This window comes from Artibeus jamaicensis, unplaced genomic scaffold (assembly GCF_021234435.1).
Source record: "Artibeus jamaicensis isolate MK-2021 breed Jamaican fruit bat unplaced genomic scaffold, CSHL_Jam_final contig_1998, whole genome shotgun sequence".
In the NCBI taxonomy this organism is placed as follows: domain Eukaryota; kingdom Metazoa; phylum Chordata; class Mammalia; order Chiroptera; family Phyllostomidae; genus Artibeus; species Artibeus jamaicensis.
This window is the reverse complement of record NW_026521407.1, coordinates 16,148,032-16,389,548: the sequence shown is the minus strand read 5'-3', so window position 1 is coordinate 16,389,548 and position 241,517 is coordinate 16,148,032. Positions and strand designations below refer to the sequence as shown.

Below are 241,517 nucleotides of genomic sequence, written 5' to 3'. Positions count from 1 at the left end.
GTTTTGAGTAAATCTCTCAGTCCTGTGTAGAATTTCTTGATGTCCAGTGCAAGTTATACGAGGTAAACAAAGTTATAACTAAAGCATTATATTCATTTCCTCTCACTGCTGCAGCAAATAACCACAAATTTTGTGGCTTAAAACAACAGAAATTGATTCTTTCACAGTCTGGAGTCCAGAAGTCTGCAGTTAGTATCTGGGCCAAAAGCAAGGTATGGCAGGGCCACACCTCCCTCCGGAGGCTCTAGGGGACGGTTCTTCCTCTTCCACCTTCTGGGGGCTGTGGCCATTCCTTATACGTGGCCTCCTGTCTCCAGTCTCTGTCCTCCTGGTCAGGTGACCTCCTCTTTTGTGTGTGGCGTCCTCTCTACCCTTCTCCTTTGAAGACACCTGTGATTGTATTTGGGGCCCACCCAGATAATCCAGGATAATCTCCTTATCGCAAATCCTTAATTTAATCACACCTGCAAAGACCCTTTTCCCAATAAGGTGATATTTTCAGGTTTCAGGGTTTAGGACCTAATCTCTTTGTGGGCCAATGTTCAGCCCACCTACAATCACCTGAGCAGTTTTTAAACTGGGATTTCAATATAAATGATTACACGTGCTTCATAAGCAAACATAGTTCTCTCTTTCTCTGGTAATATTTCAAATGTTCCATAAAAAGTCATTGCATAAGTAAGAATACTATTTCCAGATGTACCACATCATTTTATGATACTAGGTTAAATATGCTTTGGCATTAAAGAACTACTGATACAATAAAGTATGGTTGCACAGTTGCCTCCTCTTAAGGACACTCAGGATCAAGGCCATTGTTTTCTTTCAGCTTTAGAATTTCTCTCCAGGGAGTATAGGTTACCTGTAGTCTCATAATTAATCTCAGAACTTTCCAATGTTTTGCCAATTTCTGTAAATAGGTAATGCAATTAAAAGTAATACTTTGATAAAGTTAATATTAGCTTATTTATTAAAAAAATACAAAACAGCCCTGGCTGGTGTAGCTCAGTGGATTGGGCGCCAGCATGCGACCCAAAGGGTTGCCGGTTTGTTTCCCACTCAGGGCACATGCCTGGGTTGTGGGTCTGGTCCCCAGTACCGGGTGCAGGAGAGGCAACCACACATTGATGTTTTCTCCCTCCTATTCTCTCTTCCTCCCCCTCTGTCTAAAAATAAAAACAAATAGAATCTAAAAAAAAGAGAGAGACAAAACTGTAACTGACCACAGACCTCCAGAGTTTTTATGTGAAGCATTCTGTACCGCATTATTGTCAATTAATTTTTATTTTATGAGCATTTACTGCACAGTACAAGCAATTACACATCAAAGCGATACTCTATTTAATGGAGGCCTGATACATGAATATACACATAAGAATTGCCTTAGGACTTGCTTTGTGTCGTTTTATTAAGCATGACTTTACCCGTGACCAGGGTGGCTCAGTTGGTTGGACATCATCCCAGAAAGCAACAGGTCTTGGGTTCAATTCGCAGTCAGGGTGTGTGCCTGGGTCGCAGGCCTGATCCCTGGTCGGGGTGTGTGTGAGAGGCAGGCAGTCAATATTTCTCTCCCTTTCTCCCTCCCTTCCCCTTCTTTAAAAATAAATTTAAAAAAATGTTTCAAAAAAGAATGAATTTAACATTTGCTTAGCACCTAAAAAGGTGTTTACAACACACACACACACACACACACACACGCAGGCATTTAAAACACACACACAGAGGCATACATAGGTATACTTTACTGCAGTTAATCAATATCGAATAAAACAAAATTTAAAAAAAATTAATCTTCATTGTATTTTTCCCGTTACCATTTAGTTCCCTTATATCTCTGTTCCCCCAGCAATCACCACACTGTTGTCCATAATACAACAAAAAGTAGCTGCAGAGGGTAACATGTGACCTTCAGAGTCTCCCATACAAAGCAGGGCATGTCAAAAGGGCACAGGAACCAAACAGCAAGAGCTGCCGATGTCCACGGCTGGCACAATATGAGCAACAAAATTAATGGAGTACAGAGTTATAACAAGTATAAAATAAATATGCATGAGCCCGCACTGATATAAACAAATAATTGAATGAATGAATAAATGAGGGAAGAGGTACAAATCTTGTAGAACTCCATGTTGTGTACGGAAAGGGGAAAATAGTAACTTTATAATAGAAAAACTTGACAGACATTACCTTAACCAAGTGATCAAGGTTAAGGACAAGCCCTTTATCAAGGGCCATTTTGGTAATATAAATTAGATCATAGGAATGACAAAGGGAGATCTTTACATCACTGTGATGTAAAGATCACGGTTTTGTTTTATTCCTTTTCTCCTTAACCCTGATTTGGACAAGTTGAAAGTCAGTCTCTCCAGAAGCGTCTTCTGGGAGTAGCTAAACATTTAGATGAGATTAATGAATGTTACACTAATACAGTGGTTCCCCTCCATACTCAGCACTATATTTGTTTGTGTGTGTGTGTGTGTGTGTGTGTGTGTGTGTGTGTGTGTGTGTCAGGGTGTGGGGAGTTAGTACATATTTAGTGCATAAAGACCAGGGATGCTATTAAAAATCTTAGCCCTGGCTGGTGTAGCTCAGTGGTTTGAGCACCAGCCTGAGAACCAAAGGATCGCAGTTCGATTCCCAGTCAGGGCACATGCCTGGGTTGCAGGCCAGTTCCCAGCAAGGGACGCATGAGAAGCAACCATATGTTGATATTTCTTGCCCTCTCTCCTTCCCTTCCCTTCTAAAGTTACATAAATAAAATCTAAATAAAATTATAAAAATCCAGCACCAAATGTCAATCATGCACCAAATCATGGCAAGGTCAAGAACCCTAAACTAATATATGCATCTGCATCTGACATACAGACGGACATTTGTTGGGTACCTGTAAGATCCCTCACACCAGGCTAGGTTTCCAGGTGACACAGACTGGACATGTTCCATCTCTTCTGGAGGGGGCATCATGTTGGGGAATTGGAGAACAGGTGAAACACAGTGCTGTATATGACATTTTATATATAAAGGCTGCTCGTATACACACAGTCAAAACGAATGGTTCAGATAAGTTATATGGGTTGTCTCGAAAGGTAAAGAATCATCTAAAATGGCTCTGTATAGGAGATAGTACTTTTTTTAAAAAATTGAGTTTATTGGGAGGGAGACAGGATTTTCAATGGGCCTTGGTGGACGCACAGACCTTAGATATAGTGAGTGGGAAAGAGGAAGCAGGAAGAACCATGTATTTTGCTTTAGAAGTACCAGGGGTATTCTAGGGATAAAACATAATTTGAATAGTCACGGAGACTCAGTATGCAATTCTTTCAGATGCTACTTACAGAGGTGGGTAGGACCTTCTTACAGTTGTTTTACACACACTGAAGAGGTTCCAAATGGGGGGTGGGGGTGCATCATCAGAGTTCTGGTAAAGACAATGGGTTGTAAAAACTCATAGGATGATTGACATTGATGTGTACCTCCTCCATCTCGAGTGTTGAGAACCCCTGCTTTCAAAGGTTGTCACTCATCTGAGAATGCTGTCACAGACATGCATAGGCTAATATTCTTTTCCTTTTGGTCATACCTTCTGCACTAGTAACTTGACTCTTTTTGTCTTTTGTGTCCACCCCCATTTTTTCAATATATGACAGTCAGTAGCTGTAGGTGGTGTGTTGTTAATGGAATATCAGACCACCCAGAGTGATAACAGCAACATCTTCAAGGCTCTTTGGTGACAGATACTCCAAAGTATCTCCATTGGTTGAAAAGAGGACTCCATTGGTTGAAAAGAAAGATAAAATCCTTGCCAGACTTGCTAAGGTGATTTAAAACATGTTAAAATGTGTCTGACCAGTAGATGGCGCGCTCCTCCCTTTCTGAGAATGTTGTGAATGAATAAGCTCTCCCTTTGCCCTCTCCACCCCTAAGCGCTGTTGTAGTGAAAACAAATCCATCCCCATCCGCTTTTCGTTCGCGATTTCAAGCCCTTCCCGTATATCTCCTATAAAATTATAATAATATGATAACCTGCCTCTGGTATCCTCCCGTCCTACACCATTCAACATGCTGCCGTCAGAATCACTTTCCAAAAACACAGATTGTCAGTGCCCTGCTGAAAATTGAAAACTGGTGTCTGGGGGAGCAAGGGCGTGGGCGTGGGGAGGATTCTCTGTGAAGGCAACCACAGGAGCGGAAAAGTGAAGGCACAGCAGAGGCCTCTCTGGCCAACAGATTTGTCTCAGGGGATGGGTGACTGGCTGTTGTGGGAAAGGTAGATTCAGAGCCTTGATCCTCCTGCCAAGGAATTTGAACTTGCTCAATAGGCCATGGAGAATCACTAAGAGGTTTTGAAGGCTGCAGGATTAAAGCTGTGCTGGAACAAGATTACTGTGACCAGGCATGCGGACGGACTGAGTGAAGAGTTCAGTGGAGAACTCAGCTTACAAGAGGGGTAAGAGGAGAGGCGTAGTCAGGCTGATTTCAGTTTGGAAAAATCAGAGTAGTTCCTCAACCATAGTATTCATCAGTACTATACAGAGTAACAGAATACATGTCAGGAAATGTCTGGGAAGTCAGGAATATCCCCCGAGTCTGACGTCCTGCATGCGCGCGGCCACGGGGCTAACCACTATGAGCCCTCGCTGCACCTGGGAAGAGTATTCGGTGCCGGAAACGAAGCTACTACACCTGTTTTCAAGTCAGCAGTAGAAGAAAACAAAAACAGCTTGAGCTTTTTTTCCCCTATCACAGGCTTTCAATGTGTTATTATTCAACACTAGAGTGTCAAATTTAGATTTTCCACCTCGAGGAATTTGGTTTAGCTTTAATTAGTTGCTATGAATACTTCTGAGCCAAGTCTGGGAAACATTTATCTAGAAAAGCGTTTTCACTAAAATGTAAGCTGGGTGTAGGGTGTCGTTTTTCTATCAAGCTTCGTATCGTGTTCACAGTTATAAATTCTCTCCAGCTGTCTGGATGATTTTTGCCTCGGCCCACCATAGTTATACCAGATAATTATTTATTAATCATCATTCAAAATACTACACAATTGAGGCCATCTGTATCACTATCCAAGCTCTATGAGTAGCTGCAGGACTTTAGAGTATGAATATTTTTCAGAGAAAAGATGTCACTTGCCGGTTATTCTGCATAGAGGCAACTAATGCATTTTTCATCCAACAACTTTTCAGAAAAACAAGCTTAAAAATACCAAATAACCCCCCCTACACACACACACACACACACACACACACACACACACACACACACACACACACTTTAGCAGTTACATGAGGCTTCCCGAGTAACCAAAGAATGTGCCTCTTGTGGTTAAAATGAGGGATCTGTTTAATATGAGAGAAATACCAACACTCCAGGCATTTCCACTGACATTTCACTGTGACTTTTTGAACTTAGGAGAGCTGACCCGAAAACCTGTTCTCGCTGCTCTGCGAAGCCCGCCGTCAGACTACGTAGCAGTGGGGCCTGGAGCGGTGGGAAGCTGCGCGCCCACCCTCTTTTCTCTGCTTGGTGTGTGTTCACGCTTCCCTTTCGCGCACACTGCTGCACTGACCAGTTTTGCAGGACTCCTTTTCTGAAGCCAGTTAGGAAAGCAGGCAAAGGTTTGTTTTCAAATCCCACAGCGCTGGACTTGCTTACTGAACCGAAGTGAAAATGCTCGTGATGGGTATTTGTAAAGACCTTTGCCAAAGGTCAAGGAGCACTTCTGTTTCTTGGAACCAGAAGTTTCCCAGAGTGGCTGCACGGAGCGCCGTGGCACTCAGGGCTCGTTGGAGAACCGGTTCAAAGTGCACAGGAGTCTAGGGAAGCCCCCTTCTCCGATCTTACCCTGCTACGGTCAGGCTGTCTGGCAGCAGCCCGGGAGAGACATGCTGTTTTGTTTAAATCCTCCACATTCTTTGCCATTTCCCCATTGGCCGGATGGGGCTCCCCGCCGCGGCCGCTGCTGATGTCAGCCCTGCCGGCGCTGGCTCCTCCCGCACCCACCTCCCCGGCCCGAGGCACACTGCGGCTCGGCGCGGACTCTCCGGCCCCCGCGAGGTGGCTGCAAACTCGCGGGCACGCACGGCGCTCGGGGAGCCGAGGGATTCGGGGGAGGAGACGCGCGGAAGGCGCCAGCCAGCTCTCGCCCGCCCCTCGCAGTGTGAGTGGAGGTTGGAGGAACCCGGGCCCCAGCCCAACAGAGCCGGGCGGCCGTGGCGGCTTCCCTTTTCTACCCCAACGAGCTCCGGAGCGTCTCGGGGACCGGCCCTAAAAAGAGCAGGAAATCTTGTTTACCGCCCGGGGAGCGGAGCCCTCCGAGCCTTTGTCTGGAAAGTCAGCATCCCCGGCTGCAATGTGCTCCTGGTGAGTCGGCTCTGGGAGGACCGGCCGGAGAAGGGGGTCGTCAGGTTCATGTTTGGTTTCAGAGGCAGATCGAGCGAGTGACTTTTGTGCATTCGTTTTAATTTTTGGAAATCTCTCTTTTTCCCTCCCTCGCCCGCCACCGGGCATGTCCTGATCTGACGGCCGCTCCTACCGCCCGCGGCTGCGGATCAGAGAGGTTTCCAGCGGGGCTCCCTCCCTGACTTTGCAACACCGCGTTCCAGGAGGACCGGCCTCGGCGGGGAAGGAGGCGGGGGAGCCGCGAACACCCGGACCCAAACCTTGACATGGTCTCGGGCGGGGAGGAGGAAGCCAGAAGCTGAGCGCAGCCGCCGGAGCTCGTTCTCCCGCCGCTCCGAGAGCCGGGCTCCGGGCTCCCTGCCCTGCGCCTGGGCGGCAGCTTTGTTGCTCTGGGGGGCGTCCCCCGCTTTCCGCCCTGAGGGACAGTGGCCGGCAGGACCATGTTGCTGAAGGAGTACCGGATCTGCATGCCGCTCACCGTGGAAGAGGTAAGCGCCACCCCGGGCCGGGCCTCGCCCGCTCCCGGCCCCCCGCCCCGGGGCGCCGCGTATCCCCGCTGCTGCCTCCCCGTCGGCGAGTCCACTACGGGCAGCAGGGAAACCTGTCTGGAGGGGAGGGAGGAAGGGGAATTGCTGTTTCCACTTATCACCCTGGGGGGGGAGGGCGGCGTTGGGTGGGGCGGTGAACTCCAGGTGGGCTCTTTGGGGGCACCCAGAATCCTCATTACTGGGGATCAGAATACGCCAAAGGGAGTCGGTGCATTTCTCCAATTAAGCAAATGAATAAAGCAAACCCAACAACCCCAGACACGCGCTGGTAGCTGGGGGGTGGGGGTGGGGTCGTCCCGGTCTGGCAAGGGCCCAGGCTCCCCTCCCGCCCTTCTCTGTAAGGTCCTGGTGCGGGGAGATGCCCTATGCCCTCGGGACCTAGAGGCCCTGAGCCCTGTTGGGAGATAAGTTGGAACCATGGGGGTCCGTCTGGGCCCGGACCTCTTGCGTTGGCCGCCAGCCTGAGTGCTGCTCCCGCCACGCCCTCGCATCCAGGCTCCAGTACCAGGCTTCGACCTTTAGCAAACCGCCTGACTCGGAAACTTTGTGCGTCTCCTGTTTCCTCTGCCGCGGGGAGCTTGGTCTGCAGGCTAGCGGCGCGCTGCGGGGGCTGCGGCGCGGCCACTGGAGGGCGCTCCAGCACGTGGGTGCGGGTCAGGCCCTGGGGTCCCGTAGCAGCAGCTTGGGCGAGCGGCGGGGGTCGTTCTCCGCGCGCGCTGCTCAGGTCCAGTCCCTCCTAGCGGCAGTCTGTATCACTCAGGAAATGATGACTCAATGAGGATTATTCAGGCCTCGGCTTCCTTTAATTCGCCCTATCTGCCGACCTTGTTGGTGATTTCACCATTGCTTAGTTAGCGTCTGTCTAGGGACGGCGAGGGAGCGGGAAGCCAATCAAGGCAATATGAAACTCACTAGTGTGGTTTGGTATGGTAACACAAAGGAAATCGGCACCCCCAACTGTATATGCATTTAAATACCGTCCCCTTAATGTATCAGGTGTTATTGAGCCACACTACTTTGTGGAAGGCGATGCGTGCTTTGGGAGAGAAAAAAGATAATTAACCAACAACAGGCTGTGCACCCAACGGGCTGTCTTCATTTGTCTCTGGAGCAAGTGTTAAGGCAAGGCCCACCTGCCTACACTGAAAGGCAAGATCAGAGGAGCTCTGCGTGCACAAAATGTATCCCAGGGACTCTGGCTGCCAGGAAACTATCAGCGAGGCCCCACCCTAATGACCAACTGAAAGTTGCAGTTTGTTGGCATCTGAGGAGATAGCACTGGAGCAAGATCGAGAAGGGTGGAGGCCTTGTGGGTAGGCAGAGTTTTGGTGGGGAGCATCCTGACTGTGTAGGTGGAGTGGTGAAGCACCACTCAGCCCTCTGGAGAGTGAAGAAGGCAAAGGAATGAAACTGGTTAACTGGAGTATTTCTAGAAAGGGTGGAGATCACCCTGCTCGGTGGGCAGCTGAGCTGGAGTAGTTCAGCTTGCTGGTGCCTTTGCTTCTACCCAGTCCCCTCCTGATGACTTTATTCATTGACAGGAATTGGGATCTAGGTGCCGTGTTAGTACTGCATGAAATACTCCAAAGTATAGGTGATAGGGAAATAACCAGCTCTAGAATCTTCTCTATGATCTGTAAAATCTCTTTAGTCTGGTTGGTTCTCTTCTCCGGCTTTCTTGAAAATGCAGGCAAAACTCCTTTCCCCACTTTTTTTTCCCCCTAGTACTTAAGTACCCACCACTTCCTGGTGAGGTAGTAACATTGAGTGGTTAGGTGGAGGTCCTTCCTTTGTTAATTGGCAAATTAAATCAGACTCCACCTGTAACATAATGTATAATTATAACTTAATTAACGTATAATTCATTTGGACTAAAGCATGATTCAGTGTCTGTAAGGTCATCCTCTGAAGCAGTTTTCTACTTTGTCGGAAAAGCAGGAGTGCGATTTAGGTTGGCAGAGCTTTCCAACTGGAAGGATTCAGGTGGAACCCATCAGGTGATGGATTTGGCTAGGCCCACCTGGCTTGCCAGAGGTTAGGCCCCGAGAGTCCGACTGACTGGTAGTAAACCCCACAATCATCATGGTCTTCCTTTGCACTGTGCCCTACTGACCTGAGCATTGAAAAATTGAAAAGCAGCTTAACGATGTCTTCACAGAAGACAATTTCCACCAGTTTAGGTAGTCTTTTTTTTTCTAATTATTATTTTTAATTAATTTATTTTTTATTGATTATGCCATTACAGTTGTTCTATTCCCCCCTTCATTCCCCTCCACCCTACCCCCCGTCTCCATTACCCCCCCTTTAGTTTATGACCATGTGTCTCAAGTTCTTTAGATTCTATATTTCCCATACTATTCTTGCCCCCCCATCTATTTTCTATCTACTGTCTATGCTACTTATTTTCTGTACCTTCTCCCCCCTTCTCCTTCTCCCACTCCCCTGTTGCTAACCCTCCTTGAGATCTTCATTTCTATGGTTCTGCTCCTGATCTAGCTGTCCTTTTAGTTTGCTTTTGTTTTAGGTGTGGTTGTTACTAACTGTGAGTTTGCTGTCCTTTCACTGTTCATCTTTTTTGTCTTCTTTTTCTTAGGTAAGTCCCTTTAACATTTCATATAATAAGGGCTTGGTGATGATGAACTCCTTGAATTTGATCTTATCTGAGAAGCACTTTATCTGCCCTTCCATTCTAAATAAAAACTTTGCTGGATAGAGCAATCTTGGTTGTAGGTCTTTGGATTTCATGACTTGGAATACCTCTTTCCAGCCCCTTCTTGCCTGTAAGGTCTCTTTTGAGAAATCTGCTGACAGCCTGATGGGGACTCCTTTGTAGGTGACTGTCCCCTTAGCTCTTGCTGCTTCTAGGATTTTCTCCATTTTAATCTTGGCTAATGTAATGATGATGTGCCTTGGTATGTTTCTTCTTGGGTCCAGTTTAGGTAGTCTTTGGGAACTCTTAATTTGTTTCAACTCTTGATTGGCTTTAGGCTGCATTCATAGATCTACAGAACTTCTGGAACTTATTTCTGTTTAACTGTCACAGTTAATCAGTAGCAGTGTCCATATTTGTAAAAATGAGGCAAATGCCTTGTCTCGGAGAGTCATTGAGAGAACAGACACTGCGTGTTATGCATGGCCTTATCCCATTTAACTCCTTGTGGAGGGAGTGTAAAGGGGACTGGTGTGTTGTCACCTACATTTTGCAGGCAAGTAAACTGAGATGCAGAATGATTAAGTAGTGTGCACCAGGCCACACAACTAATTAATAGCCAAGCCAGAACCAGAGCCATGGTACACATCATTATTTGTTTTTTCTTATTCTTTTCTTTGCCTGTCATTAGTATTTACTCCAGCAAAAGCAAAATATAATTCTTGAAAACAGATAAAGTCAGCGCTACTAACTAAACATAAAATCAACTGCTCTTTAATTATTATAGAGAGTACTGTTTCTACTATTCCTCTGGCCTTATTTTCACTCATAAAATGTCTCCTAGTCCCAGGAAAGAACAGCTCTGGGAGATAAAGAAAAGAAAGCTGAACTATAATCTAGACAGAGTGTTGGTGTTTAATCCTGTTTCAGACATTAATTTCAGAATAAAGAATGATAAGTAACATCCCTTGGATTAATTTTAATTTTAAAAATTTCTTTAGAATAGTCTCCTCATTTATGTTCTTATAAATAAGCCCATTGGAAAGCTCTGCTCAGCAAAGGGTTCTGGGGGCTGAGAGTTGGTCATAAAGAGATAGATAGTAGCCACTGTTTTCATTTGAAACATTTGGTGATGTAGATTCTGGAATTTTAGACTCAGAAGGGCTCTTAGAGGTGATCTGTAGTTGAGCCATTTCACTTTGCGGAGAATAGAGTTGCACAAGGTTCAGTTAGTTGCCCATCTTTTAGCTAAGGGCAGGGTCTAGGCCAGACCCCAGGTCTTCTGATGCCTGGTACAAAGCTGTTTTACCACTTTCCCTGCCTCTGGGCTTTCTTGTTTGACGAAACTATTATCCCTGAGCGTGATACACCAAACAGGCATACTGGACAGTCTTTAGTTGAAGGTGGGTTGGAGACTTTGACCTGGTGTACTTAGGGGATATTTAGGGTAGTCAGCTGACCAGAAGGGTGGCCAGGGGTGCTCTGTTTGAGACTGCTTTTGTATAACAAGCCCACTGGTTTTCCTTATATTGTGTACTTATTCGGGGTGGCTTTTGGATGTGTGGCTCCATGGAGATTATGTGGAGTTCAAGACCCCTCTCTCCCCAAGGAACTCCTTGGATTCAAGTCACTGATCCCAGCATCCCAATCCAAAAAGTCATTTTTTAAAAGATTTGTTTTTATTTATTTTTAGAGAGAAGGGAAGGGAGGGAAAAAGAGAAGGGGAGAAACATCGTTGGGCTGCCTCTCACATGCCCCCAGCTGGGGACCTAGCTGGCAACCCAGGCATGTGCTCTGACTGGGAATCGAACTGGCTACCTTTCAGTTTGCAGGATGACACCCAACCTACTGAGCCACACCAGTCAGGGCCCAAAGGTCATGTTCATGACTCTGAGGCATGGTCTGAAGATCACCCCTCCCTGACCGGTACTTAGCTACAGGATAAGCATTTTCCTAGAGCTGAGCACATCCTAATATAATTGAAGGTAGGAACCCTCTCGTGCTCACGCTTGCTTTGGTGTTCAACAGTTCTTCTTGACGGCATTAACGTTAATGCATGTACTTTTAGGAATCTAGTTTTGGTCTTTAGGAATTTGGTGCACAATGAAAGAAAGAGAAAGAAAAAATAAAAGGAAAACCATTTTATTTATTTATTTTTAAGCGTTTTATTTATTTTTTGAGAGATGGGGGAAGAGAGGGAGAAGCCAGCCTGCAGCCCATGTGTGTGCCCTGACCGGGAATCAAACCAGTGACTTTTGGGTTTATAGGCCAGTGCTCAGTCTACTGAGCCCCACCAGCCAGGGCAAGAAACAAACAAACAAACAAACAGGAAAACCCCCACAACTTTCTTTAATATGGAATACTACTTTGTTCTTTGCCCTGGCAGAGAACCAGTGCGTTTCACCCTGGCTCCCCGGGTCCCCACACATGTTTCTTACACACATTTCTGAGAACAGATTCGGAACCAGGGTGGTGCCATCTCTGGAGCTCCCATAATGCCCAACAGTGCTCCTTATTCTCTTTTTAAGCGATTTTTGTGAGCTGCATCTTTTTTAAGAAAAGAGACTTTAAGTTTGATATTGGCACTGACAGTTTCTCCTTTGTACCAAGTGATACCCCTCAGTATAAAGGTTCCTTGAGTTAATCTCATAGACTTTCCCCAGGAGTCCTTATAATCATAATTTTGAAAATGTTGTTTATAAGAATGAGCACTGCTGCCCTGACTGGCGTGGCGCAATGGGTTGGACATCATCCCGCAAAGTGAAGGGTCGCTAGTTTGATTCCGGTCAGGGCACCTGCCTGGGTTGTGCATTCATTCAGTCCCCTGGTGGGCTGTGTATGAGAAGCAACTGATCAGTGTTTCTCGCTCACATCCATGTCTCTGTCCCTCTCTTTCTCCCTCCCTTCCCCTCTCTCTATGAATAAATAAAATTTTACCAAAATCAATGAGCACTATTAATTAAAAAAGAAGCATAAACAGAGAAAACAAAACACTGGAAGACAACAAAAAAGATAAACCCGAAACAGTAACGACAAAAGAATGAGTACTGTTGTGACCACCCCCTCCCACCCCCACCCCGCCCTGTTAGCCTAGCTGGGAGGAATCAGTGCCAGGGTCCCGAGTTTGATTTCTGGCCCCTCCTGGTAACTTCTCCTGCTGGTTCCACAGCCAGGGAACAATGTTCCTTAGCTGCCCAGCTGTTTTGCAAAGCCCCCTGGAGGTTGTGAGGGGTTCCTGGGGAGAGGGCGGGTTAATGGATAAGTGCAGACCTTTCACCGCTAATGTATCAGACAACAAGGAGCAGATGCCCTCCTCCTGGCTGGCCAGTGAAATTGACTTTGTGTACTCAGGGCACCGCTGTTTTCCCTGTGATTTTGGTGTGAATGCCCTTCACATGAAACACATTCTGGGGCTTGAAAAAAATGCACACTGTTATTAACAAAACCCTAGTTAAAAGAGAGTGGTAATTAACTTTTGCTTTTCATTTAAAAGGTATTAAGTCCCTAAAGCTCTTAAAAATCAACTTAGAAACCCTGTCTGAGTGAGTATTACTGATATTCAGAGAAAAGCGAGTCGTCATTTCAGAAAGGCTCTCATTTCAGGTGAATGGAGAATGCTATTTTTTGTAAGCAGTTTTTAAAAAATACTTTTCCAACATTCAGCCCCTTTTGGTCTCTCTGAAGTCCCAAGAGTGTGAATTAGGAAAGTGCGTGTAGTGTGTGTGTGCTTCACACAGTTGTTTTAAATACAAAAACGTGTGCATGGTGACAGGCAGGACATGTGGTTTTCAGGGGCAGTGGTTCCTGGAAACATCCGCTGAGGGTCCTTGCCTCCGCCTCCTGAGTGGGGCACAGGCGCCTCGCACTGACTGGCTGGTGTGGGCTTCGGCCTGCTGCCTGTAGGTCTGTATGGTCGAGGGACTCTGAAAACCTTTCTTTGAAAACCAGCAAACACTTGCGCCTCTGTTCAGAGAAAAAGACAGATACAGAAATCCGCTGATTTGTAGCAAGAAGTCAGGAAGGTTTTACGTATCTAGAGCCCCCTGGGAGAAGAAAAAGAGAATTTCAGATTGCAGGCTGCCAACTGTCCGGCTTCCCTGTCTCCTGCTTGAAGTCAGGAATTCGGTGCTATTCCCCAGTGGAGATTTTTTAGACAACATAGCCTCCAACATAGAAATTTACAGACAGTTCACGCAAACACACGGAATCTCGGGGGTGTGCACCTGCAGGGCACACGGCACCCTGAGGACACAGTGCACTGTGGTGGCCCTGCCCCTGAGCCCTCTCAGGCTCCCTGGCCCCTGTGTCTGTAGTGTGTGTAGAAAACTTCTGGGCGTACAAGTGGAAATGTCACCTCTTCCGAGACATCTTTCCTTACTGCTCCATCTAAATAGTTTCCCCCTATTATTTACCTCTGCACTTCCTTCTTTCCCTCAGAACATTTATCGTAAGCAGTGCTTATTTACTCATTTACTTGTCACCCTAGAGCTTATGGCACACAGGCCCTTGGAGAAGTTTCATTGCCATTATAGAATAGATTATGAGCCCTGGCTGGTGTAGCTCAGTGGGTTGAGCTTGGGCCTGCGAACCAAAGGGTCACGGTTTGATTCCCAGTCGGAGCACATGCCTGGGTTGCAGGCCAGTTCCTGAAAGGGGATACAGCAGAGGCAACCATACATTGACGTTTCTCTCCCTCTCCCCTTCCTTTCCCCTCTAGAGATTAAAAAAAAAAAAAAAAAAAAAAAGAAAGAAAAAAGATTATGGCGATAGTTAGACAGCTCTGCAAATGTATTAAAACCATTGAGGCGGGTGGCTCAGTTGGTTAGAGCATCACCCCAATACACCAAGGTTTTGGGTTTGAACCCCTGTCAGGGCACACACGAGAAGCAACAAATGAGTGCATAATAAGTGGAACAACAGACCAATCTCTCTCTCTCTCCCCCTCCCTCTTCCTTTCTCTCATTTCAAAATCAATAAAAAAATTTTTTTAAATCATTGAGTTGATATACAAAATACATCTCAATAAAACTTTTCCCCCAAATAGAGGTGCCTATGGATTTTTTCCAGCGGGTTTTTTCCTGCAGAGTAGATGATCTGTGTTCAGAGAGAGCCGTTGGCAGACAGTGCCCAATTTGAATTGTGACCGCACCGCAAAGTGACAGTACCTCTCCTCAAGAAGACGGCCCTGGTCGTCCTGAATTTAGCTTTCCAAACGAGGTTGTTCTCTTCTGCCGCAGTGTGGGGAAAAAATCTGCCAGGTTTGGATCAGAATGACCACAATTTAGGTCACAACTTCATACTTAAGGGAAAAAAGTAATCACAACTTGACTAGTCACCCTGAGGCCATCTGCAGGGCTTCAGGGTCCTGGGGACCTTCACTGACTGGTTGCTCAATCCTCGGGAGCCCCCCAGCGCTGTCCTCGAGGAGACAGAGGCCAGTGGCCATCGTTTCTGGCCTTGGCTCCATTTCTCTGCGTTTTGTGCTCATTGAATGGGAAGTAATGTGTTGGCAGGATGAATGTTGGAAAAAGCATCCTTGGGGAGGAAATGGTTCAATGGGAGCGCTGAGTCCTCTGCCTTAAGACCTCCCATCATGGGTTTCTTTTCTTTTTGTTTTAATTTTTACTTTAGAGAGAGGGGAAGGGAGAGAGAAAGAGAAGGAGAGAAACATCAATGTGAGAGAGAAGCGTGGACTGGTTGCCTCTCACATGTGCCCTGATGGGGGTGCGGGGGGGGGGCACTGAACCCACAACATAGGCATGTACCCTGACATGGAATCAAACCGATGACCTTTTGTGGGACCATGCCCATCCTACTGAGCCACACCTGCTGGGGCTGTCATGGGCTTTTGATAAAGGAGGCTAGCTAGCTATTCAAACTATGTCTCAATACACTCAGTCTGGGATGGCAGATAGGACACCACGTCAGCCTGAGCAAGTCTTCCAGGGTGGCAGATCACTAGGAGGGAACCCCTGTGCACAGGACACAGTGTCTTGGCTGCTGGCTTTACCTGTGACAGAGGAAGGAGTGTAGGGTCACCCACCACTTCCTGGCTAACTGCCTGTGCAGCATTATACAGTGCTGTTTGTTGATTTAGAAACTCGAAAGCCAGAAATCACCAAGAGTTTGACATCAGATATTAAAGTGACTCATTCTTGCATTTCCCAGCACTCGGACAAAAGGGGCCGCTCTTAAAACTCCTTTTTAGACGTTGGTGAAAGTCGACTCATATCTAAACAAATAGCTAACGTAAGTTCTTGGTCAAATTTATTTGTTGACTCTTCACTTTTCTTTTTCTTTTTTTGATCCTTTCAAGTTTGGGTGAAGCATGACCTTCTAGAATTCCTGTTGTTCCTGAGCAGAGAGAAAAACCTCATCATCCTTTAATTCCTCTAGAATTATGTCTGATGATCTTGAGGGTGTTGTTTCTTTCCCCAAATGAGTCACCTAGAGCAGTAAGATTGGCCAAACAAATGTAACTTAATGACAACCTGTAATGATGTTGGTCAGGTACCTAATTTAAGCAGCTAATCTCAAGTCACCTGTAGACACACACACCATTTGGTCTGATTCTGTTTGCTGTGTTAAGGTGTTTTTGAGCACTAGTTTGTTTGTTTTTTAATACCAAAAATCACCAGTCAATGTATTTAGAAGAAAATATATGAACTTGGGAACGAGAAGTCACCACTAACTTGGATGCTAATACAGTGGTCCCCCCTGGGCCTCAGGATATGTTCCAAGACCCCCACCCGCCCCACGGATGCCTGAGACTGCAGATATACCAAAAACTATATGCATTGTTTTTCCTACACATACATACCTATGATAAAGCTTCATTTATCAGTTAGGCACAGTAAGAGGTTAACATCAATAACTAATAATAACAGAACAATTACGACAATATATGGAATAGAATGAATGTGAATGGCTTTGGGCCGTTATTAAGTAAAACAAGGGTTACTTAAACACAAGGAGGGCAGCGCCGTGACAGTCAATCTAATGAAGGAGTTGGCCCCAAGTGGCCAGTAGGTGGGGAGGGTGTACAGTGTGGCTGTGCTGGACAAAGGGGTGATTCTCGTCCCTCGTGGGGTGGAGTGGGACCCCTCTAGGTCTTACTCAGAGTGGCATGCAACTTAGAACATGAACTGTTTATTTCTGGAATTTTCCGCACAATATTTTCAGACCCTGGTGGATCACAGGTAACTGAAACAGCAGGGAGGAAAACAGGGTAGGGAGGGGCCTGCTGTGTACCCAAGGGGCTGAAAGCTTCAAGTGCACTGGGTCTTATCTGCTTGTTTGTATTCCTCCAAAGCCTTGCAATATTTTTTTGTTGTTGTTTTAAACATTGTATTGGGATTCCCTTATTTATATTTAAATTGGCAAACTCACTTGCCTCTTGATTCTCTGGCCAGAAAGGTTCCAACTTGGAGAGCTAGTTTATAGAGACTGTGAAAAGGCCCGTTAGTGAGTATTATCTCCAGGCCTCGTGAAAGGATTGTGGAGGACGGGATAGTGCCTCGAAAGCTGAGGGTTGTGTTGTTCATTTTGCTTATCTGCGCCATCTCTGTCTCCGTGTCTTGACATAGATTGTGAAAGTCATTTTCCCTGACTGCCGTAGGAGCTAGACCTATGTCACAAGACCTTGTTGAGTGTGGCCTTGCAGCAACCTTGCTTTTATGTACGTAATAAAATTGCACCATATGCCTCAGCAATGCATCCCATGAAATACTCTATTTGGAAAGTTTAAAAATTTTATTTCTATTTTATGTGCTTCGACTGATAGCAGCCACATTTCATATGCAAAGGAGGGAAGAGAAGTTACACTTGTTGCGTATCGTCTTCGTCCTCATAATGGCCTATGAGTAAGATATTATCATCCCATTTTACAGATGTGGACCATGGCTGCTTGCATGGCCAGTAGTCATAGACCTGGATTCACAACGAGGTGGTCCGACTCCATAGCCCAGCTCTTTGCTCTACCAGGTTTTACCTTCTTTAGAATCCTAAAGCTGAAAGGAGGTCTAGGGGTTACTTATTAAAGATAAAATAACTTGTTCAGAATTATCAAAGGAAATAGTTGGGGGGAAGCAGTTCTTCTATGCCAGTGAAGCTGAGAGAGTGGTCCACAAGTTTTATCTTCCATTGAACTATCAGTTTTACCCAAGTACTAAAGCAGGTGACATCCCTCCGCTTAACTTTGATAAATGAATCATACTCCTTTGAAAATAACTTTTGTAGCTCATGCTCTAAAAAGAGAACCACCTCTACACTTTTGAAAATTATTCCTTTTAATGGCAGTGAAAACCTTTGGCTTTCATAGACATCAGCGGCGGAGATGCTCGCTGATGAGCACCTGTGAATTTCTCAAAGTTAGTATCTAAAAATAACGATGGGAACAGACAAACGGCACCATGTGTTCGGCATAGTTAGTGGAAAACTTAAAACTTTTCACCTGCAGGTGAGCAAATTGGAGGGCCTGAGAAATGATTGAAATGGGCCGTTCAGGTTTGTACACTGTGTTTATCTGCCCTTCCTGCTGAGATGACTCCCGTTTGTTAGCGTTTTATCCACAGCCAGTTTACCAAGCCCACGAACAAGTGAACACCTCCTGTAGACTTAAATAAAAAATGTCAACTTGATACAGTCTTTTTTTGAGAATGGAGCTATAAGAGACCTTTCATCCAAATTAAAAATTAGTCTCCAAAGACACTATTACTGAGAATGTTAAAGCGATGAAGAAAACCCAAACAAAACCACCCTGCCTTCCACTGTGGAGATTCAGAGATGTTCTGCTCTCTGTCAGCACTGTTGAAATAAACATGTAATCACCTAAAATGAGCTATTTGAAGGGACCACACTTAACTGGTAAGTTGTGTGTATTCTGGTTAGTTTCCTTTTTTAATAATAATTTTTAAAATTTTTTATTTTTTATTTACTTTTAGAGAGGGGAAAGGAGAGGGAAAGAGAGGGAGGGAAACATCAGTGTGTGGTTGCCTCTCACATGGCCCTGCTGGTGACCTGGCCCGCAACCCAGGCATGTGCCCTGACTGGGAATTGGACCTGCAACCCTTTGGTTTGCAGCCCATGCTCAACCCACTGAGCTATACCAGCCAGGTTTTAATAATAAAATTTAAAAATTGTGGTAAAATTCATATTACATAAAAGTTTGCCGTCCTGACCATTGTTAAGTGTAGAGTTTGGTGGCACTCAGCACGCTGGCACACTTTGCTGGCACACTCACCCTTTGGGCGGCCCTCCGTACCTCCTGCCCTCAGGACGCGCCCCACACAAGTGAGACTGTGCACGGGCTCAGCCGTGAATCCCCCTTCTGTCTCCCTCCCACCCCGGGCAGCTGCCCCTTCACTTGCTGTCTCTATGAATCTGCTATTTTACGTACCTGGTCAGTTTTTTTTTAAGTGTCCTTGTATTACTTTTGTAAATGTATATATTATCATTTCCTCACACAAACCCAGTAACACTTAAATTAATGAAAACTAACTAGAATTTTTCCTGAGTTCTGCAAGGCAGAAAATGTCAAGGTGTTCCCATAGCCATATTTTGGGTGGCGTTAGTGACTCAAAGGCCGTTACCTTTGCAGTAAGAGCCAAAGCGCTAGAAAATTTAAATCCAGGACAACCTAATTCTGTTCTGCTATTTAACAAAAAAAGTGCATCTTTGGTGAGAATACTTACTAAGACAGGAAAAAGTGCCAGGCATTTTAGAAGCATTTTAAAGAAACAGGGTTGGCACTGACAAGCGTTCTGTTGAAGTAGAAGACAGAATATTTGACTAATGGCCACGCTCTATTCCTGTCCCAGGTGGACAGACATTAGTTGGATACTTCTTCTGAGTAAAGAAATACAGTTAAAATGTCTCATTTTATTTATTTCTTTTTGATTTTGTAAATGTTTAACCCAGGAGAAAAAAAATAATTTAAGTCAGTGTGATGGCTTATTATTCAACTTGTGACATCTTCATTCTTGTCAGTTTTCTTAGTGATGTCTGTAGATAGAGTTTTCAGCTCGAGCCAGCAGCTGGATTTCATTAGATTTTTATAGGACAATGGTCCTGCCACTCTCAGGGAGAAGTTGGTCCCATGCACTTGTCCAGCAAGGTGGCGGGATGGAGAAACATGTTAGCTCTCAGAGTTTCAACCCAGTCTGAGACGTGTTTTCCAGTGCCTGAGATTCCCTACAGCTGTATTTGACCTCTAATGCACCTGAAATATTAGACACTTTGTAATACAGAGTCATAGAAAACAAAACCCTTGTTAAAGCAGTCATTAGCAATTAAACAGAATGGAGAATCAACACTGAATAGATGTTTGAGAACACAAGAACACAAGACATATAATCACCGGCTTGTGTGGACAGGTTGTTCCAAAAACAGGGCATGCCCTCGGAAGTGCGTGTGCTCCTGATGGGTAGTGCCCTAGTGATACAGTTCTCCAGGAGGAGCATTTTGCTGAATTTGCCACGATCTGAAATTGTGGGGATGCTGGTGCTGATGAAAAGACTAATGCAGCCCCTTAATATCTCCTCTCACACATCCATCATTCTGCCCATTCAGCTTCCTAAAAGTGATGCGGTGGATAAAGGCAGTTTATGAGTATTTTTAAAATGCTGTGTAAAGACGGTTCTTTTGCTTACTGAGGCAGGTTTGAAGATATAAAGTATGGTTATTTAATCCCCTCCCCCCTCAAGTGCAAAGCGCTGGGTAACTAGAATCACATGTAATCAGCAGGGTACAGATTGTACCGTGCATGGTGGAGACCCAAACCCTGGGCTATTGAAGGCTATGATAGATGTTCGTTTTTTTGGTATTATGTTTTTGCTGCTCATAAAGAGGCATCGTGTCCAAAATGAAAAACCTTTAGATGCAGGATTCAATACTTCTCCTCTTTTGGATTGCGTTTGACGGGATCTTGGACACGGCCGAGTGTAATTACATTTTTCAGCAGTATGACTTAACGGAGCCCCACATATAGGTGTACTTAAGAGATTTCTTGCCAAGATCTGGCTGAAAAGGTGCTTGGTTGTTCTTCTTTTCTTTTTTTTTTTTAATAAATAGTAATTAGGCTATTAGTTGTCCAAATGGAGTAATCCCTGAAGCCTTTTAAAGAAAAACACTTCCCAAAACGGTCAAGTGTATTGAAAATTAGCCATTATTTATGTGCGTGCTCAGCCTTTTGCCCACAACTCTTCTAGCTGTTTCTTTGGAAAAAAAATTATTGGTTATATCTATCAGAAACCATCTAATTTTTCAAAGGGTTTAGAACTGCCGCCCTGTGCTGCCCACTGACACGCCCTTTGGGTGCGCCTAGTCCTGTAGCTGGAAGATTAGCTTGCTGTCTGCTTTCGTTGGGCCTTTTTGAATTGCAAATCAGCCACACCTGACAAAGGTCACACTTTAAGTCCAGGTAATTGCCCTAGCTCCCACAGAGAATTTCATCCCTGAAAAGAAGTATAATTACTTTCAAACATTATCTTCTCCCCCACTTTTCTCTCTCTTTTCATTTAATAAAACACTATGCATTTTGTCACCTTGAGCCAAAGCGGTTATGCCCTAAGTTGGGGTTTCTGATGTGGGGGGTACAGTATTGGCAAGGTGTGTGAACATGGAGGCAAAGGGACTAGCAGAGTCCTTGCTGTGTGATAATCCACAGATTAATTTAGGAAGACTTGATTTCCTTGTGCCTCAGTTTCCCCAACTATCAACTCCTCCTTTGCCTCCATCAAAGGCTGATCGCGTGAGATATGGATCCCACACGTGTAAGGAGTGATGGTAGTTGTCTGTTTGTGGTGATGAATACCTAGTGACCATGCCTTCCCTGAACCATGCACAAAAGGATAATCGTCTCCTACTCCTAAATCCCTTTATTTTAGGGGGACCGTCTAGTGCAGTAGACATTTTGGAGTCTCCACTTTCCAAATGGCCCCCAGGAAGGAATCCTGAGACACCCTTAGGTTCCGAGTTTGTAGAGTGGGAATGTTTTGTCATAGTAACAAATGCTCAAGGATTAGTTTATTTTCAGCCCTGCAGGGGCTATGAATTGCTTTTTCAAATTTTATTTTCTGACATCATGATGTTTATGTTGCTATGGTGGTGTGTCCCTTGCTTGGGTATCAAGATTGCCATTGAAAATAGATAGGCCAAAATAACAGCTTAACTGGTGGCTGTGTTTTGTGATGTTTGTGGAACTGTTTCTTGAAGAAGTCCAGTGCAAGTAAACCACGCCACTATGCCCATTTTTTTTTATATATAGACTGCCCCCTCTTTTAAGCACTGCCGTGCCGATTTCCTATAGTAACACAGGGAAAGACATCAGCTCATTTTACTTAGCAGTGAATGTCCTTTCCTTATTTAGTGTAATTGGAGCCTTCCTCCTAAAAATAACCCTTCTTTTCTTGCTGTGATTCTTTTTATATCTGATGTACTCTTTATTTAAATGGAAGATGTGTTTTCAACATGGTGTGTACACACACACACACACAAAGAAATATATATACTCGTACGTGTAGGTATATATACTTGTATTTCCCTGTAGGGTCTGATCCTTAGTGAATGTGGTAGTCGACAGTGTTTTCCATTGACCTCTCATTAAGCTTTCACCTATTTATGATTATTTCCTTTCTTTTAAGATAGAATCATAGGGAGAATAGAATCAGAGTGTTAAAACAGTGCAGCTTCCTTCCCATTGTTGGAATCCTTTCTATAATAATCTTGCATGCCGTTCATCTTGCCTTTTAGCTTAAGCACCAGCGTGAGAGGGTGGTTGCTCTTGCAGTGTAACCTCTCCTGTGAGTGCCCTCCTCCACGGGTTAGAAGACTCTTATGCTTGGTAGATGTCTGCCTCAAGCATTGGCATAGTCAGTGTCCGAAGCTGCATCAAACAGCTAGCTGCTTTGGACAAGGCGATCAGCTCACTCAGGTCTTATCCACAGCACCTCCTGGCACAGCTAAGTCTCTCTCTGCTGGGTGTGTGAGCTCTACAGAAACCAGTGGCCTCAGAGCAACACAGCCACCATTCCCCCCGGACTTCAAGGTGTACGTGAGATGAATGGCATCTGGTGATGGCAAATTGGATGGAGTGTTTTGATTCTTGCTTTTTAAATTTTTACCATGTTAGTTACTCCTCTTGACTTAGTGCCAGATGTGGTAAGCATGTCCTTTTGTCTTCATCTAAGCCCCTGACCTTTCAGTGACATCCCAGTCTTAAAATATAGGTCACAACTGCTTACCTTGGTTGCAGAAACCAGTATGCATTGAGGTGTGGAGATGAAGCCCTAATTATATTAATAAGCTTAAGAATGGATTATGCTTTCCTTCCTCATTAGTTTTAATTTTTAAAATAAGGTTCTCATTAGCTATTTTGCGACACAGTTTAACTAAGATTATAATTTAGCATGCAGAGGAGAGAAAATTCAGTAAATGGTGAAGCCAGTTTTTTTAGTGTCTAAACACTTAATTAAAATTATGTTTGTCTGTGTGGACATTGACCTAGCAAGGCTCTGTCTTCCCAGACGAAGGGGAAGCATTCCAGTGTGCCAGGACCGCTGCGTTCGTCAGCTCGGTCCATCCTTGTCTTCATCCTCCAAGGCAGAGCCTAGTATTTTCATTTTACAGGTGCGGAATTGAGGCTCGAGGAATGTGCCAAAGTCATGGAGACAAGTCTATGGCAGAGCTGAATTCAGACCCGCGGCTCTTTGGCTACAAGTTCCATTTGCTTTCTCCAACAACAGTGTTGCCAAAGGAAAGTTGACATTCATTCATTATCAAGTTAATTGTGTCAATATAGACAGTTGATCCTAAAATGGATATATAAGGCCTGTCCACAAAGTATCCAGCCATGTAATATAAAAAAATAGACATTTATTGAAGATACAAGAAAACATTGTACGTAGGACTATGCATAGCTCCACAGTTCTCTTTAAAATAGGCGGGCACCTTGGGACCTCACACAGGTCTCCCAGGCACCGTCAGCTGCCCCATTGTATTTTCCTGAATCTCATCAACTCTCTGAAATCTTTTCTCTTTCAAAGGTGATTTTAGTTTTAGCAAAAGCCAGAAGTCACAGGGTGTCAGATTTGGGCTGTAGGGGACTGAGTCACCTGGGTGATTTGACATTTCTCCAGCAATCTCTGCACGAGATGTGATGAATGAATAAATAGGCGAGTTGTTGTGATGAAGCTACCATCACCAGTTGCCCATCGCTGCAGACTTCTGAATCTTCATCGGAATAGTTTTCGCAGAGGAATGTTCAAGCCTAACAGAAAATTTGGTTCAGATTCGTTGCTCTACTGGCTCAGTCACTTTGAATGTGACAGTCACACAGTACACACTCAACAGCATCTGCCACCCCCACCATTGTTCACACATTCTCGTTCCAGTCCTCTCTCCTCGGCTGCCAGGTTACATCGATGTCAAAACAAACCATTCTCATCAGATTAACGATGGTAGGACTTTTTCTGGATAGACCATGGCAGATAGTCCTAAAATATATACTGGAATGATACATTTTGGAGTATATGTCCCAGAAGCTGTGATATAAAATAAGAATATTGACCTTCATAATGGAAGGAGCGTTCAAGTTCAGAGTATCTGCATTTGCCACATTTTGGTAAAATTAGACACATAGATATGATTTAAAATTACCTTAAAGCAATTGAGGGAAACCTCAATTGTTTTTAGAAAGCTTCTCTGTTTGTCTAGACTGTATCTTGCAAAAAAAGCACTCCAAGATGTCATTATATGAATATTCTAAAGGAAACTAATAGAGCCTAGATGAGAATGTGTGATAATCTAAAAATATCATTTAAGTCAGGACTTTAAAAATACATTACTGTATTTTTCAGGCCATAAGATGCACTCTCCCTCCAAAATTTGGGGGGGGGGGGTGCGTCTTATAGTCTGAATGTAGCCTGCCTGGCTTGCAGTGGGGTGGGGGGCGGCAGCCTATGTTGTTTGTGTTATTAAATATCTTACCACATTTTCTTGCTTCACTTTTTTTTCTTCCTAGTTTCCTCCTCTAAAAACTAAGTGTATCTTATGGTCCAGTGTGTCTTTGAGTCCCTAAAAGAAGATTTATAAAAGAGAGATGAAACAAATATTCGGGATAAAATGCTGATGTTCTGAAAGTAAAGTCTGTGCCATATTATTGTATAATTGTTTGATCATGTGAAATGGATTCCTTAATAGTAGCCAGTTTGCTGGGAACAGCAGACTCTTTGCTGAGCTTATTTGATGGGGAAGCTGGGGGAGGGGCTGGCGGCTGCTGGCGGTTCAGCCTCCTTGGAGGACCCCAGTTGTTGCTGCCTCTTGGAACGCGCCACCTTCCCATGTGCCTTATGTGGTGCTTCGCACATAGTAGTGGTTGCTTAGTTGAGGTTGACTACTACCTTACAGTCCCTCAAATAGAGATCTGATTTTTGTACTGATTGTGGCTTGAAAAACAGGGGGGAAACTATTATTGTTTTTTTTTAATTATTATTTTATTGTTCAAGTACAGTTGTCTGCATTTACCCCCCTTCTCCTCCCCATCTCAAAACTATTATTGTTCAGAAAATTTGATTTTTATTAACTATTGAATGCACTCATGAACGCATTGCCCAGCTTACTAGGTAGAATGGCACAAGTTCATTCACACTTTACATGCCCCTCTCTGGACCCGGGTTCTCTAAGCTCATGGCATCAGAGAAGACACAGTCTCACACAGCTTGCTGTCTTTTTCTACTCAGTGTTCATATTGACGTGTAACTCATATGCTATAAAACCCACTCTTTTCAATGTATTACAGGTCAGTGCTTTCTAATGTATTCACAAGCTTCTGCAACCATAACCACTGTCTTCTAGAACATTTCTGTCACTTAAAAAGAAACCTTGTACCCATTGGCAGTCACTCCCCCTTCTCTACTTTCCCCAGCCTTCGGCAACCACTAATCTGCTTTGTATCTTTATGGATTTACATATTCTGGACATTTCATGTAAATTAAGTCATAGAATACATGGCCCCTGCGACTGGCTTATTTCCCTTAGCACAGTGTTTTCAAGGTTCATCTACGCTGTTGTGTGGGTCAGTGCCTCCTTCCTCTTTATGGCTGAGTTTCATTGTACGGATGAACCACATGTTGTTACCACTCGATGGACATTTGGGTTTTCCCACCTGTTGGCGATTATGAATGCTGGTGCTTTGAATATTCGCTTACAAGCTTTTGTTTGAACACCAGTTTTTCATTGTTTTGGATAGATACTATGGGTGGAATGAGTGGGTCATAATAAAGTTCTGTTTAACTTGTTGAGGTCCCGCCAAGCTCTTTTCCGTGGTCGATGTTCTATTTTACGTTCCCAACAGTAGTGCGAGGGCCCTGGTGTCCCCACGTCTTCAGCGGCACTCAGTACTGTCCGTGGGCTCCGTCCCAGTCATCCTGGTGGGCGTGACGAAGTAGCTCACTGTGGTTTCCATCTGCGTCTCCTTAACGACTGATAACGTGGAGCATCTTCATGTGCTTATTGGCTATTTGTATGTCTTCAGAAAAACTTCTGTTCAAGTTATTTGTCTTTTTATTGCTGAGTTTTAAGAGTTCTTTCTGTATTCTGCACGTTAGGCCCTTGTCAGATACATGATTTGTAAATATTTCCTCTCATTCCGTGGGTTGTCTTTTTACTTTGTTGGTAATGACCTTTGAAGCACAGAAGTTTTACTTTTTAATGACGTCCCATGTATCTGGCTTTCCTCTGGTCTGCTCTCAGTGTCGTAGCTAAGAAACTGTCCCCTAATGCAAGGTCACAGAGGTTGTACTGAAGTTTTCTTCTAAGAGTTTTATAGCTTTAAACTTTCACATTTAGGTCTTAGTCCATTTTGAGTTAATTTTTTTATATGGTATAGGGAACTAGTGCAAATTCGTTCTTCTGTATGTGGCTGTGCATTTGTTCCAGCCATTTGTTGAAAAGACTATTGTTGAAAAGACTATTTTTTTTACCATTACAGACTATTTTCTGTATTACAGAGCTTGCTCTTTTCCACTCAACATTTTTAAAAATATTTTTTTTATTTATCTTTAGAGGGGAAGGGAAGGAGAGAGGGAGAGAAACATCAATGTATGGTTGCCTTTCGTGCGTCCCCTGCTGGGAACTGGCCTGCAGGGAACTGGTTTGCAACCCAGGCATGTGCTCTGACTGGGAATCGAACCGCGATTGTCTGGTTCGCAGGCCTGCACTCAATCCACTGAGCTACACCAGCCAGGGCCTTCCACTCAACATTTTGATCCTTTTTTAAAAAATATTCTCACATGAGGATATATTTTTTGATTTGGGACAGAGACAGAGAACTATTGATTGGTTGCCTTTTATATGTGCCCTGACCAGGGATCGAACCAGCAACTTAGGTATGTGCCCTGACTGGGAATCAAACCCACAGTGTTTTGGTGTACAGGGTGATGCTCCAACCAATGGAGCCACTGCGGCCAGGACAACACTTTGATCCTGAGATTCATATAACTCTAATTAATTCATTTTTTTGGGCTCTATAGTATCCCTTATGTGAATCCACTGTGATGTATTTTCCATTCTTCGATCCATGCACAATGGATTGCTTCCAGAGTTTTGTTTTTATAAACACTGTTGCTGGGAACATAACTTCATGTTTCTTACTACCCATGTGCGAGAGAGTCTTTCTAGGGAGTGTGTCTTGGAGAGTAGAATTATGCACATATTTTCCAAAGTGATTGTAATATTTATGCTGCTATTATCTGTGTATAAGAGTTACGTTTGGGAAAACTCAGTTCTTGAACATTCCAGTTGTTTAGTGTCTCTTTGAAGACAGTCATTACCTAAAGGAAAGAAATAGTATTTGCAAATGAAATTTGCCTTTTAGGCTTCTGATATTTTATTAGTACAAATTGTTTGAGTGAGCGAAAGGTCGATAGCTGGAGCACCTAGTACGCGATAGTATCTGTTTACATCTGTGAATTATTAGTGTGAGGCTCAAACAGATCTTTGGCTGGGTGAGGCTGTGAAGCGTTTTGCTCTGAGTGCGTGGGCTTGTGAGCCCATTAACGCTGCATCACAGCAGCCCACTGCTGCTGCTCCTTTACACACGAGTCCGGAGCAGGTATAACAGAGCAGTTGGCAGAATCAGAGTATGAGGAGTGGGAGGGATGCTTCTCTTCCTTGGTACCCACACTGGTTATGCTGAGACAGAATTGTGTCCACCATAATGAGAAATGTGTTCTGTCTCGTCCTGTAGTATCGCAGGAAAAGGGTGGAGTGAGACAGAGTTGGGCAGGTGGTGCTCAGAACCTTGGAAGGCAGGGAAGTGCTCTCTGGGGAGGGACAGACCCACTGCTGACAATCAAAGGGAGCTGCACCTAGAAAGCACAAGGCGCTCCTGCCAGGCAACCCAGGCAGGTGGGCGTCGGCAGGGATGGCCATCGGGCTGTGAAAAGAGGCCTCAGGAAGGCAAGTGGGTGCAGCATCAGAGAAGCACATTGGGGTGGGGAGGTTTCCAGCTCAGAGTGGGGCCCTGAGACAGGATGCCAGTGATGACGCAAGAGTGAGGGTGGGGGGAAGGAAGAGATTGGCAAGACGTTCCAGCCCCAGGGGCACTTGAGTAGGTCATTGGGCTCTGAATTGAAACTCGAATACAAGGATGCAACTTGACCTCAGGAGTGAGCTGAAGTTATGACTGGTGCTATAAACTGAATGTTTATGTCTCCCCTCCAAATTCATATGTTGAAACCTACTCCCCAGTGTGATGGTGTTTGGAGGTGAAGCCTTTCAGAGGTGCTTAGGCCAGAAGGGTGGAGCCCTCATGAATGGAATTAGTGTCTCCGGAAAAGAGACCCCAGGGCCCTTCCTCCCTGTGGTGACACAGAGAGAAGACGGCCCTTTATGAACCAGGAAGTAGCCCCCCAACAGATCCCCAGTCTGTGCCTCGGCCTGGACCCCCCAACCTCCAGAACTGTGAGAAGTACATTACTGTTCATGAGCCACCTGGGCTATGGTGTTCTGTTAGAGAAGCCCAAATGGCCTCGGTAAACTGCTGCCCAAGAGCATGAAGACCTCAATGGCCCTTGACCCTTGTTCAAATGGCTGTCATTTTGGGGGTGCTTAATGTGGGCAAAGTATTATGTGAATATGTTTCATCCACACAAAAATCCTATGGAGTGCATTCTGCTGCTACTGCATGTTCCAAATAGGGAAACTGAGGCACAGGGCAGTTAAATAACTTGCCAAAGCTCACACACTAGTGAGTGGCAGAGTCAGGATTCGAACGCAGACATTCTGGCTCCAGAGCCCCAGCTCCTCCACCATGGAATTAAGCGTCCCCCAGAAACAACCGTGGCTTAAGGAGTCAATGATCTTGGTTCGTGACCCTCACTTCAGCGTCAGACTATCTTTATGATCTTAGACAGGTCAACTAAATACTCTGTTACTCAGAGTTTTCTTATTTATAAACTAGGAAGCCTCGTTTGCAGCTCACATATGGAAGCTCCTCACCCCTTGGCTAGCCTGCAGTAGGTGCTCAGTCGGTAGGCATTCATTAATACTACTTCCACCATAAACCGTTCCCGACCGAGGACAGGGCTTGGCCTGCAGCCCAGGACAGCGTTTCGTGTGTATGTGAGCATCAGGTTGTTTATCTGCGGAGAGACAACGAAGGTCAAAATTCCAGGCAGGTTCTGACAAAAGCAGGCGCTCCTGTCACCATCCCCAGGATGCCTGGAATTAACCAGCTCAACTCAAGACAAGGTTCAGATCTTGATGACTCCTCACGCGCTCTGTTTGCATCTCTGTAATTCCGATCCTGGTCTCCCGTGGCCTTACAGAGACTGCGGGCTAACGCGGACGGGGGAGACAGGAAGGCGGTGAGGAGCGCTGTTTCATTTCCTCACACACTTACTTCTCTTTATACTTGCTTCTTTCCCCTTTTTTATATTATTTCCCATTTTGCTAGGTGGTCTTCCTTGTTCCTCTCTATTATTCCCCCATTACAGTTTCCCTCTGCAATTAGTCGGTTCCCGGATCTCACGTCAGTGCCTCTGTGCGTTTGAGAACGAAGGAAGAGCAGCAGAGAGCAGGGAGGAGAGAGAAGACAGCAGGAGAATTAAGTCTATTGTCCCTCTTTTCCTAAATGCAGCCAAAACTGGAGGTTAGCTCATTCAGAAAGAGAATTCATTGTTTTCCAAACTGCTTGTGAGAGTGTCTTGGTGGTGGGACCTGATTCAGTACTTCTGAGGAGAGGAAAAATGAATTTGTATTTTTAGTAAATATTTCCCATGACTCTAATAAACCAAATACGGGAACCAGACTTAAACCCTCTTTAAATAAGTTCCCCAAGTGGGACCCATTAGCTCAGCTGCAGAATTACTAAATATTTTTAGTATTGACACATACCAAAAAAAAAACCCACTTTATATAAAGTGCTTAATTTTTTTTCTGTTATGTAAAAGTTGAAAGCTACACAAAAGTGGAGAGAACAGAATGAAGGCCCTGGGGTACCTTACCCAGCCTCCCCAGTTATCAGCCCATGGCTAAGTATGGACGTGCTTTTGAAAGAGGACAGAGGAGTTCCTAGCTAGTAAAGGCAGAAATTAAAAGTGCCTGGGCCTGCTGCGTCTGTAATGCTCAAAATCTGGAAACAGCCAGATGTCCATCAACAGGCAAATGTAGCAACAAATGGTGGGAGATCCGTTCAGTGGGATACTACTCAGCAATAAAAAAGAACCAGCTGCATGCACGATGATGCGGAAGAAATTGCGAAGTCATTATGCTGAGTGAGAAAGTCGGACCAAAACAAGAGTGCATGCTTATGAGCTGACGCCTGTGAAATTTTAGAAAATGCCCACTAATCTTTAGGGATGGAAAGTATACAAGTGGTTGCTTGGGACAGAGTTGGGCATGGAGGAATCTAGGGTGGGAGGGATTATAAAGTGCACGAGTACTTTGGAAAGATGACAGACACATTTATTTCTTTGATCGAGGTGACGGTTTCACGTGGGTTTGCATATGTCAGCATTCTTCAACCTGTATACTTTAAATAGGTGCAGCTCCATGTATATTAACTACACCTCAATAGAGCTGTAAAAAAATAAAACCAGGTGATTGGGCTAGCATGAAATAAATTTCATTTCTGATTTTTTTTTTGTTTTATCCAACCTAAACAAATTTAGATCTCTTAATCATACCTTCAAAGATTCATAAAGTCCAGGGCCCTTTTTCTGGATTCAAAAACAGTGTTTTCTAGTGTATGTAACAGATTTATGCTAGTGTAATTGAATGTCTTTGCTGTCTCTCTTCCGTCAAGGCACCAGAAAAGCCTGTATTGTCTCCAGAAAGTCCCTGAAGTTGCTCAGCTGTTTTTATGCCTTAATAACACAGGTGTTGTTTTTGTCTCCCATTGGGGAGGGAAAATAGTGGTTTTCTTTTTAGGATTTAAAGGGGGTCATAAACAGAATGACCACTGTCTGATATCCTTCCATGTCGTGGCACCCAATTTTTATGGAACTACCTGGAGGACATTAAAAATCTGGCCAGGGCGAGGTGGCACTCAGCCAGAGGAGATCAGTCTTAGAAACATGGAATTGTAGAGCCCAAAGGGGGCCTTAGAATTTATCTCATCTAATCCCCTCATTTTACTGATGAGGAAACTGAGGCAAAGAGAGACAGTCTGTTTGGGCTCCAGAGCGAGCAGGGGCTAAGCTGAATCCTCCTGACTCTTGGCCCATTCACTTTCTTGCCTCAAGTATTTCTTCCTCTCATTCCTCAATGTATCCACTACACTCTCGTGCCTCAGACCAATCATGAGCCGTTACTAAACTCCATCATTTGGCCCTGACACTTGTGGCTCAGATGGTTGGGTGTCGTCCTGCAAACTGGAAGGTAGCCAGTTCGATTCCCGGTCAGAGCACATGCCTGGGTTGCAGGTTTGGTCCCTGGTTGGGATTTGTAGAAGAGGCAGCCCATAGATGCTTCTCTCTCTCACATCAGTGTTTCTCTCCCTCTCTTTTTGCATCCCTTCCCCTCTCTCTAAAAATAATAAATAAAATCTTTTTTTAAAAAACCCAACCCTTCATCATTTGGTCCTGCAAACTCTACGAGGCCTTGCCTAATAACCCTGTGGTACGTATCGAGATGGAGCTTCTGTCGACTATTTCCTATCTGACACCAATATTAAAAATAGTTCTCTTATCCGCTTCCAGCTTTATGCTGACAAGACCCCCAAATAAAAATAGGCCTTTCTGTTTCCCTGAGAGAAAAGCCTGTAGTCATTTTGCCCCGCTTCCATCCAGTCTTTTGCACTGACGTGATGATAAGTTTATTTAGCCCTGGGAGAGTTCCTCCTCCAGTTGGCCTCTGCAGACTTGTTCCCGTTCTCTGTGTGGACAGTGGCTAAATTGAAAAAGACCGACACATTAAGTGCTGGTGAGATTGCAGAGCAGCCGGAATTCTCATTGCTGTTGGGGATGCAAAATAACACAGGCACTCTGGAAAACATTTTGGAATTTCCTTAGAGAGTGAAACACACCCTTCTTCTAGGGTCTAGCAGTCCCAAGAGAAATAAGGACACGTGTTATAAGAGACTTGTATAAAGATACTTACAGCAGCTTTATACATAATTATCCAACACCTGAAAACAAGACAGATGTTCCTCAGCTGATGAGAGGGTGGACCGAGGGCAGTGCATCCATTCATAGGGAATAGGATGCTACTCAGCAATCTAGAAAGGAACAAATGACTATTATACACCAACGCACGTGGGTTTCAGAAGCCTAGTACAAAGTGCAACGAGCCAGACATAGAAGGAAATATTTATGTGACATTTTGGAAAAGATCAAATCATAGGAACAGGAATCAGATCAGCAGTTCCCGGGGCTGGTGGTGATAGGAGAGATGAACTGCCAAGGGACACAAAGAAATGTCCTTGTGGGCACATTTTTGGAGTAAAGGGCATGTGCCCTCTGTGGTGTTGTTTAAACAACTGTGTCAAAATTTACGGAGCTATACACTTTAAAAAGGGTGAATTGTATTGCATGAGTTATATCTCAGTGAGCCTAACTTAAGAAAAGAGGAAAAACCTTGACGGCATCCCATGCCCTCTAGAATAAAGTCCAAATCTCACACACAAGTTTCCTTATAGACTGGAATTTCCACTAACTTTATAGCTTATTCATTTGTATTCAGCCACTTGACAAGCAATCACTCAGTGCCTGCCACACAGGTCTTGCTAGGTGCCGAGCACAGGCAGCCCCTGCCCAGCCATCGTGCCTTGGAGAGCAGGGTCTGCCAGATCCCTCCCGTTGGCCAGTTCCTGGTCGCCACCTCTTTCTGTAGGTGCAGTTTTACTGGGACCCAGTCACACTTGTATTTCTGTATTGTCTGTGGCTTTCACGCCCCCACAGTAAAGCTGAGTAGTTGTGATAGAGACCATAGGACCTGCAGAGCCTGAAATAGTTCCCAGCTGGTTCTTTACATGCACTCACCCCTCCTTGGGAAGTGGAGACAGGAAAACAGGAGTAATGGCCAATCAGTATTAGTGCGATGCCCTTAGAGAATGACGGGGGCAAAGCACGGCCTCTTCCTGCAGGGCACTTCTCATGCATCTTACTCTGCGGTTCAGGAGAAATTCTCATCACTTCCCCAGTACACGTGGTGTTTTTCTGCTGCCATGTGTTTGCACACTCTTCCCATACATTAGTCTCCTTTGTTACCACCCGCTGTCCCAGTTCTACCCCTGCTCAGGGCCCAGCTGAGATGCCTCATTCTCAGTGAAGTTTTCCCCTCGCCCCCTTCGTAATTCATTTCCCTCCTGCCTTTCATTACCTCATGAACCTCTCTGGGCGTCCCTTCCATTAGGTTGTAAGTTTCCTAATGACAAGACCCATGTGGCATTCTTCTCGGAGTCTCTGGGGTCAGCACAGCCTCTTCTGCAATGAGTCCAAGCCCCTTGGTGTGGCATTTGAGGTCCTTTCGGACATACTTCTCCTGGCCTCGTCCTCTGTGCCTCCCTCGGATCCTGTGCTCTGGCCAAATCAAACTAATTACAGTTCCCCAAATGTACCATGTAGTTAACTTTTAGTGTCTCCTTTTTATTGCCTTGGCTTTCTCGCAAATCAGAGCTAATGAAATGTTGGCTGTTACAGGTACGTGGACGTGATTCTATAATGGCCTTGCCATGCCCTTCATACGTGAAACCTTAAAATGTTACCTCTTTTTGAACCCAGAAACTCATTCTGGCTTCATTCTTTCTGGAACTTTGAACATTTTTTTCGAAGATCACGTTGTCCTCTTCTTTCTTCTGGCAATTTGCACAGAACTTTGGTCAAAAGCAATAAAGTACTGACTTAGATGTGAGAAATATGCAATAGTCACATATTTCAGAATGAAAAAACATTGACTCTTTTTTCCAAAAATATTTTAGTTATTTATTTTTAGAGAGAGGGGAAGGGAAGAAGAAAGAGTGGGAGAGAAACATCAATGTGTGGTTGCCTTTTGTGCATCCCCTGCTGGGAACTGGCCTGCAGGGAACCAGCCTGCAACCCAGGCATGTGCCCTGACTGGGAATCGAACCGGCGACCCTTTGCTTCACAGGCCCGTGCTCAATCCACTGAGCTACACCAGCCAGGGCGAAAAACATTGACTCTTAAAAGTTGTGTTTGTGTGAAGAGCAAACCTGCATGTGTTTTGTATTATATATGTAAAAATGCATTGCAGTTCTTCCCTGTCATTTGCTTATTTGTTGAGGAGCAGTTGCCGGTCGAAGGCACAGCAGCGTCCCCAGTATGTGTGGGTCACTGTGGGAAGCAGCGTGGCGATGACTGGAGTCTTACAGTCACAGACACCGACTCTGAAAAATTCACTAACTTCCCCAGTAAGGCTGCATCCTTTTTTGTGCATAAATGTACACCCCTTTTCATTGTTCACTTGTATTGCTGTTTCATTTACAGTGGAGTTTTGCATAATTTCGCTCACTGTTAGATTAGATTAAGATCCTCTATTTTTAGCTAAGAGTATATAAAGCTAGGTAAACAAGGTGGTTATGGGGAGCTGAGGCAAATGCAGTATCTTTCTGCCTAAACTCTGGGCCCCTCCAGCCTGTTGTTGGGATTCTGAGGTGCAGGGAGGCTGATGGGTAGGGCCCTTTCATACTTGGGAGTTCAGTTTTTGCTGTATCATAACCTTTGTGTGTGTGTGTGTGTGTGTGTGTGTGTAACACACTGTTTATTCGTTTAACTACCATATAACACCTCTTTTATTTAAGTGGGCATCTACATCACCATTAAAGAAGAACCTATGTCAGTGGCATAAAATGCTTTAAGAGGATGCCGTCCCATCCAGGACCCTCCTGGTTCTTGAGGCCAATGTGGTATCAGCCAGGAAAGCAGAGGCAGAACTGACTTGATCCAGATACAATCCCTTGGTGGGCAGCCTTCCTGGGTCTTTTAAGGCCCATTGCTCAACAGATTTATCATATTCAAAAGCCTGAATTGAATCTATTTTCTATAAAATTCTGGGTGCCTGGATCATGTACAAGGGGGAACCCCCTCCAAAAAAACAAAACCAAACCAGAATTATCTTCTAGAGGGCAGGCCCCTTGTACATGATCCAGCCTGTCTCTCTCTGGAGAGACAGGCTTCTCCCACTAGGTGATTGTTCTAGGAATCCATCTGTATCCGTGCAGTACCTGGTGTTGTTGTGAGAGGCTGCATTCGGCTTCACTGAATTTTTTTTGAAGGCTCTTTCAGCGCGTTTGCCCATTTCATGATGGGTGATTTGCAAGTGCACCTGCCCACCCTGCACTGACCAAAAAGGAGCATGACCCCTGTGCCCCACCCTCCCTATTCACCTGATCTTACCCTGAGCAACTTTTTTTTTGTTTCTCTGGATGAAAAAACTCTTCAAAGGGAAACATTTGCTGATGTGAAGAGGTAACACAAAAAATGGCAAAGCACTAAAAGGCATCAAAATCGATGAGTTCAAAAACTGTTTTGAGAAATGGGGAAAACATCTCTGTAGGTGTACTGCATTAAATGTGGAGAGTACTTGGAAGGTTACTGAAGTTTAAACATCTAAGAATAAATACACACTTTTTAATTTAAAAAATTCCAGTTTTGGGGGTCCCCCCTCATATGTATCAATATTTGCACACTTTTTAAGTAACTTCTTGTCAGCTGTCCTCCTGATGGCATACCTTTGTGGCCAGTGCCATTGTAAAGCCTCCCCTCTTCCCCGGCTTCCCAGGGGTGGGAGGTCTGACTGCTCAGTCAGTGGGGTGAGGCCGTGTATTGGGGTGTTCTCTCCTTGGGAAGTGTGTGTGTTGGAAACCTCCCTGACAGATGATTTGGGTCTCAAGGCTTCCAGACTCATGACCTCATTATCAGGAGGTGATTAGCCAATAGATTAAATTCTCCTTATTGCCTTGCAGACTTTGTAAAGCTCCCAATACTTATTTTTATTAGAGACTAAATTTCTAACTTGCTCAGTTGATTTGTTTACGGCAGCGTTGCTCTGCCAGTCCTGGGAGAAGACAGTTTTGCACTTAAATGGACTATTATAACTTAGTAAATAGTGACCTAAAATTACAGTGCAAGGCAAAGGGATTGCAGTGTTTCATGCAAAAACTTCTTATCCCAGTAAAATTGCATTTTTTATTCTTTGGGTAGGTAGGCAGATTCCTACCTATTTTGTGAAACGGTCTTCCTTGGAGGAAACAAACCAAAAAAAAAAAAGAAGTCAGCAACTGAAGACAGCATCATTTTAGGAATTTGCTTGATTAATTGTGATGAAAATGAATGCCCTTGACCAGAGAACACAGATGCTGGTGATGCCCTGGGTCGCAATCAGAGCTCTGTCAGCCTATCAGAACGTGGGGCTAGCATGGCCTTAGGAAGTAACTAACCAGCTCCTTTAACGCCGGCTCTTCTGGCAGGGGGCAGAGAACAGCAACCTGTTGGCCCAGATTAACACTGGATTGGAATTAAGTGGACTGGCTTGCAACCATAAGTAAAAGGTTGCTTAGGGGGAGGAGGAGAAAGAGAAAGGAAAAATGAGAAAGCAAAAAGAAAGATGGCAGGAGGAGGCTGGCAAAGACAGGCAAGCACAGGTGGGAAGGGGGATAAAGGTACCTGTGGTGGAGAAGTGGAAACTTACCGATTGTGCCATCAGCTCTGTCTCATTGGCATGGATTCTAGAAGATTCCTGTTTCTAGAGTAGCGCGTGGATATGGTGCATTTCCCGCTCAGACAGATCTCTGTGCAGCAAACATCTCCAGTTGTGCCAGACTCAGATCCTTCTCTGGGTTCTTGCCTCAGCCTCCGTGGATTCAGTGCATGCTTCAGACTTACTGGGAACACCTTCTAGATTTGACCTTAAAAATAATGTCAGAAGAAATCTGAGAAAGGAAGACCCTCCTTTTTTGTGAATTACAGAGTAAACTGACTCATGGAAAAAAAGAAAATCTTTGTCCCAGAACAATCTACTCCTGGCTACACAGAGAGCACAGATTTATCGGAGTAAGTCAGGCTCATTTTCCTTTGTGCTCAAGGGCCTGACATTAGTCTGTCTTTGACCCTGGGGGGATGGCAGGAAAGCACTGCTTTTCAGGTTGAAGCTAAAAAAGGCACTTTGTGGAAAGGAATATATTTTATTGATCAATGATTAGTCAATCTTTTTGTGATACTTTGTATTAAATACAATTTCAAGACCTTCAAAGGAAGGTTCTCAGGAATAACTAAGTCACAGCCTGTCAGCATGTTCCCAAGTGCAGCCAGAAGCATTGGAGCAAAAATTTCAGTGCGTGGCCAAGTCTCTAAATGCTTGGGGGCACACCAAGATGAACCAGTCCATTTTCTATTGGTGTTTTTATCCCCATTGCCTTTCCTGACATGTAATATATTTTCTCATCATAGAAGCGTTTAGTGTCTTGCTACTCAGGCTAATTTTCCAGCATTTCCTCTAATGAAACCGGTAGTCCTCTACTTATACAGTCCATATGTCACGGAAGGAAATTCAGAAATACTTAATATAGGTCCTAATTCACCATGACATCCTGAGAATCCCACCATCCATGAATAATGCTTTACCCACGGTGTTAACTAGAACCTACTCAGCGCCGGTTTTGTGTGGGTGCAGAGAGGAAGACGGCACTTTGAGGGACCTCTGCACACCTCTCCCGGGCACCTTACCTTTCTGGGAGCCTGAGAGAAGGCTTTCTTTCTCACGGTGCTTGTGAGGACTTGGCAGGTGGAGCAAGAGCTGTTAGTTTTCACCGCATGTTGGGTTCATTCACATGGACAGCCCATATACAGGGTTGTCTTTTATCACGTTGCCAAAGACTTGGGAGCTAAGGACGGTGACTTTCGAAACCCGTTCCCGTTGTTCAAATCCCACAGTGGAGTTCGCTGGTGCAGAGGAGCCAGGCTGCGCTTGTCCAGGTTATGGCTGTTTGTGCATTGCTTTGTAAGGAAAGCCCTACTCTTTCATGGTCTCGGAGAAGTTGCCTTAATTTTCTTGTGCCTTAGATTCCTTGCTTTCTTACGTGTGGCAAAGATAAGTGTCATTCATCAAGTAAATATTTATCAAGTTCTTGGAATACAGTGGTGAATGAGCCACCAGTCCTTCCTTCCTTGATGGGGCTCACTGTCTAGCAGGGCCTCAGCAATTAGAGACCTTCCAGAAATAACACTGAGAGGCAGATTCCATGCGTAGGCAACACCTAGCCAATAGGAAATGACCTTAAACTGAAATTGAGATTCACAGTTTGAGAGGTGAGCCAGGAATCTGTGATCGCTCAGAACCCAGCAAGGTGAGCTGGTGTAACTTGTAGGAAGTATGATTCAATCAGGACTGTGACACAGGAGGCCTAAGGACAGTGACTTTCAAAACCCGTTCCTGTTGTTCAAATCCCACGGTGGAGTTTGCTGGTGCGTTCGCTGGTGCAGAGGAGCCAGGCTGCGCTTGTCCAGGTTATGGCTGTTTGTGCATTGCTTCGTAAGAAAAGCCCTGCTGTTTCATGGTTTCAGAGAAGTTGCCTTAATTTTCTTGTGCCTTAGATTCCTAAGGCAAACCATCTGAACACTGGCTTTGCCAGTGTGTGCTTCCACAGAGGAGAAGGGGAGGCAGAAAGAAAACCCAAACAGCACCTCCCCTGGCCTGTCCCAGAAGAGAGGAGGTCACAGACCTTTGGTACTGTCTAACTCCATGGTGCAGAGATGGGGGAAAACAAAACAGGGCTTCGGAGTTAGACTGAGTTGGAATTTCAGTTCTGCCAGTTTTTCTTAGGTGCTTGACCTTGGACAAGTCCCTTCAACTATCTGAACTTCAGTTCGTTTATCTTTAAAAGTGGGTTGAGAAGTAGTGGTTGTAGGGATGTGCCTGAGCGCCTTGCGTGTGATACGCGTTTAGTAAATGTCAGGTCTGCCGTGAAAGATGGAGCTCTGGTTTGAACCCAGACATGTCTTGATTCTGATACTCCCATGACTTTAGAATACTTGCTTGTTAAAAAAAAAAGACATATGAGAGTCCTGGCTGGTATAACTTAGTTGATTGAGTGCGGGCCTGTGAAGCAAAGAGTTGCTGGTTTGATTCCCAGTCAGGGCACATGCCTGGGTTGCAGGCCAGGTCCCTAGTAGGGGACACATGAGTGGCAACCACACATTGATGTTTCTCTCCCTCTCTTTCTCCTTCCCCTCTCTCTAAAAATAAATAAATTAAATATTTTTTTAAAAGACACATGAGAAAGAATTTAAGGAAGAGCAGCGTTTTAATTGTACTGCTGCTGAACTACTGTTTTGATATGTTGAACAAAATCTGTTGATTCTTCGTGGAGGAGTGCTTGTTGGAGTGTGAGTCAGGCGTCTGCATTGTTACCCTGTTCTGAAGGTTTTTGTGGCAGATTAATTTTAAAAGTCCCCACCAAAGCAGGGTTTTTACTGAATAGAAATATTGTCAGGATGGCAATGAGATTTGGGTTTGGCTTTCACATGATGCAGTACGTGTTGAATAAAGGTCTTTTCCCGACAGACACAAGAATCTCCGTGTGTCGGGGGAACACCCATCATCTCCCAGGGACTTAACCCGGGGGAGGGGATGCTGCCCTGGAGAGCCAAGAACGCCGCCCATGACCCTGCACAGCAGGCTTTCTTTTCTTTCTTTTTATAAAAGATTTAAATATTTATTTACTTATTTATAGAGAGAGGGGAAGGGAGGGAGAGAAACATTGATCAGTTGCCTCTTGTACATGCCCTGACTAGGGACTGAATCCGCAACGCAGGTATGTGCCCAGGCCAGGAACTGAACCAGCGACCTTTCGCTTTGTGGGATGATGCCCAACCTCTCTGGTCAGGGCAGGCTTTCTTTTCCAAAGATGAGCATATGGGGTAGGTATAGAGAGTGGGTGAAGTCTGGTTACTAGTATTTTCAACGTACAGGGTTGCATGGTCCATCTGCGTTTGAATGAGACGGGCACGTGCCAGGCGTGTGTATGTGGGTCTCCACCCCGTGGTTCGAAGACAAAAGACAAAGAGAAGAAAGTTGCTAAAGAGGAGAGTTTCTGTGGCCCCAGATTTGTATCCTCCAGCCTGGAGGGAACCTGAGGCCCAGGCCACATGCGGACAGTTGCAGTGGTCCTTCTTAGGTGTCTTCATCCTCATTTGGATTCAGTGCCGGAACATCCAGATTGGTTTCATAGAAGAGGTTTTGAGTGGATTCCTTGCAACCCTGAAAGTCACAGGTGTCTGAAATTGGTTTAACACCAATCCACATCCCACTGGCGATCCTGTTACAGTTTGCAGCTCTTCATACTCCCCTTTGTAAATGACTTCAGTAGAGAAAGAAGGATCATTGTGCAGGAAGAAGTGGCCACAGTTTTATTCAAGATGTTTCACCTGTTCAGGACGCACATCGCTTCACCAGGAATCCTTGCTATGGGCCAGCTTTTTCTTAAAGGGCCACTAAGGAACTATTACTGGTTTGTGTGCCATAGGTCGATGTCACAGTGGTTTTCAACCTTTCTCATCTCATGGCACACATAAAGTAATTACCGAAACTCTGCGGCACACTGAGAAATATATATTTTACCTATCTAACACAATAAAAGGCATAATTTAGATTCATTCACATGAGACGGCTATCGTTCTGTTGGTGTTGTCATTTTTTTTTAATTTGACAAACTAAGGGAAAGGAGGTCAGTGCACCTGACCACACAGTCAGGTATTGCATGTCTTTGAAATTCTTGCTGCTCGCTGGTGGAAAGTCGCTGCTCTGTCACAATCGTTCGGTTCTGCGGCTGTAGCTGCGCCGTGGACAGCAGTGTGACTGCATCAGTACCACTGCTTCCCAGGTAGGTTGTTAGATTATCACAAACTTCCTGTATTCTCATGACTGTAAAAGTCATGCTTTGGAATAAGAAGCTCATTTGTATATAAATGTATAAACATTTGTTAAGGGCACCCACATTTGATAGAAAACCAATAATTAATTTACGACGCTTGCATTCCTGTTCACTTTGAGGATCGCTTTCCTGTGCCTGTGGGTCCCCAGCACCGTGTTCCATGCATCTCTCCTTTGTAGCTTCGCCACTATGAGGTCCTTAAGCGAGTAATTCCTCACTGCTGGGGTGGTGCCGTCCCAGCAGACCTCCTAATCCCACGTGAGTCTCCACGGTTCCCCCAGGAGAAGCTCTCCTGGTTGTGGGGGTGAATCCATGCTCATACAGATGGGCTGTGAGGCATTGTGAGACCCTGGCCACTTTATTCCTTTCCCACCATTTACACTTTCTTACTATTGAAACCTCCTCTGATGCTCACAAGAGCATGTGTGCTGGGTTCGCCGCATTTCGAAGCTGTCCTTCATTGCGCTTGAACATTGGCTGTGCCCCGAGCATGGCTGTGAACTGATTATTCTCACCAGGACCTGTTAACACAAATTCCATCACTCTCGGGGCTAAAAATAAACCACACTCAATGCTCAGAAGCAAAATTCCAGGCAAATATATAATCCGATCTGATCTAATCTGTGTTGAAAACATTAATGGTGGAATTAGATGCTCACCTTTAAGATGGAAGATTGCATTTCTTCAGGGGGTGAGAAGGGTGCTAGGAATCAATCCTGCCTATCAATTGATGTAATCAGAGATTGATGGATGTCTGAGCATGCGAAGTGACACTAGCTGGTCCTCTTCAAGGCCGTGCCCCCCCATTCGTGGCACACTGCCACTGAGGGTCAGTTTGCTATTTAAGTCATGCTGCTCCACTAGAGGATCTAGGAGTCTTTAGTGCCAGCGAGTCTAGCTAGTGTCCGCATAATAGAAAAACGTACGCTGCCTGGGAGGTACAGACGTCCGTTACAGTCGTCTGTGAGTGACTGGATTATAGATGATTTTAAACTTAATTCTGATAATTTAACGAATATGCATTACCCTAAGAAAAGCAGTACAAAAGCTTTTAAAGCTTGACTGTGACCCACAGTAAGAAGTCAGTTCATTTTATATTGAAACCCAGGACAAACCTGCATTTATGATTAAGGTTTTTAAATTTTTAGAGAAAGAGAAGGGATAGAGGAGAGAGGAACATCAGTTTGTTGTTCCACTTATTTACACATTCATTGGTTGATTCTTTTTGTTTAAATAGTTTATTTATTTATTTTTAGAGAGAGAGGAAGGGAAGGAGAAAGAGAGGGAAAGAAACATCAGTGTGTGGTTGCCTCTCATGTGTCCTCTACTGGGGACCTGGCCTGCAACCCAGGCATGTGCCCTGACTGGGAATCGAACTGGTGACCCTTTGCTTCACAGGCCTGTGCTCAATCCACTGAGCTACACCAGCCAGGGCTCATTGGCTGATTCTTGTATGTGCCCTGACTGGGGATTGGATCCACTACCTTGGTGTACCAGGACAATGCTCCAGCCAACTACCTGGACAGGGCCATACATATATGACCTTTTTTGTTGTTTATTTGTTTGATTTTTGATTTTAGAAAAAAGGGAAGGGAGAGAGGAAGAGATGGAGAGAAACACCAATGTGTGGTTGCCTTTCTTGTTTCCCCTACTGAGGACTGGGCCCACAACCCAGGCACGTTCCCTGACTGGGAATCGAACCAGCAACCCTTTGCTTTCCAGGCCAGCACTCAGTTTACCGAGCCACATCAGCCAGAGCAGGATCATCCACTTTATGTTACAGAATAAGGATATTTTAAAACATACACCGTTCGCCCTGGCTAGTGTGGTTCAGTTAAGGGCGTGTTGTCCCATAACTGAATGGTTGTGGGTTTCATTCCCCATCAGGGCTCATCCCCAGGTTGAGCATCTAATCCCCCATTCAGGTGCCTTTGAGAGGCAACCAGTCACTGCCTCTCTCTTGAATCAATATTTCTCTCTCTTCCTCTCTCTCTAAAAACAAAAAGAGCAATAGAAAATGACCTCGGGTGAGGATTAAAAAATTACATTGTTATTATTCTTTTACTAATTTTTCATTTAAATTTTTGTTTTTATGATTGGGGGAAATTTTCATGACAAAATAATATCCTTTTATGAAAGAATATTTAAACATGAAACATTAGGAGGGTTACAATTTCAGGATTTAAATAGTGAATATATTCACCTTTATGAAAACAGAGTACACTCGCTTTGTGTTTTCTGTTTGGCAATGAACCTGGGTAAACATTGTGGCACAGTAGCACTTAGGAGTGATCAGTGTAGCCCCAAGAGCACTGCTTTGGAATAGCAGGTGTCATTCCCAGCTCTGAGTGGGGTGAGGGAGTGGATGAGTCGCTTTTCTGAAGCTTATTTTGCCTGCCTGCAAAAGGGGTACCTTTTAGGTGTACAGATAAGATTTATGAAGAGTTTAAGACAGTTCCAGGCACAGCGATGTTAGATGTTAACATCTCAGGATCATTAGCTCTCTCTGCTGCTCGGTGATCTAAAAACTAGGACCGTTGAAAGAAGTTCATTATGTGTTTCTACAGAGAATGAAATGTTCCTTTAACAATCATTAATATGAATGACACTTTCTTTTTTAAGTTTGTTGTCTTACCCTCAAGCTTTACCGGCTTCCTACTTTTTCTCCCATCTTTTAACCTGTCGACCTCCTTACGCCATCCTTCATGACCGGGACCAAGCTTGTGCAGCAGTTTGGTTTTAGGGTGCAGTTAGAAAGTATTCCTTCCTAGTACAGTGAGTTTGCAGTTTTTAAGTTGTGGTTTTGGCTAAAGAGGACTTGGACGTTGAGTGGAATACTATGAATAAAGAAAGGATGTGCTTAAAATAGATCTCATGTGCCTTCTGTTTAATTACATGGTGATTTGTAAAACAGACTCGTTTCTGTGGCCTTGAATACTAACGGGGATCTGTCCCTTAACGCAACTGATCTTAGAAGCACAAACACGGGAATGTGCAGAGTTCACACATCCCTTCCACACACGGTATCTCCAAGGGCTCGACACGTGTCACTCGGAAAACCTTTTCTCATTTATCTAAGAGTCTTGACTGTTTTGATAATGGACTGTATGCCTATTTCTTTAGCATACAGTCCATTTAAAGTCTCTTCTATTTTCAGTTTCAGAAGGCACTGACCACACCCACGCTACCTCCGATTTCCCCAGTGGTTGGCCATCGTGGAAAACCCCAGGAAGCTCTCTCTCTCCCTGAGACGCTCAGGAAGCAAGCTGCATGTACCTGATAAGGAAGGTTTACCGAAATCATGCGAATCTTTTTAGAACATTAAAAAACTTTTTTTATGTATTTATTTTTAGAGAGAGGAGAAGGGAAGGAGAAAGAGTGGGAGAGAAACATCAGTGTGTGGTTGCTTCTCATGTGTCCCCTACTGGGGACCTGGCCCACAACCCAGGTATGTGCCCTGACTGGGAATCGAACCAGCAACCCTTTGCTTCACAGGCCTGTGCTCAATCCACTGAGCTACACCAGCCAGGGCTAGAATGTTTTCTATAATAATAGCTAACGCTTTTGTGGGCTTATTATATTCTAGAAAATTTTGTTACAGGTTTTGTGAACATCTCATTTAATCCTAAACATAGATAAATACTTTCCTGCCTTGATTTCTTGAGAGATCTTTGTCAGTATCAGCTGTTACATAGAGTGTGTTCTCCTTTGGCTTCCAGGTGTGCGGTCTGTGCTCTCTGAGCTTACCGCTGTTTGTTGAGTGATTGGTGTGTCACATGGGGCTCCGGGCACTGCAGATACACACCAGTGACTGGAGCAAACGCCCTGCCCTCAGTAGGAAGAGGAGCCCAAGTAATAATGTAGATTTACAAAACATAGGAAAAGAGTGTCAGGGATTGATAAACAGCAGGATGAAGGGGCAGCTTGTGGGGATGGGGAGGGTGTTGGAGGAAGGCCTCTGATGAGGCGACACTTGAACAGAGACCTGAATGAATTGTGGGAGCAAGACGTGCAGATATTTGGCCAAACAGCCATTTGCTTCTGCACTGAATAGTTCTCCCTCTTCTGCTTTTTGTAATTTTTCTGTCCCCTCTTTGCTGTCAGTGTCAGAAATGGGCCTAGTTGATCCCTGACAAAGGGAAGCCAGGGAGGAGCAGAGCTACACGTATGAAGCAGAGAATGTAGAGGTCTTAGCTGCAGGCTGAGGGAGCGGGTCTGGACACGTAGGACTTTGCATAGAACCAGGGCTGCAGATCAAAGTGAGTTGCAGCTGCTGGACTTACGCTGACACCTCAGCTATGGAGCCAGGGTCCTGTGTCCCCTCCCTGCGCTGGTCACATAGGATGACCAGAAACAATCTCTCTGCCTGTGTCGATTGCCCCCTCTGCCTGGGAACTGAGCAGCAAAGGGAAGCTCCCACTGATACTCAGGCAGAGTTTCCTCTCCCAGCCCCCACAGAGCTATTATTACATAACCTTTATATGTTTCTTGGCCAAGTGCTGCCATCCGTGTTTGGGAGGCAGGCTAGAAGTCCAGAGCACAGACCTACGACCACCCGGTTTGAACCTCTGCCTTCCTTTGGGCAAGTTGTTTAACCTCAGTGACTTCGTCTGTAAAATGAGAATGGTTAGAACACCTGCCCTGTAGGATTGTTGTGAAGATAAAATCTGCCCAACAGTGGCCTCTTAAGTTTTACTGCTATTGCATGTCTGTATGCCCTCACTCTACTGCGAACCCCTCCAGGCAAGCCCCTGTTCTCATGGGGCCGACAGTCTACTCGAGGAGACAGACTGTAAATAAGCAAATGCAGAAATTAATAACTTCAGAATAATCTTAAGTGCAAGAAAAATCAAATTAGGGTAATGCAGTGAAGTGACCTAAGGTGTGCTGGGGTGCAGGTGCTATTGCAAATACTATGGACGAAGAAGGCTTTTCCAAGGACTTGACATTTCAACAATAGTCTGAGCCAAGTGACAATCTGGAGGACAGCCGTCCAGACAAGGGGGAGCAGCTAGTGCTGGACAGACCTGGGTCTGTTTATGTGGGGAGATGAGTAAAGGTAAAGCTGCGTGTGCCAGGAGCACAGTGGAAGGTGGTGAGGCAAGGGTGGGAGAAGGAAGGAAGGTTTGGGGTGCAAGGGTAGGAGGGTACAAAAGGGCAGACCAGGCTGAGGCCCAACTAGGAATTTGGGACATGGCCTTCTTACAAAGGGAGCCACAGAGAGTTATAAGCAGAGGAGTGATACAGTTTGTGCCTCTTTGCCAAGTGCAGAGTCAAGGTCAGAGTGGGGACAGGGATAAAAGTTGGGGGTGACTTGGACTTCTGGGCATGCGAGATAAAGGGGACTTGTTCTGATGGCCTTCTCTGTCATCAGCTGAGTCAATATTCTAATACAGAATCAAAATTTGTGTCCAGTGGCAGCCTCAGAAGTGACCCTGTTTGGAAATACAGGCTTTGCAGATGCAGACTAGTTGAGGGCCTTGAGAAGAAACCACTCTGGACGTAGGGCAGGCCTAATCCGATGACTGGTGTCCTTCGAAGACGAGAAGGCACAGTGACACAGAACAGGTGGCCATGTGAAGATGGAGGCAGAGATTGGAATTAATGCATTTGCAAGCCCAGGAGGCCTGGGACCGCGGGAAATGGGAAGAGGCAGGAAGGGCTCTTCCCCAGGGCCCGCAGCGGGTGCGACCCTGCCGACGCTGTGGTTTTTGTACTGGTAACCTTCAGAGCTGAGAGAATAGTTTTCTGTTGTCTTTTTTTTTTTAGGTTTTAAAACTTTTTATTTGCATACTTAAAAAATGTACATTCCAATAATTAAAATAATCTTAACCACACAAAAAGAGGAGCACTCTGATTAAATTGCATTTTACAGCCTGCAGGACACCTCAGACTGGCTTGGTTTTTACTCTGGATTTCACTGTTGTCCCACCCAGCTTCTTCCTGCACCAACACACAAGTTCTTCTCCTTCCTTGCCAGCCAGATGGGTGGATGGGAGGGGCAGGCGGAGCCTTCACTGTCAGTAGTTCTCTGATATGAAAAGGGGCAGTGCAGTCATTTAAACTGATCCAACCTCTCCGCATCTCACAAAGTTAAGAAGCTAAAAGAATTAAAATAAGAAGGCCATTCTCGTGGTATGTATGGTGCATATTGGCGGCGTGCCCTCATTAGATTCTGCTGCTTGCTTCACCAGTTCAGTCATTTCTTTGGAAAGCAGTAGATTTTTCTCTTGCATTTCTGTCTTCTTCAGTTCTGATTTATCAGATTTCTCAATCTCAGCCACAGTGGATTTGTCACACGAGGTTGAGGAGGAAGCAGAGTGAGGTGTGCCAATGAGAAGAGTCCAATCTGCTCAGTAACCACCACGAATCAATTTCTTTTGTCTTTAAGCCACCTGGTTTGTGGTACTTTGTTACAGCAGCTGCTGGAAACTAATGTGTACACCTTCTAAGGGTCTCTGTTCTCTTAGATTTGCACTGGGGGGGGGTGGTGGCGGTGAGGGGCATGGTCTTATCAGGACCATGCTCTGTAGACCTTAAAGTCAGGGAGGGTGGTCTTACCTGGAACTCGAAGGAGCTTAGAGGAGGTTTCTGATGAATGTTGATGAAGGAATGAATGAACGGGCCTTAGACTGGGCCATGCCTGGGAGTCATTAAATCGCCCCAGCCATGACAATTACAGTCAACAGTCTTCAGGTCGTGGTCCTGTTTGACAGCACACCCCTTCTGCTGTGTGCCTTCTACACTCCTGCAGGCTAAGCAACCAGATTAAGATCTTTGTTGGAATATCTTTGGTTGAAGCAGACAGAGTCCCTAAGTGAGTACCTAAGTGACTTTGTAGAAATTTGTGGATTTTAAAATCTGGACCTTTAACATTGGTTTTCTGAGCTCAGACGTAATTTTTCTTTCCTCCCTTTAGCTGTTCATGAGATAGGTCAGGTTAGGAGACCTGGAGAAGTAATCCAGCAGCGTAATACTGTGCCCCAGCAACAAAAATCAGCCCTGCCGCCAGCTTGCTACTTACTGTTCTGTTTTTTTTAGAGTTGAAAGTGCTGAAAAGGGAGAGGAATCTCCAAGCCACAAAAATTTAATTTTATTGTAATCCTGCCAGAGGTCCACCCCCTCTGTTCCTATAAATTTCTCTTGGCCTGTCCTGCAGAAAGTGTACTTGGATTGAAATAAAGACCTTTAAAAAAAAAAATTAAGCTAATGTACTGTGTTCTTCTCCATAAAACACTGGTCCAACTGGCAATGCTCTTTGTTGGGCTCCTGTCTGTCCCAGGACACCTGGCCCTTTGTCTTGGTGATACAAATTCCTGGTTGTGTCCGGACACACAGTAAGCACTGAATGAATGCTTCTTTAATTGAAATCAGGGCTGATGTTGCAATAGTTTGTTTGCACTGTACAGAAGCATCCGATTTGCTTAGGAAATTGGCCAGTATGTGTACCTACACCCCATGTCAATTTTGGTGTCAGTTTCTCTTCTGTGTAATTAATGAGCCTCCTAATGTTGATTTTTTTAAAAAATCAAGCTCTGTATTTAGTTAAAAAAATACAGAATAAGATTCAAAACAGCCATGTTTGGTGTTAGCATGGTGGTTACCTTCCTCATACTTGTGTATGTCATTACAATACCACATTTGTAGAAACAAAAGTTTAGAAAGAAAAAGGATGACTTTTCTCCCTCCAGCTATCAGTGACAAGCTCAGCCCATAGTGTTTATTTCATTTTGTATCTGGTAAGAGGGCTCAGAGACAGTGCTGTGAAGCAGATGTGTGAAGATGTTATTATAACAGAAGCTTACTTATAAAAATATGTTATCCAGCTTTAGGTCAGGGGGAATGACATCACCCTAGACACTTCCTTTTTGTGTCCTTGAATGTAATTATGGATAGCATGAAAATTTTTAAAGACTTCGCCTACTTATTTTTAGAGAGAAGGGAAGGGAGGGAGAAAGAGAGGGAGGGAAACATTGATCAGTTACCTTTGCACATGCCCCCACCCATGATGGAACCCGCAGTCCAGGTATGTGACCTGACTAGAACGGGAATGGAACCTTTTGCTTTGCGCACGATGCCCAACCAACTGAACCACACCAGTCAGGGTGATAGTGTGAAATTTTTTTGCCTCCATTTTCCAATTTATCACCTTTTACCACATTAAAAATTTTTTTGTATTTATTGATTTGAGAGAGAGACAGAAAGAGAGAAACATTGATGTCGTTCCACTTATTTATGCATTCATTAGTTGATTTTTTATATTATATTTTATTGATTATGCTATTACAGTTATCCTGATTTTTCCCCTTTTGTACCCTTCCATTCAGCACCCCCACTCCCTCAAGCAATCCCTCTACCATTGTTCATGTCCATGGGTCATGCATATAAGTTCTGCAGCTACTCCATTTCTTATGCTGTACTGTACATCCCCATGGTCATTCTGTAACTACCTCTTAGTACTTCTTTATTCCCCTCGCCTCTTCACTCATTTCCCCACAACCGACAACCATGAAAATGCTCTCCGTACCCATGACTCTGTCTCTATTGTTCTTGCTTGCTTAATTTGTTTTTTAGATTCAGTTTTTTATACATATGTATTATATTTGCCATGTTATTGTTCATCGTTTTGATCTTCTTTTTCTTAAATAAGTCCCTTTAACATTTCATATAATAATGGTTTGGTGATGATGAACTTCTTTAGTTTTTTCTTGTCTGGGAAGCTCTTTATCTGCCCTTTGATTCTCAATGATAGCTTTGCTGGGTAGAGCAATCTTGGCTATCGGTCTCTGCTTTTCATGACTTTGAACATTTCTTGCCAGTCCTTATAGCCTGCAAAGTTTCTTTTGAGAAATCAGCTGAAACTCCTGTGGGAACTCCGCTATAGGTAACTACCTGCTTTTTCTCTTGCTGCTTTTAAGATTCTCTCTTTATTTTTAAACTTAGTTAGGCATTTTAATTTTGATATGTCTTGGAGTGAGACTTGTTGCATTCATCTTGACTGGGATTCTCTGTGCTTCCTGGACTTGCATGTCTATTTCCTTCACCAGATTGGGAAATTTTCTTTCATTATTTTGTAAATAAATTTCCAATTTCTTGCTTTTTCTCTTCTCCTTCTGGTATCCTTATAATGTGAATGTTGGACCTTTTAAGTTGTCCCAAAGGCTGTTTATACTATCCTCATTTTGGGGGGATTTTTTTTGTTCCAATTGTTTGTTTTTTGCTTCCTTATGTTTCAGATCATTGATTTGATTCTCAGCTTCATCCGCTCTACTGGTGTTTCCCTGTAAATTGTTCTTTATTTCAGTTAGTGTATGTCCTTTGTTTCTGACTGGTTCTTTATTATGCTGTTGAGATCCTCGCTAAGTTGTGTTTTTTTTTGAATTTTCTTTTTAACCCCTTTAAAGATTCTTATTTATTTATTTTAGAGAGAGGGGAAGAGAGGGGGAGAAACATTGATGTGTGGTCACCTCTCACAAGCCCCCAACTGGGCACCTGGCCTGCAACCTACGCATGTGCCTTGACTGGGAATGGAACCGGTGACCCTTTGGTTCACAAGCCAGTACTCAATCCACTTAGCCACACCAGCCAGGACTAGATCTTCACTAAGTTCTTGAGCATCCTTATAACCAGTGTTTTGAACTCTGTATCTGATAGATTGCTTATCTCCATTTCATTTAGTTCTTTTTCTGGAGTTTTGATCTGTTCTTTCATTTGGACCATTTTTCTTGGTCTCCTTGTTTTGTCAGCCTCCCTGTGTTCGTTTCTATGTATTAGGTAGAGCTGCTTTGACTCTGTGTCTTGGTAGCGTGGCCTAATGTAGTAGGTGTCCTTTAGGGTCTAGTGGCACAGCTTCCCCTATCACCCAAGCTGGGTCCTTGAGATGTGCCTTCCATGTGGACCGAGTACATGTTCCTCTTGTGGTTGAGTCTTGGTTGTTGTTGGCAGATCAATGGGAGGGATTTACCCAGGCCAGTCAATAATAAGGACTGGCTGTGACCATGTACCACCAATCTTTGCCCTTTGTGGAGGATCAGCTGTGCAGGGGCAGGGTGGTGGTCCTCTGACGTGGTATGTGGCTCTTCACTGAGTGTACGGGCCCGGGGTTTCCCAGGTGGTGCAGGACAAGGGCAGCCCCAACCTGTGTTTTGCCTGGGGCCACCCCACCTTAGCTATAAAACAATCTGAGATATCAGGTACTTGTGCTGGGCTTGGAGATTTCCAGCTGAAGCCAACCTGTGAATCTAGGCTGGCTGCTGCTAGTGTCATGCCTGGGGCTCACTGAATCCGGCTGTTTCTGGTTTGAGATGATTTAGGAGGTTGTGCAGTAGGAGCCAAGAGCAGCCATTCATGTGGAAAAACAGCTTGGATGGGTCTGTAAGTTGGGTGTGGTCGAGTCTCTAGGAATCTCTAAGGCATGTCAACAGGGTTAGCCTGGTTGTTGGAGTCTCAAATATGGCACCACCCTGCCGCCTCTGTGGCTTTTCAGGGGAGGGCTCAGAAAACAGAAAATGGACTGTGTTCACCTTGATGTCAGACACTTCAGCTTCTCCCAGTATGCCACTGGTATCCTTCAAGCCACCACGCCAGTGCTGGAGTTCGCAGGGAGTGAGTCTGAGAAGGTGAGTCTCTGTGTGGGTTCTTTAAGAGGAACTGCTTGGGACTTGAGAATTTCTTCCTTTGACTCAATCCCATTGGTTTTTACAGCTAGAAGTTCTGGAGACTTATCTTCTTGGCACTGGAACCCTGGGCTGGGGCCTTGTGTGGGGCTTGGTCTCCTTGTTCCCGAGATGTTTCACCTAAATTTTTATCCATCACATGTGGGTGAGGGACATCGTCTGTGGCCACCAGTCTGGGTGGATGTAGTTTCTTTAATTCCATAGTTGTACATTCAACTCGATTTCTGATGGTTCTGAGTGGTGGTTGTTCTATATTTTATTTTTTATTTTTATTTTTTAAGAGAGGGAGAGACACATCAATGTGTGGTTGCCTTTTGCAAGCCCCAGCTGGGGACATGGCCCACAACCCAGGTGTGTGTCCTGACTGGGAATTGAATTGGTGACCCTTTGGTTCATAGGCTAGCACTCAGTCCACTGAACCACACAAGCCAGGGCTTTATTTGTAATTTTGATGTGGTGGTGTGAAGAGGCGAGCCATGTCTGTCTATGCTGCCATCTTGACCAGAAGTATCTTCATTGGTTGAATATTGTGTGTGCCATTACTGGAGCCTCTTTTGCTACATTTCTTGCTTATAAGTATCCCAGCCAGTGAGGAATAAGGAAACAGGAGAAAGGAAAAAACAAAATGAAGAACAACAAAAACAAATGAACCCCCCAAAACAAGTAAAGAAATAAAAAATGAAAACCTCTTTCCCAGTAGGCAGTAACTTTGGATGTAAAACTTATGAGGCAGGCCAGTAGGAGGAAAGGAAAAGTCTGCTGGGAGAGAGAGTTTCTCTGTAGATTTCATTCAGGTTATCACAGGTCCGCTGTGCCTGGAGCAGAGCCAAGTAGGCCAAGGCTACTGAGACACGCCCCTTGGGTGCAGAATTGAAGGGAGCGCCAAAAAACTCAATAATCGCACTGAGTACTATTTTAACATAATGTTTTTAAAAATCATAATTAATGTACAATACTTTATGATGAACAAAATAGCAAAATGTTGAAGTCAGGAACTGACCCTGCACTGGAAACTGAGCCTCATTCACTTCCCTCTAACCAAAAGTAAAGTCATTGAGATCTTCAAAGGAAAGGTTTCTCATTCCTCTAAGCCTGGTCTAGTCCGGCTTTTAATTCTTGCCGTGTTAGGACCAGCTGCGTGACTTCAGGCAAATAACATCTCTAAGCTTCCTTTTGTCCAGTGAAAATAATGCTTTCCTTTGCAGGGCTTTGGGGTGGTTGAAAAATTAAGCCTGTGGCAAACTGGGCACATCGTAGATGACTGATAAGCAGTGGTCTTAAATAACTGATAATTGTTCACAAAGAATTAAGTTTTCTGGGAGACTCAAGCAGGTACCACCTATAAGCACATGAGTCACTTGCACTTGTCAGGGTTAATGCAGCTCGGTTTTCACTGTATAGGATGTATCAGAACATAGCCTGTGCCAGGGCTCTGAACTCGCATGCATCCGTTCAACTGCTAAGTAACTGATTTCCTGTTAAGCCATAACTCCTTGCCTGGGTCTGGCCACACATTGCAAGCTGTCAGCTCTGTACTATACCTCCCTCTCAGAGCAGCTCAGCCTTCTGAAGCCTTCTAGAGGTTGGGTTTTAGCGGCTTTTATTTATTAAGAACTACCCCTCCTCCAAGCATTGTGAGTCTCTTAAGCGCATTTCCACACCTGATGATTCATCTGGATGACGCCTCACCCCATTGTCACTTGAACTATCCACAGTCCTGAGCTGGCCTCTGATTTGCTTTGCAGACATGGGGCCATGTTCTTATCACCTAAGACTGAAGGTGACACGGGCAGGCTAGAGAGAGTGAGGTGGGGGTCTAGTTAATGTTTGATACAGAAAACTGTAAAGCAGCTCGGCTATGCTCTCCAATCGTGCAAAGCAGGGGAAACACCAATTTTGTCAGCTTCTAATCTGAGAGCTGCAGAGTCCATAAAGCTGAGCCCTTGCTTCAGTTACTGTTCTCCCTAGTCCTAAGGGTGCAAACAAAATGAAATGGGAAAACAATAGGAGAGTGTCACCCAAATAACTTATTAGTGTTTGGGGCTTTTAGTCATTGTTAATGGTTCATGTGTGTTGAATATTCACTGCTTCTCCCTGCTCTTCATGGAGAGGCTGTATGAAGTAGGAACTATGCATTTCTGGTTTTAGTTGTGTGCTTTGGATTTCAGTTCTTTTTTTCCACCTAACTATTTATTTTTAAATATTTTTAAAATACTTTATTTATTTTTAGAGAGAGGAGAAGGGAAAGGAGAAAGGGAAGGAGAGAAACATCAATCTGTGGGTGCCTCTCATGCACCCGGCCTGCAATCCAGGCATGTGTCCTGATTAGGAATTGAACTGGCCACCCTTTGGTTTGCAGGCTGGCACCCAGTCTACTGAGCAACACCAGCCAGGGAATCCATCTAATTATTTAATAGGAACTCATTGCGCTGGGTGCAACATGATTTAAAAAAAAAAAAAAAAAGACTAGGAGAATGGTACTTCTGCCCCAGAAGCACTTAGGATACAGTTGGGTAGAGTAAATTCTGCTTAACGTGAGCCTTAATGCCCACACCCCTGCGTTTCCACAGTCTCTCATTTCTACCCTTGAGATACTTGAATCTGGTGTCTGCTCTGTAACCCTCAGGGTGTGTGCTCTTGGTTTAAGGGTGGTCCCTCCCTATCTCTTTTGTAAGTCCTACTACCCATGTTGGAACCCGACTCAAACAAAACCGTGCGCCCCTACATGTGTGCATCGAAATATCCTCCTGTGTGGTGACCCAAGTGGGAAAAGTTAATAAAAGCTCTACAATGAAAAGAAATACAAATATATATAAAGCATCATGTTGTCCCCATCTGTTCCTATATCATTGTCAACCCTCATAAACCCACCCAGCGGTGGGGGGTGGGGACGGGGTTTCCAATTACATAGTAAGGGAGGGTCGCAAAACAAACAGCAACGGCCTGCCTTTATTTACAGCTTGGGTTTTTTTCATGGTGGATTTTTTTTTGCATTAATTTTGGTTTCTAAAAAGTATTGCACTGAAATGTGATATTTATCTGGATCGTTGCGTTTTGGGCGCCCCTTTAAATCCAGCACCTCATTCACCCTGACCCTGGCTGTCGTAGCTCCCCGCTGTCAGGTGCACAGCTGCCAGTTGGTACCTCCCTAACAGACCCGCAGTGGTTCTGTCACTTCCCCGTTGGCTTCTGATGGCCTAAGAGGTCAAATTCAGGCCCCTTGGTTTGGCTGCAAGCCCTTTCACAATCTGACCCCCACTTATGTCACAGGGGCACCTCCCCCCTCTTTAGGACCGCCCCTTTGTGACCCTGTCCCCAAACTCCTTCACCTAATGTGTCTGTCCCTGCTTAGCTTCCAAGCCCCATCTGGACACCACTTCTGACTGGGCTGCTTTGGGGGCTCCCCAGGCCACTGTAATGACTCTGTTTTCCCATAGGAAATTGTTTCCACTCAGCTCTTATCTTGCCTGTTTTGAACTCACGATTTTCCACTGTGATTTATCTGTTTACCTGTGTCCCGAGTTACACTGCCAGGTCCTTGAGGAGAACAACCAGGGCTTTCCATGTCAAATGAATAAATACAGTAGGATACAGTGGAAAAGGCTGTGACAGCAACAATGGAATAATTCATGAAAAAGCAATAGCTCTGCAGAGAGGACACTGGTCTTAAAGTCAGGAGATCTTGCATTCAAATCTGGCTCTGTCGCTAGCTAGCTTTTGGCCACTCATTACTTTCAGGTTTTTAACTCAGACATAATAAGCAAACGTGGAGAGAGCCCCGTATGAACCCACATGTCCCCATCCTCCTCCTATAACAGGCAGCTTCCGGCCATTCCTGGGCTCATGAGGCTGCTCCCTCTGCCTCCGTGCCTGGATTATGTCGAAGCAAATCCCAGACAATGTATCATCCCATATGTCAGTATTTCAGTAAGAACATTGAACTTTTAATCAACTGCAGACTCGCTATTGACCACGTGCAATGAAGAGCTTGCAAGGAGTTGGGATCACGGATGGGTCACAGGGAGGCTCTTTGAGGGAAGTCCTGAAGGATGGATGTGGATTTTGGCAAAGAAGGTTTGTAAGTGGGGAGCTGTAAGTCGTGGTGCCACACGTGGGAAGCAGATTGTTTTAGCTGGAACCACGGGCAGGGTGGGGAATAATAGCGAATGGGAAGGAAATTGTAGGTGTGGAACGGAGAGGGGGCTAGCCCCTTGATGCTTTAGAGGCAGCCTTTTGCCTGGGAATGTGATATTTTATGTAACTGTGTTACTTTGAAGAGTTGCACTCACAATTGTGACTTGGGGCTGAAGACAGTAGTAATATTCAAGCTCTGTTTCTCACGGCACTTTACCAACAGTGTAAGAAATTGTGACGAGCACACTTAAAGAAACTAGAGCCTGTACCAACCTTCAGGCTTTCCTGTGGGAGACAAGAGCTCACTTTTCCATGCTCAGCCCTACATAACTAAGTTGACCTGGCAACTGTGCATTTTATCCTGTTGGGTTTAATCCTTAGTATGAATAACAGAGCGAAGCTTTGTTATTTGTGGGAGTGGATTTCTGCTGCTGGGAGAATTAGCTGCAGTCTTATTCGGAAGGTGCCTTCTGATGCAATGAGGTCTTTTGGACTGTGTATAAATAGAGCCCATTGTTTAGGCATTTGGAGCGTAAGGCTTAAATTGCTCCAGAAGTTCCAGTCGGACTCCAGGTATCTTTGTATGGCCAATTCCCTAACCCCCAGCTCCAGCCACTACTACTCCAAGTAGTAGTTTTCTCTATATTGCTTAGGACCTACCTCTTCAGCACCTCCCCAAACTAGGGCACACTCAGCTCTTTTTAACTGGAATCTTTTGCCTTGGTGTAAAGGTAAGGGTGGTAAATTCCTCTGGCTCAAAAAAAAAAAAAAAAAGGAATGAATAATAAAAGTATGTGCAAGCTTAACCAGGATGTCACACAGAAATAGAGCCTTTAGGAATATGGTGAAAGAACTAATTTTGTTTCTGATTTTAAAAAATTGTTTTTAATTTAAGCCCCGAGAAATAGAAGAACAGTATAGAGTGAGGCTATTAATGTCTTGCTGCCCTGGGATCTCTTAGGAGACAAGAAGATACTTCAGGATTTCTAAAGGGAGAGTTGATTATTTGTGCAAGTGTTGAAGCTCCCACACCGCAGTTCCCCAGCACAGTGAGGGTTTCTGGGCCCTTGGTGTGGCAGACGGGAAACTGCTTGTCTTTGAAGCCACAGAGAGAAGCCCCGTCCTTTGAAGGTGTTTTCTTCTGAAATTTTTACCTGGGATCCCAACTAATGCATTGCTGTTCTTTAAAAAACCACAACTGTGTGTGTGTGTGTGTGTGTGTGTGTGTGTGTGTGTGTGAGAGAGAGAGAGAGAGAGAGAGATGAGAATTTTTAAGATCTACTTCTTTAGGAAATTTTAAGTATACAATGGAGCATTGTTAACTGTGGCCACCATGTGATATATTACATCTCCAGGACTTACACGGTTTTCCTGGAAGGGTTTATGGCAAATGATTAGTGGGCTTAATCCTGGTGTTTTGTTTTTCTTTTGGTCACTTCAGTCTGCATGTATCCCTGACTGTATGGCAGTGGTTGGTTGTTCTACCCAGAATGAAGTGATTTTCTTACGTGGGACCAGATGCTCTCAGGACCAGGGCAGCTTCCCTGACTTTAAGGAGAGGGTACAGGTCTTCTCCAGCCCCCTGAGAACTCCACCTTTACTAATCTCACCTCTGCTCCTCCCATCGCTGAGCCTCTCCAGAACCACCGTGCCTTTCTCTCCCATCTTTGGTGATTCTGTGCTCCCAGCCTCTGCCAGGGGATAAGATCTTCAGGTGCAAAGTCCTTTCCCACTGCCCAGTGAAAATCATCATTAGGCCATATTTACTGAACTACAGAGGCAGGTCCATTGATCCTCAAAGTATTTATTGCTCTGCTCCTTTAAGTGCTAGCATTTTAATCTCTTTGCTCTTCCTCCTTGTCACCTAAGCAATTAAAACCATTTGGTCCTATCTATTTAATTTACCTTCTGTGTCCATGTTGACATAGCTAAGCCCCTTCTCTTACATATTCTCCGTCTCCGTGCTTGAGGCTACAAAGGCTTGGTGCTTGGAAGAAGGTAAAAGTGACCCAGAAAATTGCTCATGATGATGCTGATACACACATCTTTTGAAGGCTTGAGTGGTCATTGTCAATTTAATTTGGACTCTGTCACTTTGCTGCATTCTAATCCACCATTTTAAAGCCTTGCTGAGGACCCGAGATTAAACTGACATTGGAATAAATATAACACTTTTCTTTTAAAGTTATTTAACTGTAAAAAAAGTAACAAGCATAGCTCTATATTGTCTTGACAGATATAAAAAAAAACCCAACCCCCAAAAACACCTTCCTGTCTTTATCTTGATAAGACATCTGACATTGCTGGGAGGTTTTGCTTGTGTGAGAACTTCAACATTATAATCTAGAAATCTCAGAGAATTGAACTCAACTACTTTCTCTGTTTGGAGGTGGTGCCAAGGGACAATAAAATAGTTCTATGCATCTGGTTACCAAAACAGTCAAATACGAAAGCTAATTTGTTTCATATTAATCTCCTTTTAAAAATGTTAGTCCTTTGATGTAGGAATCACAATTGATGCTAAAAAACGTGTTAGAAACATAAATGTTTTTTCTGTGCTAGTTCAGGTTTTGAATGTCTTAATTACTTAACTGTTTCTCTCTTTGGCAGTGAGGTCCACAGAGTAGCCAGCGATTGCAGTTAAATCTCTGAGTCATCTGCAGCAACACTTACACGCCCAGAAAGCCTAATTAACATCACACTTCATTTTTGCTTTGATGATTTAGAAGTAAATTTAGAATCATTTCCATGATTCCTGTGGTATTTTCCAGATTAAAGACTGCAGACATTTGGACACTGAGCCGTGTTAAGGCTAAATGTGTTTTCTCCCCTTTGCTGTCAATTAGATATTTAAGAACTCAACCAAAAAGGAAATAGCCACTGAAAACGACCCAAGGCCACAGTCCCATAGCCTTTCTCAGGGGAGATGCTGCACACAGCAGACTTTTAAAAAAATTGTATGTTGTGTGTGTGTGTGTCAGTTACCATTTTAGCCGTTTTTAAGTGCACAATTCGGTGCCATTAAATACAGTCACAGTGTTACGCAGTCACCACCACTATGCATTTCCAGAACTTTATCATCTTCCCAAAGAAGAACCTCTGTACCCTAAAAGGCTAACTTCCCTTTCTTCCCTCCCCCAGCCCCTGGCAATCACTGTTCTACTTTCTATCCCGATGCTCTGACTATTCTAAGGACCTCCTGTAATTGGGATTACACCGGATTCAGCCTTTCGTGTCTGGACTATTTCTCTTACCATAAGGCTTTCTAGGTTCGTCTGTGTTGCAGCTGGTGCCAGTATTTTCCTTCCTTTTAAAGGCTGAGTAATATTCTGTTGTGTGTATGTACCACGTTATGTTTATCCATTCGTCCGTTAATGAATGCACAGGAGGCTTTTAAAATTTCATTCTTGCTCACATGGCACATACACGGAAGGCTCGCTGCGTGAGGACATATGTTGACTAGCTCGACTGTAGTAAACATTTTGTGATGTGTGTGTATGAAGTCATCATGTTGCATGCCTTCAGTACGGTCATGAGGCACACAGTGCTGTCGTGAACAACAGATAAGGAAGGTAAAAAATTCCTGTTGCCGAACCACATGGCTGTCATGGCATCCTAGCTGTTGTAGTGCAGCTCTATGCTGTTGGGAAATGAATGCAGCCCAAGCACGCAGTGTTTCTGAAAGTCTGTAGTAGAAGACAGTGACGTCCTAGGCCTCCACGCTCCCTCCCCACTCGCCGACTCCCAGAGCAGCTTGCGCTCCTGCAAGCTCCATTCATGGTAAATGCTCTGTACAGGTGCGCCATTTTCCCATCTTTTAGACCATATTTTTACTGTCCCTTTTCTATATTTAGATATGTTTTGGTACAGAAATAGTTACCATTGGTTACGGCTGCCTACAGTATTCAGTCAGTACAGTAACAGGCTGTACAGGTGTTAGCCTGGGAGCAGCAGGCTGTACCATGCGGGCCAAGTGTGTAGTAGGCCACACCGCCTAGGTTTGTGTGGGTGCACGCTCTGATGTTCACATGGCATCCAAATTGCCCTGTGGCGCATTCCCCAGAACGTATTCCCACCATTAAGTGATGCTTAACTGTATGTAAAATTTTTAATTAAAAAATAATCTATAATTTTTATTTTTAGTATGTGCCGTTTAGAAGTCCTTCCTACTTCTAATTTTCTGCTATTCTTTCACTTGGGAGTCATTTCTGGAACCCCCTACATGGGGCCAAGTAATGAGAACACAATGAAGAATGAGCTCTACTCTGTGTTCCGGGGGTTCCTTGTCTGGTCACGTTAGGCAGACGAGGAAGCAAGGACCCTGGCTGGGTGGAAGGGGCTCAACCAGAAAGTGGAAGGGCAGGCAGGGCGACTCGCCATTGGAGGAGGCCTGCTGCAGGGGGTGGGCGAGGCCTGAGGAGTGACGAATGAGGGGCTCCGGGTCACACTCTCTAAGTTCTGTTACTAAAAGGCTAGAAACAGATGTGAACAGAATCAAAGGCTATGTACAGAAGGAGAGTCAGTTAAACTGTAGTTCCTGCACACCTGGGCGTGCTTGCCTGTAAATTATTTTCATATTTTACCAGCAGAGATTCTTGTCCCCCCTGAAACAGCAGCGCATCCCTCTAACCTCTTAGGCCTCTGTGTGCAGGAGCCGCTGTGGGGTGTGACCCACTGTCAGGCAGTATTGTCCCAAGTTGTACAGCACTTACATTTTCAAAATCTGGAGTGTGCCATGTAGGCCCGTTTGTACATGTGAAGAATATAATTAACTTGTCCATGGTGGAAGAATAAAGTGTAGAATCTGGATCTCTTGGCAGTCAGCCAACTGCTCTTTGTCTACATTTCTTACCTGTATGTGGTACTGTGTGACATTTTTTGGCCTTTCCCTGTGTCAGCCATTTGGGAGCGTCGGGAAGGTCCAAGAAGGCCATTCTCCAGGGTACCCATGTGCGAATCATCACTGAGCAGATGGTAGAACTGATGTGCTTTTGGATGGTGTTGTGTGAGCTGAGGGCAATAGATGGACTCTGACCCTTCACTTGGAAGAGTGGACAAATGCCTGTATTAGAAATATGAGTTTTGAAGCCAGCTAAAACATGCACCTTGCTCTCTAGAGAGCAAATTTATATAGTCTAAATTGCCTACGTTATATTCTGCCATTAGGTTCTCCAATCTGTGTATCTGTCCCAGTCTGATTATCATTGTCATGTTTGTTTTGTAATCTTGAACTCTTTATAAAAGTACGTTAGCCGTCTGCTAGGAATAGACTGACCATAAGAACAACAGAGGAAAGTCATCTTCTTCATGTCTTTGCTCACGGGACAAAGTAAATCATGGTTTGCTTATTTATTTATTTTTGGAGAGGGGGAGGGAGGGAGAGAGCGGGTGGGAGACAAACATCTCTCACATGCACCCTCACCAGGGACCGTACCTGCAACCTAGTACATGCTCTGACTGGGAACTGAACGGGCAACTTTTCACTTTGCAGGATGACACCTAACCACTGAGCAATACAGTCACAGCAAGACTTTGTAAATCTTAAGCCCTAACTTCTTGCTGTTTACGTGAACCCACAGGAGCTTAACTCACTTGAGTTGTTTCAGTGACCGTCTTTTTGCTAAGGATTTTCCAAGCCACAGCTTCACCTCCAGACTCTTTTCCAAGTTTGCAGTTGTACACTGGATATTTATGCCTGAGTATTTCTCCCGGCACCTCAAAAGTCAGCCTAGGCCCTGGCTGGTGTGGCTCAGTGGATTGGGTGCAAGCCTACGAACCAAATGGTTACCAGTTTGGTTCCCAGTCAGGGCACATGCCTGGGTTGTGGGCCGGATCCCCAGTCGGGGGTGTGCGAAAGGCAACCACACACTGATGTTTCTCTCCCTTTCTTGCTCCTTCCCGTCTTTTTTGTCTGGAAATGAATAAATAAAATCTTTAAAAGAAATTACCCTAAAACAGGACTTATTGTCACCTTCCCCCAAACCTGCTTCTGCTCCTGTAATCCTTGTCTGTTTTTAGTGATACCACCATCCTCTCAGCCAGTGAGACCAAAAGCTGTCTTCCTTGTCCACCCCACCACCTCGTTAGAAACTAAAGGTTGGTTCTGTCATCCAGATCATTTTGATCTGACTTCTACTCACTTTGCCTACAGCCCTGCTTTCCTTTATATCTTTCACTTGGACGTGGCCGCTTGCTCCCCCCCCCCTTATCTCTAAGTCATCTGTTTTTCACTTTGCCTCCAGCGTTAGCTTTCTAACACTCAAATTTGATAGTCATTCACCTTCTTAAAATTCTGCAATGACTTGTTATACTTAGAAGATGAAGTACCAACTCCTCGGCAAGGCCCCCTGTTTCCTCATTTATCCCTTTTTCTGAGTGCCTCCTGCCTCCAGTATTACCTCTTTCTTTTCCTTGCTCGAGTGCTACCTAAGTTTTCCTGCCTTCTTGCCTTTGCACATGTAAATCCCTACCTCGGCTAAAAGTTCAGTTGCACAGTGTTATCTCAGAAGTTCTCTTTTCTGAGAACTTTCTACTTTTTCTTCACCTCAGTCAGTTAGCTGCCCCTTTGTTCCTACCATTTTGTTTTAAACAGCTTTATTAGGAATAATTTGCATATCTAAGTTCATTCATGTTAAGTGTACCAGTGAGTTTTAGTAAATCTATGTATTTGGCCCTGGCTGGTGTGGCTCAGTGGATTGAGCACCAGACTGTGAAGCAGAGGGTGGCGGGTTCCATTCCTGGTCAGGGCACATGCCTGGGTTGCGGGGCAGGTCCCCAGTAGGGGATGCATGAGAGGCAACTACACATTAATGTGTTTCTCCCTTTCTTTCTTCCTCTCTTCCCCTTTCTGTAAAAATAAGCAAATATAATCTTAAAAAAGAAATCTATGCATTTGCATAACCATTACCACAATTGTCTTTAAACTTAACATTGCCCCCAAAAGTTCCCTTGTGCCTGCTTGCCGTCAGTCCTTGCCCTCACCCCAATCCAAGACAACCACTGATCTGCTTTCTTGTCTCTATAGCTTCATCTTTTCAAGAAATACCATGTAAAAATTATACAATATGCAGTCTTTTGAGATTGGCTTCTTCGACTTAGCATACTGTTTTTTGAGTTCATCCATGTTGTTGAGTTGAATCAGTAGCTGGTTCTTTTCGTGTCTCTGAGTAGTACCCCATTGTGTGATGCACCACGTTTTAGTCACCCAGTTACCGGTTGGTGGATATTTGGGTTGTTTCCAGCTTGGGACTGTCCTGAGAATACTGCTGCGGTCAACTGTGTACGAGTCTTAGGGTAGATGTATGTTTCCGTTCCTCTTGGGTAGATTCTTAGGGGTAGAATTTCTGGGTCATATCTTCGGCATATATTTAAGTTGTGAAGAAGCTGTTAAGACTGTTTGCCAAAGTGGTGGTTGGTTGCATTTACATTTTATATTTCAGCCAGCGATGTATAAGCGTTTCGGTTTCGCCACATCCTTGCCAATACTTGGTATTACCTGTGCTTTGCTTATTATCGCTGTTATGGGTGTGCGATGGCATCTCACTTTGGTTTTCATTTGCATTTCCTGTGGTCTTTTAAAACTGCTTTCTGTTACAGAGTGTATTGTGTCGTATTATTGTGTATCTTCTCATCTGTGAGCTATTCTAGGGCTGATCCATCCATTGCACAGGGTATGTGGTAAATGAGTTTGTTGAATGAACGAACGAATGAACTGATACTTATTCTCAGTTATTTTTTTGGAATAAAAAACACTGATAATTTAATTTCAGAGATGATATAAAAGTCTAACTGCTTCCTTGAAAAATTTTTGCCAGTTCCTAAGAAGCTATAAACCGATTAAACTAAGTTTTACTTTCTGTTCTTTGCTCACACCTTGGTGAGAGGTAATTGATTAAAAAAAAATACAGACGTGGCAAAAGAAGGAGGAAAAAAAACACAGTCTCTAAATGACTAAGAGCTTGTGGAATAGCCCGGGGGGGAGAGAGCCACTGGGGTTCCTGGTCACCCCGGGGCTCCAGGTGTGGAGTTTCACCAGTGCCGGGAATTGTCTGCTATTTCTCCTGCTTTTCTCTGTCAGCTCTGCAGACGTTTTCTGCAAAGGGCCAGATATTTGAGGCTTTGTGGGCCAAGAAATAGTATGAAGGACATGATGTAGGTGCTTATTTAATGAAAGAAAACAAATTTCAATGAATTTTTATTGATGAAGTTAAAAACGATGGTAACTGGGTAGAGTTTTCTGTAATACAGGTTTACTAACGAGAACAATGGAATTCTGTTGGGGAGGTTAACATTTTGCTTAATTGGAGTTCAAAGTTAGCGTTTCATATTGTCATGGTAAAAACTGGGCCTTGTTCTCCCATAAAGCTTCCCTGAACCACCAGGGTCTTCCATCCTGAGAATTCACCAGAACGTCCGTCTGCATTTGCCATCATGGTGTTGGAAAACTTTCTATATGGGGGAAGCAGGTTAAGACCATAGGCCCTGGGGTAGGACTTCCTGGGTTTGTTTTTTAAATGTTTCTATTTATTTTTAGAGAGAGGAGAAGGGAGGGAGAAATAGAGAGAGAGAAACATCGATCAGTTGCCTCATGCCTCCAACTGGGGACCTGGCCTGCAACTCAGGCATGTGCCCTAGACCGGGAATTGAACCAGCAACCCTTTCGGTTCACAGGCCGGCACTCAATTCACTGAGCCACACCAGCCAGGGCTAAAACACTTTTATTCTTAAAACAATTTTCATACATAAAAGTGTACAGACAGTGAAACACACACCTCTGTACCCACCAGGAAGATTAAACAGGTGTTAATATTGTGTCACTCATGCGCTCTGAAGGCTCTCCTTTGCCCATTCCTGCTTTTCCCAACGTCCTTTCTTAGCACTTGCTTCTTGGAGTGCTCAAACTAACACAGTCTCTCTGTTTTAAACATCTGATCTTCTATTTTTTAAATAAAGTTTTCTTTTAAAAATAGTTTTGAAGAGAGAGACAGAGAAACATCGACTTTTTGTTTTACATATTTATGCATTCACAGGTTGCTTCTTGTATGTGTTCTGACTGTGGATCGAACCTACAACCTTGGCATATTGGGGCAGTGCTCCAACCAACTGAGCTACTTGGTCAGAGCCATCATCTGGATCTTGTATTAAATACATATGAGCCTTCTTGTTGTATTCTCCATTCACTGAGCTGTTCTTTCATGCTTTTTTTTACCTCTCCGATATCCTTTAGCAATTCCTCAAATCTCTCTTTCATTTTACTCAGGTCTCTCTTTGTGTCTAATCTGCTATTTAACCTATCTGTGGACTTTAAAAACAAAGAGATTTTATTTATTTATTTTTAGAAAGAGGGGAAGCAAGGGAGAGAAGCATTGATGTAGAGAGAATCATCGATTGGTCGCATCTCGTATGTGCCCCGTCCTACCCCACACCCCCTGGCTGTGCTCTGACCTTTCACTTTCTGGGACAATGTCCAGCCCATGGAGCCACACTGGTCAGGACTATCTGCTGACTTTTTAATTTCAGTGATTGTATGATTCATTTCTAGAATTTCTGTTTGGTTTATTTTTCAATGTTACTTTTTCATTTTTTTATCTGGGTTTTATTTCCTACTTTATGGTCTTTAATAGTTTTAAACACTCTCATTTAGTATTCTCTTTTTCAAATTGTAATTTTATTATCACAAGTTCCTGAAACTCTAATAATCTTATTTGCTGTGTTTGCTGTTTTCTGCTCATGATATATTATAGTTTTTAATTTCCTCATAGGCTGATAATTCAGAGGGGATTTTTCCCCTGTGTCTATGTCCTGCGGCCTAATAGCAGGGCTCCTCCAAAACCATTTGCATCTTCTAGAGACCCCGGGAGAATCACCGGCTTGGGGTCAGTGTTTCTGCTACTCGCTTAGTTGGAACTTCCTGGGTCACTCTGTTCAAGGCTCAGATCTGCAATACCCATTTTTCAGGGCCACACGGCATCTTCCCCTTGGACCCCCCTACCAGAGGATGAGTCTTTCTCTCCTCGTCTTCCTTTTCACCAGGGAGCATCCTGCCTTCCTCAAGGGTTTTACTTTCAACTCCCTGTCTTACGGCAGCTCAAGGTTTCTTCACCACCTTTGTCCATTGGGTTTAAAAATATAAATCTGTAAATTACCAGGGTAGACCTCAGAGTCGGCTCACAAATTTTACTTGGCTTTCCTTTTCTTTCTCAGGTTATATTTTACCCAGCATTCCCAGGTATTTGTAGTGGGAGGTGTTTTTCCCCCACAATACCTTAGCCTGTTGCTGTATTGTGGGGGGAAACCAGAAGTCCCATTTACCATACCGAATTCTGTGTTTCAAGGCTTCATAGGACACCGGTTTCTAAGCAGTGTCATTAGGCCCATGAATTCACCCCTTCCTGAAAAAGACAAGTGTGTGAGATCTCGTCGAGCCTGTAGATGTGTAGTACTTTCCAAGGAGTTGGGAAGAAAGCCACCTTTATTTCCAACCCGTGGTAAATCAGGAAGTGCTGTAAAAATTTACAGTTACAACGGACACTTAAAAATCAATGACATTGCTTTATTGGTATGATTATTTCTTTTCCTGCACGGGCCTAGTACCAGAGGTCTCCTCTTTCCCTCCCTCCGTTCTCCCAGTTTCTCACTAGCCTTCTCAATTTGTCCTGTGTCAACAGGGCAGAAAAGAGAGGTTGAAGTGATGTATGGGTACAATCCACTGTGCACTGCTAAAAAGATAAACTTAAATGAAGTGATTTATTACCTGTGGCAGGTATTCCGCACCCAGCATTGTCTATCAAAGCAAGTGCTCATTGATTTTCCATACCTACCCTGTCAGCCTGTGGATTGCCATTGCTCTCAGCCCTGGGGGAACAGCTTAAGGTGGCAGGGAGTTCTCCCAGCCCGGGCACTCTGCTGCAGGGCTTAGCCTTTACTCGTGTTCTAGGGCGCAGAACTCTTGCCTTCTCCTGCTTTAAACTGTGTGTACCAGGAAAGGGAATTCCACGGGCACTCCAAATTACTCAAAATACAAGCAAAACATGTTATACTCCCATTTTGAAAATGCTTCTAGAATCTTCCTACTTGAATCAAATAGACAGTAGGTCCCAGTAGCATAGCACAGGAGGACATACAGCTGCAGGCCAGTGCCTGAGTAGGTCTGATCTGTGGCCGATGAGAAACCCCGAGCATCCTGTGGGAATTAGTGCAATAGGGAGCGTCCTTTCTCTTCAGGGGTCACACGCATATCACACAGGACATGTTTTTCCTGTTTTCCTCCAAACGCACCCATTGTCCTGGGGAGTGACGAATTGAAATCTTTCCAACATTGAACTTAAAGATAACTGTGCGGGTGGCGGCTCTCATCTTTGAAGCCCATTTGCTGGGTCCTTTGATCAGGAAGAGAGTCCTATGAATTATTGGTTCAGAGGAGTGAACTTAGCTTCAATTTTTCTTTTTCTTCTGGTGTGTGCTTTGGGTAGAGTGGTCTGGACAAGAACACCATACACTGGACACTTTCCAGATATATACTGTGCTGGAAAAAAGACTGCTTTTATGCAGTTGGGGCGGAGCCAGGGGATCATGTACATGACATAATGATTTCCTTAGCTGTGATGGCCGTAGCTGTTGTTGCCACTCCCTGGCCCTCAAAATGACTTAACTAACTGGTGAATTTAAGGGGGGAAGAAGGCCAGTTTGGTTACTCAGTAATTATAGACAAACACATAGGTTGTGGTTATGTGCACACACTTGCACTGATAGTAACACACTGATGGTATTTGCATATTTTAAAACTATAAGCTTCCTGCCCTGGTTGGTGTAGCTTAGTGGATTGAGTTCAGGCCTGTGAGTGAAAGGGTCACTGGTCTCTGTAAAAATAAATAAGTCTATAAAGCACAGCAAAACTATAAGCCTCTTGTAGTAGTAGTTCAGATTTATGAATACCTTTGCATAGCAAGAATCAGTTTATAATAGCCAAAGAGGGATGTATGCTGATAGTATTTCTGTGTACCTCAGATTGGCAGGTGGGGGAAATTAAAAGCTTGATAGGGTTTTTTTTTAAATACTTATTTGTGAGACCATTTAATCACTTTCTTAACTGAATTTGTGGCATGTATTTCTATAACAGACATTTGTGACAACATCAATTTAGCTTTCCCTGAGCCCAAAGTACCGGTTCCTACAAAGTAAGGGGGATGTTGCCTTCACGCTGTAAATATTTTGCACTTCACATAATGCACCGGACATCTGAGGAGGCAACACCCGCTTCCAGAAGGCCTTAACTTAGGGTTGAGAAACATCAGAGGAAGCAGGAGAAGCTGCCTCAACGTGTATTGATGCTGGAATGGAAAGCTATGTTATGCACTCACAGAAGCAGAGAAAAACTGTACAGACCCCCATCATGTTCATTTTCTTCCCCGTGTTCCTTGGTGGCCTGATTATTCATCTGGCTGAGATGTAAGGTCTTTTGAACTTCTAACATAATAGTTATTCATAAAGGCAGTTAGGCTGATGGCTTTCCCAGAATGCCCTGCTGTTCAGGATGGACTTCATCTATATTTCAACGAATTTCTAAATGGGGGACACAGAACATTTTTCCTTTGATTAATTTATTGGGTTTTTTCGTCCTCGAGGACTCGTATGCTGGTGAACTCCAAAAGGAAGTCCGTAAAGGAAGAATGGTAAATTGGAACTGGAACCCATAAAAAAGCCTTTGACCACTGTCCTAAATTCAACATCTGAAATACAGCGGGCCAGGCGAAGATTTATAACAGCTGGTTTAAAATTGTATCAAGGAGCACAGTGTTATGAGTTATATAAAGTTCTTAGGCTGTTTTAGACTGCTGTTTTTACAACTCTGGCTTTTAAGCTACTTTGCCCAAGAATTGAGTACTTTGGCACGTTACCGCGTTACCGCTAGTGAGAACACAGAGGCAGCCTTCGCCTTTTTGGGTTATTCACTGGGGGTGTGCTCTCTGGATCTATGATTTTAAGATATTGTGTTACTGGATGGCCATCTGATGTCCTTTCTCTAATCTCAATAAAGAAGGACTGGGAAATGAACCTGATCTCTGGTTCAAGGGCATCAGCTGGGCTCCAGTCAGAGTCCTCTCTCTCCGCCTAGTTGTCTTCAAGGGAGGGCTCTCCTCGAACTGGAAGTTTTCTTCCCAGGATGTACCACGCACTCCCAACACTTCATAAAGGCTTGACTCCTAGTGTTTTGGGTCAGGTTCCTTAGAAGTGGTGGGAGTCTCCTGCAGATGCGTAGGGAGGGGCGGAGGCGGAGAGAGTGGCAGGGCAGTGGGGAAGCGGGGCTTCAGCCAGGTTCTTGGGGAGCTTGGGGCATGACCTGCACCACAGAGCTCGTCTTCCCACACCCGAGGGTCGGCCTTCTGTGCCCCCTCCCATAGCAGCCATCCATTGGCTGTGGGTCTGTCTCAGGGCAGGTGTGACCTCCCCAGGCAGAGTGGCTGCCATTTGCTAAAGGCCATTTTGTGGACTAGGGGGCAGACGGGACCCATTAGCAGTTGACACCCTTGCCACCTGTGCCTGGTAAAGGGACCCAGGCAGGGTGCTTGGGGTTGCCCAGAAGAGGGAAGAGGATGGGGTCAGGTGTTGACATTTTTCTAATTCCTCTCCTTTAACTCGGGTCACCAGTCCTCCGAGTGCCCTCTTCAGAGCATCCCTCTTGCCCCCCAAATTCGGTGTCCTCGGCCCTTGGACAGCTTCACTGCTGGACACAGGGGAAAGGAGGCTCAGAGGCTGGTGCCTTTTGGCGCCTGTGGCTTGATCTGAGCCCCACCAGGAGTTCTCTGGTGGAGGTGGGGTGGGAAATGATGAACCATTTAATCCTGACCTGTCTCTTAGCTGCTTTCCTCCAGAGTCAGCTAAAGGCGAATAGGCCTCAGCAGTGAATATTAATTTTCTGCCCCAAACAACCCAGTAACCAAGCTAGTTTTATAAGAAGTATTTTCTTCCTATGAGCCAGGGCTTTGACCCTACTCTTTGCAAAATAATAACCCAGCATTCTTGTGTGAAGGACCATCTGATTTCTTCCTGAGCCCACTTTTGTTACCACGTTGGCTGAAGAGGGCGCTGAGGCATTCAGCAAGTTTTTTTTTTTTTTTTTCTGAATTCAAATTTCTTTCCAGATAACACGATTGGGGGAGGGAGGTGTGCACTGGTGAGAGAGTTTCAGTTGTACCTTTTTCATCTGTACTCCGACCCAGAGTGACTGAATCTTTTGAAGTGGCCGTGTCAGTGACTGAACAGCTGCTGCAACAATTCCGAATTTTGGAACCAGGCATTGTCCGTCCCTTCAGCCATCTAACGAGGCTCGCTGGGCCTGCGCCCCACACAGGTTCGCTCTGCAGGCTATTGCCATTCAGGGTAAACACCCAGCTCTGTATGTATCTTGGTGAAAAACATAGAATCATCAAAAAAGCAATGCCTGCCCTGTCTGGGTAGCTCAGTTGATTAGAGCATCACCCTGATACATCAAGGTTGAGGGTTGGATCTCCAGTCAAGGCATATACAGGAATCAACCAGTGAATGCATAGATAAGCAGAACAACAAATCAGTGTTTCTAAAATCAATCAATTTTTTTAAAAGAGCAAAGGCACCTGGCCAGCCATACCCAGGTGTGTGTTGCATTTGGATATTGGGGTATCCAGTATCTGCATGACCTGAGACTAAAACCCCTAAAGAAGTGAGCCTGACATCCTAGAAAGCCCTGCCTAGGATACACACTAAGCACGAGTGTCATTAAATCCTGCCTGTGTTTAAGGGAAGGGAAATTGAACTCTACCTCCTAGAGAAAGGTGGTCTAGGTGTGCTGAAACCACCAGTCATTGTCGAATCCTTTTGGAGAGGTGCTTCGAGGCTATGCAAGGATCCTGCGTTACCTGTACAAACTTCCCACTTGCATCCGTGGCTCTTGCATCCGTGGCTCTAGCCGGCCGTAGCCTTCTACTGGAGACCTTCTCTCTCGTTCCACATTTACTTCTTGGACTTCCTCTGCAAGGAAGCTTTGTCCCTCCTGCATTCATTCAGTCATTCCTTCGTTCGTTCATTCAGTTATTTGTTTATATCAGCATGGACTCCCAGATAGCTATTTTATTCTCTGGGTGAGAGGTGTTTTTAAAATAGGGCAACAGCCCCTGTGAATCCGGTAGACGGAGGTGGAGAGGAAGAGTGATGCTAGACGGAGTGAGTTCCCGAGGGTGAGATGCAAAAGGGGAGGCCTTGGCAAAAACGAGAGACACTCTGTTCTCAAAAACAGGCATGAAGAAAGCTTGGGAGGGCCAATTTTGACGTCAGGAAGGCGTGCCCATTTGTTAGCCTTTGTCTTCTCAGTCAAGATTTTTTTTTGTGATGACAGTGGGAAATTGACTTTTGGAATTCAAATTCCCTTGGCCCAAATCCCTGGCCTCTGCAGCAGCATTTCTCAACCTCAGCACTATCGACATTTGGACTGGATGGTTCTTCGTTGTGGGGGCCTGTCCTGTGCATCCCTGGCTTCCACCCACTCGATGCCAGTAGCTTCCTCCTCTTCTTCCCCAGTGTGACCATCAAAATATGTCCATTCACTGCCGCCAAATGTCCCCTGGGGAGCAAGTTGCCCTGGCTGAGAACCACTGATCCAAAATAATATTCACAGTTCTGGCGATCTCCAGGATTTCTGATCATTACCTTTGAAAGACGAAGATACGGCATTCGCCTAAGTTACCGCAGAAAGGACTGGGCTGCCCTAGCTTCAACCCTCAGTGTTGCCACAGTCGACAAGGGAGGCCCTGATTTCTTGCGAGTAGCTGCCGGTGTTCTGAGCACTCAAGCCAGAAGATCCAGGTACTCGGAGGGTCTTAGGTTCTGAAAAGTGTTGCTGTGGTTATAGCCTTGCCTCACGGTGGAGGGTTGTTCTGCTTTCTGTGCGGGCTGTGAGAGGCTCTTTCATTGTTGTGTCAGTTGGGAACACAGAAGCTCTTCTCACAGGTTGGTTTCCGAAAGCCCATTTCTTGTAAATAAATCCAGCATGACACTAACCTAGCTGGGTACACACATCGGTTGCTGGTAAGGTTGTTTCCAAAGAGAACAGGGAACGTTGGGGACCCTTAACTCCTCTCATATTATCCAGGGACACTTGCATTGTGGCCTAATGTTTTTTAAGCTTCAGTAAATTTTTAACAAGACAGTGCATTTCAAACATAACAAACATGACAGAGATGAAGGAATCAGGCCAAGGCTGAGGCCAAAGCGGCCTTGCACGACCACTGATGCCATCTGTTGGCGGCTGGCAGAACTGATATCATTTGGAGGTTGGTTTATTGCTCACAAAGTTGAAAGTTGGCTCCGGGGGACATTCTTCGCACTCTAGAGCTTGGGATTGGCAGGATAGGGGCGGTGTGGTGGGTTTTATTCTTCTGAGGTTCTACATTAGTCATCTGTTAGTGCCAGGAATCCATATCTGAAATACCTTCAGGAGGTTTTTCAAGGTAGTGGCTGGGATGCCCATTTATGCGTCAATTGTCATTGAAGAAAGTTAGAGTCCCAGAGCACTGGGCTTTGGGGAGTTTTACAGCAAAACAAACTAAAAACCAATCCCTTTTTTAGAGTTAGTGTGCAGTGGAATTTAATTAGTCCGGGACACTATTAACTCCTCACTGTAACCAAAGAAACTAAGACACTATCATGTAAAATAATGATTATATTTCACCTTCTTTCAAAGTGCTTTCAAATGCAGTACGTTTGTTTCTATACCAATTCATTTTGTCCAGCATAGCCCCTTTTCTGATACAAAACTGAGGTTCCCAGAGATGTAAGTTCCCAGGGTCCACAAATCTAGTTGACAGTGAAAACCAGAATTAGCCCAGCCACTGGGCTCTCAACCTGGCAGGCGGCACATAAGAATCGTCTGGGAAACTTCCAGCCCAGTGGCTGGCCCCACTGCCAGAGATAGTGATTTAATTGATTAGGGGGAGGGTTGGATCATGGGTTTCTGATTCTAGTGTGCTGTCTGGGTTGAACTGCTGCTGCTCAAAGTCTGGTCTGTGGACCAGCGGCGTGGCATCATTTGGAGGTTGATAGACATGCAGAATCTCAGACCTCTTCCCAGACCTGAACCAGAATCTGCATTGTTACAAGATGCCAGGTGATCCCTATGTGTGGGGAAGGTGGGAACACTTAGTGAGCTGCCCACTGGTGCCTCTGTTGAGGACACCTGGTTTTGTTTTATTCTTACCAGTCACACAACATTCAAGGTATGATTGGCTTCCACTGGGGGCCTGGCTTCCCCTCCCCTGTGGGTGTCACGTGCCTCCTAGACTGAAGCTACAGGAGAAACCAGGAGCTGCCCTGCTCCGCCTAAAGGTCTTGCTCACGAGTAGCAATTAGAGCTTGCTTCCTGCGTGCACCGTTGAGTAGTCACCAAACCAAGATGCAGGCTCCAGCCGCCTGCAGACTCTTCCTGTCGAGAGCGAAGGTGTGTCCATGCGGGAGTGACCCGTGAGGAGAGAGAGGTTCAACTCATAGGCAGCTCCTGAGACTCTCACAAACCTCCAGCTTCGAGACTGATCGTTTTGGAAAGGAAGGAAGCAGCGCCATTTTTCTTCTCTTTTCCTTTTGTAAATGGAAGGTCCTGGATAAATGTTCTTGAACATTTTAATGGAGTTAAAGTTGTATGGGCACCTTGGAAGCATCCCAGGGGGACTTGGGTTTCTGTTGAGGGGCCTCTTAGCTGGTTGGCACTCTTATGCAGAAAGTCCATCCTTTGTCTTTCTAAAAGGTCTTTTCAAATTTGTTTCTTAAATTCTAACGCTATATGAGAGGTCTTGTCTAAATCAGCGGTTTTGTTTTGGGGAGTGCCTCAAGGAGACACAGAGCCCCTGTTCAGCTTCTTTTTGGGAAACTAAGAGCCTTGGCTCTTCTTCCACCCCTTGTCCGCCGTTTTTAACAACAAACCCCCTTTGATGGAGGGCGTTTCTGAGGCCAGCAGAGCTGTCATTCCTCCTTTCATGTTCCCCGCCCTCCAAGCTCTCCGCCACCGCCTCCTGTACCCCTTCCAGCCTTCCTCAACGGGAACAAAACCCTGACAACAAACGAGACTTGGAGAGACAAGGGAGGCTTGTCCCCATTTGTGAAATCCCTTGAAAGGATGTCACAGAAAGAGAATTCAAAAGCGCATGGAGGGTCTCTTGTGCCTCTCTTTCTCTGGAAGAGTCGGGAGGTCTCTGTGGATGGATCTGGAGCGACTGGAGTGCTAATTTCATGCACAGGGCACCATTCATGAGTGGCCACCAGCAGGAAGATCTTGCCAATCGCCTGGCATTCTCTGAATTCAGAGGTTTTAAAAAGATCCCAAACCGCCCAAACTGGGCCTGTGTCCTTCTTCAATCTGCTCTTTTTTCTTACTATTTCCTCCTCCCCTGACCTTCCTGTTCCCCACAGATCCCCTCCCTTTGCTTCCCCAGTGTTTCTCCTCTGTTGCCCCCAGCAACCCCAGCAACTGGTATGGGGTGGAGAGAGCATGCCGGGTTACCTCCATGTCAAGCAGTCATCACTGAATGATTTCACTGATTTCACCGGAGCTGCACAAAGGACTAGGCTTCTCTGAAGATCTCTCCATTTAAGCAGCCCCCCACCCCAGTGGCTCCCCATCTTGCCTTTCCTGAGAGACCTGTTTCTCCTGGTACCCGAGGAGCCAGTTACTCCTGTCCCACCTTTGGAGGCACCTCTTTGCCACCAGTGCTTTGTAAACTCCTAACACATTTCTTCGATGCTCACACTCCCCTCCGCACACACATGTTCTGCAGTCTCTTCTACAGTGGAGGGTGTTGCTGACTCTAAGTGAGCTGAGAGACAGAGGGGAGGGGGTGGGGGGGAAGAATTACCAACAGCCACTCTTGTGAAATAGGCAGAGGCTACAAGGTTTCCCTCTTTTGCTCATTACCACAAGAAAGCGCTTTGTCGAAAGGAAGTGCCAAAGGCGTCATGGAAATAAACGATCAGGCCGTAGCAGTCAGATTAATTGAGCCATCTTTAATTTGGGGGGAACTCTTCCATGAATGTGCCTAAATCTCAGCTTACAAATGAGCACATGATGACTTGATCTGTAGATACTTATTCCTGCAAAGCTTTTGAACCTCGATTAGTAAATTTCATTTCTCTTCGAAGACCCTTAACACTCTTCCGAACTGAGAACAAGGGGGTAGAATGCCAAAGAGACCAAATCAAAGACAATGATTTTTTGGAAGAAGAGAAAAAGAAACTGGAAACATAGAATAGTACTTATCATTTATATCCTATCTTCTGACTTCTAAAGGTATCAGTTTCTTTAAATTTCAAGGACGGGTGTGTGTGGTCTTTGAAATATTTGTCAACGACAAGAAGTACGCTTTGAGTAAAGGCATTTTCTTCTGCAGGGTTCATTTCTAGTTCAATGGTTCGCCTCAGTACTTTTCTTTAATTAGTACTGTTTATGCTCACTGATGAATAATTCAAAGTCATACAAGCAACAGATGTCAGAGGATTCAAAATGACTTTCCCTGAATTATTTATTATTTCCAAAAAAGTAACAGGTTTGTTGAACAAGTAATTGGCAACACAGATGTAGATCAAGGTTTGTCAGCAGGAAACAAGCGCTGCTGCTGCTTTCCTTTCTGTGTTACGAACCAGGGCCGCATCGCGCGGGGGAGTCTGGCTGCGTCGCGGGGAGCCGGCTGCTCATTTCGGGTGCTGACCGGAGGGCTAGAGCCTTGTTCACAGGTTGTCTATGGAAGACAAGACCTGAATGGGATTCTTCCCAAAATATAATTTATTAGTGAAAGTAATTGCAAATATCTGTCAGACAGAATGTCTTAAAGCAGTTACCAGAAAGAAGGAACATCTTTGTTTGCAAAGATATGTTACAAATAGAGACCTAGGAAGGAAAAACTCTGACAGATAAAGGTTTATGTACAAGAATGTTCTCTGCAGTGTTGTTTATAATAGAATTTTTAAAAGGAAAAAATCCAAATGCCCATCAGTGAAACATTGATTAAATTTCTGATAAATCTAAGCAATAGAATATTATAGGATAGCTATTAAAAGGATACAAATGAATTTTTATTTAGAAAAATACCAATATATTAAGTAGACTAGAATGATATTAAGTGGGAGAGGCTGTATAAACCAGTATCGTTTCATTTCTGTAGGAAATATGCACCTGTGTGTGTTTTATAGGCAGAGAGAAAATTCTGGAATGATCCCAAAATACTGATAGTTATTTAGGCATTGTAGGATTCATCCGAGTAACTGTTGTTCTAACTTTCCATATTTCCTTATCCTTTCAACTATAAATGTGCACACATTATTTATAGTAAAAGGCCAAGCTGCTGAGGGGTCCACAATATTGAGACTTGAAGAAATGAATTCACCCCGGCTGGTGTGGCTCAGTGGTTGAGTGCTAGCCTGTGAACCGAAGGGGTTGCTGGTTTGATTCCCAGTCAGGGCACATGCCTGGGTTGCTGGCCGGGTCCCCAGTAGGGGGCACGTTAGAGGCAATCATACATTGATGTTTCTCTCCCTCTCTTTCTCCCTCCCTTCCCTTCTTTCTAAAAATAAATAAATCTTTAAAAAAAAAAAAAAAGAAATGAATTCCCCTGTCATTTAACTGTATGAGGTAGGCGTTCCACATGTGCAGACTGAATATGTTGTCCAGTCAGATACTTACTGACCCAGGTTTGTTTTACCTTGTAGCTCTTCCATTCCCCAGGGCCAAGGCCTTCTGCATGGTCAGGGCTGGGTGGCATCACAGGGAGGAAGAGGGGTCATAGGAGAGGCACTGGTCCCAAAGTGGCACACATCATTCTGCTCACTTCCCTTAGCAGGGACACACTCACCCAGCTACAGCCAATAGAGAGCCGGGCAGGTAACAAACTCCTGATAGGCATCTGTATGATGGCTATAATGCCATGCTTTAGAGGAAGGAGAAAATGAATTTTGCTGGACAGGTTTCTAACCTCCGCTAAATGTTTTACCTATACAATAAAAAATAATATAACAATTTAAAAAGGGGGAGAGCTTTGGAGTAGATGTCTTTGGAGGACATTTCCTGTGGGGATTAAGCCCACAGAGGAGGTATAACAGTCGGATACTGCCTTCGAGGGATTTGCAGTCCAACGGAGCAGCTGGACCTGTAGCAGTTAAGAGTCACACATGCAAAGGACCAACAGAGTGGCCACACAAGACGCAGGGGAGAAAATTGGCTAAGATCGTGGAGTAAGGCTTAGGTGAATTGAAAAGCGTGCGGTTCTGCTTCATTGCGCTATCAGGCTTACTTGGATCTTTGGAAAAAGTAAAACTATTTGTGTTTTATGACATTTTAGGGTAGCATGACCTCCTTCTACGCCATGGAGGAACTGAATCATATTTTCCTACTGACCTAACAGTAATTTAAGGCTGTAATTGATCTTCACTTAGCTTTTTTTTTTTTTTTTTGAGATTTCATTTATTTCGTTTTAGAGAAAGGGGAAAGGAGGGAGAAAGAAAGGGAGAAAAACATCAATGTGTGGCTGCGTCTCACGCACCCCCCACCGGGGACCCAGTCTGCAACCCAGGCATGTGCTCTGATCAGGAATGGAACTGGAGGCCCTTTGATTCGCAGATCAGCACTCCATCCACTGAGCTACACCAGCCAGGGCTAGTTTTCTTTTTTTTTTTTACCTTGAATTCTTTGTTAAATTCCTAATGACCTTTAATATCAAATATCTTGGAAAGGCTATAATTTAAAGAGGACTCTTGACAAAAATAACAAATGTATGTTATTTTTAAATGCACTCTTTAAAATGTGATTTTAAAGTTTTTAAAAAATTTTTTTTATTGATTATGCTGTTACAGTTGTTCTATTCCCCCTTTCATTCCCCTCCACCCTACCCCCCATCCCCACCATTACCCCCCCTTTAGTTTATGACCATGTGTCTCAAGTCCTTTAGATTCTATATTTCCCATGCTATTCTTGCCCCCCCCTTCTATTTTCTATCTACTGTCTATGCTACTTATTTTCTGTACCTTCTCCCCCCTTCTCCTCCTCCCACTCCCCCTGTTGCTAACCCTCCTTGAGATCTTCATTTCTGTGTTTCCACTCCTGATCTAGCTGTCCTTTTAGTTTGCTTTTGTTTTAGGTGTGGTTGTTAATAACTGTGAGTTTGTTGTCCTTTCACTGTTCATGTTTCTTTAACTTCTTTTTCTTAGATAAGTCCCTTTAACATTTCATATAATAAGGGCATGAAAGTTTTGCTGGATAGAGCAATCTTGGTTGTAGGTCTTTGGATTTCATGACTTGGAATACCTCTTTCCAGCCCCTTCTTGCCTGTAAGGTCTCTTTTGAGAAATCGGCTGACAGTCTGATGGGGACTCCTTTGTAGGTGACTGTCCCCTTAGCTCTTGCTGCTTCTAGGATTCTCTCCTTCATTTTAATTTTGGCTAATGTAATTATGATGTGCCTTGGTGTGTTCCTTCTTGGGTCCAACTTCTTTAGGACTCTCTGAGCTTCCTGGATTTCCTGGAAGTCTATTTCCTTTGCCAGATTGGGGAAATTTTCCTTTATTATTTGTTCAAATGTTTTCCACTGGTGGCTGTGCCTTTCCCCCCTTCTGACACCCCTATAATTCGGATTTTGGAGCGTTTAAAGATGTCCTGGAGGTTCCTAAGACTCTCCTCATTTCTTTGAATTCTTGCTTCTTGACTCTTTTCTGTTTGGCCGATTTTAAAGTTTTAAAATAGGATTATCTAGAGTAAGGTAGTTGCAAACCAATTTGGGAGGTAAACCAGAAATGTACTATAGATAAAGGTGGTTTGTTTTTCTCTCCCTTGGGTAGAAAATTTAATGTCTTTGCTGGATTTATGTGGTACTATCTCTTTCGCAACTGGATCAGGTTTTGCATATCTTTGGCCTGATCAGATTTTTCAAGTCTACAGAGTTTAGGTTAGTAAAACCAGAAACGTGTTCTGGTTTTGTACATAAAAACTCCCAAAGTCAAAAAGTGGATTTTGGTCTCTTCTTTAACCCATCCCTATATGGTCCCTTAAAATATGCTGGAGTCCAAGGGCCTGTGGTTTGCTATTTCCCTCGATAGCCCACGAGGTACGACAAAATGTTTTGAGAGGGACAGCAAGAACCAGTTGGTACTTGGGTATTTTTTCCCCCAAGAAATTCAGATTGCAGAAGCCCCATAAGGCAAGAATTGTTGCAAATGAGGCCCAGATTTGAAAATTGCTGTTTTTGCAAATGGTGCTTATTCTAGAAATAATGATTTCCACAGCTGGGGAGAACTTTAAAAACTGGATGATCCCATTGCATTCTTTTGCAGATCAGGACCCGAGATGCAGACAGGTCAGGTCTCTTGCTCAGGTCACATAGTTCATTTGTGGCAAAATTCAGAGCCATGGCCCTCTGTCCTCCGGTCGCCCTGCCCCACACCACCATGCCTCTCATTATGTTGTGCCCCGGGGGTCGCCAGCTTGCTTCTTCCCGAGGAGAAGGGAACCTCGGGCAGAAACCCCAGTGAGAAGAGGGCAGTACTTTCCCAGCTCCCGGCCCATGGGAGGGATGGCCTAGGACCGGGGTGAACTGGGAGTGAGGGTATCATCTTTAGATCCCAGCATCGGCAGAGATGACGAGGTTTATTTCTTGATTCATAGTAACAAGAAGCCCGTTTGGGGAAGAAAGCGGACTTGCGGCCAATTTTGTAGGGAAGTTTCACAGCCAAAAACATCTCTAGATAAAGAATTTCAAAGTTTAAAAAAAATTTTTTAAACTCTTACTCAGAGCATTGGGAGTTGAAATCTCATAGTAACAACAAAAGTAAAATATTTCCTTCTTATTCAAAAGTGGTCAAGTTGCTGAAAAGCAATACCGTCTTTTAAAAATACTTTTCTTACCCTTTTTTGATCAACAGTAAGATGGATTGTTTTTTGGGGGGTGTGATTCTGGTTTAATCTATACAAATATTTTGAGACATGTTTTATGACTTATTGGATTATTGATTTCAAGGACTACAAATCCATCTGCCACCTCTCTATCACCTTCCCACCTGAGAGCAGTGTAGGAGGGTGGGACATTTCCAGGGAAGTACAAACAGATTGCATTTGTAGGTAGCCTAGGGGACTCAGTACTTTATACTGTGGTTCTTCTGCTTGAAATGCATATAGATCTTAATTTTCAAAACCTAGCTCTGTTAATAGCTGAAGAGCAGGAAGTTTTGTAATGTAGTCAACAGGGTTGGTTGCCATGGAATAGCCGTTCATGCCTGTTAACCCATTTCTTCATCCCAGTCTCTTGCCTGTGATACAGCAAGTGTATACATGACAGATACTTGTGTTAGTTCTTGCTCTCTAGCTTCGCCTAATTCGATTTCTGTTAGGCTTGGTATAATTTATAGCCAGATTTTCTAGATCAAAAATGTAAGCCTCTGTTGATATGTTTTGTTATTCTGAAGTGGGGCCATCATGACTTTATATCCAATACGTCCCTTTTAGTTCCCTTACCACATAAGCCAGTATAATTCTCAAGGGACTGCTGTCATTGTTAATTTACATCTGACCTCGTTCTGAAAAAAATATTTAAGGCAGGGAAACCCTAATTTAGAACTTGCTGGTTCTTGCTTTGCCAATTAGTCCACTTCCCTGAGACATCAGATTCAAGATTTTAATAAAATTTTCAAATGCTAGGATTAGACTCTTGGTCACTGTGTCAGCGAAGGTGGTGGCAACCAGTATTCACATCTTACAAACCGGGAAACAGTGACTTAGAGTCCCAGTGACTCACCTCAGGTCGGTGGAGTGCAGCCACAGGGGTCTCAGCCTCGTCAGTTGGCTGGTCTATTTTTGTCTGTGTGTTTGTGTCAGTTTCCTGGTGGTCATGCTACTGGAAGCCTCTGTCACGTGCACGGTGGGAAGTGTGTAGAGCCTTCTGCAAAGCGTCTGGGTTTTCATTTGGATTTGAGGATTTGATAAAAGATTATTTGCCAGACCATGTTCCTGGGAGTCACCGGTACTTGGTGGGTATGTTTGTAGGAGAGAAACGGACTTACTGAGTCAGTCTGGAACATCAGGAATGGAGAGACATTGGAACTACAGAAAAACATTATTAAAAGTGACTCTTAAGATGTCAAGAGGAAAAAAAAATGATTTCTTAGGTCAGAAAAGCAAAAGCTATCACACTGTGCGAGCCACATGCTGAGGGATGGCTTTTCAAGGGTGGCTGAAATGCATTAGATTAGTCTGCAGTGTGGATTAAGAGACTGTGGGATTCAATAATTTGTGTATTAAAGAATGGCTCTGCAAATGTTACTGTCATAAAAATGTAACCATTCTCATTGAATTTAGAAACAATATGAAAACGATTCTTTCGGTAATGCTCCCTGGATGAATTAATAAGATATCAAAAGTCGCAATTGATTAAACCGAAACTTTAGCATGTGAAAGTTATTAAGCACTAAATTCTGTTGCTTGAGGTTTTCATTTTATTTTTTTTCTGAAATGTACTAAAAAATTTCTCCTTTTCCATAATTTACGGTCATTCTGCTGTTTCAATGTCCCAAACAAAAAAATGTTCCCAGAGTCTTGGCAGCACTTTGGAATATAGTATATTATCTTAGTGTTGGGCTCTACATACATAATGAATACAAGATATATTGATGGTGGTATTCCATGAGCTGAATTCTTCTTTATGGGCAAAGACAGAAATGCACTATTAAGTTACCCGGGATGCTCAGCATGCCTTTAAAGAGCAACAGTGGGAAATAAACCTTTCTTTCATCCTCCGATGTCGGTAGAGAGGTGAACTAACCTTCTGCCTGCACTCAGAGACCTGTGAGGAGATGAGAGTGACCTGTGGTGGCACCAGGGTACAGCTGGGACACTGCTGTCCACACACTCCATAGACCACTCTGGCTCTGGAGTTCCATGGGCTCTGTCCAGAGGGCCCTGTGGAAATGACAAAGCTTGAGTGGCAATTATGATCAAGGGGGTCCTTTCCATGCAAGGACAAGCCGAATGGGCACACGTGAGGGTGTGGGGAGGTGAGAAGGTTATGTCTTTGATCCAGACAAACAATGAGGAGTAGAGTTGACTGACAAGAGTCTGTGCATGGGATGCAGCAGGAGTGGGGGGCACAGTGGTGGTGGGGGTGTGGTGCGGAGGAATTTGGAGCGCCTGGGAAACCTCATCCCTTCTTGCTCCTTAAACCCCAAAAGTGGTATGTTCTGTGTCGAAGAGTATTGTGAACTTTATTCCTAAATATCATGTATTAAAGTCGGATTTCCTTTGCCCTCCATGGACAAGAACATCTCTGCTTTTTTTGTTATTGTTCGGATTTAGAGAAATTTCTTTTATTTTGCAAAACACTATGTCAAAGAAACAGTAAGTGTTTCTCTGTGTCTATCTGAGCCCAGTAGAAGAATCTTCAAGTACTTAATCCAACTCCTGATGAATGATTGGCTCCTGGCCAAACTGTTAATTTGCAAATTCTAAGAAAGGGGAAAGTTTTACATTTTTTTCAGCTGCCAAACTTCGGGATTCATGGCAAATCACTAGGACAGACTTTCTAGGCCAAGAGTGAGTCTGCTCTGGGGCCGAGGGGCTGAGGCTGGGGAAGATGACAGGTTTATTTAGATGCCTGGCCAGAGCTCGGACACATGGGCTGGGGGACCAGCCTCCAGGGCCCTGTGACCTCCCCTGGAATACATCTTCACCTGTATAGCATCTCCATGGACTGCTGATTGAGGAAAAGTATTAGGACCCCTGGCAGAGACGAGCTGTGGTGTTTCTCTTCTCTACCTTTGTCAGGGTGCCAGTGAAGGAGAATGCTTACTCACTTGAAAGCTTTGGGTTCCTCAGCAGCTCAAAAGAGCTGTTGCTAGTGGGATTTTCTCCTGCTTAAGTTTTGCTTTGCCCCTAGAATACTAAGCAGGATGGAAAAATGAAAGTTAGATAAAAGTCTTTAAGAATACGTTTGAGTCAGCCCATCACAGAGAAACCCCTGAAATATCTCAACGAATAAATACGTGGCGTTGCTGCACTTGGGATTTAGAAAAAGCCTCCACGATAGTTATTTGGGAATTAATCATCGGTGTGCTCGCTGGCTCATCCCAGACCTGGAGCCCGTTGGCATTCCCCTCACGGTGTCTGGAAGCGAGCAGCCTAGTTATGTAACAGGGACCGCCAGGCTCGCCCGCCGGCCCTCGGTGTGCCCCCAGGGAGCTCCGAGGCTCTATAACTCTTTCTTGAGTCAGCCACTCCTGCCAAATAGATGCCAGCAGCCCAGGGTATGTTTGGCACAGGCGTCAGGCTTCACAATTACAGAAGACATGTCTATGGGATTCGTCTTCAGTAACCTCCACTGATACCAGAGGAAAGTAAGTGAGGGGTACTCCCTGGGCTCTGCCCTGCTTTATAAAATGTGTTTGAAATTGTGGTAAAATACACATAACAGAACTTACCATTGTAACCATTTTTATTGTACAGTTCATTGGTGTTAAGTACGTTCATGTTGTATTACCGTCACCACCACCTGACCACAGAAGTCTTTTCATCTTGCAGAACTGAAACCCATCAGACAATACTCCCTACCCCTGATCCCCACCAATCACCACTCTACTTCTGCCTCTGGGAATCTGGCTGCTCTAGGGACCTCATATTAGTGGGATCACACAGTGTTTGTCTTTTTGTAGCTGGCTTATTTCACTTAGCGTGGTGTCCTCAAGGTTCATCTGTGCTGTAGCCATGCAGGATCTCCTTCCTCTTCTAGGCGGAACAGTATTTCATTCTATGTAAATACTGCATTTGCTTATCCGTGTGTATGTGTTGACAGATGGGTGTATTGCTTCTACCTTTCGGCTATTTTGAATAGTGCTGCTATGCACATGAGTATACAAGTATTTCTCTGAGTCCCTGCTTTCGGTTTTTGAGGATGTACACCCAGAAATGGAATTTCTGCATCATAGGGTAATGGGTTTCTTTTTTTAAAAGAGGAAAGTATCATGATCACCTGTGACTGCCCTTAGAGTACAGGATTTGACTGTCTGTGCCGTCCTCCATTCTCTCCAGCTTTGACCTAAAGGCCACTGTGGTCACAGGCTTGCGGGGGGGGGGGAGAGGTGGCCTTGCCCCAGGCTGAAGTCACCAGTATGGACCTGCTCCATGTGACGCTAGGTCTGATTAGCCCACTAAAGCACAGGGAGGAAGACAGAGTAAATTGAAGATCACGTCGTGTAAATGACGACTCTTTCCTCCTTTTCTCGTTCTCTTCTTTTTCTCCTTTTGAAAACTATGGTTTTGGTTCCTTCACAGCTATTTTAGCCTAAACGCCAGTAAATCAATGGCACTCCAGGTTGACTACACACCAGAGTCACCTGGTGGCTTACCAACGTCCAGACCCCTCCTCCAGATGCTCTGATTCAGTTGGTTTGAGGTCGCACCTGGGCCTAGCGACTCGGGAAAGTCTAAAGTGCACCCAGGTAAATGGCTGCGTGGGAATGACTGTTTTCCCACGCCTTTCTTTCTGTCTTCTGTGCGGTCATTTCTTTAGAACATGTCTGTAAATTTCTAGATCTCTGTCCAAATTTTAAAGAGTTTTATTAGATCCTTTTTTTTTTTTAACATTAGTGAGGCAGCATGATGTAATTTTGAAACCAAGAATAAGGAGACCTGGGTCATACTCTTGGGGATGTCATTATCTAACCAGGATGATGGATGACTTGACTTGTCAGAATCACAGTTTTTTGTTTTTTTTTTTATAATCTTGGCTTTAAAATTAGACTATGGATCAGTAAAACAATTAGAAGAATAAAAATGATTTTTTAAAAAAGTCTCCTCTAACCTTCGCTGGTGTAGGTCAGTGGATTGAGCACGGGCCTGTGAAGCAAAGGGTTGCTGGTTTGATTCCCAGTCAGGGCACATGCCTGGGTTGCAGGCCAGGTTCCCAGTTGGGTGTGTCAGAGGCAACCAATCAATGTTTGTCTCCCACTCTTTCTCTTTCCCTTCCCCTCTCTCTAAAAATAAATAAATAAAATATTTTAAGAAATGTCTTCTCTACTTCCCGCGTGCTCTGAGTGACCAGGTGGAATTACCGGGGAGTGAGGAAGGCTCGTAGTTCCATGAGGTGCGTGAACTAGGTCACGTGCTGGCAGCAATGAGCAGGATAAGGTGCTGCTGGAGCTCGGTACCCCAGAAGCAGCTTCAGGGCAGTTATGATCAGTAAATGAAAGGATACAAAATAAAGATCTCGAAGGATCAATAGTTAACAAAGAAAGCAAGAATGTTATGCCCAGCAGACTGTTAGAAAGTATTGGGACATTGAAGTTTTGGAGAGACCATGGCAGGACTCTGGTCCAACTAACCGATCAGAGCATCAGAGGCCCTTGGGTCCAGGAAAATTGTCACCTCCTTGTTACCCGCCACCTTGTGCCTCAAGATATTTAAGTCAATATTTCTTGTTGGAGATTCTTTCAAAGTGCATACTTATTTTTCTCCTCCTCTGAGCCTACTCAAGGAATGTGAATGGCTCAGGTTTTTTAGTGTGTTTTATTGTGCTCTCCAGATTAGCACCACTAATGCAGTTGAATTATGGTGCCAGGAGCTATTAGCATAGAAAGCCAGAGAGTACAGTCCTGCCCTGGACACCTCCAGGCATGGAATTTTACTTCCATGGTGACTTCTTAGGCTCATAGGAAAGTGAGGGGAGGTGGCCTCCTGTGGGGTGTCCGGCTCAGCCTCTGGAACTGGGAGCCGGAGCCAGCTTCATAGCTTGTGGCCGTCAGAGTGACGCAGAGAAGCGTGTGAACGCAGCCGGCTGCTGCAGCTGGTGCACTTGACTCTGGGCACTGTGTTCCCAGGAACCTGCAGGACACTGAGGACCATGAGTGATGTAACCCAGATCTGCCAGATGTGGGAGCCAGCGTGAGTCATGCCTGACGATTCATTAAGAAACATTTTCTGGGTCATCTGGACGAGGAGCACTGGCTGCTTCCCCCTGCCATCTGGGGTTGGAGGCAACCAAGTCCACACACCAGGATTCCCCAAGTTCACTAACATCTGTCTAAAATTACAGCCTGCTTCTCTGAGCGGACATGGTGCAGAGCCCAGACTCTTTGATGGTCTCTGGCTCATAGTTTGTTAAAGGATCTCACCACTTTGTGCAGTGGACAGTAGAAGGGAATTACTTAATCAAAATGTACGTGTAAGTTGCTGTGAGGTTTCTGTACATTGTACTAAAATCATATGTGGGATGGTTTGTTGTAAGAAGCCCAAACCACTGCTGGCATTGCAGCCAGTGAAATGCCAGGGGTCATGGTCTGTTTTTGTTAGAAGTGTACAAGATGCCTCATGCTGAATAACAATGTATTTCTGAGAGAAGTTGGCCATGGCCAGTGTGGCTTGATTGATTAGAGTGTCATACGGTGCACTGAAGGTTTGCAGGTTTGATTCCTGGTCAGGGCACATACCTGGGTTGCAGGTTCAATAGCCATTTGGGGCACATATGGGAGGCAGCCGATGGCCGTTTCTCTCCCCACTGCCCCTCCTCTGGAAGCAATGAGCAAAGTCCTTGGGTGAGGATTTAAAAAAAAATCTTCATTTTGGTTTTCTACTTTGCCTCTGCCTCAGTTTCCCTGTCTGTACAATGGGGGTGATCATAATTGCACGTACCTCTTAAAGTTATTGATGAGGATTAAGTGAGTTGGCATACAAAAAGCTGTTAGACCATCTTCAGTACATAATAATTTGTTCAGTAAACATTAGCTGTTAATGTTGTAACTGAAGCACAGCCAATGCACTGTAGCATTCGGCACTCCGAAAACATTGTGAGGGCCAATGGTAACGCCATAAGAGGAAAGTCTGTGATTAGATGAGCCATCCTATTACCATAGTTGCACCATAGGCTTATGAATTATTCCTTGGTGCTTTTCTTCTCTGCCTTCATAAAGTCATAATCAGTGTTTTAGGATTTCCTCGTGTATATATGTATATTTTTAGGTCAGTAGACGGTTTTAAGCTCTCAGGAGCTTTAGTAAAGCACAATCATTTCCAGGAAATGGATTCAAATTGTAATGCAAAGTTGGTCTAGATGTGTGAGAGCAGTTTTGGAGGGTAACAATACAAGAGGCTTACGAAGGATGGAAAATTTAGGATTTTGAAGATTTGAAGAATAGGTTGGCCACAGTACAAAAGCTGGAAACCATAAAAAAACTGTCAGCCTGATCAGGCTGTAGTGGTTGCTGGGAACACTGTGTTGATGGGGACTGTGGGTGACATTTAGGCTGTTGACAATAAGTGATATCTGAAATGGGGTGAGAGGAGCATTTGCCATTCCTAGCCTCAGCTTAACCCTTCGTCACGAAAAAAAGTACAAGGTATTATTAGGAGGCTCTGACAAAGAGATTGAATCCAGTCTTGGGGACTCAGGGAAGATGTCTGGGGCAGTTTGAGTGAGTTCAGTAGGATGATTGATGTTCATGAGGCAAAGACAAGGTGGTTGAGACAGTCCTAAGTGCAAAGGCTCCTAAGAGTGGGACGATCAGCCCAGTGTATGAGGCACAAAACTCTAAATGACAGGAGGGCACATGCTGGAAGGGGCACCCATTCAATCGGGACGCCCTTCCTGGGCCACCCTGAAGGCTAGGGCTCTATTCCAAGAGCCTTGAAGGGATTCATCTTGGGAAGCAACAGAAACAGATTTGCAGTGAGAAGGGAACAGAGAGGTCCAAGAATGGGTTTGGGCACTCGTCTTTGGAAGATATTACAGAGTCCGAAAGGAAGTGTTTGTATCTCAGACGAGGGCCATAGCTGTAGGGTGCAGAGAAATTGGCAGAGGTGAGAGTTACTGAGAGATAAATCTACAGGGTGCGCTGGAAGGTGGGGTAGGAAGGCATCAAGGATGACAACTCCCGGATTTCCCACTTGTAGAACTGGGTGAAAGGTGGTAGGAACCGGGAGAACTCATATCACTTACTGAACTACTTCATCTCACAAACGAGTGGTCCACAGGGCTGACAGTAGAACCCTTGGGAAGCTGGCTTTGTTTTGAAGGGAAAAGGGGCACGTTTCCTAGTTGCCATCTCATTCTCTAGGTTACTTCTTCTCAACCCTGGTATTTTCTCCAGTGTGTGGGATAGCCTTCCCCCAAGGAGTAAGAGCACTTGATCACTATTGAACATAAGTTGTTTTCATTTTCTTTTGCATCAGCCTTGAAGTCTAGGGCAAATGAAAACACAACATCATGTAAACAAAACACACACACACGAAAAGCTCCTGAGCCCTGGCTGGTGTGGCTTGGTGTATCGAGTGCTGGCCTGCAAACCAGAGTCAACGGTTTGATTCCTTGTCAGAGCACATGCCTGAGTTTGGGGCTGGGTCTCCAGTTGGGGGCATTCAGGAGGCAACCGTACATTGGTGTTTCTCTCCTTTCCCCTCTCTAGAAATAAATAAAGAAAATCTTCTTTTAAAAAAAGCTACTGAGATTTTCTTGTCTTTTCAGGTATGTGCAAAATAGGTCTCGTCTAAAGCATCTAAAAAGGCAGTAATTGTTTTGCTATTCTAGCAACTGGTAGATACATGTGCAAAACTATTGGAGAGCAAGTTTTCAACCCCATGCAGAAAAGCTCTAAGGAAAGGACTGAAATCTTTTCAGAACTCATGTCTGTGGGGCCAAGGGAAGACCTGGGAAACAGTTTTAACAAAGCAGTGCTAATGATACATGCGATTTGAGCCATCTCTCTTGTTCTCTTGGTCAGTCTCATGAAAGGTTTGTCAATTTTGTTGATCTTTTTGAAACACCGCCTTTTGGTGTCATTGATTTTTCCTCTGTTGTTTTCTAATCTCTATTTCATTAGATTCTACTCTAATCTTTATTATTTCCTTCTTTCAGTTTGCTTGTGGTTTAGTTTGCTCGTCTTCCACTGTCTTTAAGTAGAAGGTTAGATTATTGGTTTGGGATCTTTATTTTTCAATAAATTTCATTTATAGCCATACATTTCTTTTCAGGCACAGATTTGGCTGCGTCCCATACATTTTGGCATCCTGTGTCCTAAGTTTTACCTATCTACCTGTATTCACTGGAGGGAGGTAGGAGCGGGCTAGGGAGGATTAATGGTGATGGAAGGAGACTTGGCTTGGGGCGGCAAACATACGGTACAATATACAGGTGATGTGTTGCAGAATTGTACCATTAAACCCTATATGGTTTTATTGATCAGTGTCACCCCAAATTCAATAAAAAAGTATTTAGTAATTTCCTTTGTGATTTCTTCTTTGACCCATTGGTTTTTTTTAAGAGTAAAATATCCATATATTTGTGAATTTCTTCAAATTCTAATTTCTTTCTGTTGTCAGAGAACATACTTCATATGAATTCAGTCCTTTTAGATTTAGTGTAGCTTGTTTTATGTTCCCGCACTGGTCTCTCCTACAGACTCCCATGTGCACTGAGAAGAGTAGATTTGGGTACAGTGTTCTACAGATAGTTTGGTCTGGTTGGTTTGCAGGGTGGCTCAGACCTTTTGTCTCCTTGTCAGTCTTCTGGCGAGCTCCTCTAGCCGTTATTAAAAGTGGGGCACTGAAGTCTCCAGTTACTTTAGTTCAATCATCTGTTTCACCCATCTGTTAGTTGTTGCTTTATGTATTTCAGGGCTCTGTTAGGTGAGTGCATGGTTACAATTGTTGCATCTTCCTGATGGTTGACCCTTTCATCACTATTAAATGTTCCTCTTTATCTCTGATAGCAACTTTTGTCTTAAAGTCTCCTTCGTCTAACATCAATATCGCCATTTCAGCCTTCCTATGGCTACCATTTACATGATGTTCCCCCCTCCCATCTTTCAGCCCATTTGTAACTTTGAATCTCAGCGCTCTTGTAAACATCATATAGTTCACTCGTGTGTGTGTGTGTGTGTGTGTGTGTGTGTGTGTGTGTGTGTTATAAGCCTGGTCATTTGCTTTTTAATTGGCTTGCTTAACTCCCATTTAATATTATTGATGTAGTTGGACTTACGTTTTCTGTATCTCATTTCTTTATGTCTGTTCTCCCTTTCCAGCTCTTTAAAAATTAAGGAATATTTTATAGTATAACATTTACATTATTAGAATGATTTAAGAAATTTAAATGTTACTTCTTAGGACTTGCTCTTAGGCTTACCATATAATACATCATAACGTATCAGAATCTATTTCATATTTATGCTATTTAATTCCAGTGAGATATAGAAACTTTAGTTCTGTACAGACCTGTTCCCTTTTCCCCTTCTTGGACATATTACATAATATTGTGCATATTTCATCTACAATGTTATAAACACAACAGTAGTCGTTGTAATTACTATTTTATATGCGTTGTAAGTCTTTTGAAGAAGCTGAGAGAAGGACGGGTGTGTATTTATAGGGATTGTTATATTAATCTTATTTACTGGCTCTCTTCATTTGTGTCTGTGGATATGGGTTACCGTCTGGTACCACTTGGTAGCATCTCCTTACCCTAATGCAGCCTCGGTCCCACTCACCTTGTTTGTGCTGTTATTGTCGAATACATTGCATTTCTATGTGGTACAGGCCCAGCAATACAATTCTGCACCTACTACTGTTTTATACTGTTGCTTTTTAAAACCAGTTAAGACAAGGAGAAAAATATGTACTTTATACCATTTGTTTTAAATTACATAATTGCCTTTACTGGCACTCTGTTTTTTTCATGTGGATTTCATCTGGGATTGCGTGTGATGTTTGAAGTGCTATTTACATGATCTCCTACCTATTTGTTTTTTTAAAAAATCCCAAACGACACAGGGCAGCAACATAAAAGGAAATTCTCTTCTTCCCTTCTGTTTTCTCCCTGCCAGTTCCGTAACACAAATGTCTTCCGAGACCGCTAACCTGAAAACATACTAGCAGTCACTGCGCTGTCTGGGTGTCCGCCTGCCAGGTGCTTGGTTTTTCCCTGAAAAGAGAGACAGCAGTGGCTCACAGTGGCCAGCCAGTGGGCAGTGGACCCGACGTCCAGGCGCAAGACTGGATGGAGGCTAGAACTGTGCAGAAGCATAGTAAAAACTGGCTTGTTACAACCTTCGCCAAAGGCTACAGCGTTACAGTCAGAACCGAGGCGAAGGTTTTAATTGCCTTGATCGTTCTGGAAAGATGGTCTTGTGTTGCTTTGTTCTACCCTACTATGACGATGAATTATGTTTTGTTTAATCTTGGTTCTGATTGTAAAACTGCTGCATGCTCATTGGGACTATTTAGGGAATTTTTTTTTTAAATGTAGTTTCATAACCCAGAGATAAAAGTACTTCTAGTATTTTATCAGAGAGTCTGTTCTGTCTCTCTGAACGTGTATAAGTTTATAAGTACATATAATATTTCAATGACATCTGAATTTGGATTTAAGGCTAAGAATAATATAATAGTCGTGTTCCCATCTGTTTATCTTGCTTCTGATTACAGCTTTGCCTTTATCACTGGGGATTTAATACACAGTGTTCTTGTTATTTTCTGTTGTTTAATTGTTTGTAACTGTAGTTTGGACTTCCACTGTGACCAAAAGTTATCAACAAGTTCTTTTAAATTTTCAGGTGTTGGGATTTTGATTTAAACTTTCAGGGTTTGGGGGGCTGAGGGAAGGGGTAACAATGAGTCCTGTGTAGCTTCTTCTTGGAATTTACTTAGGCTTTTTATTGTGGTTAACTATATGATTAATTTTTATGTGTTCCATGAGCCCATAAAAAGAAAATAAAGTGCCTATTATAATAAATTAAAATCACTTTTTTATTTGTTCTTGTCTACTAAATCATTATCAGCCTTTTATGGTGACCGTTTGTGTCTCATTTAGTTCTGTCCCTTGCAAGCAAAATGCCACTGGGCTTTATTTTTCAACCCAACATGAAAGTTATCTTCTGATAATATGGAAGTGTAGCTTATTATTATAACTAATAGTATGATCCTATTTCATCTTTTTTATTTTTATCTTTTTCTTTAACATCTGCTGTTTGGCAAGCACTGTGCCTTCTCTAGTCATTTGAAAATTCACATCCTGTTTTTAATTCTTGTAGTTACCTTTAGATTTTGCAAAAGCATTCTCTACCTTTGCCTTTTCTGATTATCAAGGTCAAGGTAATCAGTACTTGCAGCAGTACTTTTGGCTCCCCTGCCCTTCTTTTATGCTTTTTTTACATCAGCCACCTAATATGTGGGATTCAGAATGTTATTAAAACTTTCTTTGCATTGTATATTTAAATTTTTTAACTTTCCATTAATATTAAGTCATATTTACAATTATTTATACATAACTATTTTGCTGTACATTACTAGATTGACCATATTTTGAGCTCATCTTAGACATCGGAGGAGCTCCTCAGGCACTGTTTTCAAGAACACCTGTAGGGGGCGTGCTCGAGCCCTTGTGGGTATTGCCCTTTCACACCGATGGCAGCTTGGCCATATGTGAGGTTTAGAAGTAACTCTTTTCCTCTCAACATTCATTTACTGGTGTTTTTATTTTTTGCTTTTTTGGGTTTTGTTTTCTTATTCTGCCCAGCAACACTAGGATCCACCTCTTAATCTACATCGCACAGAAGCTTTATGTCCCATTGTTAGCCCTCTGTTCTCACTCCATCCCAGAAGCCCCTTTCCTGCCTCACTGGCGCTGACCCAGTCTCTCACCTGTTGGAGTTCCTTTCTCTCCTCCCCCAAGTGATCGATCAGGCCTGGGAGATAACACTGTGTGCTAGGTAGATACGGATTGGCAATACTGAAAGTTTTACTGTATTTGGGCAAGTACATAAATCATGTTTAACTGGCTTTCACCAACTGAAAAAATTTCAGTATATTTTCATGTGAAGCAAAAGTGCTGAAGTAAAGAAGCAAGAAACAGTGAAGTAAGATGTCACACAGATTTTCAGATTAGAAGCTACTGAAGATCTGTAGAAGTTGGTCTCCCTGTAAAGTTAGGACATTGTTTATTTTTGCTGAATCACTGGGCTAATCATGGATTTCCACTTTTGGAAGGAGATGTAGCCCTCGCAGACTGGGGAAAGCAGTCATTTTTTTATTTTTTTAAAGGTTTAACTCACTTTTAGAACAAAAGTTTACAAATTCTGAAAATATGCGTTCTCACACAAACTGAAAAACTCTTTTTTTCCCCATTTAAGCCATGTATTTCCTATTAAAATGATAAAGTAAATGCAGGACAGGACCGGCCTATTACTACTGTCTTCTACTGATAATAGAAATTCAGTTAAACAAATATTTTCTGAATATTGATTCTGTGTGATGCCCTGAGGGTAAGCAAGAATTTTTAACAATTATTATTCAGCAATTTGGAACTGATGAAATTATATCTATGTAAGGATATATTTTATGCAATTATTAGTAAGTTTTGAAGACTAAGGATATGGGAAATGCTGATAATACAGTCACTTAGAAAAACCATGTGACAAAATGATGTTCACTATAATTTCCAATCATCAAAAAAAGTGAAAGACTAAAAAGTATATGTACCTAAATGTTACTATATTTCTGGATAATTTTTAAAATTAAAAAACAAATAAACCCTTTTCATATTCTAGTTTTTTCTGGAATGAAAATTATTTGATTTTGTAACCAGGTGATGGTATGGGTTTTTTATTTGTTTGTTTCTTTGTTTTGTTTTTTAAGGACAGCAGTATTATAGGGAACAGGCACATCCGACCTTACCTCAGGGATCTATTTTGACCTCAGAAAAGTGGGGATAGGAGCTAGGGCTTGAAGAGAGAGCAACATAGTAATGGATGAGTACATAGAAGGAATGTACACGTGCCGTGAAGAAGGGTCCTGCTGAGAAAACGTGCAGAATTGAGCAGGTTTGCAGCAGGTGACCTGAGTGGCTGGACCAGGCCGGGTGGGTCGTCGGACGGTCAGGGCTGAGCTGGGGAGAGTATTGAAAACTTTGGTAAGGAGTTCAGGTTTGCTCTGTGTGCTGGAGAATCATTGAAGGTTTTAGATTGCGAGTGAGAGAATGAGATCGAGTGTATCTGTGTTCTGCACAGATGATTCTGGACGGAGTGATGGACAGGGTGAAGGCAAGGCCGGGAAACCCTCAGGAGGCGTGCTTCCGGTTTTCTCTGTTTCTCTGGCTGATCCTTCTTCTTAGTAGCCTTTCCAGGTTTTTTTCTTTCTCTCCCCCTAAATTGTTGGGTCTCTTGAGTACTGCTCACCCACCCGGATTATTCTAGGCTGCACGGACCATTTGAATGTGCTGTTAGTTTCAATCCAGAGCTCTGGCCTCCATCTCTTCCGTGGGTCAGCGTGTACTTATGTCCCCAAGCTGTTTTGTAACTCCTCAACCTCAAAAAGGCTTCTTTCTTCCACATTCTAGCCCATGTGCAGGTCTCCCTTCTCCCTTTTACCCCTTACCCAAGCCAGAAACTTCAGAGTCCTCACAAAACATACAAAAGGACAAACATTGCATGATCCCACTCACACGAGGCACCCAGAACAGGCAACTTCATGGAGACAGAAAGAGAAATGGTGGTTACCGGGGGCTGAGAGGCGGGGTGGGGGCATGGGGAGTTCATGTTGAGAGGAGACAGTGTTTTCTGTTTGGGAAGATGGAAAGTCCTGGTGGTGGCTATGCAACACAGGACAGTAATGAATGCCGCTGAGTCGTACACTTAAAAATGGTTAAAACGGTCAGTGTTATGTTGTGTATATTTTACCACAGTTAAAAAATAAAAATAAAATAATAAAACCTGTTCTATTTGGTTAGGACCAGAAAATTTGATTATAGTGCCCTCTGATCGAAGAATAAATGATGTTTTAAAGTGTGACATACCTTCACATGCTTTAGAGGTTAGAGGAACACACTTTGGGGAATGTTCCCACATCGTTGGGGCGCAGAAGAGGAATTAAATTTGTTATTTCCTCATACCCTGCTGGAACTCAATGCATTTCCTTAAGAAACATAATTAGAAACAGTGGTTGGGCTCCTCTTTAGGGGAATTATGGGTAGTTAGTCTTCTCCAGGCTGACTTAACAACATTATTTCTATGGGAGTGTATTTAGGGCTTTAAGACACATCAGCCTGAAAAGGAGACTCTAGACACAGTCCACTCAAACTGGAGACAGATGTACTTCAACAAGTCCACACAATCTGCTCACTTTATGCAGAGGTTTGCAAATTATTTTGAAAAGACAGGAGATTCTGCCTACTTTGGATAACTTCCAGGCTCTGGTCACTATGGCCAGCCTAGAGATGTTGAAACTCAACACAGGGAATTGGGTGAGGGCAGAGGAAGTGAGATGGGCAGGCCCAGACGCTGGTTTGCCCTCCCTCCTCCAGTTGTGGGCCCAAGACCAGAGTGGGTCTGAGGCAGGGAGTACTGAAGCGGCGCGGCCCGTGGGAGGAATCGTGTCTTCCACCCTTCTGCAGATCTGGGAACCACGGTCACACTCAGGCTCTCCTGGCCACTCTGTTCAGGAACGCCAACCCCTGCATCCTGAGGTGGCTGCAGTTGATATGTGTCCTCTTCCTTTCGTTCTGGGCCCCCTTCTAATAACACTCTGGCCCTCCTTAAATGCTGGAGCATTCGCTTTGGTTGCATTTCTGAGTTTCTGTTTCAGGAGCCTAATACCCCACACCCTGGACAGTTAACTCACAAGGGCACCTTTGGGCAGCACACAACTTGTGTGGTTGTGTGCGTTCGTGAAGGCTCCTGATCAGGGTCCCTTCCTGAGTCTGTCTAGCCTCCTCCCGAGGAATTGGAATCCTATTCTAACGACCTTTTCTATGCCAGCTTATTTCTTTATTTGAGAAGGACATACTCCTCATAGGAACTACAAAGCTTATAGAAGCACATTTCCCTCAGTCCTCTTACATAATGGCTATTAACAATTGGCTATATATATATTTTTTAGTCTTTTTCCCTCTGCTTATATATTAGAATATGTATGTGCATTGTACCAAAACTTATGCTATATCTACGGTTTTTCAGCTTACTTTTTCCCACTTAACTATGCATCTGGGCATCTTTCCATTTTGGCAAATAGAGCTCTGTTTCATGATTTAATAGCTGTATTATATTTGATTATTTGGATGTACCTTTAATATCTGACTGGCCCCATTGATGGACAATTGGAGTTTTTCCAGCTTTTTTACTATTGCATATAATGTAGTCACGAATAATCTTGGGCATCTAAATCTTTGCACAATGGCAGAAGAGTTTCTCTAGGATAAATTCCTAGGTAGAGCAGCTAGGTCAAATGGTATAAACACCTTAAAGTTTTTTTTAAAGATTTTATTTATTTATTTTTAGAGAGAGGGGAAGGGAAGAAGAGAGGGAGAGAAACATCAGTGTGTGGTTGCCTCTCACACTGGCCTGCAACCAGGAATTGAACTGGTGACCCTTTGGCTTGCAGGCCAGCACTCAATCCACTGAGCCACACCAGCCAAGGCTAAATATCTTAAATTTTAATAGACAAAATCATCTTCTTAAAAATGATACCCCAATCATCTTTCTAAAGGGCCTAACCTCTTTGCTTTCCCACCACATTGTGGTTTAAAGTCTGTTCCCTCCACCTCCCCAACAGTGGCTAGCCTTTATAATCTTTACTAATCTCATGGGTACAATGTTTTAATTTGCATTTAAAATATTTTTTTTACTTTCTTCCCCTTGTAAAACCCTGGAGTGATACTGATTTCCTGAGGTTGAACATTTATCGGACATTTATATTACTTTAAATTCCTGCCCAGGCTTCTATTAATCATGCACTTTCATTCCTCACTTGTGCTCTACCTGCCAGGACAGGAAATTCATCCCTGCCCTTCGGACCTCCGTGCCAAGTACCACTTCCTGCCACAAAGCTGGAGGCTGATGTCCAGCCTAGAGTTACGGCAGGAAAGACCCAGGTTGCCTCCCAGCTGCTCCACACCCTCTTTGACCTTTGATGACTTTTTCAACCTCTCTATATCCCAGTTTCCTCATTTGACAACAGAGATGGTAATTTTGCCTACAAACAAAGGGTTGCCTTCTACATTAAATGAGATAATTTTTATATAAAGCACGTAGTCCTTGCCTCTCACAGAGTACATGTTCAGTAAGTACTTTTGTTATTATTGCTATAATAAGTTGTACCCTTTGTTTTCCAACTTACACCGTCCGACCATTATCGATATTGAGAGGATAAAGGATATGGGGGAAATCTTTGACAATGGAGCATGGCTAAAACATTCACAGTGTTCTTGTATCTTCTCCCTTCGCATAATTGTCCTAGAGCATGGGCATTAATGAGGTGGCTTGGCTCCGAATATGACACTTTTGGTGGCATTATTCCTCTGTGCACCTCTGTTCTCTTTATTGTAACTGGGTTTCATGTAGTCAGAGGTTACAACATATGGCCTAACGTAGTCCGCCAATTCCTTGTGACTCTACAGAGTGCTGTGAGTTGTTTTTTAATTTGAGCCAACTCAAATTAGGAAGTTTAGGGCATTCATATAAGCAAGCACCCGCTAGAGCTGGGTCACTGCTGCCCACTCCAGACAGGGCGTGGCTTCTCCAGGTGGCGATGCCTCCCTTCCTCTCTCCCTCCCACCTGCTCTCTGTCTTCCCCGCCCCGTGCGTCTAGATGTTATTTCTAATTCATTTGCCACACTTGCCTTGTTTTCTTTCTGGCTGAGGAATATTTCTTGGTACCCATGTCTCTACTGGAAGTGGGAAATTAAGACAAAACACTTGGTTTTGTCTTAAAGTGAGCGTATTTTCTGTGTATTATATAAGTGAAGGGTATTGCCATGTTTTTACTTTACCAGAGAAGTACGTCTGTTCATTTGAACTATTGGCATCCTTCATGGACCTGACCTGCGAAGCCCCTGGAGGCAATGGACATGCGACTGTCGTCTGAATTGGTTTTCACAACCTGTCTCTAGGGGTCGATCCAGGGCCCTCTCTACTCCCTTTACCCCAGTGGTTCTCAACCTTACCCTGGAAACTAAACAGTACCAAGGCCTGGGTGCTGGGTGTTCTATTTCCTGCCCCACTCCTCCCCCCAAGAACAAGAGAACCTTCCTAAATGGGAAATGTGTGTTGGGCTCGTGTCTAAGGACACTGCCTGTCTTCCTTGGCATGCTGCCTCTTAGGATCCCCGGGGGTTCCTCACAACACTGAGGGTCATGAGTCCTGGGGTACTCGGGCTTTGGGGCTGCTCCCTAGGAAGGCCAGGTGGGCGAACGAGGCCAACCCGGACCTAGTTCTCAGGGAGGAAAAAGGGGCTTTCATTCTTTCCCTTCTTGTGTTCTTTCTTTGGACGGCCCATCCTTCAGTCTCAAGTTAGTAAGACATAGAGGACTTGGAGACAGTGAAGCCACACCGCTTGCATGGCTAAGTCCCAGGATATGTCTCCCTGGGCAGCAGGGACTGCTAGTTCTCAGTGGCAGGGGTCAGCTCTTTAGACTTGCAATCCATGTTGGCACCGAAGCCGAAGCTCCAGCTAATGGGGGTGTTGCCTCATGGCAGCTGCCCCTTGGCCAGTTCCTTCCATGTGTCCCGGCACGGCCAGTCGAAGACCTGGGTGCTTGAGCTCTGGCTGCAGGTCCCATCCTGAAATCTCGGCATCACAGTGCTGACTCCTCCCCGCTTCCCGCAAGTGCGCCTGGTCTGAGTGCACCGTGCTCTGTTCCCAGGCAGCCTGGGCTTCCTTTTTTGAATATTTATATTTTACCATCATTCTTTGTTTATATGTCTGTTTTATCTTTCTTTGTTTATATGTCTATTTCCCTTACCAGAATCTAAGCTCCTGTTTCCAGGGATTGTACTTTATCATTTTAATATCCTTGGTGCCAGGACATAATTGGTGTCCAATACGTATCTTCTGCTGGATTGAATTTTTTTTTAAATGTATTGACTTGTTGCAGGGGTGGGCTGGGGTGGGAGTAAAAGACAGAAAACTGTACTTGAACAACAATTAAATAAATGTAATTAAAAAAGAAAACGCAAAATATTTCAAATACTTAAAAAAAATAATTGACTTGTGTAATATGAAAAACTTATTTCTAGGTGCTGTGGGAATACAAAAAAGTTCGAAATGTGTATATTCAGTCCTGAATATACTGGCTGATGTAGCTCAGTGGATTGAGTGCCGGCCTGCGAACCAAAGAGTTGCTGGTTCAATTCCCAATCAGGGTACGTGCTTGGCTTGCAGGCCAGATCTTTAGTTGGGGACACATGAGAGGCAACCACACATTGATGTTATTCTCCCTCTCTTTCTCTTGCCCTTCCCTTCTATCTAAAAATAAAGAAATAAACTCTTAAAAATAAATTATTAAAATATGTATATTCTGAAGGAAATATTACCCATTTGGGGAGATAAGCTCCTCCTCATTCAGTTATTCAACTTTGGTATCGTAGTATGTAAACACAAAGGGTACGACGGTATGCACCCCATTCTCAAGTGGCTTTCAGTCTAGTGGGGGAAACGATATAAAATGAGCACAACATAATGTGACAAGTGCAATGATGCAGTTTCTAACCGTTGTTAAAAATATATAGTAAAACCAAAATAGCTCCAGCAGTCAGGAAGAAATGTCAGAAAGTGGTATGTGACCCGGTAGTTGTCCGCTGGGAGCTCAGGTTTCCCGGGGTCACTAAGGGGACATTGAGGCACGTCCAGTGTCCGTGGTGCGAGTCAGTCAGTATAGCACAGGCCTGGCCTGTGCTGACGCACCTGTCTGACTCTGATCTAGTGTTGCCCGCACTTGACTGTGGAGCTTTCTCCCTCCCACTGTTGAACAGCCTATGGATCTCCCATTCCTTAAAGTCAATACGGGCCATGCTGGTGTAGATACCATCTGTGATTAGATGGTTGCTAGCCCTTAACATTTGGGGGGAGGGGGCACAGGCCTTTTGAGAAGTTAATGGTGGGGAAGGGGATGGTGCACAATGCATGCATTCTTTGAAAGCTTCATCCAAGACCCCTTTCCATGAAAGGGAAAGAAGAGAAGAACGTAAATCCGAGGTAGGAGGGATGTGTGGGTGGGGACCAAAGAGGCGGAAGAAGATGGCTCCTGTTCAGTGCCATTTACTGTACTTTGCCGTGTATAATGGGCACTTTTTTGCCCAAACTTTTTTTTTTAATATTTTATTTATTTATTTATTTTTAGAGAGAGGGGATGGGAAGGAGAAAGAGTGGGAGAGAAATATCAATGTGTGGTTGCCTCTCCTGTGTCCCCTACTGGGGATCTGGCCTGCAACCCAGGCATGTGCCCTGACTGGGAATCGAACCGCGATACTCTGGTTCGCAGGCCCGCACTCAATCCACTGAGCTACGCCAGCCAGGGCTTGCCCAAACTTTTGAGGGAAAAATAAAGGTGCACATTATATGTGGGCATAATAATCCCACATATAATGTTCACAAAACGTGAGTGTGCATTCTACACAGCAAAATACGGTAGTTGGCTGTGAGAGAGTGGGTGGGGTCGAAGGAGACCAACCTGTGGAAGGCCCGAAACACCTGGCTGAGAACAAGCAGTCCTTAATGACGATTGACTGTGAAGGTTGAGGGAGGTGCGAGGCTCAAGACGACTGTACTAACAAGAGCTGGAGTTGCAGCAGGATTACTGACGGGAACAGTAAAGTCACAGAGCTACAGCTTCACCGTGTCAAAACCTGTATTCTTAGTATGTTGAAATGCCCTTATTAACTGACTGCTACTGAGTCTCCTCACTGAGAATTCATTTCAAGAATTGAATTTGTCATTTAACTGGGCATCCTTCCTTGAACAGTTAAAAATCATATCGGTCTGATTTCTAATTTTAGAAGGAATCAGGCTGACCTGCATTGCGCCGTTGCTAACTGCAGCCCGTTACCTGGGTGACTAGATTTACAATATGTCAGTACGCAAATACCATCTGCCCAAGAGGAGGGAGGAAGAAAGGCCTCCCTCCTGAGAGGAGGGTGGCGGGGTTGTCAGCAGTTCTGGAAATGTCTTCCTCAAGGGATGGGAGGGAGAGAAGGGAATAGAAAGGAAAAGCAGGGAAGAAGATGCAATTTTTCACTTTTAGAGACTTTTCCTGACTCTGTTCCCGCAAAGGATTTGCCCTGTGGGCAGTCTTATGAGGTAGACCATTAGGGATGGACAGGCAGGGTTTAGGTTGTACATTTCTTCCAAGGGGTCGGGGAGTGAGCAGGAAGGGTAGCATATGTCACTTCAGTGTGTCACGAAACACCCAGAGTCACATCATTGTAGTAGCTAATGAAGCCATTGAATAGGCAGGACTCTGGCCTTCCACAGTGCCATTAGGAATCCAATTTCCAATTGATCAGAGTGTGTGCTCCAGACCGGGAGCCCGCTGCCTTTATCGGTGAGCTCGCCAGAAGGGTGAATGCAGGGGGACAGTCCGTCCTCTTCCTGCGCTTCAAGCTGACCGGGTGAGCGGAAGGGATTTTCTCCCATAAAATGTCTATACCCAGCTCCTGTCCTGCAGATTATTCCTGGCCGGGTTTAGAATCGCATCAGGAAACGTTCACATCCAAAGGCAGGCAAGTTCTCTTCCTTGTCATGAAATAACTGTCACCTCAGCTGTCAGCTCCAGCAATGGCTTCCACCCACGCGTTTTGTGAGTCCAAATGGGATGCACTCATTACTTTTAATTTTTACTTTCACATCTCAAGGACTCGTATGGGTGGGTGTGCATCCCTTCCTTGCTGTGTGTCAGAATTTGTACAGGAGAAATCGTTTCCAGGCGCGGGGCTCAGACCCTTGGGCTCTTGGCTTCTAATGTTGTCACCCCTGGTAACTTGCCCCGTGACCTCTTCTCTCCTTGCTCTCTTTGGCCCAGCTGTCTCCCACCTTAAAAAGGAATAAAACAAAACTTCCTAACATCAACCTAAAACTGTCAGCAGCATTCAAGAAAAAAGAAAGTGACTTTACTCCCCAGGGTACTTTTCACTCAGCCTTATAAATAAAATAAATAGCCTTTTATTTGGATGTCAAGCACATGGCTGAGGAGATTGATGTCAGAGACAGGGGAGGGTAGATCCTGGAGCTCAACTGTCTGGGTTCAAATCCCAGCTCTCCTCCTTTCTAGCTGGGTGGTCTGGGGCAAGTTAGTCAGACTCTCTCTGCATCAGTCAGTCTCTTCATTTGTAAAATAGGGATAATAATACTGCCTACCTTGTCGAGTCGTTGTGAGGATTAAGTAAGCATAAGCACTTTAGAACCATGCTGACCCTAGTGCTGTTAGCACTGTGGGGCAGCTTTTATTATTATTTCTACTCATCTTCACGGGTCCTGGGAAGTACTGCAGTTTTGCCGTGAGCAAGTAAATGTCCTGGCTGTGTCTGCTGGGTGTGATTTCCCCCTTCCTTCTTGCCAAGCTAGTGGCTGTTCACACACACGTCAAGCCCCGTTTTCCCCGTGACGCCCTCCTGGTTCCTAACCCTGCATGCACTTCCCTCCTGTGCCGTGAAATCAGCACGTTTGAATGTGCTGTCTTAGCTTCTAATTGTCTTGTCAAGTTTAGATCTTTGTTGTCCCTGTGATGCGGATCCCGGCTGCTGGGGTCCGTGGTATTATGGATGAGACGAGACAAATTCACACAGACTGCTGAGTCCTGTGGAAGAAAAGGGACCGCACGCTTTCTCTCTCAAGGGGAGAAAAGCCTCAGAGTCCCTTGGCCACTCTCTCAAGAGGAGAGGGCCTCCACCCTTGCTTTGATAGGCGTTTGTTGGGTTCAGTTTGCACAGGAATACAGGGTGTATAGGTAAAGCTCATCAATCATTGTCAGGCAGAAATGATTAGACAATAGATAACATCCAGAGAACTCTGAGGGCTTATTCTAAGTCAGGGTCAGATAGGTAAAGGGCTATAAAACTTTGGGGAACAAACTCACTTCCTGCTTAGACCCTTATCATTTAAATTGAGGGTATTAGCAAAGTAGGTTTCATAAGATTTTGTGCATTCTTTCTTAGGCCTGATTGCCCCAGGGAACCCGCCCTTTCCAGCACAGGGCCGCACCCACCTCCAGCATTGTTTCAGGCTTAAGTCAGGCAGGGGAAGTAAGGCAGCCAAGAGATTAGAAGACTTCTTGCAGACAGAATGAGGACTCAGGCTGTATCAAAGCTGAGGGTTGAGGGTCCATCACCTCCTTTTGTTATAGCCCCCCAAGTCCTTCCATGAGGGCCCCTTTATGACCATGCCTGTCTTAGGCCGTCCCTCTTTTGAAGAATCTTACCTGTCATTGGCTAACCCAGTCATCTACCCGGGGCCAAGCAGGATGAAAAGAAAGGGCCGAGCAGAGGTGGTGCCCCTACAAGGAAGATAAGCTTTGTCTCCTAAGTGGCTTATGGTCCCAAGGTCCTTTACTCAGCCTTGGCCGAGGGGGATGGGGTGGGGTTACAGCTACTGAAACCAAGCAGGGCAGTTCCCAACATCCCTGAAGATTTTTTTTTAAGTATTTTATTTATTTATTTTTAGAGAGAGGGGAAGGGAACAAGAGAGGGAGAGAAACATCAATGTGTAGTTGCCTCTTGCTCATCCCCTACTGGGGACCTGGCCCGCAACCCAGGCATGTACCCTGACTGGGAATCGAACAGGCAACCCTTTGGTTCACAGGCCGGCACTCAATCCACTGAGCTACACCAGCCAGGGTGTCCCTGCAGATTAACGAAAAGATGCCACGTGGCTGGATAGTTGCCCATGATATCTGTTCACTGGACGTTTCCCAAGTATAAAATACAGTGACATGAGCAAGCAAGGCCACACTTGTCCCATAGCTTACTCTTGGCTTTTGAAGTCACTTGTTTGACCTTGTCTCTGCGAGTACTTAAAACTACCAAAAGTAGGTATGAGACATTATTATTTTTTTTTAATATAATTTTTTTATTGATTATGCCATTACATTTGCTCTATTCCCCCCCTCCTTTCCCCTCCACCCTGCATACCCCTCCCCCACCATTTCCCCCTTTAGTTCATGAACATGTGTCTCAATTTCTTTAGATTCTGTATTTCCCCTACTATTCTTACCCCTCCCCCTATGTATTTTCTATCTACTATCTATGCTACTTATTTTCTGTACCTTCTCCCCCCTTCCCCTCCTCCCACTCCCCTATTGCTAACCCTCCCTGAGATCTTCATTTCTCTGGTTCTGCTCCTGATCTAGCTATCCTCTTAGTTTGCTTTTGTTTTAGGTGTGGTTCTTAATAACTGTGAGTTTGCTGTCCTTTCACTGTTCGTCTTTTTTATCTTCTTTTTCTTAGGTAAGTCCCTTTAACATTTCATATAATAAGGGTTTGGTGATGATGAACTCCTTGAATTTGGTCTTATCTGAGAAGCACTTTATCTGCCCTTCCATTCTAAATGAAAGTTTTGCTGGATAGAGCAATCTTGGATGTAGGTCTTTGGATTTCATAACTTGGAATACCTCTTTCCACCCCCTTCTTGCCTGTAAGGTCTCTTTTGAGAAATCAGCTGACAGTCTGATGGGAACTCCTTTGTAGGTGACTGTCCCCTTAGCTCTTGCTGCTTCTAAGATTCTCTCCTTCATTTTAATCTTGGCTAATGTAATTATGATGTGCCTTGGTGTGTTCCTTCTTGAGTCCAACTTCTTTGGGACTCTCTGAGCTTCCTGGATTTCTCGGAAGTCTATTTCCTTTGCCATCTTGGGGAAATTCTCCTTTATTATTTGTTCAAATAATTTTTCAACTGGTGGTTGTGCCTTTCCCCCTTCTGGTACCCCTATAATTCGGATGTTGGAACGTTTAAAGATGTCCTGGAGGTTCCTAATCTTCTCCTCATTTTTCTGAATTCTTATTTCTTCATTCCTTTCTGTTTGACCATTTTTTCTTCCTTCTGGTTCTCTCCCTTGATTTGAGTCCCAATTTTCTTTCCATTACTATTGGAATCTTTTGTATCCCCATTCATTTCAATTAATTTAGCTTCCATATGTTTCTCTAATTTGTGGCTAAAGTCAACCAGTTCTGTAAGGATCTTTATAACCAGTGTTTTGAACTGTGCATCTGAAAGACTGGCTATTTCTTCATCGCTTAGATCTATCGGTTCTGGGGCTCTGAGTTGTCCTAGAGCCATTTTTGGTCTGTTCGCGCTGTTAAGTGAGCGGAGCGAAGCCTTAGTTGTTTACCAGGACGGGGCGACCCAGGTCGCTGGTTTGTGACGCTGTGTGTGGGGGCAGGGTCAGAGAGGGAGCAATGGCGTTCCTCTCCGCTAGCCCAGCGTTTCCAGTCACTCCGCATGCATGGGGTTTATCCGATCGGTATTGCGCCGGCTTCCCTTCTCACTGGCTTCTCCGCACCTAAATGCGCGCGACTGAGCGACCCACCGCGCCCCTTCTTTGTGCGCTCCGGCAGCCAGCTCGCTCGCAATCGCGCCCTCGGTTCCCCTCGCGAACCGCGCACCGCCCGGGAATTTTTCTTGCTAACCTGCTCCGCTGCTGGCCTGGCTCCTCGTACCGGTCCAGCCGAGTATCTAGTTGTCCTTTGGACTCCGTATTGTCGATTTTCCGTGTGGCTTGGTTGTGACTGCTGTTAAAAATAGTTGTTCTTAGTTTTGTTGTGCGCAGCGGCGGGTTGGGCCCCCCACACACTCTTCCACCTTGGCGGAAGTCGGTATGAGACATTATTGACGGGAATGTAAAATGGTACAGCTGCTGTGGAAACAGCTTGACTCCCTCAAAAGGATAAACGTAGAGTTACCATATGACCCAGCAAATATGTCCACACAGAGACTCATCCAGGAATGTTATAGCAACACTGTTCCTAATCGCCAAAAAGTGGAGACATCCTAAATGCCTATCAAATGATGAATGAGTGATCAAAGTGTGGTGTGTGCATACAGCAGAACATTATTTGGTAATAAAAAAGGAAGGAAATACCAATACATGCTACAGTAAGGATGAATCTTAAAAACATACTAAATTAAAGAAGACCGTTACAAAAGGCCACATGTGGTATGATTCTGTTTGTATGAAATGCCCAGAGTAGACAAACCACTCGAGCCAGGAAGGAGATCATGGCTGTGGGTCTGGGTGGAGGGAGCACCGGAGATGGAGTGCTGACGGGCGCAGCGTTTCCTTCTGGGATGGTGAGCGTCCTGGGCGTGGATAGTGGTGACCGCTGCACAACCTTGCGAATAGACTGAAATCACGGAATTGTGTACTTTTTAAAAAGTTCGAGAAACTGCAGAGTTTAAAGCCATTTCCAAGATTACTTTTGCAGCATTAGCTGTCATTTGAAACAGATAAAAAATGATTTCATCCACAAGAAAAACATGAAATATGCAAATTGCCAAGAATGGCTTCTTCACCCCAAATCTTTGAATGTAAATCATACACGTTTGTTTCATAAGCAAATTCTGCAGGACTGTTTGCTGCTTTCTGCATTGTGATTCTATAATTTACTACATTCTTGGCTGGGCCGCCAAATTAATACTGAATGTAGCTTTTATAACAACTTGAAGTGCCTTTTCAGGTCATGCCCACCACCACCCCAGGCTTCCTAAGGTAGCAATCTGTAGCTGCATTTTTCAGTGCCCTCATAGAGTGACTTAACTATGAATGTGTTGGGGCCTTTTTGACTTAAAAGGATTAATTGCATTCAGTTAGTCTTATGTTTGCAACCAGAGCATTGCCAAGGGACCCCCTCCAACACCCTGAAAAATAACCATTTAAGATCATCAGTATTTTATCAGAAGGATTTATTGATTGGCATTTCTGGTTTAAATGTTTATTTACCAGAAATGTTTACCAATATTTAAATGTTTATGTTAATAGGGTTGTTTAAACCCTATTGTTTAATAGGGTTGAAATCTCTCCCAGCGCTGTCTCAGTACTTACTTGGAAGAAAGGTTTAAAATGCCCATGCACCACCTAAAATGAACTTTACAAGAATGAGGGATCCAAGAAAGAACCTATACTGGACTTGAAAGCATCCTGTGATCCCTTCACACCCATTAGGATGGCTTTTATTTATTTATTTATTTCAATGGAAAACAACAAATGTTGGAAAGGATGTGGAGATTCTGGAATCCTTTGTGTTGCTGCTGGGCATGCAAAGTGGTGCAGCTGCTAGGGAAAGCAGTTTGGTGGTCTTTAGCAACTTAAACATAGGATTACCATGTAATCCAAAATTCTGCGTCTAGGTATAGCCTCAAAAGAACTGAAAGCAGTGACTCAAGTACTTGTACACCAAGGTTCATAACAGCATTATTCACAATATAGCCAATGGGGTAGAAAGAACCTAAATATCCAACAGCAAATGAATGGATAAACAAAATGTGATACATACACACATTGGAATATTATTCAGCCTTGAAAAGGCTGAATGCTAGAACATGGATGAACCTGGAAAACATTATGCTGACTGAAATAAATTATTTGCAAAAGGAAGAACATATTTTGTGGTTCCATTTATATGAAGCACCTAGAAGAGACATTCATAGAGACAAAGTAAATTAGAGCTTACTAAGGGGTCGGGGGCTATTAGGAGAGTTTCTGAAATGATGAAAATGTTTGGAAATGGATGTTGGTGATGGTTACACAAAATGAACATACTTAATGCCACTGAACTGAAGATTTTAAAATGAGTAAAATGGTAAATTTTGTTATGTATATGTCATGACAGTAAACATGGGCAGGAAATGCTGTGAGGGACACTTCCTTATTTTGTCAGCTACGTTCTTACTTCTCCCAACTCCTGGATAACGTGGTAAATTATCGTTCATTATGGCGTTGCCTAGGGAACTCGCTCCCGTCCTCCCTTAGGAGGACACGCAGAGTGAAGCGAGGCCCGCCGGCTGTTGGCGTGGGGAGGACAGGGCCTCCGCTCAGCCTTGAAAGTACCAGTTCACAGAGTCTCCAGGCCATCAGAATAAGCCCAAAACGCAACAGGAGCTCAGAAGATAGATTTTTTAAATGTAGCAATTTCTGGAACCCAATTGACTCTGTTTTGCCTATCTTCATTAACTGTCTCCAGAGAGCTGCAGTTGATAATCACATGCTCTTGTCAGTCAGTTACTGCTGTTTTGTTCTTTTTTTTTTTTTTTTTTTTTAAACCAAGGAAGAAACACTCTTAGGCTGCCATTGCCTAGGAAAATGGTACCTTCGCTACAAACAGCCACATACAAGTACAGGCTGCCTACGTGTGAAACCTGGGGCCTTGCCTCCGAAGTGGGGTGAAGAAAGGTGTAACTTGGCCTAACTCTCAGCATTGCCTGGCAATTAGCAAAGCCCTCAAACCACTTGCCTTGCCGTGTAGCACTTAAGTAAGCAAAGAGGTCCTGTGACCTTCAAATATTACTGAGATCTTGTTGTTCTAGGCGTGAAGAGGCTTGAATAACTCTTTAAAAACATTTAGAACTCCCATTGTTCAACTGCCTGGGAAGCAGCAAGTGCTTCTCTTTGGATTGTTTGCCTTTCTGTTCTCACAAGGTCTCAAAGACACTAAAACTAATTGCTGTGATTCACGCAAGTATATTTGTGCTTTTATCCAGTACTACGGTGTCCCTTGATGCTACCGATCATTTTCTTCAAGGATCAATAGGTGCCATAGGTTTCCTGAACAGGGGCTTTTCTTGTTCTGGAAAGACCTTGCTAGCCCCCCATAGTAGATAGGCCTCTGTCCTGGGAACACCTCCGACTACGAGGCCAAGGTTGAGGAGATGTGCATCAACAAAGGGGGGTGGCGAGGAGATGCTGCAGGACGCACTTCCTAGAAAAGCTCTGTCTCAGTTTTATCCTTTTTAATTCTTGAGATTGGCTGTAGGTATATGTTCCATAGTTAACACCAGAGTATTGATTGCTTTCTAAAGGTCAGGCCTGTTACCAAACCTCACCATTTACTTGGGATGTGGTCAGTGTCACAAGGTGGCACTAATGTCTTCAAGGTGGAACTCCTCGGGAAACCCTCCTCTTCACCAGAGACCAGGTCTTGCCTTAGTTCTTTCTCCAGTTGTCTCCAGGGGCCTGGCACCAACCGAAGTCTTGTTGAATGCACAGGACTCTCCACAACTGAGACTGTCCCCACCACCAGTTTCATGGAGAAATCCCACGTTCTGCCAAAAGGGCCAATGACTTTTGTGGTATTGAGTTGAGTTCTAATGGTTCCTATCTTCACCCTCTTTGTGATTCTTCATGGAACATACTAATGGCTAATATGTGCAACTTCTCATTTATAAATACAAAGGAGAACACCTCCCACTTCAGCCCATGCTTCTGAAGCAGCCTATATGTGCTGCGCGAGGTCATTTTGGCTTTTCAGTTGGGGTGTCCAATGAGTTCTCAGGACTAGAACACCACCCCTCAAGGGCAGGCGAGTGTGGGAGGGAGCAGATCGCATGCGTCCTTTTACATTCCAGATGCTACAAAGAATATTGGTCAAGTGCATTCCGCTCTTAGATGGCAAGCGTACTGGAAATGATTTGCACAGTCTCGAGGGTGGCACAGGCATAGAGTGGTGCTTGCGCCTGCACAAAGCTCAGCCTGAGCCCCTTCCTTGGCACTGAGTTGCTGTGTTCTCTACAGTCCAAAACTCAGGATGGGTTATGCATCAGTGTACGATGCTGCTTATATTAGTTTGTCACAAAAGGAGAATTTTTTTGAATTAAATGTCGATAACCCTGCTCCTTCTTAAATCTCTTTATCAGCTCTCTCCTTCCCACACCCTGGCACAATGACACAGGCATTACGTAGACAAGACACCTCAGAGGGCTGCTTATAAAAATCCAGGAGAAAAGATAAATGTGTGATAATGCCCTGATAGCCTGAAATATGAGCTGCAGGTTTGTATTTTCTTTGTGGGATCGGATATTGGTTTTCGTGGTTTATTGACCTGGCAAGGAGAGATCTGACGAAACGCCGAAGAACTTTCCACTTTTTTTTTTTTTTAATCCTCCCTGTCTACCTAGAGAAATCAGGGCATTGAATCATAGAGCCAGAAAGGCTGAGGGGTTAGCCAGTCAGGTCCTGGCAGAACCCAAATCAGATCTAGCCCTGGTAGGTAAAAAACGCACACCGCTTTCCCAAAGGAAAAAGGAACCAGAATAATATCTGGCTCTCAGGTGGATCCCCGGGTTGAGGAGGCAGGTGGAGGGGCCAGGCCGTGAGCTGTGACAGTCGCTCAGAAAGGCGCGGGTGTTCTCATTACCCCCGTTAATGTTAATGTGGCGGCATCACAGTGCGTTGGTATTCAGTCAGTCACCCTTCGCTCGTGTCAGGGCCTTTGTCTGCGGCAGGTCCCCATCAGCATCCCGTTGCTTTGGAGCATCAGCCGTGTGAACTCTGCAGAAAGCTAATGCTGCAGACATTGAGGCTGAGGGCAGGGGGAGCCAGGCAACGCCCCTGGCACGGCAGGAAGAGGGGCGTCTTGTACAGCAGCGTCTCTGAGGGAGGTCGTAAACCAGCTCTCCTGCCTGCTCGGCTCGCCACCTTCAAGTCAGCTTTCAAGCCCAAGAGTTATCTTGTCTAAAAGTCCCTGTCCTTGAAAATAAAAATTTTTTTCATAGTCATAAAAATAGAATCCTCACTGATGGCCACCTTTATGAAGCGGGTGAGCCACACTCACTTAAAAATGACATGCTCCAGGCTTTAAAAATCTCTGTGATAAAACATACATCGCATAAAATTGACCGCTTTCAACATTTTTTAAGTGTGCAGTTCAATGGCGTTGAAATCGTTCATGTTGTGCAGCCGTCGGCACTGCCACCACCTCTAGGCTGCTTTCATCACCCCAACCTGAAAATCTGTGCCCATTAAACCCTAGCCCTGCACACCCTGGCAGTCGCAATTCCCACTGTGTGTCCCTGAGAATTGGACTCTCCTAGGGACCTGCTATAAGGAGAAGTCCCCAGGCTATTTTTGGAAAGGTATGTTTTATTTATTTATTTATTTTTAGAGAAAGGGGAAGGGAAGAAGAAAGAGTGGGATAAAAACAGCAGTGTGTGGTTGCCTCTCACACACCCCCTACTGGGGGCCTGACCTGGCCTGCAACCCAGGAATGTGCCCTGACTGGAAATCGAACCAGTGACCCTTTGGTTCAAAGGCCAGCACTCAATCCACTGAGCTACACCAGCCAGGGCCCAGGCTTTTTATAATATTGTGGCAAATGTTTGATCTGACTGCCAACTGGTAGAATTTTTAGAGAGGGAAAGGCAGATGGTCAGGTTTCCTTCGGGTTTGGCATTGTGCGGGTGTCTGGCAGGGGCCCGTTCTCCTACCCTTCAGAGCACCGCAGCATCCCAGGGAAATGAGACACAGGTCTTCCAGCCCCAGTCACGCAGGTTCCCAGACCGAAGCAGCAATTGCTTCAGAGGTTCGTGTATAGTTTTATGTTTTATGCAGCGTTTTAATTTATAAGTTTTTTCTCACTTGGTTCTCGCCAGGTCCTGTGAAGTATTTTTGCTCGTCCCGTTTTAATGATAAGAAACTGTGGCTCAGTCAAGTAAATTGTCTGAGGTTACAGAACTAATCAAAGGTAGAACCAGGACTTCGGCTCCACGTTTTCCATTTTAAAGCCCCAGGGCTTTCCACCATAGCACACTGTGAGCAATTATCACCTCTCCGGAGGGCCAGGTAATCGCCAGTCCTCTCCAAATATACCCCTAATTACCAGCCTTGCTAGTTTAGGGTCACATGGAAACCCTGAGCTTGGCTCTGTCATGCGACAGCCTGACTCTCAGTGCCCAGGGGCCAGGTGAGGGTCTAGACCAACACTGCGTGGTGGAAATAAGTGAGCCACAAATGGGAGCCCCGTGCATAATTTTGCATTTTATAGTAGCCACCTTTAAAGTGGTAAGAAGGAATAGGTAAAGTTAATTTTAAGACCATACTTCAGTCAATGCAGCATATCCAAAATGCTATACTTTCAATATGTGGTCAATATAAAAATTACTAATGAGCTATTTTACTTTATTGAGGGGAGCAGGGTGTTATCAAGTCATCAAAATCCTGAAATCAGATGCTAAACTTTCATTAGAAGTACTGGCTCTGAATTAGATTTCATTAAGTTTCCCATGGAAAAAGGAGATTTACACACCCAAGCAAACTTATGTAAAGGTTTTCTAATAAGTGAATTGAGTGTTAGTTTTTCTATTTAAATTAGTTCAAATGAAAGAAAAGTTAAAATTAAGTCCCCCCCATTGCACAGGCAAAATTTCCAACGCTCACTAACCGCATATGGCGAGTGCCCACCATGCCTGACAGCACTGGTCTAGGGGGACAGCTAAGGCTGGCCCAGACTGGCCCCAGTGCCAGTGAACTTGAACGGGGGTCAGCAAACGTTTTCTATAATGAGCCAGATAGTAATATTTTTTTACTTTGCTGGCCATACAGTCTTCATTGTAACCATTCAACTCTGCTGTTGAATCTTGAAAGTAGCTGCGATTGAACGAGCTTGGCTGTGTTCTAGTAAAACTTTGTTTAAAAAAGCAGCATACTCTAGTTTCTCTTCAGATCGTATCAATCTTTCACCTGTTTAAAAAAAAATAAAAAAGCAGGTGCCAGCCCACAGAGTTTGTCGACTGCTAGACTGGAACATTTTCCCCAGTGCCCGGGCTGCGCTGTGGGATTACGGAGGGCAGCGGTCCTAGCCTCTCCCGCTCTGAGATGAGGGTGCTAAAACCTGGACTCATCGTATCTCTCTTCCTGTGTGTAATTGCGATTTGTGCGCGACTGGGCGTGAAGACTGCAGTGCACCCGAATCCTGCGTGCCGTTCTCTCTTTCAGACGCTTTCTTCAGCAGGCTCCTTGTGTTTCAATTCTGCTTTGAGGTTTGTGTAGAGGCTGAAGAAGGCTGGAAGACAGTGTAAACAAATGCGTTCACAGTGCTGTGAATAATGTGGCAATCTCCCAAGAATAACCAGATTGTGTCACCCTCTGCTCTCTCCTTCATCCACAGAGGAGGGTAGGCAGAAATCGCGCACATGTCACAGGTGAAAAAACGTATGATACCGCAGTGAGTCAGAGGATAGGTGTTAGGTTCTGTGACATCCGTCCGCTGTGATGGTGAGGCCTGCCTTCAGGTCCCAGTCAGAGCGTCAGGAGGCAACTCCCTCGGGCGTCAGTGATGCTCATTGCAGAGCAGAGGATGCTCTGCTCTGCCCCACCTTTTCACACCGTGAAGTTTGGAAATGGAATTGGGACTAACTGGGGAAGAGAAAGAGGATGGGAAGGGAGGAGGCAGGAACTGGTTGGAAGGAGGCTAGATAACCGCCCCTTGGTTCTGAGGGTGGGGAACACAGGGGGCTGGCTTGCAGAGATCTCTGAGGCTCACAGCTGTGGGGAGCAGTTACATGAAAATCAGTCTTAGGAGTTCTGTTCAGCCTGAAACTTTGGGTGCACTAGTTCTTCCGGCAAGGATTATGTTCATGGTGTTATTGGTGCTCTGTTAATTATCCCTTACCGTACTCAGGAGTTTTGGCATTTTTGAAAATGAGGTCTGGAGGCTGAACTGTGTTCAGCGGATTGTGCCCAGCCTTGGAGTCAGCAAACTGCAGACTGACGACAGTGCTCGACTTCTCCAGGCACATCATGCGACTCCGCCCTCCCGCGAGTTCTGTGCTGCTGTGTGCCACCGGGCAGGCTCTGAATCCCCAAGATGTCCTTTGACTGCAGAGATAATTACTTGGGGTAGCTATTCTGACGCTGGCTCCCTCGGAGGCCCAGCCCTGCAGTGTGGAGCTGTCTCTCACCCTGCTTGCCTGGAATGATGATTAGCCAGACTCTAGAATTACGACAATAGATTTTACAAAGTTAGAGCATAATTGCTCCACCAATTTCATATGTGAGCACAGCTTAAACAACTTTGATCTTTCAAATGATATCAGACCTTTGTTTTTCATCTTCTGAAACAGCAGGGTTCAAAGGCAGTGGCTCTGAATGATCCCCACCCCCGTCTTTAATCACAGTGAGGCTTTGATTTGTAGAAGCACCTGTTAGAGAAATGAGGGTGAAGTTGGGCGGAGGTGTTAAATCCCAGCACTGCCACCTAGAAGCCTCATGACATAGTCTCTGCCCTCTCAGAGACTCTTCCTCTGAAAATGCCTCTCTGCACGAGTCATTGAATGAACATAAAGCACCCAATTTACTGGGAGTCAGTTAAGCTATATTCTGTCACCACCACCACCACCATCACCACCATCATTGGTTCTGTTATCAGTTCTCTGGCTTCAGAGTCTTCAGAGTCCTGAGTCTTTGGATTTGGCACATGAGCTTGGAGTTGGTGATCAGGGACGTGATGTTCCCCCTAAAGTAGGGGTGGAGCTTTGGAAGAAATGAGGATTGAAGAAGAAACAGGTCACCAAAAGATGGGACGTTTTGGCCTGGGCACCTTCCGACACCCAGCAAGTCCTAATTAATGCCTTCGCCTCTCTCTCACCCAGTGGTTCTCAGCATTCCGAGTGCATTTGAGTGTGATTCCCAGCACCCCTCTCCCCCAGAGGCTGAATGCAAAAGGCTGGAGTGGCCCAGAATTCCACGCTTTTAGGTCTGTGCCTGGTGACTTTGAGGCAGATGGCTCATAGGCTGCCTTGCCCTCTCCCCCTACCAAGAAATGCATGTGTCTATGAGTCTGTGGTTTATAAAAACAACAAAACCATTGCTTCCGTGTGGCTGGCTCCAATGGCCACAACCAGCCAAGCGGGACTGATGAGCTTAGGAAGGAAAGAAGTGACCACTTCAGAGCCCTTGACCATCTCAATGTCTGGGCTTGAGTGACCTGCCACCCCCGCAGTGTCCCCCAGCTTTCTGCATCCAGCATCTGTTGGTCGCCCCCAGACTGACGCCATCATAATGAGCTAAGGCTGATGTCTGCCTTGCACTGGCTCATTCGGGAGCCCCTGGAATAATCAATGAGGCCAGGCGGTCGGGCCCTCCGCTGAGCGTCCGTGAATCAGCCGCCGGCTGCTGCGGCCCTTTCCCTTCTCCTCGGAGCAGGAAGCACTTGAGCCAAAGGCACCAGGGCTGACTCGAGTCTGACTTACGGCCTTTCTGTGTCGTGCCTCATCCTTGGTGCCATACGTTTTTCGTAGGTGAGTGGGGTGGATGGAGCTCCTGAAGACCATCCACTGGTAGACATATCCCTTCTGCCAAATCGCCCCCCCACCAAAGCCCTTGACGGAGATTGGGTTTAAGGGTAACTGCTTCAGAAGCAGAGTCAGCACTTAAAAAAATTTTTTTGAGATGAAAAATATGTAATATAAAATTAATTATTTTAAAGTCAGTTCAGTGGTACCTAGCATGTAACAGTGATGTGCAATCACCATCTCTGTCCAGATAAAAAACATTCCTGTCACCCTGAAAGGAGACCCTGTCCTGTCCCTGCTGTCTCAGTTGGCAGGGCTGCTCTAACAAAGCACCAAAGGCTGGGTGGCGTCAACGACCAGAGGCTTATGGTCTCACAGTGGTGGGTGTTGTGAGTCCAAGATCAAGGTGTCAGTAGGTGGGGTGGGTTCCTTCTGAAGGCGTGAGGGAAGGATCTGTTCCAGGTGCATCCTTGCTTGGCAGATGGCTCTCTTCTGTCTGCACTGAGTCACCTTGTCTTCTCTCTTTGTGTGTCTGTGCTCAGCTTACCTCTTTGTATAAGGACACAAGTCCTGTCGCCTTGGTGCCTACTCTAATGCCCTCATTCTAACTTGATTGCCTCAGTGAAAACCCTCTCCAAATAAGGTCGAATTCTGAGTTATTGGGACTTGAGCATATGAATTTTGGGAAACAGTTCAAACCATAACACCCATTAAGCAGCACTGTATTAGTATTTCATTCCTTTCTGTGGCTGAATAATATTCCATTGTAGGTACGCACTTATTTTTTGAGCCGGTGAAATCTTCTCCCCCACCCCCAGGCAGCTGAGTGTTCTATTACAGGCTCGTGCGCCCATCTGTGTAAGGTGGACTATTGCTCTCGCGGTGTATCACCCAGATCTTAATCTGTAAGCTTTTTCTTGCTGTCTTCCTCCTTGAAAGAATGTTAGTCTTTGTGAGCAAAAGTAAGAGTAACGATTTAGTGCTCCGGCCCGCAGAGGAGCTCGACCACCTACCTAGAACAAATGGGTTGGGGGGGACAAGAGGCGCGAAGAATGGCAGCAAGACAAAAGATTCTGATCAAGCTGCAAACTTTATTTTTCCGAACTGGATATATATAGGAGAGATTAGGTTGCTTGCTATTGGCTAGCTTGAGACAAAGAAGGGCCCGCTTATTGGTTACTTGGGTGCAACTGGTACTCGTGGACACCTCATGTGCCTGTAGCCGATTGGCTTGTGGAGCACACAGGTTCCTGTAATCAACGCAATGTTTTTAGCTAGAAGCCAGGTGTAAGGTTCCCAACAATTTTTTTTAAAATTTTTTTATTGATTATGCTGTTACAGTTGTTCTATTCCCCCTTTATTCCCCTCCACCCTACCCCCCATCCCCACCATCACCCCCCCCTTTAGTTTATGACCATGTGTCTCAAGTCCTTTAGATTCTATATTTCCCATGCTATTCTTGCCCCCCCATCTATTTTCTATCTACTGTCTATGCTACTTATTTTCTGTACCTTCTCCCCCCTTCTCCTCCTCCCACTCCCCCTGTTGCTAACCCTCCTTGAGATCTTCATTTCTATGTTTCCACTCCTGATCTAGCTGTCCTTTTAGTTTGCTTTTGTTTTAGGTGTGGTTGTTAATAACTGTGAGTTTGTTGTCCTTTCACTGTTCATGTTTCTTTAACTTCTTTTTCTTAGATAAGTCCCTTTAACATTTCATATAATAAGGGCTTGGTGATGATGAACTCCTTGAATTTGATCTTATCTGAGAAGCACCTTATCTGTCCTTCCATTTTAAATGAAAGTTTTGCTGGATAGAGCAATCTTGGTTGTAGGTCTTTAGATTTCATGACTTGGAATACCTCTTTCCAGCCCCTTCTTGCCTGTAAGGTCTCTTTTGAGAAATCCGCTGACAGTCTGATGGGGACTCCTTTGTAGGTGACTGTCCCCTTAGCTCTTGCTGCTTCTAGAATTCTCTCCTTCATTTTAATCTTGGCTAATGTAATTACGATGTGCCTTGGTGTGTTCCTTCTTGGGTCCAACTTCTTTGGTACTCTCTGAGCTTCCTGGATTTCCTGGAAGTCTATTTCCTTTGCCAGATTGGGGAAATTCTCCTTTATTATTTGTTCAAATAAGTTTTCCATTGGTGGCTGTGCCTTTCCCCCTTCTGGTACCCCTATAATTCGGATGTTGGAGCGTTTAAAGATGTCCTGGAGGTTCCTAAGACTCTCCTCATTTCTTTGAATTCTTGCTTCTTGACTCTTTTCTGTTTGGCCATTATTTGCTTTCTTCTGGTCCACTCCATTGATTTGAGTCCCAGTTTCCTTTTCATTGCTATTGGTGTCCTGTGCAATTCCATTCATTTCAATGAGTTTCGCCTTCATATATTTGTCTAATTTGTCCGTATAATCAACCAGTTCTGTGAGGATCCTGATCACCAATGTTTTAAACTGTGCGTCTGTGAGTTTTGTTATTTCTTCATCGCTTAGATTTATTGGCTCTGGGGCTCTGAGATCCTCCTGCGCCATTCTTGGTCTGTTCAGGCCCTTTAAGAAGCGGTGCCTTGGATTCCCAGGTCGCTGGGTTGTGACGCTGTATGTGGGGGCGTGGCCAGAGCGGGGAAATGGCGACCCCCTCTGCCGCTTCTCACAGCTGGGTGCGGAGGAGCAGTGCCTTAGGTGGTTCACCTGGGCCGGCTGCTCAGAGTCGCTGGGTTATGACGCTGTGTGTGGAGGTGGGGTCAGAGCAGGGAAATGGCGGCGCCCTCCACTGCCGCTGGCCGTGGGGACCTGCCGGCCCGGTCCAACCGCCCACTCCCTCGCCTGTCCACCCTTGCACAAATGCGTGACCTCAGTCAACACGCAGCCCCGGGCCCGGCTGTCTCCCCCGTGGTCGCTCGCCTGGTTGCTCGCGGGGTCGCTCACTAGGTCTGACCCTGCGCCTGGATTCCGCGGGCCTGAGTGTGTCTGGCCGAGTCCTCCTGTGCAACCCTGCTCCGCCAGCCGCTGGTTTCGCCCCTTACCGGTCAGGCTGAAGAATTTGTTGTTAACGGACTTCCGAAAAGTTCAATTTTCCGTGTTCTGGCTGTGTTTTCTGTTGCTAATATTTAATTTTCTCTAATCTTGGTTGTGTGAGAAGGCACGGACATCCACCTATGCCTCCATCTTGGCGGAAGTCCGGTTCCCAACAATTTATTAAGGGGAAGCCAGGCCATGTTTCTTATTCTAGAAATTATATATTTTTTAAATTATTGGTTTTTAGAGAGGGAAGAGAGAGAGATATCAGTTTGTTGTTCCACTTGTTTATGCATTTATTGGTTGATTCTTGTATGTGCCCTGACCAGGGACTGAACCTACAACCTTGGTGTATCAGGACAACACTCCAACCAACTTAGCTACCTGACCAGTGCTCCCAGAAATTGCTTTAAAAAATAGATTTTATCTTTGATTTTCCTCTCTCCTCTTCCTACTTTTATCCTCAGAGTTCTCCCAAGCATACATATACTTCTGTTAAAAGTATTTTAACAGGAAACAGTAAAAGGGGGGTGCATGGTGACAGGAGACTTGACTTTGGGTGGTGAACACACAATACAATATGCAGGTGATATAGTACAGAATCGTACAGTTGAATCCTATGTAATTTTATTAACCAGTGTCACCCCAATAAATCAAATAAATTTTTAAGGCATTTAAAATGCCGACCATCCTAGGGAGGGCATGGCACAGACAGGGAGCTCTGCCCTTTGAGGAGACCCAGCTGGCTGCTGCTCTCATTGTCATGGTTACCAGGCCTGGTCCCTGGGGCTGGCCTTGGACCAGGGCCTTTCAGATGCTCTTCACACTCCCCGCCCTGCACCTGCCTCAGAGTGAAGTGTGTGTGCTCTCAGCTTTGAAACCGATTGCACCATTGACTTGTACGTTTCACCTGCCCATTTAATTTAACACCTGTTTCTCTCTCGTCTGCATATAGACAAGAGACCCACATCCTTGCTGGCCTGGGCTCTCCTGGGAACACCTCAGAATGGTCACTAGCTTGCTGCAGACACGGGGCCCTTTCCCTCACTCTGTCCCAGGGCCTTGGTAATGATGCCACATGTGTTGTGTCACCTCGAATCTGTAGGAAGAACCACAGCAGGGTGGCATTTTCCTGCCTCTGGACTCTTTCTTCCCTCGTCCTTCTCTCTCTCTCTCTCTCTCTCTCTCTCTCTCTCTCTCTCTCTCTCTCTCTCTCCCTCTCTCCCTCCCTCTCTCTCTCTCCCTCCCTCCCTCCCTCCCTCTTTTCCTCCATCAAATTAGCTCTGCCATCCCTGGAAGTTCACTGGAGGAAGAAATGCCCTCTGGCCCCAGGCTTTTCAGAGAGGCAGGAAGAAGAGTGGAAGGGCTTGAAAATGAAGACAGGACAGAAACTGTTCACATTCTATGTTATTCCATATTATCGTTTTCACGTAAATGCAAGGTGCTTCTGGGACCCTGGCTGGAAGGCTCCACACTGTTAATGGAATTGGATAAAAAACAGTTAAAGATGCTATGGATTTTCCTCATTATGGATCAGCCTTTAGAATACAGGGTTCACTTCGGTGGGGCCTGTACACCTGGAGTTTTTGAAAGCTTCCAGGTGATCCTAATGTCCAGCCACCTTTGAGAACTGCTGTCCTAGGAGGCAGAGGCCTCCAGGAGAGCTTGAACATTCTGTAAGAGGTGATGGAAGAGACAGGTGACACCTAATCCTCTTGTGCCCGGCAATTCAGTTAATTAGGCAGAAAGGAGCCACAGAAAGAACACACCTTGCCCTCCATTTTGCTGAGAAAAATAGGACTTTATCTCCACTTAACCCTGTAGGGCGAGAGTGGGAAGGGAGACAGACTCCCGCCTTCCCACCTCCCTGCTGCTACCATGGGCTGGTGGGGTGCCAGACCCAAGGTGATTGCCAAGGTGATGCATAATGTTCACAGGAACATGCCGTTTCTGCATTCTGCTCACGACTCGCCATCCTCCTGGCTCCCGAGGAAAAGTAACACCAGGCCCATGTGTCTGCAGTCTTTTCTGAGCAGAGTGTGCTCATACTAGTTGTTTGTGGCACCATTGATGGGGGGCTGTTTTCAGAGGCCAGCGGTTGGGCTGACCCCTGTATCTGTGTTTTATAGTACAAAATCGGACAGCTGTACATGATCAGCAAGCACAGCCACGAGCAGAGCGACCGAGGGGAAGGTGTGGAGGTTGTCCAGAATGAGCCCTTCGAGGACCCGCACCACGGCAACGGGCAGTTCACCGAGAAGCGTGTGTATCTCAACAGGTAAGTGGTGGCCGCTGGCGTGCCACCTACGGGCTCTCTCACCACATGGGGCCCCTCCCACCAGGACCCACAGCCGGCCGGAGGTAGAGGTGGTGTCCAGGATGAAAAGGTGACTGGGAAAGTCATTAATTATGTTCACCCTCTGCATCCACCAGACTAGTTGCTTCCAAGGACAGAATCTCCTGCGCTTGCAGAACCGTCCTCAACTGCATTTCATCAGGAAGAGCTTTTTTCTTAGCTTCCCCACACCTTGAGTGACAGGATAAGATGAAATCTGATCTTCAGGAGTAAAGGACTTGTCTTCTCCTTTGCTTCAGGGTCAACACTGCTCCACCTGCGAGGTGTAGAGAAGTGTTGCCGGTAGCATGTGCCATGGGGGCCTTGACTTGGGAGGTTGCCACTTTTTGCCAGGTGACCCCTCTGGGGTCCGTAAAGGGAATTGACCAAACGAACGGTCCCCTCTGACCCAAGTACAATAGGCAGTGCGAAGGTGGTTTCCTTTCTCAGGTGGAGCCGTCCTCCCCGAGGTGGAGGCGGTCTCCTCTCCTTGGGGAGGGTGACGGACTGAGGGTGACAAAGAGCACTGTCAGGACTGCCATTTCTGCTTTGCAGAATATGTTCTTTAATCCCTTGCTATTTCATTATCGCCAATGGTGTGATTATCGGTGCCTGTTTGATCTTCTTCCTATTCTACACCCCGACTCTAGCCCATTTTCTCTGTTTCACCTTTTTTGGGGGTCAGAAATTTGTAGTCATATGCCATATGGAATATATTTTATTGAGAGTAACTGCGAACTCTGGGGAACCAGTGTGTGACCAGCCCGCTGATCGCTACATCCAGGAACACTCTTTATCCCATGGGTATGGCATCTCCTATTGGTCTGTATGTGATATTTAGAAAGCGTGTCCAGCATGATAGCTGGACAGTGCCCCCAGTTCATCCCCGGACCCAGTCCCCGCACCTTGACCACGGTCAGACATTTGCATTCCACCGCGCTCACATGGCCCCCACCCCCCAAAAGGCTGACCTACACTATTCCTTCTTGGTGGAGAGTTTGGGTCCTGTCCCTAGGGTGTGCGGTGATTTCTCAGGCCAGCATCCCAACACTGAAGGCTGTGGGCTGATTAAACCAACACGTGCTATTAATCTGCCCAGGGATGCAGTACCCGGGAATTCCTGAGCGAGGATGAAAAGCAAATTAGATTCATCCCATTTATCTTTCCAGGGTTTGGAACCAGTTCAGCCTGCAGCCAGCTGTTAATGGGCGGCTTCCTTGCAGAGAAAGGGGTTTCCAACGTGCTGCCCTGGCTTGTTAGCGCAGACGATATAATTCAAGTTCTTAGCAGGGATCATCTCTGTAGAGCAAATGGAAGTGAGGGAGATACAGGAAAGGAGGTTCAGACCTACAGGAAATTTCATATTTTTGACATTTGATTGTATTTCCCCAAGTTATTGCCTGGAGAATGTTCTCTACTTACCAGATTCAAGAAAAATTTTAGAAAACTTTATAAAGAACAAGAATAAGAGGTGTCCAGATCCTCTCTATTAGGTCAGCTTTCTCTATCAAAATATATGATATTTGTTTTAAAGGAGAATAAACATTAATAAGAGGGAAATTTATTATAAATAGAGTATCTGGATTTCCAGGAATAAGAACTGAGAAGATTGATGTGGGCCTTCCCCTCACCTCGTCTGACACACACAGGATGAAATATAACAATATAAAGTCGAGTTCCAAACAAAGGAAGGGAAATCCTTAGGTACAAGAAATAAAGAGGAAACTTAAACCAGCATGGACAGCAGATGAGCTAATGCTAAGGAAGCTGGAGGCTGTGAGATACCCAGGGCCGCCACGCCCGTAAGGGGACAAGATATGCAGCCTGGGCCCATCAAAATGGGGAGAGGGAACTCAGAATTGTGCCTAAAAATCATTTTTGACAATAAAAACCAGAGAGGTTACAGGGGCGCATATGGAAAGAACTACTAAAGGATGTACTTGAAGTAAAAGGAAATTGAACCCAAGGAGGAAGGAGGGGGGTGTCTAGAAATAATAATAAACAAGAAGTTGGTGAACATCTGGGCAAATCTGAATGAGCATAGAATGTTTAAAAAGTATTAATAGTGAGTAATTGGGAGTATATTCGCGGAATTTAAATAATAGACAGGAATAGCAGATGATGAGAGGGTAGTAATGATAGTAAAACACATTCTAAGTTGCTACTGTTGTTTAGGAAGGGAGGGAGGTGTTGACTAACTTCAATTCTTGAAAGTGAGTGTATACATTCCAAATGTAAACCTGGCCTGTAATGGAGCAGTTCAATAGTGTGCGGCTTCCAAGAGAAAACTTGATCGGTCCCGTAGAAGGCAGAGGAAGAACAAAGTTTTACAGAAAGCACAAATAGAAGGTACATTTTGATGGGGAGATAAAATATATTCATGGTCTCAGTAAAGGTATGTGAATTAAATCTGAAACCTCAGCCTAGATCAAAATATATATAGCAACACTGACAAAATCATAAGTCGCCTAATATTACAGTGAGAGATTTTCACATAATATCAGTTTTTTTCAATGTATTTATTTTCAAGAAAGGGGAAACAAGGGAGAAAGAGAGGGAGAGAAATGTCATTGTGTGAGAAAAACATCGAGTGGTTGCCTCTCGCACCCCCCCCCCCCCGACTGGGAAGCACACCTGCTACCCAGGTCTGTGCCCGGACTGGAAATTGAGCCGGTGACCTTCCGCTTTGCTGGACAACGCCCAACCAACTAAGCCACACCAATCAAGGTTAACATACTATCAGTCTAACAAACCTTGAGATCAAGTAGACAGACCATTTAGCAAGCACAGAGAAGATACAGACAACAGAATGACAAGCTTGATCTAGTGGACAACTAGTACATCCTGGAACCAACATGCTCTTCACACACACACACACACACACACGAAAATGTACAAAACTTGACTACAAACTAAGCCAGAAATCAATCTCAACAAATACCAGAAAATCAGTATCATGGCTATCCTGTTGGCTGATTACAAAACAAAATTGGCAACAGCAACAACAAAAAGATTTTTTATATTGTTGAGAAATGTAAACATTTCTAAATAATTCATGGGTTGAAAATGTCAGTTAAACTCCCCCTTCCCAGCCACCTTTGCAGCTAGAAGTGGCCAAATGACTGAGTTCCAACCAATGAGATAGGAGATTTTTCATTCCCATGCTCAAGAGGTGCGCGATCTGCTTCTCTGGTGGTGGCTGCTGGGAAGGCAGCAAGCGGTGCCTCGCACACGAACCTCGACAACAAAACTGAATGGTGACAGTACGGAAAGGACACTTACAGACCCACCTCGGGAACATAGCCATGAAAATCTTATATAAAAGGTTAGCAAATCAAACAAGTGAAATATATAGTATGTCAGATGATTTTTTTTAGAGTTAGCAAGTCAAATACCTCAGCGTATAATAATAATAATAATAATTATTTATTATTATTATTATTATTATTATTATTAATGGCTTGATCAAAGTTTTCCCGGACTGTTAACATCACTATAAGATGAGAATTCACCAAGATTGTTGGGTATGAAATCCACGTACAAAAGTCAGTAGCAGTATTATGCACTAGGAACAGTAAGTGGAAAATAGAATTTTTAGAAGTTCTGTTTACTCCCTGGCTGGTGTAGCTCAGTGGATTGAATGCCAGCCTGTGAACCAAAGGGTCACCGGTTCAATTCCCAGTCGGGGCACATGCTTGGGTTACAGGCCAGTTCCCAGCAGGGGATCCATGAGAGGCATTCCCTGATATTGATATTGATATTTTTCTCCTCCTCTCTTTCTCTCTCCCTTTCCCTCTTTCTAAAAATAAATAAGCTAAATCTTTTTATTTAAAAAAGTTCTGTTTACAATAGAAAACAAAACTTAAAAGATACCCAGCAACAAATCCACAAGATACACAAAATCCTTTTGAAGAAATATATCAACTCTTAGTGGAGGACATTTTAAAAATCCTGGATGAGTGGTAGTACCCGTGGATGGGAAATGCTATTTTATAAAATTGCCATCAATTATAAATTTAATGCAAATCTAATTAAAATGGCAGTGGGGTTGTTTTTTAAGAAATTGAGAATATAATCCTAAAATTCCTAATTACTATAGCTTTATAAAGAGCCTCGATATCTCCTAGAGTAAGTTCCTCCTACTTACTCTACTTTTTAAAAAGAATCTGTATGAATTTTAGGATTAGAAACCCAAATGATGTGCAAAATGACTGAAGAGACCCAGAACAGTTAACACAGACGAGCTAGACAGTGGATAAAACTGGATCATGGTGTATTTGGGGGAAGGAGAGTCAGGCCTGTGGAGTGTGGGAGACCCCAGGAAGGCCAACTGGACAAAGACCAGTGGGCGGGAATGCCCGGTGGAAGCTTTCGGCTCCATTTAAGGACGAAATCTCAGTGTGCAAGTCACCTGGGAGCGCAGTAGGGCACCTTACAGTCCATTGCACTGTCACTTGGGGCGCAGGAACAGGAGCAGAGCACCCGCACTGCGGGCTGTGTCCTTGAGCAGACGCCAGTGACACTGCGCGGCTGCCGTGGACAGCCTTGCAGCTCCTTTTCAGCCTGAATTTTCTGTGCCCCAAGTATGTTTCAGACGTCATCCCGACTCTCCTCCAATGTGTGTGATGAGCAGCCAGTGAGGCGCAGGAGAACCAAGTACTTATAGTTCCCATCCTGCGGATCTAAACCACGTCCATCGTTTTATAACTTAAAAGGTTCTTGGCAGAGGGGAATGAAAGGGAGGAAATGGGACAACTGTAATGGCATAATCAATAAAATATATTTTAAAAAAGGTTCTTGGCATATTTGGAAGACTAGGAACACATATCTTAGAAGCAGGGAGTTTATGGTTTAGTAATAAGAAAGACAGAAAAATTATGTGACATAACTATAGAGCAACAAGATTTCCTAAAAAACCACCAACCCTATCACCGTGGAGGTATAACCAAGAGGTAACCCGCCTCGGGTTGACCCACGTCCTCCAACCTGGGGGCCGCCGTGTGGGGGAGGCTGCCTCGAAGTTGTAATTCGTTAAATTAACAAAACCTGTGCAACAAACCGTTCAGGTGTTGTAGGGAATCCAGTGGTAAATTAGACATGTGTCTGCCTCCTGATCAAAGGAGGGTCACTGGTCACAAAGTAGGGTCACTAGGCTGACTGGTGCCAGTGTTTATGAGTCCTTTTATCCATCTCGTGAGTGGTGACATGGAAGAAAACTTTGCCCCAGCCCCTTAGGATTGTGACTGGGATCCTGACAGATGAACAGGGGAAAAGAAATTTCTCGGTACATGAGAGCACAGAAAAATGCAGCTCAAAAAGGATGATTAAATGTGGAGCTTATATAGCATTTTAGTAGGGGAAGAGGCAGGGAAGAAAGGCACTTATGGGAAAACAAGTAACTTTTATGAAAAATAAATGTGGCCTTAGGAGAATGGATAGGAGATACGACAGCTTTGTGGCAGTGGCTGCTCATGGGATTTCTTATCCTGGTGTTTACTTCTGGTGCCTGGTGATAGGGGTCAGCCTTCTCTGGCTGTGAAACGCGCAGGGAGGGGCTCGTGACAGTTGAATTCTTTCAGGGGGCTCTACTGTGAGGCAGATAAGGGGAGTTCAGAAAAAGCAACTATTTGTTCTCAATTGTGCGCAGCTCTAAATAGTCCCTAGGCCACTGTGGCATGTTGCGGACCCCTTTGCTGGCCGGAGGGAAGTGGGCTCTGGGAGTTGGACCGGTGGTAGCTAAGATGCTGCAGCGCCCATTTAGTCATTTATACAGAGAAATATCATTGTCCTCTGGACCTGAAGTCATGTGCTGGCAAAATAAGCCGCATCTCATTGAGAAATTGCTTTTTAAATTTATTATCCAAAGCAACTATTAGAAGCACTGGAAATACTCAAAGCTATGTAGTCAGGGTCTGTCTGGAGCAGAAAGGGCATTTCATGGAAGGATGTTAGTGACCGGGGGGCCTGACGGTCTTTTATCTGGAGAGAATGGGCAGTTCCAAGGGGCAGGAGCAGCAGTGACGAGAACCATCTTTTAAGTAGAATCAGACTTTCATTCTGCTGTCACCCCCAAGACTGCCATGAATAGGTCCAAGTTGTCTCCCCCTTTTTTTATCACTTGTATCAGAATCCCATAAATAAGCATCCTTGAGTGGGAAGAGAAACTTCCAACTGGTTTCCAACATGTGGCACCATTTTCCATTCCTGCCATGTGAGGGTCCCGACTTTTCCACATGGCCTCCGACACTCGTCACTGTGTGGCCATCCTGGTGGGTGTGGCGTGGTGTCTCATAGTTTTGATGGGCATCTATTTCCCTAATGTCTAGTGATGTTGAGCATCACCGGCCATTTGTACGTCTTCTTTGGAGAGGCGTCTACTGAAGTCCATTGCCCATTTTTCAGTTTGGCATGATATCTTTTGTCAGTGTCATCTGTCCTTTTATTAGTTGCTGTCACGTCCAGTGACGATGGGCTTGCTCTTTCCTCTGGCACTTCCTACAACGTCTGGTACACTGTTGGGTGCACAGTACATTTTGGCAGTTGCCTAATTCATTTAGGACATTGCGTTAGTGCTGACACATTAGTACATTTGGTGGCTGTCCTTCGATCCAGTTTAGTTAACCAAATAAGTGGTATTTCTTGGCTTGTCTTCAAAAAGCCTGGTTTCAACTGCCATCCTGGGAAAGGAGGCGAGATACTCATTAAACTCTGGAAGAGATTCTAAATCAAACCTGCAGCCAGAATCATGTGGGGAGCGGGGAACTTTTCTTCTGCGCCCTTCTCCCTTCATTTCTAGTACCTCTCCGGTCCCTTCCCATTGAGGCCCAGGGGGAGAGGGACCCAGGGGGTGGGGGGTGGGACCTTGGGGGAAAATGGAGCCTATTTTTAGTCTTGTTTTTCAGTCATGAAGTGTCATGTTCTTCCCCACCACGGCTGCTGGATTAATTAGGCTGTGCTGGCAGCTGCCAGTCAGGGAGGGCTGCCAGCTTCTAGCAGGGATTCTGCCTAATGCCCGAATCGATTTGCATGGAGAGTACATTTCTCCTGCCACGTGGCTCTTGCCTTCCAGGGCATCGTCTCCTGGCCTCTAGAGGCTCTGGGTAGGAGAAGGAACAGCTTCCATGAGCCATGAATCCTGTTTGGTTGAAAAAACAAAGCCACCAGCTGGTTGCTTTACCTACCGGCTCATTGGTGGAGCTCTGTTGCCATGGCTTGGGTCTGTCTTTCACATTCCCTCTTCCTAGTCTCCCAGGTCTTTCCCAGGGTAAGAGCCCAGTGCCCAGAGCTCTTGTGGCTTTGGAAGAGCCCACCATCTGGGCACAAATCATAGAAAAGTGTTAGAGCCAGAGATTCTGCCCCAGGGCTTGTTTCCATGCTGTTCTTCAATACTCTTAATGGTCATTATTGACTTCTGAATATCTGAATACAGTCTTCATTCATTCACAAAATATTCTCGAGCATCTGCCTTGTACCAGGCACCGTCCCATGAGCAGAGCGAAGATCTCTGCCCGGTGGGACTTGCGTTCCAGTTGGGAGTGCCAGACAACAATAGCTACAGTATATAAAAACATTACGTATTTACAATATTCAACCTTCTATATAAATGCATAGTTACTGTAATATTAAATAAATTATTTAATATTTCTCTACTATATACGAGGGAAAATAGCACAGGTGAGGAACTTCTTCCAGACACGGTTCAGTCCATGTGACTCTGTTCTGTCCCCATCTCAGTTCTTTTTTTTTTTTTAAGATTTTACTTAGTTTTTTTGTTGTTGTTGTTTTCTTTAAGAAGGAGGGGAAAGGAGGGACAAAGAGAGGGAGGGAAACATCTATGTGAGAGAGAAACATTGATCAGTTGCCTTTTGTGTGTGCCCAACCAGGCCACCAAACCCACAACCCAGGCCTGGGCCCTGACCAGGAATCAACCAGCGACCTTTTTACTTTCCGGGCTGCACCCAGCCAGCTGAGCCGCACCAGTCAGGGCCCTGTCTCAGTTCTTAATGCCCGGCAGCCTCACGCTGACAGGCCCCACCCTCCTTTCTGTCCCCTGACCTGCTCCCCTAGGAAATCACAGAAACGGAATGTTTGGACCCAGTTGGGATCTTAGCATCCAGTGCAGCGGTTTTCCATCCTGGTTCGTTGGTGTGTGATGCTGACACATGTGGACTGTTCCTCTGGGTTCAGCACAGCGTGCTGGCCACATCCCCTCCTGCTGTCCAAGTATCCACCTCCAAGAACCCGCACCGGGCAGGCCTCTTCCCGGAATCCCAGCTCACATTGTCCTTCTCGTAGAGAGAGTGGCAGCGGTATCCACATCCGGGGACCTCCCGCGGGTAAAGCCCCTCAGCCCTGCTTCTCAGAGGTGATGGCTCTGGAAACTGCTCATCTCTCTGCTGCCATGGACAGAATTACATTAAGAACAGAACTAAAAGATCAGCCAGGAAAGCCATTAAGAACAGTAAGTGAATAAATCACAGCAGCTGCGGAAGAAATTTAGGGACCTCAGAGATCACTGTGTGTGGAGCCGGGTATAGGAATAAGTGACTATTATCCAAAAATTGTCAAATGCTCAGTGTAGGCACCAAGAAGAAACGAAAGGTCAGAGTATCCCTCCCGGACCAGTGGGGACTGGGGACACGAAGGCAGTCGGCCCTTTCTAAAGTCGTTGATGCGAGCTGCAGCTACTTGAGCTGCACCGACAGGGACAGGGTTCGGGTGCGCTGTGCCGGGTCAGTGCCGAGTGAAGCACTGTTTCCTCGAACTTGGGACGACTGTCTTCATCTGCTGGGAATGTCGGAGCCCCAGATTTCCAGTTAAGACCATCAGGATGCTGGTCGCTGTGGAGAAAATGGAATTAGACTCCATTTAAACTGCATTTGGCCTGATGATGTTTGGTACTTCCTGGGGCCAAATGATATTCCCAAATTTGCATAAATTACAAAGTGAGATTAGATATTATAGGGAACACGGAAATAATCTGGATTATAAAGTGCCAGAAGTTTCTCCTGGAGGGATGTTTTAGGTTTGAGTTCCTTTAATTCTTTATGAAGTAGGTTCAGATTACGCCTGCCCAGGGGGTCCTCTTATCGGGTCAGTGATGATTTAGGGAAGCCCGGGGGATCTATGAAAAGGTTGAAGTGACTATATTCACTTATATCCAGTCTGGGTTTCTCAGTCTTGGCACTTGGAACATTTGGGGCCAGACGATTCTTTGTTGTGGGGACTGTCCTGTGCGTTGTAGGGTGTCGGGCAGCACCCTGGCCTCTCTGCCCACTAGACGCCAACAGCATCCCTCCACAAACCCCTCAGTCGTGACCACCAAAAATGTTTCCGGACTTTGCCGAATGTTACCTGGGGGGCCAAGTCCCAAACGCTGCCTGCTGTTGAGAATTACTGCTTTAGGATGACCCGTCAACCGCCCCAGTTTGCTCAGGGCTGAGGAACTCCAGCACATGGGACAGGGTATGCAGCCTTGGAGGAGCTGGCCCCCCAGCTGTGGGACTGGTGTGTTCTACGTCACACTAAAATTTCAAAGTAAGAACACAAACGTTTTGAAAAGTCTGTCTTCAATGAAGGCCCGGGAGAGACGTGGTATCATTTCACATCCACATGGTTTGCGGTACTGTGGAGGCATCAGAGACAAAGGTCCATCTTTTTCCTCAGTGCCTGCAAACCGGAGCCATAGCAAGACGGGCCACTGGGAGCTCCGGTCCTGGCCAGCGGACCGAGAGGCCATGAGTCGAACCGTGCCACCTTTCTAGAAGAGAGGTTCTCGTTTGATGCCTAGTAGTAAGTTTGAGTGACAGACTTCCCCCTAGAACTGTAGGCTGTGTGACAGTGTACATCATGAAAGTGACAGCAACAATGGGGACTAATTTAATTCCACTTTTGTTTGCAGCCCCAATAAATCATTACTGCAGGGAAAAAGAAATTTCACTTTCTCAGACAAAGATGATTTGTATGATGGAGCTCTGAGTAAATGGGGTCCGGGAGAAGGTCTGTTAGGGGGCTTACAAATATTTTAAATGACACATCATAGAACTTGCTGTAAATGCCCCCTGCACCTGGCCTGGTGAGTGACTTGTACCAGAAGGGCCTCCTTTCCAGACTAATTGAGAGTCACGTAAAATCATGCCAACCAGCTTGGCAAAATGATGGTGTTTCTTAGGGTGTTGCATTAGAAAAGGTAACTGATTATAGTGCTGTGGATCCTACAAGAGCTGGTGAATGAAACAGCTAAAATAAAGGGTCTAGACTCGAGTCCTGACCATTTACAAACAGGTGAAGTCTCAATGTGAATGGAACATGGCCAGTGTTCTCCATCTTCCTTCCAGAAAGTGATAGTTGCATGGGAATGTGCTTCCGGGAAGCTTTTAAATGAATTATGGAGAGAGGGCAGCTTGGGGCTCAGAGTGCCATGCCTGAGCACCTAACGAATCTGGGAAGGGCTGCCGTGTAGGCGGAACCCCCCACCCCGAGGAAGACAGTGCAGAGTGGTCCCTGGTGCTTGCAGAGAGTCATAGGCATTTCGTCTAAGCTAAACAACGCCTTGCCTACTTGGGGGACATCCTGCAATCCTGTTTCAGTCCATTAAAAGCACAAGAAAACCACTTGCCTGTGAGTAGAACCCACTTCTTCCTGCATTACATTGACATTTTCCTCTGGGGTTGGGGGCAGAAGGAGGGAGGGAACCCAGGGAAAGTTTTGCTTAAGATCATTTCCCGCAAGAGGGCTCACTGCAACCTTCCCACCTGAGACGTCAGCACCAGTCGAGCCCCCACTTCAGGGACTGAAAGAATAAATCATAGGCAGAAGCTGTAAACACGCCCGCCAGGAAGCAGCCTTCCTTTGGAGCCGTGTGAATGTGAGGTAAGTGAGTGGTTACCGCAGAGCTGACTTTACAGGAGGGAGACATTCTGCGTTAGGGCACGAAGAGCTGTTATGTGAATTCTAAAACTGCTCTGGCTTTCTCCCCACGGCCCACCTGAAGCAGTGGTCTTTGTCCACACTCGCCTGGCTCAAGGGAGCTTTCATGCCCCCATTTGTTTTAACCCCGATAAGTGGCCCAGAGCTCTGGGTTAGGTCTGTCCGGCCAGCCATTGAAAACACATATTTGTCTTTTAGAGAGCAGGTCCTGGATATCGTCAGAAACATGAGAAACAATTTGAGCAGATATACAAGGAACAAATATTTTACTGGCACTGGGTGTCATTAAATTCCATATCTAAGAGGGATTGGGGATTTGGGGTTCTAGAAGCGTGATGCTCCCCGCCTCTCCTGGTTATATCATCTTGGAATTCAAAACTGCCTCGTGGTGCTCTCTTTTGCCAACACGCAGCCCTCAGGAGCTGGCGTGTGCGTCATCCTGCTGGGTCTGCCGTACTGCCAGACAGCGGCGTCCCAGACACGTAGCTGTAGGCACCAGAACAGGAAAGAAGCGAAATGGTAATGTCTGGGAAGACGGAAAACCCCGGGTGCACTGCTGGGGCGGGGGCAGCGGGGATAGAATCATGCAGACGTATTTAAGGAGCATATAATACTCTGTGTGTAAATAGAATATTTAAGAAGTTCTCTGGGCCTGTCCTGTGCTGTAGAGTTTGCCTCTGAAGGGAAACAAAACAAAACTTAATTAGCCCTTGGTTTACAAAAGGTCTTGGGACCTGAGCCTTGGGTTTTCTTTGTTTTAAGAATTTGTTTTCAGCAAATGGAGGCCTGGTCCCTGTTCCAGAGGCATAATAGCTCTGTCATTGTATTTGTTTTCTAGGGCTGCGACAACAAATTGCTAAAACCTCGGTAGCTCGAGAACAACACAAATTTATCCTCTCGTGGTTCTGGAGGCCAGGAGTCTGAAAACAAGGCATGGGCGGGGCTGGTTCTTCGCCAGGAAGCGGGGTGGGGGCTGTGAGGGAGGGTCTGACCTGTGCCCCACCTCTAACCTCTGGGCAGCCTTTGGGGTTGCATCACTCCCCTCAGTCTGGGCCTCCGTCTTCCCGCATAGCCATCTCAAATCTGGGGAGAGTTCATCTTGAGATCCTTAACAGTTACATCTACAAAAACCCTGTTTTCAGTTAAGGTTAAAGTCACAGGTTAGGATGTGGGTGCATCCCTGTGGGGAGACCCAAGCCAACTGACTACAGTCATCGAGGAGTTTTTCTTCGTGTCTCTGAAGTTGCTACTCTCTGTTGCTTCAGTCCACTTTCAGAACATGGCTCATTGTAAAGCTGTGCTCCAGTGTTTTCCTGTCCCAGCCCCGACCCCATATTCGTGTTTAAGCATCCCTTCCTACTCCGTCTGCCATGCCACGCCTAGTACACAGAGGCCAGGCTGGCCAAACCCTTTAAACATAGCACCTCCCAGCCACTGAGTTCTCCCTTCTTGATAAATCAGATCTAAGAGGATGATCCTATGAAGTCCCCCACACGAGGCTATAACCTCTTGCCTTCACACATTAGCTGAGCACATCAATGTGCACAGAAATGGAGAGACTTGGAGAAAGACCAGAGAGGTTCAGGGCAGAGATGGCTGCAGAGAGAAGAGCTGCCTTCAAGCCCTGAGGTCTCTGTAGCGGTCAGTTCATCCAGGAAGACGTGGTAGCACAGCGAGGCTCTGAACACACTGATTCTTTTCTTCTTTCTTTCCTCTTAGCAAACTGCCTAGCTGGGCCAGAGCTGTTGTTCCCAAAATATTTTATGTTACGGAGAAAGCTTGGAACTATTATCCCTACACAATTACAGGTAAGTCCTTTGTGCCAGTATGTTACACGTAGCAATAAGACGTAGCAGTAGTCAGATGTCCCTGATTTCGGGTTCGTTATCCCCACGGAGACTTGTGGGAGACCCCAACCTCCTCTCCGGTCAGCATTCTTCTTAGCCAGGAGTAGCAGGGGTTAAGCTAGACCATTTCCTTTCTTTTAAAAGTGACTTTGGAGAAGGAAAGTGAAGCTCTTTTAATGACATTTCTAGAGGTTTTGTTAACCTTATCATTTTCTGATTCCTCAAGTAATTTGGGGGTGTGGTTTTTTTTTATAAACAAGTTTGTATTTTGACTTGTTTGTTTTACAGCGCCCCCCTCACTTACACCCCCAAAAGTACCTTGACTATAATTTATGTAAAAGATTCTGTTGGGGCTCTCTGTCTCAGACTACATGCTTTGTGATTGGATAGTATGGAATCTTTCAAATCACTTTTCCTCTCACTTGTAGTAATGGAATGTTAACCTCTGTACTGATATTGAACTATAAATTGTGGCCAAAAAGTATAGATGGCTTGGTTCTTGCCCTCAAACACATAAAAATTCAAAATCCCATTTGAGTATCTTCATAACAGCCTCTTCTTACTGGTTATGAAAGCTGCTTTTCCACTTAAAAGATTTCCTGTGTGGTTAATGAAATGCTCTGCTGGAATTATTAACCTTTAATTCTGCTTTTACAATGCCAGTGCTTTGGTTTTTAATTAGCCACAAACTCATAGGCTAATTGAATCTTGTCTTAACACTCCTTATCTGACCAACTACCAAAGTATCATGTGAAAGAGTTTCAAGAGCAAACATGGAAACATTCATTATTTATGAAAGTTTAATTTTTAGAAGGCTTCTTACCACATTTGTGATAATTATAATGCACTAGTATATGTTAGCTCTATGGTTTTGTATGTAAGCATGGTCTAAATCTCCATTTTTGTCTCTTTTTCTTTTCCCTCTTGTCCAAATGAACTTCTGGGACCAGAATACACAGTAAGTTTTATTTATTCATTTTTAAATATTCAGCATAAGATCAGTGGAATAATTGAAACTTCTCTTGTACTTCTCATCTTATCAATGTGATAAACATATAGAGGAATAGTTCAGAATAAGAAATATTTAAGTGTTGGCTGTTGCATAGTTATATATGATGCAATAACTTGAAATTTCTCATTTGTTCCAGAATATGAATGTTAATTTAAAATGCCTTGACAGTTGTGTTACATAATTAACTTTGTATTTTCTTAAAATATTTTATTTATTTATTTTTTTAGAGAGAGGGAAAGGGAAGGATAAAGAGTGGGAGAGAAACATCAATGTGTGGTTGCCTCTCCCCTGCCAGGAACTGGCCTGCAACCCACGCATGTGCCCTGACTGGGAATCGAACCGCGATCCTTTGTTTTGCAGGCCTGCGCTCAGCTCAGTCCACTGAGCTACGCTAGCCAGGGCTCACTTGGTTTGTATTTTTAAGTGGCTTGACTGATCTACTTGTGGTAGGTCACTGTCACAGAAGAACTGTTTCTAGAGATGTGGAAGGAAGGAGATGGCGGTAGTTGGCAGCAGAGGATAGGCTGTGGCCTCGTCCCTTCCAGGAGAGCCTTGAAACTGGAAAGACACGCATTCAAGCTGCTGTACTCGGACCTCTAGATTGGACAGTCTCAGTGACTTGATGAAATTACTTAATTTCTGCTTGTCCTAAGAACCTCTAGAGTAATTACTTCTATTTTTAAAAAAAGGAGGACCCTGTTATATCATGTGTTATGGTATTTTCATTGGATCACTTCCCCAGCGGCCAACAGTTCAAACTGTCAGAACAGGAAAAGGGTTAACTGAGCTGTGATAGAATTGCAGTTTCAGTCTCAATCACAGCAGCCAAGGAAGGAGAGATGGTGAGAGAGAATGGAGAGAAGGGATTCACCTTGCCCCTGGCATGAGCAGCATGCCCTGTATGTAGCAAGTGCTCAGTAAGTAGTTATTGAATAAATGAATGAACTCATTCATTCTCAGTGAACTTGTGAATCCATAGCTGAGTGAACAGCTGTGGGATTGAATGAAGGAAGGAATGCATGAACCAAAGACAGACAGTCCAAACAGATGCAGCAGAAGTATCACTAGCTGGAGTCGATGGGCCTGAGTGTCCCCTGGCTCTGCCGCTGGTGGGAATTCTTACATGAGTGACTCCGAACCCCTGGTTCTTCACTTCATACTGGTCCATGACCATGTTCTTGTCTGTCCTTTGCAAAATTAAAAAAGCAGAAATAATATTCAAAGTTTTTCATAAAATAATTCGTTCCATGTAAAGCTTCCTTTACGTGGAATAAATTACACCCCTCATTCTTGGACATTGAAGTATCTTTTTTTATAATGAAATTATAGCAATGCATACAGCATTCCCTCCTGCCCAATGCCCATAACTTCAAAAAAGGGCCATTTTATGGCAAAAATATAAATTTTGGAAGTCAGGGAACTGCTGCTCTGGAACAAGCAGCTAAATTTCTCTGCACCTAAGTGTCTTCCATCTCCAGAACAGGATAACCCCTCTTCCATAGTAGAGAGGATGCAGTGATGTAACACTGGGGTCAGAAGACTTTCTGTAAAGATCATCTGGTAAATATTTTCTGCGTTGTGGCCCAGACAGTCTCTGTCACTGTGAAAGGGACCATAGGCAATATATGAGAACATTGGCATGATCATATTTGCCCAAGCAGCAGACCAGATTTGGCCCCAAGGCTATAGTTTGTCAACCCCTGATACGTATAGAACACTATTAGCACATCTGTACATAACAGGCGATTAAATGCTCCTCACCAATGCCATTCCCAGTGTCATTGCTGCCAGCAATCACAGATCTTCGAGGGGAAGACTCGAGGGTCTTTTGAACCTTGTCCCCTTTAACAGTTGTGCCCATTGCTTCTCGTCACGCCTCCATTTCCCCATCTGTAAGTGCAGAAAATATACTAACTTCTCTCATAAGGGTGCTGTGACGAGCATGTGTTGTCGTTTTATTATTAATTATGCAATGCTAGAAGCTGCCACCATTAGAATGGAACTTCTATGGGTGGGTGTCTTGGAGGCCATCAGCACAGACTGGGCTGTAGTTGTTACACTGGACAGTACTAATTGTCTGGGTTATTATTTGATTTTATTGATATCTTATGTTATTCCACTTTGAGCTTCTCCGAAATCCTGTGTACAGACTTTTCATTTGGAATGTAGGCAGAACACACTCCTCCCTGTAACTACACAAAGCCAGTTATTTGCCTGGTAAGCCTTCGAATTGGGTCACCTTGACTCGACCCAAAAGAATCCAAAGAATCCTTCCTTGTCTCCGTCTCGCTTCTATTGGCCCCAGGCATTCCTTGTCTTGTGGCGGCATAACTCCAAATACTGCTTCTGTCTTCATATGTCTCGTCTCTGCATATCTAAAAAAATATTTTTATTGATTGATTTGGCAGTGGGTGGGGGATGATTTGTCATTCCACTAACTCATGCATTCATTGGTTGCTTCCTGTATGTGTCCTGACCAAGGACCAAACCCTCAACCTTGGCATATAGGGATGCCACTCTAACCAACTGAGCTCCCCGGCCAGGCCTTCCCCTGTATCTGTATTTTCACACAGCACCGTCCTCACTGTGTCTCTCTCCTCGTAAGGGCACCAGTCATATTGGATTAAGGACCCACCCTACTCCAGTATGACCTCATCTTAACTAACTGCATCCATAGTGACCCTAATTCCAAATCAGATCACATTCTGAAGAACTGAGGTGAGAAATTCAACATATAAGAGGGGTGCAATTCAGTGGCTTTCAGGTTTAGGTTAACATTCACTTATTAAGCACAAACAATGTGTAAAACTGTGCTAGAAGGCATCACTGAGCAATAACCCCTGCCTCTGGGGTGAGTTGCAATCTGGGTATAGCAGTCTGGCGACATTCCAGTCAAAGCCCAAGAGTCATCAGCAAGTCATGGAATTTCCTGAAGGCAAGATAGGACAGGTCGTCTCTCAGCTCAGGGGACAGGCTGGCACCAGACCTGCTCACCGAGCTGGATGAACTCGGAGAGGGGCTGACAGCAGAGGCTCCCACCGAAGGGGGGAACGAATGGTCCTGGAGCCTTAGCCAGACAAGCGATTGCAGTGTGAAAGGAAGTGTCCTGGTCTCTAGATTGGGGTCTTCAGCTCCAGGGACAAGACACAGCCATCTTACCTAGGTCAGACAAGGGGACCATGCCATGCTGGGGTGGTAAGTTGTCGGCTTTAGCAAGTAAAAAGGCCTACTGGAAGCAACTAGTTTTTACTATATGTCCCAAATATTACATGGGATATACTTATAATAAAAGATGCTCATCTTGTATTTTATCTGGCAGTCCCATGGGAGCAGCATGGCGGCAGAGCAGAACTGGTCTCAGAGACCAACGTACCAAAATCAGGTTGTAAGAACAGGGCACATTGGTAGGCCAAGGGAACAGGATGCGAGAGAATTGTGTAACTCTGGAAACTGCCGTGCAGTTGACATGCTGCATTAACACTAAGGCCAATCAAATGACCAGTCAGAACCACTTAAGTGCTTCTTGACTCAGTCAGGATTGGCTCAGGAAGTGAAATGGATTGAAGGGGGGCAGAGCTGGAGAAAATAAAATGAGAGCAGGTGACTACATAACTGTCAGTATTTCAGGGAAAGCCTGTACTAAGGGTTGAAATGCAAATAAGAGGGTTGTGAAAAAGAGAGATTCTGCCTCAGAGAAATAATGAGATTTCTTGGAGAAAGTGGGATTTGAGCTGGACTTTTGGGATAGTGGAACTCCTACCCACAGACACCTGCTGTATCTCAGTCTGCATGGGGTGCATAACGAAAAACCGCAAACTGAGTGGCTTAAACGAGAGACCTGTATTTCTCACAGTTCCGGAGGCTGGGGGCTCCAGATCAAGGTATTAGCTGATTTGGCTTTTTGGGAGGGCCCTCTTCCTGGTCTGCCTTCTTGCTTCATCCTCTCGCTCAGAGATGGGCGGGGAAGCAAGTTTTCTGGTCTCTTCTTACAAGGGCACTAATCCCATTATGATGGCCCCACCCTCATGATCTCATCTAAACCTAATTACCTCCCATAGGCCCATCTCCAAATACCATCCCATTGGGGGTTGGGGCCTCAACATGAACTTGGGAGCGGGCACACAGTTCTCACTTAGCATGCTCATTCCATTCCCAATGGCTGATATCACCTGGATCCTGGCTGCCTAGATACATGGAGGCCAGGTCAGTGCAGCTTTGAATGTCAGGTCAAGGTTGCATTTCATTCTCCATAGGGAAGCAACATTGTTCCTGTCTAATCCACTTTTATTTTCCATCCCAAATATGGACAGCTTTTCTTTCTGTCTCCCAGTGAGTGGGGGAATCTGGGCTTTTCTCTCTCTGGATGCAGGTGCACTCCTCCCCATCCCCTCGGCTGTGTTCTCACGCCCTCTGCCCACCACACAGACCAGATGGAAGAGCCCACTCTTCTGTCTGACCACAGGCCTGCTCCTGGGATTTGTGACACATGCTTTCAATTGTCTTCATCTTTTTTCCTATTTTAAGTGCTTTTTCACTGGGCTGTTTATCCCCCGATTCTTTAATCCTGAATGTCTCTGCTTGATGTCATTCCAAGCTTCATGTTTCCTGACTCTGCCCCAGAGCAAAACTTCCCCGATGCCAAACTCCCAATTTGGGCCCCCAAGCTCACCCCTCCCTCCTGGAAGCCAGATAATTGTCTGTTTTCATAGGATTAGTCCAGAGCAATGTTTGTTTCTAGGGTCCCCTAGGTCTTGTATCTGACTGTCCAGCCTATTACTAAGACCTCATGCTGCCCTCATCTGTGACAAAGTCCAGCCAAGGGACCTTTTTGATTAGGATCATTTAGGGCTTTAACGTTATCACAGTTATAAAGACGTAAAAGCTTTTTCAACACCGTTGAGTAACTGCGTGTGTTGAGGATTATGTGGAAATTCTGCTTGACCAGGAAATGGAAAAAATATCTTTAGCTTGGTTATGGGGGAAAAAATTCTTAATTATACAATAAACAAACAGCAACCCAGTGACAGTTTTGCAGAGGACAGACCATTTGACCAGTTCTTCAGAACCTGCAGGTCCTTCTGAAGTTTGTCAACTCACAAAGGAAGGTGCCCCGGGAGGCTGGCTGCCTTCCAAAGTCCCGGATTTTGTTTGTGTAGGGCTAAAAAAGGAAGCACTGGAGTATGAACATAGCTCAGCAGCATCAATTCAGCCTCGGTAATAATGAAAGGAGGAAAAAAGGATTTTCTTCCCATTTGTACGAATCTGACAGCCTAAGCTATAGTAAGTCAATAGGAGTGACCTAGAATGTACAGTTGCTATATATATTTTGCTGTTCTAACCATCCCGCTCCCCCAAAATGTCCTTTGATAAGACTCTGCAGAAGAGGCGATGACAAATGGGAAGCACTATTCTGTTAGAACGGCTGGATGTCTGTTCCCCTGGGAGCAGAGGTAGTCTCGGGCTGTCCAGTGTTGCCCAACATTTTAATTATTTAGTTGAAAGAGGTAGAAAAAGTAAATTGTAACAGACCAGGGAGAAGGAAATGACCCTTGAATGAGACCTTCAAACAGTATTGAGCTGTTCAGCATTAGTTTAGTTGAACCTGGAGGAATCAAGGTTGTTGACAGCTGGGAATGGGTCATCAGACACCCAGGATGAACTCGGGTTATCTTCCCAGGAGCGGCAATCGATTGAGGCATTTTTCTGGAAGCAACTAACTGTCCTGGGCAGGAATTCACTTGCAATCTTGGCCTTGTCAGTTTCCCTGATAATTGAGAGAGCTGATGGGTGCTGGTGACCATTCTTCTCAAGCCCCTCTCTGCTTAAGCTCCCCCCTCCTCCGCCTTCCACTGAATCCCTGCCACGAGTTATTATAAAACTAGGAAATTACAAAGCTAGGAAACAGGAACAAGTCCCGGGAAGATAGATTATTATACCAGAACTCCAGGGTTAGTCTGGTCTGCAAGGAAATTAGAGGTCAATCCGGCCATCTCAACCCCTATGTGAGCTAAGAGAACAAAGCTCCCTGCTTGTTTCTTCTTTGGAATCATGAAACCAGGGGTTGCGATGGGGGTTAATGAGCAGGAAATAACGTTGGTCTCCACATGACAATTAACTCTCAATACCCAGGGCAGTACATAATTTTGTTGGTCAAAACACAGTATTCCTTCTTAGAAATGGGGACATTTGAGCTGGGACGAGTTAGGGACCAAGGCCAAAGAAAGTCCTCCAGTAGGAGGTGCTGATGAGCAAGGCCGCCATCTGGCCAGCAGAGGACCTCCCCAGAGAAAGTGGTTGAAGTCAGAGGAGCCATGGACCGTGGCTCCTAAACAGATCCAGAATAATCAAGCTCAGAAGTCTTCAGGGTTCAAGAGAATTTAGATGGAAACTTTCTAGAACCATTTATAACAATCATAAAGGTGGTGTGTAGCCCATTAAGGGAGACATTGGGTCACACCGTTAACACAGTATTGGTATTGCAGGGCTTCTCAGAGCCCTTGCTGTTCTCACATACGCTGTGAATCCACAAAAGGGAACTGCAGTGTGAAATACTTCCCATACTTACCATATTTTGCCATGGATGATACACAGTTTTTTGCCCAAATTTTTAAGTGAAAAATAAGGATGTGCATTATACATGGGTAGTACTAATTCCGTATCTAATAAATGTTTTTTTATTCTTTTTTTAAAAGATTTTATTTATCTTTAGAGAGGAAGGGAAGGAGAGAGGGAGAGAAATATCAATGTATGGCTGCTTCCCGTGCATCCCCTGCTGGGAACTGGCTTGTAATCCAGGCACGTGCCCTGATTGGGAATTGAAGAGCGATCCTTTGGTTCACAGGCCTGCGCTCAATCCACTGAGCTACACCAGCCAGGGCTTGTTGTTAATTCTTTTATTTATGCTTATGCATTGAAAGTGTAACTCTAGAAAGTAGTAATGATATCCATATGCAGAATAATACCCTGGAATATGATAATCAGTTTTGTTTCTAAATATAAGTAAATAAATAATTGAATTTAAAAACTAAAACAAAAAATTTTCTTTTCCTAAAAGTTTGGGCCAAAAGCGTGGGGGCACATTATGCACAGGAGCACATGATACAGGGGAAAATATGGTATTTGTCCCCACTTCCTTGGATTTCTTAAAGCCGGTCTTCTAAAACTCAGGGGAGTACCAGAAGTTTCTCTCATGGTCAGAGCCATGATGTGTTCAATAAATAAGCCAGTGGATTAATTCTCTTTTGGTTAATGTTACTTCTTTTCTCTTAAATTTTAGTGGGTTAATATATTGTCTGAAGATTACTATTACTCAAATACCAGGGTTTTTTTTAGGAACTCCCAACAGCAATGAAAAAAATTTTTAAAGAATCACATGACACAGAACCTATAAGTTCCCTTAGAAGTTTAGCTGATTCTGTTAGACCACAAAGCAAAGACCCCAGTGTCGTGGAATGACCATGAGCTCCTGCGTTCCGATTTCCTTCAGCTTAGAAAGTGAACAGGTTGTATGGGTGAACCAGTTGCCTGCCTGCTTATTCGCAGATGTGCCCTGGTCCTTGCGCAGGATGGGAACTTGCCTCCACATCCCACCAGCCTAGCTAGTTGATCAGTACCCAGTGAAGCAGGAAACTTGGAGCATCCAGTCAGGGTTTTGTGTCTGGTTTATCCCTTGCTGTTCTCGACTCTACTTTGTACTTAAGAGAAAATTAACTCAGCAAAAGTTGGAGTGAGGAACAGAAGATGAAATATGTTTCTCTATTCTAAGGTAGCATTTTTAAATTGTTTGTATATTTTTTAAACACCACTCAGAATGACTTCATAGAGGGCAATCATCAGAGAAAAAAATATTTGTTTAAAGGAATTTTTGATAGAACATTTCACTAGGGAATTCTGCTTCTTTGTTTTCTCTTTCCCACTTGTGGTCCTGCAACTTGGATTTCTCTTCTACAGTGTACTAATGCGTATGGAGTGCGTTCAGTTCAAGTAGGTGAGGTCAGAATAACACAACTGGGAGTTCTGTGGGACAGATTTCTGTAAAAACAAAATGAAATGCATATAACTATGGTTGTACTAATATAGTCCGTTTTCGTGATTAAGTCAGTGCAAACTTGTCCCAGTTCTTTTGAACTTTCTGATCACTGATGTTCTCTGAACTACATGGTAGTGTATGTTTATGTGAGGACTTAGCCCAGTTGGTTAAGAGGAAGATTCTTACAGTTTTTAGCTGAATCTGAAGGTTTCCTACCTGGCCATATGCCAGCCTATTTTGGGGAAGTCCCCCAATTCATTCCCATCTCTGATATGCTCATGCCCTTCTTTTTCACTTGATGTGGTCTGCCTGTCTCTTTAAATTCTTGCCCTGTCTCTATTGTATATAGCTATCAGTCTGCCTCTATTGTGTGTAGCCATCAGTATTCACCAGCATCTTCTGCTTATTTCTGCCTTGACAGGTCCGGTCCTAGATTATGAGCCTGAATTTAGTTTCCCTGCCTGATTTTCATAGAAACCATGTCCCCATTGAGAAAACATACTTTCATTCATGTCTTTGCTCCCACTCCCTCCTGGCCTTGCTTCTCCATGAGTCGCTGTTACTCAGCATGCTAGTGGACAGGAAGAGGCTCCATCAATGAACGAACTAATGAATGCACAGAAGCCTCCGTGTAGGGCGCCGGCTGATGAGAAGCGGAGGAGAGGCTGCTGTTCATTTCCTCGCTGTGGGCTGCAGTACAGGCAGCTGTTTTCCTGCTCTGTTTGCATGCTCTGCCTTCCTCTCCTCCTCCCCCACTTCTCTTTCAGGTCCCGCTGCTCTGGAATACATTTTTCTTCCTGTGTGGCCTATATTTGGGAAGTCATTCTCTGGTTCATCCTCATCTCTCTAGGATTTACTTATAATTGGCAATCTTCTTTGCTTTCAAATTCTCACACCTTTTAAAGAAAATCTCTACTTGGGTTCTCTTTCTCACTTTTTTGGAACTGTTCTTTACCATTTTATTCTAACTGCCACCCACTATTGTCACTGCTACCACCTACATCTGTGTGTAAAGTCACGCGTGGCCCTTGGAACCCAGAACAGCAAAGGAAGCCCACATACCTCCTTTTATTTCCTTTGCATCTTTCCTTGTAGGGTGACCAAGATCCTGAGAAGATGAGGGCAGCAGACAGACACCGTCTTGAAATTGGTGTGTGTGTGAAAGGTCTTCCATGCACAGAAGAGAAGCTCATATCTATTGCCTTCTAGTTATGGGGGGAATTTTCTTTAAAAATGGAAGGATAAGCATTTCCTGGTGAAGAATAAAGAAAATTGAAAGATGTTTTAATATCTAGGTGTGTACCAGGTGCCTCTGTATATATGGACTCAGCACCCACAGTCTCCTGTTTTACAAACAGCACAGCCTCGGGTCCATAGGCAATGATCAGTCCGAAACCCCAGGCCGACCTCACTAGCCCCACGGAGCGTCCGGGGTGTAAGTCGCTTGTCGGTCAGATGTGGAACATTTGCAAATCCAGTTTTATTAATGATCTCATCTCAAGCTGAAATTCTCTGTATGGCCGTAGACTATCTTTAATATGATAAGAAAGAACAGAGTACCAGAGAATTGATGTCTCCAAGGGAGTTCCATTAGAGAAAAGGTCAAATCTATAGAGAGCTTAATGCTCATTGATAGCCGGGAACACATGTTGTCTGGAGCCAGCACAAGATGGCCAGGGAGGAGTGCATTGAGTTTCCTTTAAAAGGAAATGGCCTTTTAAAAGCGTATAGATACACCACCTACCCCAAGACAGCTTCTCCACTCTTCCATTTAACTTTCTTCATGCCAGGCCTCCACCTAAAGTTTGCTCTCAGGCATGGAAGGATTGTGGCTGGTGACCAGGAGTAAGGCATTGAGTTATTGGGCTCAGTCTTGGTTCTTAGACTTTTCTTTTCTTGGCCCCCAGAGGTTCCTTGTTCATGCCTCACTGCATAACACCATGTCCCTGCATAATATTCTATTCGGAGAATAGACTTGAACTACCAAACTGTATCACCTCTCAGGTCCTGCCCTCCACTCAAATTCCATGAAGAAGCAGTGAATCCCAAACTTTGGTATTTACACCTCCTCCATGTACTTATCAGTGCTCTTTATAATGCTCTTCCTTACATTAAAGTGAACCAAAATTAAGAGAATATTTGGAACATCTCGTGATAATAGAATTACTTTGGGATGTCATCGATGTTTCTCACATCGATGTTTGGACTCTTTCTTGCTCCCTTTCTTCCTCTGTCTCTAAAATCAGTAAGTATGTCCTTGGGGTGAAGATTAAAAAAGAAATAGTTCGAACAGTGCCTGATGACAGTAAGCACAGTGTCGACACTGTTGTCATTGTTACCTCAGCGTCGGGTCGTGTCTGTCCAGCCCACACTGGACATGGAGAACACTGGCAGTGTTCGCCTTGCATCATTTTGACCCAGAGCTACTCTAAAACTTCCTGGGGTTAAGAAGCACCTGGGCAGTATGTGGGCAACCTGGAACCCTCAGCAAATCAGCAGGAGAGGGGCCTGGGATCTGTTTTTATCAAGCCCCTAAATGAGGCATCATTAAGTAAGCTTTAGAAATACACTGTTAAGAGAATGCATGGTTTTATTTTACTGCGTTAGCTGCTGTAGGGCAGGATTGATTGCTGTTAGCTTACCAAGTTAGTTTCACCATGCACCGCGTGCTGTGGGAGTGTAGCATGGCATTAATGATGATCTTCAGAATGAATAGTGCATGCTTCCAGAAGTTTCGCCCCTGTGTGCTTCTGAGGTGCAGAACGCTTAGAGAGCCTCAGACTCACCTCCCATGGCCCACTCTCCCCCTGCAGGTGTGGGTTGGCCGCCAGGGCCTCCGGCACCACCCAGAAACTGTGAAATTCCCAGTCTGTTTGCCCCTTTCTCTTTAAGACTTGCTGCATTTAGTTTGGTTCTAAGTGTTTCTTATTGCCATGGCAACCCTAATCAATCACTGGACTAAAAATAGCTCTTTCATGTTTCCGAAGCATGTCTGTGGTGAATTGAAAATTCAGCTCTGCCCTGCACTCTGCACACGATGCTTTCATTTCCCGACACTGAACCTGAGTGTGCTCATGTCTGGAAGTGATTTCTTCTTGCAGGTACTTGGCTCATCCTTCCTGGCCTTCTTCCCGACTGCAGATTCTCTCATGTCTTCCAAAAGATACAAGTACAAGCATTCACATGTTCAACAAAGAACCGTCGCTTTTCTGGGCTTTCAGTTTTAGGTGCTAGAGATAGTGCAGGTGCTCTGTGGTCACTCTGTAGGAAGAGGGTCATGCCAGTGGATGCCCTGGGTATGGACGGCAAATTAAAGAAACACAGATCCTGGCAACTAAGGAAGCTGGTCATGGCAGGGAGCAGATGGCAGCAGTACTAGCAAGACTCTTCTGGGTTGGGAGGATCTAAGCAAGAAAATCGAAGGGGAGACCACAGGAGACCTTTTGCCTTATTTCCCTAATTGTTCCATGATACCATTACTATTTTAGGAGGTTGAGGACAAAACAAACCTTAGATACAATAAAGTGAATGTTTGTTGTGATTCTTCTGGCCAAGCTGCTCTTATAGTCAGAGAGAGAAAGAAAGGTTTTTCATGAGAAAAAAAGATTTCTAATCCAATGTGGGCCCAAGGGAGGCAGGAGCACTAGGGAGGTGCTGAAATGACTCACTGTGTCCCCAGGCTGCAGGGGTGGAGGGCCCCTCACAGCCTCTGCTTTATCCACTGTGCTGCTCTGGAGTCCCCACCCCAACCCTGGGCCTGTGAGTAGGGTCATCTCCTGGGACTCTGTGGCTCCCAAAATCTGTGGTTTTTTGGTGCTATTTCTTAATTCCTTTGAGTCTCAGTTTGTGTAACGAGGCTCCGTGAGCCAGCCGGCATAAAGACTTTAGATCTAGGAAAAAAGAAAGTACACGGAGATCCCGGTAGTATTCTTGTTTTCCTGCGTGGAGTTGGCAGGGAGTGTGGGAAAGCTGAGCAGTAGTGCGGGCAGAGTGCTGCCAACCCTCCAGGAAAAGGAGGACAGCGAGGGGGTGGACGTACAAAGACGTCCTCAACAACAAAACAGGTCAGAAGTCTCAGAGCGACACTGAAGGGGCCCAACCGCACGGGCTCTGTGTCTTGGTGACCATTCAAGTCGCAGGAAGGGCCAATCACGCGTCTTCCTTTACAGCACTGCAGCAAGCCCCCAACCTCCCAGTGCGTCCTCACACTTTGACAGCAGGCTGCCCCGCACCCCCACAATCCTGTGTTCTCCCCAGGTGGCCTGTGGGATTTCCTAGGAAAGGGGTGCAGTGGGATGAGCCAACACCTCCCCAGCGACTGTTCCACCAGATGCAGCCTGGTCTTGGTCGTTTGTTGTGTCATTTAATCCTCACCCCACAGCCCTGAGGTTGGTGTTGTCTCCCTTTTGCAGATGAGAAAACTGAAGCTCGGGCGGCTTAAAAACTTGCCCCTCATCACAGTTTGTGAGAAAGGAAGCTGGAGTTTGAACTAAAGTCTATTTCACTCCAAAACCTTTTTCTGCTGAACCACCCCACGTCCTTCCTGTGGGCTGGCCGCACGCTGCTGCACCCGGACAGCAGCTAACGGCAAGTTTAGTGGTATCGGTTACTAGTAAATGGCAGTGAACAGTGGCCATCGGTAAAGCAGATGCCATCAAAGGTGGAAATCCTAAGTTAAAAAGAATGCAAATTCCCCATTTCCCTCAATGTGTTCCAACCTCAGAGTGAGTAATACTTCACTCAGATGAGCCAGATGGGAGATCTGGAAAGGAAGCAGTGGTTGGATTCTGGAGGGTGGGTATTATACTAGTTTTCTATTGCTGTATAACAGACTTCTCACAAATTTAGTGACTTCATACATCACAGATTTATCATCTCACATTCCCAGTGGGGCCCAGGTGAGGTGGGTCTTTGGCTCAGAATCTCGCCAGGCTGAAAGCAAGGTGCCAGCCATGGCTTCTGGTTCATCTGAGGTTCAGGGTCCCCTTCCAAGCACGCTGGTTGTTGGCAGGTCCTCGTGGAGTGGGACAGAAGTCCCGTTTTCCAGTTGACTGGCCTCTGAGGGTCACCGGCAGCTCCTGGAGCCTCAGCGTCTAGCCACAGGGCCCTCTTGAAACACGGCCGCTTACTTCTTTAAAGCCAGCAAAGGAATCTCTGCTTCTTCTGAAAACAAGTCTTACATGATACCACATAATCTGACCACTCAGGTACTCTAATCAGTACTCTCCCGTACTTACGGGTCTTGTCCGCACTTAAGGGGAGGGATTGTACAGGATGTGTAGACTGGGAATCAGGGGCCCGTCTTGGAATTCCATCTCCCATGAGTGTTTGAGTCTGGGCTTTCAGCATTCAACATGCCTAGAGAGCGTGAGTCTTCCGAGTCCCTCAGACACCATACAGTTTCAGCTAATGGGTGATACGCCTGATGTTTCTCTGCTTTCACTGTGTCCCAGTTTGGTTATGTCGGGGTTCCCAACTTTTTTCCTCTCCCACACTCCTGACAGTTCCCTTAGCACAGCAGCATCCCCCAATCCATAGAAACACATCTAATGCTTTAGGAAATAATGTGTATTTTGATGAAGTCCAGCATCGTGAGGTGGGGTGCTCCTTTCTCCCCCTGGATATCAGAGAATGACGAGATGGAGGCTAGATTCCTAGCTGGAGCAAAGCCCTTAAGTCACGGGTAGCAGAGTTGAGCAGTCTTAAACTAAAGGAGGTGCTTTGGTGTCTGAATGACTGGGGTGACCATGACTTACTCTATTCCATTGCTGATGGCAGCAGCGTGTCGGGGAGGGATCGCTCTCTGCTGCAGTAATATCGGAGCTTATCGTCTGTTTGTTCAGCCAGACTCGTAGACTTTTGTGATAATGGAAAAAGAGATGAATGCTGTGACAATGAACAACGTTGCCTGCACATGGGGGGACAATCATTCTGAAGCTGTATTTGAGGTGATCTGCATGCAGTAAGATTTAGGAAGGAAATTTCAGGCTGAGAGAACTATGGACAAAAAAACCAAACAAACCCAAGCATGTAGCCCCATGTATTCCAGGGAATGGGAAGTGGTCTTCCGTGTCTGGCCCGTGGGATGAATACAGAGCAGAGCCTGGGAGAGCAGTGGGGTCAGCTTCGGAAGACTCCGTGTCTTCCCCATAAGGAGGGAGGCTGAGCCAAGGGAACTGGGAGGTTTTTTTGGATGTGATGAGGGAGTGTAGTGGGACTGTTATCCCCTCAAAATTCATGCCCACAGAACCTGACCTTATGTGGCAGTGGGATCTTTGCAGATGTAATTAGTTAGGGACCGCGAGGTGTGCGGTGAAATCACACTAGATTTTGGGTGGACGGAAATCCATAACTGGTGACTAAGAGAAAAGGAGGCACAGAAACAGAGAGAAGAAGGTGGTGTAGAGATGGAGCGATTAGAGTTGTGCAGCAATAAACCAAGGACACGGGGACCACCAAAAGCTGCAAGGGGCGGCTCTAGCACCTTCAGGGGAGCATGGCATTGCCAACACCTTGATTTCAGACTTACAGCTTCCAGAACTGTGAGAGGATAAATCCGTGTTGTTTTAAGCCACCAAGTTCATGGTAATCTTGTTATAACAGCCCTAGGAAACTCATACAGTTCAGGAGAACATTCAAGTTCAGTATGGACCTTTCAAGTTTGGTGTTACCTTGTTGGGGATGGACTGTGGGCAGCTGGACTTGAGATAAGAGCAGTTGGAGTTAGAGATATCAATTTGGGGGTCATCCATAAAAAAGTCATGAAGGGGGGGCTGGGTGAAAAAAGTTAGTCATAGAAAACTCAGGAGCAGGTAAGATCACCAGGGGACAGAGTTTGGAGCAAGAAAATAGGGTGCGGGGCAGAAGCTAAGGGACCACCTCCTCTGAAGGGCTGGAGGAGGGAAGAGAAAGCCGAGAAGCACCCGCTCCTCGGGAAGGAGGAATTGCCCAGTGGCATCGAACAGTGCAGAGAGCTATACGGGGCGTGCAGGATGGAGGAGCAATGCTGGTTTGAAAATCCTTTGATAACCATTCATTTCTATTCTGGATTGCTCTGGCCGAGGGAGGGGGGAGGTGAGCGTAGAGGCAGCAAGCATCGGCTGCTCTTAATAGAGTTCAATTAGGAAGACAGAGACATGGATCAATTGTAGATACAGAAAGAAACGTAACTGAGGGAGCTTGCGGCCTATTTGTTTTTTTTTCCTTTGTTTTGTTTTGTTTGTTTTGAGAATGTGAGACTTTCATTTTTAGGCAGGAAGGAAGCAAGATGCAAATAACGAAATAAGTTTCCAGAGAAGAGACAAATATTTTTCACTGTGTGCACCCATCACGTGCCTGCAACTGTGCTGGGGTTTAGCTGAATGTGTCATTGAACTTCTCAACACTCCTGCAGAGAAGAGGACTGTCCCCTTTCTATAAGTGGGGACACTGAGAATGGTAAAGCCATTTGCCCAAGTCAGCACCTCTCAGATTGAGCCCAGGTCTGCTGACTCCTACATCTCAGTTCTCATTATATTGTTTTCCGTTGGGATAAAGAAGGTGGTGTCTTTCTCTGATTCACAAAGAATAAGAAGTAGCATAAAACATAAGCAGAAGATTTGAAATGCAGGAGAGGGAAGTTGTAGGTTTTTCTGTCTCATGGTCCAAGCCTTCATTAAACCATGAATCAGAGTTATCAGCGGTGGGGGAGGAAGAGTGAAACAAGCATGGGGGTCTTAGGAAGAGAAAGGCTTTAGAAGAAACTCTGTGGTGAGATAACTAATCTCCACGAGGATTAATGGGCCCAAATATTTTTTTTCTTGAGAGAGAGAGAAACATCAATCTGCTATTCCACCTATTTCTGCATTCATTGGTTGCAGAGTATGTGCCCAACCAGGGATTGAACCTGTGACCTTGGCATATTGGGATGATGCTCTGACCAACCAACTGGGCTACCAAGTCAGAGCCAGTGGGCCGGATTTTTCAGGGCGCTGCCTGCGTGGGGAAGCAGACGTTTATCTCAACATAGACATGCCACTGGAAAGATTGTAGTGACAGCTTTGAAAGTGCCCGAGCCGTAGACACATCTGACTTTTAACTTGAGACATGTATACACTCCGGGGCTCCCAGCAACAGCCCTCACAGCTCCCAAGGGAATCATTAGTCGCAAACCACTCCCACACAGGAGAAAACTGCTGACCAGCCTGGAGTGGGCCCGTCTGATCTGGGTCCTCCCACTGCCCTGCCCGCCAGGTGCACGCACAGCCTCTGGCAGGGTTGCTATTATGATAGGAAAATAACTGAAGTCCCTGACTCAAAAATAACACCTGCTGATTTGCATAAGAGTTTTGCATCTCATATTTGGGTTCAGTACCCAAATGCTAAGATTAATTTTTTGACCTTAGGTAAGTGGTTTAGTGGTTCAGCCAATAAAAACTCTTTGCGGGGTTCCACTCTGATGCACCCACACCCATCTCCCCACACTGGGCAGCTCTGTTCTCTCACCAGCTGGGACCATACTCACGTTGGGTTGACTCATATAAATTATGGGTCAAAAAAGAAAAATCTGTTTACTTGAAGGCTTGTTGTTTTTAAAAGGGTCTTTGGGTGAGTGCATCTGCCCTAGTTTGTGGGTCGATGGAGAGCTCCGCTGGGGGGCTCCGAGCCATCCTGGGTCCTTCGGGGTCTAGATTCACAAGGAGCGGCCCCTCATTGGAATTCCCTGGGACTGGGCATGAGGATGGCAGTTACAGAATGAGAGCTTGGAGAGGGGACAGCAAAGAAGGTGTCGATGAATAACCACAGGGCCACATTCTCTCTAAAGGCAGTTGCTGGGATTGACTGTTCCCTTGTCTCCTTAGTCACAGTTCAGCTTGCTTGCTTCACTCAGATTAAGACAGTTGAATACCGAATCACCCCGGCGTGTGATATGAGAATTTTCAATGGCACGTCCAAGGCCCCTGCCCTATGGTACAGATGCCTGGCAGCCTCAACGGGGCTGAAAGGAATCACCGGCACATGGTGAGGGTGGGCACTGCGGATTTCAGGATTTTAGATAGCGCGTTCTCTCAGTTCACTTCCTGTGCGTGAAGTAGCAAGGGGCTTTTCCCACTGGGGTGGGCATCAGCAATCCCTGAAGGGCTAGTCAAACGCAGATGTCTGAGCCCCACCCCCAGAGTTTCTCATTCAGTGGGTCTGGGGCCAGGCCCAAGAATTTGCACTTTTACCAAGCTCCTCACTGCTGCTGCTCAAGGTGCCGAGACCCCACTTCGAGAAGCAGTCGGGACGGATGCTGGGACCCGGCCACCAGACTTTCAATCCTGACTCTACTATTACTGGCTGTGTGATTGTGAGCCGTTTTCTTGACCTCTCTGTGCCTCCGTATCCGAGTAATAATAACAGTTCCTAGTCTGTGGCATGGTTACAAGGAATAAATGAATGAGAACCTGCAAGCACTTAGGCCAGTGCCTGGCATAGAATACGTGCACTTGGGACTGAGCATGTATCAGCCCAACTCGAGTTTCTCCAGCACCTGCAGATCCCAGTGGAGTTGCCCGGGTCGTTTTACCCAGTAGTCTTCAACCCCATCACTGCGGGCCAAGGAAGTTAATGCTCAGCTTGGTGCTCGCAGCAGGGACGTTACATCAACATTCATCAAAATCTGCTTTGTAAGCTACCTTAATGCTTACGATCCACTGAATCCATAGAATGTAATTCAGTGAGACTGGGAAACTGGTGCAGCGTGCATTTGGGTTTCTCTCCCCTGTGCCAGCAAGAAGAGGGGCTGCTTTTGTGTCAAGCTCAGCTGTAGCCTCCCAGTGAACATGACTCTATGCCTAGCACCACGTGCTCTATGCCCATGATTTTATTTATTTAAGACCCACAGTGTCACTACAGGTAATAATTAGTATCCATCCCTGTTTTAATACTGCTGAGGTTCACAAAAGTTAAACAGCTTGTCCAAAGTCACATAGCTATCGTGTGATAGACCCAAAACTAAAAGCCAGGTGTGTCTGACTTCGGTAACGTACAATGTGACTTTAAGATTCCACTATACCACCTGTCTAGCTTTATATGAATATTCGTTAAAGGGTAAGGCCGAGGCCCCAGGTTCCAGCAGTGGTAGCTGCTCACCAGAGGGAAGCACCTGGAGCTAGAATCGCCTCTGATTGAGGAGTTTGCTTTTCTCCAGTCTGTGGAAGGACTCAGAACATAATCCTTTTGGAAATGTTCTCTTCATTGACTTGCCTTCCATTGCTTGGTTATTCTCTCTGGCCTGACATAGATGAAATTGTGTTCACGTTGCCCAAGGCAGCTTTTGTCTGAATTTGAATATTAACCTAGTATCGTAGCATTTCTGATCGCAAACAGTGCTCCTGGCCAAGTGGTCAAGAGAGCACCCAGAGGCTAGATTGAAGGTGTGAGAAAAAATGGTATGCTAATGAAACCTTACTCTTTTTCCCATAGTGTTCCTTTCTGCCGAAATTCTCCATTCATATAGAAACCAAGTATGAGGACAACAAAGGGAGCAACAACAGCGTAAGTAGCCCCCCAGCCCACTCATTCCACGCTGTGCTCTTGTGTCTTGGGCTCTGAGAGCTGCAGTACTTCTCAAGCCCTGGTGTGTCCAGGGCCAGCAGCAGGATCTGCACCTGGGACATGAGAGAGGTTCGGGCCTTTGGGTCTGAGGGCCCGTGCCCCGGGATTTCTTTCTGGCATGCTTTGTTGTCCAGCTTTTGTTCCCGTTTTTATGTGCAGAAATTTCTGTAACCTTGAGTGGTTTTAACCGGGTATTGAGAGGACTCCCAGATCTGATTTCTGATCTTTGGATTGATCGCACATCTTCTCAATGACTGTTAACGTTTACTTACAAAAGTGAATAGTCGGATATGTGTGTGCATTCTGTGTGTTTTCTGGACTGTGCCTCTGTGCACGTAGGTGTACACACAGGTACACACGTATCCCCCCTTCAGCTCAGTGTACTCCTCCTGCAAAATACTCACCTCGTGGGGCATTCTGACTCTTCCTAAGTTTCAGCCAGGAACTTTGTTTATTCAGCCTAAAATCCGTCTTCTGGCCTGGCCTTTACTCCAGCCGCTTTCTGTCAGAGCAGTGACCCCCTTCTCCTTGGGAGTTAGAGTTCTGACCCGTCGAGAGCCTTACCCTGAGGCCGGGCTGGGGGTTCCGTCAGAACGCACTGAGGGAACAGCCTGGATCTCGGAGCCGCACAGCTGCCCCTATTAATTCCTACCTCACGTATGTGTTTTGCATTTGTGGAGAATGGCGAAGATTGTGACTGTGTCAAAATGAGCAAGAGAGAGTTTCTTAACAAGGCAACCCCTTTGGTGCCTTCACTGAGCCAAGGGAAGGCAAAGAAGGATGCAGGAGGTTGTGGAGGAGCCTAAATGCCATGCAGCAAGATCTAAGGACTCATCCACATCGTCACCCGGAACACCTTCTTTCACACGAAAACAGTCACTGAGAAGACCGGAGAAACCCACCAGAAGGGACAGCTTTAGCTAGACCTACTCTCTGGCTCTTGTGTTGACATGATCTAGAAACATCTTCTAGAAAGTTCCTACCTGTGGCAGGCGCAATTTTTTCTGGAAGGTATGGATAACCTTCCGGAAAATTTCAGCAGGACACAGATAGTCCCATTCACGGTGGAGTCGGCCTGGACAAAGCTTGAATCGTTCCCAAAGGGTGTCACCCAAGAACTACATTTCACACGGGCTTGGTGAGGGAGGACACGCCTTCATTCATTCATTCTTTCATTCAGTATTCAGCAAGGCGATATGAAACACTTTCTATTTATATGTCACTTTATGAATTGCACCAATGATATTTTAATAACACACTCATTTGTCAAACTTTCGGGAACTCATAGTTTAGCTGAGGGAGAACCTACATATTAAATGACTAAAAACATAAGCTTGAGCCCTGGCTAGTGTGTATCAGTGGATTGAGTGCCAGCCTGCGAAGCAAAGTTCAAATCCCAGTCAGGGCACATGCCTGGGTTGCAGGCCAGGTCCCCAGTATGGGGTGTGCAAAAGGCAACCACACATTCATGTTTCTTTCTCTCTTTCTCCTTTCTTCTGTGTCCAAAAAGAAATAAATAAATAAAATTTTAAGGCATTAGCTTGATAATGGGATTTCCTTCCTTTGATGTGAATAGTCACCATTGGTTGATCCTCAGAATGGCAAGAGCTTGAGAAGCTGCATTCAGTAATGACCCATCTGTTTAGGGACTGGATGGCCTGTACCTGGTACTTCAGCTTCGAGGACTAAGTTAGGAAACCTAGAGTTTATCAGGAGTCGGCCAACTACTTTTTCTGTAAATACAGTTTTATTGCAACCCAACCACACTCACTCTTATATATAATCTCCTCTGCTTTCATGCTGCATCCGCAGAGTTTGGAACAAAGCTCATATGATCCACAGAGCCCAAAATACTCATCACCTTGCCCTTTACAGAAAATAAACATGTTTATTGACCCCTGGTTACACTCAAATCAGAACGATGCTCACCAGATCTCAAAATTGGATGCTCATCAACCTTTCTACCAGCTGTCCCAGCTGAATGCCTTCACCAGAGTTCCTGGAACTTTCCAGAGGACAGAACTTTTGGGAACTGCCCTGCTTGGTTTTGGAAGCTGTAACCCCCTTGGCTAAGGCTGAGTAAAGGACCTTGGGACCATAAGCCACTTAGGGGACAAAGCTTATCTTCCTTGTAGGGGCACCGCCTCTGACCCTTTCTTTTCACCCTGCTTGGCCCCAGGTAGATGACTGGGTTAGCCAATGACAGGTAAGATTCTTCAAAAGAGGGACGGCCTAAGACAGGCATGGTCATAAAGGGGCCCTCAGGAAAGGACTTGAGGGGCTATAGAAAAAGAGGGGTAATGGACCCTCACCCCTAGGCTTTGACATAGCCTGAGTTCTCATTCTGTCTGCAAGAAGTCTCCTAATCTCTTAACTGCCTTACTTCCCCTGCCTGACTTAAGCCTGAAACAATGCTGGAGGTAGGTGCAGCCCTGTGCTGGAAAGGGCAGGTTCCCTAGGGCGACCAGGCCTAAGAAAGAAAGCATAAAATCTTATGAAACCTACTTTGCTAATACCCTTATTTAAATGATAAGGATCTAAGCAGGAAGTGAGTTTGTTCCCCAAAGTTTTATGGCCCTTTAACTATCTGACCCTGACTCAGAATAAGCCCTCAGAGTTCTTTGAATGTTATCTATTGTTTAATCATTTCTGCCTGACAGTGAGTGATGAGCTTTACATATACGCTCTGTATTCCTATGCAAATTGAACCCAGTAAAAGCTTGTCAAGGCAAGGGCCAAAGCGCTCTCCCCGTGAGAGAGTGGCCATGCCATCCCTTTTGCTCCACAGGATTCGGTAGTCCATGTGAATTTGTCTCGTATCTCATCCACAACGCTGCGGACCCCAGGAGCCAGTTCTGCATCAAAGAACAATGTACTGGCAAGGGTACTCTTCTCCTAGTAGTTCAGGATCCCCAGTGGTTAGGTTTCCCAATGGTTAGCATCCCCTGGTGGTTAGTGACCTCCAACGAAAAGTTTAGGACCATCTCCTTGTCAGCAGCCTGAAATCAGAATGGGTTTGGTGGCCAATTTCATCAAAGCCTAACTGCCTATAATAGTGTTACACAGTGTTTAACCTGAGCCCTTATAAAATAAGGGCTTTTTTTTCTGATCGGAAAATTAACACCTGGTTATTAAAACTTGAAAAATCTCCCCCGAATCCTCCAAAAAAAGGCTTGGGTGGGGGGAAAAAAGAGAAAAACCAGTACTGATTTCATAATGTAGAGATAGCTGCTCTTAGCATTTAGGTTCATGTTCCAGATTATTGATAAGTTTATTTTTTAACCAGCTCTCCTAAATTGAACCATATACTATGCCATGTTGAACGTGTCATGAAGTGTCCTTCCCAGTATGAATTTTAATGGCATTCCATACTTACACTCCTTCAAGTGACCACCAGTCACTGGATATGAAGTGAGCTTGACCATTGTAATGACCCTCAGACAGAGGATCATATGGATCAGATATGTCTGCATTGCTTTGCCTGGCACAGTGTTAATTTTTTTTTAACATCTGTTAGTCTTTCCAAATTCCCTTGCTTTCTCTTTTTCTCTAACTCTCTGTCCTCATGGATAATTTAGAAACTGCTCCCTTTGTGGAGGCGTGAGGGAGTCATGTGGCCTCACCATGATCCCTACAGATTGAGAGAAACAGCATAATCTGCTGGGTCGTCCTCTGCTTGGTTCAAATAAAAATGTAAAAAATTCACGTAATTATCTTTTCTTGTATCCCTTCTCTGCAGGTCCTAAGTTCTTTTCACTGTTCTCCTAGGAATTTAGCTTTGCTACTGCTGTCCTAGGAATTTGCAATACCAGGTCACACTCTGCAGAGTCGTAGGCTGGCCCGCGGGAGAAGCACTAGGCCGTGGGCAACACAGTATGTGTGCGTCCACTGGGAGAAGTGCCAGCCATTGTACTCTGTGTCCTCTCCTCCCCAGGTCGCTGATTCGGAGGCTGCCCCTGGGCCAGCTCCGTATCTCTCTGCCATTGCACCCAGCTTGCCCAAGTCCACGTTCTGATATCTTGTCACTCTGAAAAGGTCTTAGGTGTGCTTTTGCCCAAGTTCCCATTTCACCTTGTGCCTGGCTGTGCTCCAGTGATCCCCAGGTCTTGCTTCTGAGGCTGCTGGACCAGACAGACCAACCCCGGCTTGATCAGACTTCTTCTTTGGCAATCCGCCTTTCTCTCGTTCACACATTCAGCAAGCGGCAGCTGTGGATCACACAGCTGGCCCAAGGCTGTGGGTCCCAGGGAGGCAGAAAAGGAAGACCTCATTCTTTTCCATTCACACTTATTAATCAGACCATAATAAATACATTTTAATGTCATGTAATGCTTCCTTTAATCATTAAAAGATAGCTTTGTCCAGGGGTTGAAAACTAGGGCCCGAAGTGGGTGGCGAGTGCTGGCGTGGGCTCTGTCTGTCTGCGGATGAGAATGGAGTTTTCGGTGGGAGGCAAAGTCTCTAAAAAAGGCAGTGCAGTAGTGGGTATTTCTCTTGCCTTGCTGCTTTGCCAAATAATTTAGTAAACTCCCTTGATTTCTTTGCATTTCCTGGGTCTTGTCAGTCAGCTGCCATCCTCCAGACTAGTGTCTGCGCTGCTTCCTCTCCCACCTGCCAAAACCTTAATGAACTTGATGACAATAAGTAAAATTAAATGGAAAGACTTGAGTGATAATCATATTGATTAGTGATTGAAGAGAGTACATGTTGTTATCCTGTTATCAATTAGGATGTAAGTAATTTTTGTACACGATCCAATATGTACTAAAAAAATTCCTGTTGAGAGGACTAGGTTTAAGTATCTTCTCCTCTGTGTTAAAACTAGTCTGTTTATGATTGTGAGAACCTGTACATTGTGAATACATTAACCAGGACACTGGGAAAGTTGTCTTAAATTCAGGTCCATTTATTTTATGCACATACTGATGAGAATTATTTAAGCCTTAATTTGTAGTGGGGAGGAGGACAGCACCGTGAGAAGTTAGGGTTCTGTTGTTTGTCCAAGGCCATAAATCCAGCTCTGGGAGAGTCGGTGCTTGGCACTCGTGTGCAGCTGCTGCCAGGTTACTGTCGTTCATTGGCACTGATGGGGGTGGCCTTGACTTCACTTCCTCTTCCAAATGGAGCACATACCATTTAAAGCTGTGGTTCTCGACCTCAGCAGCCTGTTGGCCTCACTTGCACGATTTTCACAATGACTCATGCCTGGGTTCCACTGCCCTGGGATTTCATCTGTCCTGGGGGCAGGCTGGTCTACAGCAGCCAACACGCATGAAGTACAGAACATTATTCGTCTAGGAACTCTGAATTTGCCAATTGGAAGTACTACATGCAGTTTTAAAGTCCACTACCCAGTTACACACAGTATGTTCTCTCTGGAGGGGAGAAGGGAGATGTGCTGTTTGTAGGAATGATCCCGATTCCACTTGAGGGTCTAGACAGATAGTTCTCAGTGGTGACAGATGGTATTAAAGCAACGCCACCATCCCACCCCTTGGGATTCTGATTTCTGTGGTCTGGGTGGGGGTCCTAGAATTGGGATTTGTAAAGCTTCCCCAGGGGAATCTGAGGAGCATCAAGCCTGAGAATATAGATTTAAAAGAAATACTAAGTGCTGTTTAAAACCAGTTATGAAACTTAGGAAATTGGATTCTCTAAATTCCTCTACTTCTTCATACCCCTGGAAACAAGTTTACAAAAAGCATGTTTATAACCACCACGCCCCATACACACAATCAAAGGGCTTGAGAGCACCCTGTGTATTCTCAGTAGCCATTATTCCTCAGCCAGGAAACCTCCTCTGATCGGCTGGAAAGGATGTGTCCAGTTTAGTTCCCAGAAGCAAGAAGGCCTGTCCTGCACAGAGCTCTCCTTGGAGGTTGCCTGAAAGAAGTAGTATCTGGAACTGAGCATCCAGTTTAGCTGTGTCGTGATGAAAGAACACGAAGTTGTTCTTTGTGTAATAAGATCGGTGCGGAAGTCCCAGCAGTGTGACCTGAAGCGATGGAGTCTTGGTTTCCTTATCAAGAAAGTAGAGTAAATAATGTGGAAGATTATTAGCATCACAGAGTGGAGAGTTCATGCAGGTTAACTTACCTGGAAATACGTGATAGTCTCTGAAGTGCTGACCTATAAGAGGTATTGCTTCAGTTAGGGTCATACTTTGGGATTAACCGTGTTCATGATTTCCTAAAGAGACTCGACTATTGTCTGCATTGTAAATAAGTCGTTTCTTAGTCAGCAAAATTTGGGTGCCTACCACATGCCAGCCATCCCGGGAGGCATTGAGGACCCAGCAGTGAGGCAAATGGGACCTCGGCTGGTCATGGGGTGCAGAGAGGCAGGGAACAACCAGAAAGACAAAACAAAACTCCAGCGGTGGGGAATGCACAGGAGGCAATAAACAGCATGGAGTGGGAGCTCAGCTTGAAGCCCTGTGGTCAAGAAATGCCCCGCAGAAGAGGTGACAAGTCCGTGGGTGACCTGAGGATGCAAAGGAACCAACCACCTGAAGGGGGTACCTGGGCAAGGGAACTGTGACGAGCTGAGTTGTGACCCCAGATTCATGTGTTGAAGTGAAAGGCCTTTAAAGGGATGAGTAAGTTAAAACGAGGCCTTTAGGGTGTGCCCTAAACCCATCTGACCAGTGTCCGTACAAGAAGAGGAAACTTGGACACACAAAACTAAGGATGTGCAATCACAAAGGAAAGACCACATACAACAGACCATGTGAGGATGCGCAAAAATCAGCCATCAGCAGGCCAGGGACAGAGGTCTCAGAAGAAAGCAAACCTGCCATCACCTTGATCTGGGACTTCCAGCCTCCAGAACTGTGAGAAAATGGATTTATGTTGTTTGGGCCACTTAGTCAGGGGTACTTTGTGATGGCAGCCTGAGCAAACTGATACAGGGACAAGAAGGGTAAAGGCGCCAGCCCCTGACGCAACCTGGCATGTCCCAGGAACATAGGATGGGCCCCAGTCCTCCCAAGTGGTCAGAAAACCAGGGACCAGAGCATTAGGAGGGACTGACTGCACACTTGTAGGAAATGAGATTTTTTTTGTAAGTAACAGAAGCCAGATCACGCAAGACCTATGAAACCAAAGCAAAGAGTGTGAATTTCCGTGTAGTAGGAAGTTATGAAAGGACTTTAAACAAAGAAGAGAAATGATATTTATGGAGGGTTTTAAATAAACTCTTTAATTTGTGATAATCTTACGTGTACACTAAGGTTGCAAAGGTAATGCAGAGAGTTCTCCTGTACGCCTTACCCTCCCTATACAGCTTCCCCCTATGCTAACAGTTGCATAACCATCATATATTTTTCAAAGCTGTAGACTTTGTTCAGATCTCACCTGTTTCTGTTCCAGAATCCAGTTTGGAAAACCGCGTTGCGTTGGATGACTGATGTTTTTATACATTCCCTATGGTCGTACTATGGAGAATCATTGATAGGGCAGCAAGAACGGAAGCAGGGAGTCTCGTTGGCAGGTGATTGCAGTAATCCTCACCCAGGACGGTGGTGCTTGGCTGGAGAGATGCTGGTGCCTAAAGAGAGGAGGGACATAAATTTATATCGGCAGCTGACTTTCTGTTGGGACTGATTCATGAGGAGGGAGCAAAATAAGGAAGACATCAGGATTTCCAGCTTTGTCTGTGGAGCCCGGGTGCTGGTGGTGCTGTTGCCATAGTGGGTAACAGTGGAGGGGCAGGTGGGGAGGGGACAGCGAGAGCTCCGTGGGAGACACAGTCAGTTTGAGGTGCCGGTGAGACTTTCTAGTGGAAATGGCAAGTGAGTAGTTGGATATACGAATCTGGAGTTTAAGGAGAGGTGAATAGGTTGTGATTCAGACTTGAAAGAAAATAAGTGGTTACTAGGGAGAGGAGTGACAGAAAAGAGAAAGTTCTGGATACTCTAGGATAGAGCACACTCAGGTCCTGAGAAGGACCATCCCACGGCTTTTGAATTTAGCTTTTTGGTTTTTTAATTTTTTTTAAATTATTTTTAGACAGAGGGGAAGGGAAAAGAGAGAGGGAGAGAAACATCAGTGTGTGGTTGCCTCTCATGCACCCCCTACTGTGGACCTGGCCAGCAACCCAGGCATGTGCCCTGACTGGGAATCAAACTGATGACCCTTTGGTTCTCAGGCTGGCACTTAATCCATTGAGCCACACCAGCCAGGGCTCAAGTCCAGCTTCGGATTATTATCTCTTCTCCTTAATTAAGACTCATTTTCAATCTCTGAATTGCACTTAATTTTAGGGAATTAGACTATTTCATTTAGTTGACTACAAAGATCTACCTTACATACAAGTCTGGTGAGTTCCCCTGAGTAGATGCCTCCTTTGTGTGAATTAAGTAAATATTTAAATGCGTTCACTTGGCTTAACCTGCGTTGCCTTGGAGAAATGGCCGGGAAAGTTCTGCTGACCACAAATAGCTTGCGCTGAAGTTACCAGCTGACAAAGAGAGAATTTTATCATCTAAGGAGAGCTGTGTTTATTGAGGATTTGTTACAATCGCCATCACGAAGTTTGTTTCTGATTAGTATTAGTGTTTTTATTTTTAACCCCATGAGAACAACATGTATGGATGTGGGAGAAAATAATTCATGTATACCTTTCAAAATGTTCAAAAGTTAATTTGTAAAGCAGAGATGCCAGGGAGAACTATAGGATCCATATTTATTAGGTGTCTGATGCTGGTTATCTTTTCCTTAAATGGCTTCTAATTGACGATTACAGGAAGAAAAAAGCTTTTGCTTTATTTTTAGACAAGATCTCTGATGTCTTCAACTTTTATGGTTCTGTTTTTAACCTTAGGTTATTATAACCAGCCACCTACAAAATCTGCAATTTTCTCTCATAAACCAGGACGTGCTGAAGAGAAGGTTGCCCAAGATGCCCTCATTCGCAGTTTCAAAGGATTCTTCCCCTTTGGTCCATGAAGTGGGAAGTCAGTGGCCTCCTTGGTCTGTGTCTGACAGTGTCATTTTGAGGATACTGAAAAAGAGATCATGTTTGATTCCTTGAGATGTTGGTTTTGCTGGCGGTGGTTCAGTTTGTGATCTGAGAGCTGCATATTAAAAAAGGCAAAAATGTTGGCAAAATGAGCATCTGTGTAGCCTGAGGACGAGCTTTGTCATTGGATACAGTCACAAGGCAGGTTATCGCTGCATTCAGAGAAGCTAGAACTTATTGCTAGTAACAATTACAGTTAGTAGATACAGCTTAAAGCAATATTTGCGGTCTGTCCAAGCCAGGTTCACCTGTGTTGTGGGGACTCGAAACACGGCCTGGCTGTGCTGACAGTTAGGAAGAGAGTTAACCAACCTGGTCAAAAGCAGCATCGAAGGGACCAGGCTGAATCCTGGGTGGGAAACAGAGGTCGGAGCCAGAGAAGCAGTACCAAGTATCAAGTTCTGGGCGACCCTTTTACGGCTGCTGTAGTCATGATCGACTCAAGCGAGAGTCATTGTGGACGCTGACACCATCGAGTGAAACCATATGGGGAACAGGAGTTCACCCTGCCTCCAGGTATCACCCCGGATTTATGTAGTAATTATAAACAGGGGAGCAACCTAGTGGATACCATCGAGTCAGCCAGTTTTGCATCACCAATAATGGGACGCACTGACATCACATGCCTTCATTGTGTCGTACTGACACAACATCCCGTGGACTATCTTTATCAGAAGGTGTAGTCAGCGTTCAAAATGGAGGGAACAGTCAAACAAATCCAAATTGAGGGACGTGCTACAAAATAACTAGCATGTTATGGCTCAAAACTCTTCAAAAAGAGCAGGTCATTCAAGACCAAGAACAAAAACCCTGGAGAACTGCCCCAGGTTAAAGGAGACTAATGTAATTCAACAACTAACTCCAATGCCTAACTAGTCCTTGACTAGGTTCTGGATTAAGGGGGTCAGGGGGACACGGTGCAGGGGGTGAGAAGCGATGTTGTTGGGACAGTGAGGGAGATTTGAACGTGGGTCATATGTCAGGTATGGTACATAGTGTTGAGTCAGTGTTAAATTTCTTGCCTGCGACCATTACATGGTGAAGGTGTAGGAGAATGGCCCTGTTCTGAGGATACAGCTCACATATTCAGGAATGAAGTAACACACTTCCTCACATGGTTCAGCCCAACATGTTTGTTTATATGTGCATTTTTTCTTAAAAAGTCTTTTAAAAATTAAGGAACTCTTCACATGTTGCAAAGAAATGTTAGATAACTTACTCAAGGTTATGTGAGTCTTGTTGTTTTTTTTTTCTGTAGTCATGAAGCCTAGTTTTTGGTCTTCTCTCTCTTTGGGGTGATATCCTGATTTCATTAATAAAACAGGTTCAAAATAGCCTAATAGGAACCATTATCAGCATCATTGTTGCTTCTATTCATCCAAAGTATGGTTATGAAGAGAAAATATTTTAATCGCAGAAACCCTAGGTTGTCCGAGTAATTTCATACTCTGGGTTGTGTCCTGAAGTTTTGAAGAGGCAGATGGTGGTGATTCAGATGAGACTTCTAAGCATGTGACCTGGCAGCGGTTGCAGCCAAGGCTGTGAACCTCCCTAATGTTTGTACACAACTTTGTCTGTGCCTCCCTAACTACTTAGAGCACTTATCATGATCATGCTGAATAGTAATTGCCCATTTAACTCTCTCCAACTCACCTAAAGCTCTGTGTGGCCAGCTGCCGTTGTTGATACCAATACAACTTTAAGGCACCAAGGAACAATCTGACTTTTATAGATCATATTAATAAAGGGTATAACAAAGACCTGAGTAAATGACAAATCATGTTCATGGACAGGAAGACTAAATACAGTAAAGAAGCAAGTTTTTCCCCCCAAATTCATCTCCAAATTGAATATAATTACAATAAAAATCACAACAGAAGTGTCATAAATTGATTATAAAATTCAAGTGGAAGAATGAAAGTCCAAAAGTAGCCAGAACAAATTTTGAACAAAGAACAATGAGGGGAGAGTCATCACACCAGGTAACAAAACCACGTTAGGAGAGTGTGATTTTAGCACAGACAGAAGTAGACCTAAGCTGGTTATGGAAGTTTGACACGTACCAGTTGAAGCGTCTCAAATCAGTAGAGCGAAGAGACATTGTGTCATTTTCTCAAAAATGATATTGAGTTCACTGACATTTCATACAGAAAAATAAAATGTTCAATCCCTACCTCATTCCGTGCTAAACAGTAAAATGCAAAAGGAATTTACAAACCTAATTGTGGGAAACCGTTAAAGTCTTTTAAGAATATGTTATTTATGGATACATTTACACATTGTAAGAAATATTAAGTTTATAAAAACATGGACCAGTTTCACGACATATTCATGATAGCTGTCAGCCTGGAGTAAGAGAGGAAGGGAGTTCAACTTTAAAAGGGAGACTTTCTCTCCTAAAAATGGGGGAGGGGAGCAGAATGAGAATCAAATATGACAAAGTGTTACATAAATGCGTTCATTTTGATGGTGGATAGTGGCTGTTGTTGTATGATCCTTGGTATTTTTCTGGATGTTGTTCATCTTTTGAGTTTTGGGGGAAAAAATATGTGTCTAACAACACCATTCCGGGAGATTTGATTGTCTTCTATTTTCTGTGATGCATTCTCAGTTCCCATTACTTTGCAGTTGCTCCCCAAATGTTTGGCTTTTTTTCCCCCTCAGAGGAGACCTAACTCATGTGGGAGAACAGTACAGCTCACTTGAAAAAGATACAACGCACAGTTTCCAGTTTCCAGTTTCCTTACCTAGAGCTTTGTGTGTATGTTTGTGGAGCCCAGTTTTTGGTACCTCAATGAATGGATTACTCACGACAGATGGTGGCCAACAACCTTTGGGGCTCGGGGCATTTGGATGAGGACACTTAAGGAATTTGCCAACAGCTAGCACCTGGCCAGCCCCATGGAGCAGGGCAATGTACTAGATTCAGAGAAGTGACCAGCCCGGACCCAACTGGGTCCAGAGCCAGGCTGTGGAGCCTGATGATAATGGGACTTCATTGTTCGAACTTCCCCAGCTGTGGAAAAAGGGGAAGCACACGCCTGCTTCCGAGGGTCCTTGGTTGGATTCAGTGAGATGACACCTGTCACCTACTCCGTAAACAGTGGTTCTTTCCTTCTCTATAGCTTCCCTTGTTCTTGGTGGGAACCACTTCAGATTTAGACCCTTGGAGACCTGCAAGTAGAGAACTTGATTCAGGGGGTTCTTCTGAGGGGAGATACTAAGTTCTCTAAAGTCTGTAGTCCCTACTCCTGTTCCACCGTCCAGGATGGGGCATCCTCAGACATAAGTTGAGAAGTCACACGTCCATGGGAGCCTTCGGGTTCACATTTCCAAGGTGGAGCAGGGAGTGACCTCCGGTGTTGCCTTGGCCCCTCTGCTTAGTAGCCTCCTGTTTGGGGGTTGGGAGTTCTGACTTCAGAAGCAGTCTTTCCTTGGGCCCCACTCACCTGCAGGGGATTCTGATTGGCACAACTTGGCACCGGCAGGTGAGAGCCTCCTGTCTAAGGTAGTAATCAACGGGATATAGGCAGAATGGTGAAGGGAATGGAAGCTGCACACACTAGAGTCAGGCCATTGGGTTTGATTCCTGGGCCAGCCGCTAGCAGCTGGCTATGGCGTGGCACTTCTCTCTCCGGGCCCCTGCAGATGGATGTAATCGTAGTTCCTGTTCTCTGAGTGCCTATGAAGATTAAATGTACATACAGTAGGTGTTCAGCGTGTTAGCTGTTACTGGTGTTTCCGTACTTCATCAAGTCTAAGGTAGCTGTTGTTTTTCATGTTTTAACAGCCCTAAAGTGAAATGCGAGTTAGAGTTGATGGGACTGTACAGTTATAAGTGGCGGCACAGGATGTTCAGGTGTCTGAACAGTGAATTTAAAAGCACTGAATAATGTTCACATATAGGGTGTGAACACTGTACTGGCTGGATTCTCCAATGGAAAATCATGGACTAATAAGTTATTCTATCATTCCGATCTGGAAGGTTAGTAGTTAACTTTCCCAGGGCACTGACTGGCTTCCTGTTAATGCCAGTGACCCGACAGGGCTCTGAAAAGGAGCAGCAGAATCTTCTCTGCTCATAGGTTCAGAGTCTTCTTCTTTGTAGACGAGACTTCTCTAACTTCCCTAGGCGCCATCTATCTGATGAACACCTTCAAGGACAAGTCTCCGCCAGTGTTTTAGTCTTTAAATTGAGTGGGGCAAGGCGTTGATAAGAACTGACCTTATGGAAAAGAAGTTAGTGATTTCCAATAGACATGGTTTCAGAGCACTTTTAGGGGTTTTGGTTTTGGTTTTTGATGTGCTGAAATCATTGATTCCATGTACCCTACTCGTGTGAACCCTCTGGGCTTTAACCAAGCAGCATATCAGCTGTTGCCGTCCAAGTTCTGCACTTGAACTTCTGAGACTGTTAGCAATTTTCTCTGAACAATATTAAGCTGTTAAATCTTATGTACCTACTAATACCTATTGAAGGCCTATTTACAGTCCATCAGACTTTATAGTCATTTGGTACATAAACCTATTAAATACAAACCTAATGGAGAGGCATCTGAAAACTTCATCTTGTTCCCAGTCCTTTAAAGAGACAGTCTAAAATACCTGTGGAGTATGCTGACCATTCTATAAAGCAATTTTAATTTTCTTTAGTTATGCCAATCAGATTACATATGAATAAATTCATGTTGAAAAGCATCAAGTAAATGCTGTCATGGGCTGTATACCCAAGGAAGCCAAATAATTGACTGTTTGGTCCTGAAATGTTTTATTATCACTCATACCTGGGTTCAGAGGAAATTAGAAATCTGTCTTGAGTTTGAGTTTATTTTTAACTCAGCCTCACCTTGGTTGGCATATCAGAACTAGAGTGAAATATGGAAATGAAACATGAAAAGCATTAGGGAAGGTTCTCAGCAGTGAAGGACACTGGAAAGATTGATTTTTCTGGTAACTTAATTTTGATCTATGGGCGAAGCTGTGTTTTCAGCACCTAGTTAAATTCACCTGAAACCATCTGTGTCTCTTGAGATAGGTGATATTGAATCAGATATACCAGTTGCACAAATGCCATGCCTTTGTTGAGGCTTTTTGTAACAGTTCAGAGTAGAAAACTATTGTTTTTAAAAAAATAAAGGTAATTATGTGCTTGCTACTCAGGATGACTTACTATTCTGCTTTAGCTAAGTGTCCCTGTAACTGTACTGCTTCCTCCAAGATTTGTCCTCACTACTCAAAAAATCTTATTAGTTGAAAATATAGTCTCTCATACAATTAAGGATAAAAATTAATTCACTCCCTGTGAACACGGGTTCTTGGGAGTTATGTTTTTTGCCAGATTTGTTCTGTAGCCGCCCTAAAGACTGTGTCTTCTGGGACCAACTCTGTAATCCAGCACCTTGGAGCACTGAGGAGCAGACAGTGCAGTGGGTGAAGGTTATCACCGCACACTTGTACACACAGGCTGTCCGACACAAGGGTGTTTCCGACCCTGTGTGCTTTGTCTTATTCCCAGCCAGCACCCTCATGGGCAACCGGTGCTTACCTGTAACATTGGGCAGAGTCACAGAGTGGTTTTATTGGGCTGAGCATTCTGGGATTTTAACAGGTTTCTCCTGCTGCAAAGGTGGACTCACGTACCTGAAAAGTCCCACTGTGTCCCCAGGGCAGTCAGCTCCGGCCTTCAAAGATGGAGGAGTTGAGCAGTTTTCTGCAGACCTAGTTTTACTCGGGTTGTTCCCAACCATTGTTCTAAATTGACAATAATGTAAAGTCTTCTGGTTTAAGGACTGCTCCTTTGGGTGCTTTTTATTCCCCAGAGGTGTAGTAAATTCTTATGTTTTAAAGATTCCTCCCCTAGATTTTCCTTATCCCCTTGAATCAGTTTTAAAAATCATAATGAATGTTCTGAACCAATGATTGATAGAAGCCACCAATTCTACAGGTAATAGATGTTTAGTAAGTATCAATTATCTTCCTCAATCTGTTTGTCTTAACTTTGCAGTGAGAATCTGAGAAGTCCTTTATTTTACATTGAAAGGAAAGGATGATCTCCATAGTGTATTAATCTGTTGTACAAGAAACATTTGTTGAGCACCTACTTGGCGTGAGGAACTGTCGGCCTGGGCTGGCAAGTCCTACCACGGTAGCATGGAGTGGTAGGTACTATAGTGAAGAGAGGGTAGGGGATGAGACTGGGAAGAAAGACAGGGTCGTGATGGAGGGAGAGCCTCTTCAAGGAAACAGGAGACTTGCAGTAGATCAGAGGAGACAAAATGCAGCCCAAACTAGAAATAGAGAGGAGAGGATTAATTAGAAAGAGGGAAGTACATTGGTGCCTAATGAGATTTAAGGATAGAATGAAATGACCAGCTCAAACGTCTCTGATAATTCACGTTTGTTTGTTATAAGTAGGTGGTAGTAGGCGATAGTGCCACCAACACAAGGAAAAAAATTTTTTTTTTTTGAGTGGTTTAGGAGCAGTTGATGAGTTCAGTTTTGGTCTGGTTGAGTGTGAAGTGCTCATGGGAAATTTAGTGAAAATAACCAGTACAAAACCGAATATTATAAATCCAAGCTGAGACCTAGAGATATACATTTGGAAGTCATAAAGCAAAAGTAGTTAGAAGCCGTAAGAATTGAAGACAGTGCCTAAGGACATGTGGAGGAGGAGAGAGGAAGGGTAAGGATGGGACCTGTGGGAATAGCACCATTAAAGGGGAAGGAAAGGGAAGAGCATTTGTGAAGATGGATGAGGAGGTGCACCCTGAGAGACAGGAGAAGAATCGGGAAGCTGGGGAGTCACAAAGGCCGGGGAAAGAGAGAATGCCAGGGATGAAAATGTCACCAGTGATAAGAGCAGCGTAGTTCAGGAACATAGGATTTAAAGGTCCTGTAGGATTGAGCAACGAGACAGTCACCAGTGACCTACATGGAAATGAGTGAGCAGGCGGGGCCAGAGCCCAGCTTGCAGTGTATGAGAAGGGAATTCAGAGGTGCTTGGCTCTGAAAGGCAGGGAAGGAATGGAGTCAGGCTTCTCCCTCGGGGTTGAGGGGAGAAGCCTGAGGAAGACTTAGTAGAAAACAAGTTCATGTTCTGATACATCTCCTCTGTTCCAAACACATAGCAAGGCCAGATAAACTAAAAAACGAGGAAAACAAAATAATATAGTGCGACTCACGGATGAGGAACAGGACAGAAACTCAGGAGGACAGGGGTGCACGGAGTGGCCGGGCAAGCAGCAGCGAGTGTGGATGTGGGAGTGCAGGTGCTCCGTGCACCTTCAGCGGGGGCCGAAACCAGGCCCACTGCTGGAAGAAGAGGCGAGGTGGACTCCTCCACTGGTGCCAGTGGGGTCGAAAGAACCTCCCCGACTGCCGCCTTGGCCATGGCTTCAAGTACTATAAAACCTAAAGGCTGATGCCAGGTTTGGGAGAGAGTAAAGATGGGGAAAATAGAGGAAAGGAAAAAGCTTCCCACTCAAAAAAATAAATACCCCACAAATGAATTATTAAGAAAGACACCTGGCTGGTGTGGCTCGGTGGATTGAGCGCTGCCCTGCAAACCAAAGGGGGGTGGGTTCGATTCCCAGTCAGGGCACATGCCTGGGTTGTGGGCAAGGTTCCCAGTGGGGGTCTGTGAGAGGCTGAAACACCATTGATGTTTCTCTCCCTGTCTTTCTCCCTCCCTTCACCTCTGTCTAAAAATAAAGAAATAAAATCTTAAAAAAAAAAACCCAAAAAACAGTATGATCAATAATCAGAACATGAATTGAATACAGAAGGAAATAATTTTATAGAGGAGTCTAATTAAAATAGTACGTTTGTGCTGCTCAAAGGGGAAAATTAGGAAATAGTGTCCATTTTTAAAGAATGAGAAATTAAGAAAGCAAGACTGCCCTGGCTGGTGTAGCTCAGTGGATTGAGCGTGGGCCTGTGAACCAAAGGATCCAGGTTCAATTCGCAGTCAGGGCACATGCCCGGGTTGCAGGCCAGTTCCCAGCGGGGATGCACGAGAGGCAACCATACATTGATATTTCTCTCCTTCTCTCCTTCCTTTCCCCTCTAAAGATAAATAAGTAAAATCTTTTTTTTTTTAAGTTTGAGAAAAAAACATTAAAAAAAAAAAGGAACCAAGACTAACAAAAAAAGATACAAGAACTGGGGACTTGAAAAAGAAGCAATGAGACGTGCAGGAACCAAGGCATGGAAATGACAGGCTCCAAAGAGAAAATAAACCATAGGGACAGCTAAAGAGGGAAGTGGTGAACTGGAAGATAGTGTGGAGAAATACAACCCATTTCACAGCACAGAAGGAAGAAGGGTTTTTAAAAAATAAATAGCTACATGTATAACTATTACTAATTGAGAATTGAGAGTTGCCGTGTGGTTATCTCATTGCGGCAGAAAACACAACAGGAACACGAGAGAAGCACTTCGAAATGAGAAAAGCAGAGAGCTTTCTACAATTGAAGAGAGACATGAAAACTCATATCAGAAGTATACTTTGCATGATAAGAATGTCTAAATCGTTGGCACTTACATTCCACCATTCTGTGTGCTTTCCATGTGTTAACTCATTAATCCTCTGATAGCCTTTAAATGAGAGCACACGTGAATACACTGTAGAAGGGTTAGTATATATAACTCGCCCAAGTTTACTGCTAGATGGTGGGATTTCACTCCCAGCAGGCTGGCCACCCTCTAATATCACTCTAATAGTAAGGAGGTAGATATAAATCAATACCCTGTCTCATTGTAATGAAACTACAGAGTATTAAAGAATTTTTTAAAGCTCCTAAAAACTGCTACAGAGGAAAGACAGATCATATACAAAGGGACAGTATCAACCCTGACTGTGGGCTTCTGATTAACAACAATAGACACAAGAAGTTAATGAAGGGTTATATATAGTTAAAAAGTGAGCCCAGGGAAAGGCATGGGATACAAAACAAACAAAAACAAAAACAGATGTGGGCCTAACAATTGATGGATGAATTTGCTGTTGTACATTAACTCTCGGCTGTGAGACCTGAGAGGAAGCTGCCAGCAGGAGAGTGAAAGTTCGAAAGTAGAAAAGAGCCTGCCCCTGAAAGTCAGAGTGAACGGTGTTCAGGACCCTCAAGACGGGAAGAAAGGGCAGAGGGCTGGCCAGGGAAGGACATGTCTGAGGGAGGAGGAGCAGAAAGTCACTGACCAGGAAGGAGACAGGAGAGGGGCTGGAGGAGGTGGAGGAGGAGGAGGATACAGCTCAATGATAACCTGTCTGGGAAGTGGATAAGGGAACCACTTCCAGAAGGATAAAAGGATTACTTGAAAGGTTTGGCAGTCTGGTGATTTGGGTAAGTTTGAATGAGTTAGTGCCACCAGCCTGAGTAATGGTGTCATTTTCCCAGCTGGGCTTTGCAGTGTAGGAGCAGAAGAAATGGTTGAATTGATTCAGGATTTGTTTTCAGGGTGGTTTCAACAGGGTATGGAAAAATTGCGAGAGTGAGCGGCAGCGGCTCTTGGGGATTGGAAAGCTTAGCAAGGTCAAGGGGAAGGCGTCCTGGGAGTGAGACTGAGAGAACTGAGGTTGAGGTTGGAGGAAAGGTAACTAGAGGCTTCTGATTTAAGAGGTGGAATAATTCCAGAAGATTCGAGACCAGGGTGGGGCTTGGGAGGAAGTGGGTAGAAAATAGAATAGAGGTGAAGGTCGCTGGAAGAAGAAATGTGGAAAAGCATTCAGGCCTATGGCATTGAACAGATTGTCCATGTGGCAACTGAGGCCACACAGACGTGGATGTGAGTTGGGGTAAAGCAGACCCTTGAGTGTGAGCCTCTTGGACCTTGTTCAGTGAGTTGAGGGGCCAGGGTTCCCCTCATTGGTGGTCTGTAAAAAACCCCCATCAGCCATGAGGCCTTGTGTCTAGAAAGCATGGTCCTGGAAGGAGGAAGGACCCAAAAGTGCCAATCATTCTACAAATGACCATTAACCTCTGGGAATGTTCTCCCGAGGAGTCTCTAATTATTTTCTAGAACTGGATTGATTAATGATTCTGAGTGCCGCTTCTTCAGTGCTGAGCTTTATATTCTGAAGGAATAGTGCATGTCTTCTCCTTCATGCCAGTGAGACCCAGCTTATCACGCATGTGCCAAACCCTGAGGGCTGTGATGTTTTACTATGGTGCTGACTTGGGCAATGACTGCAGGGCCCCATCTAATGGCCCTTTTGCAAAGTACAGGTGGAACAGGAAGGCTCTCACACCCCTCAGCCAAAGGAAGGCAAAGAGTGTAGAAGGTAACCCAGCTGCCCCCAGCATGAATCCAGCATCTTGCTAACCTGCCTTACCGTGACCTTACCAAGTCCTCACAACTCTTATTTTTCCTGTTCTTTGGCTGAGAACTGAGGTTTAGTGAGAGCGAGAGGTGTGCACAAGGTCAGAGCTAGCAAGCATCAGACAAGGGCCTTGATTCTAGGTGAGTTTGGCCTCGGCACATAAGCTCTCATGTAATGAATATGCTATATTTGGTTCTAAAAGTGGAATTATAAACCTGCATGTGGAATCCAGTACCTGAGTTTTTAAAGCCTGGCTGAAGGTTTAAATTTTCATAGCAAACAAAAGGGAAATAGTCCTTCCCGTGTTATAGAAGCAATGTCAAGTTTTTTTCTCCTTCCAAGTTTTGTAGGGCAGCAAATGATCTTGAAATGGAAAATAGCTTTTCAAACATGTCTTCAGTTTGTATACATGTTCCAATATGGATGGAAGGACAGAGCTGGGTCATCTTGAGTCCGGCTTAAGTCAGATACCCCGGGCTTAGGAGGCGAGGAGGGTAAGCAGGATGCAGGCGGCACGAGCTGGAGGGATGAAAACAATCAGACTTGGAGAGAAGGGGGATCTGGGGAGAACAACTACTACAGAAAGAGAGACTGGCCCCAGAGACCCAAAGGCAGAGGAAATAGGTTTAAAAATAAAACAAGGCTAAAGATAAACCTTAACAGGAGCAAAGTTGAACTGAGAACTCTATTCCTAGAGCCCGATGTTTGAACAATTTATATTTTTTCCTACCTTTCAGCCCTCATGTGCCTTCCTTGGCCAAGGTCAAGTGCCAAAGGACATCTGAAAATATCCACAGCCAAAACTGCTCAGCATACCTCACCACGTGAGAGAGAGAGAGGCAGCTCTGCAAAAGTCTTTGTCCTAAACTGTTTATGGATTTTCCATAGTCTGTGCAAGACCTTGGAGACGTGCCGCCTGGCGGCCGCCGTCCAGCTGAGCTGCAAACCTCACCCCTGAGGCTGGAGTCCTCTCAGGGTTTAGTGTGACTTTCCCCCATTTTGCATTTTTATCCTGAAAACCTCCCACTCTTCTTTTTTTAAACTTTTTGTTTTTAATTTTTTATTATTGCTTTGAGAGAGAGAGAGAGAAATATCAATTTGTCATTCCACTTATTTATTCATTCATTGGTTGATTCTTGTATGTGCCCTGACCAGGGATCAAACCCACAACCTTGACATGTCAGGAAAATGCTCTAACCAACAGAGCCACATGACTGGGGCATAGTCTTTTCTTAATAAGGATTTTAGGTAGAAGAAATTGCACTAGTGGCTCCTAATTTCTGTCGTTCCTCTTAATTGTGTTAGTGGCGAGTAAAGGCAATACACTAAGTCCTTGTACTTGTTGTGGGTTGTGCCTGGGAGTCATAATGACAAGGAAAGAATAAGCAATGGGCAGGAAGACAGCTCTTCAAACCAGGGGGGCACACTCCTCCAGTGCCAGGCAGAAAAACGCCCCCTGCGGTCAGGTCATCAGGAAATTGGGTGAACTCAGGAGACACTCAGGGAGCTCCTGTCAGGGGCCAGCAGAGTACCTAACACTTACAGTGAAGAGCCCATTGTGCTATATTTATCATAATTAATATTCATAACATCTTAAGGTGGACATTATTATGCTCTACTGTTGAGACATGTTTCAATACATTGCCCAAAGCCACACAATTAATAACTGGCAAAACGGAGGTCCCAGTCTTATAACTGCATATCCTTTGCTTTTTCCACACTCCACCCCAGCTGCCCAGAAGCAGATCCTGTGGCCAGAGTGGACCTGTGGGAGGTGTCAGCAATCAAAGCATTCTGCCCTAAACTGTATCTGAGCTCATGAAACAATGGGCAATAGGTGATAAATGGGGGAATTATTCAGTACTTTGGTTGAAAAGACTTCAGTATGTAAACAAGTCTTACGTAAGTCTTACAGAAAACTGGGGTTAAGAGAAATGAGGAGAGTAAAGAAGCAAACCCTGTCATTTCTCTTCTCTCTCTCTCTCTTTAATTATTAAGACAAGTGATCCTTTTTTACCTGAACTCAAATTCAAACACCTTCAAAGGGATGTTTATAGAATGAAGCCTTGTAGAGAAAACTGGCTTTTCCTAAAAGCTCTAAAGGAGCCCCTTATAGGCCAAGAAGCCCCCTATAGGCTGCGTAGCCTGGAGAGAAGAGGTTTGTAAGTGCAGGCTGGAGTGCCCGGGCCACACCTGCATGACCAGGCGTGGAGTGAGGACCCGTTGCCTGGAGGACTGTATGCTCATCTCAGGAATATTTTTAAAGCCGAGCTTCATAATGGAAACGCTGACACAACCTGCTATCAGCAGCCATGATATTAAATAGGCACAAAGCCAACAGCACTGGCTGGGAGCCAAGGATGAGAGATTAGCATCACAAGTAAGAGATTTTAGACTCTGGGCCAGGAGAGTTCTTTTTCCTTTTCATTAAATAATAATAAAAAGGGAGAGAAAAAGACAGAAAAAGGGAGGAAAGGTGCAAAGAATTCTTGTTTAGCAACCCTCCATCAGATTGTTCTGGAATATCCAGATAAGCATAGAAACAAGCCATTGTCTGTCTGAAAACTTGGAAGTTGCTTGACCTCGCAATGGTCCCTGCAGAAACCCTAGCAACAGGCTCCAGTCTGCTGTCCTCGGTTGGCCCACGTGCAGAATGGGTACGTTACCTCCAGTGGAGGATCAGCACGGTCCATTTTCCCACTTGGAGTTCAGGGAAACACCATTAGGGCAAAAATCTGGGGTGCTTCCTCCTCGTCCTGTGGAGCTCTGAGGGAGACATGTGCAGTAGTTGTGAAACGGTAAAGGCGTTCACACTGCCTGTCACTGCCAGGCCAATAAGTAGAGGCAAGGGTTGAGTCTTTAAGCAAGCTTTATTCAGATGCCGGTGATCTGAGAAGGTGGCAGGTTACGTGCCCTCAATACCATTTTAACATCTTGTCTGAAGCCCACCTTTTTATAAGGAGAAGAATGGGTAGGTAAGGAGTTCGGGGGTTGGGGGAAAGGTTAAGAGTTGCAGCCCAGCCAAAATTTTCCTAGTGCTTCTTTATCTGTTGATCAAATATTCTTTATCTGCGTCACTGACAGTCCCTCCCGGAACACAACGGCTCAGATACTTTCTCCACCGCTTGCAGATCCCCCTGGGGCACAAGGTTGAATTGCCTGTCCACCTCCTGGAATCATATGGTCATGCGTTCCAGTTCCTGGAATAACAGCTTTCCACGTGCATTAGTCACTTAAGCTTATCAACTATGACTGAAGCTAAAATCTTTAACTCTCGAGATCCCCGATCAGTTGGAAGCTGGTGGCACCTACTCCCTGGAATGATGGAGCATCATTAGGGGGCCCAAGGAGACCTCTTACAAGATAGCACCTGTCCACCAAGCTGTTTCTTCTACATTTTGGGAGAGGAAGCCAATTCTAGGAGTTACATGATGTAGCAGAAACAAGGTAGCATTTTCCAAGAGAACTCTGGGACCACCCACCCTCCATCTCAGGGCACGTGGCACTGACTGCCCAGAGCCTGGCCGCTGTGGAGGGGCAGGAGCTTCTTTGTTGCAAATAACTCCTAAGACTGGATGGTGTGCCTGCCCAGGTTTCCTGCTCCAGACTTGCTTCTGGCATTTTGCTTTCTCCAAACCAGCAAACAATTTCTTGTGACCTTTTAAACTTTTCATTTGAAAACCTTTTAAACCTAGAGAGAAGTTGCAAAAATAATACAGTGTTCTAGATCACCAGTTGTTAACCTTTTTCTACATCTGCTTTCTCTCTCTCTCTCCGTAAATATGACCATACTTTTTCCCAGAACCCTTTGAGAATAACTTGCAGACACCATGACCCTCTTCACCCTTAAACACTTCAGTGTACTCTCCTGAGAACAAGGACTTTTCCTTACATAACTGTAGTGCAATGGCTAAGTTCTGGAAGCTTAACGTTGATGCAATACTCTGATCTGATGTAGTCCTATTTATGTTTTGCCTGTTGTCCCAAAAATGACTTTTACAGTGAACAACAACACAAACCCTTCATGATCCATGTTCCAGTGCAGGCCCACACATTGCATTGAGTTGTCACTTTCTGTGGGCTCCTTGAGTGCCGAGCGGTTGTTCAGCTTTGTCTTTCTTGACACTGGTGCTTCGGGAAGCACAGGCCATGTTCGTGCATGCATGGGTTTTCCTACTTGTGTTCTCATGAGTAGATTCAGACTGCGCATCTCTGACCAGAAGGCTATGTTAGCAATAATGGGTCTTCGTGGACTTTTGTCCTTCCCCATACTGTGTGGCTTCCCTGTGTTCTGTTTTCTGGCCTTCGGGAAGATTTTGATCACCTCCGGTTTTCCAAGCCATGTTCATCACCCAGCTGGCCCCGGGGGCCAAGGTATGAGGGATTGGCTGAGGCTTGGGCTGACAGCCCTGTTTCCAGCCCTGGAGAAGGAAGGTGGCTGCTTGTTCTGAAAAGTCACCCTGAATGACAAGAAAGCAGAGGCTACAGTGGACTTCTGAGCTGGCCTCTAACTTTTGCAAATTGCCCATGACACTTTAACAGGGTCATTCAGAGCAGAAATAGGAGGTCAAATTCCCCACCTCCGTTTGCCTTTTGTGCCCAAGCTGCTGAGCGTGGGAATTCCATTTGGATGGCATTTCATGTCCACCCTCTGTTCTCCATTTCAACTACAGTGGCCCTGGTTGAGGTCCTTATCTCTTTTCTCACTACACCCATCTCCCCCGGAGCTATGTGCGGGATTCATTTAAACCCCAGATCTGATGATCTCACAGTGGCCTCCCTTGCCAGGAGGGAATTCTGTTCTGCAGTTCCTTTATCCTATATTCCCCACCTTAAGTTTCTGTTCCCCACAGTATTGGATGTTTATAGACTCTCTAGCATCAGCATCACCCGGGACCTTATCAGAATCTCAGGCCCCACTTCAGACTCACTGAACCAGGGCCTGCATCTTAGTAAGTTCCCCCAGGTGATTTGCGTGCACCTGAAAGTACAAACAGTGCTTTTTAGAATACTCTGGAAGGGAAGTTCTGTGCAAGGGTCTTGGGTTGCCCCTCAGGCTCTGGTCATTGGCATTGAAGCATGATTCTCAAACTGTCCTTTGATCCAAGTGGTCCCGCCCCTAAAATTAAAATTTACAATTATATTTCCTAATTTGCAGAAAGAAGGAAATTCAGTGGATGGGATTTGCCTCAATTCTTCTTTTCTCATGCAAACGTTTTCTAAACTTTGACATCTGCCACTTATTAGCTACCAAGATGTCATCTGCTGGCACAACAATGCTAATGTCAGAACTGAAAGTTGATGGTGTTTAGCCCAACAGTTCAAAGGTTAAAATGCAGTTGAAGATGGCACCAGTCAGTGAGCTACAGCAGCCGTATGGCAAGCTCCCCACTGCCCCTGGGGCCACGTGCGCTCCCAGTGCTGGGGCATTTGATGGGCCCTGGGCAATGACCGCCTTTTTAGTAGGACTCCTGAGATGGAGTTCCGGATGTGCAGAATTCAATGACATGAAAGACTTTTGCCATCACCCGTCAATTTCATTTCATCTTCCACGTGGCCATTTTGTTTTAAAATGTATTCTAAAACAAAGGTCACGATGGGTCTGCTGCTCTTGCTAAATTGGGCTTTAGTCGGGAAGATTTCAAAAGCCTGAAGGTTCAACCTTTCCTTGAGTGGCATTGATTCGTGACCCTCTAATTTAGCAACAGCTGAGACACACCGCTTATTAGTGGCAGTGTTCCCCTGGCAGTTCCATCAAGGAGCAGGGCAGTGGGGTCTCTGGGAGCTCAAGAATTAACCAAATGTTATCCCCCCAAATGAATCCATATTCACTATATATATTGTTGCTTCACTTAAAGGTAATCAATCAAGAAAGGCGTGGCAGAGGCCATGACCTTGAAAGATGAGTTGGTATGACCCAGACAGATGGAGTGGATGGGGAGGAGTCTTCAGAGCAAAAGGAAGAGCAAGATCCAGGGTGTGAGAGGTTGAAATAGTGAGTTGTTGAGAAGTTCAATGTGCCCAGAGGTGTGAGCGTGGCCTACGTACTTGGAGCCAGGAGGAGAGAAAGGAGGACATCCTCGGCAGTGTGAGTGGAAAGGTGGAGGCAAATGTAGTAATTCTGTGTATTTGTGGAGCATTTGGGAGTTTTCCTAGCACCTTCCAGTGGTCCTGGTGGGGCAGGACACGAAAGGTGCTCAACCAGATGATGAGGGGAGAACTGGAGGGGTGTCTTGAGCTACATAACTCGCAAGCCATGGAACCAAGAGTAGAACCAGCTATTTGGACTGTTAGGCTGTGGTCTTTTCACCATAAACTGATATGTTTCAGGGGTGATAAACCGTTCTAGCATATTGGGAAGAAAACTTCATGGATGGGTACGTGGATGGATGCAGTGTGGAAACCAGAGTCTCAAGAGAAAGGGAAGTTAGGGGTCCTGCAGTTGCCCAGGAGAAGTAGAGAACAGAAGGTCCGTCAGGGAGATGGACTGGTCGGATACAGAGGCAGCGGAATAGGACTGTGTGCCTGACCAGATAGGAGAATGAGGAAGTAACAAGAGCCTCGGATGACCCCCAAGTCTCCACCTGGGTGATTAAAGGTCCACAAGAGCAGGTGCCAGCGGAAGCCTTAGAGCCAAAGGGGTGGGGGTGGAGATGACGGATGTAGTTTTGAATATGTTAATTTTGAGCAAAACCAGAGATTGATGTCCCATAGTCAGTTGTTTTCCAGAGGCCTGGGAATCAGGAAAAGTGTCTGGGGTGTGGAGGAGATTTGTTAGGTCATTAACAATCAAAGATGAGCATTTCATTATAGGTGTTCACTGGAGTATTATAAACCATGTGATAAAAAAAGAGAAAAGACAGGAACAAATGGAGAGGTCCTAAACATTAACTGTGGGAAAATTGGTTCATTATGTTACAGCCACATAATGGAATGTGATTCGGACCTTAAAAACGAGTGCTGGCCTTGTGGTGACCCCCCTGCTGACTCTGCCCCCTTTTGATGGACGAACTCCTGACATGGACAGACACTTACCAAGTCCAGGTCGAAGTGAAGTGAGCTTTTATCTGCTGTGGGTCATTGAGTCCTTGCTGTTCCCCAGGGAGGGTGCTGCTTGGACTTCACAGATGAGAAAAGTGAGGTCCAGCTGTCCTGGGTAGCATCCCAGGGTCACCCGGCTAAGCAGCGCAACCGGGTCTCAGGCCCAGGTCTGCTGACTCCGGCCACCAGGCTCACCACCACCGTGCCGTGTGTTCTCTCTCGGCAGTTGTCTGTGTTCCACGATGAGGGAGTTTTATGATTAGGGAAGGAGAAGAGGTTGAGAGCTGGTCCATCCCAGGACAGATGACTCTGCAGGCTCCTCCTCACTGGGGGAAACAAGGACAGGACCTTTGCGGGGCCGATTATGTCTCCACCTTGGAAAGGGCTCAGGCAGCCGACCCCTCCCATCTGCTGGCTCACGTCTGCTTACCCAGGCCTGGAGAGCTCCTTCTGGAGCCTTCTGTCAGCTGCCTGGGGCAGGTCTGTGGAACTCACCCACGAGGCCTAGCGTAGTCCCTGACTTTGCCTTGGGAGGTGTTAGAACCTATCCACACAGAAGGAAAAACCAAAAAGAATACAACCTACCAGGAACACGCAACAATCTGTTCTTTCACTTTTTTTCTAACAGTCAGTGCAGCATCTATCAGGAGCCTTCAGGGGTCTGAGGCTGGTGCCTGTCCCATTGTTTTTGCCTAGAGAGGCACGCCAGGAATGAGCTGGAAGGTGACACAGGCCCTGAAGTACCTGTGAGTGCTTGATTGGTGAACAAGAGAAGGAAACTGTGGCCTCTAGAGAGTGAGGCAGCGTGCTTGTCACTCTCCTGTCTTTTGACTTCCCAGCGCGGTCTCCCCAGTGCACAGGCCTCAGCAGGCCATCTTTCTCGGTATTTTATTCTCTCCCGTGGAGACTGAGCTAGTGGCTTCTCCGGGGAGAGCAAGCACCAGTCATTTCTGTGTGTCAGGAACTCTGCCTCTCTGCAAAGGACTCATTGTTTAGGCTCAAACAAGGTTTAGGGGGGAGGACGGGATCAGAGTGACCTTGCGGTGGCCAGCCCCAGACACGGAGGCTATTGAAGGCTGTCCCCACGCAAGCCTGTGAATGCTTCCAGGTTAAATATTGCTTCGTCAGCTTGAGAAAACCGGCGGTTCTAGTTCCCAGAGACCACCCTGCAAATTGAAATACGAAGAAACTGAGAGAAATTGAAACTATATTAAGCTCAGCTTCTGAAGCTTATTCGGGAGGCGTATTGATCCTACTGCGGGGAAACCGTAGCGTCTCAGGTGCCAGGATCCACACGTGGCTGCGGGGCGTGTGGCCCGATCTCATGACACGGTCTGTGCGTCCAAAGGGGGCTGCAGCCCAGAGGAAGGATTTGGATGGAGGCTGCTCTGTCCCAAAATTAGACCAAGCTTATGAAAAGAGCCTTGTTACAGCTGCCCTGGGAACCGTAACTTAGAAGCCTGTTAGTGCCATAAAAGCCTTTTAGTAAATGAATGGAGTGGTCGCATTTGTGACCTTCAACGTTGCTTTCATGGACTCTCCTGCCCTTTTTGTAATTAGTGGCTGGGACCCGGAGCACCTTATTAGAACATTGTTTCTCCAGTCAGACTCTGTTTCTCGTTGGTCATCCTGTCACTTCGATTGCTGTCTCTTGTACTTTCTTCCTCACCTTTCAACTCACCCAAATGAGCCTGGGTTCACCCTTGTCCCCTTGACTTCAGGTCATGGCGTGAAGTGGTCCTCAACCCTCCACTGGCTTGCTGGGGCTCTTTCTAAACACAGATTCTGGGCTGGAAAGAGTGTCCTTCCCCTCGAAGGGATCGTGCTGTGAATTCATATGCACTTTGCTCTGCTCGTGCCCTGAGATCGTCCTGCCACTTTCCCAGGCAGCCTTGCCTCTTCCCCCGGCGGTGCGCATCCGCCAGGCATGTTTAGCGGCAGCACTTTATTTTGAACCTCACTGGTGAGCAGTGCCCGGTGCTATTCCTGTCCTTCTGTCTCTTCTGTTGTTAACGGGTTTCTGTCTGTTGTTGTTTTTTAATTTTCTGCAACCTTTGAAGCAGGTAGAGAGGGGGAAAGGACAAACCTCCACCATTGGCTCATGTTAACATTGGCTCGCGTTAAAGAAAAGAGAAAAGTTATCCATGGCACTTGTTGAGGACAGGAAGGCCAGTCTCATTCAGGGGGAAGACGCCGGGCCGTGTAGTAGAGGGAAGAGGCGGGGCCCAGTTCTGAGCATGGCAGGAACCAGGGGAAATATACAGCCAAGGTGCGAGGGGTGGGGGATGGGGCGCGGTGCATGGATGGAAGATTCTTGCTAAAACTGGACCTACCATCCAAGGACAGAACCCAAGGGCAAGGCCTAGTCAGAGGACCTGGAGGGGCCTGACTGAGGTTTGGTTAAGGAGTGAGTGTTTATCACCGGAAATTGGTGGCTCGAAACAAGAGAATTGATTCCCAGGCAGTTCTGGAGTCTGGAAGTCTGAAGTCAAGGCGTCGGCAGGCCCTCGGCCCCTGCGCAGGTTTCGGGAAGTGTCCTTCCCCGTTTCTTCCAGCTTCTGGCGGCTCCAGACCTTCCCTGTCCTTACACGATCTTTTCCTTGCATATCTCTCTGTGTCCTCTTACAAGGACACTCGCTAGAGATGGGATTTCGGGACCGTCCTAAATCCAGGATGATTTCATTTCAAAATCCTCACTCCATTCAAGCTGTTGAAACAACACCACAGACGAGGAGGCTTATCAACATGAGAAATTCATTTTTCACAGTCTGGAGGCTGCAAGTCCAAGATCAGGGTGCCAGCATGGTTGTGTTCTAAGTTGCCGACTGTCAACCTCTTGCTCGGGCCCTCACGTTGACAGGAGGGTCTAGGGAGCTTGGAGGAGTCTTTTTTCGGGAGCACTGATCCCATTCATGAGGGCTCCCCGCCATGACCCAAGCACCTCCCAAACACCCCACTCCTAATACCATCACATTGGGCAAAAGACTACAACATATGAATTCAGGGGGGACACAAATATTCAGTCTGTAGCAATCCTTAACTGCTAATGTCCACAAAGACCCTATTTCCAAATATGGTCACAGTCTGAAATTTCTGGTGGGCATGAATTTGGGCAAGACACTATTACATCCATAACAGGGGTATTCGTCCATCTGCTTATAATGAAGGTTTAAGCCCTGGCTGGTAAGGCTCAGTGGATTGAGCACCTGCCTGAGAACCTGAGAGTCGCCAGTTCAATTCCCAGTTAGGGCACATACTTGGGGTGCAGGCCAGGTTCCCAGTAGGGAGCACGTGACAGGCAACCACACATTGATGTTTCTCTCCCTCTCTTTCTCCCTCCCTTCCTCTCTGTCTCAAAATAAAATAAATAAAAATCTTTAAAAATAAAGAAAGAAGATTTAACATACACCCTGCAACCCAGCAATCCCACTCCTGGGTGGGCACTCTAAAGAAATGAAAACTTGTGTTCATGTAAAAACCTGCCCACAAATGCTTTCAGCAGCTCTGTTCATAACTGCCCCAAACAAGAATGGGTGTGGATGATATACAAACTGTTCTACCCACTACCGATGGAGTGCTGCTTAGAGATAAAGGAATGGACTCTGATTCACACAACGATGGGATGAATCTCAAAGGCATTGTGCTTAGTGAAAGGAGTTAAACTCAAAGGGTTAAAGTCTGAGGGCTGGGGTGTGGGAAGAGTGACTATAAATTCATTTCTGGGGTGAAGACACTGTTCTGTATCTTACTGTACTGCTGGGTACAAGAATCTATACAGGTGTTAAAATTCATGAAACTGTATACTCCAAAAAAATCAATAAAAAATCATTGTTTGTAGGAGCAAGGAGTCTAAAATAAAAAGCAGGGATCAACATATCTTATGGAAGGGATTAAGTTGTCATTTACTTTTTGTGATGACCAGCTGACACTAGATTCTGTATAAAGTTAATTTTGAAATTGTCTGTCTCACAATAGAGGGATTAAAGGATTGAGTATAACTTTTATGGGTGGTTGCTGATTTTTTTTCCCCTATACTTGTTTCTTTCAAATGAAAAATATCTAGTTCCTGTGAGTCTGTATTTATTTATTTTCCACTTTTATTTGTTGTTTTATTTTAGAGGGAGAGGGAGGCTCAGGAGGGAGAGAGAGAGAGAAACATCCATTGGTTGTTTCACTTGTTTTTGCCTTCATGGGTTGATTCTTGTATGTGCTGTGTGCCCTTACATGGACTCAAACCCACAACCTTTTTATTTCTATCTCAATGGCAACGTTACATGCTCTTGGGTTGGGTCCTATAGTGTCCCTGTTTATGACACAGTCACAGTTGAATTGTGTAGGCATGAAAATGTTCTTGGTGAGAATACCAATGGAGATGGGGTAATAAAATGATGGTTTTCCTTGTCATTAACTTGAACTTTTTTTTACCAGCCCTAAGTGCTTTTCAGCCCCCCCCCCCCGTGTGTTGCTGTTAGATAATAATCAGTGCCTGATGTGTTAGCGAGGGACCAGCATCTACCACCCTCCACCAAACCAGTGGCCACTTTACAGATACAGGGCACTAAAAGGAAGCATTGTTAAAACAATAACTGGGCTTCCGGTGTGGCTGCTTGCTGAATTCTTTGTTCATATGTCTTAGTAAATATTGCTTCCCCCTGGGACCTCCCAAGTGCAGTGAAATAAAGTAAGAGGCTTAGCCTGGATTCTTTGTACCTTTAATCATTTCTGAAGCATAAAACAAGATGACTGGTAGCTTTATCTCCGAATCCCTACTCATCGACCACCCCTACCTTGCATCCTTGGTAACCTGGGCAGATGGCAGGAAGGTAAAATCCACACAGCACTAAGCTTGGATCTTTTCTCCCCATCAATTTTTTAAAAAATAATAGCCTTTATTTATTTATTTTTTAGAGCAGTTTTACGTTTACGGAAAGATTGTGCAGAAAGTAGAGAGCATCCCCATCTAAACTTGGACCTTAAACCACCAAAGTTACTATTACAGAGAAAGGGGCCTCGGAATCCACGAGTCTCAGGATTGTGTGTTTCTGAAAAGCCATAGGACACAGCGATCTCCCTCCATGGGCCGTCATGAGAGATCACAAACTTGAGAAGCAAAGCAAGAGAGATTACAAAAATCTAGACACTCCTGTCCAGGGAAGAAGTTTAGTGCATGGTTAAAACAAAGTCCCTGTCTGTCATTGCACCTTTCCCTCCTGATTTATGACCACAAGACTCAGCATTTGCCTGTATTAAGTATGGAGCATCTCCCTTTCTCCATCCCACCACCCCTGTGTATACCCTCTGGGAAAATCTTCTTTATGAATGGATTTATTAATGGCTACATAATCATTCATCAAATGGATTTACCATCATTTCCTTGGCCATTCTCCCATACTGGGATATTTAAGCTGTTTCTTTCTCTGTATTTTTTTTCTTGCCATTACAATGTCTCAGTGAATATCTTTCTGCATAAGGCTTTCCCTTTACTTAATATTCTAAAGATAAATTCTCAAAGCTTAAGCTTACTAGGTCAAAATATATGAAGATTTTAAAGGTGCTTGATACTTAATGGTTAGAATGCTTTGCCCCCCCCCCAAAAAAAAGGGTTAATTATTCACTTTTATATTTTGGAATCTATAAGACAGTATTTATCCCTGGCTGGTGTAACTCAGTGGATTGAGCGTGGGCTGCGAACCAAAAGGTCGCTGGTTCCATTCCCAGTCAGGGCACATGCTTTGGTTGCAGGCCAGGTCCCCAGTAGGGGGTGCATGAGATATTGATATCTCTCTCCCTCTCTCCTTCCCCTCTCTAACAATAAGTAAATACTATGTATATATTTTTAAAAGACAGTATTTATTTGGGAGACTCGTCTTCTCACTGGAGTACTGCTCAGGTCGTATTGCTCAGGACATTGTGTATGGTGTGCTCATTGCCTAGTGGGGAGAGGAGTAGAGAGTCAACCAGATTGGCTCTGAAATCCACTGCAGATGATCCGTAGGTGGGCATGTCCCTGATAAATAACCAAAGACAGGAATGTTAGGGGATACAGGGAAACTACCACAGTTATTGTACAACAACTCCCAAACCCAGCCGCCATCCCCAAAAGAAACAAATTCTGCCCAAGGCCTGAGGGTATGTAACACCTGTGTTAGGTGTTACGATCCTGTCAGAGGTGCATCTTCTCCTGAAGCTATCTCAGCAGAAGTGGTGGTTGGACCAGAGTTCTGACAGCTGCTGTCAGTGCGCCTGGAGAGGCACAAATGAATACTTACTCTTGCTGTTTTCCCTGGGGGCCTGGCTAAGCCTCCGTCTGTAATGGTGTTGGCATCATTCTGGATTGTGCCCTAAATTGAGCGTGAAGATTAGACTGTTTCACCCTGGTTGTGGCCTCTGATGACACTCCCTCGTGGCCACCCCCACTTCCTCTGTGCACCACCCAAGTTGGCTGGCTGTGGAGGGAAGGGGCAGGAAAGAACTGAGCCAGAGAGCGAGCCCTAGGACACTGATGTGACCCCGAGGTCACTCCACATCACAGACATTTTAACTGGGAACAATGTTCATGGTGATCTGGAGCACTTGATCTCAACCTCACTGGGACCACAGATCCCTTTGATAATCAGATGAAAGCAGTCGATCTCTCCAGAAAAGTGCACCTCCCCAAATTCTGGGTGCAATTGCAGGACATTTTACAACTTCCTGATCCCGGCTATCTACACCAAAGCCTCTTAGTTTGCAGATGAGGACATGGAGGCTCTGGGGAGGTGCAGGTCCTTGCCCAAGGCCACACAGAGGAGGTAACTGAGTTCACACTCAGATCTCCTGGTTCCCAGTGTAGAGCCTGTCAGCCAAGGCCAGGAGGGTTCCACTCGACGCTGAGCCCTGTGTGGGAATTATGGAAAGTCAGGGTGCTTATACCCAGGGAAATAGAAGTAAGGCTCATGAAAGGGAACTAAAATCATTGAGGAAGCGATATTCCTGCCATACACTTCTCTTTAGAAAGCAGAATCTGATTAATTAATTCAGATTAATTCATTCAGCAGGCTTTTGTTGAAAACCTAAGGGCATCTCCTAAAATCCCTAATCATTGAGAGAGTAATTATTTATTGGAAATTATGACTCTGTAATCTAAAGACTGAAGAAGCTGTTGATGTTCTCAAAGTGATTTTTTTGTGACTTTGTTCAAGTGGTGGGAACCCCACCCCAAAATGTTCAATGCAAAGGTGCTTGGTATTTCATCAGCTTTAATGCAGGGTTAAATGTTACATTAATGAAGGAGACCAGAGTTTGAACTAAAGGGTACCCACTGCAGCCTCAGCTACTCAACAGAGACAAGAAGAGCTCCAAGTGTTTGGGGCATACATTGTATAAGTAGCAGTGGGAGAACCAGATTCCAGTTTCATCCTTCTTGGAAAGAAGCAGGAAACACTCTTGACTGATAGGTATCTTCTCGGTTGCGGGCCAAGAGGCAGCTTTCTATCATGAGAGGAGCTCGGTAGTGAAGGCTGGAGACTTGCCCTGAGTCAGAGCTTCTCTGTTGGGGAAGAGCACCCGAGGAAGAACAAACTTGGAAGGGGCCCCTCTCCATGGCTGGGGCTCAGACTCTGTTGGAGAAGTCGCGGTCACAGCCCACAGAATGGTGGAGAAGTTTGTCTGGACCAGCGCTGGCCCACAGCTGCTGGACACAGGTCATATGACTGATGGCAGGTGTGTAGAGTTGGAGCACCACAACCAATGCAGGGCCTGAAGTGCATGGTGCTGCATCCAGGGGGCCATGGGGAAGGCCAGGGCTGCAAGGTCACCGAGCAACAGGACACTCCGGGCACACAGCTGGGACAGCACCACTGAATGTCCCCATTGACAGATTCTGCAGCAGGAGCAAGATCCAAACCAGGAAGAAGAGCCCCCTTCTTCCTGAGGGGGTCCCTCCAGTACATGGCTTAAGGTTGTACCTGCTATAGAAGAGAAGTGCTTACAGGGTCCAGTCCATCTCAAAGCAGAGGCCAAAGGGTGAACTTGGAGCTGGCAGGCAGCAATGTGATAACTGGTATAATGGGTGATCAAAATGTTTGAATTAAGGTAGGAGAAGCCATATAATCCACCAGTAACTCCCTTAACCCCTGTGCCCCTTTTTTCAGTCCCTTACATTTTACCACCAATAAATGTCAGACCTCTCTAACTCCTTCTGTAATTTACTCTCCAGAAGCTCATTTCCCTCTGGGGTATTCTGTGTTGTTTTGTTTTCCTAATGAGGCACAAGTCTTTCTTCTCTTGGCACACACTTCAGTGAGTGGGAGAAAACACACAGACAATCTGAGACCCAGTATTTCACTTCACAACTTAATTCTTCTCTCAAACTTGAGCCTGTTTCCCCACGGTCTCGCTCTCTCATTTCAAAGCAGTCCACCTGTCCCTCCCAAACATCGGGGGAGTGTCCCAAAGCACTGGCCCTCAAGTGACAGTGGGAGGAATCAGCTGATCCAGGAACCAGCCTTTCTCTGCCTTTAAGGAGGATGCAGTGGCCCCTCAGGTCCGACTGTGGAGTTCATCTCCTTGGACAAATGGGAAAGAGGCCAAGTCTCCTGGATGAAAATAAGCGACAGTGCAAACAGCAGACTTGGAGGATAATAACCAGCACCAGTATTATTCAGAAAGCATTTGGAAAAGACTAATAGTTTCACCTTGAGAATCAAAACAGGAAGAGCATGGCATACAAAGAGGCCTGCGGTGGCCCTCCCGGGAGATCGTGTTATTAATAGGCACCAAATTTGTGTCGAGACAATGTTCTTAGGCATCAACCACCCTGTTCTTCCAAAATATTTCATTCCCTTCTGAAGAATCAGCTTTAATTGGTGTTGACGGATGACTCCCCTGCTGGAATTAGCTCAGCAGCAAAGTGAGGGTATCGTTAAAACTTCCTGAGAGGATGAAGTGCTTTTGGAAGCTTACTCTGTTTACCATCCTTCCGAAGGTCTGGGAAGATCATCCCTTCAGTCCAGAAAAACTAGAGGGAGGCCATCTTTCCGCCAAAATTTGCATCTGTCTCTGTGGCTATCTCACATGCTTCTTTGCAAGTGATAGACACTGCAGGCCGTGAACCCCAGTGTAGACTGGCAGGACCCCATGTCAGTGTCTTTTCCAAACCTTCTTACCCCTGTGTGTTCCAAGGAAACTATGCTCTTAACGATCAAGAATAATACCATGAGTATCCCTGGGTAATGGGATTGGGGATGATCCTTATTTTCTTATGTGTATTTTTAGTTTCTACAGTGAGCATGTACTATTTGTGAAATTAAATAGATAGAAAGACCCACATGTTTTAATTCTCCAAATCTCAGGCTGTATTACTGCTTTGTGTCTCACCTCTGGTCAGACTCTTTTTAGCCTCCTCACTCCTGTTCAGATTAACTGCCAAAAATCATCAGACATCAGTTGGGGAGAGATTTATTTCTTCATTCTTGAACTTCTAAAAACAACCTCCTTTTCCTTCCACCAAGCGGTGATTGATGCTACACCTGCCTGTGATGCGGCACAACGCAGGCAGTGAATGAAAGCCTTTCACGCTTCCCGCGCACCGGGAGGCAGGCGGAAAGCGCCAGCCAGAACTAGGAGCCGCGTGAAAGTGCTCTGCAGGGTGTTATTCTACCCGAGGGCACCTTGAGGGTGTCACCTGGCATCACTAACCTTTGATGTGTTGCTCTGCTCTTTCAGATTTTTGACAATGAAGCCAAAGACCTGGAGAGAGAAGTTTGCTTTATTGATATCGCCTGTGATGAAATTCCAGAACGTTACTACAAAGAATCCGAGGTGAGCCATAGATGGGATGACATGTGGAAGAGATTCATGCGTTCAACAAATGTTATTAAGTCCTTCCTAACCTGGGAGACTTGCTTCCATTTGTCTTTGTGTTGATTCACTTTAGTTTCACATCTCGCTGGATGCTTAATTTGCGGTCCCAAAATGAAGTCCCAACTCCTCAGGGTCCATCATTCGCCCTGGCTGCCACTCAGTTTCAGTGTAGTCTTCCTGTGTCCCCAATTCTGCCATTGTGTTGGGCAGCAAAATATTCACGAGGCTGAACACTCCATTCTGGTGTCTCTTGAAAAGCAGCAATTACCTCCGGCTTCCTGTTTTTCCAGGCCTCTGTGAGGGCAGGGACTGTGTTTGAGTTTATCTTTGGGGTCTAATGCACAGAAAATGCTCAGTCGGTCTCCCCTGAATGAGTATTGAAACTTGGGCAGCTTCTCTCGGCCCAGGACCTTTCTCTCAAAGCAGGAAGCCCTTTCGTACGGGGTTGTCCTCGTTTTGTCTTAACTGAGAATAAATTCAAGAGAATATCTTTCTCCGCAGCTTCTTTTACCCTACCACTGTGTGCCTCGGTCCGACCTTCTTATGTTACAGTGGCTGCAAAGTCATCATTTATATGTCCTTAGTCTTTTATAGATGGGGGCTGAGGGAACTTGGCGATCCCCCTGCAAATAACAAATGCAGGGCTGTTTCGGTTGTTCAGCAACATGCAGCCAGTCACAGTATGTTTGGACTCTGGGCCCCAGACTCATCCTTGAGCTGTAACACATGGGCCTTGAAACTCTTCTCTCGGGTTCATCAAGGCTGATTTCAGACACAATAAATAAGCCCGTTAAAAATAAATTTCACCTTCCCACAGACTGGGCTGCCAATGGGGTTCCTGTTTTTCTGCCTCCATAGTTCCAGATTAATTTGGATATAAAGGTCTAACCCAAGCTTAGCAAATACCAAGCTGCTCAACTGCAGGCGTGTGTGCTACAGCTGCCATCCCTTCCAAGACCAGGAGAGGCTGATGTGAATTGCTCTCAGTTCTACTTAAAGGCAGAGCTTTTTAACGTCATCAGTTTAAACTACACCCTGCAGCCAGCCGCACTTGTGAATTTTCAGGAAAACAAAGTGAAATGCTCTCTGTGTAACACGGGCCTGCTGAAGAGGAGAAACCTGGCCTCCTCTGTCTCCCCGCACGGAGGAGACATTTCTGTGGTTTCACGTCAAGTCCAGCAGTACGTACGTATGTACGGGCCTTCAGTGATGTGCAGAGCATTGTGCAATATGTTGGGTGAAGCTCTCCTTCCCGGACATCTGGCCTCTTTGGGAGCTCAGGCCTTCCAGAAAAGCAGTGTCGCCACAAAACCCTGAACTAATTTCGGCTCTTCTTCTTAGATCGCCTGGGGGGGGGGGGGGGGGGCCTGCCTGTTAGTCAGGGAGCTCCCTCCTGATTCCATGGAAAGTCTTAGGACAAATATGGAATACTAACGAGGAAGTCAACAAGCTCGTTTCTGATCAGTGGCGCCTGACTCATTTCCCTGCGCTTCTTGCTCCCAGGGACCCCCACTGGGGAGCTTGTTTGCATCGACACAAACATTCCACTGTGTCTTCCGGCTTCTCTGGGTCATAGTATTCTTTTCTGGATGCAGTCTGACTAAGGAGATGAGGGGTGAATAGTCATTCATCCAATAGTTTTTCACTGAGTGTGACATACAGTGTTAAGATGGGGACATGACAATGGGCAGAAACGACACTGAGGGTCCCTTCCCTCAGAACCCCCCCCCCACATCTAGCGGCAGAGACATACAATAAATAATCACCTGCGTACACAAAGGGAAACTGAATTTGGAAGGAGGGGATTGGGAAGGATGTTCTGGAGGAAATGATGTGCTGAGCCCCCACAGAATGGAAAGTGCTTGGGGGGCTGCGCTCCGGGCGGAGGCGGCAGCCTGCGTTGCAGCCCTGAGGTGGCAGGAACCAGGCGGCGAGAGGAGGCCAGGACGACAGTGAAACGAGGAAGAAGGGCACCCGGGAGGCTGGATTGTGGGGGCGGGCCTGTGTAAAGACGCGTAGATTTTATTTCATTCAAGAGCAATCGAATGCGTTTTAAGAAATCCAATGATATGGTTTGATTCATGCTTTTGGAAGATTGCTCTGGATGGAGCGTGGCCTGGAAGGGAGCAGAGTGGAATTCAGGAACCCCCCGAGGTCATTGTCATGGTCTACATTATTGGTCATTTAGGTTCTATGGCAGCTTGGACTGGAGGGCTGGGAGTAGATGGTTATAAGGTACATTTTGAAGGCAGAATTGACAAGGATTAGGTCTGGACTGGATGTGAATATGAGGGAAAAGGAGAGTCAGGGTAACCTTAAGGTTTATGGTGTAGACAGCTAGTAGTTGGGGATTAGAAGAGAAATGATTTTGGAGAAAGACGGGATGGACCTCGGGATGCCAGTGAGACATCTAGGACAAACATAAAACAGTCCGGCGCTAGGACAGATCTGGCTGGAGACGAACTTGGGAGAGTTTCACTAATAGAAGGCATTTAAAATCCTGGGTTGAAGGAGAGGGAGACAGTGTAAAGTGTAACGGGAAAGGGCTCAGGTGCGAGCACTGAGTGATGGTACCAGGAGGAGGATGGGGAAGCCCCAGGAGTCTCCCAATAATTGGCCAGAGAATTAGAAGAAAAACAAGGAGAGTGCACAAGGAAGGCAAGTGTCAAGAGGAAGAGTGACTGCACTCTTGCTGTCGTGAGATCCAGTACGATGACAATGGAAAACTGTCCTGTAAGACAAACGGTCTCAGCTGGGGGCAGTCTTGCCCCACAAGGATGCTTATGATGTCTGGAGACATTTCCGGTTGTCACAACTCAGGGGTGCTACTGGCAACTAGTGCGTAGAAGCCAGAGATACTGCTAAACATCCTATGATGCAGCGGTCCCCAGCCTTTTAGGCACCAGGGACCAGTTTTGTGGAAGACAATTTTTCCATTGTCCAGGGCAGGCGAGTGGTTTCAGGATGATTCAGGCACATTACAGTTAAGCTCACCTCCTGCTGTGCAGCCCAGTTCCTAACAGGCCCGGACTGGTAATGGTCCTCGGCGTGGAGGTTGGGGACCCCAGCTATAATGCACCAGACAGCCCCCACGACAAAGAACTATCTGGCCCTAAATGTCAGTAGTGCCAAGACTAGGAGCCCTGCCCTAGAGGAAAAGGTCACTGCGGGGGAATGGAAGTCAGAATTCAGCTCATCACACACAGAGCCACCCCTCCTGCCCTGGAGTCTTTGGGTTACTTAATGGATGTGGAAGAAAGAGGCCCCAGACCGCTCAGTACAGCACACTTGTCAAGGATGGCTTCCCAGGTCGCCACCTTGCATTACAGACAGAATTCTTCTTGCAGTTAGACCACAAAGGAAAAGGCATAATTGAGAGCCTGCAATAAAATCTCAGGAAAAGGATGCTCTGTGGGACTCCCTTGTGACCCCAATCCCACCGTCCTTCAACTTCCAGAATCCAGACTGCAGTGGGAACCCACCAAATGGAGAGAAGTGAGCTTTCTAGGCTGTTTTTGGTTGAGTGTTACTAACCAGGGACTGAAAACAACAACCAATTCAGAAGGCAAACTATTTCCAAATAAATGTCTACTCAGTACACTGTAAATAATTAACACCCCCTTCTCCACCCCAAGTGCTTCCTTCTAAAAGAAAATCTAACCATGTCACTTTCTGCTTAAAATCCCTCGCTGGCTGGGAGGAAGCCCAGCCCCTTAGCGTGGCCCTCTGCCGTCTCCACTCCCCGGGCAGCTCAAACATGACCTCTCCAGGGGGCCTTCCTGGGCACCCCGCACCCCAGCCCACTGTCAGCGGAGTTCTGGTCTGTGGATTCTAGATGGTGCTAGCTCGTGCTAGCTCACAGTTATATCGAGAGCTCCATGAAGACAAGAGCTGTCTTCTTCGCCACCACACCTCAGCAGCTGGTTCAGCGCTGGCACACAGCAGATGCTCACGAAATGCTTGTTGAATGAATGAGTGGCAGCCAGGGGCTTTGTTTTTCCTTCTAACAACCACAATTTCAAAGCGAGCGCCATCAAAGAAAATGAATTGGTTGCCATTAAGCTAACAGTTGTGAATCAGAGCTCTATTTTTTTTTTTAAATCTGAGGCACACAGCTTCACGGGCTTTTTCTTCCAATCCATCTTTGTAAGTTGACTGTGTCAGCATCATAAATAGTAATGCATTTTCTGTGGAGCAAGCTGCCGTGCCAGTGGGCTGAACCTGCTCGGAGATTTTTGATGCTTAGGAATTCAGACCTGGGGTATCTAGGTCACTTCCCTCCACCCAGCTGCTGTCACGCGCCACCATCCAGACCCAGGAAGAGGATTAAAGCACTCTTTTCTTTTTCCATTTCTCCTTGGAAACCTCCCAGCCATACAGTCGAGAATGCTGCTCTCCATACGGTGACCAGAGCTGGGAATTTTCCTCTGGGTGCCCTCTGCCTGGTGGCCCGGGATCAGCTGATTGCCTTGCACCGTGGTCTCTGATTCTCTTTTTTTTTCCGAGCTGCTGTTTCCTGTCCACCTTCAGGGCCTGAGCGTCACCTCCCTAGAACCTCTTCCTCTCAACTTTTGTTCTCTCATACCCATCACAGAACTCTGCAGGGCATCACTGTATTAAAAAAAATCAGTGTGATTTCTCAGGCACAGAGTACATCCATCCGTCTCAACCACAGCCCCACCAAGACCCTGTCCCTGTCAGAGTCAGAAAGCTCTTTGTGCCAAATCGCATTACCACCAACTCAGCCAACAGGAGGTGAGGCCAAAATCCGAGCAGGTTGTGCTTGTTATGTGGTTGATATGCAGGTTGTTGCCTCTTACCAAGACTTCTATCCTGACCCTTTGAAACTCTGCCATAGTTTCCAGGCCAAGATCGCAGCCCGGGAAGGAGGAACTCTGTACGCTAAACTGCGGAACACCCGTAGACGGGTAGGCAGTGACCTGTACCTGCAAAGCTGAGCAGCTTAGGGTGCAAGGACTCATGTCAACACCCGCCGAGGGTTAGTGCAGCCTGGACCACCTCCGACAGTCAGACTTGGAGAGCTCTACCTGGGGCATTTCGTGTTGGCTCATGCACAGTCCATTGCTCTCCCTCCTGGATTCACCACTTGATTCCTAAGGTTTGGCTTCTTTTGTAAGGCAAGGAGTGACCAGAGAAAACGACATCTCTGTTGGCCTCCTTGCAGCTGCCACCCACAGCACCCCCAGAGACACAAATGCTCCCCCAGAGGGCATAGCACCTTCTGAATTTTTAGACATGCCTTGAGTGGAAAGGGGGAAAAAAGAAAAAAAGAAATGTAATTCCCTGGTGAAAGAAGTTTAGAAATAGAGGATTTTTGTGTGTGCATGTGCTTTTGTCTTTTTTTAAAAACTTCATTGATAAATGCAAAGCAAAGCGGAGTCTCTAGACCAGTGGTTCTTGATTAAGGGCAGGTTTGCCCCCCAGGGGACCTCTGGCAATGTTGGGAGGTATTTTTGATTTTTGCCACTGGGTGGGGGTTGCTTGGCATCTAGTGGGCAGAGGCCAGAGATGCAGCTAAACATCCTACAATGCACAGGCAACCCCCCCCCCAGCTGTATTATCCAGCCTGAAATGTCAGAAGTGGCGTAAGGCGAGAAACCCTGCTATAGACCAGTCCAAGGAAAGGAAATGTGCTAAAGCCTATTGGCAATGGGATTCATTCATGAGTTTCCTTAATTTGCATTTATTAAGTGCCTGCCCTGTGCCAGGCACTGTGCTAGGCACTGAGGCAACAAAGGCCATGGTGGTATCTAATTTCTACCATCACTCGAACTTGATGCTCTTTTTTACAGGAAAAGCAAGTTCCTCTTTCCCTTCATTTTGAGGGATGTAAAAGCAGTCTCCATCTTACCAGGGATAAGTAGAGCATAGTAATTTTAGTGGGGAAATGTACTGTGTTTGGGACCCAGGTAGCAATGAAGGACAAAGGATAATAGCTTTCCTAGAAGCCTGGGCCCCTGGAGTGGTACAATTGAATGTAGGACAGTGCAGGGGAACTTCTAGGCAGAATTTGATTTAGAGCCTTCCCCACTGAGCTGGGTGACCAAGGGGAGGGGCCTGTTCCTGTCAGCCCCTGGCCGGAGATATCACCCTGACTGAGAACCCTCCTCGGCCAGTCCACTGGTCACGCCAATCTAATAAATACCTGCTGAATGCTCTCTTAAGGGAGAGAGAATGGAACAAAGAGAGCTATATCTAACTTTCCCAATAACTGTCAGGGGTGAGAGATTAAGTGCTATTTGCTCAGTACGACAGGCCCCCAGAAAGGGAATGGACAAGTAAATATTGTCATACTTAGCCGTACCCTTCAGTACAAAGTGCTTCGTCCAGCCCACTCGGCTCCCTCAAATTAATAATGTTTTCATTTTGGTCCGTATCTTAGCGCTTGAGGGTGGTAGGATTTTCACGTAGCTCCCAGTGACCAGACTGAGCGCAGCTGCCTCATGCTGGGGTGCGTAGTTGAGTTCAGTTGCTTGTGTTGTTATTGTCATTTCCCCCCTTATCCCTCCATCCATCTGTTCCTTTCTGAGAATAGCGCAGCTGTTTTATGATGGGTTCCAAGTGACTGGGGTGCGGGGCGCCTCTTGGGTAATAAGAGGGCTGACTGCACCGTTGGTGTGGGGAGAGGGGGGAGGCCTCCACTACCAAAGTGCTCCCCAGTGATCACTCCTAGAAGTGGGGTCCAAGCCTGCAAAGGAGATCATCCTGGGGAGGGTCCCCAGCAGCTGCTGCACCACAGGACCCTGGGCGCCACCTCTGCACAGGGTCTGACGAGGCCAGTGCCATTAGAGAGGGAGGCACTGGGTGGCAGCTTCTGGAAGTGGCTAGAGCAGTAGATGATAAGGAGTACTATGGAAGGAAAGAAGGAGAACATTTTTCAGTTGAAGGTTCTGTCCTTGCTCCCTCAGAAGCCCAGAATACACGGGCGTTATTTCCCAAGGGGTCGCCATCCTTCCCCACCTGCCCCCCCAGTCCCCCAGTGGCCCCAAGAGGAAAGCAGCATGTGGCTGCCACGTCTTCACAAATGGGGAGCCTGGGCGATTGTCTGGGGAACTGGCTTTTTCTCTCCCGGTCCTCCCCTCACAGTCCGGCATTGCACTGTGCATCTATCCGGGTTTTGGTGGTACCGGGGGCGGAAGGGGGGCGTTGTCCAGTACCCAGTCTCCAGCCCAGTGAGAGGCTTAGATGATCTTTGAACAGCTTCCTCTGTGTGGGAAGGAGGGTCCAGTCAACCTGGCCAGGAAGGCTGGAAGGAAACGCTGCCATTCCTCAGATCTTCAGAGAACAGATGTCTGTGCAGATGCTATGAGAGGCATTGGGTGGGGATGTAGCCTGTGGGGCAGAATGAAAGTAGGACACTCAGCTTTAAGAAGCTTAGGACGGTTGGGAGGAGAAGGCCTCACAACATAAAAGGCTAACCAACAGCACAGCCTGAGGCATCGCAGGAGAAATGCCCCCGGGAGATTCACTCCCTGTGCCTGGTGGTCACCCGATGGCAAGGAGGGTGGCCAGGGCAGGCCCTCTGAGAGCAGCGGAATCTGAGCTGGGCCTTCAGTGTTTATCTTTATTGTTCATCCGTTCAGAAAGTAGTACGTGATCTTTGTTTAAAAAAAAAACTCCAACGTGCTATAAATAAGTAACATTGAAAACAAACGTTCTATGGCTCCTCATCACACAGACAGCTGTTGCTCAAGTCGGTGTTTATGATGTTTATACTTAAACGTGGTGCATAAATTACATTGTTTTGTAAAAATAAACTCACAGTGCACACCACTGTGCAACATGCACTTTCTCACTAATGCTAGGAGCTTGCAGTCCCCTGGGGAAGCACACTTCTCTCTGGCAGGTTGGGTGCTGGTGTATAATGTGCCATTGCCCGGTTATGTCTTCTGTGGGCCCGGCCCCGTTTGGTGGACGTTTAGGCTGTGTCCACTCGTTTACTGCAGGAAACATCCTCACATGACCTCCTGTGGGCATTGTTCTAATGTTTCTGGAGAATAAATTCCAAAAGTGAGATTGTTGCGTCGGTGCTGGATGCAGCCAAAGTGCCCCACTCAAAACTGCACTGAATTACCCTCTGACCCGCACCTACATGGGAGCACACTGAGGTTGAAGATGAGGAAGACTGGAAAGTCAGTACAGTGAGTGAGGGCAAAGGCAGTGGCCGGGGTAGGAGTCCCAGTGCATTGTCAAGGGGCAGTGGTATCTGTCTGGCTGAGACAGAAGAGCCTTGAATGTTTAGCCAAGGAAGTTGGATTTTTTTATTCTGCAGATAGCCAAGGGCTTTCAAAGCAGGGTCTTTAGCCGTTATGCAAGGGAGAGAGGCTCAGTCTCTCAGGGGGTGCTGAGGGAGGCTTCTGGACCCCAAGCGGTTTAGAGCTCTCCTGCCCATCAAGCTACTTCTCTGTGTTTTCCGCTACCCCTTTGGTGAACAAATCACCTTCAGCTGTCTTGACAGCAATAATATTTTGTAATGAAAAGAAGCCTTAGGAAATAAAACAACGTGAAACAGTAGTCCAGTCACCAACAACCTTGATTATATCATTTTTAAACCAATAATAGGCACCTCATTTCCCAAGGAACAAATAGCTGTTCTCGTTCAGATCTCATTTCTCCCACATAGGAGGGCTGGGTCACGAAGTCTTACCCAAGCACCAATTCTAGGGCTGGTTTTTAAAGCCCCTGCAGTTCTTTTGGCCTAAAAATATGGAGCCCACTGAAATGTTTTAAGCAAAGCCGATTGTTACTAGGAAAACAGTAGTGCCCAACTCCATCCTGGGAAAAAGTGTTTTGTTTTTAATTTTTCAAGGGGCAAAATTGTTAACCGCCACAGTAATCTGCGTGAAGCAGGTCCCCCAGAACTCTGCGCCCAGAGTAGCAGTGGCAGATCTTATCAATTGGATTTGATAGTGAAATGCCAGACCAAGTAGGTCAAACAAAATTGAGGTACATGAATTCCTAAATACCAGGTCAAAACCAGAGATTCCAAATCTCTGCCAGGAGTGGGGTTGCTAGTTATGGCGTTGAGTCACCGGCTCCATAGAAGGAGGCTTCGGGGAAATGGCTCCATGTCCCAAAAGGGAAGGATTCATCCAAGCAAAGCACCCATGGAAGGGAGGAGCTCTCGTCAGTGCAGGAGGCAGCCCCCAGAACCTGTGGACGGGGGTTCTCAGCCCACGCTTCCTGTGTGCAGATGACCCAAGGTAATAAGGGGCCTAGGCTTTGGTCATACAGCCATGGCACTTCATCCTCCCCAGTTACTGTATCTTGAACCTCTTCCTCCCTCCAAATAAATGGGTGGATGCAGAGATGTGGTGTGAAAGTGACTAACACTGTCCTCGGCACCTGGTGAGCCTCCTCCCCGCTTTGACTCCGACATGGACATCGGCGGGTGTGTGGCTGGGATGGTGGCTCAGTAGAAACCATGTGTCTTTGGAAAGTGGCTGCAGTGGGTGGTGCTGTAGGACTTTGCATGCTGCTTCTGATTTGTTGGCATGAACGGAGAAGAGAAGCAGAGGGTTGGGTCCAATTACTGCAGTTCTCAAGATCACAGAATCCTCTGCAGGTACAATGAGATCCTTCAGAAAACAGAGCCATTCATACTGCTGAGACTTTTTTAAATGGTGTTGTTTATACATGCGTTATTATTGTTTGACCTGAATTCAGAATGCTACGTGTCTCTGATACTTGACTTCGAAGAAACCTTAGAAATTACATTTATTGTTTGTGCGCCAGCCCGGGCAGCCTGGGGCCCTGGGATCTCAGGAGGGCACCAAGGATCTCTGTGTAAATGCACCAGGTTTGGGGAAATAGCCCCAGAGCAGAGTCACTCAGCCTTTTTCGTGCCATAACACACATGGGAAAGGATCCATTTTGACCGGCATGTCAGGGAGGAGCTCCTCCTGGTCACAGATGACCAGCCCCAGGGGTCAGAAGGTCCGGTCTGTTTACCCAAGAGTGGAGAGGAACCCTGTTTTGTCCCGCCTACTCTCCAAGGTAGGGCAGCTTCTGCTCAGGAGACACCTGTTTTCTGTACTTGGTTTACACCCATTTCATGGTTATTTTAATTTTGTGGAGGGAAAAGGAAATAGCAACCTTACGCCTGGGAGACTGCCCGTTCTCCTGAGGAGGGCAGGGTCAGTACCGTGGAATTTCGTATGCTCCTTTGGGAGTCTGATAGCATCTGTGGGGTCATATCCCCCACTCTCCCTGCCAGCCAGTGGCATTGATTACAATACACGTTTTCTCCTAAACTGCTTCTGAGTTGGGGGCCGGCTTCAGATCAGCAATCTAAGTTTATTTCCTCCAATCAAAGACTCTGATCAGTGTCCACCAGGCACTCTGGCCTGGCATTGTCCACACCCTTTCCCAACCTGCACTCTCCGAGTCCACAGCTGCAGCTCGGGAATAGGGGAGCAGTATTTTTCCCCTTGAAAAGTAAGACCTGATTCAGTGATTCTCTCTGGCACTTTCTCTGTTTATTCAGACTCCAAGTACAACTGTTCAGCTTCTGCTCCAAAAATATCCAGGAAAGCATAGGTGTTATTAAGTCACTTGTCTTCATCTGTTCTTGTAAAGGGGCTCAAAGAAAGACACGCAATTACTAGGTCATTAACTTTGTCCTCAGAAGTTTCAACAGATTTCTTACAGAATTGCTAAACCCAGCTTTAGAGGAATGATGGGAACTAACTTTTGAGAAAAACAAGTCATTTATTCAGTTTTATCATTTAACCCTAATGACCCAGTAAGATAGATATCGTCTCCATTTTATAGATGAGGAAACTGAGGCTCAGGGACTCTAAGTAACTTACTGGAAATTTCAGGAAGCCTAGATTCAAACCCCAAAATGTCCAACCCCAAAGATTTCTGCTTGCCTTCCCCCACCAAGCTGGCTTCTTCAGACGAAACTCAAGGCACAAGCAACTGTTGTCTGTCCTGGAACTAGAGACTTGTTTCCTCCTTGAATGTACCTCATTAACCCGAGTCTCACTGAGCAAGTGAAAGGGGGATCTTGGAGAATCACGGGGTGAGTAGGAAGAGGGGCCTTTCCAGTCCTCGGTTGCCCCTCTTGGGTTTAACAATCTAACAGACCTCTACTCCCCATCCTTTTGGGGGAAATTTCTTCTTTACAAACAGTCCAGAAAATAGCAGATTGGACAAAAGCGAACCTGGTCGGGACAAAGAAAAACTGACCATCTTACAACTGAGTGATGCAGGGACCTATTAAAGGGGCAAAAAGTTAAACCCCGCCCCCCGCAAGAATACACCCACAGACCCAGCCTGAGACACATCCCTTTTCTCATTTTCTTGTCCCAACAGGCTTGGAGTTAAACAGCTTGTCCAAGCACACACAGGTAGTAGTTGCTGAAGCAGAGATATGAACCCAGGGATGTCTCATCCCAAAGCCTTTTCAAACCCTCCTCGATTCTGCCCCATGGAATCCAGGACCCCGCAAAGGTGCTTCTGGGCCCAGTCAGCATTAAAATCTATTGTGTTGTACATTGAAGGTTGAAATAACCCAAGGAATCCACTTCTCACTTTACCTGCTTTGTGTATTGGGATTCCAAATGCTATCATATTTGGTAAATATGGTTCTAAAGCCAAAATGAATTTGAAATCTGTTCCATTTTTGAAATGGAAATCCTTTACTGCTTTTGAATTACAAGTGGATTGGCTTATTGAACATCTCTGTCTCATCTCTGGTCAATAAGTTGGAGGTCCAAGTTCCCAAAATAATGCAGTACAAGAGGAGCAAGCTCGATTTAGGGACAGCTAATCCCATGCTGATGTCCGTTGCAATGTTGTAACTCATCAGGAATATCTGTTAGTCTGTTACCAGCTTTTGATTTAACAAACTCAATCTATTGGTGGGCCAAACTGAACGTTGTCAGTATGGATTGAGGCTGTTAATGCTTCCTAGTCTGGGTGCAAACAGCACTGCCAATGTCAGGGTGAGCGGGACAACGCACAACGTGCAGCCCCCGGTGCAAAGGTGGCTGCAAACCAAGTCAGGTCCTGGTGGCCTTCCTTTAGGGGAAGAGCTTAGCTCCCTGGCTCTTAGGAGAGCTGGTGCCTGGCCTGTCACAGTCACATGCTCAGCAAAGCGGGGTCCCCTCCAGGGTGTGCTTATGTGACCTTACTAGTTTTGAGGTTGTCTTAAAAACATACAGTCCTGAGGACTTCCGCCAAGATGGAGGCATAGGTGGAGACGCTGTGCTTTCTCACACAACCAAGTTTAGAGACAACAAAATATTAGAACAGAAAACATAGCCAGAACACAGAAAATTGAACTTTTCGGAAGTCTGATAAGAACGAATTCTTCAGCATGACCGGTAAGAGGGGCGAAGCCAGCAGCTGGCAGAGCGGGGTTGCACAGGAAAACTCGGTCAGATGGACTCAGGTGCACGGATCCCAGGTGTGGGGTTGCAACAGGTGGACCCAGTGAGCGACCAGCGGACCCAGCGAGGGTGCAGGGTGGCAGGTTGACTATGGTGGTGCATTCCTGCACAGACAGACTGGTGAGGAGTGGGCAGTGAGACGGGACCGAGTAGGCCCCAGCAGCGAGAGGCATCAGAGGGGGCCACCATTTCCGGACTCTGACCCCGCCCCCACATACAGCGTCACAACCCAGCGACCTGGGTGGCCCCGCCCTGTTGAACATCTAAGGCTCCACCCCTCATACATAACAGGCGCGAACAGACCAAAAATGGCTCAAGAAGATATCAAAGCCCCAGAGCCCATAACTCTAAGCAACCAAGAAATAGCCAACCTATCAGATGCACAATTCAAAACACTGGTGATCAGGATGCTCACAGAACTGGTTGATTTTAGCCACAAATTAGAGGAACATATGAAGGCTAAACTAATTGAAATGAAGGGAATTGCACAAGAAACCAATAGTGATGAAAAGGAAACTGGGACTCAAATCAAGGGAGTGAACCAGAAGGAAGGAAAAAATTACCAAACGGGAAAATATGAAGAAACAAGAATTCAAAAAAATGAGGAGAGGCTTAGGAACCTCCAGGACATCTTTAAACACTCCAACATCCAAATTATAGGGGTACCAGAAGGGGGAAAGGAACAGCCACCAGTGGAAAACTTATTTGAATAAATAATAAAGGAGAATTTCCCCAATCTGGCAAAGGAAATAGACTTCCAGGAAATCCAGGAAGCTCAGAGAGTCCCAAAGAAGTTGGACCCAAGAAGAAACACACCAAGGCACATCATCATTACATTACCCAAGATTCAAATGAAGGAGAGAATCCTAGAAGCAGCAAGAGATAAGGGACAGTCACCTACAAAGGAGTTCCCATCAGACTGTCAGCTGATTTCTCAAAAGAGACCTTCCAGGCAAGAAGGGGCTGTAAAGAGGTATTCCAAGTCATGAAATCCAAAGACCTACAACCAAGATTACTCTATTCAGCAAAGCTTTCATTTAGAATGGAAGGGCAGATAAAAGTGCTTCTCAGATAAGATCAAATTCAAGGAGTTCATCATCACCAAGCCCTTATTATATGAAATGTTAAAGGGACTTACCTAAGAAAAAGAAGACAAAAAAGATGAACAGCGAAAGGACAGCAAACTCACAGTTATTAACAACCACACCTGAAACAAAAGCAAATTAAGAGGACAGCTAGATCAGGAGCAGAACCATAGAAATGAAGATCACATGGAGGGTTAGCAACAGGGGAGTGGGAGGAGGAGAAGGGGGGAGAAGGTACAGAAAATAAGTAGCATCGACGGTAGGTAGAAAATAGATAGGGGGAGAGCAAGAATAGTATGGGAAATATAGAATCTAAAGAACTTGAGACACGTGATCATAAACTAAAGGGGGGGGAATGGTGGGGGTGTGCAGGGTGGAGGGGAATGCAGGGGGGAATAGAACAACTGTAATGGCATAATCAATAAAATAAAAATAAAAATAAAAAACAAACACACACACAAAAAACCATACAGTCCTGTCAGTGCTGAAAGGAACAGGTCAGTGTTATGCAACAGATTGTTAGTGAGCCGTCTCTTATTGCTCAGGGACTGGGAGTGAGGCTTAAACCTGGGGACGAAGGAGTCAGGATTCCACATTCCACAGGCAGCTGCTAGTCCACCAAGGCCGGGTACTCCCGGGGTCAACCCAGATGGCCCTTCCCCAGTGCTCCACCTCTGGGGAAGCATCCACCTCTTCCCCCTTCCCAGTCTTTATTTACAGATGGGGAGGGACATTCCCAGAGTTACTGGGGGTATATTTCTTGCCTAACCCCAAAGCCATGTGGAGGGAGTATTCAAAGAGACTCAATTACAGAAATGAGGGTGCCTGCAAAAAAACTGGCTATTTGCTGAGCTGTGACTCTGCAGGCCCACCCTCAGCGCTGCATCCTGCAAGACTGAAAAGTGGCCCCACTAGTTTGTAGGGGATCAGAAAGATCGATACCTGCTGTCCAGCTGGAGATTTCTGAAGGAGGGGGCTCATGGAAGGTACCCATAGCAGGGGTTGAGGTGGAGAATGAGTCTGGGAATAGGATGGGGGCATTCCCTTGGCCAGTCTTTGAAAAAAAAAATGAAGATAGTAATGTACTTTATAGGTTTGTTGTGAGGAGAATTCTGTGCTGTTTTCTCTGGTGTCAACTAATTCCCCAATTCTCTGACACTAAGTGAATGGGTTTCCAGCAGTTTAATTTTGACGCTCTCTACCTGGAGCTAACATTAGATCCCCCTAGTTAAAGGGCTCAATCCCACAAGACTACCTCACTTGAGATGCCAGTCAGAAGTCCCAAACCGCCCATTTGACTAACCAGGGGTTTCCAACACAGGCTCTAGTTCACAGCAAGCACTTAATAAACACTAGGTAGTATGACTTTGTCCCTCCCATCTTTTTTCTGACCACCTTTCTTGAAGTTCTCTCTTCCCCTGACCCCCTTTATTTATTGATTTTAGATAGAGAGGAAAGCGGAGACAGAGAGAAACATTAATTTGTTGTTCCACCTATTTATGCGTTTGCTGGATGCTACTTATATGTGCCCTGGTGAGATCGAACTTGCAACTTTGGCATATTGGAATGATGCTGTATCCAACTGAGCCACCTAACCAGAGCTTGAGGTTCTCTCTCTCTCTCTCATTTTAAGGATTTTATTTATTTATTTATTTTTTACAGAGAAGGGAAAAGAGGGAGAGAAACATCAATGCAAGAGAGAAGCATTGGTATGTTGCCTCTCTTATGTGTCTCAACTGGGAATTGAACCTGCAGCCTTTCACTTTGCAGGCCGACACCCAACCAACTGAGCCACACCAGTAGGGGCTTGGGGTTCTCTTGATTTAATCTTCTCCCTAGTCTCTAAAAGCCATTGAAGGTGGCCACCCTCAGAGCTCAGGACTGCTGACTATTAAATTGTTTTGTGTTTTGTGCTCCAGTTTCCCATCCTCGTGCTCCCCGTTCTCCAAGTACAGAGCTTCATGTTTTCCTGGCACTGAATTACTACCACTGGGAAGGGCTCACTGAACTGTAACTCAGAATGCACACTGAAGCAATCCCCCCACCACAACCACCCTTCATCTGCCTTTCTATGTGTCAGATGCAGCTTAGGAGTCAAGCTCGTTTAAGAAAAGTGCTTTGCTGACAAAGAGCTCAAGCCACGCAGTGCTTGTGGTATGTTGTAGTGCCCAGAGCAGCCCTGTAAAAAATAGCACTTTAGGTATCAACTGCTAACAAAGCAGGAATTGGCTGCTTCTGGCTACAATTTGCATTTAGGGTTTTTTTGTGGGTTTTTTTTAAGCTGATGCATGGCAGTTGACCTTTTAAGTAAAGTTTTAGGTCAGTTCTCAAGCATACTCTGAAAGGTCCTTAGTTCTATTTCTTTTTTTTTTTTTTTCTTTTAAGATAATTTTTTTCTCCTTTTATTGTTGTTCATGTACAGTTGTATCCATTTTCCTGTCCCACCCATCCCCACCTCCCACCCTCGATCCTACCCCTTTTTGGCTTTGTCCACGTGTCCTTTATACATGTTCCTTGATGACCCTTCCTGCTTTTCCCCCTGTTTACCCCTCCCCACCTCCCTGCTGCTGGTTACTATCAGTTTGTTCTTTATTTCAACGTCTCTGGTTGTATTTTGCTTGCTTGTTTGTCTTGTTGATTAGGTTCCACTTATTGGCGAGATCACATGGTATTTGTCTTTTATTAGTTGGCTTATTTCACTTAGCATAATGCTGTCCAGTTCCATCCATGCTGTCTCAAAGGGTAGGAGCTCCTTTCTCCCTGCTGCGTAGTATTCCATTGTGTAAATGTACCCCAGTTTTTTGATCCACTCATTTACTGATGGGCACTTAGGTTGCTTCCAATACTTGGCTATTATAAATTGTGCTGCTATGAATATTGGGGTGCATAGGTTCTTTTGAATTAGTGTTTCAGGATTCTTAGGGTTTAATCCCAGCAGTGGAATTGCTAGGCAAATGACAGTTCCATTTTTAGTTTTCTGAGGAAATTCCATACTGTTTTCCACAGTGGCTGCACCAGTCTGCATTCCTACCAACAGTGCACTAGGGTTCCCCTTTCTCCACAACCCCACCAGCACTTCTTGTCTGTTGATTTGTTTATGACAGCCATTCTGACCAGTGTGAAGTGGTATTTCATTGTGGTTTTAATTTGCATCTCTCTGATGACTAGTGTTGCTGAGCATATTTTCATATGTCTCTGGGTCCTCTGTATGTCCTCCTTGGAAAACTGTTCAGGTCCTTTGCCCATTTTTAATTTGGTTGTTTGTCTTCCTGGAGTGGAATCATGTGAGTTTTTTTAATATATTTTGGAGATCACACCCTTGTCTGAGGTATCATTTGCAAATATATTTTCCCATATGGATGGTTCCCTTTTCATTTTGCTGATGTTTTCTTTAGCCATGCAGAAGGTTTTTAATTTGATGAAGTCCCATTGGCTTATTCTTTCTTTTATATCCCTTGCTCTAGGGGATATATCAGTGAAAATATTGCTGCATGGAATATCTGAGAAATTCCTACCTCTGTTCTCCTCCAGGACTTTTATGGTGTCACGACTTATATTTAAGTTTTTTATCCATCTTGGGCTTATTTTATGTATGGTGTAAGTTGGTGGTCGAGTTTCATTCTTTTGTACGTAGCTGTCCAGATCTCCCAACACCATTTGTTGAAGAGGCTATTTTTACTCCATTTTATGCTTCTGCCCCTTTTATCAAATATTAATTGGCCATGGAGACTTGGGTTTATTTCTTGCCACGGTCCAGCCGCAGCGGGTCAAGGGGTCCCACAGGTGAGGGTAGGCGTCGGCGCTGGGTAACAGATGACAACACGCCTCAAAGGACAGTGAAGCTCTGTTCCGTTTTTTGCAAGTACAAGCAGGTTTTTATATTTTCATTTCAGGTAGTGATTAACATTTGCAGTATAACATGATCATTTAAGCAGAAAAAATCAATACAAAGGTAATCAGTAAAAGTACGAAAGTTCCCATAGATTTAGTTAAAGATTATTTTAACTAGGAGAGCCATTAATCAGACAATTAGAAGTATCTTACTGTATATTAAAGTTTCTCAGAATTTGTCATAGGGCAAAAGGATACTCTAGATTGAGTAGAGAAAATAGGAGATTTATTATAAGGCCCTTGTGATGTCTCACTTAGCTATCTACCTTTTTTTTTGCTTAAAATGTTTTTCTGTGTACTATAAATTCTGACTCCCTAGTGACTGTTTAGTTTGTAATAACTAACTAGCTTTTGTTATTTCTTTGCCTGTCTAGTTGATATATATTCTTATTCAAGGTAAAGGAGGGGCTATTCCTATGTTGCAGGGGGCTTTTAAGGGTACTTCTTTTAAGTTTCTCTAGGAGTTCTTTTATAGACATGTTTTGTACTTTGATTCTCTCTAAGAAAGCAGTGAGATTATCTCTTGATTTCCTAGAGTATTCTATCTTATCTTGGGTGTTTTTCTAATGATCTGTTATTGATTAAGCTTGAATTCTCAGATTGTTCTGGTTGTTTCTTTGTACCTATATTCCCTGACATTCTAGTACGATATTATTATTCTGTTCATTGAGCCGGGAAAGGTCTAGGCACACTATCTGAATCACTGCCAGGGTATTCATAATGATAAAAGCAGAAAAGGTCATGATCCCCAAAGCAAGCACAATCACAATAGGTATTGCAGGGCCTTCCATGCCACGTCCACCAGGTTGGAAACTGCTTCCTTGAAGTCTTACACCCCCTCTCAGGACCTTGTCACGGAGAGAGGGATCCAACAGTGGACACAGCAGTGGACGTGGCAATTTCTGGGCTGTCTGTTCTTTTCCATTGATCTATGTGTCTGTTCTTATGCCAGTACCAGACTGTTTTGATTACTGTGGCCTTGTAATATAATTTGATGTCAGGTATTGTGATCTCTCAAAATTGCTGCGTGTTCCTTTTTTTTTGAATAGCATTACTGAGATACTGTTCACATACCATTCAATTCCCATTTGAAGTATGGAATTCAGTGGATTTTAGTATGTTCACAGACAGATACGTGCAACCATCACCATAGTCAGAATTAAAACACATTCGTCACCCCTAAAAGAAACCCGGAATGTCTTAGCTACGACTGCTTCTTGCCCCTCCCTCTACCTCACCCCAGCTCCAGGCAAACACTAATTTTTCTCTCTCTGTAGATTCCTCTGTTTTGGACATTTTGTATAGATGGGGCCCTTTAACATGTGGTCTGTTGGGACTAGCTTCTTTGAAAGCTCCTTTTTATGTGTATCCCTTTTAGGGTTCAAGTTCAAGAAATCTTGGTCTAAAGTCAGGCCTAAATTTTACCTGGTTGAAATGACCATCCTTTGGAAGGAATGAGAAAATAATATCTGTAATACCTTGGAGTCTTCAAGAAAAGTTCCAGAATGCAAGGGGAGGAGATCTGGCATGTGTTTTTACTTCATCACTATTTTAGGGCCGAGCATTATATTACAGTTATGTAACGTAGCAGTTCCTGGCCAGTTACTACTTGGCCCTTTTTCACTTCACATTTATCAAAGACTTCTCATTTCAATTAACAGGGCAAGCCCCCGTTGGATATGGTCCTTTGTGGTTCAAATTGAAAGTGTAATTAATCATGGAGACTTGATATCTCAGTGAAAGTCGGCTAATATTTGGTTTGAGGTGGGAGCACACTCCAGCCCCATTCCAGGATCTCCCGGGGGCTTCTCCTTGTACTTCCTGGGTGTGAGACTGATTCTCACAAACACTGGGACAGTTTCACCTGGGCACTTCCACCTTCGTACTAAGGACGAAGCCCTAGTATCATCACCTTTGTTCTGCTCTGTGCAAGTGCAAGACGGATGAGGCCTGAAGGTGTGCTTGACCTTGAGGAAGCCTTCTAAAGAAGATGTGCCCGCACAGAAAGGATAGCCTGTGGGGCCCATCTGGCCCCAGGGAGACAGTACTGGCACCAGCTCACCTTCCTCCATACAGATGGGCTTGGACTGCAAAAGTCCGATTTGCCATCTGCCACGCCTGGGGAGTGCCAGCAGGATCTGGCATCTGAGCTCTCATTGTGGACGAATTTAGAAGCCCCCAGCCAGAAGAGCCTGCAGCCTGACATGGTCCCAGCCAGCCAGCTGCTGGGCAGAGTCCTCAGGCCTGAGCGTTACTTTTAGAGAATTTAGCATCCCCCAGCTACAGCTGAGTAATGTGAGGTTCAGTGTGCCATGACCGAGCAAGTCAGCTGTGACCAAGTCCACCCACCCCCCCGTACCTGAGAGTGTGACCTTATTTGGAATTAGGTCTTCACAGAGATGATCCAGTTAAAGAGAGGTTGAGAGGACCTTATTCATTGTGAGTGGTGTCTTTATAAAAGGGAGAAATTTAGACAGAGACTGACGTGCACAGAGGAAAGATGACATGAAGACATGCAGGGAGAATGCCACGTGACTGGGGTGTGCATCTATGAGCCAAGCAATACCAAAACTGCTGCCAAACCGAACCACCAGACGCAGGCAGAGAGGCATGGCACAAGGTATTTATAGCCCTCAGAGGAAGCCAGCTCTGCCCACATCTGGATCTCAGGCTTCTACTTCCACACCGGTGAGACCACACATTTCCGTTGGGGACACCAGGTTGGTGGCAGGTTGTTACTGCAGCCCTCGCAGTCTAATACCACTTCCCCATTGGGATAAAGAGCCCTGTCCAGCTCGGAAGGCGAGTGGAAGGAGAGGATTGCGCTTGTCTGTGTGTAGCTCTCAACTCTTCAAGAGGAAAGCTTTTAAGAAACCCCTAAGATGCTCACAGCCTGTCTGACCCATCGTGCTGCTGGGAGATAGCTGCCCAGAGTGTTCACCCACCAGGGAAGCCCCCAGGTGGCTCCGCTGGATGCCACCGTGTGGTCCCGCAGCCCCTGTGGAATCAGTAAAATCGCTTCCCTGAGGGAGCAGCCTACCGCAGGGCGATGTCTTTGCTCTCTGCTTCATCATCCTGGAACCTGTCACTGAAACATAAGACAGAGATGGAAAGGAGTTGGTTCTGAGACTGGAGGCGCTCACCTGTCCTTGGCCCAGGACCTGTCATAACGTCCAACAAGCAAAATCCCTTGTCTTGGGGTTTCTCCCACCACTGCTCTTACGGATATGGACAGGTGACGGCTTCTGGAAAACGGAAGCACCCACCTGCCTTTCACCAGCATGAGGATGCCTGCACGGTGGTTGGCAGTCAGGTTCTCACGGGCGCTTATCAGCATTCTTCTGTGCACTGGACCACGGGATAACCACAGAGTAATAATCATCCTACAGCACTTCGGGTGTTCCTGCTGCCTTCATTTGAGGAGTTTAATGAGATCCGAGGAAATTACATTACAGTATCTCTGAAGGCTGTTTCTGTATCACACGCCCTTATCTCTCTGGCACGTCTCCTGGGTTGTCAGATGCCACCTATCAGGTGTTGGACTGGAGGCTTTGCCCACATTATCCAATTTAAGCCCGGCTGCAACCCCACAAGGGAGTGAGCATGAACACCGCCCTGCACGTGAGGACACCGACTCCTCTGACGCTCTGTGCCAGAATTTCAAATGGGGCCATCCTGTCCACAGGGTGTAAGGTTTGGGAGCCCAGGTCTGGGAGTCAGGCGGCCCTGAGCTTAATTCTGGAGGACTGTGGACAAGTCAGCAATCAGCTGAGGTCCGGGGTTCTCATCTGGAACAGGGGGTGATCCTGTATCTTACAGCAGCGGCTTACCCTTGGCCGTACATGCAGGTCACATGGGGAGCTTTCAGTAAGCTGGATGGCTAGACCCCACCAAGGCCAATTACATCAGAAGCACGGGGGTGAGGGTTCACCTCGCTCCTCGCTCCTCGTCCCCAGGGGTCTCTCTCACGGTTCTGAAGGCCAGAAGCCCTAAGTCAAGGTGAGGGTCCAGAGGAGGGTTCTTTCCTGCCTCTTCTAGCTCCTGGTGGCTCCAGGAGTTCCTTGGTCTGTGGCCGCCCTTCAGCCTCTGCCTCAGACTTCATGTGGCCTCTTCTCTGTGTCTTTTCCATTTCTGTTTCTTATAAGGACACTTGTCACTGGATTTAGGGCCCACCCACTTAATCTAGGATGATCTTATTTCAAGATCCTTAGCCTTATTACATCTGCAAAGACCCTTTGTCCCCAGGTGAGTTCCCATCCAGAGGTCCAGTGGTGAGGACCAGGACATATCTTTGGGGGGGTCACCAGGTGACCCACTACAGAGAGCTTTCACTGTGTTTTCTGATTGCACTGGGTTGGGACCCAGGAGTTTCAAGGTGTGTAATCCCTTAATCACACTGAAGTCAAATGTTGAGTCCTTTAAAAATAGGCCAAATCCTAAAACCAAACTGTGGGAAGGTCCAGGCAATTTTTAGCATCAGAGATAAAGGTTGGAAGCTTATAAACCTCATTTAAAAATACACCTGGACATGAAAGTTTGAAATGTAAAACAACCCAGTTCTTTTATAAAGAACAACATAAGTGATGAAACAGTTTAAATCAGGACCAAAATGTTGTAGCAGTTATAGAAAGGTTTCTATAGCAGTTTCTTAAAGGTTTTAAGAAAGGCCAACTGATATGTAAATGTACAGTGTAGACATTTATGTTCACAAAGGCAAGTGAGAAAACGAGAGTTAAATGGTTTGGGGAACAATAGGTAGTGGGGTGCGGGTGGGTGTGGGGTGGGAAACAGGAGAGATGGAGCCCAAATGGGGAAGAGGAGAAAAGTCTGCCGCCAGAATATTTGAGATAAGACCCGAAGGTTAGATTTTTTGTTTTCCTCATCTTCATTCCCAGGCATTCAGTTGGAAGTTCATCTCTGATCTTGGATTTAGATTAGAGGAGTCCTCTGGTCCTCCCTCCCCTCCCTCTGGCTCTTTGAAAGTAAGTCCCTAATTACAGGCCCCATCTGAGATTTCCTAGATGAAATCAGCTGCTGTAGATGTGACACCAGACTTGCAAAGAATCAGCACAGTGTTGCCATAAAAAGCCCAATTGTTAATTGCTTCTTTGGCATCTGGCTGTAACAACAAAAAAAAAACACCCTCTCCCTGTTTCATATTAAAAGTAAATGTAGTGGAAAGAACATTGGGCTAGAATCAGGAAAGGCTGAAATTCTAGTCCCGGACCTGTTACCAAGCGCCTGTGGTTTGGCGCAAAATATTTCACTTCCCCTTTGGGCTTCAGTGCCCTTAACCATAAAACTGAGGACATGCAACCAAATCGTCACTTCGATCTTAAAAATTCTATCCTGTATCTTGAGAATACAGTGCACTTCTCATTTCCATCTAGCCTTTCCCTAAAACCTTCTTTTGCAATAGCCTACTGTGATTTTATAATTTTGTGGTGCGATCAGGAGCCATACAGATGTAAGCATCCACATAATTTCCACTGTGCAGACAGTACCTTTCCGGTCTCATTCGGAACTGAAATTTGCTATGAGGCCCCACAGTCCGTAGCTGCTCTGGACATGTGACCCACCAGTGTTCCACACGTGATACTGCAGAGTCTCACTTTGTTCTTAGGGAGTCTGGAACATACACGAGTGTGGCCTGAAGTGACACAGCATCTCTTCTGCCACAGTGCATTGGTCAAAGAAACTCAAAGGCCAGTCTAGATTCAGGGGGAGGACAGATAGCCTCCTTGATAAGAGGAAGAACATGCTGGCGCAACGAGGGAAGGGGTTGGCAGTGACCTCTTTGGAGATTGTCTACTGTATCCCTGGTGATACATCTCTTGGCTTATTGGTCGTCTCTTTTTATTCTTAATGGTGTTATGTGGTATAGAAGCACAGGGCAGGCAGGAATTAGTCCCATGGCATTAAACACCAAAGCTTTTACTACAAACTCCAGGGTGCTTTGGACTGTAGGACAGGACACGTTACTCAAAGTCTTCACTGACCAGCTGGGGAAGCGCAGTCATGGTTTATGCTGATGGAGTACTTGCTGGGGGCCAGACCCCATGCTTGTGCCTTTTCCGTGTACCATGTAATGAAAGTATCATAACCTTTCCAGGCCTGTGCATTTAATTTCAGAGGCAGTTTCGGGGTTGGTTCAGGTGATAAAAAGACAGCATGGCCAAGTTGATGCCAAAGAATCAAAAATGACACCCACACTCACGATCAACAGCCCTTCCCTTCACAGAAGCACCCCACTGGGGTACTTACTATGCATGCTGTTTTCTTTCCCCGACTTCTAGAATCTCTTTTGTCGGTTTTGTATTCCATTATATATCTCTCCCACTCTGGTCCCTGTCAACTCATGGGCCCACCATTTTCCTGCAACTGATGCAAACTAGGAGGGACCCTGGGGGAAGGGCAGGGAACAGACATCATCCGGCTACAATAGCATAGTCAGTAAAATATAATTTTTAAAAAAGATGATCCAAGTAGAGTTGAGTGTGTTCTCTGCATGGAGGGAAGTTGTCTGCAACCACACACACAGCTGAGGCCCTTGCACACCCCTTGGGACAGAGAAATCAGGTGGAGAGACGGTATACTGTGTCATTCCCCATTCCGCACGGGGCCCACACTGTACATTTGGTAGACATGTGCTTAGGACAATGACTATTCTGTCATTTTATGTAGCAAACCCAGAGCCAGCACACACACTGAAAAATCCCCCTGCAGCTCCGTGCAGCATTTTTCATTGTGGTTGTCTTTTTCACAATTTTATTTTATTTTTTGGAGAAAGAGAGGGAGAGAAACATCAATGTGTGATTACCTCTCACTCGTCTCATACTGGGCACCTGCCCTACAACCCAGGCATGTGCCTTGACTGGGAATCAAACCAGCGACCCTTTGGTTCACAGGCTGGCACTCAATCCACTGATCCACACCAGCCAGGTCATTTTTCACAATTTTATTGATACAAGATTGACATACCATAGAGTTCAGCCATTTTAAAGTGTTCAGTTCCGTGGGTGTTAGCACATTTACAGGGCTTTGAACTACCACCTTAAATCTAAGTTTAAAACATTTCTATCACCCCCAAAAGAAACTTTGTTCCCATAGCAGTCATTCCTGACTCAGATCCCAGCTCCTGGGGTCCACAGTGTTGTGGATGAGATGAGACAAATTCACAGGGACTATCGAGTCCTGTGGAGGAAGGGACGGCGTGGCTTCTCTCTCAGTGGTTGACAGGCTTCGATTGGTTCAGTTTGCACAGGAATCCAGGGTGTATACATAAAGCTTATCAATCATTGTCAGGCAGAAATGATTAAACAATAGATAACATCCAGAGAACTCTGAGGGCTTATTCTGAGTCAGGGTCAGATAGTAAAAGGGCCATAAAACTTTGGGGAACAAACTCACTTCCTGGTTGGACCCTTATCATTTAAATTGAGGGTATTAGCAAAGGAGGTTTCGTAGGATTTTACGCATTCTTTCTTAGGTCTGATTGCCCCAGGGAACCACCCTTTCTAGCACTGGGTGGCACCCACCTCCAGCATTGTTTCAGGCTTTAAGTCAGGCAGGGGAAGTAAGGCAGCCAAGAGATTAGGAGACTTCTTGCAGACAGAATGAGGATTCAGGCTGTATCAACGCCCAGGGGTGAGGGTCCGTCACCCTCTTTTTTCTATAGCCCCCCAAGTCCTTCCCTTTGGGCCCCTTCATAACTGTGCCTGTCTTAGGTCACTCCTCTTTTGAGGAATCTGTCATTGGCTAACCAGTCATCTGCCTGGGGCCAAGCAAGGTAAAAAGAAAGGGGGCAGAGGTAGTCCTACAAGGAAAAAAAGCTTTGTCTCCTAAGTGGCTTATGGTGCCAAGGTCCTTTACTCAGCCTTAGCCTTGGGGTATTACAACTTCTCAAACCAGGCAGGGCAGTTCCCAACTCATTTCCTCTACTATTCGCCCTCCCCTCCCCAAGTTCCCTGGCCTTAGGCTACCAGCCTACTTTCTTTCTCTGTGGATTTGCTTGTTTTGGATATTTCATATAAATGGATTTATACCCTGTGACCTTTAGTGAATGGCTTTTTTCATCTAGCTTTACTTATTCACTTCTCTTATGTCATCTAAATGATGGTTGAACTTTTAAGTTACCATTTCTTTGGTATATTTTTTCCAGGATCCTAAGCACTTCAAGTCAGAGAAGACAGGACGGGGACATTTAAGGGAAGGCTGGAGAGACAGTCATCAGCCTATCATGTGCTCCTACAAGCTGGTGACCGTGAAGTTTGAGGTCTGGGGGCTTCAGACCAGAGTGGAACAATTTGTGCATAAGGTAAATGAGCCAACAGCGACTCCTGAGCTGCAGACAGTGTAATTATCTTTATGGTGAGCTGGAGTGAGTGGTGCTCGGCAGATGCACAAATGCTGAGCCAACCTGAAGTAACTACATCCAGACAACCCCGTTTTCATAAAAATGCATTTTACATATAGGTTTAAATTCCTTCCACTGATAGATGTAATACACCACACCTCCTCTTCTGTAGCCTCCATGTCTGCTGGGTGAGTGTATCTGGGAAATTGGGCGTTCAAAACATATTTCTCCCATACGGAAGCAACCCCAGTGCCCATCAACAGACAAGTGGACAAAAAAGTTGTAGTACATATATAAACAATGGAATATTTTTACCCAGCCCTAAAAAGGAATAAAATCTTAACCATTTGCAACAGCATAGATGGACCTAAGATGGTATTATGCTAAGTGAAATAAGCCAGATAGAGAAAAACAAATATGATTTCACTTATATGTGGAATCTAATGGACAAAATAAATGAATAAACAAAATAGAAACAGACTTAGAGACACAGAGACCAGACTGACGTTGCCAGAAGAGAGGGGGCTTAAGGGGCTTGGTAAAAGGGATTAAGAAGTACAGATTGGGCCCTGGCTGGTGTGTAGCTCAGTGGATTGAGTGCCAGCCTTTGAACCAGGGGGTCCTCGGTTTGATTCAGTCAGGGCCTATGCCTGGGTTGAAGGCCAGGTCCCCGGTGGGGGACACATGAGAAGCAACCACACATTGATGTTTCTCTCCCTCTCTTTCTCCTCCCTTCTCCTCTCTCTAAATATAAATAAATAAATAAACATTTTTTTAATTAAAGGTTTTATTTATTAATAGAGAAAGGGGCAAGGAGAGAGAAGGGAGAGAAACATCAATGTGTGGTTGCCTCTCGTGTGTCCCCCACCAGGGACCTGGCCTGCAACCCAGGCATGTGCCCAGACTGGGAATCGAACCGGTGATCCCCTCTTCACAGGCCCATGCTCAATCTACTGAGCTACACCAGCCAGGGCAAAAAAAAACCATTTTTTTTTTAAAGAAGTACAAATTGGTAGTTACAAAATAGTCAATGGGTGTAAAGTACAACATAGGAAATATAGTCAATTATATTGCAATAACTGTGTACGGTACCAGGTGGGTACTGGAAATATCGGGGACCACTTCATAAAGTATCTGATTGTCTAACCACTATGCTGTACACCTGAAACTAGTACAGAATAATGTAAACTGTAATAATAAAACAAACTTAAAAAAAACAACCATACTTCTCCCTTTGGCATGGGGCTAATCTAGTTCCAGGCATGGCTAGGTATACATGGGTTCCATACAGAGTCTTGGGTTTATCCGTGTGTGCAGTCGGCAGGGACAATTCTCACTCAGGCCCTGCAAGGGTAGACCCCTGAGGCAGAAGACGCCCTAAGCAGCAGAACGAGAAATCCCAGTAGTCTCGTTAGATGTCGCAACTGCAGACTTTCTGCTCTTATGGTAATTCTTTCACCAAAGGATTGGTAACAGTCTCAACACACAGATTTCAGTTTTATGACCACTTTGGCTGACACGTTAATTTTGGAGCAAGAATTCATTTAGTAATTATTCAAGTTTGTTAGGGGTTTCTAACATGACCTCTGACCTCACAGAAACAAAAATTTGCAGTGTTGGGTACTGCCCTTTGTAACTCCTTCCATTTCCATAAAAATAAATTCTACCCAAGTTGTCTCTGCATTCCACATAGGCTGGATATCTGTTTATTTTTCCACTTAAAAACTGATTAAAAAATAGCTTTCTGAAATTCTTTTGGAGGCATTGGAATTTAACCTTAATGTGCTGAGCTTTTTGTTACTTAGATGGATTTGTCTACGGGGAAGGGAGGCAACTGACAATAAAATAGGGCTACCAGTTGACAACAAAATGTATAAATCTTGAATTTAGCTCCAAGAAATAGGTGAACCTGGGCTCATGATAACAGCAGACTCTGGAACAGATTTCGGAGAAATGCGCCAGCCTCCTGCTGAGCTGCAGAGCCATGCTGCCTGCCCAGAGGTGGGAGCTGAGTGAGACACAGAGAAATCAAGGTCTGGGACCTCCTGTTGTCCTTCTGTGTCCAACTGTTCAACAGGAAGACAGCCAGGGCTCCCAGAGTATTAAATACGTTCCTGCCTCTGTTCTGCGTCTATCTCAGGCTCTGCCTTCCTAGACTTCCTACATTCCCCTCCCCCCCTTTTTTTAACCACAGGTAATCTCTTCCTAGGGCCACTCCCACATTATTTCCTTCTCCCACAAAGCATATTTAGATCGCCGCAAGGCTCATTGTGTTTCTGTTCTCACAGGTGACTTTGACTAGCTTCGAGAATCTCTTTCTTTAAAATACTGTAGCAATTAGGCCGTAGTTATAGGCATTCCTGTTGTCCGTTTCCAAATATAATGAAGTGTTTCAACACCCCCACGACACACCTGCTCTGGCCCACGAGCCGCTAATGAGTTTCTGAGGCTCCCATTTGCATGGGCACTTTTCTCCGAACACCTTTGTTTTTTAAGAATCTTTTCACAGTTAAGGGGGGAAAATGTTGGAAAGCGAGCCATTAGCACATTATTGAATCCTTGTTTCCAAGCAGACAGCTGTGTTGTGCTTAATGTAATAGAGTATATTTACTGCTGCCTCGACACTGTTCTTTTGATTTCCGTGAATTTGACACACTCAGCACTCGGGTACACACGGCTTCGTGTTTTCTTATTTTCATGATGAGTTTCCTCCTTAAGCCTCACTAGATATCCAGAGTCCTGGGCTAATAAATACTTTACTATAAATGCTTCCATCATTTCCACAAATTCACCAAATTAAAGTCCTTCATTTATTGATACATGCTGGAACCTTGCCTGAGAGATTTTTGACAATTGATTTGTTTGGTCAGAAGAAAGGATTGTTGTTTGAGTATACAAGAAAAGTGAAAAGGCGTATTTATGGAGGACCAAAATAAAAGAATACCCTGAAATGAAAGCACATGAACAGGGTTACACATGCACAAACTGTATCTACAAATTTTTTCTTTGTCCACTATTGTCATCATGTGTCACCATCAGAAATAGTCTCATTCCTTTTGTCTCTAGTCAGGCTTCTCACTGCTACTGTGTTCTGTTCTAGTTTGGGTCTTTTCTTTCATCTCTTTCAGTAATAGTTCACTGCGTGTGCTTTTTTCCCCCCTTCTGTTTCATGAGTCAAGCCTAGAAAGGTATTTGCTCATCTGGTATCCCACACCTTCAGTCATTTAGAGAAAACCAACCACTATTTAAGCTATTTCACCAGAGAAGCAAGACTGTTAAGTGCTCTTTACCTAGAGGTGACTTGCTGCCCAGAAAAAGTTCCTGATTTCTAACATTTATGATCCCCCCCCCCACACCAGTGAGACACACCCTTCTGCAAATGAAAAGTAGAACTTGCTCTATGCAAAGACAAACAAAAGGAAAAATCTCAAGGTGATTAGCCTGGAGATTCATTCCGATCGTTGCTGAGACTGCCAAGCCCTTGTTGTTGGTTTGTGCACACCTCCAGCCTGACCTGCAAATAAAATGGACATTAATTTACACCAAGGGCTTGCACGCCGTGCAAAGGGCTGAGGGTAAACAAGTGCACAATCTGTGTGATCATCATCACATAGGGACAGAGGGATGGAGAGATTTATAATCGCCAGGATTCTTAGAATTGAAAATGGTCTATGTTCCAGATAGTTTTACTCAAACGCGGTATTGTTTCAATGTCCTTCTTTCCCTGTTGTAGGTGGTCCGAGATATTCTGCTGATTGGACATAGACAGGCCTTTGCGTGGGTTGATGAGTGGTATGGTAAGTCAACTTCTCCAGATAACTTGTAGAACAATTTCATAACAGGTTGACTTGGGATTTCAGTCCATCTAGCCTCCTGTACTACCTAGAAAGGCAAGAACGAAGGCAAGGCTACCGCATACTGCATCAGAAATAGCACTGTTCATGGAACATAATGAAGACAAATGTAACGAGAGAAGCTTGCTCTAAAATAGCTCCAGTACTTAGCCGTTGACTGAGTAGGACCTCAGGGTGTTTGATGCTTGCATTCTTGACTTGCATACAGGACTCCATAAATCTCTGTTGGATGGGTTTCAGTCTCATCCTCATTTTTACCAAATGTCAAAGTGAAAGCTGGCTCAAGCCATCATATCAAGTAAAAGCTGTCCTTTGATTTACTTGAAACCCTCCCTCACCCAAAACAAAGATTCAGTAAGAATTCAAGGGCAGAGGCAAAGGTGCCCCTTTAATCCTGAGACTATGGTTTTTGGCCTTTTTACTTATTTTTTTTTTTTAATGTGATTTGGGAAGAGTTAAACAACTTCTGCACATTTCTAGTAAATGAAAGCGTTTGTCTCTCGTCCCATGATGGATGGACCACCCTCCCCAGGTACTCAGCACCATCGCTTTGTCCGTGAGAATCTACATTCCCGGGCTCAGTCCTCAGAGGCTAGTGCCCTTGACTATAAATAGAAACAAACAGACCTAGTTGGCAACTCGGGTTAGAGCCGATTACCTAATGAAATGCCCTTCTCCTCGGCCTTATTTGAAGTCACACTAAATTTGTTCTGAGTGCCACCTCGATTGCATTTGGGGGCTTTTCTGTCCTTGTTTCGCCAGTTCCCTTCCCCTTCTGAAGGTATCGACATGAAAGTGGGAAATAGGTTGGACTGAATGGGCAAAGGCAGTAAGTGGTTGTTAGTAACGTCGTTAGCTATTTCTGAGCCACATTTTTTTTTAGAAACATGGTTCTGTAGGCCACCGGCTTTTTATATTTTGCCATTTTTCCCAGATCAGCATCTTCTGAAGAACAAATGGGTCTTCCTTGAACAGATTCTTTTGAAGCCTCACCGCTGTCTTGACACATACCCCCCCCCCGCATGCCACTCATACAGCGAGGGGCGCTGCCCCACCCCATGGTCGTGCCGCCTCCCTGAGACCTGCTTGTGGTTGTGCTGCATGAGGCAGGCGGAGGGCAAGTCTGCTGTGATTGCTTCCCCTGATCATTAAACCAGTCTTTCTGGTTGTTCTCCCCCACAAAGTAGCTTTACTCAGACTCTTAGAGGAGCACAGAGCCCCCAGAATAGGTTAAGAACTAATGGTCTGTCCCAGCTTGGATTCCTCCAGGCTCCTGGTTTCCTTACACTTAGAAAACAGCAAAAGAAGAGTCAAAGCACGATAGGCCCAAACAGATTAGAAGTTTGACTAGTGAAGGGGGACCTGCAGGGCCAAATATCGTCCACTTTGAGGACCAAGCAGATTTAAGAAAACAGCATCACACAGGGTAGCCAGGTCCTGATCAAGAGGACAAGCCACTGCAAGCCTGTCATTCAGGAAGAACGGTTTGAGTAGAGGCCGGATCTAGAAAGAAGCAAAGTTGTGGGTGGGTCTCTAGTAACTGAACTGCTGGAGTATGAAGGATGGGGACCAATTCAGCAAGCCAAGCCTGGCGTAAGGAAGAGACTTCAATACTTTTAGACCAAAAAAAGAAAAATCTCTAACTATTACAGGGGCCCAAAGCTAGAATAATCAAAACAGTCAAAGGAACCTGCAGGTCTCCAGTCCTAGAGACCTCACAGAGGGGAACACCTACCTGTTTACTGGGTTGGCCAAGAAGTCTGTATGTTTTATCCATAAAATAAGAGACACTTTTTTTATTTTCACCAATAACTTAATTGGTTTGGATATTTTGAGTATGTCAGCTCTCTCCCACGTGGTATAATGTTGATTGTTCTCAGTTAATGTCTCGATTTGATTGCTATCAACTTCAAGTGGTCTGCCTGACCGTGGAGCATCGTCCAGTGAAAAATCTCCAGCATGAAACTTTGCAAACCACTTTCGACACATTCAGTTGGTCACAGCACCTTCTCCATACACTGCACAAGGTTTTTAAGTTTAAGTTGCATTTTTACCTTTCTTAAAATAATAAAGCATAATATGCCAAAAATGTTGACAATTTCTTCCATCTTCAGTATTAAAATGGCTACACAAAAATTCACCAATCTTGATAAGTTTTTTTTAATGCAACTGATGTGATATCTGTCATAATACAATCTAACAAAATTGTTTCAAGTGAAATTAAAGACAACTGAGCACTACTAGAGCCACCTTATGGAAAAAACCAAGTGGACTTTTTGGCCAACCCAGTGCCTTAGACGGCTTAGGGAGAGACAGATCTCAAGGAGCCTATTGACCAAAAGCCTGTTCTGTGTCTGAGTGCGGAAAAGCAGCGTGTGGTTTACTGGATGTAGACCAGCAGGGGCCTCGGACTCCCCAGAGAAGATCTCCACCCTCTGTGTACACAGTCCTAGCCCCAACCAAAACAAGCAGTGTTTTCACTTAGCACGGGGTCTGAGAACCACCCCCTCCATCTCATATAAATTCCTGCTGGCCTCATCCCCCAGCTGAACCTCTTGCTAGCAACACAGTGGCGCCTTCATTACCCAGATGCAGACACTCAAGGCAGGCGAATGGAAATGGCCCTGCCCACTGAGTGTCTTCTCGGCCCCTTATCCAAGGTAATGCTGGGGACTGTGGGCTTCTCGGGTGAATGGGTATGCGTCACTGTTATAGAAGCCAAATGTCTACCAGGATAGTCCTTCAGTCTGGGACACCTGAAGTTGCTTCTTTTTCTTTGGTCTATACAAGCTCAGTGATGCTGTTATTAGTAAACATGGAAAAGGCCCAAAACAAAAACAAACCAACAACAAAAAAAATGCCTGCCTGTAGCTTATGGCCTGGTTCTCAGAGGTAAGCCCCTGGACCAGCAACATCAGTATCCCCTGGTTACTTGTTTGAAGTTCAGATTTCCAGGCCCCACCCCAGACCACAGTCAGATACACTGGGGTGCAGGCCAGCAATCTGTGTTTCAATAAACCTTCCTGATGATTCTGATGCCTGATAAAGTTTGAGAGCATCTGGTGTATGGCATGGGCTGTAAACCCGGTTAGAAGTCAAGGAAGGATGGTTTTATTCAGTACAAACGGGTTAGACTAGAGAACAGTACATATCTTCAGGGCCACCTGCCAAACTCTGGTGCCTTGTGAGAGTTAGAGCAAGGCGCCCCCTTTAAGCAGATTCTGCAGGTGTTACTGGCTTGGGGCGAAATTTTAGCCTCATTCACCTCCTGGACTGTGCCTTCATGCAGGGCACTGAGTTGCACGCCCTGCTTGTGCAATGGCAACCCTGGCTGCCTTTCTAACTAGACCTGCAACCTCCCGTGTGTAAGTAAAAGTCAAAAAAAAAAAAAAGACATTTGTAGTTGACAGTGATCTTTTCTTGCCCAAGAATTTTAATTTTGTGTCTTTTCGGAGTTTTCAGCATTTTGCTGTCACATCACTATTTCCCTAAGCAGATGCTCTGCTGCTCATGTTCATGGTGGAGTGTAACCATCTCACTGTGGGAGGACTGGAGTTTGTCTGAATTTCAAAGGCTTGATTGGTCTTTATCCCTGAGCCTTGGGTGCCTCCTGCATGACTAGAACAGTAATCAGAGAAGTAACAGCACATTTCCAAAGATGAGGTGGATAAAAATAGGCAGCCCAGCTTCACAGAAGCATAGTTTGGATTCACAGCCTGACTGTATTTTGAGAGAGGAACACAGGATTACTAGAGGGAGGCTGTGGTTGAAGGGAACCTCATGAACGTTTTTGAAATCCCCTTCTCTCCAAAAAAACATCTGGGGGTCAGTTCTGACTGGCGCAGATGAAACCACCTCATGAAAATGACTTAGAAATCATCTTAGAGTCTCTAGCTCACAATGAGTGAAGCAAGCTCAAGGTGAAGATAGCATTAGCTGGCTGAGTTCACCACGCCTGCATTTTCCAATGGCCTCATGTGAACTTGAGTGCCGTGGCTCTTATGCAACATTTTATGTGTGTGTGCTTATTATGTTCATTTCTCTGGGGAGAGAACTCGTAACTTTCCATCAGATTTTCAAAGGGATCTGTGATCTACTCTCCACTCATTCAAATTAAGCACTATAGGAAAAATAATCACAACTGTAGATTACAATTCTGGATCTTAATAGTCTGAGTACGTGGAAAGGGTATGCACCAAGCTTTGAGGACTGGCTAGTTTCATTGCAAAAAAAGTGTAGCCACCCTAAGCTGTTTGTAACAAGCATTGTTGAATTTATCATCATTTTTAAAGGTTTAAATAGGGCACCTCCCAGAGGACGGCCACCGTTTCAGTGGAGCCAAAGCCGAATCAAATCTGATTCCTCATTGCTGGAGCCTCCCACCCCCGCCACCGCTGGCCCAACCCAGCCAGCAAGAAAAAAATGACTTCTATTTAGGCAAAGGGGCCTGGAAGTGGAGAGAAAATGTACGAAATATAACATACTGTGCCATTGCATGAGTTATTGAATTAGAGTTGTAAGCCTCTTTTTGAAAAGTTTTAATTGCCGCAAATGTGCAGCACAATGTGGGAAAACTCTTGCTTGTAGATGCTTGCTCCCTCGGCATTTGTGATTTTTCTCCGCATTCAACTGACTTCTGTCCCCAAAGCCTTTCAAATATATGATCTTGCCTCCACTTCCCATGAAATCAGCTTGCCTTCTTTAAAACTAAAATGATTGAAAGAAAACTGGCACCATAAACAAAGTTGAAAGACTCTGCAATATATGCTCACAATACTTGTACCTAACTTGTAACTTGTAGGAGAAAATACTTGTAATATATGTAGCTAACAGGATTAATACCTATAATATATAAAGAGGTACTATAAATAAAAAACCCAACAACTCAATAGAAAAAAACCGAACAGGTGAACAGTAGAAAGAGAAATGCAAATGGCCAATAACCTCCCTGCTAATCACAAGAAATGCAATGAAAACAACAGAGAGATGCGACATGTACCATCTGATAGCAAAAATTTAAGAGAGTGACATATTCAGTTTTGTATAGGTGGAAGAACAAATTAACAGTTTTTATTAAAATGTTAAGTATAGATAAACTATAACCCAGCAATTCCACTTCTAGAAATTTGTTCTTAATAAATTAAGAACAACACATGTGCTTGTTAATATAGGTACAAAGGAATTCAGTGTAGTGTTGTTTATGAAAACTAAAAATTAGTCTCAGTATAAATGCCCATTAAGAGAAGCGTGGTCAGGTAAATTATGATATACTCATTCTATGGATATTGTGTGTAGCAGCTAAAAAGAATAAGGTATTTCTTATGAATTGGTATGGAGATATGCACATTTCCCATTAGTGGAAAAAGCAAACCAGAGCAATATGTATAGTATAGTTTAGTATGCTGTAGTTTGATTCCATAAATGTAAAATAAATGAGACTATATGTGTGTATGTAGTAATATACATGTGAATTCATACAAAAAAAAAATCTGCCCACCTGTGGTTATTTCCAGAAGGAATAGAATTTGTGGGAGATGTTAAAAGCAGTTAAACTCTTCCCTCTCTGTAACCCAATACTACTTAAATTATTTCTCTGAAACACAATTCATTCATTACTTGAGTGACTCATAAAATAATAACTAGAACCCATATTTTATCCTTTAAAAAGTAGAAAATGGTTGAAGTGGACCAAGACTCATAAAGTTGGGATATGTCTTACTCTTTAATGAGAGTCTTAGTTCATGGTTTAGAAAATCAAACAAGGGTCATCAGTGAACAGTCCCCCTGAGTCCAGAGCTCTGATAAAGCTGGGCTGAGGGTAGAGGAGGTGGTTCCAGACTCCCCCCAGTCACCCTGAGGAGAAAGTGGGGCTTAGGCCGGGGTGCTGGGGGAGTGTGACTTTGCATGGTGGGCTAGGAAACGGCCACTTCTCCGCCCTCACCCAAGGAGGGTGAGAAAGGAAGAAATGGCCTCTCGAGAGGACAGAGGAAATCGTGCTGCACTGAAATGCAGTGCGAGGGGCGTTGCCCCCAGAATACTTCCAGGGCCGCTGCTATCTGTCCGCCTCTGCCGGCCAAGTGTCAAAGGTACTAGGAAGTGACTTTCTTAGAAGCAATACCGTGCATGGTAGGTCCAAAGATTCTCTTACATTGGACCATTTGCCCAGCATTACTTGTTTAAGATGCCTTTATTTAAGAAACCTTATTTAGGAAAAGTAAATTATGGCCTTTTAAATCTATAAATTAAGGAGTGATTATTTTTCAGTTTACTTGCAAAATAGTCAACATAGATGCTTTTAATTGAGTTTCTCTGATGCACACTTGCACTTGGTGGCTGGAAACAAAGAGACCTGAACCTAAATAGCTAGACATCACCAATCATTGCAAGTCAGTCAGTGATGGCAACGGGTCACCTCCAAAAGGATAATCTGTCACGGGGCACATGGAACTGAGTTTACTAAAAAATCGGCTCGTGTCTATACCTTACAGAAGCAAAACATAATACATTTTACCAGATAACCTGAACAGGAGCGTCCATTTTCACTTGATTAGCTTTCCATAAATTCCTGAGGAATACTGAAAGTGTTTACATCATTTCCATAAGCATGTATGGACAGTGCAGGGTGTCTGCAAACATGTTTTGCTTCCTCATCAGCGGGGACCAGATCACTGTCAACCCGTCATCTGGTGAGAACCCCTTCACTGGAGGCGTTCTTTCTCCTGTGTCTGGCTGGGAGGCTGTTTTTCTTTTAGATAAAATGTTCTGAAACTTTGTTTCTTAACTCTTAATGTTTAAAAGCGGGGAGGATCATGTTTCTGGAATGGGCACAACTCGAAAAGTGTATCTTCTCCTTGCCAGTCCTAGAGCCATGGTGGCCCTCTTCTTTCTAGTGATTGCCAAGTAATAGATTGTTAAATGATCTTTTTCTTTTTCTTACACAAGTAGTACATATTTGAGGTAGAAAATGTGGAGAATATAGACAAGCAAAGTGAAGAAAATTACCTACAATTCCAACCCCTCAAAACAATCACTGTTAACATTTTGAAATTGTATACTTTGTCTTTTTCAAATGTATGTAATGCTTTTCTGACAAAAATGATTTCATATAATATGCATAAATTTTTACCTCCTATTTTTCATTTAACAATATTCCAAGGACATTTCTCTATGGTGTTAAATACTTTTCTACATTATTTGTAATGGTTTGCATAGTATTATCTGTCCCCTGGGTTGTTTTCAATTTTTCACTGTTATAAACAAGATGGTAATGAGTATCTTTACTAGTAAATCCCTCTTCACATCCATAAAATTGATCTGTCTTTGAAAGCACAAAGTCACACAGTTTATGTCCTTCTCTTAACATTGAGCTAATGAGAGATAAAGGATGATCTGCATTGGAATTTGCTAGAACAAAGAAACTAAAATGCCTTTGTTTTTGTTTTTCCACATTCCTGTCCCGGCAGTAAGGGGTAGGGAAAGAAAAGTGTTGAGTGAACATAAGTACAGAGAAATTTCTTTAAACTTTAAACTTTTAGCTTAAAATGACTTCAGTATTCATTCCAGGTATATTTGTGTTTAAGAAATGTTGATAACCAGCCATTGAAATTAAGGTGATTGTATTGAAAGAATGTGTTATTTTTGTTAACTAAGGTGCAATTGTTTTAATCACAAAGCAGCATCTCTTTATTGCTTCCAGTTACTTCAGTTTTCTAAAAGAAAAGCATGCTCTTTGCTTGGCCAGACTGCTGCTTAGCATTCTTGATACTTGCATTGCTATGGACAGCATCCTTCATTGACGGCTTTGGAGAGGGGTGGGAACCATCCATTAAGTGACGTAGCCCAGGTCTGGGTTTAGAGCCGCCCTCCATCTTGGCTCCAGACCAGACTGAATGAAATCATAAACTTCTGGCAAGTCTGCCCTTTGGAAATAAAGAGAGTCTCACATGACATGCATGGATTGATATAAACACACACCAAACCCATGATGCAGAAAACACCTAAGGAAAAATGACAGCTGTGAACACCCGCTCTAGATCCCCAAGACCATTAGTGATCAGAGTGGCCGACTAACCAATCGCTCAGCATACCTTTACTGTAAAGAGGCATAAAGTTAAATTCTGCCACAAAAGCACCAAAAGAATGCCCATCTGGGGAACCTGCTGATAAAATGCAGTGATATAGCCAAGGAGTAGTGGGGTGGCGGGGGCGGGAAATTGTTATTTTATGCATTTCACATGCTGAAAGTGGACGGGTTCTGTGTTAGGAGTTTTGTATCAGTCAGATGAGGACACTGTTTCTCAACTTCAGCTTCATTGGCTGTTGGACCAGATCATTCTTTGCTGGAGGAAGGGGGGCATCCCAATGTGACAGTCATAAATGTCACAAAATTGTCCCCCATTGAGAACCAGTAGATTAATATATCATTATTCTGAGATACTGAAAAACTACAGACTTGGACCAAAAATCATAATGTCATGTGCCAGTTTATTTATAGAATAGCGTGGGTGTGAGCAGTGCCAGCCATCCTCAAGCTGTTAGGCTAGACTGAAGTTCAGGGCAGACCTGCACTCTGACACCTATATTCTGTGCAAAGACTCACCCCTGTGCGAGCATTGCACCCGGCCTCACTTGTGCCAGTCAACGCCATTTCTCTGCCTTCTACATCATGCCTCCTATAATAGCAATGAAAGCGTCCTTTCTGTTGTTGAATGCACTGACTGAAAGAATCTATTTGGAAAGGTACATGGAAGGTAAGTGTTGAACCAGGCAACCCTGAGCCTGTCCCCGAAGGGATCTTCTAACTCTGGTTTAGGAGATCTCAGCCTGCGACGCTGCCCACGTGCTAACACTCTGCCCACTCAGCTCACTCTTCAAAAGCCACCCCTAAATAATTTCCACTCTTCTCTGTTCTGAGACTGTTTTGACTTCACTTCCTTGTACTCACTCCCCCTTTGGCTGGTTTGGCTAACTTTATGATTCACTCTTCATAAAGTTAGTGAATCCCCTGCTTTTTGAACCTCTCTCTGGCTTCTGCTAAGCTACCGTTTTTCCCTAAAGTCTCCCCGTTGAAAGTTTGCATTTAATAACGGAAGTTGCCAACGTCTTGACCTTCTTTCAGATATGACAATGGATGATGTTCGGGAATACGAGAAAAACATGCATGAACAAACCAACATAAAAGTTTGCAATCAGCATTCCGCCACTGTGGATGCCATAGAGAGCCATGCCCAAACAAGTGTATGTAGAATTTTTAAAACATGTTGCCCACCCTTTACGAAACATACACATCAACTGATCTTTGAAATGCTGCGAACGCTCAATTTTCAAACTTCCACAAAGAGTGCCATCGCCCAGAGGCTGTTGGTAAAGAACCTGAGCTGTGGGTCTAAATTGGGGAGTGTCACCTCTTGCTTCCAGACATTTCAATTCTTTAAAGCCACTGCACTTGGCGGGTTGTTGTGGTCACAAAACTAAGAACACGGAGAGTGGAAACATTTTGTGGTACTAGAATGGCCTGGCCTGCACCATAAAAGAACAGAGGGATAAAATCAGGTACCCTAAGAAAACTAGAACATCGCATCAATAACTTAAAAACATAGGTAACAGTTATTCATTCAAGGGAAGGCTTCTGGCCCATCTGGCGTTTTAGGGTTCCTTACATTTGCTTTGAAATGCTTTCTATGGCTAGGGTAATGTCAGGGTGGGTGTGTGGTCTGTCCATACACACTGGCTGTGCAGTGAAGGGGTAGTGAGCAGGGACTGTGCCAGATCTAGCCTGGGACCTAATCCCCTGGAGCCTGAGGTTATTCCCTTGCACAACAGAAATTGAGAGCTAACAGAATGGTGTGTGCCAGCATTTTAAATATAGTTATGTCTCAGTCATTCGTGCTAATGAAGAGGGGATACAGATGACAAAGAAAAATGTAGTCACTGAGTCATTTATATGTACCTTTGGCCAGACCTGTGATCTCTTTGGGTGCCAGCTTGAGCCTGCATGCCCCAGAACAATACATTAATTAGATTTTTAAGAGATGGATGATGTACTTACAGAAGATTGAGCAGTGGCTATTGTTGTAAATGGATGCTTTGGAATTGTGAAGGCCTTTGCTTGCCCTTTGGAAATCTTCAGTTAAGAGTATGCCTTTGGCATGTGCCCTGCAAGGCTGCTATCGGATGCATGTGACGAGGAGGTTGAAATGGCCCTGACTCTCCCTCCCTGTTTTGCATGCAGTGATCAGATTTGCAGAAAACCCCTCTCCCAAGGTTTAGCCCAGGTGATCCTCTCTCTGTGAAGACTAGTAGGAATGCCCCCCTCCCCATCCCGTTCTCAAGTTAGAAATGCATGCTCCTTATGGAAACTGCCCTTCAACTGTCATCACTTTTCAGTTACATTTTCTTTTAGGAATGTTAGACACCAGTTCCCCCTGCCACTGTCTGAAAGATGCCCAATGTCAGCATGACCAGGCAAAGAAAGCAGGAAAGAGGGAGGCGCCACAGTCCAAAGATGCAAAGCACAGTGCTTCCCTCGTTCCGAGTTCTTGCAGCTTTAGGCTTTAGGCTCTTTGTTGCTTTTCTTTTCATTTTGCGGCGGTTACTGGTGTTGAAGAAGAGTTTACCAGGTAGATGAGGGTACCTGGAATGCTTCTCCCCATGGGAAAGCCCGTGCATTCTCTGGCCGCAACTCATAGGCATTCCCAGGGCTTCAGCGAGAGACATGCCCACCTACATGAAGTTACACAAAGTGGTTATTTTGAATATTTACAATATTTCCCTTATTCTGTGGAATTCCTCTAAATTGAAGACTACTTATTTTTCCATTGTCTCTCTTCTCTATCATAATGAAAAGCCGCTGAAATCAAGACGCTGCTGTCTGGCACAAATTAAAACTGCATGGGTGCTCAGTAACATTTAAATCATCAACCTGAGTAGGAACAAATTAGATCGAAAGTATGTAAAATTAACACTCGTGCTCACAGCAGCAAGGAAATAATCTCCTTTTCGATTGAGCGGTTTCAGTCCCTGCATGGAAGGGAACTTCAAAGAGACTCCTGGAAGGGACTGTGAAATCAAACTCCCGTGCACTGTGGGCCGTCTCTGCTCTCTGCTGGGTGTGTGGAGTAGAGCAGTGTCTTCGGCTGCTCCTTCCCAAAGCCCGATTTTTCCAGGGTGATATCCATTTGCTACGGCAGAAACAGACCCCGAGTTACTGACATTTTGTCAAAGTCTCCATTTTATTTTGCAAAGCCTCTTTTTTAAAAATGTAATCTTGTTTTTTTAAGCTTGTTGAATAGTCTTAGTATTTTTTAACAAATGGTAAGGTTACAGGTACATTTTTTCTTGTTCTATTCTGAGTTTTATATCCACACAGCCATAATTTTGTATTTCTTTGGTAAAAACATTCCCTTTCAGAAAATTTAGTAGTAGTTTCCAGGGAATCTGCTTAAGGATTTTTTAAAATATTTCTGATTTGCTCATATGTTCTTCTTCTTTTTTTTTAAGATATTATTTTTTTATTTTTAGAGAGAGGGAAGAGAGGATGAAAGAGAAGGAAACATCAACGTATGGTTGCCTCTTGTGCGTCCCCCTTTAGCAACCTGGCCTGCAACCCAGGCCTGTGCCCTATACAGGAACCGAACGGGCAACACTTTGGTTTGCAGGCCAGCTCTCAATCCACTGAGCCACGCTGGCCAGGGCTGTTCATATGTTCTTATATGACCTATTATTTTTCAGGGTAGGGCAAAAATAGGTTACGGTGTTCATATGAAAAATAATACACTAAGTAATAAATTATAATACAAGAATAAACTGTTTCAGCCCTGACTGGTGTGGCTCGGTAAATTGAATGCCAGCCTGCAAACCAAAGGGTCGTCTGGGTTGCAGGCCAGGTCCCCGGTGGGGGGTGCATGAGAAGCAACCACACATTGATGTTTCTCTCCATCTCTTCCTCCCTCCCTTCCTCTCTCTCTAAAAATAAGTAAATAAAATCTTTCAAAAAAAAGAATAAACTGTTTCACATACAGCTGTAAACCTACTTTTGCCACACCTTGTGTGCATCATCTTGGGGTCATTGATTGTTTTAATTTCCTTCCCTTTGTACAGAAGATGGCCAGGTCTGGTCAGAGTTGCACCCTCACATACATACACTGCTCTGGTTGGGTTCTGTACTCCCCTGTTACTTCCTTATTCAGAATACATCAAATACTCATCGAAGAGTGTTTTGGGAAGTCTTGGATGTGTATTCATGAAGGACTGCTGCTTCAGAGGTTTACCTGTATAAGAAGGGAAAATCCAGGGTGTTCAGGGTTTAGCATTTCAATGATGATTTGGGTTTATAAACCAGAGGGGCCCCTTCCCGTAGTGTTCCTATATGTCCCTTAGAAACAGGCATAGAGATTAATGCATCTGTACTCCTTCTAAATAACTTCTCATTTTTCTGTCTTTTTTTTCTTTGAAGACATGACAATGGATGAAGTCCGAGAATTTGAACGCGCCACTCAGGAAGCCACCAACAAGAAAATTGGCGTTTTCCCACCCGCAATCTCTATCTCCAGCATTCCCCTGCTGCCTTCCTCAGTCCGCAGCGCCCCTTCTAGCGCTCCGTCCACCCCTCTGTCCACAGACGCGCCCGAGTTTCTGTCTGTTCCCAAAGATCGGCCCCGGAAAAAGTCTGCCCCAGAAACTCTCACGCTTCCAGACCCCGAAAAACAAGCCACCCTGAATTTACCTGGCGTACCCTCTGCGGATAAGCCATGCCGGCCCAAATCAGAGTAACTCCACCTGAATATTTCATGGGGTTTTATATTTTCGTTTCCAGGGTTGGTCGTTTTGGTTTTTGTTCTTTGTTTATTTGTGTTTGTTTTGTGTTTGTTTTTTAAAGAATCTTCTATAGAAAAAGACTGCTTTGTCACTCAAACATGTTCCTTCAATTTCTGAGTGTGCACGTGGTTACGTCATTTCACATATAACATGAGTCCCTCAATATGCCACACAGCGCCATGTTAGATGCAAAATGTAAGACATGCAAAGGAGAAAAGGCATCTTCCGTAGCCGCAGCTGCAGCCAGGAAGGAAGCCTTGTCATTGGGCACTTGGTGAGGTTGGTATGGACTTCAAGGGTAAATAAATGACAACTTTGCACCACTGTGTTACAAGGTGTGGTAAAATAGTCAGTTTCCTCCCATCAAATTCTCAAAAATACTCTCAGGCATAACATACCTAATTGTTAAATTTTGAACTGCTCCTCACCAATACTTGAATACGACTAGTTACTAAGATTCCTACTTTGATTATTAGTCTGACTCAGGATTTGGGGCCTAATTAACACTTAAAATTTTTTGAAAATTTATCAACCTATAGAGGCTCCAAGTGCAATTAATGATGACTTATTTATACCTTTCACAGAATTTAATAAAGATTCCACTTCTGTCTTTTAATAACTTTCCCCTTTGTGACCGCGTGGGTGAATGTAACCTTCACTGGCAGGTTTTGGAAGGGTTGAGTTAGGAACCAGGAGGCCCAGGTAAGACAAACATCTTCTTCTACAGGTACCAACAAATCTTAACCTGTCAGTTTCCATCATCCATGAAGATTCTCAGAATCTGCAATTAGAATTCATTGACTACTGGCCCATTCAAAGAAGTTCAAGGGTAGAGTAACCTAACAGGACTTGAATTCTGTCAGGATGTCTGGTTCAGGGGAACCCTAAAGAAGAGAATTGTCTCTCATCTCCTTCCCGATTTTACTTTTAATAAGATCCAGCCTTTCTGGAACCCATAGCCCATCACCAGACCTTAGAAAAGACTGTTATTCTCTCACTCCTTACATGAAACCCAAGTATCGGGATTGTCACAGAAGTCAAGTGGGAGGAGAGAGTGAACAGAACTGTTGAGTCTTTATTTGTAGAGGAAAAAGGAGGAGATAGACAGGAGGTGCCCCTCTGTCTAGCTTTCTTTTCAGCAAGTGTCACTAAGGCAAGATTAGATTGAAGGTTGATGGGAGGCGAGATCATTCACCAAAGTGGCAGAAAGAGAACTCTCCTCTGATCTTAAGAGGGAAAACCTGCCACCTTCGCACCTCACTGCCTTTAAACACAGAAGGAAGGGCCAACAGAATCTAGCATTTATTGGTGTCCTCCATGAGAGGAAGATAGGAAGGTAACTGGGCAACTCCAAGCCCCCAGCTAGCCTTCCTTACCGTAACCTCCAACCTCAGGAAAGGGACCTTCCCAAAACAGATTCCAAAGGAAACACGCAGATCAAGGAGCATATTCTTTGTCGCAGCCTCTCAGCCAGTGGACCCTGCCCGCTCCTCTGAGTGCTCAGCACTCTGCACTGTGTCTTTCAAGTAGACAAACTCCCAAAGGTGCAGGTGCTGGCCCCATGAGCCCAGCACCGAGTAAGTAACTTCTCCATCAGACTGTCAAGCTCATTTCTTTATCTACAGGTTGATATTTAGCTCAAAAAATAAATAAGCCCAGAACTCAAGGGAAACGAGTTGCAAATAGCTTAGATCAACAATGCATCTCTTCATTAAGAAGATAGCATTGTAATAAGACATCCTTGCATGGTATAGTAGCATGATTTTTGCTTGTGGGAAAACAATCTTTTACCACCCCCTTCTCAATGACTCCCTCTCCACGATACTTAACAAGAATGTTTGGCTTTAGGAAGCAAAATTCTGTTTTCATGAGGTGGTAATAGTGTATGTATTTGCTTACCATTTATTTGCAAGCGGACGTCAGGAGGGGATGGGATCATTTTCTAATAGAACCAGTTTTTGTGCAGGTTGTGAACACATCTGACACCTAGAGATTCCAGGAATGCCATTGCTCTTTGTAAAGTTGCCTCTGCTCTCAAGGTCAACAATTCTCTGTGCTTTAGAAAGCTAATTTCTGATTTCCTTCTGTGAGTTTTCTTTCTCTCATGGTCTGCACAATGCCACAGATAACAATTACAAACTGCTGATGATAAGTCTGGTTTTTAGCTATCAAATGTGTGTGCTCTTAAAATATGTTCAGTTTTCTGTCCCCATGTGGTTTCTGTGCATTTAATAAAGGGGGATGCATATATTCCTTTAGCCGCTTCGAATATTTAATCCATCACTAGCATAAAGGATTTATATTTTAATCTATTTTGATTTTCAAGTGTCATTTGACATTTCCTCCATACATGCTTTTGTTTATTGTGGGGTACTAGCCTGCAATGAATGTGTATATAGAACATTAATAATTCCTATAAGAATGGAAATTAAATGGCTGCATGATGGAAACTTACAAGGAAAAAAAACAGAAACTTGAATTTGTTAAGCATGTTTGCGGGAAAATAGAATCTTTAACTCAGTGCCTCTGTCTGCAATGTGGAACCCTTCAACTTTGTTCACCAAAACTGTATTATATCTGTATATATATACATATATAAATATAGTGTAGTGAGTCAGACACCACCAGTTTGAAGTCTCTGCTAGCCGAATCGAAGGAACCCGCAGAACACCTGTGCACACCATCTCCATCTCTGACATTCGTGAAGGCCGTGGCAGTGACTGCAGATGGCATTACTCTGGGCAGATTTCAGAGAGGAAACGCACTGTGCTTCCTTTGGCTCTAGTACAGCAGGGCGGCTATCAGTGCTTTTCCACAATAAGAAGGTCTCGGTGTTTCTACCGCATCAACTTGGTCAGAAGTTGGCTCTGAAGACCACTTCATTATTGCTGCTTTTGGGCCGTCATAAAGCACAGCAAAGGAGGCCACGACATGGTGCGGTTAACACCGTGATAGCTGATACAATACGTGTCCATTGGCGGGCTCATTTATAAACCCTTCTGTTATGGTTTTGTGTCTGTGCGGGAGGAATGGCTTTAATACTGTTGGAGGTACTTGTTAGCCATGTTTTTGGTCGTGAGTGTAAATTTCTAAGCACAGTCGTGGTTGTATAATGCAGGCACTTAAACCCAAGACCCCATAAGTAATTGTGGTCTTCTGCCAAGGCACCGTAATAAACAGTGACCTAGGAGTAGATTCTGGCACTTCTCGAATCATTTTTCTGTGAAAATTTCAAGGCTTGGTGTGTTTATGTGTGTTTTTAAATTCTACTTTCTTGAGTATCTCTTCATGGCTCAGAGACAACAAGGTCATTGGCTGGTTTTGGTCAAAAGGAATTTTACTTTTTCAGAAGGGTCGGAGTATGATTTTTACATGTGATGTGCATTCAGATAATTCAATAAACAAGAATTGCCTAGTTTTAGTCCCTTTCTGATTATCTGACTCAGCAGGCTTGGTGGCAGTGTGCCACCTGAGATTTTTTTTTAAAAAACCTGTCCAGTGACTATAATGGGTCATGGGTAGACTACCTAAAACAACCATCTTGTCGGCACTGAAATGTTACACAATTGCACGGCATTGGTGTGCCGAGGCAACACCGGGTTCTTCTGTGTTTTACCTTCAAAACAATCTGTTTGCATTCGGAACATAAATGTTTAAGCTTTTTAGGAGTTAGTGCAATAAGAGAATGTGAATATGTTGAGAACTTTTCAGATAATCATTAACTGTAGTTTTGTTGTTAATACATGCTTTAGGATGTTTTTGCTTAAAATTGAAAGCATGTCTTGAATTGCAAGTCCCCCTTCAGTTTCTACATATCACCAAGAAGAGATTCTTTGAGTTGGCGTTATACCTATGCCCCTTCTGCGTAGTTGCAAGTATAATTTTTAGTGTTTACATTTCAAGCTGGGATCTCGATTAGTTAAGTGGGTCGATACACCACTGCCGCTGCTGAAGGACCAAGCTTAGGAATGCACAGTGTTGTAGACTCCAGACAAAGCAAACAAAAGGCGACCTTCACACACACACCATCCTTCTGTGTCATTTTATGGCTGTTTTGTGGGGGTTTTTTCCCAGTTATTTATTATTGTTAATAACTTACTTTTTCTTACATTCTGTTGTAAATAAAGTACAAAGCAATCTTCTTTCCAAGTGTGGCTACCTCTGTCCCCTGTTCCCAACGGAATGTTGGCAACTGTGAATTTGTTGTGGGTTGATGGAAAAGAAGTGATCAAGGTAGAAGGAAGGGCCAATGGCCAGTCTGTAGACCTGGTTCTGGGGGATTTGTGCACAAGGAAGCCTGGCCTGCTCATAGCCATGTGGTGCCTCCAGCACCCCTAGTGGGAAAAGCCTGGGTGCCAGCTCTAACTCTCCAGCCGGAATAGACTTTAGGTAAATTGTAACCCAGTGGGGTACACACACAGACTCATTCATCCATCTGACAGGTGCCTCTTTCTCCTAGTCCAATGCAAGACTGCAGTCTGAGTGGCAATCAGGAAACACCACCTGGAAGGGCTCCGTAGGCACGCCACCCCACAGGGACACCAGGCTCTCCCACGTGTCGTGTGTACATGCACTTCCGTGTGTGTATGTGTGTGACTTCGTGTGGTTGGTCCAGGTAGACCCTGTTTTCTAATTTCATATGATGACTTTCTCTGCTTAATTATAAGCTCTCTGATATTCCACATTCTGTAAATTCTCCCTTTTCTGTAGCATGCAGTAGGATATCCCATTCAAGTCCAAACATGTAACTTCTCCTGGGAAAATTAGGAACAGCCTTGTACTTTGCCTTAATGCTCTTGTTCTGGTCCCAGTGTTGAGACCTTGAGCTAATACACAACAAAGGACATGATCTCATGTCCTGATGAGTCAGGCCACACAGTGCAGCATCATTACTGAGTTGAATTAAACACTCAATTTAGGGACAGGTGTGGAACTGGAAGTGCGAACATTCTGCACCAAAGGCAGACACAAAAGACAGATCGTCATTTCCCTTTAACTCAGAGAAAGGAGATGTGGCTGCTCGGTCACTCAAGGGTGTTTGAGGGCAGCTAAATCTGGACCTTTGTGATTTTTTTTGGAAAATCTTATTCCAAAATACCTTTCATGCTCCCAAGAGACTTTACATGTAATTACTGGTGGTTTTGTGCTCACCAGCAACCCCTGAGAATCTTTTTGTAATTTTTTTAAGGATTTTATTTATTTCTAGAGAGAGAGAGGGAGAAAAACATCAATATGCAGTTGCCTTTCACACACCCCCTACTGGGGACCTGGCCCACAACCCAGGCATGTGCCCTGACTGGGAATCAAACCAGCAACCCCTTGGTTTGCAAGCTGGCACTCATCCCACTGAGCCACACCAGCCAGGGCTCATTTTGTCATCTTCAGCACACGAGTTACTGTATCCAGAGCATTTAAAGATGCTGCTCTCTGCACAGTCTGCTGTGAAAGTCATCCCTCAGCATTAACATGGCATGCCTTGGCTCAGAGCACACCTTGGAACATTTAGAAAGATTTCCACAGGTTTGAATTTTCCCACTCAACTTGGAAACAGCTTCTATTTCCTTGCATTTTATAAAAATCTATTAAACAGACCCAAGGATGTGAGTTTTCTTTTCAACCTCGTTCATTGTTTTTCAACCTTGTTCATTGCACAGATGTTGCTCGTCTGTGGAAGATAATTCAGATTCATTCTATGAAATGCTTCAGGAATTTTGAATTGTTTTACAAATACCTTTATGTTTGATATGTAGCCTGTTTATCATTTTTCATAGCTATATAATATCCCATTAGGTTGGCAATTCATCATTTATTTAAACATTATTATTTGGCATTTAGGTTATTTTCTGGAAGCTGTTATTATATAGAAGGTTGTTAGGAATGTCTTCATAACATAGTTTATGTCTTCTTTTTAATTACTTGATTTGAGTAAATTCCCAGAAATTAAATTACTAGATCAAAGGATAAAAATATTTCTATGACATTGGGTATTTACTGCCAACATCTCCAAAGAAAGTTGTACAAATTTACAATTCCAGAGACAAAGAGTGAGAGTATTTGTCTTTTTAAATAAGGATTTGCTGTTTTAGAACTTTACTATACTAAAAAGTCTAACTTATTAAGTAGTTGATAGCATCCAATTCCCAGATCAGTCCTGTGTTGTTTTCATGTATTAAAACCCTCTTGGGGTGTTTGTGTGATGAATGGCAAGCCTAGACAAAGAGGTCCCCTGATTTATTTGAATGTTCAGTGCCTTCCGTAGCTTACTAACCTGCAGCAATGTTGACTGGCTACTTACAGAAATAAAAGCATGCCCTGGCTGGTGTGGCTCAGTGGATTGAGTGCCAGCCTTCAAACCAAGGGGTCACCAGTTTGATTCCCAGTCAGAGCACATGCCTGGGCTGTGGGCCAGGTTGGACCTCCAGTGGGGGGTACATGAGAGGCAACTACACTGATGTTTCCCTCTCTTGCTCCTTCCCTCCAAAAATAAATAAAAATAAAAGAAACAATAGTGTAATGAACTGCATTTAATTAAATGAACAAAGATCAATTTAAGTCATTTTGTTTCCATGCTCTCAGTGGTAACAAATATCGCAATGACGCAAATTTTTACTCGAGGATTTTCTGAAAACCACCTATTACTGCCAGTGAGTTTGGGTTTTGCTTTTTCTTTTAACCAAGGGAGAATCAAGGTGAAAAAGCTAGCTCACTCTTTTTTTAGAATCGGTGACTTCCGATTGTAACAGAACCTTGGTAAGGACAGAGCAGAGTCTTTCCTAAGTCTTTCATTTAACTTCTTGGAAAGAACGTGATGACAGATTGCGCATGTTGTCTAAAAAAGGAAGGTTCACAGTCTGCGCGGCATCTTCTTTGGAACCGTAAATCCTGCGAGAGCCACTCCTGAGGAACAGAGAGCGCTCCTCAAGGGGAATGAATGGTCATTTCTCACACAGAAAACCAGGACAAGGTATTACATTTGCCCTCAAGTTGGTTTGGAATCTGACTGCAGTCCTCTTTCTTGCTCTCAGTATGAAGTGTTTGTATTACTTTTCCTTTTGAAACAATTATGGATTCACAGAAAGTTACAAAGACATGTATGTACATGGACGTCCTCACCCATCCCCTGCAGTGATAACAGCTTGTACAATGTCATACAGTATCACAACCAGAGAACTACACACACACACAAGTGCCTGTAAAACTGGTTAAATCTGAACGAGCCTTAAGGGCACAATTCAGTAAGTAACATGAAATATACACAGTGTTGTACAACCATCTCTACTCTCCCTTCCCAGAACTTTTGCATCATTCCAAACAGAAACTCTGTACCTGTTAAACAGCGATTCTCAATCCTTTCTTCCCTCCTGACCCTGATAGCCTCTTTGCTTTTGTCTGCTTTCTGTCTCTATGAGTTTGCCTATTTGGACATTTTATATAAATGGAACCATACAATAATTGTCATGTTCTGTCTGGCTTATACCACTTAGCACAATTTTTTCAACATTCATGTTGTATGTATCAGACTTCTTTTGTATCCTCACTTGAGGACTTTGTTTTTGTTATTGCTTTTAGAGAGAGAGGAAGGGAGAGAGAGAAACATGGATGTGAGAGAGAAGCATCGATTGGTAGTCACACCTGGACTGGGAATCACAAGCATATGAACCAGGAATCCTTTTGGTTATGGGGCAATGCTCCAACCAACTGAGTCTCACTGGCCAGAGCCCTGTATCAGACATTTTATTTTGTTTTATTTTAAATTTTTTATTTATTTCTCTTTAGAGAGAGGGGAAGGGAAGGAGAAAGAGGAATGGAAACATTATTGTGTGAGATATCAATTGGCTGCCTCTCTCACACCTCCCCACTGGGGACCTGGCCTGCAACCCAGGCATGTGCCCTGACTGGGAATCAAACCGGAGGTTCACAGGCCCGCACTCAGTCTACTGAGTCACCCCAGCTGGGGCAGCTCCTTTCTTTTTAAAAAAATTTTATTGCATTTTTTTCCATTACCGTTTAGTCCCCTTATATACCCCTCCCCCCAGCAATCACCACACTGTTGGCCATGTCCATGAGTCCCTTTTCCTTTTTGCTCAATCCCTCCACCCACTGACCTCCCCCACCCTTAGCTGTCATCCTGCCATCTATGAGTCTGTCTCTGTTTTGTTTGTTAGTTCAGTTTGTTCATTAGATTCCACATGAGTGAAATCATACGGTGTTTGTCTTTCTCTAAGTGGCTATTTTCACGTAGCATAATGTTCTCCAGGTCCATCCATATTTTCTCAAAGGGTAAAATTTTCTTTTTTATGGGCCAATTAGTATTCCATTGTGTAAATGTCCCATAGTTCTTTTATTCATTCATCTACTGATGGACACCTGGGCTGCTTCCATATCCTGGCAATTGTCAATAACACTGCAATGAACATGGGGGTGCTTACGTTCTTTTGAATTAATGTTTTGGGTTCCTTGAGATATATCCCCAGAAGTGGGATTGACGGCTCCTTTTAAGTCTATTTTGAGAGAGTCTTTTCCTTTCAACAACGGGAGGTCACTAAAAGCAATTGGCAAGTAGGTTAAAATGTCCTTTCTAGAAACAAGTTTGCCAAAGGAAACAAATATAAAAAATGAAACTTCTTGGACCCTTTCTAGGATTCCAGAAAATATTAATAACATCCCAAGTAGAAAGAACAATGTTTTGAAAATAAGGTGAAATACAATCTCTGCTCAAAAAGAACTGGGCAGATGAAGTCAGACCTGCAAAACTTGCTTCATTTCCATGCATGTAAGTTGTCAAATAATTATGTTTCACTCCTGTAAAGAGAATTAACTGAGGAGTCCTGGCTGGTGTAGCTCAATCGTTTGGAGCATCATCCTGTAAAGTGAAAGGTCATGGGTTCAATTTATATAACATTTACATTATGTAATGTTATTAACCAGTGTTACCTTCATAAAATAAAATAAAATACAATACTCAGTATCTGCGAGGCAGAGTAAAGTGAAGCATAATAAAACAAGGTATACGTGTTTACACACTATTTTTCCAACCCGGCTCTGCCCTCTTAGACTTAGCTTTACAATTAAACATAACACGTGGTTAAAAAAATGTTTTGGAGCCCTGGATGGTGTAGCTCAGTAGATTGAGTGTGGGCCTGCAAACCACACGATCACGGTCCGATTCTTAGTCAGGGCAGATGCCTGGGCTGCAGGCCAGTTCCCAGCAGGGGACTCACAAGAGGCAACCATACAGTGATATTTCTCTCCTTCTCTCTTTCCCTTCCCCTCTAAAGATAGATAAATAAAATCTTTTAAAAAAATGTCTTGGAATTCTAAAACTGAAAAATACATCTCACAGCATCTTAAGAACCTCCACAACTTCCATATAATGCAAAGTTTTGGCGGAATACACACACACACCCCATCCACCCTCTTTTCAGAGTGGTTTTTTCAGAAATGTTCCTTTGGCAAAGCACTTGTGATATCCCACCCATCATGCCACTGACTGTCAACCGTCCACGAGCGGTCCATAATGGGTAGCATTCTTCCTTTTGAATATGGGCAGGCATCCTTTCCTACCAATTATATAATTAGATTTGTTCATTGTATGTTTATCACCTGATTCTATTCTATGAATTGAATGTGAGAGGCCATATCTTCCCCTGGTCTCCACAGCTAGGCAACCAAGCAGCATAAACATGACTAGCAGACAGAATGCCCACAGCTCACACTGAAGTGTACAGGGTCACAGCTGCCTTCAAAGACCAGCCCTTAAACGTCTCGAACCAGTGATGGAGAGCCAGGCCCTGTTCTTGCTCGCTGACCTCCACGGATGCATCTTGGAAGGGGAAGATGTTGCTCCACTCCAGTCGCAAGCCAGTTGCAGTAGACTCTTCGTTCCCTTGTTACAGCTGGTGGCCTTCCAAAAAGGATTGTAATCTTAATAGTTTACCAGACATAGACTCAAATTTATAGACAAACATGCAAGTACAGTTCCAGCTTTCTCAGCCAGTAAGTCTTACTTTGTCCTAATGGATCACATCCGCATCCCATTTATTACAATGGCTTGTCATATAAATGTGATTTATTTAACAAACATGCATTAAACTCTTTATATGGATCAGACACAATTACTGGTGCCATGGATACAAAGATGTAAAGTGATTCATTCCATCAAACGGCACATTTTTATGGAGTGCCTATTAATTGCTAGGAAATGGGGATGTACAGGTGAATTTGACAGAGACCCCTTCAAGAAGCTTACTGGGGGGCTTAGATGAGTGATGAACAAAATAATTACAAACTGTGATGAAAATGAAATAAATTGCTGAGTTAAGAGAGTGATTGAAT

The 241,517-nt window shown here is 44.9% G+C and overlaps 1 protein-coding gene across 1 annotated transcript; it reads left to right on the top strand.

The window, feature by feature from the left end:
• Positions 1-5,749: 5,749 nt before the first annotated feature.
• PITPNC1 (phosphatidylinositol transfer protein cytoplasmic 1) lies at positions 5,750-235,324 on the top strand. The gene is made up of 9 exons (XM_037128045.2): positions 5,750-6,890; positions 119,938-120,086; positions 132,792-132,880; positions 133,870-133,877; positions 152,407-152,478; positions 188,624-188,719; positions 214,318-214,473; positions 218,246-218,309; positions 230,821-235,324. The coding sequence occupies exons 1-9, from the start codon at positions 6,843-6,845 to the stop codon at positions 231,135-231,137; spliced, it is 999 nt and encodes a 332-aa protein (XP_036983940.2). The 5' UTR covers positions 5,750-6,842; the 3' UTR covers positions 231,138-235,324.
• Positions 235,325-241,517: the final 6,193 nt, after the last annotated feature.

Bases quoted from the DNA above. Each gene is read 5' to 3' on its own strand.
- PITPNC1 (XM_037128045.2), top strand. From the start codon at position 6,843: ATGTTGCTGAAGGAGTACCGGATCTGCATGCCGCTCACCGTGGAAGAG. The intron at 188,720-214,317 runs GTGAGCCATAGA...TATTTTTTCCAG, and splicing joins GTTACTACAAAGAATCCGAG to GATCCTAAGCACTTCAAGTC. The intron at 218,310-230,820 runs GTAAGTCAACTT...TTTTCTTTGAAG, and splicing joins GTGGGTTGATGAGTGGTATG to ACATGACAATGGATGAAGTC.